The 272,028-nt window shown below is 41.8% G+C and overlaps 3 protein-coding genes across 6 annotated transcripts; 2 read left to right on the top strand and 1 right to left on the bottom strand.

Moving 5' to 3' along the window:
- The first annotated feature begins 59,882 nt into the window (after positions 1-59,882).
- DNAH17 (dynein axonemal heavy chain 17) lies at positions 59,883-188,028 on the top strand. Its single transcript, XM_063293325.1, has 80 exons — positions 59,883-60,227; positions 62,591-62,784; positions 63,401-63,593; positions 63,690-63,789; positions 64,117-64,202; positions 65,498-65,623; positions 67,447-67,602; positions 68,697-68,783; positions 69,093-69,260; positions 69,824-69,940; positions 72,048-72,316; positions 72,461-72,656; positions 73,476-73,622; positions 75,224-75,332; positions 75,660-75,763; positions 75,898-76,038; positions 80,537-80,680; positions 81,569-81,751; positions 83,032-83,286; positions 84,021-84,190; positions 84,952-85,174; positions 85,718-85,834; positions 90,192-90,278; positions 90,708-90,860; positions 94,454-94,702; positions 95,169-95,291; positions 96,581-96,928; positions 97,021-97,112; positions 98,500-98,626; positions 99,101-99,253; positions 101,598-101,723; positions 102,193-102,300; positions 102,564-102,695; positions 105,302-105,462; positions 105,553-105,709; positions 106,653-106,757; positions 108,496-108,653; positions 109,587-109,725; positions 110,399-110,626; positions 111,488-111,625; positions 113,221-113,353; positions 115,450-115,577; positions 115,664-115,812; positions 117,265-117,547; positions 118,094-118,267; positions 119,358-119,565; positions 121,134-121,299; positions 121,746-121,848; positions 122,051-122,198; positions 122,849-122,940; positions 127,280-127,441; positions 127,873-128,037; positions 129,677-129,868; positions 131,193-131,459; positions 132,119-132,280; positions 135,548-135,781; positions 137,981-138,145; positions 141,078-141,173; positions 144,526-144,743; positions 147,895-148,102; positions 150,066-150,181; positions 151,987-152,179; positions 153,155-153,390; positions 155,178-155,300; positions 159,397-159,601; positions 160,135-160,299; positions 160,539-160,679; positions 161,063-161,233; positions 162,245-162,367; positions 167,928-168,121; positions 169,306-169,454; positions 169,767-169,894; positions 170,654-170,881; positions 172,988-173,179; positions 174,406-174,585; positions 175,763-175,945; positions 176,419-176,601; positions 178,372-178,515; positions 185,913-186,138; positions 187,668-188,028. Exons 1-80 carry the CDS (start codon positions 59,883-59,885, stop codon positions 187,913-187,915), a joined length of 13,395 nt encoding a protein of 4,464 aa, XP_063149395.1. The 3' UTR covers positions 187,916-188,028.
- On the bottom strand, positions 185,417-226,272 carry PGS1 (phosphatidylglycerophosphate synthase 1). 4 transcript variants are annotated; one of them, XM_063293326.1, is made up of 10 exons: positions 226,126-226,272; positions 215,501-215,690; positions 213,036-213,113; positions 210,609-210,708; positions 208,333-208,522; positions 207,753-207,931; positions 202,909-203,439; positions 197,090-197,238; positions 193,741-193,884; positions 185,417-187,849 (listed from the first exon to the last, which is right to left on the bottom strand). In XM_063293326.1, exons 1-9 carry the CDS (start codon positions 226,266-226,268, stop codon positions 193,765-193,767), a joined length of 1,680 nt encoding a protein of 559 aa, XP_063149396.1. In that variant the 5' UTR covers positions 226,269-226,272; the 3' UTR covers positions 185,417-187,849; positions 193,741-193,764. The 4 variants fall into 4 exon arrangements, with proteins under 4 accessions (XP_063149396.1, XP_063149397.1, XP_063149398.1 ...); XM_063293327.1 differs by having other exon boundaries at positions 185,417-187,760; XM_063293328.1 differs by having other exon boundaries at positions 185,417-186,840.
- A 15,888-nt stretch (positions 226,273-242,160) lies between these two features.
- Positions 242,161-244,644, top strand: SOCS3 (suppressor of cytokine signaling 3). Its single transcript, XM_063293324.1, has 2 exons — positions 242,161-242,285; positions 242,667-244,644. Exon 2 carries the CDS (start codon positions 242,730-242,732, stop codon positions 243,345-243,347), a length of 618 nt encoding a protein of 205 aa, XP_063149394.1. The 5' UTR covers positions 242,161-242,285; positions 242,667-242,729; the 3' UTR covers positions 243,348-244,644.
- The last annotated feature ends 27,384 nt before the right edge of the window (positions 244,645-272,028 follow it).

The following is a 272,028-nucleotide window of genomic DNA, read 5'->3' as shown; positions in this document are numbered from 1 at the left end:
ATGCTGGCTGGGGTTGATGGGTATTAGAACCCAATGATTTCTGGAGGGTCCCAAGCTCTACAACCCTATAGTAAAGAACGTAAATTTCAGGATTACCTTAACCATTGGGAATTGCAAGAGCCAGTCCAACGAAGTGGTTGGATCATTAATAAATCTCCATGAAACATATGCAGATAAGCTATTTTCTGTAATATTCTTCATCCCAAAAGGGTGTTTCTGGAAATAATAATAATAATGGTCATTTTCTGTTTTACAAAATAATGGCAGATACTACTACTTGCACCTATGGAGGACAATTTTCTTTTGGTCCACCTCCCAGGATCTGCTGCAAATTGCTCAGCACCCAACCCAGCCTCTTTGGTCAGCAAGAGACTTTTAGCCAATAGTTTACAGTCATACTTGTATTTTTCTCTTCAACTGCACTCTAGAAAAAGAGGAAAAGTATGTGAGATATGATCACATGTCTGTGACTGGAGTGTACTGCTCTTGTAGCAGCGATTCAAATACAGGTAGTCCTTGCTTAGTGACCACAATCGGGACCAACAACTCCATTGCTAAGCCACATGGTTGCCAAGCGAAACATCACATGACCGCAATAGACTTATGATGTCATTTCCAATTTGGTCATTAAGCAAGGCACCATTAGTTGTTAAGCGAGCCATCACATGACTACAACTTGCAATTTTACTGCTGGCTTCTCCCTTGATTCTACATGTCAGAAACCAGTTGTGAAGCACGCAAATGGTGTTCATGTGACTGCGGGACGCTGTGATGGTTGTAAATGCCCACCAGTTGCAAAGTGCCCAAATGTCAGTCGTGACCACAGGGATGCTGCAATGGTCGTAAGTGAAAGGACTGGTTGTAAAGTTACTTTTTTGGTGCCATCGTAACTTTGAGCGGTTGCTAAACAGGGCAGTTGTTAAGTGAGGTCTACCTGTAAGGTGAGATTAAGAAGGAAGATACATTGGTGAGCACTCCAAGGCATCATTGGAAGGCTGAAGGGGAATTCCTGGAACTGGAATCCTGCGGTTGTTGGGATTAGATAAACAGGAAGTGGAATCCCCTTTGCTCTCCACCTTGCCCACACTCTGTACTACAAGGCTGGGCTATGCAAGAATGGCAGCTCAGAAATAGGAAGCGACAGCTCTGGCTCCAGCCCAACTAGGGGCAACCCCGATGGAGAGGCATCCTATGTGTTAGTTCAAGTTTACGAGGTACCAAATCAGGGGCTTATCTGCACAGGGCTTATCTGTGCAGAAGACAGAGAGGCAGAGGTTAGCTTGTTATATTGCCTATTAATAAAATAGAACAGCTAGTATAATGTCGGCCCTTGGAACATCCTGTGACTGTTTAGATCCAAAGCATGCTCCATCTCAAATGCATAGAACCGGAAGGGGCTATTTAAGCCATCAGCTCCGACCCCCTGATTGGTGAAGGAATCGGGATTAAAGCCCCCCAGGCTGGCCATCCACCCTTTGCTTGAGCACAGCCAGCAAATGGGGACTCTGTGAGATTCCACAGTCCAGCTGCTCCTGCTGTAGGCTGCTCTTCCTAACCTTCCACTGGATTCTGCCTTCCTGTCACTTAATGCTATTGCTCCAGAGCAGGCCTTCACCTCCTTACTGTGCAACACAGTTTCAGGTATTTGGAGGGTGCCATCAGGTGTCCCCTCAAGTATCTTTGCTCACGGCTAAAGAGATCCCGTTTCCTTAGTCTCTTCTCCTAGGATGCATTTTCAATCCCCTGTAATTCTTAATGCCTTTTTCTGCATCTGTTCCTGCTGCCATGAAAACTCCATGCAATGCTTGAGAGGGAGAACGATTATTTCTCATGTTTTGAAAATCCACTCAGTCCATATACAACAAAATACCACAAGAAGAGAGAATTGGTAGAGCTCCAAAGTTGCAGACCAACGTATAGCATCTACACAAGAGCCATTTTTGTCTGTCTGCGTGTATTCATCCATCTAAGCCACCACTGTATTTTGCATTTTTAAAATTTAAATCATACACATTATTTCCAAATTTACATCTATTAAGTACCTGTGTACATGGTGTTCAAATGGGTGGCTTCATTTTTAAAAAAAAATGATGTCTAAGTGGCTGTATTTCTTAATCTACTCAGTTCATGCCTCTTGCCCCACCTGCCTGCAGTGCCACTCAGTACAAATGCTGGCTACTGATTCTGTTTTCCTTTGGATATTACAACCTGCTCCACTGGAGTCTGTTGCGATGGCACAGAAGGCTTCCATCCAGAGCTTCTTTGGGGTCCAGAATTATTGCCCTGCATCGCCCACCTCTCTTTTGGAGGCTAGAGGGGAATTTCAAAACAGGCAAAACCCACAAGTACTTACGTAGAAAGTGAGAGGCTGGAAGGGGATTTGCTTCAGAAGAACGGCAACCCTGCCAAGACAAACCAGTCAGTCCAGACCAGTTCTGAAGAACAAAATCATCTCCCCACTCTGGCAGAGCCCACTCCATAACAGGCAAATTCAAACAAAAGAGTTGGACACCAGCAACGCCGGGCAGATGCTGTTTTAGAGTTAGTCAGCTTCTGGGATGGACTCAGCCCTCAACCCCTTTTTGTGACCCCATGAACCCCCAGCTGCCACAGGGCTGGAGGTATCTGAGGCTAGTTGTCATGTCATTCTCCACTATTCTCAACAGAAAGTAACAACTGAAGAGGTCTAAGCTTTTCATTTCAACAAAATGAAAGCCAAATCACAGGTACATAGAAATCCATTCATCATCCCACCCACTCATCAGAAAAACAATAAATCAGCTCTGCAATTGTGGGAGCATTTTTCCACCCACCCCCCACCTCCCACCTCCCACCTCCCACCTCCCAAATCCCCATATGTCAGGCAGAGATCCCACCTGCAATTGAAATAAATGGGAATTGATTATGTTGCGTTGAATGAACAACTTTAGTAGTCAATTTATGTTACCAATTGTAGTGAAACTCTAATTTTTAGATGTGGCCAGAAGGCAGAGAACAGTGGGAGTGTTGGCTGTTTAGTAGCCAGCTGTTCTGCAATGCAGTGAGCTTGCTGTAAAATTTATGGTCCTTGTTCATCTACTCTGGGGCCAATTTTAGTTCTGACATTGAGAATAATTCTGCTTTTCAGAAGAATAACATTAGGCTTGTTCAATTAGTTCCAACTCTAATACAGTATTGCAATGCAAGAGAATAATGGATTAGTGTGGATTTGACTTTTACTGGGGTAAAAAAAAATCTCCATTTAAAAAATCTTCATGGCATGTGAGAGTGCAGCTTTGGAGAGGATATTCAAATAATTAAGTATTAAACTATATTTAGAAAATAAATACATTCACTAATTGGCTGGATGTGGCTGCAGCATCATGGGATAAAGTATCCTTGTTGGACTTCGTGTCTGGTTTTCAAATAACTACAGTTATAGATGACATTATACTGAAGGTAGCATGAGGAGGAATATCTTATATAAAAACAGTGCATTTTCCCAAATGACATGAATGCTGATATGTGCATGAGAGAGAGCTTATTCACACATTAGCCTAAGCCATAGTTTGCTGAATAACCTATCTGCTAGATTACCAAGACACTAAGCCACACACACACAACCTGTCCCCCCAGAGAACAGCAAAACGTTTTTGTTTAATGAAACCAGTGAGAGAGCGTCTTCTGCGATATTGTGAGTCAGTGTGATGTGGAGTTAAATAATGACTTGAGATGCCAAAGTTCAAATCTCACTTAGTCATGAAGGTCACTAGCCATCTTACCTCACAAAATAGTTACAAGGATAACAGAGGATATGTCTTTGTAAAGAGAGCAATAGCAGAAGCGCAGAAGTACAGGATAAAATGCCATTACCACTCAAAAAGTCGCAAGATTATGGGAGATATCAGAAAAGACCGATTATTTGAAGCAATATCTGTCATGAGCACTGATGGTGAGCTGGAAGGGGCCCCTATCCAGGGGGGAAAACGCATGCGTAGTACTGAGGAGTTAAGCAGCCATTCAAAGAGACACAGATCAGACCTGCCTTGACTTTTGCGGTTTATCTGTCTGGGTTTTTCCCACGCTTCTTCAGTTTGTTAGGATTTTCTGTCTAATGTAGCAGTAATAAAACACTAGAGACCTACTCCTCGTCTCAGCGTGATTTCTGACTGTTAGGATAATATCCTTGCGGATGTTACCAAAGGTAAGTGCACTTTGAGGTACCTACTCTGTTCTCCTTCCCTTGCTCCCCCCCAAATTATTTCCACAGTACTGATTTATAGCATCTTCAAGCATCCTCCAGTCACTACTATGCTGATATAATAGCATTGAAGAAATGTTTTATATTTCCATAGCAATATATCATGACGCTATAAATCACGGGTATGGAAATGACTGAAATCCTCCTTCTGTCTTCCCCCATCTGATTGCTTTGCTTTTTCTTCTGATAAATTTTGTAATAATTGCTGCTCTACTTCTACCACTGCCAGTCTTCCAAAGATCTCCTCCTCCCTCAAAAGATTAATGTTCGTTCTCCTTTGCTGCCTTTAAATATCTCAAACTACCCTCTGGGGCCTCTGTGCTGAACCATCTATCTTAATTCCTTTATATGGTTTATCATCTGGCCTTTGGGAGAGTCACAGGAGAATCTGCAAAAAGAAGTATGATGGACCAATATGGGGATCAGATGAAATAAAGGAAACGGGGCCTTGGAGAAAATACCGTGATCAAAACTTCTGGAAGAGTATATTTGGAGAAGTCCAAGTAAATACCAATAATGATCAACCTCCTTCCCTATTAGTTCTAAATCTGAGAAGATAGAGGGACATCCCTCTTTAATCCCACTTCTATTCCACCGTTCTCCCTCTATTTTTAATTAGGTTTTAAATCTTAATCTTATATGTGAGCAAAAAATGTAAAAATAACTAGATAGATGCACAGCTACACATTCAGTTGTTGCTTTCTACAACACATCTCACTGCCTTTCAGGTTCTTAATTCCTGTAGGATTGGTGATACCTGTGGAAACCATTGAGAACTTCCCCTAAGAAGTTGTTGAACTCCTGTCATTAGCCCCTCCTAAAGAAAAAAGTTTACATACGATCCAGTCGTGACTGCTATAGTTCTAATCTGATCAGCAGATAATTCCGCAGAACTTTTTGAATTGTCATTATTTCCACCTTCAAGCAAAAGGAAACATGATTTCTTCATCTGTGCGCTCTTATATACTTTGGGCACAGCAATTGTCACCATATGCCACCAAATTGTTTTATCCACTTCAGAATCTGGGGATGAAAAGACAGATATAGTAAAGATAAGACTCCCAAGTCCCACACCTTCTCCAATGCAGCCAGACACAAACTCAAACAAGGATACTTTATCCATGATAAAGTACTTGCTGGGATCATCCACCGCTGCAGGGAGAGAGAGCCTATTAGGCTGGTTTGCCCCAGGCAACCGATGTACCCTGTTGGGTTACAAAGGGAGCTTGGGACAAGACCTGTCAGGCAGTTTGGCCAAGGCCTTGGCTATAGCCTGTAATAGGCATGTGACTAAGACCTTGGACCAGATTGCTCTTATGCAGCCTCTCTCTGTGTGCTGATCCCGGAATGCTCCTTGGTTTTCCAAAGAGCTCTGGGAGATGATATGCCAGAAGTGATACCTCGGGTGCCATTGGAAAAAGACAAAGAGTGAATCTGACCAAACAGGAGTGAGAACCCATATTTGGGCCTACGTTGGGGTGATAAGGGTGTCAAAACATTGCTATTTCCCCACCCTTATTGCATCTGCTGATAGTCGCCCAGCAGTCTTGTTTAGAATAACCTCCTCCCTGCTGTGATTCTGTGGGGATGAGCCACAGGATCACTGCAGGGCCATGGTGAGGAATATTAGTGCTATCTGGCAGAAAAAGTCACTCAGATTCACTTGGAGTTGTACTCTGACTGGGTAAGTCCAAGTGAGTTGCTTGGGGCACAGACTTGTGTTGTTATCTGGACTGAATTTGATTGTTACACCTGAAGAAGTGGGCAGGTTCCTTCTGTCTGTTAGTTCATCCACTTGTTTATTAAATCCTGCCCCTTCCTGGGTTATTAAAGTAGCCCAGGAGTGACCACAGGGTGAGTCCATGCAGTAGTTTCAGGCTCTTTGAGAAAGGGAGTGGTCTCACCAGCATTGAAGGAGGTGGTAGTATGTTTCCTCTTCAAGAGGTTATTGCTGGACCTTATTGGATAATTATCAGACAGTTTCCAATCTTGCTTTTTTGGGAAAGACTGGGGAAAAGGTGGCTGGACTACATTTCAGTCTGGTTTCAGACCAGGATACTATGCAGATACAGCACTGGTTGTGCTTGCTGATGACCTTTGGCAGAGCTGGGATGGGGGTGGTGCATCCATCCTAGTGCTCCTTGATCTCTCAGTGGCTTTTGATACTGTTGACCACAGTATCCTTCTGGACTGGCTGCAGAGAGTTAGGTTAGGAGTGGGAGGCACTGTGCTCCAGTGGTTCACCTCCTTCCTCATCAGTTAGTTCCAGTCAGTGTTGATAGGGAGTGGAGAGATCATGTCTGCGGCCCCTCACGTGGGGCACCTCAGACATGATGCTCCCCTCTCTCCTGTTTAACATCCACATGAAACCATTGGGTGAGGTCATCCACCAATTCAGAGTTCAGTATCATGAGTATGCCAATGATACCCAACTTTACATCTCAAACACACACACCCCTGGAGTTGGGGATGTTACCACTGTTGGTCTTGGATGGGGCTGCACTTCCCCATTCAAGACTGGTGGGGTCTTTCTGGACTCACAGCTATTGCTCAAAGAGCAGGTAGAAGCTGTGACCAGGAGGGCCTTTACACAGGTTCACCTGGTGTGCCAGTTGTACCTTTTCCACAATTAGGAGGCCCTTCAGAAAGTTACTCATGCCTTGGTCACCTCATTATTATTGCATGATAATAATTATCATTATTATCCATTCATATCCATATGAATTATATGGATTATTGCAATGTGCTCTACATGGGGCTGCTCTTGAAGACCACCCAGAAGCTACAGCTGGTTCAAAATGCAGCAGAGCGAGCAGTAATGTTGTCATTTTATGGGACTGAGGAAGTGTACCTTCTCTGTTGTGGCTCCCACCCTCTGGAACAGCATCCTGCCAGAGTTAAGGGCTGTGCCCTTTTCCCTAGGATTCTGGAAAGCTCTTAAAACCTTGCTTTGGTCTCAGGTCTGGGGTTAATCTATTATTGTATGTGGGGGGGGGCTGTTTTGTTTGATTTGTGTTGTTTTTAAGATCATTTTAGTTCAGGCTGTCTGTGTGTTTTTATGTTTTATCCCAGAGTCCATTGGAGTTGGGTCGCTGTAACAAAGATGAATAAATAATAAAATAAAATAAAATAAATTATGCTGCAGTCATAAATTGATAGCCTGCAACAGTCTATCGGGCAAGTATGTAGATCTGAGCTATTGAATCCAGGAACTATTTCTGCTGCTTTCCACTGCTGTTTCATTTTACTATTTATATTATCACATTGCATTCTTATATGGATTTCATTTGTTTTAGTTGTTTATCACCCTGAAAACCATAAGCTATAGAATGACTAGAAATAAAGTAAAATAAATCTGAGTGAAGAAAGAGAGCCACTTCAGATCCTTCTTTTAGAGTCCTGCCAGACAACTGCACTAATGTACATTCCTCCCATCCTGCATAGGCAGAAAGATGCGTCCCTACAGCATCATCCCATGCCCCTCCTACACCCTGCCACTTGTTTTCAAGAGATTATTTGAGTTTCCAAATGATCATAGGGGTTGCAAGTAAAGTTGGGGAAAGGAATAAAGCTGGTTCAAACTGGTAGAGATCTGCCATGAGAATAGGCTGACCATATTTCCTTGAGACAAAAACGGGACATTGGGATGGCAAAACAGAATGGAGTTAAAAACGGGACATTGGGATGGCAAAACAGAATGGAGTTAAAAACGGGACATTGGGATGGCAAAATGGGGCAGGACTGGGCAATGGGCTGGATTGGCAGGCAGGAACTTCTCCAGTTTTCTCAGGCTGGAAATCTTCAGATTCCTTTGTTTGCGAGAGGCAATGCTGGGCTGGAGAGTCTACTGAACGGTTGTCCCCAACAAGCCATTCCTCCTCTGGCTGTGCTTTTACATTCTTTTCTTCCCGCCCTTTCAAGGCAGGAGCCAATTGGCTCGCCCTTTGATCACTGCCTATCAGCTGATCCTGTTTTTTTCTTTTTAGGTTTCCCGCCAGGTTGAGCTCTGCGGCTTTTTTCCCGCCGTTTCTGCTGAGCTCCCCCTCAAGTCAAAGTCAGAGTGCATTCTGACAGGTTCGCAGGAACTTTCACATTTTAAAGTAAGGTTTTTAAGCAAATGGGACAAAATGGACATTTATATTAAAATGACGGGACGGTCTGGAAATGTTAAAAAAATGGGACTGTCCCGTTCAAAACGGGATGTATGGTCAGCCTACATGAGAAGGAAGGAAATCTGAGTGTGAAGAATCTGGGTGCCAGGGTTCATCATTAGCAGGATGTAGGAACAAAGACCTAAAGATAAACAGATAAGGTAATCAGGTCACAAGGTGACCTAACAGAGAACATACAGTACCAGGCTTTTTCCCCCACCCTGCCATGTCCCTGGCTGATATATCTGCTTGCAGCTGAGTTCAGGGGAGGTGGATCAGCCAACAAAAGGGAGCTTGCAAGGAAATCAGGATAAGGGTAATGAGTGGGAGAAGCTGAGAATTTGGAAAAGGTATAAAACTTTGGGGTTGTGGGGGACTCAATCCAAGCAGGCTTGACCCAAAGAGACCAAACCTGGAAGAAAGGACCAGGAAAAAGAAAAGTAAGTGGCCAATACGTGGGTGGAGATAAAAAAGGAGACACAGATTTAAAGTGAGATAGAAAGTTTACTCAAGAGTAAGAGAGGAAAGAGGCAAAGATTTAAGGTGAGAGGTCACTCATGAGTCAGAGTAACCTTTTGTCCCCTTAAGAAGACAAAAGGGAAATAAGGAACAAATTGTCCCATTTAGGGGAGCAAGTAACAGGAAGATTACTTGTGAGGAAAAAGTAACAGGAGAACATACCAGGTTTTTTTCCCCCCCACCCTGCGATGTGCCCAGCTGATATGCCTGCTTGCAGCTGAGTTCAGGGGAGGTGGATCAGCCAAGAAGCTCTCACTGTGAAGAGATTCATTGTGTCTCTGGCGGAAAGAGGACTGAGACCAAAAGGGTGAGGAGTGTCCCGTTTGTGATGGCTGGGGCAGAGGATCGAGACTGGCAGAGCAGAAGAGTCTATGAGCAGCCAACCTGGGTTTGGATCAGGGACAGCAAGGAGGTGGTTCGAGAGAGTGCAAGCCACCAGAAAGGAGACTGTTTTGCAAGGCAGCTGTGGCTGAATATCTTTCCCAAGGGGAAGGTGGGAAGTGTTTGAGAGTACACATACTCTGTGGCTGAAAATGCATTGCCCTTCAAGGAAATGGTTGCCGTGGGTGAGAGACACCAAGATTCTGGCTCATGGAGTTCTATAGTTACAGTTGCATGAAATTATCCTCAGAACTGTGTAAATCTGGCTGAAGTAAAATAGTAAAATAAAAGGATTTTTAAAAATGGGAAGCAGAAGTGTCTTGGACTTATTGAATAGGGAGCAGGATAAAAATGCCCCCTGGAGACCCCTTCTGGTAGAAAGGCTTGAAGTGTTGCTGTTGAGTTGAACATTTCCTTGAACTCAACATAACAGGTCTGGGTTCCCCAGCATATAGGATGACTGGCAGGAGAGATGGTGGAAATACATGCCTATTTAAATAAACTCTTTGCTGAATTTGTTGGCCATCCACAGATTATTTATTCTAGAAAGGGTTCTACTAAGCCAAGTTTAGTACTATTTATACGGTTTCATTTATAAATAAAACTCACTGCATTTCTTCAAAAGGGACTACAACTCAGTTCTGCTTTGTTCCAGTAACTGGAAACAAATCAAAGGAATGTGAGTCTCTTGATGGTCAGCATGGGAGCATCAAGTTACCATCAATTTTGGAAAGCTGGTGGGTGGTTCCAGATGAATGTCTCCTGGGGCTACCAGTGAAAGTGGCATTGCACAGCTGTTCTGTCTTTCACTTCTAAACAAATTTCAGGGTAAGTAAAACAAACATCAATATTCAAAGTATGGGAGGCTAGAACAGAAAAAGAATTGGGGGGCAGCCTTTCCCCAGCACATTTCAAGAATGAGGAGGCAAGTGGTGCCACCTTGTCAGAAAGCATCGTGTGGCTTTTTCATTCTTCCCTTCCCTGTGAAGGTCTCAGTTTCCCCTCCACCATGAGCAACAACCAAATAGGTCCCAAATCTCCACTTCCAGAGGGCTACTTACCATCCAGCCACTTCAGTGAGGTCATGTTGATGGTATAGACAGTGGCAGCAGGGTGCTCCTCTTCTGCCACAAGGGTATAACTGTAGTGAGAGTCAGGAAGGTTTACATAGTCCTCCAAAGCCTTCTGGTTCATTAGGTAAACAGAAGGCATGTGGGTGAACAAGAAGAGAAGGAACAGAAGGGTCATGTTTCAGTAGCCAGTTGGAGTTGTGGGGGGCTCCTCCTCCTCCTATCTCAGAAGGCTCCAGTATTTCCTTTTCAGGCAAACGGGTGGGAGAGATCTACTTGCCTTATACCTCACCTCAAAGCTATTCTGGAGTAATTTCCAGAAGGAGTGCCAGACCAAATTTTCCACCTCTGCTTATATGTGAACCCAATTGCCCAGAGGGCTGAATCTGAGGGACATTATACAAGAGCACCCAACGTCCCGCAGGACGAGTCTCATTACGAGCATAATCAGGAGCTTTCCTTCTCTTGTCAGGGAGGAACAGACAGGACCAACTTTTGGAGAAGTCTAGAGAGAAGTCACAAACATACAGAAGACATCCCTTTTTTGATATTCAGCCAGCAGTAAAAGGGAAATAAAGAATATCATTCTCACAGCTGTGAAGATAGACCTAAAGTAAGATTCTCATCTGTTGCACAGTACTGAATGTGGTACGAATTGTGGAATTAATGAAAAGAAGGCTCAAAATGGAGAGAGAAAGAAGAGAGCAAGAGCACAGAAAGAAAGGCACGTACAAGAAGAAAAATTGCCCTTTTTTATATACAAAAAGCATAAGTTCTGAGTCTCTGGGGACTAGCAAGCATATGTGGAATTTTGAGAATATGTTGGGGCCATGCCTGCAAAGTGATGGCTGAGCAGGGACTTGCCCATTCACAAATTAGTTGTCACAGGGGACATACCAGTAACAAAGCACCTACTTATTAGAATGCTACCTGCGGGAGCCCTTGCTTCTCATAGAATACTCCCTTACAATCCATGCTTACTTTTTTCCTTTTCTGGACAGACTGAGCATACTTCCAGACAAAGCACTGGCCTGTGGCTGCTCCTCTTCACTTTCTAAGACAGCTTATGTGGACCCATTTGGAGACCAGTGGCACTCCTGGCAGTAAGGATGCTTCTTGTAATGGTATGTGGGAATGACCTTGGGAGACAGAAGGAAGAGCTGCAGCCTAGACAACTGTCATGCCAAAGATATCTCAGCCCAGAGAAGGAAAAGGGGCGTGGGAGGCATTTCAGAAGAGACCTTCCTTTTTTTTATGGAAAGTACAAGTGAAGGAGGAGAGAAATGCTTTCAGACTTGCAAGATTCTGTTACTGTCACATTACAATAAAGGTAGTGTTAGTACTCCCGGTTTGTGCTTCTTGTCTGGACCACCTCAAAGGGCGGACATTTCTGGAGGACTGGTGTTTTGGTTGGCACCATGCTAGCTTCTCTCCCCTGAAAAATGTAAATTATCCTCCAGGGCAGGGAAACCCAAAGGGAACTGTTTGTAGGCATACCAACAGGGACTCTGGATCACAAATATTCTTCATGCCATTTATGCCATGCCAAAACCAGCTTCCAGCGTTTTGAAGGACCCTAGCCATGCAGTGGAGAGTAACCTAAATTGCCAATATTATTTTCTTTGAAACATTAAACAGTATGTTCTTTACAACATTTTTGAAGTCAAAGTACAGTACAATGTGCAAACATTGCTTTGATTGGGACAATATTTATTATTTATGTTGCCTAAAAGTTATGGGAGACAGACAGGTTTCTGAGCAGTGGGAGAACCAATAGCTATTACAGCATCTTTAATGAGATCTAGAAAAAATAATTCTAGATCAATTTGTTTAAATTGCCAAATAAAAGTCCTGAGTGTTCCCAAAGTAAAGATAACTGTACTGTACAACATGGCAACATTGTAGTGAAAAGGAATCTGATTGGAAAATGGAGTAAAAAATTCTCCTCTGAGGATTCGGTGAGCCCACTTTGCTTTACCAGTACTACACCCACTATGACTGCCTGATCCCTGCAAATATGTCCTATTTCAGACATCCTGATCTTCACTTCCTTCAGCCTCCAGGCTCTTCTCTGAACCTGTCCAGTTGGGAAGTCAACTGAGAGCTGTAACAGCAATAGCAGCCTCTGTTGTTGTTGTTTATTCGTTTAGTCGCTTCCGACTCTTCGTGACTTCATGGACCAGCCCACGCCAGAGCTTCCTGTCGGTCGTCAACACCCCCAGCTCCCCCAGGGACGAGTCCATCACCTCTAGAATATCATCCATCCATCTTGCCCTTGGTCGGCCCCTCTTCCTTTTGCCTTCCACTCTCCCTAGCATCAGCATCTTCTCCAGGGTGTCCTGTCTTCTCATTATGTGGCCAAAGTATTTCAGTTTTGCCTTTAATATCATTCCCTCAAGTGAGCAGTCTGGCTTTATTTCCTGGAGGATGGACTGGTTTGATCTCCTTGCAGTCCAAGGCACTCTCAGCAGCCTCTACCACATTGCAATAATGGAGTGAGTCCAAAAACAGCACCAAAAGAAATTTTAAAAGAATGATAAAACATCCAAGAATGAAAAAAAAGGAGCTTCTTGTATTGTAGGAGAAAAATTTGGGGAAACCAGAAAATAGCCTGTGGCTTGGTATTCTCTTATCGCATAGGATTCATCTGGTGAGGCAGCTCCATCCATTTCCGCTCAATGCTACTTAAGTATTGTCACTACCTTCCTTCATGAACTGTATTTTAACATTCAGACTGGGCTCAGACATTGCTGCAAGCCACACATTATAACTATTTTGGCTCAGTAAGCCAGAATTGGCTGGATCCACGCATTATTCTAACCCATGAACCAGAGGATGGCAATCTTTCTGTGGCCAGATGCTATACTCACTCATTTTTCCAACCTCTCAAGCCCTCAGGGAGTATTATTGCTAATGTAATGGATCCAGGGATTACAATATTGTGGCAATTCTGTGAATTTAGCAAATGTGGAGATTTTAAAGGGCAAAACAAGTACCTTGAGGCTGCTCAATCTTTTGACATCCAGTTGGAAATCTGGATGTTTATCTTCCATTTTTTGAATTCAGTCTTGTTTCCTCTGCAGTCAAAGAGAGCAAGGAACATTCCAAAGAATGACTAGTTGTACTTTATGCTCATGCCTCAGCAGAACCAAGAATTAAGTACCTGATTACCAGAAAACAGAAAGTACGCAATTCAGTGATGCCTATCGTATATCAGATGAAAGGGAACTTTTTGTAAGTGTATGGCTTTCCGCAGGATGTCAAGAAACAAACATGAACCTGAATTCATGAACCATTGTCATTCAACTAGACATTTCAAAAGTCATTCTGCAATGTTGCCACAGTACCCTAAAGGTCTTAAGGAGACAACTGAGAAGCTCTTGCTGCTTTTTCAACAGCATTCTTTCATAGCCCACATCATCAGCACAGTAGGATCAAATGGTGTACCCAAGAAGAAAAAAGAAGAGATGCCTCTCTTTATAACCTGACACTTACATTTCATAAAAAGTCTATGTTTCATCTCTTTTTGAATGTTTGACTCTTCTTCATAATCAGATGGTCTCCTTCCAACCCTTTATATTTTAGCTTTTCAGGAAATGCCAATGTTGTTAGAGGACTTTACATAAGGTTGAGTGCGAGCAAGGATGTATACATGCATGCTGGCCTGTGCACTGGCACTTTTGTCGTGGCATTTTTGTCATTCTGATAACTCATTGGTGATGCTGTAGTAGCCTTCTACCAGTCTTTTCTTGTCCTTTAAACATTTCCTAGCTATAATAGGAAAACACATGCTATTTGTCCCCTGTACTGTACTTTTCTTCCCAAATGTAAAGATAATAAAGCAAGACTTTTTTTTATGGTCATAGATTAGCTTATACCCATAAAATCTACCATAATTCAAATAGAACAGTAGTGTAGGGTCCAAAAAGCAACAAGGGATGATCTATAGGGAAATTAAACATTTTTGAAGTTTTAAAATGGCTTAGCTATATTAGACAATATTCACTGCTATGCTGTCATAGCTGTTAGGCAAAATTTTAATTTTTTTTTATTTTAAACTTTTAAATAAAAATTACTCTATGATCTGCCAGGAAGAAAAATATATAATATTCATTCTCCCTACCTGGCAGGTTTTTTATTTTTAAAATATTTTTTATTAAAGTTTTAATGACACTTTCATATGTCTTGTTACAGATCATATTATAGTTTCCACACATCCTGAGAGTTGGCAGAAAAACACTTATTACCATTCATAAAACAAATACTGTTCCTCCAGATCCTGTAGAATGACGGTTCACCATCCTGTTTCTGCAACATATGAATTACATTTGATATTTTTTCAAATAGTGTTACTGACCCAATTTATAGACCCAATCCTATCTATCAATTGATAAAATATCTAAATTTTTTCAATAGTGAGCAATTAACAATTTGGCTGCCAAAAACATTATAAGTTTTACTGTTCTAACCCTTTATTCTCTCCATCAAATATATGTAATAATTCTTATTTTGGTGAAAATTTAATTCTTTGTTTTGTTAGAACATTCGATTCATCAAAAACTTGAAAAAGATCTGTTACTTTTTCACATGTCCACCAATGATGGAAGAATGTTCCCTTCCGTTTATAATCCTTTTAACATCTTGCTGAATAATTATGAGATATTTGTGCAATTCTTATGATGGTTAAATGATATTGATGCAAAATCTTCAAATATAATTCCTGCATAGAAGCTGAGTATAAACCCCCCACATAGCCACAACACTTGCCATGAATTATCACCCAGCTGTTTTCTCTGATCGATCTCCCAAGTTTCTTTCAAATCTAAGGAAGGATTTTCTACATGTTTCCATTAATAATATGTCAATATTGGAGCACATGTCTTTAGGCTGAGGGGGGCACCTGGCAGTTCTTTTATGAAGGATCTGAGTAATGCAGCACATAAACCCCTTAAAGATTTACAATTCAGTACGGCATTTCTTATTATTGTCTGAGTTACATAGGCAGGTTAAAATTCAGATAGTGATTTCACTGAGTAATATATCGCTAAGTAATATAGGGATTTTAGGGCTTCTAATCAAAGGCACTCAATTGTGTCCATGTCTACAAAATCTCTTCATTTTAATATATTAAGGATGAACTAAATTAGATCAAGCTTTATTTTGAGAGACAAGGTTTCAGAATATTAGCCATTTTGAAGAACCAACATTTCTTCCTTTTTAATCAATACGTTTTTCAAAAAATTAACAAAGCAATATTGCTTATTGAAGAAACAACACTTCTAAACAGTTCTTAAGAAAAAAATTCTAGCAAATCAAGGAGCAGAACAAATATCTAAAAAGGAATAGACTTGGGTTGTTAATATTCCAAAATGAAGGCGAAAGCCTTGGAAAACAATAAATAAGTATTGTTTAGTTTATAATACCTAGGCATTTCTTTTAAGGATATTAAACTGCAGTCCTGATATAAGATTTGGAACTGGAAGCTGTGTAAGGAATTGTATAAAACTCTCACTATTTACATTTTTTTCACCAGGTTCCTTGGAATTCATGTGTTTTTTGTTGCTCGACTTCTTAAAATGATCTTTAAATAAATGTCTTTCAAAGAGAGGAAATTATGGAATTTAGGCACATTTGGGGATTTCGTTCTTAAAACTATGGGTTAGAATTTATGAAAGGAGACAACAGAGGAATTCAAACCAAGGAGATTTTCAAGTTGATGAGAAATGTAAAACTGATCATAAATGTGGGATTAACTTTAGAGAAACTTTGATTCCAGTGTGTTCCTGAAATGGGAAACGCAATGACTCCGACAGAAGAGGATATCTGTAGCTCAGGGTTGAACTGTGGAGTCCTTGGTGCTCTCTGAGCCTGGTTGTTTGCTTGCAGACATTTCATGACCCGGCTAGGAAAGATTTACAAACCCGCAAAATGTTGCAAAGTGTTCTGACAATGAAAATACTGAAGGAGACTTTGGGGGTTTTTTAACAATATTTTTATTAAAAATTTCAACTTCAGTAATAAAAGATAGTACAAACTAAAAAGAAAAAGAAAAATAGAGAGAATAAAATGTTCAAGAAAGCAAAACAGAAAGAAGAGAAAAGAAAAAAATGAAGAAAGCGACTTCCCTCCCTCATCACTACAAGTATAAACAGTTTCATTATCTCTTCACCTCTTCTTAGTTGGCAGATATAAAGCTCTTTATCCCACAACTCAACTCTTAACTATAGATGTCTTTTCCAATCTAGATGTCAGCAAAAAGTCCCAATAGAGCCCTAAAATAATCACAGTAACAAATATAGAACTCATCATTTCATATCTCAGCTCTTAACTGTAAGCCGATCCAGTATGCAATGTCTTCTCCAGTCCAGATGTCAGCAGGTCCAGAAGGAACCCCCCAAAATAACAACATCTTCCATTTTAACCCTGACCAAATAAGCCAACTTTATGTTCCTTCCTTTTACCTAAAACAATCTTGCTCTTTAATCCACAATTACACAAATCTTCTAAACTGGCTTCTACCTCCCTCGTGATGACCATGTAAAGATTTCTTTTAATCAAATAAAGTTTTAGCTACATTACATCCAATAGTATATGGAATACAGTAATCCTTCTCCACCATGATGACTGGGCTACAATTCCCTTCTCCCTAGCCAGAATTATGATTGGTTAGAGCCAGTGGTGCTTGTGCTCCAACATATCTTAAAAGTATTAGGTTCAGGAAGGCTGGGATATAAGATCTTGAGGGAACTGAAGATCCTGGTTTATGTCTTCATGTCTGTAATGATTGCCTATTCCAATAAAAGGAGTCTCATCAGTAGTTACTAGAGAAAACTAATTTATTGAATGAATAGTATGCAAAGTACGAAGAAAGCTGAGAATGAGCAAAAGCGCGCCAAATGCAAACTTAAAAAGCCTTGCTCCCGTTGCGAACCCTCCCCTCAGGCTAGCATAGCAACCCCCCCCCCAGATGTTAGCAACCATTAGAATCGGCCTGAGAAAGTAACCTTGAACAGCAGAGATAACCCAAACATACATTCCAGAAGATCACAAGTCAGCACAAAGGAAATCTACCAGCGTGGCCAGGCAGGCACGCAACTGCAGATATGACATGTGAAACGTTACGAGGAACCATAAACATCGGAACGGGAACATGACAATGTCACACAAGAGGGATGTAGCCCTTCTCATCACCATTCACACTACAGCTGCTAACCAATGGATGGCAGTGACACTCTCACAGCCATGGTCCACTACATAGCATTAATATCAACAAATGGCTGAATGAGTTCTCTAAAGGAAAAACTGCAAATCACAGATAAATTCAGTGCCTCCTCAACAGAAGTACAGTGGAGGAAGACATAAAATTAGGCTGACCATACTTCCCGTTTTGAACAGGACAGTCCTGTTTTTTTAACATTTCCTGACCGTCCCATTGTTTTAATATACATGTCAATTTTGTCCCATTTTTAAAAAAATTGGAGGCGTTATTGGGAAAAGCGGGAAAAAAACTGAAATTGAAAAGGAGACTGACTTGGCAGTACTTCTCAATCCGGTGGGAAACCTAGAGCGGAACCACAGGAACAGCTGAATGGCGGTGAGCAAGAGGAAGAGTCGCTGCTGCCAATCAGTGCAGTGGAAGACGGTCGGAAAAGCGCGCCCAGCAGAAAAGAAGCTGATTGGCTCTTTTCTTTTTTGTATTAAAAAGAGAGAGAGAAAATAGTACAACTATCCATAAAATAGCACAGAAGGCCTAGTAACACATAAAATAACAATGCAGAAAGTAAAAACACAACTCATGCCTTAAACATTATTATACTAACAGCCGCCGTTCTGGGGAAATACAGGTGTTACTGTGATATACCATAAAGGAGGTGGTAGAGAAATACATGCACTCTGAATTTATTGGAAGAAAGATTAGAATCTAATTCAGTTTAAATAAATAGCATAGATATCATTTATGTATATCATGTAATTAGAATTTAAGTAGATTATCATGATCTTTGTATCATTTGTTTCACAAAGTTTTGTTCTTTTCTTTCCTTGTGATGCAGATATGAAGCACCCAGACTTCTGAGCTTCTTCTGAAAAACTTCATGATTTTTTCCACTGAACTTTTATCTTCCAAGATGGAAGATAACATGGAACTTTGTGACTAGATTACCTGACAAGTGTTTCTCCTTAAAAGCAGCTGTGGAAAGGTATATATGATTAATTGCATTACCTTGCCAGGGCTGGACTTCAAATGCAAAGATGGCTCCACCTATAGCTGCTTTTAGAAATCAAATGAATCTAGAGATCCACCTGTGTTGGGTATTAGTGATACCCCCTGAATGCTATACAGCTGAAATAGCTTTCATATCTTATGAAATATCAGAAACAGAAGTAGTACTATTACTGTTTATTGCTCAGATTTTCAAGAAAATGGGGAGATGTTAATCTTCTGACATTTGCCAATAAATCAGAAGCTTAAACAAAAACATCTGGTAAACTACCAAACATCATCCTTCTACCATGTGCTGGCAAAGCATTTCAACTAACTGGTAAATTGTCATAGCAAATATTCTGGCACAAATGCCTTTACCTTTAGATCTACATTTCAGGACTAACCAAGTATTCTTGGGAACGTGCCATAACTGTTTCCATCATTTTAAAATAAAGATGAGATTTGTGTCTTGGTTACTTTGGAAATTCAATAGGTGGGAATTACTAGGAACGTGCCATTAGTTTTTCTCATCTCATTCCTCTTGCAGGGGATTTGAGGCCTTCTCTGTACTGCATACATCCTAGGTAAAGGTAAAGGTTTCCCTTGACATTAAGTCCAGTCGTGTCCGACTCTAGGGGGCGGTGCTCATCTCTGTTTCAAAGCCGAAGAGCCGGCGTTTGTCCGTAGACACTTCCGTGGTCATGTGGCCGGCATGACTAAGCGGAACGCCGTAACCTGCCCGCTGAAGTGGTACCTATTAATCTACTCACACTGGCATGTTTTCAAACTACTAGGTTGGCAGGAGCTGGGACTAGCAACGGGAGCTCACCCCGTCACGCGGATTCGAACTGCTGACCTTCGGAACAGCAAGCTCAGCAGCTCAGCAGTTTAACCCGCAGTGCCACCACATCTCTTACCTGTCCGCAACTTGATTTTTTTCAAAATGGAGAACGGAGGAGGAAACTTCTGGTGTCCTACTTTCCATTTCCATTCTGCTGCCATTATGTATGTACATAAAAGAGCTGAAGCTGAAACAACAGAAGCCACTCTCTTGTCCATGCTAATTATTTATAGTATTGTTTCCAGTGGCTCTGGATAGTCCTGTGGCTTTTAAGAGATAAGACAGAGGAAAATAATGAATATCTTTTGCCTGTTACCCATGTCTCTCTTCCTTTTGTCCTACTGTTGCTTGTTAATGTTATGCTGTTTGCTGATGTTTATTAAATAAGCATCAAGCATTATTGTTGCTAGCTGAAGGGAGTGGCCTGTGTGCTTGCTCTGACTGGTAGTGTGCTGGGTGCCAACTAAACTGGAAGTAATTCACAGTAATTTTCCAACACTCTGTTTTTACAGGCCAAACAACAACCTATGTAACAGAAATCTGCAATCTACTTCCCTGAGGGCGAAAAAAAATTAAAAATCTCCCTTATTTTTTTAAAAATGCATCCAATGTAAGGAGATAAATTTCATTTAGTCTTTTGGAATCACATCTTCCAAAATCTCATAAAGCTCATTCAAAACCCAATGTTATACCAAGAAAATGGACATTTTCTTCATAGGAGGCATAAAATGCTATGAAAAAAATGATGTGGACTGACTGTAGCTATTATCCTTCCCACACTTTTCTGATCAAAGCCTTTTTAAAATGTGGACAATGCATGCTTTCTTAATATTCCTTACTAATGTTCTTCTTTTTAGCAGAAATTACACATGGCTATTACATGATGAAATTATGCAAAAGTTCAGTGATCACAACTTCTCCATTTCTCTTTCTTTTCTTCAAACTCACAGAAAGGAAAATCATTTTAGAGGGATATAGATCTATTGCCAACCTTACTTCATGCCTTCTGTAATTTATCAGTAAAATAAGAATTTTAATTGGAAGATGTAGAATTCTACTCCCACTATTTGGTCACAGTTTGGGGGGAAGGCAAGAGGATGGTCACAATCAAAGCCCTACCCCTTTGTACATGTGTGGAGGAGGAGAGCTTTGATCATGTGGCCACAACTTCCATTCTGTCTTTTTTTACACTACCCACAGATGTGACTCCTCCAAATAGCTGAGATCTTTCTTCCTCTCTTCTACTTTGTTGGCAGTCTGAGATGTTGATTTCAAAAGCAGTGGGGAAAGTGGAAGGTGATGTGTATGAAAGGAACTTGGAAACAAAGTGCTTGTTTCAAAGGGCAAATGTAGAGAGAAAAGAACTGCCATGGAGGCAGGTTAGCGATGAGGGAACATGCTCTCACTTCACAGCAGTCCCCAGACATATCTCTGGGCCCACCTGTGACTGGTCACCTGACCTTGCTTCAAGACGGTGGAGTGTTACAGATTTCACACACCTTGAAACTGCAGTGGGATGGTATTGCGTTAAGGGGAACATGATTATTTTTATTCTAGTGCCTTTATTGATGTTTTAGGACTGTTCTACTAAGGTTTGGGGGGAGGAGTGAGATAAGGACAATGTTGTGCAAGCAAGACATAAGATTAGGGTTGTGAGGACTTGATAGTGCCACCACAAATGCCAAGTAAGGCCGGGGGAGATATGTCCTCAGGGGAGAAGACGTGAGCTTGGAAAGCTTCCCCCCAGCTGCCACAAATCATCTGAGTATTTTCCAAGACTAGAACTCTGATGCTGGGAAAGAGGGAAGAAGGCAGATCAGAAAGCTGTGGACCATTGAAATTCACAGTTCTCCAGCCCTCAGATATGCCCTCCAGCAAATAATAGCAATATATAACCCCTAGTTCTGATATGTTCAGTTTCCTTTCATTAAAATAAGTGAGAGGAAAAATGTAATTTAAAAAAGGAAAGTCTGGGCTGGGAGAAAAAAAAATCATTCCTTCCTTATAACCTCTCTACAAGTTTTGGATATAACAACTTGCCTATCTAAAGATCTCCCAGATATGGCAAATAGAACTGTAGGTGAAAAAGTGGGGATTGGGAAATAAGGATATGAATAATCTACTTCTATGGAATTTTACAAAATTAGTAATTAGTATGGTACACTCAAAAGTTTGAAACATTAGGCTTAATTTTGAAGCATTGACATTGTGTCCAGTCCTACAGTAGCTTTATTACCTGGAGGTGATTTCTTAAAAGACTACTTCAGTAAATGACTGTTGAGCTACATCAAGACTTACTTTAAAAGACCTCATTTGTTAATTATTAAGTCATCTGAATAGTTAAAGGCGCTAGGAAAGATACAGTAAATTAAGCAAAGTAAAGTAAGTAAAGTAAAGACCAATGCAATAATGAATTGTAATAGAACAACATAACAGTTGAGCTGGTTTTGTGCAAATATTATTGTACTTACCAAAACATTGCTTCAGCAAAGGATCGTTACCTTGTCATGGTGCTGGAGCTTGAGCACCTCAATGATGCCATGAGCTAAACCGTGAAGGGCCACCCAAGACGGGAAGGTCATGACAGAGAGGTCAGACTAAATGAGATCCCTGGGGAAGGTAATGGCAACCCACCCCAGTATTCTTGCCGTGAAAACTAAATGGATCAGTACAACCAGAGTTATGTCGGTATACCATCGGAAGATGAGACCCCCAGGTCGGAAGATGGTCAAAATGCTACTGGGGAGGAACAGAGGATGAGTTCAACTAGCCCCAGACGTGATGACGCAGCTAGCTCAAAGCTGAAAGGGCGGCTAGCAGCCGACGGTGCTGGTGGTGAATGGCGGATCCGATGTTCTAAGGAACCTGGAATGTAAGATCTATGAGCCAGGGCAAATTGGATGTGGTTATTGGTGAGATGTCAAGATTAAAGATAGACATTTTGGGCATCAGTGAACTGAAATGGACTGGAATGGGCCACTTCACATCAAGTGACCACCAGATCTACTACTGTGGACAAGAGAATCACAGAAGAAATGGAGTAGCCTTCATAATTAATAGTAAAGTGGCTAAAGCAGTGCTTGGATACAATCCAAAAAACGATAGAATGATCTCAATTCGAATTCAGGGCAAGCCAACTAACATCACAGTGATCCAAATATACGCCCCAACCACAGATACTGAAGAAGCCGAAGTAGAGCAGTTCTATGAGGATCTGCAGCACCTACTGGACAACACGCCTAAAAGAGATGCTATTTTCATCACAGGAAACTGGGATGCTAAGGTGGGCAGTCAAATGACACCTGGAATTACAGGTAAGCATGGCCTGGGAGAACAAAACGAAGCAGGACATAGGCTGATAGAATTTTGCCAAGACAACTCACTCTGCATAACAAACACTCTCTTCCAACAACCTAAGAGAGGGCTTTATACATGGACTTCACCAGATGGACAACACCGAAATCAGATTGACTACATCCTTTGCAGCCAAAGGTGGCAGACATCTATAAAGTCGGTAAAAACAAGACCTGGAGCTGACTGTAGTTCAGATCACGAACTTCTTGCACAATTTAGGATCAGACTAAAGAGATTAGGGAAGACCCACAGATCAGCTAGATATGAGCTCACTAATATTCCTAAGGAATATGCAGTGGAGGTGAAGAATAGATTTAAGGGACTGGACTTAGTAGATAGGGTCCCGGAAGAACTATGGACAGAAGTTCGCAACATTGTCCAGGAGGTGGCAACAAAATACATCCCAAAGAAAGAGAAAACCAAGAAGGCAAAGTGGCTGTCTGCTGAGACACTAGAAGTAGCCCAAGAAAGAAGGAAAGCAAAAGGCAACAGTGATAGGGGGAGATATGCCCAATTAAATGCAAAATTCCAGAGGTTAGCCAGAAGAGATAAGGAATTATTTTTAAACAAGCAATGTGCGGAAGTGGAAGAAGACAATAAAATAGGAAGGACAAGAGACCTCTTCCAGAAAATTAGAACCATCGGAGGTAAATTCCAGGCCAAAATGGGTATGATCAAAAACAAAGATGGCAAGGACCTAACAGAAGAAGAAGAGATCAAGAAAAGGTGGCAAGAATATACGGAAGACCTGTATAGGAAGGATAACAATATCGGGGATAGCTTTGATGGTGTGGTCAGGGAGCTAGAGCCAGACATCCTGAAGAGTGAGGTTGAATGGGCCTTAAGAAGCATTGCTAAGAACAAGGCAGCAGGAGACGACAGCATCCCAGCTGAACTGTTCAAAATCTTGCAAGATGATGCTGTCAAGGTAATGCATGCTATATGCCAGCAAATTTGCAAAACACAAGAATGGCCATCAGACTGGAAAAAATCAACTTATATCCCCATACCAAAAAAGGGAAACACTAAAGAATGTTCAAACTATCAAACAGTGGCACTCATTTCACATGCCAGTAAGGCAATGCTCAAGATCCTGCAAGGTAGACTTCAGCAATTCATGGAGCGAGAATTGCCAGATGTACAAGCTGGGTTTAGAAAAGGCAGAGGAACTAGGGACCAAATTGCCAATATCCGCTGGATAATGGAAAAAGCCAGGGAGTTTCAGAAAAACATCTATTTCTGTTTTATTGACTATTCTAAAGCCTTTGACTGTGTGGACCATAACAAATTGTGGCAAGTTCTTAGCGGTATGGGGATACCAAGTCATCTTGTCTGCCTCCTGAAGAATCTGTATAACGACCAAGTAGCAACAGTAAGAACAGACCATGGAACAACAGACTGGTTTACGATTGGGAAAGGAGTACGGCAGGGCTGTATACTCTCACCCTACCTATTCAACTTGTACGCAGAACACATCATGCGACATGCTGGGCTTGAGGAATCCAAGGCTGGAGTTAAAATTGCTGGAAGAAACATTAACAATCTCAGATATGCAGATGATACCACTTTGATGGCTGAAAGTGAAGAGGAACTGAGGAGCCTTATGATGAAGGTGAAAGAAGAAAGTGCAAAAGCTGGTTTGCAGCTAAACCTCAAAAAAACCAAGATTATGGCAACCAGCTTGATTGATAACTGGCAAATAGAGGGAGAAAATGTAGAAGCAGTGAAAGACTTTGTATTCCTAGGTGCAAAGATTACTGCAGATGCTGACTGCAGTCAGGAAATCAGAAGACGCTTAATCCTGGGGAGAAGAGCAATGACCAATCTCGATAAAATAGTTAAGAGCAGAGACATCACACTGACAACAAAGGTCCGCATAGTTAAAGCAATGGTGTTCCCAGTAGTAACGTATGGCTGCGAGAGCTGGACCATAAGGAAGTCTGAGAGAAGGAAGATCGATGCTTTTGAACTGTGGTGTTGGAGGAAAATTCTGAGAGTGCCTTGGACTGCAAGAAGATCAAACCAGTCCATCCTCCAGGAAATAAAGCCAGACTGCTCACTTGAGGGAATGATATTAAAGGCAAAACTGAAATACTTTGGCCACATAATGAGAAGACAGGACACCCTGGAGAAGATGCTGATGCTAGGGAGAGTGGAAGGCAAAAGGAAGAGGGGCCGACCAAGGGCAAGATGCATAGATGATATTCTAGAGGTGACGGATTCGTCCCTGGGGGAGCTGGGGGTGTTGACGACTGACAGGAAGCTCTGATGTGGGCTGGTCCATGAAGTCACGAAGAGTCGGAAGCAACTAAACGAATAAACAACAACCAAAAAATTGGGAGGAGGCAGGACTTGCACAATGGCGGGGGAAATCTACTTCCGTGTTCTTTATATTATGTCTAGTCCTTGCCACAAATATATGTAGAACCATCAATTACTATCTTGGTGGCCTAACCAGTAACCATTTCTGTTCTAGCTCCAGAAGAGAGAGCTCATCGGCTCTGCAGAAGGTGGAAACAATGGAAATATTTCTCTGTTGTGCGCTGATAAAAATAGTTGTATGGGCTACCAGGCTGTGAGAGTTCATCTCCTACCACAGTGGTTACATAATTGGCCGATTACTCAATCATGCATTGTACTCTAGAATAGAAAAAAACAAAAAAATAAAAAACCAGAGGTTTCAGTAAAGACAAATACATGTAATTCTCAGATGACTATTCAGTTATATTAAAAAGAATGGCAAGACAGGAGCACAACAACATTACAGGGCTGGGTTGAACAAAATAAATCCATGGAATATTTATACATTTCGGGGGTGAAGACAATGAGACAATTCCCATAAATACATCTGAAAAGCACTTAAACCGCTTTACAGTGGCAGTATCTGTCTTTTCTATGACGGAAGTTCCGAAGCAAATATTAAAGGTGCAGTGCTGAAGTGAGAGCCATTTTGTAACCTATGAAACATGTGCCTTTGTTTAAAGGGGGTAAGAAAGACCCTTCCTGTGTCATTAAAGAAGCAGTAGGTTGTCTTTTAATGCAGTGATGCTTTTATAAGCATGTCACCAATGCTAAGAGAGAACAAGTTTCTTTGTTATTTTTAAACTGACCTATTTACTTATTATGACCTTTTATGAAACTGGTTAATCACTTTTCCTTATGATAATAATCCCAAAGGGGTACAAAAAGGATTAAAAACCATAAAATTATATATATTAAACCCCATAAATCAAGTTATGTTGAACATTCATCTATGCCCAACCCAGTAGATATTATTTCCAATTGTATTTCAGGTGTAGATGCTGTGTTAAAACACCTTTCACAGCTTGACTAGTTTAGCCCTAAGTCTGTGTGCTATTTATTTATTTATCTATTTGTATATTTCATTTATATCCTGCTGCACTCAAGTTGACTCTCAGTAGTTTACATGATATGAGAAAATCTTAAAACATCTACATTAAGCATAACAATAGAAGCAGTTAAAAGCACAATAAAAAGGAAAAAAAAATAAGATGGCCCACTCTTTATTAAAATGCCCTCCAGAACAACACCGCCTTCAGCACCTTCTTGAATGCTATCAGGGAGGGGACCAGTCAGATCTTAACTGGGAGATTGTTCCAGGAACTAGCACTGCTAATGCGTTGGGCCAATTCTCATAGGAGAATCCTAAAAAAGGTCCTGCAAGCCCCCAGCTGCCAACCCATGAAGCACTTTATAGGTCAAAACCAACATTTTAAATTCTACCCAGAGGTCAATTGGTAATGGAACTCTCATACTTGCATTAAATAGGAGAGGGATTCAGTCACATGTCTGCATAGAGATGCACTAGAATGGTATGTACAGGCTACAATTATCACTGTTTGCAAGAATCTCTGTGGTGAAAATGAATGTATTACCTAAAATGATGTTTTTATTCCAAACAATACCTGTTTTGAAAAATGATGCACCTTTTAAGCAATGGCAAAAAGAAATATCCAGATTTATATGGCAGGGAAAGAAATCAAGAGTTAAATATAAAAGTCTTCAAGATGCAAAGGAAAGAGGAGGATTAGGTTTACCTGACTTTAAATTGTATTTTGCAGCCTGCTGTTTGGTTTGGATGAAAGAGTGGTTATTACTAAGAAATAAGAGCATGTTAAAATTAGAAGAACATAACCTGAGGTTTGGTTGGCATGGCTTTCTATGCTATGATAAGGTTAATGTAGATTTTAAAAATCATTATGTGAGAAGTGCCATATTGAGAATATTGAATGAATATAAACCCGTGCTATGTCCGAAAATGCCTCTATTTCTATAAAATGCTCAGCACAAGAGCATTTTATAGAAAGGAAACAGCAGGCAAAGAGAAATGGTTAACATCAAGATCTGTTAGCAAAGGAACAGAGAGAACTTAAGATGAAGTCAAGAGAACACTTGACTGCAGAGGGATATAGTTTTCAATGGTTTTCATATGCACAATTAAGAGAAAGTTTTAATACAGATAAAATGGTAACTGGAATTGAGCAACATGAAATGGCCTTTGAAACTGAATTATGTACAAATGATGAACACATGATTGCAAAAATGTATAAACTTTTGTTGACATTTGAAATGGAAGAAGAACAAGTTAAAGATTGCATGATAAAATGGGCTAAGAACCTTGTTTATAATATACAAATGGATCAATGGGAATGAATGTGGGTAAAAGGACTGAAATTTACATTGTGTTATAATTTAAAAGAGAATTTTTATAAAATGATGTACCATTGGTATATGACACCACAGAAACTAAGATGTGTAAAGGTACATCTGGTCAGTGTTGGAAATATGAAAACATGAAGGGACATTTTACCATGTATAGTGGACTTGTGAAAAAGAAACAAAAATTGGACACAAATACATATAAGGATACACAGAATCTTAAAGATTAATATCAGGATGAAACCAGAACTTTTTTTTCTTGGGACTTATGGATATCAATTAACTTGTGGAAGATTGATTGTATACATGGTAACTCCAGCAAGATTATTATATGCACAACAATGGAGAAATGAAAACATGAAGGGACATTTTACCATGTATAGTGGACTTGTGAAAAAGAAACAAAAATTGGACACAAATACATATAAGGATACACAGAATCTTAAAGATTAATATCAGGATGAAACCAGAACTTTTTTTTCTTGGGACTTATGGATATCAATTAACTTGTGGAAGATTGATTGTATACATGGTAACTCCAGCAAGATTATTATATGCACAACAATGGAGAAATACTGAAATACCCACTGGAGGAACAGATTGTAAAGATGGCAGAATTAGCAGAAATGGCAAAACTGACCTGTCTGGTCAGGAATAAAACAATAAGTATTTTTATAAAAGACTGGAAACCTTTTTATGGGCTTTTTGTTAAAAATAGGGAAAAAGTAAAATGGTGATTTCTGGATTTGCTGATTGAAAAAAGGGTTGAATGGGGGATAGAAGGAATCTCTGTAATGCAATCCTAAAGAGGGAGGAGGGATAATAAGTTTGTGACTGCTGCAAAGAAGATTGGAAGTCACTTCTTTAATTGTCTTTCTCTTTTTTTCTTTCTCTAATTGTATTGCTTTTTACACTCTTTATCTTTTTTCTTCTTTCTAACTTTTTATATATTTTCACATTTATCTTTTATCTATGTAAAAATCTTCAATAAAAATATGTATTTAAAAAGTGGAATGGCATATACAGGTTTTCTTTTACGTTCTGCTCCAACTGCACCAGCTTGGTTAGGTTTCCCATGCAGTAGGGTGTTGAGAGGAAATGTCATTTGATGAGAACAGTGGGATGAGGGTAAAGTGATTCATTCAACTCACAACTTTTCCCTAGGTATAAAGAAGGATTAAATGTGCAGGTATCTTGAAAAAGAGAGGTGAAGACAAATGGAAATGAGAAGATCTTTGATTCAGCTGGTTCAAATACCTATATCTTCCCATCCCCTTCCATTATGGCATGTTCTTTTTTCCTTAACAGTTATACCTAATCTGTTCAGGTTGCTGTTTCCCATCATTCTGCTTTTTGCTACCATCTTCTCTTTCCCCTTTCCAGAAATCAGGCACCATTAGAATTATGCACCTCATGGATCAATATATGAAATCATTTCCTTAAACCCAGCTTGTCAGGTTAAGTTTGCATCATGTATTGGCCTCATCACAAAGATCCACCCACAATATGATCAATAATCGTGGTGCAGAATCTGCCTAGAGGCAGAGTAACACGAGCTTTGAGAACAGATGAAGTACAAGCATGTGCGGCACATTTTAGTAACCTGATTGAACTGCACAATATAATCCTGTTGCAGCAGTTGCCACTATCAAGAAACCGCAGAGTAACAACTGCAGAGCTGCTGGGCAAATGAATTGGGAGAGGAGGAGGTCATCCTGAGGCAGCCTTCAAACAGCTCAGTTTATTATACTAGTCAGTAACGTCAGCTATGTTATCCAGAAGGAAAAGCTCGGCCTGTACTACCCTTTGAGGAGAATATATTATTTACAATGCCAGGAATTTTATAGATTAAAACTTCCAGGGGTGGGAGAATTCCCAGGCTGCAAGACATGACAAGACTGATTATATATCAGTTATCAATCTGTGTAAGTACATGAGAGATTGTTGTGGTGGTTATTGTTATTAATTTAAATTTATTATAGGCACCCACTCTGAAATACATTTTAGGACCACAGGCTAAAACGCAAGCCCCAGAAAATACTTTACATGGTACCACACCTGGAGAGAGGAAGAGATCAATCTTCTGGCCAGCATTTTTTTTCCTTTAGGAACAAAATGGAGACTCATCTTAATTATATTCAAAAAGGTCAGCTGAAATGGAGGGGAGAAATGAAACAACTCTGCTGTTTGCAACTGTGAGCCAGGAATTCCAAAACAACTGCAATATCAAAATAAAAACATGTGGGGTTGAGATGCATTTCTCAGGCAGAACTGGGGATTAAAATGTAAATGGAAGGAATGAGATATACAAATTCTAATGGTGAGTTTTAGAGCCTCGTGTGGTGCAGAGTGGTAGGTGGCAGTATTGCAACCAAAACTGTCCCCATGACCCGAGTTCGATCCTGGCGGAAGCTGGATTCAGGTAACCGGCTCAGGTCGGCTCAGCCTTCCATCCTTCCGAGGTGGGTAAAATGAGCACCCAGCTTGCTGGGGAAGGTGATGACTGGGGAAGGCAATGGCAAACCACCCCGCTCTATAGTCTGCCAAGAAAATGTCACGAAAGCAGCATCCCCCCAAAGAGTCAGACATGACTCGGTGCTTGCACAGGGGACCTTTCACCTGTCACAATGGTGAGTTGCATATAGAGAAGTCATTGCAATGGAGTTGGCAGTTCATGCCCTAGCTGAGAAATACCTACCAATGCAAGTGTTAAGATTTCCATCTTCCTACATGAATCTTTCATCGCAAAAGGGGTTTTGTGTCCACAGCTCACAACGCGGCCAACATATCAGAAGACAGACTTGCAGACCTCAACATTAGGGGGGCTAACATAAAGTCTAAAATTAAAAAGATGACCATGACTGCCATAGAATACACCCTTTTCAGAGTTTCATTTTAATGGCGAACTCTACTATGTCCATACAGTCACAGAAGGACACAGAAGACTGCTGACACATGTCAAAAAGTATATTCACCTGGCTCCATGAAGCACACTGTTGTGTTTGTTCTGCCAGAGTTGTGTAGGCCACGTTATATAGGAGGGGTGGTCTAAACAGCCACTCCCATCCCCCACTCCCCTCCTCTGGCAATTCTCTAATCCTACAAACCATTTCCATGGGAGAGAACTGGTGAGAGAACATCCACTGCTAGGTCTGCATTGTTGGCCAGAGAAGTGGCACAGGAGGATTAAAGGGCCCCCTAAAATCGTAGCAAGGTGCCGGGGAGACGTGGCCTCAGCAGCCTTAGGTGGCCAATTGCAGCAGGGCAGGTGACCAGCCCAAAATTTACCTCAATGTGCCGTACCACAGATTATCCAAATTGCAAGGTTTCTACTGGTAGGAGGAACAGGAAAAGATTATTTCAGGCTGCCATCACCATGGGTCAGCAGTGAGTTGAAGACAGCATCATCCATTCATGTCTGCCTAAATCATTTAACAAGGCATCTTCCTGCCACAATTAGCAAGCTATGCAAAAAAGCGCTGGTGAGCCAGTGTGGAGCAGTTATGCTGCATATGTAGATTTTGTGAGGATTATCAGTCTCACAAGGATAAAGAAATATCAGAAAAGAAGCACCAGGCAAATGTCTGAATCCATAGCCTTGCATTATGCATTATGGCTATAAAGCTATTACACATTTTAACAAAATGGTTATATACATGCACACATGTATTTATTCATTACATGCATTAAAGGTACCCTAACAATTAACTGTAAGATAATTATTTAGTTTATTTATTTATTTCATTGAACACATACACACATAGCTTTGTAAACTTATATCCAACCTCTATTACTTTTACATATAAATTTAATAATTATAATTATAAATAAAACCTTAAACGTGCACCCCACTGCCAGGATCAATATTTTGCTTAATCATTCCTCTTTCCAGAAATGTAATAATTCTCGTGAAGGTGAACATCCTATCCCTTTTAATAAGACGAATTCTACAAATATGTTCTATATCTCTGCAAAATCATTTCGGCTCTGCAACCCCCTTCTAATTTTAATATTACACGTTAACTTATCATTGATTGCAATATCCCACACTTCTTTATACCATTCCTCTATTTGATCATCACTTTGTACCTTCCATTTTCTAGCTATCATTAGTCTTGCCACCATCAATAGATTTGTAATTAACTCTTTAATAGCTTGAGTGCTTCTAACCTTGTAATCCATTGATAACAATGCTGTATCTGGACATACTTCCAAATTTATCCCAGTTATCTTATTTATCTCTTTGAATACCAATTGCCAAAACTTCGCTACCTGTTTACAACACCACATGTGGAGATAAGTGCCAGACTTCTGGCATCCCCTCCAGCATAATACTGAATATTTCTTATCTATTTGATTTAGTCTTACAGGTGTCAAATGCCATCTTCAAACCAATTTAAAATAGTTTTCCTTTATCCTTACAGACATAGTTTTTAAAATGTGCATGTCCCATATCCCGTACGGGATATGGGAACTGTAAGATAATATAAATTATAATTAAAGCATAAAGACAGATTAATTAAAATGCACCAGTTTAAAAAGGAATAAGAGCACCCATCCATTAAAAACTATTTCAGCAACTCATTGAGTGTGAAAATCCTATTGGGAGAAAAATGTTTCTGGTGGAAGGGCGGGTGAGAGGGATCTAGCCCCGCATCCCTTGTCTGGGCACTCCAAGGCTTAGAAACAGCCAGCAAGAAGGAGCTTTTCCACATCCTTAGCAAATGGGCTTGCACTGGTGGCCATTTCAATGGTGCTGACTAGGTGAGGTCGCATCAAGCACAGGTCCCGGGCTCTGCAGCCTAGAGGACCCTCAAATTCTGCCCTAGACAGCCACCTGTGCCCTTTTTAAACAACAGCAACAAAACAACAACAACAACAAGGGCAAGGAATTTTGAAATACAAAATATACACAGAAAGCCTCACAATCACATGCAGCAGGGAAGGCATTTCCTTGGAGTATGCCAAACATTACTTCAAATATCAAAGCTTTGGTGGAACCTTTGAAGCTCAAAAGTTTCTTTTAGTATTGATCAGTTTAGTTTTCCCAGGGGCTTTTCCAGCTCTGCATAGTCCATAAAGTTTGGGAACTTTCAATAAATTCATCTAGGCAAAACAGTTTGCTGTGCAGTGGTTTACAGCTCATCTCCACAGGGATCTTACTGTTCCTATTCCGGTTGCCTTGGCAGCCCACAGCCACTTTTCCAATGATCTTTCACTCCATTCTCTTTAAAGAACTTAAATACAATTGTGCGGGAAATAATATATGTAATTGATGAATACAGACATCATGGTAATAATGATCGATGAAAATGTCTGGTTACAGGAATGAGAATGACTCAAGTAGCTAACAGTATTGCATGGGTGTTACACTCACACTATGTCAGGCATCCCTTCTTGGCATATTCCTATAAAAGATTCTCCCACTCAGATATAACAGCCAAGGTGGAGCTGGCAGATTCTTAGCCCCACATGCTGTAGAAGATGTTCAGCCCACTTAACAAAACAGCATTTATTTGTATTTTAAGCAGGCATTTAAAATTATAGCATGATCGTTTTCTGTTTCAGTAACTAAAATATCTGTATCTATATGTCATACATATTTCAAAAATGATTTATTAATATGTGCTATTTATTAAAGCAGACCCACTTTTTGGGCTTCTGTGCAAGCTTGGAAAAATGGTGTCTTCAGATTTCATGTGATATCCCAAGTGGCTGATGTGACAGCAGAGGTCCTAGACTATGGGAGGTCCTTTTTTCTAACAACTCCAGTGCAAACAGCTCAATATTGTTGAAGAAGAGCCACTATGCAGTGTCTTGATATCTGGGTTTTGGTTTCAAGCAGACCTTTCCAGCTCATGCTGCTAAGCAGTTCCAATTACATGGACAGATGCTAAGACAATCAGGACAGTGTGATTTAAGCATATTCACTTAGGAGTGTTCTGTGAGGCTTACCGCCAGAGAAATTGAGTTGCAATTGCAGCCTTCTTGTCTTCCTAGAAAATAAGTCTCATTGAAATTAGTGGATATTGTTTCTGAGTAAAATACATTGCGCTGTCAGTCAATCATACTTTTGTAGCTATCTTTATACAGCTATTCAAAGAATCATAGAATTAGGAGGGACATACAGGTCGTTTAATTCAACCCACTGCTCCATGCAAGGTCAGCTAAAGCATTTTAGACAAATGGCTATTCAGCCTCTTAATGAAGGGAATATACCACTTCATGAGGCAACCTATTCCACTAGTTAAAAGCGCTTAATAGCAGGAATTTTTTCCTAATATCTGAACTGAATCTACTTCCCTGTTGTTTCATTCCATTTGTTCTGGCTCTGCCCTGTTAGATAACAGAGAATAAATCCATTCCCTCCTCTGTTTGATAACCTTTAGATATCTGAAGATAGCTATGATATCAGTCTTCCCTTTTACAGGCTAAGCATACGCAGTTTCTTTAACTGTTCATCACTGACCTTGGTTTCCAGTCATCTCATCTTGTAGCTCTCTTCTGTACTCACTCTAGTTTGTCAATACCTTTTTTGGACTACAAAACTGGATATGGTATTCATATGAGATGGGGCCTGATCAAGGCAAAATATTACTGTCCACGAGACACTATGCTCAGGGCCACAACTAGGGTCTGTGTCACCTGGGGCAAATATGGATTCTGCGCCCATTTTGGCACCCCCCCCCAGTGCGGCGCCTGGGGCACGTCCCGCTTGCCCCCCCCCCCAGTTGTGGCCCTGTCTATGCTCCTGTTGTTGTTCTTATTTATTCGTTTAGTCGCTTCCAACTCTTCGTGACTTCATGGACCAGCCCACGCCAGAGCTTCCTGTCGGTCGTCAACACCCCCAGCTCCCCCAGGGACGAGTCCATCACCTCTAGAATATCATCCATCCACCTTGCCCTTGGTCGGCCCCTCTTCCTTTTGCCTTCCACTCTCCCTAGCATCAGCATCTTCTCCAGGGTGTCCTGTCTTCTCATTATGTGGCCAAAGTATTTCAGTTTTGCCTTTAATATCATTCCCTCAAGCGAGCAGTCTGGCTTTATTTCCTGGAGGATGGACTGGTTGGATCTTCTTGCAGTCCAAGGCACTCTCAGAATTTTCCTCCAACACCACAGTTCAAAAGCATCGATCTTCCTTCTCTCAGCCTTCCTTATGGTCCAGCTCTCGCAGCCATAAGTTACTACAGGGAACACCATTGCTTTAACTATGCGGGCCTTTGTTGTCAGTGTGATGTCTCTGCTCTTAACTATTTTATCGAGATTGGTCATTGCTCTTCTCCCAAGGATTAAGCATCTTCTGATTTCCTGACTGCAGTCAGCATCTGCAGTAATCTTTGCACCTAGGAATACAAAGTCTTTCACTGCTTCTACATTTTCTCCCTCTATTTGCCAGTTATCAATCAAGCTGGTTGCCATAATCTTGGTTTTTTTGAGGTTTAGCTGCAAGCCAGCTTTTGCACTTTCTTCTTTCACCTTCATCATAAGGCTCCTCAGTTCCTCTTCACTTTCAGCCATCAAAGTGGTATCATCTGCATATCTGAGATTGTTAATGTTTCTTCCAGAGATTTTAACTCCAGCCTTGGATTCCTCAAGCCCAGCTTGTCGCATGATGTGTTCTGCATACAAGTTGAATAGGTAGGGTGAGAGTATACAGCCCTGCCGTATTCCTTTCCCAATTTTAAACCAGTCTGTTGTTCTGTGGTCTGTTCTTACTGTTGCTACTTGGTCGTTATACAGATTCTTCAGGAGGCAGACAAGATGACTTGGTATCCCCATACCACTAAGAACTTGCCACAATTTGTTATGGTCCACACAGTCAAAGGCTTTAGAATAGTCAATAAAACAGAAATAGATGTTTTTCTGAAACTCCCTGGCTTTTTCCATTATCCAGCGGATATTGGCAATTTGGTCTCTAGTTCCTCTGCCTTTTCTAAACCCAGCTTGTACATCTGGCAATTCTCGCTCCATGAACTGCTGAAGTCTACCTTGCAGGATCTTGAGCATTACCTTACTGGCATGTGAAATGAGTGCCACTGTTCGATAGTTTGAACATTCTTTAGTGTTTCCCTTTTTTGGTATGGGGATATAAGTTGATTTTTTCCAGTCTGATGGCCATTCTTGTGTTTTGCAAATCTGCTGGCATATAGCATGCATTACCTTGACAGCATCATCTTGCAAGATTTTGAACAGTTCAGCAGGGATGCCGTCGTCTCCTGCTGCCTTGTTATTAGCAATGCTTCTTAAGGCCCACTCAACCTCACTCTTCAGGATGTCTGGCTCTAGCTCACTGACCACACCGTCAAAGCTATCCCTGATATTGTTATCCTTCCTATACAGGTCTTCTGTATATTCTTGCCACCTTTTCTTGATCTCTTCTGCTTCTGTTAGGTCCTTGCCATCTTTGTTTTTGATCATACCCATTTTTGCCTGGAATTTACCTCCAATGTTTCTAATTTTCTGGAAGAGGTCTCTTGTCCTTCCTATTCTATTGTCTTCTTCCACTTCCGCACATTGCTTGTTTAAAAATAATTCCTTCTCTCTTCTGGCTAACCTCTGGAATTTTGCATTTAATTGGGCATATCTCCCCCTATCACTGTTGCCTTTTGCTTTCCTTCTTTCTTGGGCTATTTCTAGTGTCTCAGCAGACAGCCATTTTGCCTTCTTGGTTTTCTCTTTCTTTGGGATGTATTTTGTTGCCGCCTCCTGAACAATGCTGCCAACTTCTGTCCATAGTTCTTCCGGACCCTATCTACTAAGTCCAGTCCCTTAAATCTATTCTTCACCTCCACTGCATATTCCTTAGGAATATTAGTGAGCTCATATCTAGCTGATCTGTGGGTCTTCCCTAATCTCTTTAGTCTGATCCTAAATTGTGCAAGAAGAAGTTCATGATCTGAACTACAGTCAGCTCCAGGCCTTGTTTTTACTGACTGTACAGATGTCCGCCACCTTTGGCTGCAAAGGATGTAATCAATCTGATTTCGGTGTTGTCCATCTGGTGAAGTCCATGTATAAAGCCGTCTCTTAGGTTGTTGGAAGAGAGTGTTTGTTATGCAGAGTGAGTTGTCTTGGCAAAATTCTATCAGCCTATGTCCTGCTTCATTTTGTTCTCCCAGGCCATACTTACCTGTAATTCGAGGTGTCATTTGACTGCCCACCTTAGGATTCCAGTCTCCTGTGATGAAAATAACATCTCTTTTAGGCGTGTTGTCCAGTAGGTGCTGCAGATCCTCATAGAACTGCTCTACTTCAGCTTCTTCAGCATTTGTGGTTGGGGCGTATATTTGGATCACTGTGATGTTAGATGGCTTGCCCTGAATTCGAATTGAGATCATTCTGTCGTTTTTTGGGTTGTATCCAAGCACTGCTTTAGCCACTTTACTATTAATTATGAAGGCTACTCCATTTCTTCTGTGGTCCTCTTGTCCACAGTAGTAGATCTGGTGGTCATTTGATGTGAAGTGCCCATTCCAGTCCATTTCAGTTCACTGACGCCCAGAATGTCTATCTTTAATCTTGACATCTCACCAATAACCACATCCAATTTGCCCTGGCTCATAGATCTTACATTTCAGGTTCCAATGGTGTGTTGATCCTTAGAACATCGGATTCGCCGTTCACCACCAGCACCGTCGGCTGCTAGCCATCCTTTCGGCTTTGAGCTAGCTGCGTCATCACGTCTGGGGCTAGTTGGACTCATCCTCTGTTCCTCCCCAGTAGCATTTTGACCATCTTCCGACCTGGGGGTCTCATCTTCCGATGGTATACCAACATATCTCTGGTTGTACTGATCCATTTAGTTTTCACGGCAAGAATACTGGGGTGGGTTGCCATTACCTTCCCCAGGGATCGCATTTAGTCTGACCTCTCTGTCATGACCTTCCCGTCTTGGGTGGCCCTTCACGGTTTAGCTCATGGCATCATTGAGGTGCTCAAGCTCCAGCACCATGACAAGGTAACGATCCTTTGCTGAAGGTCTATGCTCCTATTAAAACAGTATTTGCCTTTTTAGCAGCTGTATCACGCTGTTGGCTTATGTTCAAGTTATGATCAACTAGATCACTCAGATCCTTTTCACTCAGATCCTTGGTACTACTGTCAAGACAGGTTGCCCCATTCTAGTGCTTTTCATTTTTTTTTCCTCCTTAGATAAAGGACTTTACATATCTCCCTCATTAATTTCAGTTCATTAATTTCAGCACATTGTTCAAATCTGTCTAGATACTTCTGATTCCTTTCTTTGTCTTCTGAACAAAGATTTTGCATCATCTTGAATTTGATAATAATCCCTTCTACTCCTTTAGCTAGGTCATTCTCATGGGCTTTTCAGAGCTTGAGAAAGTGGATAAAGGTTAACAAAACATTCTTCCACTATCAAGACAACCACCTTCCCTGTCCATCAAACAGCTGCTGGAAAGAAAATTAAGAAGTCCCTGCCCTAGTGAACTTAGAGAGAAAATGGGTTCTAAATTGAAAGTACCCAGTTGTCAAAATTACTGTAACCTAATTCCTTCTCCCTTTCAATACATCTGATTAAAGAATACTGTGAAAATCGTATTTCTTGTTGCCAAGAACTTTACTGTCATTAATAAAAATGTTGAAAAGCACAGAATCTTGTAGCACTCCATTTGCTATTACTTTCTAAGCTGATATAGAACCATTTATGAGTAACCTCTGGGTGTGGTCATTCATCCAATTATGAATTCATCTAACAGTTGTGTCATCTAACCCAGAGTTTCTTGACCTGTATTCATTTGTGTTTTTATCTGACCTTGTTTTTCTCCTGCCAGGTCCCATTACTGGATATGGACATGGGATAGTAACTGGTGTGTTTTCTGGCATCTGTCCTGTCCCAGGCCAAGCACACACAAGCATACAGAGAGGTGGTTGCAAACTTTACTGATACATTTTGTGAAGTAAATAAACAAAGGAAATGTGAGTGCAAATGCACATGCACATGCACACACAGGAGAGAAAAAAGTTCACCCAAAGTTCAGCAAGTTTGCCTTAAAAGAGTTCCAATCCAAAACAGCAGGCATAAGAGCAGTCAAGCGAAGTCCAAGGGTCCACATGCCCCGCTTGCCCACCCCCCCACCCCAGTTGTGGCCCTGGTTATAGAAGGCTTGTCAGCCAGTCCAGGTCCAGAGTCCAAGTCACGAGGTTTCAAATCAGGAGTCAAGGCACACGGAGTCTGAGTAAAGGTAGGTTGTTGCCAACGGAGAGTCTTGAGCTCGCTGCTCTTAAATCAAAGCAACCCTGGCGTTGCCCATTTGGAAGGGCTAGGCTCCATTCTGGGAGGAGCCTTGCAGAGCACCTTTGCTCTGCAATCCCCTCTGCATGGCGAGCCCTTGCACTGGGGGGCAGGGGCAGGTGGGCAGCTCAGAGGTCTCATCTTCCTAGACCAGTGGCAGCTGTGCCTGCTGGTTACCTGGCAGCCCCACCTCCTCTGCCTGCAGGTCCTCAGGCAGCGGTTGCTGGTGTCATGTTCACTGTTTCAATGTACAGTATACATCGTAATGTTTCACATGCCATGGCGCTGACGCGCGTTTCTGTTTGGGAGGGAACTGCTGTGAAACCTTGTACCAGGCTCTGTATCTGTGTTCATTACAATGGAATGTGTTTGGGTTATGTTCTCTGTTCAAGGACTTTTCCCGCAGACCATCAGAAACCGTTAGGAGCACCTGGGATTGTGAACTTGAGAAGATTCTACAGGGGGAGGGATCTCATTTGCACTGAGGGTTTTTAGTTTGCATTTGGCACGCTTTTATCATTCTCAGCTTTCTCTGTGATCCTGCATACTATTCTTTAATAAATCAGATATCTTTGAATTCCTGCTCATGAGTCTGATAGTGTTTTAGAATAGGCACTCATTACATAAAGCTGAGAATCACCAAAGTTGTACCGTTAGCTCCTACCAAGATTAGTTTCTTGTGAGGGAAAATAGTTAACGATGCTGAGTCCAAGCTCACGACCGGGGGACTTGAGGAGATGGCTAGCTTGATGCCCGAGTCGACGGTCAAGAGCGGAGAACTGAGCCTCACCCCAGAACCTTCAGATTTCCAGGAGGAATTGAGCTCCAGCCCTGAGGTGGAGGAATCTGATGATGGGGGAGAACCAGAGCAACTGGCACCCAGCAAATCGCCCACAGAATTGATCACCTGGGATGAAATGGGAGAACCCCAGCCAGGGATGTCCCAGGTGTCCTGGAAGTATCAGTTCCCGCTGACCCCAGATGTAGAATCTACCATGGTATCAACAGAGAGACAGCCTAACACGCGAGGGAGGGAGGAATCTCAAACTCCTGAAAGGCTAAGAGTGGTGGAGGCCAAAATAGAATCGATGGAGTACATGTTAAGAAACCTGTCTCTGTCATTGCGGGGGCAGGGGAGGCACGGAGGAGATCCCAGCTTCACGCAACCATCCCCCATCCTCCCACTGGGACTGCCGGCAGAGCGGGGCCAGAGACGGCTCCAGGATGAATCTCCACCCCACAGGGCTCAACCACCAGTGTCCCCACCCTGAAGAGGGAGAACTACTGTAATCTGGGGTCCAACCACTCAGGAAGCCGCTGATTCCGCTCCAACAGGAGTGGGGGTGAGAGACTTTTCTGTCAAGTTTGATGGGGATCCAACCAAGTTATCTTTCTTTCTAACTAATGCTAAAAGTTACGTGAGGCAGTTTGGAGCATACTTCCCTTCTGAAGAGGCTAAGATAACTGCCATTGCCACCAAGTTGAAGGGTCGAGCGGCTGACTGGTATGTTCAATTAAGTGAGTCTGAACTTGAATATTTCAAGGACTTCATGTGGGCGTTAAAGCTGCATTTTGAGGATCCTCTGGCCAAGGCAAGAGGTAAGAAGGAGCTGAAGGATCTTACCCAGGGCCAACTGTCTGTAGCTGATTACACCCTGGAGTTTAAGGCTTTAGCTGGGAAAATCCCTGACTGGTCTCAGTCAACCTTAATAGAACAGTTTAAAGAGGGACTCAACCAGGACGTCCTACGGTGGGCGTTGTGTAGGGATGACCCGGAGTCATTGTACAAATGGATCTGTCTAGCCGGCAAGGCTGAGCACACCCAGCATACCTTCATGCAAACCAGAAGACCTGAAAAACCACCAGCCACCATGAGGGGACCCCGAAGTGCTGCAACTGCTGCCCAGCCAGGCTATAGAGCCTGGGAACAGGAGAGAGATCGGCGCGATGTGAGGGGTCAGTGTCTCCGATGCGGAAAGGAAGGGCATTGAGCAGCTGATTGCCCAAAAGCCAAGGCTGGAGATCGAGTGGGCAAGCTGCCGACCAAATCACTCCCCCCTCGCGGCGGATGACAGCAGCCAATGGCACAGCCGACACTGGGGAAGTATTCTACTTCTCAGGAGAGGCTGAAGATGACTCTAAGGAGCCGGCGGGAAACGCCAGCCACCTGCCTTGAAGAGCGCCTGCGGGCAGCTGGAGGAGGATGGGTGCAAAGATGCCATGGTGAGTGCTGACTGTCCCACTTTAGCAGTAAAAGTGAAATGGGGCTCCCGCACAAAAACTACAGGGGTCTGGGCTTTAGTTAACTCTGGGTGTTCCAGGTGTCTAATTCACCTTGCTGGTTGCTGCTTTGGACCTGCCTAGCTTCCCCCTCCAGCAGCCTTTGATCTTCACACAATTGGATGGGTCAACGGTGGGGGGCGGCGGCAACCCATTTCACTGGAACTGTCGCAATGCAAATGGGCAGCCACCATGAGACTTTAAAATTCGTAGTAGCACCTGTTGGCAATCCCTTGGTAATTCTGGGGATCCCCTGGTTGACCTATCGAAGCCCATATATAAACTGGGAACACAGAACTGTGGCTTTTAAAGATGCATTTTACCAAGCCCCTACAGCAGAGAAGGCTTCACGTGCGGGGGTTGGAAGGGCTGCGACCGCCATGCCGCGCCTTATCTTGGCACATTTAGAAGGCTTGCCCGATTGATACCAAGACTTTGCAGACATTTTTGGGGAAATGGAAGCAGATCAGCTACCCCCCCCCCCCATCGGAAAACTGACTGTGCAATAGAGTTGGCTCCCAATGCTCAATTGCCCAAGCCAAAAATTTATCCAATGACTCAGAAGGAGCTTGAGGCATTACGGGACTTTGTTGACAAAAATCTGTCAAGGGGGTTTATTGAACCTGCAAATTCCCCAGTTGGGGCCCCTGTGCTATTCCGGGAAAAGAAAGATGGCACGCTTTGACTCTGTACGGACCATTGAGGGTTAAATTCCATCTCAATTTGCAACAAGTACCCTCTTCCCCTCACGAAGGACATGTTAGCTCATTTGTCTAAGGGCAAGATTTTCTCCAAGCTCGATCTTTGTGAAGCCTATTTCCGCATCCGCATACAAGCTGGAGATGAGTGGAAAACCGCTTTTAATTGCCCACTGGGTTCATTTCAGTACAAAGTCCTCCCTTTTGGGTTGGCAGGGGCGCCTGGAGTCTTCATGCAATTGATTCATGAAGTATTACATGATCATTTGTTTAAAGGGGTCCTGGTTTATTTAGATGATGTTCTCATTTACACTGAAACCGAGGAGGAACGCCTCCTCAAACAGGTGTTAAGCAAGCTTAGAAATGCCAAACTCTATGCCAAACTTTCCAAATGTGAGTTTCACAAAACCCAACTTGACTATCTGGGCTATAGGGTGTCTGACAAGGGCATTGAAATGGACCCTGCAAAAATTCAGGCGATTTTAAGTTGGGAATGTCCCCACAACTGGAGGCAATTGCAAAGTTTCCTCGGGTTCAGTAATTACTACCGCCAATTTATCCAGGGGTTCGCTGAGATTGCTTTGCCCCTCACTGATTTACTCCATACCAAGGGCTTGGGGGAGACATGCAAAGTAAAAAACCCTGGGGCAGTGTTGAATTGGATGCCTGAATGCCAGGCAGCATTTGAGAAGTTGAAAACCCTCTTCACTGCTGAGCCTATTCTACAGCACCCCGATCCTGAACGCCCCTTTGTGGTCCAAGTTGATGCTTCTGACTCCTCAGTTGGGGCTATATTGTTACAGAGAGATTCTGAAAATCACTTAAGACCCTGTGCTTACCTGTCCAGAAAATTTTCTGAAACCGAACGCCGGTGGCATGTTTGGGAAAAGGAGGCATTTGCTGTAAAAGCTGCTTTGGAAGCCTGGCGTCACCTCCTGGAAGGCGCTAAATGCCCTTTCGAGGTTTGGACCGATCATAGGAATTTGGAAGCCCTCCACACACCCCGGTGTCTCAGTCCTAAACAAATTCACTGGGCTCAATTTTTCAGTCGTTTTAACTTCCAGTTAAAATGTATTCCGGGAAAGAAAAACTTTCTGGCCGATGCTTTGTCACGTTTACCTCAGGACCTTGACCAAGTAGCAGATGTGGTTGGGACTGTTCTCACTGAACCACAACTGGGCTTAGTTGCTGTCACCCAGAGCCAGACCCGTGCGCAGGCAACCCCGCCCCCAGCCCAGTCTGGGTAGCAGAAAGTGCAAGTTCCTTGTCAGTTACAGAAAGACTTTCTCCAGGCGCTGAAATCTGACACTTCATTGCTAGCTAATAGAGACAATGTTTCTTTTGAAGATGGTCTTGCTTGGGTGGAACACCGCCTTTATGTACCCGAAACTTTAAGAGCTGACATTTTACAGCATTCCCATGATGATAAACTTGCTGGCCATTTTGGTTTTGTCAAAACATTACATTTGGTTCATCATCAATTCTGGTGGCCTACCTTGAGACGCAATGTAAAAGACTATGTGGCTTCCTGTCCTGTTTGTGCAATGTCCAAATGTAAAGGGGGGAAACCACAGGGGCTTCTACAGCCAGTGGCCAGCCTGTCCCGTTCCTGGGATGAGATTTCTATGGATTTTATTGTGGATCTTCCTCCCAGTCAGAAGAAAACTGTCATTTGGGTTGTAAAAGATTTTTTTCCCAAACAGGCATATTTCATTCCATGTGCATCCATCCTGTCCGCCCCACAATTGGCGTGCCTATTTCTCATCCACGTATACCATCTCCACAGTAGCCCCTCCCATTTGGTCAGCAACCACGGGACACAATTTACTTCCCAGTTTTGGAAATCATTTTTAAAATTGATTGGCACCAAACAAGCGCTGTCCACCTCTTCCCATCCTGAGCTGATGGATCTACTGAGATTTTAAACTCCACTCTTGAACAATTTCTTAGAGTGTACATTAACTACCATCAGGACGATTGGGTAGAGTTACTGCCTTTTGCTGCAGTGGCTTACAACAATGCTGTCCATCAAAGTACCAGGCAAACCCCTTTTCGTGTGGTTTCTGGTCATGACTTTGTTCCCATCCCTGAACTGCCACAACCCACTTCCCAAACATGTTCTGCCTCTGACTGGGTTGTTAAGCTGGCTGATTCCTGGCTGGTGATTCAACAGGCTTTGGCTGATGCCCAGACTGCTTACAAGTTTCAAGCCGATAAGCATTGTTCTTTGCAACATGACTTCAAGATTGGGGATCAGGTGTATCTATTTACCAAATTTATCAAGTCACCACAGCCCTCTAAAAAACTTGCTCCCATGCTCATTGGTCCTTTCCCTATTGTTGGTCTTATCAATCCAGTTACTGTTAAATTGGACCTGCCTCACAATTTGAAATGCTTGCACCCTGTTTTCCATTGCAGCTTGCTCAAGCCTGTCCACCACTCCTCCCGCTGGCATCCCCAACCTCCTCCTCCTGCTCCGATCATGATTGACGGCCAACAGCACTTTGAGGTCAAGGAGGTAGTTGATTCTCGCAAGCTTCGAGGCACCCTCCAGTATCTGGTCCGATGGAAACACTTTCCTCATCCTGAATGGGTGTCTGCTCGCCATGTTAGTGCTCCTGATTTAGTTCGCCGTTTCCACTTGGCTTACCCTTTGAAGCCTGCTGCTTAGTGTTTTCTTTTGCGGGAGGCAGTATGTCATGTTCACTGTTTCAATGTACAGTATACATCGTAACGTTTCACATGCCATGGTGCTGACGTGCATTTCTGTTTGGGAGGGAACTGCTGTGAAACCTTGTACCAGGCTCTGTATCTGTGTTCATTACAATGGAATGTGTTTGGGTTATGTTCTCTGTTCAAGGACTTTTCCCGCAGACCATCAGAAGCTGTTAGAAGCACCTGGGGTTGTGAACTTGGGAAGATTCTACAGGGGGAGGGATCTCATTTGCACCGAGGGTTTTTAGTCTGCATTTGGCACGCTTTTATCATTCTCAGTGTCATGCGCTGCCTACCTCTGAATAACGTTCAGACACTGGTTTGCGAATCAGGCTCTGGTTTATTGCAGGGCAGGTACAGCGTTGGTAGAAAAAAGCTGAGAGTGACAGGAGCGCGCCGGTGCGGGGTTTAAATACCCCGCGCCGGTCAGCGCCCCCTCGCTCACGGTCACGTCACCCCCCTTTGTCCCATGCGTTGCCCTGCCGGTGGGTGAGGGTTTCCGGGGTCGCCCATCATCAGGTTTCCATTCTTCTGCTGATTGCTTTCAGCTGGGCGATCCCCGTTGTATTGCCGCTGATGGCTTGGGTGGCTCCGTGATCTGTTTAGCTATTGTTTGTTGGCCGTTAGTCGTTGTGGGTTGATGGCTGCTTAACTTGTACCCCTTCACCTATTTCCTTGTCATTGTCATGTGTGCCATTGCGCTGATGACTTTAGCTCAACGGCACTCATGACATACTGCCCCCTTTTCGAATAGTGTTCTCCCCCGGTTTTCTGGGTTTTCCCCGTGGAGCTGTCAAAATGCCACATTTTTTTTTTTTTTTTTTTCAAAGTTCCCGCCGGAGTAGTTGTCGCCCCTCCCTTTGCTCCTCCCTCTACCACGTGCCTTCCCAGGGTGTGTCCATGGTGCGCATGCTCGGGTCCTGACCTGGCGTGCGCATGCTCCAGCCACACCCTGTTTGTTTGGCTCAGTTCGGCGAGGCGAGAGGCGTGGCTGGTCGGGTGCTTCTCAGCTCCAGGTAGGGCCCTTCTTTTCTTATTTAGAGTGCGTCGCCTTTGTTGTGTCTCCTGGGCGTTGCCCCCAGGTTGCCCTGTTGACTTGCTTGCCACTCCCCCGCGGCCGGGGGGCGGGGGGAGGGTGCTGGCGATCGTTTGTCACCACCCCGTGGGCCCGGGGCGGGGGCAGTGAGTCCCGGGGGGGGAAGGTCCACCCAAGTCGCGGGCTTGGGGGGGGCCCTTTCCCTTGGGGCACGGGAGGCGGGGGGGGCCTGCGGGGGGGGGTTTGGTTTTGCTGACCTTGGTTGCGGTTTGTCGGGGTATGCCCGGTGAAATGCTCTGGTCAGGTCAGGCGCGTTAACGTTGTGCGCCGCCACCCATTCCGGGTGGGGGAAGTGTTTCCACCTGACCAGATAGTGTAGAGTTCCTCGTTGCTTGCGGGAGTCGAGAATGTCCCTTATCTCGAAGTGGTGTTGCCCGTCGATCATTAGCGGTGCGGGCTGTGGCGTGCTTGGGTGCCATCGGGAGGTGGTTGCCGGTTTTAGGAGGCTGGTGTGGAACACCGGGTGGAGTCTCCGGAGGTTGTGTGGCAGGTCCAGGCGTATTGCTACCGGTTTCACTATTTGCGTGACTCGGAACGGCCCGATGTACTTAGGCCCCAGTTTTTTCGAGGGTTGGGTTGACTTTAGGAACTTGGTGGATAGATAGGCCATATCCCCCGCCTGGAACGTCGGTTGTTGGCGCCGGTGCTTGTCGGCCTGCTCTTTGTAGGCAGCCTGTGCCTCCTTCAGCGCCGCCGTGATTACTGGCCATGCTTCCGCGATCTTCCGTCCCCAGTCGCTAGCGTCCACCTGGGGTTCCGGGGGTTGAGGTAGCTCCGGTATGGGGACGAAGTCGCGCCCCGAGACTACTTCGAACGGAGTTTTCCCCGTGCTCGTGTGGACGGCGTTGTTGTATGCGACTTCGGCGAACGGGAGCAGTTCAGCCCAGTCGTCTTGGTGGTAGTTAGTATATGATCGTATAAATTGCTCTAAGGTGGCATTAAGAACCTCAGTGGCTCCGTCCGTCTGAGGGTGCCAAGCCGTAGATAGGGCCTGTTGGGTCCCCGTCAGCTTCAGGAAGGCCCGCCAGAATTTGGAGGTGAACTGTGTGCCCCTGTCGGTCACCACACGTGCGGGACATCCGTGTAGCCTGTACACGTGGATGAGGAAGAGTTTGGCTAGCTGTTGTGAGGATGGGACCGACGTGCAGGGGATGAAGTGGGCCTGCTTTGAGAAGTAGTCCTTCACCACCCAAATGGCCGTTTTCTTCTGGCTGGGTGGGAGGTCCACTATAAAATCCATAGAGATTTCCTCCCATGGGCGGGAGGGTTCTGCCACCCGTTGCAATAGCCCCGCGGGTTTGCCTGGTGCCCGTTTGACCCTAGCGCACGTTGGGCAGGACGCCACGTAGGTTTTTACGTCTCGCCTGAGCGCGGGCCACCAGAATTGACGCCGTGTTAGGTGTAGGGTCTTGAGGAACCCAAAGTGTCCCGCTTGCTTGGCGTCGTGTGACCTATGCAAGATCGCCTGGCGTTGCGAGTCCGGGACGTAGATTCTGCCTTCCCCCCATGCCAGGTCTTGCACCATCGTTACCTTGTCGGGGTTTGCCAGGAACCAGGGGTCGGTTTTGAGGGTGGCGGCGAGGTCCGTGCGCATTCCCCCTGGTAGTTGCGGTTGGCTTCTTTCCGTCGCCGGTTGTCCCGCCGTCGGCTGCACCGTAGAGTCGAGCTGCCTCCGTGCGCCGCTTCGGGTGGTCACGGCCATCCCCAGTTGCGAGGCGGATAGGACCGTCCCAATGGTGTCTGGGGCGGGCTCTTCGTCTTGAGGCAGTCGGGAGAGGGCGTCGGCCAGGAAGTTCTTCTTGCCCGGCATGAACTTCAGCTGGAAATCAAAGCGGCTGAAGAATTGGGCCCATCGGACCTGTTTTGGGCTAAGGCGTCTAGGCGTTCGTAGGGCCTCGAGGTTCCGGTGGTCCGTCCAGACCTCGAATGGTTGGGTGGCTCCCTCGAGTAGGTGTCGCCATGTCTCTAGTGCCGATTTCACCGCGAAGGCTTCTTTCTCCCAGACGTGCCATCGCCTCTCTGTCTCGGAGAACTTCCTTGACAGGTAGGCGCATGGTTTCAGGAGTCCCGTGGGGTCTTTCTGTAGCAGGATGGCTCCCAGGGAGAAGTCTGAGGCGTCGGCTTGGACCACGAACGGCCGTTCTGGGTCCGGGTGCACGAGGATTGGCTCCGTAGTGAACAGCGCTTTCAGCTTGTCGAATGCGGTCTGGCACGCGGGAGTCCAATTCAGCACTGTGCCTGGGTTCTTGGCGCGTCGGGTGTCCCCCACCCCTTTGGTTTTGAGGAGGTCCGTTAAGGGGAGGGCTATCTCAGCGAACCCCCGGGCGAATGACCTGTAGAAATTCGCGAATCCCAGGAAGCTCTGTAGTTGCCGTCTGTTGCGGGGCCGCTCCCAGTTTAGCACCGCTTCGACTTTTGCGGGGTCCATTTCGATGCCGTCCCTGGAGATTCGATACCCCAGATAGTCTAGGCGCTCTTTGTGAAACTCGCACTTTGTAGGCTTTGCATAGAGCTGCGCCCTTCTGAGCTTGTCGAGGACTTGCCTGACTAGGGTTACATGTTCCTCGTGCGTTTTTGTGTAAATAAGGACGTCGTCGATGTAGACCAGGACCCCTTTAAACAGATGTTCATGCAGTACCTCATTGATGAGCTGCATGAACACCCCAGGGGCCCCCGCGAGTCCGAAGGGCAGTACCTTGTACTGGAAAGCGCCTAGGGGGCAGTTAAACGCCGTCTTCCATTCGTCCCCCTCCCTGATTCGGATGCGATAGTACGCCTCGCGAAGGTCCAATTTGGAAAAGACTTTGCCCGTGGACAGGTGGGCGAGCATGTCCTTCACCAGGGGTAAGGGGTATTTGTTGGACAGGGAAGCCGCGTTTAGGCCCCGGTAGTCGGTGCAGAGCCGTAGGGTCCCGTCTTTCTTCTCCCGGAATAAGACGGGGGCTCCGACCGGTGAGCATGCTGGCTCTATGAATCCCCTGTCTAGGTTTTTATCGATGAACTCCCGGAGGGTTGCCATCTCCTTCGGGGTCATCGAATAGATCTTTGGTCTAGGTAAGGGGACGTCGGGCAGTAGGTCGATCCGGCAATCCGTCTTGCGGTGGGGGGGTAGTTGGTCAGCCTCTGCCTCTCCGAAGACCTCGGAGAAGTCGGCGTATTGTTCTGGTAGGTCTGCTGTGGTAGCGGCGTTGTCTTGTGTGGTCGCCTCCGCTCGTCCTACCGTGGGGTTGCTTTTGCCAGCTGGTACTGGTGCTCGATACTCGCCGTCGCCGAATGTGAAGGTGCGGGTCGCCCAGTTGATCCGCGGGTTGTTTGTCGCGAGCCATGGCATCCCCAGGACTGCAATGGGCCGTCCGATGTGCGTGACTACGAACGATGTGCGCTCGGTGTGAGTGCCCATTTGCAGGGTGACCGGCTCGGTTTGTAGCGTGGCTGGTTTCCCTCCCGCTGTAGAGCCGTCCAGGTGGTGGAATGCCAGCGGCGTGGGGAGGGGGAAGCAGCGGAGGTCGAGTTTGGCGACTAGGTCGGGGTGGATGAGGTTTTTTGAGCACCCCGAGTCCACTAGTGCCGCGGCCGTGGTGGCTCCGTTGCCGGCAGAGAGTTGAATTGCTGCCAATATTACGGAGCTTTTGTCGTTTCGTTGAGGTGGTCCGCGTTGCTGTCCCACCGCCTGCCTCGCCACGCGTCTCAGAGCAAGCGGGGCGCATTTCCCGCCGGCTGGTCGGGGTCGGTATTGTCCTCTTCCCCCCAGTAAGCGTCCCAGCCCTCTTCCGGTGTCGCTGTGGCCACGGTCATTCGGCGGTGAGGAGGCGGCCCCGGGTTGGGTGGTTTGGGGCTAATTTTCGGGGTGGGCTTGGGCGCGCTGGTCGGCGGTCGGTTGGCGAAGCAATCCGCCGTCTTGTGCCCTAATTTGCCACACCTCCCGCAGGGCTCCCGGTTGAACTTCTTTTTTGGGTATATGGGGCCGGCCATCCCCCCGTGTGGTGCGGGTACCTTTTTCCCGGCATAGTTTGTGTCTTCCGTGGTTGTCATGAGGAAGGTGCGGTGCGCGTGTTCGGCTTTCCCCGCGAGGTGGATCCACCCGTGTAACGTTTCTGGGTCGTCGCGGTAGAGGGCCCATTGGAGAACGTCGCGGTTGAGCCCCCTTTTGAAGATTTCCAGCAGGGTGGTCTCGGACCAGTCGCTGACCTTCCCCGCGAGGGCTTTGAACTCCAGGGCGTAGTCAGGGACCGTGCGTGTGCCCTGTTTAAGTCTTTGGAGTGCGCTTTTCGCCCGTACTTTGGCTAGGGGGTCTTCGAAGTAGTTTTTCATCTCTTTGATGAAAGCAGGGAAGGTGGCGAGGGCGGGGGAGCTGGACTCGTACAGTTGGACGTACCAGTCCGCCGCCCTGTCTTGGAGTTTGATCGCCACGGCGGCGATCTTGTCGGCCTCGGAGTCATAGGAGTGTCCGTGCCTCCCCATGAACTCCCTAGCGTTGGTCACGAAAAACGAGAGTTTTGTGGGGGTCCCATCGAAGATGGGGAAGTCCTTTGGGGCCCGGGCGTTTTGTGCGGCCCCGCCTCTCGCTTCCCGGGGTGTGGTGTCGGCCGCCTGTGCCGTCTGCTGGCTCTCCGCTGGCCCGTGTGGGTTCGGTGCTTCGCTCGGGGTGTGGGCTTGTGCGGGGACGTCGTTGGGTGGCGCGGGGGGCATAAGCGCCTGGAGCATGGTCCGGAGTTCCGTCAGTTGAGCCCGCATGGCCGCGAGTTCAGCTCGTGCCTCCTCGTCCACAGCCCGCGCCGCCGCTGGGGCCGGTTCCGTTGGCGCGTCCTCGGGGGTGGGTTGCCGGCGGGGTTCATCGTCCCTCTGCCGCGGGTCCGCTTCCTCCGCCGTCTGATGGGTGTCTCCGTCGTCCTCCTCCGTGTTGAGCGCCGTGGGGCTGTCGCTCCACGCCCGTTGCTGGGGTGCGATGTGGAGCGCGGGGTCCTCCGCTGGTTTCGGAAGTCGTGCTGCTCCCTCCCGCGGTCGGGTTGCCTCCGTCGCCATCTCCCCTTGGGGTTGGAGCTGAGGCTCGGGTCGGGTGGGGTGGGCGTCCATGGCTCCGGGAGTCCGCGGTGCCTCTGGCCTTGGTCGGTCCTCCTCTGTCTCTTGCCGCGCGGCTCGCCCTCCTTGCCCGCGCCGTTCCGGCCTCATCTTGCTGGTCTTCTCGCCGTCTACTCCTCCCGCGGCTCGTTGTCGTCCGGTGGGGCTCAGCGAGGCTGAGTTTATGACTCTCAGCTTTATGTCATGCGCTGCCTACCTCTGAATAACGTTCAGACACTGGTTTGCGAATCAGGCTCTGGTTTATTGCAGGGCAGGTACAGCGTTGGTAGAAAAAAGCTGAGAGTGACAGGAGCGCGCCGGTGCGGGGTTTAAATACCCCGCGCCGGTCAGCGCCCCCTCGCTCACGGTCACGTCACCCCCCTTTGTCCCATGCGTTGCCCTGCCGGTGGGTGAGGGTTTCCGGGGTCGCCCATCATCAGGTTTCCATTCTTCTGCTGATTGCTTTCAGCTGGGCGATCCCCGTTGTATTGCCGCTGATGGCTTGGGTGGCTCCGTGATCCGTTTAGCTATTGTTTGTTGGCCGTTAGTCGTTGTGGGTTGATGGCTGCTTAACTTGTACCCCTTCACCTATTTCCTTGTCATTGTCATGTGTGCCATTGCGCTGATGACTTTAGCTCAACGGCACTCATGACACTCAGCTTTCTCTGTGATCCTGCATACTATTCTTTAATAAATCAGATATCTTTGAATTCCTGCTCATGAGTCTGATAGTGTTTTAGAATAGGCAATCATTACACCTGGCAACTCTGGAACTGGCTGCTTCTTGTCGGTCTCCTCATCTGTGTCTGAGTTCGCCATGACAGCATCAACCAGACAGGATTTGCTGTATGATATGCTTTGCTTTTCTGTGCCCCCCTGGGCACATACCACGGTCCTCCTGTTACATGTTTTTCACCTGTGGCCCCCTGGAAATATCCTAGGGTCCTCAGGGAGCCATATGGCTCCTGGCTGAGAACCACTGATCTCTCCTATGCTGTAGTTTACTATTTTGTTAGCGAGGCTATCATGAGAAACTTGGTTGAATACTTCACTGAGATCAATGTACACTACGTCCATGGCATTTCCCCAATCTATTCAGCTAGTAATTCTGTCAAAAAAGGGGATTTGCTTATGACCCTTCCTTCCATTTCCTATACAATGCCCTTTCCCCCCAGCATTTTGGAAAGCTCTGTATATCCACAGGGGTCATGACCACTTTCTTCCTTTTAGTAGGAATTGTCTGAGTGTGTGCCTTCAGTACAGTGTCTTCTTTTGCAGGATCTCCTAACTTTCATGAATGCTTTTCTCCCTCAGGATTTCAGGTCCTTGGATCTGACCCACCTTCCACCATTGAAATCTAGACTTCTGAATCCAGTAGAGAAGTCTGAATCTTCCTTTTTCCTCCCTCCTTTAATATCATGCATCCAGAGCTAATATGCCTAGACCTTTAATGCAGAAAGTGCATGTATTTGTAGCACCACCTTTCAGGGGAATGGAAATAATAATTTTTATGGAGCTGAATATTTACTTCAGTAAAAAATAAAACATGGGGTTTTTTTTACTGTATTTCATCTTGTAAGCCACTGGAAGTTAAAATGATTTGATGCTATAAAAAGAAAGAAAGAAAGAAAGAAAGAAAGAAAGAAGCTTCTCCATCTCTTAAAATGATTTGATACTATTAAAAAAAAATAATAAGAAAGAAGCTTCTCCATCCCTTAAAATGATTTTCCTTTAAAATGATTTGATGCTATAAAAAAGAAAGAAAGAAGAAGCTTCTCCATCCCTTAAAATGATTTGATGCTATAAAAAAGAAAGGTGTACACACCTCCCCTAAAAATCCAAACACCAAAATATACACAAAGAACACTGAAAACAGTACAATGAAACTTTGGGGAAGGTGGATTTCTTGGAACAATGTAACTAAAAGGTTCTTTACACCTCCCGTGGACTCTGTCTGCACCTCCCCAAGGGAGGTACACCTTACAGTTTGGGAAACCCTGCCATAACAGATGAGAAAGACATGCTTTTTCCAGAAACCAATCACCCACTCAGCTTGCACAACTATGAGAGTTTCAGCTCTTCCTTGAATCACTCCTTTCCAGGGATCATGCCTTTCAAGATTTCTCACCCACCACCACTAATTAATAGTGAGGAGTATAGGACATATTTGGCAGCATCATTTATGCTGGGCTGATTGAAACACGGAAAGCTGCTTATATCAGCCAGTCTCTTGTTCAACAGCCTCAGCAGGCACTGGGCCTCCTGCTTTGTAGGCATCTCCTGCCTGCTGTAGCTTTGTCATTCAAGATGTTGGGAACTGAAAATGGGAACCTCTGATTATAAAGCTAGATTGCTAGTAGCAAATAAAGCTGCTACAGCTGAGGGAAAGAATAGCTTTATTGTGAGGAAGCTTATGTGGACATACCCCCATCTGAAGAGACACTGTTCTAAATGCTAGATCCTCTTATCACTTCTTCAGTGCTGCACAGATACCAAAGTGCATGCTTCAGATTACTAGGGCTGATCAATAACCTGATGTCTCATCTAATGTGAGACAGAAAGGAATGTGATAGCCACTAAGAGAAACGTTTTGTGAAAGAAGCGTCATCAACGATTTGGTATCTCTGAAGGAACCTGAAGTGTCAGTGTAGTAACGTTTGATTGGTGAAGGTTTCTGTTTTGTGGAGACATAGACGGTTCTGGTATTTATCTAGAAGATAAGAGAGGGGCACAGGAAGATGATGTTCAGGAGTGCAATTCATCCTTCCATTTCTACTTCCTTCACAAATAAGGGATACAGGACCTAGAAGAGTTTCAGGGTACTCCTACTTCAATAGCAGCTGTTGGTTTATTAGCTGGTTGGCAAGCTATATTGTCATGCCCCGTTCTAAGGCACGCATGCCTCACAACGTGATCATGCCTTCCTGTTGGAAGGGAGGGGCAGGAAGCATGCATAGGCTTATCCCCTCAAGAACAGATTGCACGGGTGGCTCGCCCAAGGCCAGGCGGCCATCAACATAATCACCGGCCACTCCAAAGGGCCCCAGGGTATTCACCTGGGACGCACACAGAAGGAGGAGAATGGCAGTCGGATGGCACCCGCCTGAATCACCCATCAAGGCTATTGTCTCACCAGGATCACCCATCAAGAGGGCCGGGAACGGACACACATACTACTCATATGCACACTGCCATAACTGTTTTGAATTCAGTCTCTTAAAAGGATCCTTCTAAAAGTGTGAAGTGGTTTTATGAAGAAATAAGCAAACATGGGATACATCAAAAACTCTAAGCAAACAAGCAACTATCCCATCTGAAGAACGAGAGAGTGTCCAGCCTGAAGGCTGAACAAGCCATTAGTTCATTGTCATAAACACATCCTGTTCGAATTGGAAAGCTGGGATTCAGCTCACCCTCCAAGCCACACAGCTGTTGGTTGGCTCTCTGTTATTATTTCTGTCTTCAGCTCTAACTGTATATTGGTTGTTCACTGAATGGATGGTCTACTTATGAGCAGTATGAGCTCCTCCTCTAAAAAAAACCACTTGTCTAACTTTTATAGCATTAACTAACCAGAAAAAAATCTATCCTGTTAGTTGACAAAAGAAATAGTAGGAATTGTCAGACTCAAAGATATCATCTCTTGCTGCAACTATTATATATTTAGGCTATTGTGTGTATCATGCATTGTATGCTAGGAATTGAAAAGGCAGATATTACTGTAATGGAAGGAATGTCCATGTTCTTGGAGTAGAAAGATGGCAAGATTAAAGAAAAGAGAAACAAGGAAAAAGAGTCTGGATGTACAGCTTTTGGAAAAGATTGATATATTCTGAGGGTGGAAAATCAGAAATCTTTCCATGCAACAGTTTTATAAACTGTACATAATTTTAAATCTTGGAAAAGCAAGAACTGCTAGGATGGAGATTTAGGAAAAAAAAGTGCTGAACATGTAATGTTGACCTGGAAATGGAATTGTGGGATTTTATTTTCATCCTTTTTGTAAGAAGTACACTACTTCTGCATTTTAATAGAATACCTTTCTTAGGTTATTTTTAAAAAGGGGCACTGAGGTGCTTGCTCTATTCAAGCTGCTGATGTCATAATTCCCTGGATATAATGCACTGTATTTCACTCAGAGGTGGTGGTGTAGCATTCTTTACTCTTTAGTACAGTTCTAAGGAATGCAGTTTAGTAAAATTCTTTCATTGTTACCATGGATTCCAGAGTTATGGTTATTTCTCTCTCTTTCCTATAATTGTGGAAGCTCCCATGTATGTGAAACAAACACAAGAGTGCTGTAAGGATGTTTATAAGGTGGTTGGCCACTGAAACCAAAACTCACACACTGGTCTGCAGAGTATGATTTTGACATTTATTTCATGGGAAGGGCATGACTTGGTTTGTTGCCTTAAAAAACTCAGGCACCCCGAGCGGTGTGGAGCTGAGGACCGATTCCCTGAATTTGGGAGAGAAGACAATTTCACCTTTGCAACGGTGGCTTTTTGCCTACCCGAAAACACGAATCACAACGTAATTCAGACGAAAGCAAACGTGTTTATTGGGGGGGGGGTCAATTCTTTTTATAGGGTACAGAAACAAATGACGTCAGAAAGCAACTAATCAAACAATAAAAGACATTGATTACATGTGAGAATTGAACAATAGAAAAGATTGATTACAGATAACATTCCACAAGTGGCGAATTTTCCCAGCTGGGTTTGTAGCTTTCTTCTAGCTTGCAAGTGTATTCAAGGACTTTCAGAATATGCTATTGTTTAGTTGCTGAAAAGGCTAGTTTTTGCACATAAAAGAAAAAAATGGTTTGAGGTAAAAGGAAAACATGGTTTCTTGAACTTCATGCTAAGATACTAGTATCACCTTTATTAAAAAGCTAATAATGAAACCTAAAATCCCAGGTAACAGGTTCATCTGCAAACAGCATACAGTAACTGCATGCACCTTCAGGTCAGTTTTTGACTCCTAGCAACTGCACGGACAAGTCTCTGCCGTTTTCTTGGCAAGTTTTTTTGGAAGTGGTTGCCATTGCCTGCTTCCTAGGACTGAGAGAGAAAGTCACCCAGTTTGCTTCATGCCCAAGGTGGGACTAGAACTCACGGTCTCCTGGTTTCTAGTCTCGTGCCTTAACCACTACACCAAACTGCCTCTTAGTATACAGTATGGCAATATGTTATTTGTGAACATTGTTATATCGCTTTAGGAAGCAGTAAGAAACAAGATATTCTTACTTGGAATTTTTAGGCTTCATTATTAGCTTTTTTTAAAGTTGATACTGTTGCCTGTGAACTCAGGCACCCCAAGTTTGGCATGGAGCTGAAGACCTATTCCCTGAATTTGGGAGAGAAACAACCTAACCTTTGCAAAGGTGGCTTTCTGCCTCCCTGAAAACAGGAATCACACAGCAATTCAGGCAAAAGCAAAAAGCCTTCATTAAGGGGGGTGAAGACCTTTTATAGGGTGCAGAAACAAATGATACACACATTCAGTACATGTGATACGTCATAAAGCAAGTCACCAAACAATGAAAGAGACTGATTACATGTGAGAATTGAACAACATAAAACATGGATTCTAGACAACGTTCCACAAGTGGCAAATTTACGAGTTACACCAGTCCCTTTCCCAGCAGCGTTTGTATTTTTTAAAACTTGCAAGTGTATTCAAGGTCTTCCAGAATACGCTCCCTCTTGTTTAGCTGCTGAAAAGACAAGTTCTCCCATACCAGAAGAAATGGCCTTGGCCCAGAAGAAAAACATGTTTTCCTAAAGTTAGAAAAGAGGCCTAGACTGCCATGTTAGAAATGCCAATATCACCTTTCCTTAAAAGCTAATAATGAAGCCTGACAATTCCAGGTAACAATACGAGCATTTCTAGTATGTTATCTAGAATCCATGTTTTCTATTGTTCAATTCTCACATGTAATCAATGTCCTTTATGGTTTGATTACTTGCTTTCTGACCTATCCCATATACCAAATGTATGTATCATTTGTTTCTGTACCCTATAAAAAGACTTACCCATTTAATAAATGCTTTTTGCTTTGCTTGAAGCATTCATGATAGGTGCTGTTAGGAGGGGCGAAAAAGCCACTTTGCAAAGTTAGTCTCTCTCCCAAATTCAGGGACCAAGTTTTTATCAGCTCCACACCAAACTTGGGGTGCCTGAGTTTCAAGGCGATAATATCATCTCAGTAGGGCATTTAAAACCTACAATGGACACCTGCAGGACAACTGTTGATTCCCACAAAATGAATTCTAAATGCAAAAGTATTATAGCTGCCTTAGAATTAAAGCCCACTGTGTTTTGATCAAGTCATAACAGGTGAAGAGGTGTACTCTAGAAAAAGGGGAGCTTTCCATTTCACCATGTTCAGTGCCACTGAGGGAAATATGTGGAAGAAGGTTCTAGCAGGTGTGACAGTTGATAAATGATGTCACCAGACTTCTCTTTGGAAGCAATATTCCTTGGCAGTTGGGGGTTTTCAGCTGGATGCCTCCAAGCCTATTAGGTAAGGAGAACATTGTAGAACCTTAGTTCTGTTTGTCTGTGGATGTGAGGTGCCTTTTGTGAGTATCTTGTTTCTCCTAAAGCAGGGGCTGGTAATGTCTGGCCCTCCGAGCATGGCAATTCCTAATGCCCTCTCCCATTGGCCATGCTAGATAGGGCTGATGGGAATTCAAACACCGCCTATTGTTCAGCTTTTAGTTCTAATACAAGAAATGACAGTCAAAGAAGAAGGAAGGATTTAGCCGATGGGCGTCAAACTTCATGCATTGACCATCCAGATACATAGGAAAAGTTAGCAAATTATAATATTTTCTTTATTTATCTATCAAATTTTTATCACTGCCCATCTCCCCCCACAAGGAGGGGCTTAATAGTGTCTACTGCAAACCATTCACCTATTTTAAAGTCATACTGACTCTTGCTGCAATGGCCCTGGAAGAAGAGTTACTTAACTCTTCCCTTCTCCCAAACACAACTGTCCCTGCTGTTGGAAGAATTTCTCCCCGATGGTTCATTTCTTGTTCAAATCGGAATGCCAGACACTGTAATTCAGAGTTCAAAAGTTTATTTAGCACACAAAGCAAGAGCATTGAGCGTTGAGTGTGGCCAGGCCCTGTACAAGGGATGAAATATCCTTTTATGGTCAGGTATAAACAACCAGTTTGCAGATGCCTAATTCTAAAATCCTCAAGTTTCATTTTCCTGATAAGGCCTAGCCTAATTTCTCAGTGTTCTAATTGGTACATTTTACCTCTATTTCCAGGAGTGTAATGCTTTCTCCTCATTCCTCCTTATCTGCCTAGGTGACTCCTCTGCATAATGGCAAAGCACTAACTTTCCTGCTGAAATGGCATTAGTTTAACTTTCTAATAATTCCTTTCCAACACTGCCAACCTGCTTTCCATGGGAGCAAGAAACTCTTCCACTTACCTTTATGCCATTTATCTTTTTTTCTTGCAGGTAGAAAAGAATATTGGGAGCAGTCAACTTTGATTAGGGAAAAAAAACAACCTCTGGGAAAAAGTTTATTGTCCCTGGTCCCTTACTATCAGATTCGGATCACAACACAGCTAAAAAATAAAAGAGAAAATAAAACTCTTGGAGATATTCTGTGTATCATCCACATCACATTTAGTTTGTTCCTTTGTAAATTTTTCCCACAAGGACATCAGGGAGAAAAAATATGAAGGAATAAACAAGCAAAAGAAATGCTGTTCAGAACAGAAGAATTGAAAATGAGTATAAATCAAAGCAGGAAATATTTAGTTTGCTTTAGATAAGCTATTGGAATGACCTTTCTGTTACTTTTCACACTAGTAGGGTTCCATCCTTTCAGATAATAGCATGCACAATAAACAGCATTGGTTATCCGTATCCTTTTACACGATTCGAGTCACACTCTGAAGGAAGGAAAGCTGTCTAGTTTTTGTTACCTGTCTCCATTTCAGGGTCACAGCCCTGAACTATAAGCTTTTTAATAGTAAAGCTAACAGAATATATGATCTGTTTCTAAGACATAAAATGAACATATGAATTAGACCTCCACTCTGTCTGCCTGTCTGCCTGTACTTACCTACTGAGACAGAGTATCACTGGTAGACAGGATCAAAAGTTTTAGACAAACACACACACCCTCCTATTTTGGTGGCATGGGAAATTTAAGAGTGAAAATGGCTGTATTTTGCCTTGCATAAGCATAACACATCTTTTTTCACCCTTATCGTGAAAACAAAATTGGAAACACAGTAAAAATTACACTGCTGAAAATTGCCAAAGTTTAGGTGCTTTGGAGGTCATCGAATAAAGGTGAGGCTGGCTGCATATGACATTCTGGGCTACAACATACCTAGTTCTTAAAGCCAATTTAGTGGCCTGCTAGAACCACTGAAATGAAGCAGAGCTTATAACACAGCTGAGAAGCTGGCACAGAAAAACAAAAAATTATCTTAGCTTCAATGAGCACATCAGATAAACACAGGTTATTGATCTTACACATTCAGCCCTCCCAAGCATAAAGAATCACACGCTTGGACAGATTAGGTTAAGATAAGTAAAAGAATTCTTACTGACTTTATTGTTGCTTCTGTAACATCCATCTTGGTGGAAAAGATGAAGTTCCTTTGTTCTTCTTTCTAAACACTTAGTTTGCGCTAAACTCTCAGCCCTACAGCTGCCAAGAGCTGTGTGGAAGAAAGGGGCAGAATCCTTCATCAAGGCCTGAGAACATGGCCCTGATGAATGGAGAGCAGAGTAGCATGCTTGCTTCTTCCTGGGTGGAAGAAGGGGAAAGAGGAAGTGGGAGTAGCAACAAACAGCTTCCTCAGAGTTGCATTGTGGGACAGCTCAATTTACATGTTAATTCACATGCTAATGAGGCATGCTGGATTTGCCAGGACTTCCAACAGTTCTGATTAACAGGTTATACCAAGAGAAAGAGCACAAAATGATGAATGTGAGCAAGCTTTTCTGAGCAGATCATATTAGAGGAAGCTGCCAGAGTTTCCAGGGTTATTTTTCTGGGCCAGCATTCAAAAAGCTACTTTGGGTTCAAACTAGCTCATCCCATGGCGATGGTGATCATGTGTCTCAATGTAAAATTAATCTTAAATGCTCTTTCCCAACAAATGTTCTGCTTTAATTAATACCATAATATAACTAGGTAATGGACCATAAATAAGTTTCAGATAGGTTGCCTTGGAGATACTTAATGTGTTGAATAAGAATGTTTTCTCCCCAACACAGGAAATAATATTGGGAGAGGAGACTTTCCAGTTTGTTTTTTGCTCATTCCGTGGTTAGCTGATGAGGAATCAATATGACCATAGTGGCTGATAAACGACTGGATTTCATAGAAAATTATTGCACACTCTCTCTTCGTGTTAAGCCTGACAAATGGTCCAAGTTTGCAACCAGTGAAGAGACTCATGCCATGCTCAATGAATTCTATGAGAAGCCAGATGTGACAGCATTGGTGATCACCCTCAACCCTACTGGACAACTAGTCCCCTGCCTTGGCTTCCCATCAACACTGAAAAATAAAGGAGTCTATTTTGTGAAAAAGAAGAATGAAAACATTACCAAAGATAACTTCCTGGATGCACTCCTGGTTGGAGATATCAGCCCTTCCCCAATAGAGCAGATGATGGCTTTTGTGGAAGAGGTGGGCTTCCAGTTTTGGTTTGTGGTTCACCACAGAATGCTTCCATTTTCAGCAAATATAAGGAACGACCGGTGTAATGACATCAGGACTGTCTTTAACAAGGTGGATAGGTGATAGTAATATTGGTTAATCCAGACCGTTTGGATTGTACCAGGGTCCTCAGTATTGCATAAAAATGGAAGCAAAGGTGCTACCATATTATGGCTGAAGCTATTGCTTTTCGCTGTTGTACAAAGCCAACATGATGCAGTAGCTACAGTCCTGGAAGTGGAAAATTCATTTCCCAAATCCTAATCCTAATCCTAACCTATTCCTATAATGGTTGTGAGGACAGAATACTTATTTGGTTCTCTTTGAAGAAAGAGCTAAGATTGAAATATAATAAATTACACTTAGCAGATTCTGGCCACTTTTATTCTTTTTTTTTTTCAAATTAACATCTCTTTCTGGTGTCTGTGACACTGTGAAATTGCACGGTGGTGCCTACTGCTTAAACAAATGGCTGAATCCTCAGGTATGTCTATGCTGGACTATTCCCAGAAAATCCTGTGATGTTTACATTCACCCCAGATGTTCTCCTTATTTATGGATCTAATAGGTAGAGTTATGAAGAGTTATTCCATATTGCTTGAAAGAGACACTTATTTCCTCTGTGAAATATCTGGAGAAATGGCATTAATGCTGTGGTGCCCAGTTAACTCAGGCTTCTCACTGTAACTGATCTTGCTGCTTTCTACATATGATGGGCCACATCCAAAGCTGCCTTATGCTGGTCAGAATATTTGTTCATTTAGCACTGTGGTCATTTGGAATTAACAGCAGCTCTCTGGAGACTCAGGCAGAAGCTGCCCTGCTATCTGGGCATCCTTTTAACTGGGGATAATGTGCAGAACTGAAACAGGGACCCTGGCAAGTGGCTGTGCTCTGCCATTAAGATATGCTCAGTGCCCTCACCAGGAGCACAGAAAGGCTGGAACAGGCATGCTGAGATAATATGTGCCTGGTGGACAGTAAAAGGAAATGATGATAAGAAGCATCGGTAGAAGTGCTACTAAAGCATTTCTCCCGCCACCACTTTTACATTACACTAATTACCAGCCAAGTGTATACACAAACCCACACTCCCACAATATGAGAGAGAGAGCAGAAACACAAACACACTCTCATACGGAGGCAACATACATGCACCCGTCCTGATTTAGACCTTCACAGGCACATGCAAGCACCATGTGTGCACACACTCTGATTAGTCCCACAGGAGAAAATGCATATAAACACACACAGAGAGACGCAACATGTTACAAAAAAAAGCAAAGAAAATATAAACACCTCCTACGGCTATCAGTGGTAAAAGGGGTAGAAAGAATTCCATGGAGTTTTCCATATGTTTCTTTCTTTCTTTCTTTTTTAATCCATTCAATCATTTCCAATTCTCGGAGACTGCCCTGCAGTTTTCTTGGCAAGATTTTTCAGAAGGGGTTTGCCGTTGCCTCCTTCCTAGGGCTGAGAGGGAGTGACTGGCCCAAGGTCACCCAGCTGGCTTTGTGCCTAAGGCAGGACTAGAACTCAGATCTCCCAGTTTCTGGCTTGGTGCCTTAACTATTCCACCAAACTGGCTCTCGTATGTTTCTACAGAGGTATTTTAATATTGGTAATCACTTCCCCTAATTCAAACTTTTAAACTGATCTTTTTCATAGATTCACATACTGGGTTAACAGTTTAACTGAGCCTAAAATTGAAATTTCCTTGCCTTGCCTAAGATAATGTACTGGTAGAAGAAAGGAATACACTGAGAGAAGGGATCGATGCTCACACAGCATTATTGTTATGCTGGCATTGAGCATATTGCTACTACGTCATTGGCATAGCTCTGGTGCAACAGCTACAAGAATAATAGGATTATATGAATATTGCTGTTCTATAATGAAATTCCAGGCATGGATGTTTTAAAATAGAATGGATCTTTCCAGAACAGTTTTAGTTTGATTAGATCTGTAATAATTGAAACAGAGGTATTTGCTAGGAGTGTGTAAAGTAATAATTTCAAATTCAAAACACCGTGTTTCAAGCTCAAAACGGTTGTTTAACTTCAGAATGGCTGCTTTGCTTTCAAAACTGGATATTATAGTAATTTCAGAAGACTTTTGTGCTCCATTGGAGTTTTCTAACTTGAAACAAAACTGTTTCAAAGTCAAGACTTCCCAAATAATCAAAACAGACTAATGTGTTTCTAATGTGAAAATAACTATTTCAAATCTGAAACAACTTTTTGTGCTCAGAATGGAGCTTTTCAAATCCAAAATTGCTTGAATTCAAACATTTTTTACATCAGTAGTATATGTAAATAATCCTTCTTCTATAGGTTGCCTACTCCTTATTCTTGAAAGGTGTAAACCTAACCGGATGGCCTCGAGTGGTAGCTGAAGATGTTATTCGACAAGCTCACAGGCTGAAAAATGAGATGTTTGTGATGGGAGGAAAGATCAAAGGAAAAACACTGCTCCCTTTGCCAGAGAACACGGATGCCCTGGATAGTATCTCAGAAGTGTTTGACAGGTGGGTGCCTTTTAATTATGTCTGCCACCTACTGTTATTTTGTGAATAGTGTGAGAGGATATGCAGGACTCTTTCACTTTAATTACAAAAAAACAGTATGTGTGTGTGTGTGTATGTGTGTGTGTGTATACACACACACACACACATACACAGTTAGATGGCAATTATTATAATCACCCAAATCTAGGTGATAACTGGGTGTATTCAATTAGCCCCTAAGTTATTCCCCATAACATCTTGTTTCCTTCAGCTGCTCAGGAAACCACACTTCGTCCATTCATTCCTTTCTCTTTATCAATCTCTTGTCCGGCTATCATCAAATGATTCCAAAGTTTGCATTATGTTTATGTAATATCTCTCTGTGCTTGAGTGTGCTTATATGTAGAATCCAATTTACAGAATTTAGTTCAATCCCGCAATCTGTTTCTTCATTAGAGAATGTTATAGTTTTTTATTTACACAGTTCTTCAGTATGTTGTGCTTTGCAACAGGAAGCATGCTGGACTGAAGAGTCCTAGAGCCCACTGTATGACATCCTATAGGCTATAAATATGAGTTGTTAACTACTGTTAAGATTATTTCCATTTTACTGTTTTGTCTTTTTTTTTTCTTTCAGCCTACCTGTTGCTGTGGACAGTGCCCTGCTACATTCTATTGAAACAATAATTATTGACTGGTCTCATCAGATCCGAGATATCTTGAGCAAGGATTCTGCCCAGCCTCTCCTGGATGGCTTAAACCCATTACCCAGAGTAGAATTTGATTTCTGGTACAGTCGGCAGATCAACCTGCAATGCATAAATGAGCAGGTAGGCTGAAGGCTTATTTCAGATTTGCAAGTACATCAATGTGTGATGCTGAAAACCAACATGCTTTCTGATTTGGGTTTTGCTTTTCCCCATCAGCTTTATGCGCCTCAAGTCAAAAAGATTGCTGACATTTTAGAGCAAGCAAAGAGCTGCTATTGGCCAGCGCTTAAGAATGTCTTCAAGGATGTATCTGCAGGTAAACTCTATTTCCTAAAAAGCCCAGTTGCATAACATATACAAGTGGCTGTTTCATGTGGTTCCAGAAATCAAAGGAGTAGCACCCAACTTAATCTACACACTATATTTTATAACCATAAGTTTTTACAGAGCAGTTCCAGGGCCTACTGCTCACCCTTGGCCTCTCTAGCAACACCCATTCCCTTCCCCCTCCTTCAGACTCCTGCATTTGCAGGTTCCACATCCAAACAACCCGATCACTGTTATGAAAAAGACCCACACAAAATTTTAATCAGATCTCTTTCCCTCCTAAATTCACTTACCCTCAAGCATTCCTTTCATTCAGGACTGAAAGAAGCCGATGATATTAACCTGTATTTGCAGCCTCTAAAAGTTACACTGGAGGAAGTGGAACAAGCTGACTATAACCAGGTATGTCAAAAGTGAAGAAATAAGGTTTTGAGAGTTACCATGTTTCTTGCAGTAAGAAGCTGACAGGCCACTACATCACTTTTAAAAGGCATGCCGACATTCTCAGCTGCAGGGGACTTCACAAATAGAAATGGCCTGCACTTCTCTGCCTAGATATTATGGGCAGTGAAGTCCAACACATTTGAAGAACACTAGGCTGGGCCAGGTGCTGCATGCAAATGTAGCATGAGAGAATTCTCTGGAAGATATTGTCACATGAAGATTATCACAAGCAGAGATCATGACTGTGCTGTTTAGGATTAAACCGTCACCTTAAAGTCAGCCTAAATCCCAACATTGGGGGGTGGGGGAAATTATTCCAGGGTGATTGGGAACAAGTTATTACCACCTCCAGAACAAACCATGAACAGCCATCACAAAATCTGAATATTTTAGAAGGGCAATCATAACTTGTAAATAGTGACTGTAAGCAGGAAACATGGTTTGGTGTCACATGCTTATTATGATCAACCTACACAAATCTACTCAAATGTAAAGACTCACCTATGGGCTCCATTGAAGTGTGCCAGGCCCAAGCAGCTCCCTTGGCAAAGTAAACCCAACTGAAAGGTAAGACTTTATCAATAAAAACTCCTTCTTGTCCTCTTACATAAGTGTGCCAGTCATGGAATCTCTCAAACTGGGGGGAATCTTCTCGTGCAGCATAACACATTCTAAGCCCTCTCTGTTAAGTATAAAACAGAGAGCGAGAGAGCCATTCTATGCAACTAACAACTTTTGCCCATGGACTGATACACTGTCTAGAGCAGAGTTTCTCACCCTTGGCTACTTTAAGATGTGTGGACTTCAGCTCAACATGGCTGGCTGGGGAATTCTGGCAGTTGAAGTCCACACATCTTAAAGTTGCCAAGGATAAGAAACACTGCTCTAGAAGGTCTCCTTGCCCTGACTTAGCATGGAAACGCAATCCTCCATATGATTATTAAAATAAAAACAAGGGTAATGTTTGGTGTTGGCTGCTTCCTTTTCTTTAGAATTCTTTCATGAGGTTCAGAGAATGAGGATGCTTCGGGCACATTTAAAGTTCAGTATAAGCTGTGCATCCTTCTCTTGCTTATAGTTATCAAAGGGTTGTTCTCTAGCCTAAGGACACTGTTCACATATTCAAGAATGTGAATAGGATTTCCAGATTAGTGAAGATGATCTTGATCAGCACACTACAAAAATATGCAATAATTTTTAAGCGTTTATTTCACCTTTCTGAAACTTCCATTCTGTTGTTTCTGTTATTACAGGTGTCTTCACACATCAGTAACATCATGTACACAATATGCTTGATTTGGGCTAATTCTGAATATTACAACATTCCATCCCGGGTCATTGTCATTTTGCAGGAGATTTGTAATCTCTTCATTGAAATGGTATTATGCTATGAAAATAAAAGTTCTTAATTGGGAAGGGTTTTTTCCTACAACTTTAATGTTTGTAACCACTGAAAAGGTTTATCCATAAGAAAGGATAAGAAAAATGAAACCAAGCTACTTTTACTGTTATGTATGTATATACACAATATATATATATTATTTTTTAAGACAAGAAATGAAGAACAAAAACATAGAACAAAATTGCAAACCAAAATTGTGATGTGTACATAATATATTTGGAAAAGATTTATTAATATAGTTAATCAGTGTGGTGACAAATTTGACTGAATTTTTTCATCACTAGAATTTTTCCAAGGTTTTTATTATTCTGTTATTTTTTCAGCCTAGGCAGTTTCTTACAGCTTTAAGTACCATGGATTCAGTGAAAGATGTACTTTAGTTTCCCAATACTTTGACTCATAATCTAGCTGACAATAAATGAATTGATTTCTTGTGATGAGTCATCTATGTGCATTAGGAAGTATAGACAGTAAACCAAATTCAGGATTAACTATAAAAAAATTTCTGAGCAATTTTCTCAATTACTTCAAAAACTTTCAAACAGAAGCACTGTCTAGCTGAGCTCTGTCACCAAAGATGATAATATATACTGATTTGTTTACACCTCCTACCATCCCAGTCTAAAGAGCTGTAATTTATGTAATATAATCTTAGTAGAATGTACGACAACTGATGGATTATTTTTATCGTCTTGTTTGATTGCCTGCTGAAATGGATTGAAAAGGAATTCTATGCTGCAAAGACTCTGTATGAAATTAATCTAGTTCAGTGCCCACTTACCTTGAGTTTTTTTAAGGCTTCCAAGAGAATCTCAAATATAAATGTATCATATTATGGGCCTCTCTTAGTATTGACAGATTAGGCAGTTAGCTAAAGGGTCATGCAGAATTAAAGGGATATCATCACCCTCACCTCTTTCTTTACTGCCTCTACCTTGTATTAGGTATTCAAGAGAAAGAAGGTTTCTCCTCCACCACGATCACCACTGAGGAGAATAATACTAAGAATCATTCAGATTTGAAGTATCAAAAGCATTTGCCATAATTGTTTTTTCCTTCTTCTTGCAATTCAGTCTTATGGTTCAATAGGAACTGTTTAAAAATTATTTTAGTTAATCCAGGATTGCTGAATTAATGTTGTCAAGCATTTTTGTTTGACTGATCAAAGGAGAGGAGAAGGAGTTAGCACCCTTGATTTGCAGTGTTAAAGATGGAAGGCAGTCTTGTGTAGGATTGACTGTGCTGTCACAGTCCCTCGTGCATCCAAGGTGTGGGCTCCAGTTTACTGTATATGAGATTTGAAATCAGTTTGTCCTGCCACTAGACAAGGACTTTAGGAGACAGAGGAGCTGTTCAAATCCGCACCAGTAATTTGCCAGTGGAAAAGCACTGTGAGAGAAGCCTTCCAAATTCCGGCTGAACATTTCACCCAGAGCAGAGAATAGGCTAAGTAGATCCGGGATGGGGAATCTTTAATCTGCCAGTTTAGCAGTTATGGGCCTTCTCCTATAAAACAGTTTTCTGCTCTCTGCCGCTGATACTCCATAAGCCAATCCTGAGGCACTTCTGCTAGATAGTCCACTTCAGTTCCATGCTGTTTTTTCACAAAGAAAAAAGGTTTAAATACCAGCATAAATGGAAGCCGACTTTCATCTTGTAACTATGATGCTGAAACAACCCTTTGGGGGTTTCTGAGTTACTATCATGATACAACTGACTGCCAAGCTGTTATGACATTTTAGTTAAAATATCTGGTTCAACAAGCCCTGTTCCTCTTTGTCTGCATCTTTTCCTGTTTAGACACGTAACTTTTTGAGTCCTGAGGAAGTGCTGAAAGGCTTGCAAGGTGAAATTGAGGAGGTTTTGTCAGGGATCAAGCTGGCCATCGCTGTGATTGAGAAACTCTACAAGACCTATAACCTTTGCTCAACAGATATGATGCCTTCTTTTTTTAAGGTTGGCCACAACAGCAGCAGCAGACCCTGATGAATCTGAGAGGGAATATTACTGTAACTTTCTCACAGCCTGGGAAAGAAGAGGGCAGTTTGCAGAGTATTACGAGTACAGGTAGTCCTCAGTTAATGACCGTAATTGGCGCTGGAAACTCCATCGTTAAGCGATGCGGCTGTAAAGTGAAAAATCACAAGACTGTGCTGACACACGATGGCAGTTCTGGCAGTTCCAGTTGAGGTTGTTAAGCACATCATGTGACCACAACTTGCAACTTCCTGCTGGCTCCCCCATTGACTTTGCTTGTCAGAAGCCGGCAGTGAAGGACGCAAATGGCGATTGGGTGACCACAGGATGCTGTGACTGTTGTAATTGTGTGCCAGTTGCCAAGTGCCTGAATCGTGATCATGTGACCAGGGGGAATCTGCAATAGCCACAACTTTGAGGACTGGCTGTAAGTTTCCTCGTTCAGTGCCATCATAACTTTGAACAGTCGCTGAATGAGTGGTCACAAAATGAGGACTGCCTGTATAGAACATCTGCATGTTCTTCCTTTATTAGGAAATCTTTGCCCTAATGAACTTAGAAATAAATTGGCAAATGTATCCAGATGCCAAAAATTCATGTCAAGCCCTTATCAGTTGCTTACAACCAAAAAGAAGATTGTCACAGGAACTTTAACTAGATTTATTCAAAGGGAAAAGGCGTTAGGTTATGGAACAGCTAAACTAAGCCCCCTTCCCCTTCTCCATGGACACATGACCCTGAATTTAGCATATGCAGCTCCTTCCCCCACCCTCAGTTTCCTAGTGCACTCATACAGCACACACTGATGCAACACAAGGGGATGGCTGAAACATATAGAGGTAACACATGTTCACCTACCATGATTAGACTATCTTTCTATCACACACATGTACACCTTGGGGAGAAAGAGCATGTGCACAAACTGCATTACTTCATTAAAGATACCTCCTATGGCCACCACTAGCATAGGTTGGAATTCTAGAAGCCAAGTTCTGTACATGTTTCCTATCTTTTTTTTTTTGAGACCTGATATATATATTTTTGAGACCATATATTTTTATTTATGTTTTCAGAATAAAGAACCTCAGTACTGGGAATTTCCCTCTACTCTTGTCTTTACAAGAATGAATTCATTTTTTCACAGACTGAAGACCATAGAGGTGAGAATTAAGTAGTTGCTATAAAATGTGAAACAACTGTAGTGATAATTAGCACAAAACGTCTATATTCTTATAGAAAATTAGGCACAAAGCAGACTATATAACGTATCAGCAGTTATAAAAACCTAAATTTTAAAGTTCTTCATTTTTAATAATACTGAAATTATAGAAAATCATTTTATGAACAATGGCATTTTTAAAAATAAAAAGCATGTACACATTAAAACTGGTTTTGCAGTTGATTACTTTCCTCACCTTTTCTTGGATTAAAAAAAATCTGTGAATAACTTAGTTGTATGTCTTTTTAAGGAACTGTACATGACTGCAATTGAATTTCTCAAACTGGAGAAAATTGAATTGGGAGGTGTGAGAGGCAATATCTTAGGGAGCTTGGTGTTCCAAATTTATGAGGAAATTCTTGAACATGTGAAAGTGTTTGCAGAATGCAAATATGATCCATTAGATCCAGCAGATGAGGTTAGTCATTTTATGATAGAAAGTGTATGTGCATATAAAACTGATTAATTATTCACTTAGTATAACCTAGGGGGACGCGGTGGCGCTGCGGGTTAAACTGCTGAGCTGCCGATCGGAAGGTCGGCGGTTCGAAACCGCGCGGCGGGGTGAGCTCCCGTTGCTCGTCCCAGCTCCTGCTCACCTAGCAGTTCGAAAACATGCAAATGTGAGTAGATCAATAGGTACCGCTTCGGCGGGAAGGTAACGGCGTTCCGTGTCGTCATGCTGGCCACATGACCCGGAAGTGTCCTATGGACAACGCCGGCTCCAAGGCTTAGAAACGGAGATGAGCACCGCCCCCTAGAGTCGGATTCGACTGGACTTTACGTCAAGGGAAACCTTTACCTATAACCTAGGAAATCCTGGTATTGACAATTACTATACAGTAGCAACAAATGCATTCCTTGTAATATAAATTGGCCCAGCTGCTTCTTTGACTGGGAGTGTAGATTTAATAACTTCTGAAAGTCCACATATGCAGTATATGCCTGATCTAATTTATTCTATTATTTTGTTATTTAAAGCAATTTGATGCAGATTTTGCAGATTTTGAGATCAAAATTCAGGATATGGATAGGCGACTGGGCACCATTTTCTATCAAGGATTTGTTGACTGTTCCAGTTTTGAATCAGCTGTCAAGGTACCCTTCCCTGTGAAGGTTTTCATGCTTCTTATCTAAAACCCAGGTAGTGGAAAAAGCAGTTGTTTCTGTTCTGGCTGGAAGAAACCCCTTTTTATGACTAGTTAACCTGGAAGACTCTGATGCGAAGAACAAACATTGTTTTTCTAATCTGTGCTCAAGATGGAAGAGTACTAACTCCTCAGACTCCGCCAGAACCAAACAGCTCTTAGGATCAATCCCCACCAATGAGTTAAAGTGCTTTCTGCTCATTCTTGAGCTAGTAGAAAACAGTAATGGCATAAAATTCACTGCCTCCAACCCTATCCTGCCTCTGTTATCTTCAGCTGTTAAACTTATTGTGTGTGTGTGTGTCAGTGTATGTGTAAAAAATAAATAAAAGATTGGAGGACAGTATCAAATAAATGGAGCTCAAGCCTTACAGTCTGACAATTTGCTAACAAGATGTTTGTGTGTCATTCTGATGCAAGGCTTGAATCAAATAATGCGAAAACAAACCTAACTTTGAACAATTTCAATTTCCCTTTGCTGGGGAAATGTTTCCCCAGCCTTCTGTCTAAAATTTCCTTTTTCAGGGAACAGAGAAGAATGTAATATTTACTGATTTGACAAAGGGACTTGGAGCATTTCCAGAAACATTCATTTCACAAATCAGAAGGATTCTAATAGCAACTTTCAGAGTAACAAATCTGATTAAAGGGCATGAGCTTTTCTGAGCTACAGTTCATTTCATCAGTTGCCAGATTTCTTAAACTGTAGTCCATGAAAGCTTTGGCCTTTAATTAAGTGCTGCCAGAATCTTTTCAATTTTTTTGGCTGCTATAGACTAATATGGTTGTCCTCCTTCAATATCTACAATGGGAAGCACCAAATTTATTTCACAAGGAATCATGAACTCTACTATTAACAATCCAGAGCAAGATCCTGGGGCCAAGAAACGGGTAAATGAAGTCTTACCGCTTCTTACTAATTATAATTAGGATTTCAAAAGATTTACCGAAGTTAATACACATTTAGAATTTATGTAAACTTTTCTTCGTAGTATATTCCACTACAACTCATCATCAGTAAAATACAGTTTCTAGAAATGGGCTATTCTTCTGTTATGATTAAAATCTATCTTCTACTGATTAGCAGTTTGAGAAACACTAATATAAGGATATAAATTATGAGGAAAACATTTAAAAATGATGCAGGGTTTATATGCACAAAAATATCAATTCATAGTTCTATGAGCACTTTTTATCCCCATTACATTGGTAGGTAACAAAGGAAGCAAGGAGTTGTTGCAAAAAGTTTTGGAGGGGGAAATACATTCTGCGAGATGGCACCAAAGCTTCAGGTTGTTTTGAAAAAGGAATTGCTTGGCTGAGCTCCGGCTGTTTTTACGATAGCTACAAAATTTAGGAATTGCTAAAACCATAAGATAGCCATAAAGCATTATTACCACAAAGGGGGAAAATGTCATATTTTAAAGAACAAACTGTTTGATTCGTACTGCACAAAGTACATGTTCCATCCCAGTTTCTTTGTGTATGAAACAGATTCCTAAATGCCAAGCAGTGCAAGTCAAGAGACAGAGAGTGGCTTTCACTCTGAACATAGCACAGTGGAGGCATTGTTATTTGTGGTGTTGCATTCCTTCCATGATTACCTTGGTTCACAAATTTTTGTAGTGCTTCAATAGCTTGCAAATCCTACTAGAGCACAAAAGAAGACAGTGGAACAAATGTTATTTTGTGCAGGCAGGTGGTTCTTTTTGTCACCTTTAAGATTCAAATTCCCATTAATCCTTTTACCATGCAAGTTAGTTCCACTGATTTCATCAGTGCTTGCTTCTGTATACCCCTATATAAGAATGCATAGTAGTTCTCTTAATTGCTGTTGTTTATCTCAGCAATTTTACTGGCTCTGTTAATGTGGGTCTGAGCATGCTTAGTAGCCACAGAGTGGTGTCATTTGAAAAGAAAGCCAAAAAACATTGGGGATGAAGTAGCATGCCAAGAAGTATACTGGCTAGGAATAACTCAAAAAAGTTCATGCAGATGCATATTGAAAGTTATATACAATCCATATATATATTTATTTCAACAATTTTTGTCTCTAGCAAATCCATATGTTTGCATCTCTGTTGGAACGACCGTTGATCAAAGCAGACGCAGCTCCCCACTACACAACACTTTTGGAGATGTTCAATGTTGAATTGGACAATGCAAAGATTTTGTATGATGCCCAGATAGCTGCTGCTCAAACTGGAGATCACGTGCCTCCCATTAGCAAAAATATGCCACCTGTTGCTGGGCAACTGAAATGGGCTTTAGAACTCCAAGAAAGATTGCAGATCCCAAGGAAAGACTTGCATGCCATTGATCATCCGTAAGTAACGATCTGCCATTACAGATTATCCAGTCTCTAGTAATATGTTCCCAGGAGTAGTATTACAAGCTATTAGCTTTGTTGCCAATGTTAATTAAATTCTATTTCCCTTCTGGAACTGAGGGATTTCTTTCCTCTTTGCAGTGTAATGGCCAGTTCTGAAGCCAAACTGATCTATGGAAAGTATGACGAGATGATACGCTTGCTGAAAGGTTACCGTGAAAGAATTTATGCAGAGTGGATCGGCAGGGTTGATAAAGACTGCCAGTTTAATCTAGAGCAGCCACTGATCCAGAGAGACCCAGAAACAAGACTTATTAGTGTCAACTTCAGCAAAAAGGTTGGTGAACAATGCAGAAGCATGCTAACATCATTTCAGTTTGATGGACAGCTTGACTGCAAGTTTTTAGTCTTCTCCAAAATGGCACCCTCCAATTGTATTGTACTACAGTTCCCATCATCCCCAGTCAGCAATGACTATTCTGTCTGGGAATGATGGGTGATATGATATCCAACATCTATGTATGGTGCTTCTTCAGGCTGCAGTGACTGATCCTAATAGAATATTTCCCAAAATGCCAGGTCTGCAGAAAGAAATGCAGTGAATATCCCTACTGGATTTTGAAACTAATTCTGTTTAAAGGATATTGATTAAATTGCATACGAGCTTTCAAGCTTCACAGGACCCTGGTTGTAGTGGAAAACCAGATGATATGTTATTTACTGTATGTAATCACTGAGTGTCCAAATTCTTTTGCAACTAAATAAAACCTGTAAGGGTTCCTTATACAGGCTGGAACCCTGGGATGGGAGGAGGTGGGCTTTAGCTATTATCATCATGGTCTAACCCCCAGATGCAGATCCTCATAGCTGTTCTTTGCATTGAAAGGGAAGCTTCCTCAGCAACATGAATAGCAATCACAGACTTAAAATATTAAATGTACACAGCTTTATGTGGAAACAGAATTGGGGTTGAAATGTTTGAACATTATAGGAACGGACAGAACTAGATTTGTCCATCCCTGTTCATTTGCATATTTCCCATTGTATTACAAGCATATCAGATCTGTATCCAGCCAACAGCCAGTCACATTTTTAGTTCAATTCTTTTTCTATATTTGGAAAATCACTTATTTCTCCCTGCTGCATTACTGTACAGCTTGTAGCTGTTCTCCGTGAAGTCAAGTACCTGAACTTTCAGCGTCAGAAAGAAATTCCAGACAGTGCTGGCAGCCTCTTCTCTCAGAATGAAACTTTCCAGAAGTTTGTGGACAACTTAGATCTCATTGTTGGCTGGTACAATAAGGTATTTATTTATGAACTGCCTGAATATAAATCATACTCTTTCACTAGAAACAGAGCTAACAGTAAAATGGAAATAAAATGAAGTTGTAATCAAAGCATTAAGTTTCATAAATTAAAGATTCAATCAAAAAGGCATCAGTAAGAAATTAATTATAGCACACGCCTTACCAATTTTTTTTCAACAGCTTGTCAATTTAAAGACAAAGAGCTTGTCTTAATCAAAAAGTTGTTGCCTATCAGTGGAAGAGCAGAGTGGGAGCTGTCTTCCTTAGTAGTTCATTCTTGATTTAGTAACCACTGAGAAAGCCCTCTCTAAAGATGAGAGGTTCAAGAAAAGGTCCTAAGGTTCTTAAAAACTAGGTAAGCTTTGTTGTCTTTCAGATAGTATGGCCTCAAGACAGTTAGTAATTCATAAATAGTCTTTGAATGGTGTCTGGAATCTAATAGGAATCATTCAAATCCACCAATTGCAGAGTTGAACCAATTTCATTTGTTCCTAATTTCTGTAGAAGCTCTGACTCACACTAAGTGATGATCTGCATAATGATTCATCCCTTAGGCAATGATCAATTCATCACAATAGAATTATAAAAAGGTCCTCCAAACCTAATTATATGCCACCGAACACAGAAAACTGGAATCAAATGTACTCTGATAGATAAGTAGTACCAGATGCTAATTTGGTAATGGTTGCTATGCAGTCCACATAATCCTGAACCACATCTTATAGAATAGTTTTAGAAAATCAGAGTGAATGCCAAATCTACCAACACAGCAGGCCTAGGGAACTCTGGCACATCTCTCAGACCACACAGAAGGTTGGGAAGGGAGGTCAGGCAGAATCTCTGTCCCAAACACACACAGAATGACGGAAAAGGTCACAACAGACCATTGAAAATCTGCCTCCTTGTTGTCTAGATTTTGACTGCTGCTGCACCAGGCTAAGCTTGAAGAAATTAATTCTCTTAGTTTCACCTCCCATGTCTCTGTGATGCAGACTCATCTAGCATCCAGTCCTGGGTGGCTATTTTTCAATTCCCTGACTATAAATCAGTTGAGCAATAAAATACTCAACTCCGAGAACTCTTATCAAGGCTTTCTGAACTGGAAGACCATCTGGGAGTAATCAAATACTGTTGCAGCTGTCTCCCTATGTTCTATTTTCTTCTTGCCTTCTGTTATAATGTTAGCAGCTCCCTGCTTCCCTCTGTCTTCCTGCCCCTTTTTAAAACAAATCTCTCCCTCCCTTAGCTCCATTAGGTTATAAAGAGGTATAACTCATCTTTCTATGTCAGGAAACAATGAGCAGTGATTTCATGTATCCATTCATTCATTAAGTGAATGAATTGGAAGATATTATAATATAATTGGTTCATAAAGCATTACTTAGATTGTCCTTTGAAAAAGGCAGCAGCTTCTTTTTTTCACAATTCAGTCCTGCAAATAAAAACTTGTATATAAGTCTGCAAACTTTGCAGGTTTTTTTGAACCTGATGAGTGCTTAGAATAAGGGCTAAAACAAAATATGCTGCCATCAAGACAATACCACATCTCTACAAAATGAATTAAGAATGCATGCTGAAATAAACTACCTACTTTTAGATCAAGAGAACAATTTTGCCGGTAGAACTTCCTCTGGTCAAAACTGAGCTGGAAGAAATTGATGTTGCCCTACAGAAAGCTGAGACCAATCTTTTCTGGAGTAATGAAGGTACATTTATCTATTGCAAGCTGGGATCTGCCCTGAAGACTCAATATTTCCCAACTGGGGGGTCGGGGGGAGTATGCCTCCAAATACCAGTTGCAGGGAAGCAATGGCAGGAGAGGAATATGTTTGTGTCTCTTGCTTTCAAAAACAACCAGAGACATCTGGTTGGCCTAGAAGGCCCTTGGCTTCTTATGTTCTTATGGACCTTTTTTCTAGTGCCATGATACCAGCTATATTTCAGTGATAAACATATGGGAACTGGATATTAAATCAATGGGAAATCTATAGACTCTAGCTACTTACTAAGTTTCCCTTCCATTGCCAATCCAGGTGTTATGGAATATATTCAAGAGATGCGAAATGTTTTATATGATTTAGAGACAAGAATTCAAAAAACCAAATTAAATGTGGAGAATATCGGACAGCTTATGCAAGTGAGTAAAGCATTGCTACCAGACACTTAAAAAAAAAGTGGGTTCCTTGATATAATTTTAGTTTTGTTCTGCTACGGATTTATTTGTGACAGCTGCAGTAAAGGAACTTCTTCCATTCCTGTTTCTTCTTACAGGAATGGTCAGCTAGTCCTTTGTTTGAAAGGAAAGACAATAAGGAGACAGCCCTTCTTGATCTGGATGGAAGACAAACAAATATAAACAAGCGCTATGCAGCCATCAAAGATGCTGGGCAGAAGATCGAGAGTATGGTGGAGGTACAAAGGAGAGAGAAAAAGATAGCTTTCATAATAATATGGGCCATTTGTTGAATATTATGTTTGTCAACAGTACTAGTTTTTATACACTTTCCGGAACATAGGAAATTGTCTTATCTCACATCAGATTATGACTTCATCTCTCTCAGTGTTGACTATAACATTGCCTACACTGATTAATCTTTATTCAACTCACTTAGTTATACCAAGGATTGAAATTGAGACCTTTTGCATACAAAGTATGTGCCTTACTCTTGAGCTCCAGCCCTTCTTTTACATCCTATGTGGCTGCAATTAAGTACTTTATGTAATACGTTAAGGATGTTTATCATTACTAGCTACTTTTGGAGGTTCGTCCTCAGTGGTGGATGTTAGCCTGAGATATGCATATTCCTTATAATGTGTGGAGTACCAAGCTGGGCTGCTCTTGGAGGTAGGAAACCACAATATTTATTTTAAGTGGTTGATTTAGAGTATTTCCAGTCTTCATTTTGAAGATTCATAAGGCAACTCACAAAATGATTTTAAAATACTCTGGTAGCTGTAACATGTGATTAAACAATAACAGTGGTCCAGACTATTAATCCTCAACCAATAGTTACATTTGCTAACCAATTTCCCACAAAACACCCTTTAAAAATCAATAGGCATTACTTAGATGCTTAAACTGAAGGCAGAGAAAAGCTTAAAAGTGTATAATACTGGGACAAATGCTGAGAAGGTCATGCCTATACCTTACAATATATGTACCAGAAGCCTGAATTGAGAAGATCTGAAGCTAGCCCTTGAATAACATTGAGTTTACACCCAAAGGAGGTTCAAATAAAAGAAGTATTATCAGGTTTAAATCTGTGCTTAAATATGTAACCTCTCTCAGCCGAATGATTTTTGCTTAGCCTCAGATTTCCACCAGTGGAACTTGTAACCTACCATATAAAGCTCTTGTATTCATGAATGAAAGGAACATGATAAGCATTAAAATAATATCGTTTATTTATTTATGGGCCATTAAGTTTCAGTAATGGCGTCAGAGAGGCATAATATTTTCTGGGTTTTCTGTAAGTGGACCTTTGGGAATATACACACTTCAGCTTCAGTTGTCCATATATCAAATGGCATTGACAGCTGTTGTTCAGTTGTTATTTGCATTCTAGTTCTATTCCTGAAGTGACATAGTAAAAGTGATAGTACTACAAGGAAGGTTCACAACATAGATTTGGAATTTCTCTTTTCTTGATCATATTCCTCCTGCTTGCATGCAGACCAGAGCCATGTTACTCAAAGCAGATCCTTAAATTTCCATTGCAGACCAGGTGGCTTCTTCAGTATTGTCAAGAAAGAGGACATTGATTTGCATTAAATGTGCATAGCTTAAGATAGATAGATAGATAGATAGATAGATAGATAGATAGATAGATAGATAGATAGATAGATAGATAGATAAGGGACTGCTACAAGTTAAATTGAGATATACAACTCAAATGTGAGTTTGTTCAATCTGTTATTCAGGTGCGCACTTCTGATAAGCTGTTCAAGATATAAAAGACATGTTATGGTCTTTAAACCAGATATGTCCTAGAGAGAGCCAAGTTGAACAGGCCTTCAAAACAGTCTGGCTGCCCTTCAGATCCTATCTCCATAGCAACAGGGTTGTTAAGTTTTCATTGACCATTTTATGTAATGAATACCAAGGTACTCAAAGCTGCATATAATTTCTTGAAAACCAAAATAATAAAAATTGCTTCTCCCGCTTTATCTTGTCTACTTTCCTTTCCTTTATTAGATGTTTAAAAAACTAAGGAAACCGATTATTGTATTCATTAAATATCATATCATTAATTCTCAAAAACAATTGCTTTGATTCATATATATAAATTAAAACTCAGCAGAGTCAAGAAGGAGAATTTGCATGCCAGGAGCAGAACGATCTAGATGAAAGTGATTGCAGGCATCTGAATTTGGGTTTGTTCAAGCTCTGCTATACCAGGGCCGCACCATTTCTTGTTTTGGGTCTGAAGTTCTGGAAATGCCTGGTAGGTTGTAGGAGGTCTTCCAGTGAAGCAATGGCACCATTAGAGAAGGTGTTGTCAGCCTGATTTTCTTTTCATTCTCCAGAGGCTCGGAGTGTTTAAGGCTGAAAATGGGTTCATTTGGCTCACAGAATTTTAGCGCACCCAGCTCCAGCATTGTTCTGGCATTTTTACTCAAAAGTCACAAAGCTGAACATTGGCTATTTGGCTGTTGAATGCTGACACTGTGATTTCAGCCACAGTATAAGCATATTTTGCCTTGCAGAGGGTTTGTGCACCCATTTCTACTCTTATCTTGGAATCTTTATGCCAAAACTTGTGCAGTAGTACAATTTGGGGGCCGTTCAAACAGATGTCCATATATGCCCATTATGTTTTATTGGGTAAGTAGTGTTACACAAAGTGCAGAATGGAAGTGTGAATTTTTTTTCTTTTCTTATTTCATGCCTTGAAATTCTTTGGTTCCTAAGAATTTAAAGGCATGAAATTTGAAAAGAAAAAAAAGAATCGTTAAATGTAGTTTACAGCAACAATATTCCTCTCCATAGCTTTCTATCCTTACAAAAAATAATTGGTTCCACTGTTTTTGTACACTGCTTCGTATGTTGCATTTTGTTCTTTAAACCTCTTACCTCTCCCAATTTTTTTTATCAAGTCCAGCCAGCCAGGCTTTTTCAATCTTCCTCTTCTTCTCAACCCATGTTTGTTTTGCTCGTTCCTTCTCTATATATAACAGAACTGCCTGAACATACTTTTTTCATACTGATCATTATTTTTTAAATTTCAATCCATGTTCATTTAGCAGCCATTCAGTCTTGACGTATCTCTTCTTGATTAGCCACACAAATTTTAAGTTCTTATTTCCACTGTGTTCAACTTTCTTTCTCCTGACATGCCCAACTCTTTCTTCCATATAAAAAAGCAGGCAGAAGCACAGTCTTATACACAGCTATTTTTGCTTCTTTGGACAAGCATTCTTTGCAACAGTTCACATATTACACACTACCTACTGCCAGGCACTCCACAAACAAACCATTTTTATATTTTAATATTCCTGTAGTTATACTGTCTACAACTCCAGCAAGGCAATTTTCAACATTCTTCCAGCATTTATTATTTCCTTTTTATCAATTTCTTTTCTATTAGCATTTATAATATTCATTTCGATTCTACTTTTCAACCTGTCACTATCATTCCTGTGCAAATCTCTAAAATGCCCCTTCGCCCTCACTTAATTATCATCCTGAAGCATTTGATTGCTTTATTTTTAATTCCATGCACTTTGCTGCAGGCTCCATTTTTGGCCCTCTTTGCCGATTTCCAAAACAGCTACTGTTTTCCATCTAATTGCTCTGCATTTTCCTTGCTTCTTTTATTTTTAAATATTTCCCACTTTCCTTGATGAAGTTCTTTGCAACTTTTTCTCTCTGAACATATTATGCAACATCTTTCTCTCATTCCCATTTTTTGCAGCCATCATTCCTGTGTATGCACATTTTCCCCTTCTCCGTGGCCTCTTTCACTTCATCATTCCAGCAAGCCTCCTTTCTCATACTGCTAAAACATAATCACTCTGACTTTATTCCACACAGCTTCCCCTTCCTCTTTTCTTTGCCCATTTTTCATTCATTTTGCTGAGAGATTTGTCTACTAATATTTTCTCATGCTTTCTTTTTCTGCAGTCATTCCAATTTCACTCCTATCTCTCCCTTCCTTTTCCTCCTTGATCATTTTTCCCAAGAAGATCATTTTTCCACAATTAACTAAAAAAAAGAGATCTGTCTCACATTCTAACCCTTTATCACCTTCTATTCTTCATTAATTCTCTCAATCTTTCATCATAAACAGTAAAATCAGTCACACCGGTACCACATGCAGCACTCCCTGCTAGCAGTGAGTACCAATCACTTTTAGTGTATTTTGATCAGTCTGCCAGAAATGCAGTGAAGACCTGGTTTTATCCCAAGCAAGTACATACTATTGTATCTACCTTGGATTTCTAATCTAGAGATCATCTTGCAAGTCGACCAACAGTTGACAGCATCTCCCCAGCTAAAAAGTATAGACAATGCTCCTACTTTAAAGACAGGAACATTTCAGAAGGATTTCCTGTCTGAGCGGGGAAGGAAACAAAAGCATCATATCACTTATAGCCCAAATACACTATATGACAAATATTTTTTTATATTTATTCAGTTCTGCCATCATTGTTAACGCAGAGCCATAGGTGATGTGATATGCTTAAACTGAGCATATTTTAATCTCTTAATTCTCTCTCATAGTTTCACTTTAGTGAATACACTTTAGTGAAATGATATCATATATGTATGTGTGTGTGTGTGTGTGAATTATAGTTACTGAAATATTGTTGAACTCTTTATGACCATTAAAGCAATTACCACTGACAGAAAGGATCTGACTAAACCTGATTCACTGCTTCTCTTAAATATTTTTTTTTCCATCTCCAGGAAAATGCAGATTTGTTCAAGGCTGACAAGACAACTGAAATGTGGTCCCATTACGTAGAATACATAGATGACATAATTTTAGATGGCTACTTTAAGTTTATACGCAAATCACTGCAGTTTCTGCTCAGCAATATGTCAGCTGAGGTAAGTTAATGAAGTTTCAGAAGTTTTTTTTCCTTAATGCTACCTTTTGAAACACAAAGATATTAATGGGTGCATGCTTGAGTTTTGTTACTAATTTGTGTCAAAGCTCAATACATTAAAACTCTGTGTCCAGAGAGGTTTTTTTAGTAAGAGTCAATTAAGCAAGATGCGTTAATACCCACATATTTTTGTGATGAGCCAAGAGAGCAATCTTAACCTTTTCAGATGACCCCCTCAGAGGCTTTAGTGTGGGTTAGAAGTGTTCTGTTCCCAGCTTTGAAGAGCTCTGCTATTGCGTGTGCGTGTGCATACGCACGCCCATTAAATTGCTGGTTAATCGTCCTCAAAATGGCACACTGGTGCAGGGGCAGTTCTGGGTTTACTGGATTCAAAGCTCTTCTTCTCTTCCAAAGCTCTTATCTACTCCAGGCAGCTGCATGCATTTTTCCCTCCCACTGAAACCAACAATTATTTTGAAACAAGTATGTCCTGCTGCTACCCTCTACTTCTCTTCCCCCACTTTACAATTGTTCTGCAGTTTATTATTACAATTTTCAATCAAATGTAATAATAGAAATCAGAATGATTCAAAAGACAAATAAAGAAAAGTAGTGTTTTTTTTAAAAAAGGGAATTTATGCAATCTTCTGAATCGAGAAACATACCAGTTTCTGCATGTACCTGCTGATTATATTGTCAGATACTTAAAAAATGGTGGCTGATTTAATACAGTTTCAATGAAAGCAAGTCTGCTTTATAGATTAAAAATAAGGATCATAACCATAATGATAGGACCAAGGGACCATTGAGATGATAAAGAGGGGAAAAAACACATTTTGAACATGAGATTGAAAACTGGCAAATGAAAAATCCACCGATGTGCTTTCAGGCCAATGTTGCCCCATTATTTGAAGTACGGATGGAGTTGTATAAAGATGACTTAAGGTACCGTCCATCGCTGGAAGTGGGAGCAGAACAAGGTTTTTTGGAACTGGTAGAAAACTTAATGAATGATATCTATGATACATCGAAGCTTATACCCCGACTGGCGCAAGGGAAGCTCAGCTATAAGGTTAGTCCCAGTCTCTGAATTTTTTTTATATGAATAGATCTGGAGCAACTAATAGCCATGCTGGCAAGAGCTGATTATTGTTGTGGTTCAAAATGCCTGGAGGGCACCAAACTAGGTCCACCTGGCTTTACACAATGCACTGATTGTGTGTGATGGGGCACAGGAAGAGCAGTGAATATTTATATTTTAAAGAGCTGTTAAGCGTGGCTCTGAATTCCTGCATAGCTATTTTGAGGATCAGAACCATGCAGTGTTGCGTCTAGGGCTGAACGTGAAGGTTGTAATCCATGACTCTAGAATGTCTGTTTAGGCAGTCTCTAAATGAGCACTCAAGGAATAGCAGTTAATGGGCCCAGCGACAGTTCTCAAATCATGAGTATTGTTACTGACACTAAATGGACTGGTGCTGCTCATTGTGACATCCTCTTCTTTTTACTCTTTTTTAAAAAGGAGGGTTGAGTAAAAGGGCAGCTCACTGGATATCATGATGCTGGTGATGATTTGCTGTGGGAAGGTAGTATAGGTTGCAGGCATTCTTCATTCTGGCCCCAGAACAATTCTGTGAGCTGGGGTGAGAAACAGGGATTGGTGAAGAGTTACCCAGTGAGCTCCAAGATTGAGTGGGAACCCGAACCTGGACCTTCCCAGTCCCAATTCAACAACCTCAACTGTCTAGTACAACGGCTGTCTTGAAAAATCCTCTTTTACTTTAAAAAATTGATTATTCTTTGCCACAACAAACAGTGCCTAATTTCAAGTAATGCACATTAGTGCTCCAAGGGATCTTCCCCCACCTATGATTATTATTCAGTTTATAACTTTTGTTCACAGGCAAAGACTTCCTGCAAATTTCTTCTATGATAAAAACAAAAATGCAGGAACAAACAGGCACTATGAAAAAAGTAACAAAAGCTCCTTCTCAGCAGATACTAACATCTATGGCGATTGTTTACTCGGCAACCATATATTTTTATTTTGGATTGTTTTAATTGTTATGTTTTTTATGATTGAATGCCACCCAGAATCACTTGTTGAGATGGGTGGACATAGAAATTAATAAATAAAATAAAATAAAATAAAATAAAATAAAATAAAATAAAATAAAATAAAATAAAATAAGCAACTGTCATCTAGAACCCCGAATACTCTAGTTATTAGGTACCAATAAATAAAAGTTCAGAACAAGGTTCATTAATACAGCACCTGATTTTTCTACAGTGGCCAGCCAGTTGGTTTATATATAACTGCCTAATGCCAATCATTGTCCTTGATGTTTGCAGTCTGACTTGGAAGATACAGGAGAACTAATAGAGATGCGGGAGGAAGTGGGAAACATTGTGGTCAATGCCATGAAGCAGGGCGAGGAATATCAAGACTCCTTTGAAAAATACTCATACCTTTGGATGGATGATCCCCAGGAATTCATGCAGCGCTTCCTCACTTTTGGCCATGCCCTCACACAGGAGGAGCTTGAATCTCATGCAGAAGAATATTTGCCACATGTGGCGCCCACTCTTGAGCAATTCCAGCTACAGGTTAGAACAGGAGGGGATGCATATGTCATGTGAGACTTTCGTGTCCCCATTCTTTATCTGGCTAAACCATAGAGTACAATATTATGGAATATCTCCTACTCAGTTTCTTTAACCGTATAATGCTAATGAAGTGTGTAATATTACAGCTTCTGTCTTCTCTTTCTTCAATGGCTTCATTTCAGTCATTAACTTTCCATCTATCTGTTCAGTCCCATTTCTTTTATGAACCCCCAAATTTGATTCCTAGAACATTGTCTCACAAGAAAGTTCAATTAGCTTTCCTACTTTCAGTCTGCAAGATTGATTTTAACAATTTAATTTGTGTCTCTTCTAATTTCTACATTTTAACAAAGGTCCCTGTATAAATAATAAAGAAGCCCAACAGTGGTTTTATTTTTTTCCTGAAAATTGTTTTATCCTCAGTACCTGTACTTTCCTTTCTTCATCTTCTATAAAGTATCTTTGCTACTCATCACAACCAGAAGAGGGTACTCTGTCCCTAGAAAAAAAAGCCTTTTCTTTTTTCCTTGTCAATTCTGTGGCAGTAGTGGGAGGTTGACTATGCAGACTTTGTAACACACATGCACCTTAGAGTCACCTGTATTTTCTCCATCAGTGAAAGAGTTTATGCTGCCTATCTTGGAAAGGATAGGTGGCAGGGATGTATATGTAGAAATCCTACTTCGCTAGGTACAGTATTCATTTCTTCTCTGAACTTTTTTGTGGTTTCCTAGATTGATACATATGAAAAACTATATGAAGAAGTGTCCAAGTTTGATAATACCAAAGTGTTCAATGGTTGGTTGCAAAGTGACTGTCGGCCCTTCAAGCAAGCACTCCTGAACACCATCAAACGCTGGAGCTTAATGTTCAAGCAGCACCTCATCAATCATGTCACTAATAGGTAGGATGGGAAATTATTTTGACAATTTCCAAACATCTGGTAACACAATCCTTTTCCCCCTTCCATATGGACATGTTCAAGGCAATCAGCCACAGCTATAAAGTGATTACCTTCAAAAACTCGCTATTGGTAATTTGGAAGCCCACAAGTAGGACATAGGTGTAATAACACCTTTCCCACTTGAATTGGCTGTCAACTGTACCGAATAACACACCATCTGATTGTGAAAGTGTCACACAAATTCATAGTTAGTAATCTCTGATGGCCTTATCCTTTGTCAATTTGTCTAATCTTGTTTTAAAGTTATCTGAGTTGGTGGCCACTATTGTGAATCTCCATCCTTTACTGGATGATTCGAAATGTTGGGATTAGGAGTTCAGACCTTGATAAGAAGGTCTTCCTCCCCCAGCTGTCTTCTTTCAGCAGAGAAAGACAAAAAACATAGCTAGGCTAAGAAGATGAGACAAAAGGACCTTATCAGTTTGGGATTTGGCACCACCTACTTCCAGCATGTAATCCTCAGCATGTCACCTCTGAGAATAAAAGATTCCTCATATCTCACAGGGTGTCATTGTTTTCTATGACAAGAGCAACATTACCGACCACAAAAGCTGATATTGTAAGTTTATTGGTATTTAGGTATATAAGACCTCTTGTTAGATTTGCTGCAATAGACTAACATGGCTAAAGTTAAAGCCAATGTTATTTCTGCCTGTGAACACTGGAGAAATCCAGAATATCACTTGTTCTGTACTTTATAGCCTTCAGGAACTTGCTACTTTCATGAAAGAGGCAAATGCAGGTTTAACTAAACCAGTGAAAGAAGGTGACTATGATGGGCTTGTTGAAGTGATGGCACACTTGATGAAAGTCAAAGATAGACAAGTAGCTACTGACAATATGTTTGAGCCCCTAAAGCAGACTATTGAATTGCTAAAATTGTATGGAGAAGAAATGCCAGAAGAGATCCATATGCAGTTGCATGTAAGTATGTCATCAATACTTTTCATTGGAAACATTTAGCTATTAGTGATTTTAAAAAAAACCTTAGTATGGTATAAAATAATATAGTTCCTTTTGTACAACATAAACAATCCCAAGAATCAAATGTTTTTATACTTTGTATATGTTGGAATAGAGGTACAGAACATCTAGAGAAGAAATAATTTAGGAAAGTAAATACCTGGGTATAGGCCTAATTATACAATCTGCAGGTAGCCATTCTATAGTTCTGTTTCAACTCTCTGAGATCCAGTGTGATCTGCCATAAATTGTTGCATTATATGCACATTTCTCTACTGTTAACTGTGTTGAAATCAGTGAAATTCAAAAAGGAACAAATAGGAATAGAGCAAGATCCCAACACATTTGTATATCCTGTTATTTAGAAATTTGACTCCTTGATTTTCTTTGGTTTTTTCTCCTCACATTACCTATAACAGCCTGTATTTATTTTATCATCCAAAGGCCTCTCACAGCTGCATGAAAAAAAATGTTTAAAAAGTGGGGGGTTTTTTGGTCTTTTAGGATTTGCCAGAGCAGTGGAACAACACCAAAAAGTTGTCGTTCCAAGTCAAACAGAATGTGGCTCCTCTGCAAGCCAGTGAAGTTACAATCATCCGAAGGAAATGCCAACAATTTGAGGTATGTTTTATGATTAAGGTCCAACTTTGCTCACTCTGTGCGCATTGTGGGAATATGTAAATGCTCTGGTTTATTTTGAAGTGGGATAAGGGTTGAAGAATATTTATCTGGACTGCTTTTAGGGTGTGGCTGATTTCATTTATCCTTAATGATTTGGATTAAGATTATTAAGGTATAGTAAAAAAAGTCTATTTGGATGGTTTTGGGTTTAATATGATTAAGATCATTAAAACTGTTGTATTATCAAATACAATGGCAGACAATTTATATGTTTTTTAGTTTGATTTTTATTATAGTAGACAGTAATGTATAGAATAGTGGTAGGAAGGAATAATTAAATAAATGTTATCTTTGAGGGGGAGTTGATTAGGAGAGGTGTGTGAGTGTGTGTGTGTGTGTGTATTTCTTTTAATATAAGAGGAGGGAGCAGCTGTAGTGATTTTTATAATATGCCAATGGAATTATTTATAGAAATAATGTGATTTTGGTTTAATACAGAGTAAGGGATTGAGTATGGAAAACTGTTGTATATCCTTGCTGTTAAAAGTTGGAAGTCACCTTGTTTTGTAATTTTGAAAATTTTTCTCTTGTGTTTCTACACTTTTTTAGTTTTTTCTTTGTAGTTTTTTTGTTTTTCCCTAGCTTTTATCTTTGCTTGAAACTTAATACAATTCTTAAAAAAATAAGGTCCAACTTTGCTCAAACTCCCTCGGGTAACAATGGATACAATGTGCATTAAGCATTTTAGGGGGAAAGGGGACTTAAGATGGCTACCCACCAACACTTGGCAGCAAGGTCCAATTCTGTGTGCATTTAGCCATGTGAGTGGGCCCCCAAGGAAAGCCTCTCAGAGAGGGTGCCTTTCCCAAGACTAGTCATCAGTGAAAGAGCTAATGGCAGCATATGAGGAAGCAGACTTTTTCTGAGGTTTGGGGTTTCCACACACAAGATGCTCTTGGGGAGGAAGGAAAAGAGCAAAGGTTTGGGACATTCTCTTGGAGCCAGCAGGTTGCATCAGCCCAAGAGGTTCAGATCTAGGCTGCAAAAATCCAGACAGTAAAGAATGAGACCTTTCAGTATTTCTTTGCTGCCATCCAATGGTTGCCCTACTTAGTACACACTGAGGCCGGCAGCTTTGCTGCCCTTCCTCCCCTCTGCCCGCTTCTGACTGCCATTCCATCCACTGTGCCTCCCTGGTGCACAGGCCAGCCCTGCAGCTGACCACAGCCAGGTTTGTTGTTTCTAAAAAAAGGCTGGGCAGCTGAGGCCCCTGTCCCTGTTGGCCCCAAGAGAGTAACACTAGTAAGTGTTAATAGCAGTCACACTGCTGGAGGCTGTGGATTCTGGGAGTTGCCCTCCCAACATACCAGGTTGTGCCAGGCTGGTAGAGTGAGCTGTTTGAGAGAGTGATAGCCATCTATGAGCTTTGCCCTGATTGCTATCTGTGAACATTATAATCTAGACTCATAACCATTCTGAAGCAGTGGCAGCCAGTATTCATTCGTCACACTTTTAGACTGCTTCAGTCAAGCAACTCTTAGCAGCTTATAAGAAATAAAACATACATATTACAATAATATCATCACCATCATAATCAAAAATGCAATCATAAAGAGAATATTCACAGTTATCTTAAAAGTGTAACATAGAAACAATTCTTAAGTACTCTTTTATTTATTTATTCATTCATTCATTCATTCATTCATTCATTCAATTTATATTGCCGTCAATCTCAAACCAGTGACTGTGGGTGACCAATAAAAACAATCATATTATAAAACAATAAAAACAATAACAAAAATTAAATATAAATATAAATACAGCTGAGAGATCTTAAAAGCCATTGGTGTTAACATAATCATGAAATGGGGCCCTTCACACACTCGGGGCCCCAGGCCCAGGCACAAAGCCAGATCTTCAAGGCCTTCCAAAAAGCCAACAGGGTCAGGGCCATCCTAATCTCAGGAGGGAGGATGTTCCAGAGGGCAGGCACCACAACAGATAAGGCACGTTTCCTGGTCCCTGCCAGCCCACATTCCTTGGCTGACGGGACCCAGAGCATGTCCATCCTGCTGGACCAGATTGGACAGGCAGAAATAACTGGGACAAGGCGGTCCCTCAGGTAACCTGGTCCCAAGCCATGAAGGGCTTTAAAGGTGACAACCAGCACCTTGAATTGCACCCAGAAACACACTGGCAGCCAATGCAGCTCCTGAAGCAGTGGTGTTACATGTGCCAAGTCGCCGACACTATTTACAACCCAGGCTGCTGCACTTTGTACCAGTTGAAGCTTCCAAGTGCTCTTCAAGGGCAGCCCCATGTAGAGCGCATTACAATAGTCCAGACGGGAGGTCATGAGGGCATGAGTGACAGTGAGTAGAGCCTCCCGGTCCAGGAATGGGCGCAACTGGCACACAACCCGAAGGTGTGCAAAGGCCCTCCTAGCCATGGCTGCCACCTGCTCTTCCAGCAGGAGCAGTGAGTCCAAGAGGACCCCCAAATTGTACACTGGGTTTGTCTGGGGCAGTGCCACCCTATCCAGGACCAAAGATGGAAAAACCTTGCTACCAGGAGGCCCAAACACCCAAAGCCACTCATTCTTGCTTGGGTTGAGCTGGAGGCCATTGCGCCCCATCCAGGCCCCTACAGCCTCCCGGCACTGAGATAGGACATCCACGGCATCACTTAGACAGCCCAGGGTGGAGATATGAAGCTGGGTATCATCAGCATACTGATGATATTGCACCCCAAACTGTCAGATCACCTCCAGCAGCCTCATGTAGATGTTAAATAAGAGGGGTGAGAGAACCAAGCCCTGTGGCACCCCACACAGTAGGGGCCATGTACTGGACCTCTCCCCTCCTACTAACACCAACTGGAACTGACCCAGGAGGAAGGAGGAGAACCAGTGCAACACACAGTGCTGCCTACTTCCAACTCCCAAAGCCGGTCCAGAAGGATACCATGATCGATGGTATCGAAGGCCACCGAGACGTCAAGAAGAGCAAGGATGGTCACACTGCCCCCATCCTGCTCCCACCAGAGGTCATCCAAGAGCGTGATCAATGCCGTTTCAGTCTCATATCCTGGCCTGAATCCTGACTAAAAGGGGTCCAGAAAATCTGCTTCATCCAGAGCCCTTTGGAGCTGCCGTGCGACCACTTTCTCAACGACCTTCCCTAAAAAGGGGAGGTTGGAGACTGGATGGAAACTATTCAGATTGGTTGGGTTGAGCGATGGCCCCTTCAGGAGGGGGTACACCACTGCCTACTTAAGAGCCAGCGGGACCACTCTCCTCCCTCAAAGAGGAATTAACCACCTCCCAGACCCAGTCATGTGTCCTCTCCCGGGCAGCCTCGACCAGCCAGGAGCAGCACGGATCTAACACAGAGGTGGCCAAACTAACAGCTACAAGAACCCTGTCCACTTCCTCAGGTTCAACAGGCTCAAACTCCTCCCACATAACCATGCAAGACTCAGCCCCCATGGCCCCCACTGGCCTTGCATCAAGGCTGGCATTCAACATAGAGTGGATGTGAGTGACTTTACCTGCCAGGTGCTCAGCATATTCCTCACAACAGCCCTGAAGGCAGACCCCCAAATTACTCCCGCCAAGGAGAGTCCTGGTCAGCCGAAACAGGGCTGCTGGGCGGCTATCTGCAGATGCAAGAAGAGCGAAGAAACAACCATGTTTCACTGCCCTTACCGCCATGAGGCAGGCTCTAATCGCGGCTCTAGGTTGTGTTCGATCGTCTTCGCTCCCTGTCTTCCACTGGTGGTGCTCCAGGCATCTCTTAGCCCTCTTAAACCTCCTCAGCTCCTCCGTAAACCACGGGGAGTCATGGGAGCCATGGGCATGGAGATGCTGCTTAGGCACAATCCGATCCAAAGCCGTGGCCACTCTCTCATTCCACCTGGCCACCAAGGCCTTGGCCGGACCATGAAGCAGACTTCCTGGAACAACCCCAAGCTCCCTCTGAAACCCAGCTGGGTCCATCAGTTGCCTCGGGTGGGCCAACCTGATAGGCCCTGCCTCCCTGCGGAGTGGGGTGGCACCAGAGAACTGGAGACTCTTTTACCTAATTAAAAAAGGCCCTCCAGAAGAGCTCCATTTTATTCTTTCAGAAGGCCAACAAGTTAAGGCCTTCTTAGCATGGGGTGATAATGGAGAAGCAGCTCCTCCTAGCATCAGTCCTTCTGTTCTGGCGGTAATGGGGGATGACAAGCAAATTGTTCGTATTGGACAGGCCAATTCTGGTTGAAAGAGAAGGTCCTTAAATGTTCCAATGTTGCACTTAGCAATTTTCAATTTCCTGTTTATAATTTCCTTTCTCTGTCTCTTTTTTCTTTTGTTCAGATTAAACAACATGAGTTCAGAGAGAAATTCCGAGTTGATGCACCTTTCACTTTTGTTGATCCAGATCCATATAAATCCCTAAGCAAGGTATATCTGCTAAACTGTGGAAATGTCTATCTAGGCAATATTGTATGGATTCCAAAGAATATCTGCTCTAATACATATGGGGTACTTTTAGTGCCATAGCAAAATACCTAAGGCGAGTGAGTTTTGTTGTTTCCTTTTGTGCGATTATATATGCCATTAACAATTGTCACTTCTGCTACCAACCATGTATCAAGAAGACCTCAATAAGGTAACAGCTAATTGATCTTGAAGAACAGCCTGGAGTTTCACTCTGTAGATATATAGCATAATGTTCCTTGCTTCATTGGTACTGTTTATTTTACCTTTTGCATGTTGGCATTTCCACAAATGAGATTTCATAGTACAGGCTATAGAGGTAGAAAGACAGTAAATATCTAACTTCTGTACTCAGTAAGTAGAAACCAATGCCTTTCCATTGTGTGCTTCCAGCAACAAAAAATGATTACTGATATGGAGAAAGAGATGGAAGCCCTATCTAAATCCGCAGGCTTGTTTGAAGTATCTGTTCCAGACTACAAGCAGCTAAAAGCCTGCCATAAGGAAGTGCGCTTGCTCAAGGAGCTCTGGGATATGATTGTCTTGGTAAGGCTTTGAAGCATAATTCATGGAATGGGTCAAGTGCGAAACTTTGAGCCAAAATGACAGGTCCTGCCACACCAAAAAGAAGAAAAAGTGAACTGCAGAGTTAAGAAAATCCCAAGTTAGATCAATGTTGTCCTCTAACCCAAGCTTTTTGTTTCTTAAATTGACGATTTCTGTGAGTGGCTTTATCATTATACTTTTGCCAGGGACTTTGACAAACATAATATTATTTATTTAACACTTATGGAGTGAACTTCTCTGTGTAGGGTAGGGAGATCAACCTGAGTGCTTGACAGAAGGTATGAGAAATCATTGCAACTGATAGGCTCCTGTGAGGAGGGACAGGGGAGCTGCACAGGTGAAGAGCTTGGTTCTCACTAGGGTCCAAAGGCGAGCAGCAGGTGCCTTGCTGCATTGCTTATTTGGGTCCTCCTGTGACCTGTTGATATACTTATAAGCGCAACTCTGCTTGTGAGTCTTTTTTAAAAAAAATTATTAAAAGTTTTACAAAGAACACAAAAACTAACACAAACTAATAAGGAGTGAAAGAGGCAAAGAAAGAAAGAAAGAAAGCAAAAAGCAGAAGTGCAGAAAGAAAGAATAAAAAGAAATAGAAAGAAGAAGCTTCCGATTTCCTTTGCAGCAAACATAAGTAAATTACAAAATTATCTATTACTCTGATTACAAAAAAAGCTCACTTTTTTCTATTATCCATTTTTTTCTAATCATCAAAACCACAAATCATAAGTGCATTTGTTTCCATTTCATGCCAAAATGGGTTTCCAGTCAGCCATAAATGTAGATACTGTTTTTTTCTCTGATCAAATAAATTAATTTAGCCATCTCCGCAAGTTCCATCATCTTCACCAGCCATTCCTCCCTTGTGGGTAGTGTTGAACCTTTCCACTTTTGAGCATATAATAGTCTCGCTGCAGTTGCCAGATATAAAAATAAAGTTCCATGAGTTTTTCCTAGTTGCCTGTCCATTAGATGTAAAAGAAAAGTCTCTGGTTTCAATTGGATTTTAACCTTTAGGATCTTCTGAATTAATGTATGTATCTCTATCCAAATTTTTTTAGCTTTTTTGCACATCCACCAAACATGATAAATGTCCCTTCATGTTGTTAACATTTCCAGCAAAGATTCAGGATATCTTTATACATTCTAGACAGTTTCTCTGGTGACAAATACCAACAATACATCATTTTATAAAATTTTTCTTTAAGGCTAGAACACAATGTAAATTTCAATCCTTTCAACCACATATTTTACCATTGATCCATTTGTACATTATAACCAAAGTTTTTAGCCCATATTTGTTGGAGGTCCTGGCAAATCAGCATGCCTCATTAGCATGTAAATGAGTTCATCCCATGATGCAACTCTCCGTGCTTCTTGAGGAAGCTGTTTGTTGTCCCTCCCACTTCCTCTTTCTTCCTCCTTACACCATTGGGGAAGGCAGCATGCATGCTGTTCTCCCTCCATCTTGGCCACATGCTTGGGCCTTGAATAAGAAATTTCCTCTTCCTCCACGCAGCCTTCAGCTGCAGTTAGGACTGAGGGTAAATTATGTTTAGGGAACACAAAAGAAGAACAAGAAGTCATCTTTCCTGGATGAAAATGTAACTGGACTGAATAAAATGAGTAAGATATTCTTTTACTTACTTTTAAACCCACTTTGTCTAAATGTATGATTCTTTATGCTTGGGAGGGCTTCGTGTGTAAGATCAATAACCTGTATTTCTCTAACGTGCTCATTAAATCTATTTTAGATAATATTCTTTTTCTGTATGCAGCTTCTCTGCTGTGTTAAGCTCTGCTCCATTCAGTGGCCCTAGCTGTCCACTAATAGATTTAATATTATCATACATTCTTTCACTTGTTCTTCTTCTGTCTCATATTTCAATAAAAGTTTATACATTTTAGCAATAACATGTTCATTGTTACTACATAATTCTATTTCAAATTCAGTCTTATTTTGTTCAAAACCATGAAATCTTTTATCTGCTTTAAACGTCTCTATTAGTTGTGCATAAGAAAACCATTGACAAGAGGTCAAATCTTCTCTTGATTTCATTTTACAGTCCCCTTGAGAAAATTCTAGTACATCTTGGTAAGTTAACCATTTATGTTTACTTATCATTTCTCATCTATAAAATGCTTCTTGTGCTGAAAGCCACAAAAGTGTTTTCAGGCAAAATCTAACTTTATGTTTATTCCATACTCTAAGAATAGCCCACCTAACATGATGATTTTTAAAATCTACATTCACCTTAGCTTTACTATACCATAGATACCCATGCCACCCAAATCTCAAATCATGCCCTTCTAAATCCAATAACCTTCTATTAACAGCACCCACTCTTTCATCCAAATTAAACAGCAGGCAGCAAAACATAATTTCAAATCTGGTAAGCCAAATCCTCTGCTTTCCTTTGCATCTTGTAATACCTTATATCTAACTTGTGGTTTTTTCCCCTTGCTGTACAAATTTAGGTATATCCTTCTTCCATTGTTTAAATGGTACATCAGTTGTCAAAACAGGTATTATCTGAAACAAAAATAACATTCTAGGTAAAACATTCATCTTAATCACAGAAATTCTCCCCAACAGTGACAATTGTACTTTGTCCCATCTTGACATATCCTTTTTGACTTCATTCTATGTCTTAACATAGTTATTTTGAAATAACATACAACTCATGAATAAATTCTTGCAAAATTATTTTCAGTCTTTCAGTGTTGTAAACAACTTATAGTCATTATTCAGAGTCTTCTTGCTTTCTCATTATAACCCCAAAGTATTGTTTATGTGGGGGGCAGAAGGGGAAAATGACAACACCAGTGTGATGACATTGTCATACAAAATTCACAATGTACGTGTTTGTGTCAGACACCGTAAAGTCATTACATAATTTTGTCACTTGCACAATGACATCACAACCCTTCTGCCATCACTTTGATGTCATTGTTAGGCATGAAAGCCGGCTGGGTGACCTTGGGCCAGCCATTATCTCTCAGCCCAACTCACTGCACAGGGTTGTTATTGTGGGGGAAATAGGAGGAAGAAGGAATATTAGGTATGTTCGCCACCTTGAGTTATTTATAAAAATAATAAAGATGGGATAGTAAATAAATAAATAAATAAGTTGTGGCTTGTTACAGACACTTGTAGGCATTTCAAACTTCTTGGAATTGGGGGATTTTTCTATCCTTATTTTTGCAGATATTAAGTATTTGCCTCTTGGGTACCCAAGTACATCATGCTTATGTACCCCTTAAATAGCAAATTGTTTAAAGCTGTATACTCTCCATTTCTAACAGAGGAAAACATTCACTTTGAATGGACTATTTGGATCATTGAGAAATAGTTTTGACTATCACATTGCTTGCATTGGATAGGGATGAATGCTAGTGAAGGATTAAAAATAAATATGGCCTCAGTTTTTTTTCCCCTTTGAGTTGTAAAATCTGTTATAAAACCCATGTGGAATCACTTTGAAGCATTCACTTCAAAGTGACTCCACATAGGTTTTATAATAGATTGTTTTCCACAGAAAAGATTGCATACCTATATATATATTTCAATCTAGGTAAATGAAAGCATTAACGACTGGAAGACAACCAAGTGGAAAGAGATTAATGTTGAACAGATGGATCTTGACTGCAAGAAATTTGCTAAGGATGTGAGAGGTTTGGACAAGGAAATGAGACCATGGGATGCTTTTATAGGACTGGATAATACAGTTAAAAATATGATCACATCCCTTCGAGCTGTGAGTGAACTCCAGAATCCAGCTATTCGAGACAGACATTGGAAAGAACTCATGCAGGCCACCCAGGTAATTTAATGTAAGCTAAAGCAAAGGCCCACTATATTGATGATCATCATCATCATTGTCATTGTCATCGCCATCATCATCAATCATCATCATCATCTTTTTAACCTTTGATCTTCCACAAACAAATCTGAAGTGTTACAATAAAATGAATGATAAAATAATATCTGTAAAAACCTGTATGGGTTTTATGTTTTTATTGTTGTTCTGTGAACTGCCCAGGATTATGGTACAAGATGAGCAGCTATATAAGTCTTTTAAATAAATGAATAATATATTGTAAATAAAGTAAAATAAAAATCATAAAATTGTTAGATCCAAACATTGGCTTTAATTTGTTTTTGTTAATTTGGGTATAATTTGAGGCTGCAATTATTGTAGCCATAGAACTGCAGAGTAGAATAGGGAGACTACAGGAGAGTATTCAGCTCTGACTGACTGTCCTTCCTAACATGTCCTTCTGCACCAGGTGAAGTTTACCATGTCTGATGAAACAACCCTGGCAGACCTACTTCAGCTGAATCTTCACAACTTTGAAGATGAGGTTCGCAGCATTGTTGACAAGGCTGTGAAAGAGTCTGGGATGGAAAAGGTACTATTTGCCCCATGTCATGTGCATTAATTACTCCACTCTTAGGTACAGAGCAGTCTGAAATTACATTGCACCAAGCTGTGTTTCTCATTCCTTTCTTCATTATGTGGGCAGATCTTCACCATGGGATCTATTCACTGTCTCGGAATACCTGAGAGCAAAATATAACTGCAGCCCTGCATGCCAGGCAGCTGGCAAGCAAACATCTTACAGTTTAAATCCTTTTTGGAAACCAAAGTTAGAATAAGCCTATCATTCTACTAAGATCAGATGTTTGCTTTTTTACCATGAACCTTTGCACCACTGTTTAAATGATTTTTTTAATGTACTGCAATTGCAAATATGCATTTTAATTATTCTTGTTTTGTTATTTGTATACCATTTTGAAACAGATACATAACACGTGCTCATTATTCATTAAATTGATTGGTGGTGCATCAGGACAGGGCTCAAAGTCCTACATAGGAGTCCAGTAATTTTCTGGGCAACATTCAGAAGGTTGATGCTTAATACTAAAGCCCTACATACTGTGTCTTGGGACCAGAAGGAACCTCTGCTGCCACACTGATTTCTCTCCAGGTCATAAAGGGAGGCTTTTCTCTGAGTGAAAGGATGACCAAGCGGAGGAGTCCTTCATCCCACTTACAGAACTCCTTCCTAGAAAGGCCATTAGAGTCCTTGTTTTGTCTTGTCCTTTTAGTACCGAGGAAATACGTGTTCATTCTTTGCAGAACTTTGGCGTTCACTGTCTTAACCTATTGTGACTGCTGTTTCTTTGCTGGTTTTACTTAGAGTAATTTGGTTTGCAATATTGCATTATTTGTTCTTTTATTGGGAACTGTTCTGGGACACAGTATGCAACATATAAAATAAGGTCAAATGAATCTATAACCCTGCTGTGTAAAATTTGGAACAGTTTGCTGTGTTTGCCAAATTATATTCCTCCTGAGCTGGCACTATGCACAACCATGGTCAGGAATGGAGCTGCCTTTCTAAATGTTTGTCTTCCCTGTTAAAGTCCCATAGTCATGAGGAAGAGAATAATGCAGCCATACATAAAGGATCCTACTGACTTCAGTTCCCATAATTCCAGTCAGCATAGTCTTGGGCCAAGATGGCTGATGTGTTATGAATATTAAGTTCAACATACTAGGAGAGCACTAAGCAAGGGAGGGGTTTGTCATAATGTTGCCTTGCTTTGGTAAGCTTTAGCAAAACAACAGAGGTTCACCTGCATTTGCAATACATCAATTTTGAAGATGTTTCTCCCTTTCCTTTATTATCTGAAGGTGTTGAAGGCTCTTGACAGTACCTGGTCAACTATGCAGTTTGAACATGAGCCTCACCACAGGACGGGAATAATGATGCTCAAGTCAGATGAAGTGCTAGTAGAAACCCTTGAAGAAAACCAAGTGCAGCTCCAGACTCTGATGACATCTAAGTATCTGGCCCACTTCCTTCAGGAGGTCACAAGCTGGCAGCAGAAATTATCCACTGCTGACTCTGTGATATCCATTTGGTTTGAAGTCCAGAGAACATGGAGTCACCTGGAGAGCATTTTCATCGGTTCAGAAGACATTAGAAATCAGCTCCCTGAGGATTCAAAGCGTTTTGATATCATTGACAAAGATTTTAAAGTAAGCAAACTTCCTTTGAAGTATCATATCTATTACAGTACTATTGCAAAAATACTACTTGAATGGCTAACAAATCCTTCTTCCCTTAACAGGAATTAATGGCTGATGCAATAAAAACTCCAAATGTGGTTGAGGCAACAAATAAACCAGGCCTCTACGACAAGTTAGAGGGCTTGCAGCAAAGGTCAGGAGCTTAATTTTGTCAAAATGAAAATGTAAAATACAGCAGAAGAAATGGTTTATTTGCAGCAGAAGCAAGTCATAGGATGAGAGTTCTTGCAAGTCCAAGTTTTGGCCAAAAAAAGCACCATGTTTGTTTTTTAATGGCAGCATTAAATGGTGCTAGGCCACCACTCTGAGTAACTAAGATTCTTCAGCAAGGACTTGGAGATAGATGCCTTTTCTATTTGGGCCTGTTTTGGAAATAACTGTCTCTCACAATGATATCCAGGAAGAGCTAAGTTTCAATGGCCAAGGAGTAAACTATTTGAGTAATTGTCCCAGTGCATTAATGCATGGGTTGTCTCAAACAATAAAAAGCATTGTTGCAGTGTTAGGTGGTGAAGATTATTTCATTATTTCTTTAAACTGAACAATACTAGATGATATACAAAGCACAACTTGACCACCAGGTTTATCACAGCCTCTGATATGACATCTGGGGTATATTTGTAAGCAACCTTTTGCTTCTGGGTTAAGTGCTCTTCCTACAATGAGGCTGGTTCAGACACGCATGTCCATTTCTTGATACTCTTGTCCCTTTTGAGTCATTTCTGAACCATCTCCATCAAAAGGCATTAATGATCATGCTGACATCAAATGATATGAGGGTTCTTCTTGGTGATATATTTATCTCTAACAGCAGCTCATTCATGGTGGAGATTCCCCTTGCTTTCACTTTCTGCCCTGCTTCTTTGGTTTTCCAGAAATTGACATTTAGGCTGAAAACTACTATTTTTTTGGTTTTGTCGCCTAATCCCACTACAAGCAGTGGAATGGAAACCACATAATGCTCAAAGGCCCCACTGCTCCCACATCTGCCTCTGTATCCCTGGAAGTGTTGTGCTGAGCTTTAAAATTGTATTTTTTAAAAAAATAATCAGGTGCCTGGGAGTGCTTCAAGCTTGCCCTTTGCCCCTCTGATTATTACTAGCCCTCACAAGGACCAGAGAAATCCTGAGGAAGTAAAATGGCACCCAGTTGAAAGCCACACTGTCGGTCTAAATTGTTCCCAGCCAATACCCCACCTGCCCCACAAAAACCAAAGTAGGGATGAAGCCAACTGCAATGCCTTGTAAAGAAGGAGGATGAAGTACAGTAAAGTGAATAGAAAAAAAGAGGGAAAATATAGATATGCAGAAAAGAACCATGTTTCAATGGATTAGATGTTTGGGGGGACTCAAACTCCACTTCTGGCATTGACCCCCAGAAAGGTGGAGACCTCTGCTTTAAAGTCTACATCTATAGCACTGAATCATCATCATCATCATCATCATCATCATCATCATCATCATCATCTTAAAAAGAGCAAAAAGAGTGCTGTTGCTACTTTCTTCTTGCTTGCTTTTTAGTTTGGCACTCTGTGAAAAAGCTTTGGCTGAATATCTGGAAACCAAGAGACTGGCTTTCCCCAGATTTTATTTTGTATCCTCTGCTGACCTGCTGGATATTTTGTCCAATGGTAATGACCCTGTTGAGGTACGATGGAATGCCTTGGTTATCTTTTGGAACTCGTAGTGAAACTTGTAATAGAATGTCAGAAGTTTGTCTAAGTTCTCTTTCCCACATAAAAATTAATGTATCCGATGCAAACACCACAGATTAACTGAAACTGAATAGGATTTCTGTGACTTGATAACAGTTGGGGAGTGGGGTTGTAGATCAGTGAAGCCTATGGTTTAACTTTTGGTAGTTCAATTTAAAAGAGGATCTCACTTAACAGCTGATAAAAAGACCCTTCTCTCACTGGGATCAAAGAGCTAGAGAAGAAAATACCTGAATGGATCAGTTGCACAGATTTGAGTGGTGCTTTCCGATTAGACACCTTTGTTCAATTGATCAATGCATATTTACTTAAAGCTTTCAACAGTGATGGTCAGTTTAAAGAACTGCTGATGTCTTCATCAGACCTCTAATACTACCATGTGGTCCTTTGTGTTGTAATTCTTGAAGGTGTCCCGCCATTTGTCCAAATTATTTGATAGTATGGCAAAGCTGAAATTCAAGCTAGATGCAGAAGGAAAGCCTCTGAAGATTGGCTTGGGGATGTACAGCAAAGAAGATGAGTATGTTGATTTTGACAAGGAGTGCGACTGCTCTGGACAGGTTAGTCATAAATCATTTTAAATGCAGCATTCCTCCAGTCCTTAAGTCAGCAGAAAAATATCCCAATGCCAGTTGCACTCCCAACTGCTGGACAATGTTCTGCTCAGGGATTAGGCTACTAAGCATACTGACCTTACGGTTTCAGTGTGGGGCAATTGAAAGGCACTGAATGGTGGATTCCCTGCCTCAATTTCCTCTCATAGCAGTATTACTTGCTGATGGGAAAAACTATCACCAGTCACTGTTCTTACCATATAATGGAGCAGGCTTGGTTGATTGTAGGCGAGTGCCTTTCATGGAGGCTTTAGCACACTTCAGGTTGCCCAGTTGGCAGGTTACTGGCCCTGGCAGAACTTCCATAGTTGTGATCTGTCATTCACTAAACGGATGTTTGACACTTTCCTGGAAGAGTGCTAAGCCTGTGTTCCTCTTTGTTTCTCACCTCTCCACTGCACCAATGATCTGTTTTTTATCTAAGGGAAAATAGGAGAACTGTTGCTGGTATCAACCCTGCTTTAAATCCCAAGTAAAATAGTGCTGCCAGGGAATAGCTGACAGTGAATGACAGCCAGCAAAGTTACATCCTCCACTGCCAAAAGATTTAAGACATTAAGAAATATGGCCATGCAAAACCACTGATATACAGAAGTAGCGGGCCATTGGTTGCAGAACCAGCAGCATTCAGTTAGCAGAATCTGGCTCTATCTCCTGTTTTTAACTGTCAGTCCGCTTTTTTTTAAAACAGGCAAGTCTAGTGCTCTTCCAGAAGGGGTCCAAAAAATAATAAAGGTGGGATTAAAAAAAATTCAAATTCAAATTCAAAAATAAATATAGGGTGCCCACCTTATTTCTGAATGGTGCTTCCTGAAATACTGGTTAGACATTATACAGGCAGATTCCCCTGCAGAAGCCAAGTGTCCAGTCTCTCTTGCAGCCCAAGCCAAAATTCCTGTGGAGGGCTATGAAGAGGCGACATGTCTGCAGTACTTTCGGTGGCCAACAGGAGCTGGGCAGACCTCAGCCTTTAACTGTATTATCACCAACATCATAATGAGGCATTGTAGATTATTTCTGTGGCAAAGCTTGAGTTGGAAGAAGAGGTAAAGCACTCCTTTAATACCAGAACAGCTAAATATGAATTTAAGCTGCTCTGCAGTGAGCTGAAGGAGACATCCTGAGAATATGTCCTTTGAAAATAGTGACTGAAGCATCTTCACGCTGCAGTTAGTGGGATGTAAGGATGAGCCCTAAGAAAAATACAGAAAACCATGCTGTTTGGGATGGCAGGTCAACAGAGATCCAAGGAGCACCAGGTGGTTTATACTACCTAGCAGGAGTTCTGGCTAGCAGAAGTTTCATTCAGAGATCCTCCAGGAGATGCCAAGTTTTCATAACCTCTTTTCAATTGTACACTGTAAATAATTGGATGTCATCAGCAAATGTGGCACCTCTAACGCCAGATCAGTTGTGAAGTTTAAAAGCATCAGTGCCAGTAAAACCCTTGGCACAAGACTACATTAATTTGTAAAAAAAATCCACTTATTCTTAATCCCTGCTTTCTGTTCTCTGACTAATTATTAGTCAGTGGGACTGATGACAGTTGAGTTTACTCATAAGGTTTTAGTGAGGGGCTTCCTGAGAATTCAAATATGCAAGATCAGTTAGATCACTTTTACCCACATTTACCAACTCTCTTTCAAAAGGTGTGGAAGGCTAGTGACATAAGACATCACGGGTGCCATGTTAGTACTTCAGCAGTAATTTTTCCAGGATAGGCTTGGCTATATCTTCTTTAATAATATTTTCCATCAGTTTACCCAAAACTAAGTGATCTTCAGTGAATCCCATCAATCCCTTTTAAAAAACAGAGTTACAATGAACTTTTTCCAGACCAGAAGGACCAAAGTTGCCAATTTAGAGATAAGTTTTCTATTACAAGATCAGCAATTCCACATTTGTATTCCCTTTCAAGTGGATATTGTCTGAAACCTTTATTTTTATTGTATTATTAAAGCCTAATAGCAGGAACTATCTTGTCAATTCATGAATTAGAGGAGGCTAATAAATAGTATAGGATAACATCAAAATACTTAAGAAAAAAGTATTTTTTTAGCAACAGAAAAATGCAACATCCTTGCAATAGTGTACTAGTTCTTGAGTCGTCATCATCATCATCATCATCCCACCATTCTGCCGATAGGGCAGATAATACACATGAGTAAAAACTACACATGTATTTTGTGATATAATATGATCAGGGAAGAGCTCTAGAGTCCAGACATTTACTGGGATGCATAACAAGGCACCATAACATGCACAATTAATTTGGAAAGTCTACACACAGGTTGAAGTTTGGTTAAACCGAGTGTTGGAGAGAATGCAGAACACCTTGCGCCAACTAATAGCTGAAGCTGTAGTGACTTATGAGGAAAAACCAAGAGAGCAGTGGCTATTTGATTACCCAGCGCAGGTAAGCGAAACTCTACCGTTAAAAGACATGTAAGGAATAAAAAAAGAGGTAAGAACCAAAACAAGTTTGTTTGTTTTTATTCCATCTAAATTTTTGGTCAGCTCAAGACAGCATACATATCTAATGCTCCCACCTCCTGTTTTCCCCACAAACAAGCCTGTGAGGTGGGTTGGGCTGAGAAGAAGTGATAGGCCCAAAGTCACCCAGCCGGCTTCCATGCCTGAGGGACGCCTAGAATTCACGGTCTCCCAGTTTCTAGCCCAGCACCTCAGCCACTACTCCAGACTGGCTGAAATTCTAACAAAATACAAAGGTAGACAGAAGAAGCAAAGTGTGGGTCTGTTTAGCAATTTTTGTAAGATTAAGCTTAAAATCTGATCACTCATACCTCCCTGAGGGGCAATGCCTATGGATGATTCGAGGGTCTCACAAGACTGCAGCATTTCATACAACTATTTGTCTGTGGCAGATTGCTTTAACCTGTACCCAGATCTGGTGGACTACAGAAGTTGGCATTGCATTTTCACGACTGGAAGAAGGGTATGAAAACGCAATTAAAGATTACAATAAGAAACAGGTAAGCAGAATTCTCTCATTTCACCTGACTCCAAAACGTTAGTGTTTGCAATGGCAAATGTGTTGATGCAGACACAGATTTTTTTTTTCTGTCTTTCCATTTACACTGCAGAGGGTATACTCCTATCACTGAGTGGGGCTTCCTGGCAACGTTTTTCTGTCTGTGAGAATGTGTGTGTACATATGCGTGTCAAACAAGTTTCCACAGCTCATGCTTAAAGAGATCAGAAAACCCTTTCATCGCTTCTCTTTTCCACTTCACAGATTAACCAGTTGAACACCTTAATTACACTGCTCATTGGGAGCTTAACTCCAGGGGACAGAATGAAGATTATGACCATTTGTACCATTGATGTCCATGCCAGGGATGTCATTGCCAAAATGATTTTAGCAAAGGTACGTTGCGGACTAAAGACTCTGCAATACTTTGTTCATGGGCATGTTTGAGCAAACATTTTGCTCTGTACACTTATTCATGAACCTCCTAATTTAAGGTTGAAAGGTGAATTGCAAGAACCGGCCTCCCCCAGCCTGGTGGACTTCAGATATAGTGGTCTACAAAATTAATAATCCCCATTGGCCATGTCTGGGAGATTGGAGAGTTGTGATTTAATACATCCACTGTGGAAAAATGAATGAGCAAAGGGATTGGGCCAATAACACCACTACAACACTTCTCCCTTAGCGGATGCCATAGAACCGAATCTGCTCTAAAGTATTGTACTTTTGTCACTAAGGAACCCTGGGAAGCATCATGGAGGAATGTGCAGGGCAATTGTGACCGTCCGAAGTATGAAATGAAGTGCTCTTCTCTTAGGGTGTCTTTGAGCCTGGTAGTTTTACCACAAGCTTTAATGACCTGTACTCTGAGGACTGGCAATGACATAAGGCCTTCTTGCTTATTAACACAGAGCAAACAGATCTGCTCCAGCATGAGCAATCCTGAATAGCTGTTCCTCTTTGTTGCAAGACTGAGAAATATGCACTTACAAGATTGAAAAATATACACTTGGAAATTAGATGTATGAAAGGTTTTTATCCATTCACAAAGTGGATTGCCCAGCAAAAGAACATTAAGAGTTATCTTTAACCTTTAGAAGGAGCATTGTTAAAAAAAAATAATATTGCAAACCTAGCAAGCCTCCAGCTGGATGGATCAATGGAGGGACCTGGAAGTCCACCGAGATTTTGCTAAAGGCAAAAAGATTAACACTTATCCATAATGAGAGGAACCTCCTTTACTTAAGAAGCATATGATATTCATAAAGAAGAAAGGACAGTGAATGCCTTCCCTAGTTAGAAGTAAATTTCATTCATTCATTCATTCATTCATTCATTCATTCATTCATTCATTTATTTATTTATTTATTGCATTTCTTCACTGCCCATCTTGCCACAAATTGTCCTGTTCAGACTAGGCAGCCAGACAGTTTAATATCAAAAATATTCTTTATTAAATATTTACAATAATTAAGTCCTTGAAGCAAAGGAACTGGATTCAGTCAAGCCCAGCTGGGCAAAGGCAAAGCAACCAGCAAGATTGCGCAAGGAGCTGGAGACAAGGCAGTGGAACAGGACTTCCTCACAGGAACTGGAGGGCTGGAGGAGACTGGGACACCAGGTGCTGCTGAAGCTGAAGACAACAGGTCTCGAAGTGGAACAGTACTTGAGTTAAGCTGGCACTGGAACACTGGATGGGGCTGACCAGAGCCCCCTAGACTCTTCTGAGGACTAAAGACCAAACTAGATGGGACTCAGTGACCCGCGCTGGACTGGTAATCTGGAAACTGGAAACTTGAAGCAAGACTGAAAACTGGGAGCAAGGCTGGACTCGGCTAAAGGCTCTGGACTAGACCGGTTTCCCTGGGCTAGGAACTCAGAGCTAGACTGGGAACTCGGAGCAAGGCTGGACTTGGTTAGAAGCTCTGGGCTAAGCTGGATTCTCTGGACTGAAGACTCAGAGCAAGGCTGGAGACTCGGAGCAAGGGTTGACTCGGCTGGAACCACTGGACTAGACTGTGATACAGTTTCATGACAAGATAGGTGTGAAACTCCTGAGCAAGGCTGAGCACTCGAAGCATGGTTAAACTGGACTGATGATTCACTGTGAGACTGGAAATCAAAGGTGCACTGAAGCTGCACAGAAGAACTAGAGCTAATCAGTGATCTAGGAACGTTGCAAGGCTGCACCAAAGATTCAGGGTGAAACTGTGGATTGGAGGCATGGCAAGGCTGAATTAAGGTTTCTGGACATGGCTGGAATCTTGGAGCAGGATGAGAAGCGTGCCTGGAATGCACACAGGAAGACCGTGGAGAACCAAGGCTGGATGCAAGGCTGAGATTGCTGGGCCTGGCGATCAGAGGATCCTCAAATGGCAGCAGGAGCAATATTCAAGTCCTCTTTAGTGGAGAGCAATGGGGCTGATTCCTCTTTGGTAACAGACGCTGTCTCCAATACTAGTAGGGTCTCTTCTGCTGAAGTTGCAGGCTTGTAGGATTGGTTGTCTCTGGCAGCTTGCTCTTTGCATGTCTGCCTTTTATGCCGATCCTTTGCGTGCCTGGACCCTTCTGCAGCCAATCGGGCTGCCTTCTCTTTCACGCGCTTTTCTGCCCATTGTTGGTGCGCACTGATTGGAGGATTCGAATCCTCCCCCGACTCCTGGCCAATCAGCGCCTTGGATTCTTCCCACGCTGCTGACTCATTCTCAGGTTTCATTTTCCTGGTTTCAGCCTGATAAGTTTCTATTTCCTCCGCTGACTCAGAAGAAGTTTCATTTTCTGAGTCAGAGGCAGGCTTGATTCACATACAAACGTCTCTGGGCGGTTTACAAGCACATTAAAACAATAAAATAATTAAATATCATTAAAAGAGATACCTTATAAAATATAAATATACAAATATACAATTGCACTTATTTATTTATTAGTCAAATTTGTACACCACCCATCTCACTATAGAAGTGACTCTGGGTGGCTTATGAATAAAGCTTGTTTTGTGACAGGTGGAAAGCTCTCAGGCATTTACGTGGCAGTCCCAACTTAGGCACCGTTGGGATGAAGAAAAGAGGCACTGCTATGCCAATATCTGTGATGCTCAACTCCAGTATTCCTATGAGTACCTTGGCAACACTCCTCGTCTGGTGATCACCCCACTCACCGACCGGTATGAGCTAGCCCACTTTGATAACCTTGAGCCTGGCACAGCCTGATTTCTCGGGCCCCAAATAACGTGCCCAATCCCTGTGTTTTGCAGTTGCTATATCACCCTGACCCAGTCCCTCCACTTAATCATGGGAGGAGCTCCTGCAGGCCCTGCAGGCACAGGAAAAACTGAGACCACCAAGGACTTGGGCAGGGCTGTAGGAATCATGGTGTATGTCTTCAACTGCTCCGAGCAAATGGACTATAAGGTAGCGATGAAATATAGGTTAAGAGAATATCTTCTGACCTAGAAGATCTCTGGCTCTTGTTCTAGTTAATGCTTAAAGCAACAATTCTTTGATTCAGTTCAAGGACAAGTACTTCCCTCCAGCGAATTTGAATCATATGCAAATCACTTAGAAAAGCAAGTCCAAAGGAAAGAGTATGAGAGAGACATTCACTGAGAGCTACAATTAGATATACACAGCTTTTTGTGGGTTATGCAAAGATGGTGTTATCTTTAAAGCAATGTTTTCCCAAGTTCCAGGCAGTAAGACAAGCATTTTCCATCTGCATTGTTTCCACTTGGCAACATTGATTATAACACTGAAAGCATCCCAGAAAAGAGCAGGCTGTCATCTTTACAACAGTTTCTTTCTTTTTTAAAACATCCTTTCCCATGTTAATCACTTATTTCTTGTGGTTCAGGAGTACTAAGGAGAGTTCTACTGCCTGTCAAAAAGTAGAGATGAGTGGTGTATCTCACCTCACAATGCACTCACTTCCAAAATAATGCGCCTCATTTCAGTTTGGGGTTCCCAGAGGGTGGCCTTGTGGTCAATCTATGACTTCACCTTTAATTTGAAATGACTGGGTAAGAGGTCTGGGCCCTAGGATGCTTGGGGGCTGAGGTAAACTTTTAGGGGTATTTGCAATCTCCCCTAAATTAGTCCACAGAATTGCATCATTTCCCATACATGCTTACCCTAGATAGGACTTGTTCATAGAAATATCACATCATCCCACAAGAAACCATGTGGAACAAGTTGGAAATATTCATAGTGGGCTATCTCCATCCATAAACTTTGCAAGGCTACATGACCTGTAGTACTTCCATTGTATATAAAATAAAGACAACTGCAATTAAATGACATTCTCCTCTGCAAAAAAAAAAAAAGGCTCTACATTCTGAACAATTTTTTTCCTCTCTAGTCTTGTGGAAATATCTACAAAGGGCTGGCCCAAACCGGGGCCTGGGGATGTTTTGATGAATTCAATCGGATTTCGGTGGAAGTCCTGTCAGTAATTGCTGTACAGGTAAATATTCTCCATCAGGGTCTGGTGCTGTTGTGTGTAAATAACTGGGGGTGGAGGAGGTGATTTCAGCTTGATGACTGCAGTCAAATGTCTATCCTGTGGGTGTTCCTAGAACAACAGCACTAAAAAAATCCGGGGGCAGCTAGTCCATCTTTTTCATGTACTGATGAAAGAAAAGATGGAAGTGGTGGGAGGCTGCCCAAAGGAATAAAAAGTTCAGGACTCCATGTAAAATTCTGTAAATGATACAGGACTATCACACAGTGAAGATTTGTATGGATAATACAGTTGTATAGGAATAATAGATTGGATCCGAACATCCTGTAAAAGGAATTCTGCAGATAAAATGCCCCAGCAAGCAGAAGGAAGCCTCTGCGTGAGCCCTTTGAAAATGCAATCTGGAGAACTAGGGTATGCTCCAGTGCAGATGGGAAGTGGAATTGGCAGCTGGAAAAATAGTGCCACTTCCTTTCAGTTTGTTGAAATCTTAACTGGATTGCAGCATCTTTTCTGAGGAGGTAGTGGATGCAACCCTGATCTGAACTGGAATCAGGAATTTCCTTGGAGATCTCCTTATGTGTCTGATTACTTATCACTGTAGGAGTAAAACCTGTATATAAAGTCAGCAGCAATTGCCCCCTTTGTTGCTATTGGTTTAAATAAGTGCCTGTCTTCATTGCCAGAAAAGAAAAATACTCGATGCCAGAACTGCCCCATCTCGGATATTAGTGTTCATTCTTTTCTGTGGGACCGGAATTGGACTGCTATAGAAAGCTCACAGCAAGAAGATAAAGTCCGTCTTCTACAATATCCTTGCAGCTTCTATAAGCTAGAGCTACCAGACCCGGATTGCAAGATCCAGATAACCACTGGATAACAGCAAGTGGAGCTTCGTGTGCCTCATTGGTGCCATCTAGTGATGGTCTGGATTTTTGGAGCCCTCATCTGGTAGCTCTGCTACAAGCAGCATTCATTATGTCAGAAATCTTAATGGTAACAATGGAGTCTGCCTGGGAAGAGATTTCTTTTTTAACTACAATTAAGCTATAACTACTGCCTGCCTGAAGCATCAAGTTGCCTATCATAAATAATTGGAAGAAGTTTAATATTGGTATAGTGTTATGATAATCTGAAGTAGCTACTGATTGTCTCAGATGTTGATTATGAGCCTGCAATGAATGTTTGCAAAATGCTGCTTTCAAAAAATCTGAAGTGTTCCCCAAACCTCTGTTATTCCCCCTACTTTTGCTGCTGGCTGTTTTATCTGAGATGCATAGAACCTGGCAGTTAGTGAGATAATGTTAGAACCACACCGTAGAGCCCATTAGATCAGACAATGTGGGAGCCTCCAGAAGCTGCTTGATAGTAAGGGACTGCTTCCTGTTCTCATTCTTAACAGTGAACCATTTGCTGTTTATAGCTGAACTCCACAACAGTGCTTTAAAAATGGGTAATTTTCAACTTGCAAAAAGCCTTCTTCAGATGTATAAGTACTATTTTAGTCATGCCTAGTTTACTCAAGCTCACACATTCGTTTCCCTATTCCCTGGGAAATGAATGTGTGAGCTTGAGTGTGCAGTTATTGCTTGGTTACTGTCCATCCAACATGCCTTAGGTTTTATCTGCTCCAGGTGGTTAATTTGTTGCACATTTATGTATAAATATTTCTACACTGTACTTCATTATCCAAATGCAGCCATACGTGAATAAATAAAAGGACCTTCTGTTCATTGTTTAGGTTAAATGTGTTCAAGATGCAATTCGAGCCAAGAAGAAGACATTCAACTTTCTTGGAGAGATTATTTCCCTTATACGCACTGTTGGAATGTTTATTACTATGAATCCTGGGTATGCAGGTCGTACTGAACTGCCTGAAAATCTGAAAGCTTTATTCAGGTATTAACATGCAAGCAACACTCAGAGGAAACGATGTGATGCTGGGTGGCTTGAATAAATAAAAGGTTCAACACAGGGAATTGGCTAAAAAGGAAGACCAATATTCAGAATATAGAACCTCAGATGGCTATGTTTGCTTGGGCTTTGAAGCTAAGTGGGGTTGGGCCCAGTTAATACTTGGACAAGAGGCCTCCAAGGAATACCTGGGCTATAGACTAATCTGAGCATATCAGATTATGTACTTTGTCATTGACTTATCTTTCAGAAGAAGTCAATGACAAAGTACTAGTGTAATGTTGCCACTACAAGGACATGGCCATATTCATGTCCATAAAATCACCAGGAGTTGAATTTGACTTGAAGGAGACTTTATCTCTACCTTAAACTGGAAGTGATCGGGAACAGTTGGGGTATCTAAAGTAGCACTGGAAAACAACCTCATCTATTTGCCTTCAAGAAAATGGGTATTTAAGATTGGCCATGCCGATCTTGGCAGTCCTTAATGGAAAAGGGGCCCCAAAAACACTCAATGGGATGCTCTTAAATTTCCAAATATTTCACCAGCCAAGAAAGGCTGGGAATTCCTAAACTAGTATATAGAGCGGGCGCCCTGAAAGAAACTTTCAAATAAGTACACCTAATGTCCATTTAATCTGAACATTTATACCACAGCTTTTGGTCAGGTGATATTCAAAATGATTTCTTTGCATAAAATACCATATATGAGAAAGCTGTCAATTACACATCAGACAATGGGTACTTAACATTTTCACCTTTTTATAGCAGGTGGATTTTTTCCTAATACAGGCATCTGCAATTGAATTGCATCTGGCATTTGTAGTGACTACTCCCTGCAGCTGAAGGGAAAGACGCACTGTTGCTTGTGCAGCGTAACCACTCCAGATACTCATTTTTTCCCATGTCCTCTTTTAGGCCCTGTGCCATGGTTGTGCCTGATTTTGAGCTTATCTGTGAAATCATGCTTGTTGCTGAAGGTTTTATTGAAGCTAGGCTTCTGGCCAGGAAGTTTATTACTCTCTACACACTATGTAAGGAGCTACTTTCCAAGCAGGTAATTGAATGTGGTTCCAGAGGTCTGCTATGATGCCAGATATTTTAAAGCAACAAAAAATTGGTGGGAAAGAATTGGCAGAGATTTCTGAAATTATTTCAGTAATATAACTCACTGAATTCCAACTCCAGGTACCCCATTATTATTTATTTATTTATTTATTATTATTATTATCAATTAAATTTTGCCACTGCCCATCTCCCCCCAAAGGGGAGGACTCTGGGCGGGTTACATTATACATTGTTTCCCAAAGTCCCCAGTAATACTGCAAGAATGTACAGATTTCAATAGCTGGAATAAGTCCATGATGAATACAGCTGACCACCCTGCTCATCTGGGTAGGCCAAAGCTGCCTGAAGGAGCCTTCCCCAACCAGGTGCACTATAGACATATTTGGATTACAATTCCCATCATCCCTGTTCAGCATGGTAAGGGAGATGGGAGTTGTGGTTCAGGAACGTATACAGTACCCTTGGTGGGGAAGGCTGATTTAGTCCTATGGTTTGGGAAAGACCATTTCCCTCTGGTAACAGTGGGTATCATTGCTAAGGTAGCCATATCTAGGAAGCATCAGTTCTTTCCTCACATTTGGAAGTGGGTGATGCCTTGCGCCTTTTTTTAAGTGACATCCTTTTATTCACCTGGAGTTCTAATGGCACTTCCTATCTGACAGGACCACTATGACTGGGGGCTGAGAGCTATCAAGTCTGTGCTAGTGGTGGCGGGGTCCCTGAAGAGAGGAGACCCAGGCCGGGCTGAAGACCAGGTCCTCATGAGAGCTTTGCGAGACTTTAACATACCCAAGATTGTGACTGATGACTTACCTGTGTTCATGGGACTCATTGGGGACCTTTTCCCAGCACTGGATGTACCCAGGAAACGTGACCTGAACTTTGAAAAGGTGAATTTGCTTCTGTGGGTTCAAACAAGGGGCTAAGGAAAGCAGCCAAATGCTTCTGGTCAGAAGTACAAATGACAGACTCTCTTCTGTGGGAAAATCAAGATGTCACCAGAAGAAGAGCCCCAATTCAAAAGCTGGCAGAGGCTGCCCTCTCTACTTGAGTTATAAGACTGACAGACAAGGCCTGTAAGCAGAACCATGATACCAGGCTATGCTTCAGCCAGGGATACACAGGATTTCCTTTGGCCCATCTTTCAATTAGCCTGCTCCCTCCTATCTTAGTTAATGGGTAGAACCACATGCAGTTATCTTTGGGGTTTTGTTTGTCTCTGAATTGTCTCTGAACTTTGGTTCTTATTTTTAAGCACCACCACTACCACCACCATCACCCATTCAGTACAAATGTGTTTGGTGTAGTAGTTAAGGCATCAGGCTAGAAACCAGGAGATTGTGAATTGTAGTCCCTCCTTAGGCACAAAGCCAGCTGGGTGACCTTGGCCCAGTCCCTCTCTCTCAGCCCTAGGAAGGAGGCAATGGCAAACCACTTCTGAAAAACCTTGCCAAGAAAACTGCAGGGATTTGTCCAGGCAGTCTCTGAGAATTGGACATGATTGAATGGATTAAAAACAAAATATCTCAACATGTATACTTCCAGAAAAAAATATTTAGAAATATCTTTTCTGTGAGAAACACATACACATACACACACATGAATTTAATCACTTGTGTGGACTAATCATGCAGATTAATAGAAATGGCCTGGAATACAGTAGACCAGTGAATAAAAACCTGCAGAACTGACCCAATCTGGGAATAAACAAATCTGTCTGTTATTAGTTTTAATGCATCTCTTGTCCTCAGATTATCAAACAATCTATTGTTGAGCTCCGTCTGCAACCTGAGGAGAGTTTTGTGTTGAAGGTCGTACAGCTGGAGGAGCTATTGCAAGTCCGACATTCAGTGTTCGTGATTGGAAATGCCGGCTGTGGCAAGTCACAGGTGGGAACTGCACCGTCACTTTGGGCTCTTTAGCCAAGGACTCAACTGTGAGCACTCAGTGTCATTACCAGGGGCCTACTGAAAATGGAAATGCTTTGCTTAAAGTTGGTTTCACAGAACTTGGGAGCCTTCACAAGGTGTCTCCCGAAATATTTATGGCAACAGATCTTATGCCCAAGGTCAAGGGCCTGAATGCACTGCCATCTGGAGGAAGACCAGACAAGTGGTTAGCTACCTGACACACTGGAGGTTCCAGTTATCTCATTTACTGGGGGAGGGGGGCTGTAAACAGCATTTTCTAGCTCTACCATTATCTCCCTGAATCCTGTTTGGTTTTCCAAAAGACCACATCACAGCTATAGCCACATGCGTTGCTCTTCTGAGCATCAGTCCCATGTCCATGATCATGATCATGGCTTTGGTTAGGTAGGCACCCTAGACCGACCAGCTGATGCCATGAAGGTTCTTTCCCAGTGTGTGGGGGCTGTGGGAGTCTGGATAGGGAACAATGGGCTTTGGCTCAATGCTAACAAATGAGTTTGGGAGCCCTCCAACTTTGTGGACTCTTCGCCTTTGGCCCTGGTTAAGGTTACACTCCCTCAGACAGAACTGGTGCTCAGACAAAGAACTCTAGGCTTCTGCTGGAAGAGCAGGTGGCAGCCATGCCAGGGGGGCCTTTGCACAAATCCATTTGTTGCACCAATTGTACCCAATGCTGGATTGGAATGTCCTATTCACAGTCACTCATGCTCTAGTCACCTCTTGCTAAATTACTGCAATGTGCTCTACATGGGCTTCCCTTGAAAACCACTTGGAAGCTACACTTGATCCAGATGCAATGGAGCAAGTAATTATGAATTCACCTTGGTGCACCCATGTAATACCACTGCTTTTTCCGGGAGCAGTTTAAGGTGTTGGTTATCATTTATAAAGCTGTTAATGGCACAGGGCTGGGTTACTTGTGAGACTGCCTGTCTCTGGTTGTGTCTGCTCAGCCTGTGAGATCTGGCAGAGTGGGAATGCTTCAGGTTCTTTTCACAAAATAATCCCATCTAGTGGGAATTAGGGGTCATGCCTTCTCTGTTGCAGCACCTGCCCTATGAGACATCATTCTCCCGTGGTTTAAATGGCCCAAACCCTTCTGTCCTTCTACAAGGCCCTAAAAACCTGGATCTTCCCCAGGCATTGACCAGACCACAGGATGAGCTCATATAAAATGTAAGGCCTTTGAACGAGGCATGTGTTGGCTGGCCTCAGTTCCTTCTCTGATTATTGTTATTTCTGTTACTGTGCTATCCTGCTGTTTTTTATGTTCTGAAGGTATATTATATATTATATTACATTATAATATTTTTAATTCCTAGTTTTTACATTTCTTCAAATTGTAAGTCACCCAGAGACATTCTTGCAAATTGGGCAACCATATAAATCAAATCAAATCAATCAATCAATACTTTTGGAGTCTCCAGTGGTGGAGCATTCCAAAAGTACATACTTGCTGTGTAAAAGTCCAATATATCTGGAGGACGTCAGGTTAGGAATGGATACAATAGTGAATATGATGGACAAAGCACTCAACCTTTTTCTTCTGCCAGGTACTGAAATCTCTGAATAAAACTTACCAGCTTATGAAAAGAAAGCCTGTAGCTGTTGACCTTGATCCTAAAGCTGTAACTTGTGATGAACTATTTGGAATAATTAATCCAGCAACAAGAGAATGGAAAGATGGTAAGAAACAGTGTAGCTGCTTTTTGGAGAATGTAGTTGAATGACATTTAAAATAAAAGGAACATTTTCCTTCTGAAGTTGTGTCACAAAAAAAGGTGATTATATAAAAGCTGAGAAAACAGTACAAAATAGCAAATGTATACATTAATATGCATATAGAAAGATCATGCCTTTGTTTCCTAGAATAATGACATTTAATTTAAATTTATTCCTTGAAATACTACTATATTGGCACTATATTTTTTTACAAAATTAGATTCCCACTGAAAATAATAATTTTTAAAACTCACTTATCTTTAGATCTAGATTATCTATTTAGAATTGTGGCTTGTTTTAGAAACTCAGAGGTATTTCATTTGGGAAAATTACATACTGCAGTTATGAATTTATTACGCATTTCTGTTGTTTAAAATTCAAATACTATCACCCTTTAAAAAACCTTTGTTATACTGTATATGAACTCTTCCCCACTTCAGCTATTTGAGCCAACTTCAGCAAGACAAAAAACAAAGGTTACTTTTTATCCAGGGTATACCTGATCACAAATCTCTTTAATGGTTTGACAAAAAAAGCTTATAACCATAGGAAGATACCAAATGCTTATGGTAGCTGCTGACTCTAATTAGGTTTATTTTAATGATTCATAGAAATGGTCCTCCCCATACTGTTTCCACCATTTTTACTCCTTGATCCCTCTGAAACAATTTTGTTAGTCAGGACTGTTGTGGGGCAGAGGTAGAGAGCATTCTCATTGTTCCAGCCTTGTATATAGGTGTTGGGAACTAGAGCCCTGGGGGGTCATCCACCTCCTCAGTTGCTGGGGGACATGCTGCCAGTCTAACCCAAAATTGGAGAGAGGGAGAAGGAGAGGAAAGAAAAATGGGGTGAGGGAGAGAAATGAGGAGAGAAAATGAGAACCCAAAGACTGTTGTAGAAGGTAATGGCTGGAAAGAAAAGTTGGAGAGTGAAGTTGATGTGAGTGTGTGGAGCAATTGTTGGTTCCCAGTCAGAGAGGGAGAAGAAAGCTCAACATGTGGCTTCCCTGGAGGAAGAGGAGCAAAGTCCCAGAGGGACAACATCTTCACCCAAGGCCCAAGATGGGAAGGAGAGAGATGGCTGGCTATGGACAAAGGCTTGGAGTCTTTGGCAAAGCCCTAGTCCAGTGTTTCTCAGCCTTAGCAACTTCAAGCTGTGTGGACTTCAGCTCCCAGAATTCCCCAGCCAGCATGGGAAAGCCAGAAAGTGGCTTGGTGACAGCTCCCTCAGAACTCTATATGGGTTTAAAGCACGAGCCTATGTAGAAAGTATTGACTCAATTATTGTCTGGAGTACCTTACTCTATGCATTTTGCACTTGTGCTGGTTACCAGTCTCCTACCAAGCTACTTTCATGATATTGGTATTAGAAGAACTTGGTTACTTTAAGGAATGTCTCCACTAATGTCAACAATTTAGGAACTTTTGATCTTTAGGGCAGATGGCGTTGGTGATTTGCAATCCTGCTGACAACACAATAGTGGCAGGCAGCCCTGAGGGTGGCTGGTGGTTTGAAGATGCTCTCTCTGCCTTTTAGTTTTAGTTTTTCTCTTTTAACTTGTATTTTTGTACTTTTTATATGGTTTTCTATGTTTTTTATGACCTTTTATTAGTAAGCTGCCCAGAGTCACTTCGATAGTGAGATGGGTGGTGTATAAATTTGACAAACAAACAAACAAACAGATGCACTGCACCCTTTCTGCAGTGGCATCTGTCTTGTACAAAGGCTCCTCTTTATCATCTAGAGACTGGAACGGGGCCACGTCTTAGGCGCTTTTTGAAAACTGTTCATGTTGGCTTTCCCAAGGATCAACTGGTGTTTTTATTCTGTTTTCTGGATGTTTAGCCCACAGCATTGCTCCACATTACAGCTGTATATAGCTTTGGAATTTACATAAGTGAAAAGGTAATCACAAATAGTTTAATAAATAATTATACTTGTCAGCATGTACATATTTGTTTTCATCAGCTCTGTGCCTTCTCTCTGCTAAAAGTTTAGTGCAATTTGAGCATATATGCATGTTATAAAATTCACTATGAATCTCACTCTGTTCTGGGCAGGCTTGTTTTCAACTATAATGCGAGACCTAGCTAATATAACTCATCGCGGACCAAAATGGATTGTTCTGGATGGAGATATTGATCCTATGTGGATTGAATCTTTGAATACTGTGATGGATGACAACAAGGTCAGCATAGTAAGCTAGGGGATCAATCGTTAACATCCATTTTTGTGAAATTAGGAAGTTGCATTGTATGTTTTTCTCTTTCCTAGGTGCTCACCTTAGCCAGCAATGAGCGAATCCCACTAAACCCCACCATGAGGCTTGTGTTTGAGATCAGCCACCTAAGAACAGCAACACCTGCCACAGTGTCTCGAGCAGGAATCTTGTATATCAATCCTGCTGACCTGGGCTGGAATCCGTGAGTTCTGGTTCCCTTTAAAGTGTATCAGTGCATCTCTTTTTAGATGGGGGATGTAGATCCCATCATAGATCACACTGAGTCCTCACTGGTCATATGAAACTGTTGTCGGAGATCTAGCATTGCAATATCCCAGATTATTCTAGTCCCAATAACAAGTTGCTTGCTGTCCAAGAAAACCTTTTTCAGACAGTGATTGTTGTGAGACAGTCAGTGCAGTCATTAAAGAAAATTTTGCCTTGTCCTTTTTCCCAGCTCCTGGAATCCTTCTGAGGTGCCTGGACATTATGATTGGGTAGAAGGCCCCCAAACACAATATAGCTGTCAAGACAGCATAAGTAGCTCGTGAAAGGCAAGGACTGCCTCTATGATGAGCACAACAATGCCAACAGTGTGATACCTCTCTCTCTCATTCTCTCTCTCTCTCTCTTGCAGAGGGGGAAAAATGAATTTGGGTTTTAGTTTTAAATTGGGAAGGTGGAATGAGGTACTCACTACTGGTAGGCAAACAAGCACTGATTGGTCACCTCTTAGCTGTTCATTGGTTGTCAGCTCTCTGAGAATACTGCACATTTACAAAAACATAAAAATGCCTCTTTATGTCCTATCCTGCATCCTTACAGATCTAGAAATAGCTTGAACAACCAGTCGATTCCTTATGCATGTTCATTATAAAATCAGAAAAATTGGGGAGCCAGAAGGCTGGATCATTTGGAAATGCCCAGTGTGTTGCACTGCCAAGAAAAGCAAGTTTTTTCAGGACATGAAGAAAAACATTATTCTCCCTGTTAAGTGTTGGCAGCTGCATATCTAGACAGTACATTAGTTTCAATGCAATGTGCAGTCATCTTAGTAAACATGTGATAACTAAAATGAAGAATGGAATTGCTAGGACTTTAAATTGAACTTATTCACCAAGTTTTGTTTTCTCATGTTTCTTTGTGCAAAGAGCTTCTCTTGTTAGTAAACATCTCACAATCCCACTTTGTATACAGGGATATTATTATGAAAGACTGTAAATACCCAAGACCACTAAATTACTTAATTAACAGGGATTTGGGCTAGCATTATCAGCTGTTATTAGTTCATTGCTTCTTCTTTTCCTTTCAAACATGCTAACTTATTCTCCAAAATAAGGAATTCCTGATGCTTTATTTTATGAAAAGTTAAAAGTAATGTGGTTTACACAAAAATTATTAGCTTGACAATAATTAGCCAAAACACATTCCTCGTACGCTAATGGAATTTGTGTATTGAATAGTATGTGATCTCTTTCTTAAGAGCTAAACGTTAAATATCTGCCCTGTCATTTAAGTGGCATTCCTATAAAGATGTAGCGTAAGCAGGGGCAAAAGAAGAGGAATAAAGAATTTCACTTGCAGTAGAATGTACATGTTACATGCATGAGACTGCATTGCATATTCGAATAAGTAATTTTATATCACTATACAGAATAGTGAGCAGTTGGATTGAGCGCCGAGAAGTGCAGTCCGAAAAAGCTAACCTGATGATCTTGTTTGATAAATACTTGCCCACCTGCTTGGACAAGCTGAAGTTTGGGTTCAAGAAGATAACTCCTGTTCCTGAAGTGACAGTGGTGCAAATGATTCTCTATTTGCTGGAATGCCTCTTGACCCCAACCAATACACCTCCAGATTCTTCCAAAGAGCTATATGAACTCTATTTCGTGTTTGCTTGCTTCTGGGCATTTGGAGGAGCAATGTTCCAAGATCAGGTACCTTCAGAAATGGAAGTGGTCAGGCTTTCCGTTTATATAACTCAAGAGTTATCTTGTTATAGACCAATGATGCAATAAGCAACATCCTCTACATTGAATCCATTTTTCTATGGGCCTTTTCAAAGGTTTCTGCACTGATGGGACCGATACCAAAAATCACTTCCATCTTACTAGGGTTTAACATTTCATTTGTATCTCATATGGTTTGCTGGGGTTTCATGCCAAGGACACATGTCCTTTAGTATCAATGGCAATAGCATAAATATTAGCATGTGGTCTGACCCACCTTTGCAGAAAGAAAGGTCATACACTACTTTAGTAGTCATTTGGACCCCCATTGAGATGAATGAGATTTGTGAAGTTAACCTTGCTGTCATAACAGTTGATTCAGATCTGTATTTAATTTTTAAAACTCATTTAGCTTTGATAAATTTTGTTTTGATGTTTTATTATATTTGCTCTGGTCAAGTCATATTTTTAGAACATATTCTATTTAAATCAAAAATTTAAAACCAGAATAAATATGCATAACTTTCTCTGCAGCTTGTGGACTACCGTGTGGAATTTAGCAAATGGTGGGTAAATGAATTTAAAACAATCAAATTCCCATCTCAGGGAACAATTTTTGACTATTATATTGACCCAGAGTCAAAGAAATTCATGCCATGGACTGATAAAGTGCCACAGTTTGAATTGGATCCAGATGTCCCATTGCAGGTAATTTGCTGGAAATAATTTTAGTTCTGGTCTTATTTGTTTTATTTGTACTTTTGCAGTACTCTGAGACAAAAATCAGTCTGGCATTAACAAAAGATTCTGAATCCAGTTAGCATTGCAGACAAGATCAGGAGAAACATGGATCCTTGATTTATATTCCACTGAGTAATTTGAGATACTAGATTCTTGTCCTGTTCCAAATATATCTTCCCACTGCTTACTGTATATCTAAAGATACTAATTATCCTTCAAAACAACAACCACTATTACTACTACAGCAAAAATGGTTTTCAAAAATGACCAAACAGTATGGACTGTATGTTTCAGATAGAGTAAGATTAAAGTAAACATTTATCTGTCATAGTAAAGTTGCCATGAAATTTCAAATAAGATGTCCCGCAGAGATATTTTAACTGTCCTAGTGGATGTTGGTGTCTTCCTGTGGGTAAGCCTTTATTTATAGAAGAATAATGAGAAGGGGGGGCATGTTCAGTGTTCCAGCTGTGCCCTGTTCCAGAATACCCCAATCCCACCATCCGTGCCAACTTCATCATTCTGTGGTCATGACACATGCACAGTTATCGAATTACTTGTGGATTTTCCCTCTTTAAGATAGATAGATAGATAGATAGATAGATAGATAGATAGATAGATAGATAGATAGATAGATAGATAGATAGATTGATTGATTGATTTGCATTTCTTTTATCTTTGGGACTTCCTGATTCCTTCATTTTATACGTGGTTGATGTAAGGGCTAGCACTCAGGACTGGTTTGTCTTTTGGTGCTTTCAGGTTTGCTATTCCACTGCAACCTTATCATCTATACCTGGCTGTAGAGCAGTTATCCTCTGATTTTTTTTAATCAGCTCTGAAAGAAGGAGGCACAGATACATAATGATTTGCTTACGATGTCATATTAAAACACAGCTGGGTTTTGCGAACCTATATATGCATTTATCTTCAAGGGGAGATAACTCTAGCCACTGATGCTTAATTTTGTAGAAACCATTTCACTATTTATCCAGTTACTTTTAAAATTCAGTTTTTTTTAATTGGTGTAAATTCCATATGGGGATATGTTTTACAGGCTTCAATGGTCCACACAACAGAAACCATCCGGATTCGTTATTTCATGGACTTGCTAATGGAGAAAAAATGGCCAGTGATGTTAGTTGGGAATGCAGGCACTGGAAAGTCAGTGCTGATGGTAGATAAGCTGGATACCCTAAACATGGATGACTATATGGTGCAGTCTGTTCCCTTTAACTTCTACACAACTTCAGCTATGCTGCAGGGTAAGGGGATTGGATGGATTTTCATTCTTACCAATTAGAGGTGCACAGTCTGAGGCCACAGACAGCCCCCTCAAACCCTTGGTTGTGCCCCTGCAGAAGTGATTTCCAAATTGTGATCTTAATGCAAAGAAATGCGGAAATTATTAAAGAATTATGGGACTATGTAAAAAGTGGGACTTTGTATATTATGTAACTCTCTTAAATGCCTTAGAGTAATTATTCCCAGCAAAATACCATTTTTGTTGATTTAATTATTTCATATTGTTTAACTGCTTAATGTTGATATAAATAGATGAAAAATTCCTTGTTTAAGAGGAAGAACAAATGTTGTTAAAATTAATATTACTCCTTCAGATAGACAGAATAGAGATAGATAGATGATAGATAGATAGATATAGATTATTTCCAGTTAATACTTTTGAACTAAATTCTTTTGTCTACCCAGAGTTTTTTTGGGGGGGGCATTTTCCAGCCAGGTATCCAGTCAGGGATGAATTTTGTTGTGGTTGTTGTGGTTGTGGGGAGCAGTCTGTGTATGTGTGTGCTTTAGGAAATGGACCCCTCCCCCCTGTGTGTGTGCATGTGTGTGTGCGCACACGCGCGCACCTTGGAGCCAGTCTTGATTCCTGGTGACTGCCTAGACAAGCCCCTGCTTGAAGTGATGTGTTTATACTTAGCCTTTGAATTGGCTGTTTATTGGTGCATTAGAAAAATTGATCAGTATGATTGTGTTGTCAACATTTAATTTGTTGTTTAAGAACTGTGATCCTTTTATATATTTATTGTAGTGTGTGCGCACATGTGTGTATGCATCTTTTTGTATTATTACTTTATTTTAAATACCTATTAAATGAAATCAAGTTTAGATTTTGTTCTGGCTTTGCCAGAGTTGAGCCAGGACCATGCCATTCAAAAAAAAAAAAGCATGTCCTTCAGTCAAATGAATATATCTTCAGAATATATATAGTCTTAGGTGTGTGATCTTAAACCCTGAAAAAGGGTCCCTTCACTGGCATAATCAAGCCAACATTTGTAGAGTTTGCTTATATATGCTGCTGATGCTGTAGCATTCCTTAATTTTGTTCCATCCTGATGAATAGGACTACAAATCCCTCATTAGGTGATGCGGTCTGCCTAATGGGAGTAGCATTCCAGAACATCAAGAATGTAGCAGGTTGCCTGTTCCTACTCTACTAAATACTTGCTGTTTGAGAAGAAGACTGCTACTGTGAGCCTGCTCTTTCCCACTGCCATTGTTCAACACAGCATGTGCATATATACATCCTAGACAGGTTGTGAGAAAAGGAATTTTAACTGGTCGGCCTGTACAGATGAAACTGACACTGGACTTCCTATTCTTTGCATTCAGAAAGCAATTTCAGTTTTCACATAGGTTACATGCCTCCTCTGTAAGACTTTGATGCACTGATGAAAAGCTGCCATTCTCATTAACATGACATAAGGAGCTTGTACTTTTGAACTGGTGCATGAGATCGGAGGACATTTGAGCAGACCATTTAGATAAGGTCCAGTGTCATCTGTTGATTAGTGGTCTTCTGTTTGCACAGCTATTCTCGAGAAGCCTCTGGAGAAGAAATCGGGAAGAAATTTTGGCCCCCCTGGTACCAAGAAGTTGATTTACTTCATAGATGATATGAACATGCCAGAAGTTGACAAATATGGCACGGTGGCTCCTCACACCTTGATCCGGCAGCACATGGATCATGGGCATTGGTATTAATGCATATTATCATTGATAATTACTACGTCTGTATAGCTAAATGACATGGATATTAGATGGGCTCACAGGGAACCTCATGCAAAAAAAGCAACTAACCTTCAACCTGGAGGTTCATGTTGTCTGTTACAAATTCATTCTTATTACAGAGAAGTTACGGTTTGAATGCCATGCTATGAATATGATGCCTGTATGTTTAAAGAAATTAGCCATCTTGTCTACTGCATGTAGATTAAGCTAGACAGTTTCATAGACCACTGATAGATGTATTATTTAAATCTTGTTTGTGCCCTTTTAATGAAAAGAGGCCAGAAATCTTCATTCTTTATCTTCCTTATATAAAGACAGGAAGGCTTTCTTAAGTGTAAGGGAATAGTGGGGCATAGGTTCCTCAAAAATATTTGGTTAGCATAATTCCCTCCAACTTGCTTCTTTCCATTAGGTATGATAGAAACAAGCTGACCTTAAAGGATATCCACAACTGCCAGTATGTTGCCTGCATGAACCCAACAGCTGGATCATTCACTATTGATTCCAGGCTCCAGGTACCTAATAGAGGGAGACATGGTACTTTGGAGATTTCTGTCAGAGATAAGAAACTCTCCCTTACATCACAGTGGTTGGTTTTTTAGATTTTGACTGCTCCTAACTGTAAGTAGAAAAAGTGGGAGGTCCAAGTTTAGAGATTATTTTTGTTAAGAGGACTGCTTCAGCATTGCAAGTTCCTGTAAATTGTTTTTGTTTTAGAGACATTTCTGTGTATTTGCGGTGAGTTTCCCAGGTCAGGAAGCCCTAATGTCCATCTACAGTACTATCTTAGGTCAGCACTTGGCCCTTCGGAATGTCTCGATGGTCATCCAGAAGATTACTTCCCAGCTTGTTTCTGCAGCTCTGGGTAAGTGCTGCAAAAAGCAGCATGAACTAAAGCAGGCTTTTCTGTTAATGTTCTACCTCTCTGCATCTTATCATATTTGCAACCTACAAGATGTTGAAGATGTTCAGATTCAGGTCTCTTTCTGCAAAGAATGTTTGTGAAATGGGACATCCCAACATTTGGCCTAAAATGTATCTTTGCTTGGGAAAAAATTTACAGCTAGCTGAATCATTGTGATGAAATTTTGCCTGGCATTATTGTCATAGGCACTTCCTGCCTTGGGTGCTACCATATCATTATAATTTTTCTTTGGAACTGCCTTTTTATTTTTTAATTGAGATTTTTTGGAGTTCCACATAGAACTGTCAGTTTCTTCTAGTTAGGTGTATGTGTAAGCATTATGTATCCCCCAACCCCAGTTCTAATTAGATAACCTCTGCTGTAGCTCTTCAAACCCGGTTTCTATTACAGTTTAAAATGAAATGCGATTGAAGTAAAAGAATTGTAGAATTGTCAAGGCTTTTGAGAGGTCCTGCGCATTTAATTAAACAATTTGCAGATCAACTCATTTTGTGGATCCTGACTGAGGAATTAATAATGAATAGCCTGTTTCTTATCTGAAGCAGCTCCATGCTTTCTTTTTTGATGTATGGTATGTTTCTCCATAACAGGTTTACATCAGAAAATTTCATCAACATTTCTTCCTACAGCCATAAAATTTCATTACGTTTTCAATCTCCGGGACCTCTCAAATATATTCCAGGTACAATATCATTTTCATATTATTTTAGTATGTGTGAATTTCTCTTTCCCAATCCTGGAATAAAAATGATTCAGTCACCACATAGATCACTGGTTTGTGAACTATTTCCTTGAAGCCACTTTAAAATAAATGCCAGAAGTTGGGAACTCAATTTCCTTGAGATGTTCAGGGCTTTAGATTCCACCAGCCACAGCCAGCATGCCCAATATGTAGTAAGAGATGGTACAGTTTGTGGGCATGAGGAGGAACCAAGTGTTACCCCTCATGTATGTCTTTTGACACAGCCAGTTTAACCAAATAAGTTGTTTAACTAGACATGGAGACAACAACTCCTGCCAAGCATCAACATAGTAGGGGCAGTACAGTATAACTTGATCCATGAAAGGCTGGTAGATATTATGACATCATCTAGGACATTCTGTCCTAAGTCCAATATCAATGTATAAAAGCCATGGTAAACAGAAAACCATTTTGAGTTCATTTTGGATAGCTGAAGTTTTTGCCTTTTATAATCATCTGAATATAATATCTTTCTTAATAATGCAAATCTCATTTACTTCCTCAGTGATGTCCTTGCACATAAATGTATATGCAAATAACCTGAGAAAACACCATCTTCTCTCCCAATTCTTAAAACATTTTTCTGCAAGCACCTTCACTAGTGTTTGGTTGTTTGCATATAAATTTTTGCATATAAGTATTTGAACTGATAAATATATATTTTCCTAAGATAGATTTACATAGATAAAATCATGTTTCCTGTATCTGGACTATCTATGCAGCAGCATCATTAATAACTCTTCTTTCACTTTACAGAGGTCTGCGTATCTAAGAATCAAACAAGGAATGATTTATTTTTATGGCCCTTCCTGATCTGAGTTCCACTGATACCGGAACACAAATACAAGGGCCAAAATTAGCTTAAGGGATGTAGTACAGTATGCTATCAAATTAGCTGTTAGGTCAACTCCCCCTACACCCCCACACCCCACTGCTGAATCCTTTTTGTTTCAATTGTCCTTTGACCAATTGCTTTTTCTTGAGATTTTCTGTATTTGATTCACTAATATTCTCAATCAAGTTAAATAGTGCTGACAATGCTTTTTTTCTGTCTTGGGGTGTTTATTATTATTTATTATTTCATTTTTATCCTGCCTTTATTATTTTTATAAATAACTCAAGGCGGTGAACATGCCTAAAACTCCTTCCTCCTCCTATTTTCCCCACAACAACAACCCTGAGAGATGGGTTGGGCTGAGAGAGACTGGCCCAAGGTCACCTAGCTGGCTTTCATGCCTAAGGCGGGACTAGAACTCACAGACTCCTGGTTTCTAGCCCAGTACCTTAATCACTGGACCAAGCTGGCTGTTATTCCCTTTTCTTTCATTTCCTTTCCCGGATCTCTCTAATGAGAAGCAGGTAAAAGGATTAGACATAATTTCAGAAAATTAGCTTGTGGGGATGAAAGGGTGGCAAAGACCACTGTGGGGATAACAAAAGTATTGTTTTTTATATTATTTATTTATTTATATACAATGATTCTGTGATTAAAACTTAGAGGAGCAAATGGAATAACAGGAGAAGTGTTAGGGGAACATCTGCCCACTCAGGGCCTGCTCTAGACATTTTGGTGCCCTAGGCAAATAGGTGATAGAAATTTGAATAATAAATAAATAAATAGATAAATTAAATATTCTGCCACCCCCTATGGTTTGGCTCATCTTCTGATCTTGTTAGGAATTTCAAAAAGGCACCTTCTTTTTTCTTTTTTTCTTCAAGTTTTTGAGCTTTATGATTTTCAGCCCTGGACATTTTGTTTTCTTTTCTTGGACATTTTCACCATATTCACACTGTGAGATTAACCCTTGAGCAGGTGCACTGGCTCACAGAGTGTGCTGTTACTGCTTTTTGCTTTCTTGTTCTGTTTTTTGGAAGTCTTTTCAATTTTGGTGCTCCCTAAAATGTGGTGCCGCTAGGCTGGTGCCTACTCAGATTTAGCCTAGAGCCGGCCCTGTGCCCACTATCCCACACTATCCTTTGGAGTTATCCCTGAAATTTATTTTCCTTGACCTATAGTCCTTTCAGTTTGGAAAAGAGGTTTCAGATTCATCTTTCCATTAATTGATCATTGTAGGAATTGGCCAAGATGCTAGCAAGCAGTGTTAGGAATAATTGTTCATTTGGCAGTTCTATTTCCTGTCACTTATTTGACTCTGAGTTCAGTCTAATGAAATTTCAAATGGCCAGTGGGCTTCAGTCAGTTTTGTTATTTCTAGGGCTGCAAGATTTGGGGCACAACAGCCCATAGAAAAGAGGGGAAGACTTCAATCCCTCTTCTATAATATCCAGTGTATCTTTCAGCTTCTTCAAGCTAAGGGTTCAAGTACTGGGTTGCAAAGATCCAGGCAGCCACTAGTTCAGTTGCAAAGAGCTTGAGTTTTCTCTACAGGTAGTCCACAATGAACAACGGTAATTGGGACTGGAATTTCTGTCACTAAGCGATGTGGTTGTGAAGCATAATGCCACTTGACTGTATCACTTAGTGACAGCAATCCTGGCACTCCCCATTGCTGTTGTTAAGCGAGGATTGCAGGTGGTTAAGCAAGTCCCAAGTGGCTTGCAAGCAGGCCAGCAGGCAGGTAAGGTGCAGCATTTGGCGTGAGTGCAGTGGGGCCAGGGGAGGCTGCTGCTGGGCGCAGGGGAGTGCAAGAGACTTACCAGAGCAGCTTGTGCTCTTCCCTGCCAGCTTCCCCCTTGACTTTGCTTGTGGGAAGCCAGCAGGGAAGGTCACAAATGGCAATCACGTGACTGCGGGATGCTGCAACCATTGTAAGTGCGAACCAGTTGCCAAGTACCCAGATCACATTCACCTGACAGTGGGGTTGCTGGGATGGCCAGAACTTCAAGGACTGGTTGTAAGTCTCCTTTTTCAGCACTGTCGTAACTTTGAACAGTCGCTGAACAAATGGTCAGTAAGTGAGGACTACCTGTATCTGTTTAGATAAAAAGTGGTAGTCCAGTTTTGCAGCTCAGGCCTATTTATTGCTACACACCTAAAAGAAGATCAACTTCCAATGGTGACAAAGAAGATTATGTCAGTGGAATCTCCTTTATAAGATATTGCTGAAACATTAGAGTAGAGCAGAGATGCACACACTGTGGCACCAAGGCCACATGCCACTTCCTGAAAGCATTAAATGTGACTACAGAACAATCATATTAACTCTATGTACTTAAATTTAATTAGCTATCAATGAAATGAAATCAAATGTAGCCTTTGGCCTGAAATCACCCACTATTTTAGTAAGTGTGGCTCCAGGCCTCAGCCTAGGAAGAGTTGACACTCCTGTTCTGGATTATAGGTTTGACTTTATTCCGTCTTTCTTCCCTCCAAAATGGGGATTAGGCAGGCTATACTGAAATAGTGACTTATTGGAAGGGTGTGTAGCTTGGAAGCATCATATATATTAAAAGGTCAACCACAATCCGTGGGAGAGTTTTTCTGAAAACGTATATATAATGATAGAGCATTTTTCACTGACACTCATGTGGAGGTGGTAACAAAGAGATCAGAAATTAGGGATCTTTTTGAGATAATTGGAAATAGACTATGAAAGTATTTTGTCAAGTATCAGTTCTGATGCATCCTTGTCCTTTACAGGAATAGGAGTGGGATCCCATCTCTCTATGTACACCTACATACGTATATGTACCCAGTAGTGGGGCGGAGGGGGGAGAGAGAGACAGAGTGATTCATACTCAGAATACGATTCATCCATTTCCTATTTTTTCCTTAGCATCTTTACAGTGCTTATTATCCTGCTTCCAAGGTTCACTGTGTCAACCTCAGCCTGATCATTTTATGTCAGAGCAACCACAACCCCTCATCTCTAAGACCTTGAAAAATGTCAGAGAGAAATCTCATCCAGGAGAGGCATCCACAGTCTCAGTAACAATGCTTGATTCCTTCTCTTGTCAAACAATGCATAGATTTGAAGTCTGCAGATGTCTCCTTTATTCCAGCTTAGCTCATTTAGGTATAGAACTTCAAAGGTCATGGAGGCAGTGCATCCTGCTCCCAGCTTCCCTCTGGTCTCTCTGCATCTGGGAGATCTTTTCTATAGCGCCCTCTGAGAACATTGGACACTAACCACCACATGAAAAAAAAAGGGTAACATAATTGAGGCCTTGGAAAGAAGAGAAATGAAATATTGGTGTAGTGGATGGGCTGCATTAAAGATGCTCTCAGAAAACATTGACAGAGTGACATATCCAGCAGACAGCAGCCCTGCCTCCACGACAGGCAGCTAGTCCTGATGCTTTGGTCTCTCTCTGCCAGGGACTACTGTTCTCCACTCACGAGTGCCTCAAAATACCATCTGATCTGGTCCGGCTGTGGCTGCATGAAGCCGAGAGGGTTTACTATGATAAACTTGTGGAAGACAAAGACCAAGAGACCTATATCCGGGTCATGACGGCAAATTGCAAGAAATTTTTTGAGGTGAGGGAGCTGTTGCTGCTGCTGCTTTCCCCCCTCCCTTCTCCTCCTCCAGTTGAGATTCCTGGTGAGATTCAAAAGTGCCTTTGGACTCAGCCAAATGTACTTTTCCATTATTAGTTGTTAAAGCTAATGAATCCCATATAGGAATATACACCATATAGGATTATACAGGTTTACAGAGGTTTCATTAAAGTAGGGAATCTGAAATGTTACATCTAGGTAGAGCAAAGAGCCCAGTTCTCATGTGCTAACTTTCTACTCTTTTTCTTTAAGTTCTCTTGTGCCAAAATGCCCATCCAGACTTTTTCCTGCAGGCCAGCCATAGAGAACTAATCCCAAAGTTTGTCTCTGTTGGTTCAAATAAATCCAAGATTAGAAAGCAGCTGATAAGCGGATAAAATGTAGCTGTGGCTTATGTTTGTTTTTTGCAGGATCTGGGTGAAAATATTATCTTTGCAAAGCCCAACATTTTTTGCCACTTTGCTCAGGGCATTGGAGACCCAAAGTATTTGCCTGTTTCCAAGGTACAGAGTTTGAATAAGCTGCTGGTGGAAGCCTTGGATAGCTACAATGAGGTCAATGCTGTGATGAATTTGGTAAGTGAAACTGGAGCTGAGCCAAACAGAAAATGCTGCTGCTGAGGATATGGAGCAAGGATAAACTAACTGGTGCCTGAACTACAATTCCCATAACACAGTCTTTAACTATGGTGGCTTTGAGGTATAGCAGTTCTAGTCCCAAAGTTAAACATTTGTAGAAGACCAAGTTGTTTCTTTCTAGTAAAGGCACTATTTTTTTTATTTAACCTGGTCCTCCCTATAGGATCCATTTCCTGCTTGTTCTAGCTGGGACAAGCTATTGCATCCCACTGTCATGTTCACTGTTTCAATGTGCCTGGTACATCGTAACACTTCACATGTCATTTGCTAACCACGTATTTGATTTGTAACACTTCATGTGCCAGTTATTTGATTTGTAACACTTCACATGTCAGTTGTTAATTGCGTGGTTGATTTGCAGGAAAGGGAGGCTGCCTTAGCCCGGACTGTTATCTCTTGGTTGAGGGAATGGAATGTGTTTGGGTTTTCTCAAATGCTCAAGGTTGCTTTCCCAGGACTGGTGAAGACAGTTACTGGACCTGGGAGGGGGGGCGGTTAGAACGGCTGGGTGGGGGGAGGTCTTACGTTTTGAGCTGAGGGTTCTTAATTTGTATTTGGCGCGCTTTTGCTCATTCTCAGCTTCCTCTGTACTTGCATACTAATCCTTCAATAAACCAGATTTCCTAGAGCCCACTTGTGAGTCTGGCTTTGTTAGGTTAGGCAACCATTACACCCACTCAGATAACACAGCAACCCCCAAACCACAGAAAGATGCTTGTAGTCATAGCATTCACCAGTGGTAGAAAGAACCACGCACCAATTAGTGCTAAGTGCCATAGGCTGACATCATGCCACCCAAATGCCCTTATGCCCAAACCAATAGAGTTTTCTTTCTGTTTTTACTGTTTACTTCTTACTCTTGTTTCCCCCCTTAATCTTATAGTTAGTAAATTCTGAAGCAAGTTTGAATAATTCTGTAATTTTACAGACATTGCTAACTTTCTTGGGCTCCACATCTTTAAAAAATGGAATAAGAAAAAAAATAATCATGACTCCTTGGAATCCTGCCAAACATCCAGAATTATACAAGGTTCAGGGTAATAGGAATGAAATTAGGATTTGGAGTTGGTGAATAATTAATAGGCAGAGCAGTAAATTAGATGATGGAAATTGGAGGATGGGTCAGTGGCCAGGATAAAAATGTCATGGGCTGTTTTCATTCCCAAAACCCAGGAGCATCAATTAGGATAGGATCCAGCTTAGGATGAGGATCAGCCATGAGTAAATTTTCTGTGGCAGATGCTGCAATTAAGGTTTTGGACAAAAACAAAGACTACTATTGGCTGGGCGGTGAAACGAAGTGGGTGTTGCTGGGCAGATCCATGATGTTCTATTTTTTCTTGTTGGGGGTGTGGAGTCGGGGGTGTTAAATACGTTGCCCTATTTTGCTTTGTTCACCATTTAAAATGCCACTGACTTTCAACAATTGTGGTTGGAGAGGACTCTGGGGGCCACCCCAAGGGGGGCTATCTGCAGCCCTGGGCCTCAGGTTTGCCTGCTTGCCCCTCTTATAAAGATGTGGAATCTCATTCTATTGTTCTGGTCTGCTCCATGTTGTCTTCCTTGTTCACTGCAGGTCCTGTTTGAAGACGCCGTGTCCCATGTCTGCAGGATCAATCGCATCTTAGAGTCTCCCAGAGGCAATGCTCTGTTAGTGGGGGTTGGAGGCAGTGGCAAGCAGAGCCTGTCTCGACTGGCTGCCTATATTAGCTCCCTGGATGTCTTTCAGATCACTCTGAAGAAGGGCTATGGCATTCCGGACCTCAAGGTGAGGACAATTAATCCAGGCATATCTTGGCAAATTTCAAAAATCATAGGAAAAGGCCAAAAACTGAAGATAAATGCTAGGCACAGCTATCTGGCAAATTATTCATCATAACCCAAACCAGCATTTCTGAGTACATCATTATCAGCATGCTGTGATGCCATGTATCATAGGCATACTTCCAGAAATAGGAACTTGAGACCTTTCTACCTAAGATGGACAGGAAGCTAAGGGAGAAGCTCAGGATTATAAAACAGGAGGCGTCAAAGAATATAAAAGAGGGGTTAATTCCATTCAGGTTGTTGAGAAGATTGAGATCAAGCCTTCAGAGTTGTGGTTTTAGACTAGGGGTGGGTAGCCTTTTTATGGCAGGGAGCATGGCAGTGACATGGCGATATCACCAAAGGAGTAGATCCAAAATGATTCTTTTCTTTTCTTTTTTAAAGAGGGGTGGGAATTGATGTGTTCAGTCCAGAAGAACCTTAATATCAATTTATGTTGTGGGATTTCCCATCCGGTCACCCCCAGATGTCTTGCCAGATGTCCCCATTTTGCTGCCAAATGGTATCAGCACAGAGGACTGTGATTGGGACTGCAAAAAAGTGTTAGGGGATTGTATGAGGTATGAACAGTGCAGCCTATACGTCCCTGCTGTAAACCAGAAACTGGTGGTATGTGATAGGAGGTTATTTTTGTATACATCATGCCTACTGATTGTAAACCTTCCTATTCCACAATGGATTCTGCAATGGGTTTGTGGAATTAAGGCATTTCTGCACCTTTTATGCTTTCCTAACTTGTTTGGCTTTTGGCTTTGACTGTTGTATTTTGGTCCTGATCAGTGCTCAGAGACAATCTTCCAAAATAGCCTGACTTAACCTGGTGCCTTCCAGACATCTTGGGAATAAAACTTTCAAACTTTCCAGTCAGAATTTTCTTTTCCCTGCTGGGAGTTCTGGGAGATGTACTCTCACATTTTTAGAGCCCTGGGTCAGGGAAGGCTGCATTGTGCCAGCCTGCTTGGGAAGTGTAAGGGTGGCACCTAGGGAACATCAGGGAATATGCTGGTTGCTTTCACATAAATTCATTGGCAGAGACAACTCTGGGTAAGGTTGATTCTGAATCAAAGTCAGAAACATTCACATATTCAGTGATTCTAGTTCACAGATATGACAATGATTTTGGAAATGAAATGTTGTCCTAAATGTCATCTAACCAGTTTTCATAGTAAAGTTTTCTACATCAAATTCAGGATTTTTTAAGTAGTTCAACCCTAGAAAGAGGTAGAAGGGATGCTCAACTGACAAGTATCTGTTCTGTGATTCAGGCTGATCTGGCTTCCCAGTACATCAAAGCTGCTGTGAAGAATACCCCTACCGTTTTTCTTATGACAGACTCACAGGTTGCTGAAGAACAGTTTTTGGTTTTGATCAATGACCTCTTGGCATCTGGTGAGATCCCAGCGCTATTTCAGGATGATGAACTGGAAAATATTATTGGCTCCATGAGGCCTCAGGTAAAATCTATGGGCTTGCAGGACACTCGTGAAAACTGCTGGAAATTCTTCATTGACAAGGTCCGAAAACAACTAAAGGTAAGATCCTGGACTAGGAAGACCTAGGTTCAAATCCCTTTCAGCCATGAAGTTACTGAATTATTTTGGGCTAACCAGTTACTGGGTTCACACACTGGCTTACACTATTAGATGATTTGTTGGTTCGTGCTAAGCATTATGAAGTGAAGACGCTGGGGTTTGTAAATTATGGTTTATGGGCAAATGAGTGAACACTGCCACCATTCAGAGCCTAACCTACCTTACAGGATTTTTGTGAAGATTAAATTGGAAGATGGAACTGTGCACTCTACCATGTGCCTTAGAGGAAAAGTTGAATATGTGTATAATTATTAATAACTAGATTAATATCCTTTATTACTGCATGCGTGAGGGAAGGAGAGGACATTTAATCTTTTTTTAGGGAGTGGGGATAGTTGATGCAAAGAAATATTAACTTCTGGTTTTATGCCATGTGGCAAGGTGATAGGATATGAACCCGCTTCAGCCAACACCTGGATGTTGTATAAACGAAGGCAGGAATATCTACAGTATTCACTTTAAACAGGGGAGTAGTTTTCAAGTGTAGATTTGATACACAGAGATTTACAGGGACTCCCCAATAACATTTGAGAAGCAAAAGCTCTTGAATAATTAATAGTTATGATTATGCATATTGATGGTCTTCACTCCCTCCCCAGGTAATCCTATGTTTCTCTCCTGTGGGATCTACTCTTCGTGTGAGGGCCAGAAAGTTCCCTGCTGTAGTGAACTGCACAGCTATTGACTGGTTTCATGAATGGCCTGAAGATGCCTTGGTGTCTGTCAGTGCAAGATTCCTAGAGGAGATTGAAGGAATTGAGGTATGTATCTGTTGGAATTATCGGGGGTTAACCCAGCATTGCCCCATAAGCATAAGAGGGTCTTTCTAGTAAACACATCTCTATTGTGCTTGTGGGATGTCACATCGGTCACCTGATTTCCACTTCCTCCTCCTTATTGGGTTTAGGGATTAACAATCTCCATTACCTCTTGGGCACACCTGCAAGCAGGAGGTGCTGCAGAATGCAGCTCTCGTCCTCTCATCTCGCTTGCATGCAGACTTTCTATTTCCATAGAAAGTGTCTACAAAGAACCAGTGATGAATAAATGCTTTCTGCTATGAAGCTACTTGTATCCAGATCTACTGAATAAATGTAAGCTACCTTTTTTTCTTTTCTTCAGCTACCTACTGTGTGAAGACTGAATTATTTTCTGAACGTAATTAAGCTTAATGTGCAAGTTTTGGTTCACGCTTCTACTTTGCAAGATTGTTGTTAGCTGCTTGGAGTTATTTTATTAACCTTTAAAAACTCCATCAGTATCCATCTCTGGGCTTTGAATAGAACCATTTTTGTCCATGTTCCATCGTTTTGATTTTTCCGCCTAGATGCTTTTATTCTTAAATGTGTTTCAGATGGCCATTCTCTCTGTCTCTTCAGACCACGGTGAGCAACCCATGCTCCCTTCCCAAACCTTAATTACAATCTAAGTTTTGTCACTACATTGTCAATGTTAATATGACAGAAATTGAAAATCCTTTCTGTCCCAGCGCCTCTTACTTCTTGTTCTGGTTCCACCCAGTTTTGAGGTACAGTCTTGATGTGATAAAGACCAAGTGTGGCCCTCAGCCCAAAAAGGGGTTTAGTTTCAGTAGATGGCAGCACCTGCTCAAAGCGGTCTGGATTTGGAAATTAAGCAGGGTCAGATCACTAGGAAAGATCAGTGTGTATCTCATGACCAACCATTTTTTTTCCAGTAATTTATAGAAGGGTTGACCAAAAAATGCATGTCAGATTGATTGATTAATTAATTATATACCACCAAGTTTGTGTAAATTCTTAGCGACCACCTAGATAGATTTTCTCCATGATGATCTGTCCCCAACCTGGTTGTTCAGGTCTTCCAATGGTGCACCCATTGCCACTGTAACTGAGTCCATCCACCTTGGTGCTGGTCATCCTCTTCTTCTCCTTCCTTCCACCTTTCCCAGCATTAGAGCCTTTTCCAGAGAGCTGAGTCTTCACATATTGTGTCCAAAGTAGGATAATTAGAGCCTGGTCATTTGTGTCTCAAGTGAGAACTCTGGGTTGATTTGTTCAATGATCCATTTGTTTATTTTCTTGGCTGTCTATGGTATTCTCAGGAGTCTTCTCAAACAGCAGCATGTCAGACTGAAGACCATTATTCTGCTCATAGTCTGTCTCTCTGTTTCAGATAATCATTTAAAATATAAAGCAGTGCGTCAGGGCCATCCTTTGCCCTTCCCAAATGTTATTAGAGCATTTCTCCACAGGTACTTAACCACATCACAAACATATACCATAGGGCATCTTTTGTGTCCCCATGGTGAAGCCTTTTAACTTCTAGCCAGTAAGGTCTACATATCCTGCCTTTTTGATAGACACAGCATATAATGATAAAAATATGTTAAATAAATATGGAATATGTATTTATTGCATGCAAACTGTTTTCATAAATGCAACATGTACATTAGAATCTAATTCTAAATATGTTTACTTAGAAATAAAGCCTATAGAGCTTAAGAGGCTTATTCTCTTGCAAATGTTAATAGAATTGCCCAAAGGACAGGAAATCTTGGAAACAGATTTGATGAAGACAAGGAAAATCTTTAGCTTTAATAAGAAAAAATGATATTGTTTGCCTAGTTACCAATTGTCCAACCTTGGAAAGAATTGTGACTGCCTCTCTACTTGCTGTTGCAGGATTTTGGTGCCAAGATGGATGTTTTCTACATAAGCAGTTATATATTCCACGACTCTTTCTGTCATTATGTCTCTCTTTTATGTTATAGTCTCTGCTTCACATAGTGTTGGTTGAAAATACCACTTTATAGATTTTGGCCTGGAGCTTTTGTTTCCTGGAAAGAGCATGATACATTTATTTATTTTCCTTCTGACGTATATTCCAGATTTTTTAAAAACTGCAGTATAAGCCCAATGTAATTTTACTTGTGTACATCATTAACATCAGTGTTCTCCTGGGACTTGTCAAAAATTCTAATATTGACCAGAGCCTTTATGTCTGTGTTCCTTTGCTGTACATGCTTTCTCTTCCTAAGTACATTTAGTATTAATAGATTCTGTTTCTTATACCACAGTGTTTATATCAGATTCTTAGAGAAAGGAATGTGGAGCATGCAAAACCTCAAGTCCGCAGAATAACATTGATTTTTCGACTGTGTGCAACAGTTGAATTTGAAGCTAACATTTCCAAAACTTAATCAGGTGTAAAACATGCACTTTCTGAGTTGCCTGTTTCTGACACAGCACCTCCCAGGAAGTGCAGTTTTAATGTTACCAGGTTCACTGACATTAGGCAGAGATAGGAACCAAAATAAATGGGAGTTTTTTTATTTAAACTTGGACAAAGGATTGCCTTTGCTCCACCCCCAGTATGCTCATTGTATACAATCTGAACTGATTCAGGTGAGTTAACTGTTGGTTTGTTCCTGTATTTTATTCTTTCCTCTGAAGTGACCAAAAGAGTTTAGAAGAGGGAGCAAGAGAGTAGTAAATTGGTGAAGGTGTTGAATTAGGACAAATGAGGCTCAGGTTCAAGCTGATTTTCTGACATGGAATCTCCCTGGGAGAGAGCCCCCCTCTCACAGCATTGTGGTTGTGGAGAAAAATGGAGGATAAAGGAAAGGTGAAATATAAATATTGAAACGGTAAAATTGATCAAGTGAAGCTGCTTCACATTAACAAATGCAGAACTTCAGAATGGTTGGAAAAGCTCTTTGACTGAGTCAACCAACTTCATTCAAATTATTTCCCATTAGTCCCTGTTTGGCCTCCAGTTTGTCTCTTTAGGCAAATGTAGCTTTATCAAGTAGCAGTTGGGCCTGGGACTTGTTCAAGATGGAAGTTCGCATAATTGCCTGTATGGAAATGTGTGGATTTTGTTACAGCTAATGAAAAATTTAAAATGATATAATAAAGTCTTAATTTAATTAAGATAATGATAAGTAAATAACTTCTAAATTACAAAAAGAAAAGTGGGGAGGGAAAAAGGGAGAACAAAGTTGCTGTTGTACAGATTGGCCTCATGTTTTCTGGTCCTTCTTGCAGCCTGGGGTTAAAAACTCCATCACCCTGTTTATGTCGTATGTCCATACAACGGTCAATGAAATGTCCAAGATCTACCTGGCCACTGAAAGGCGTTATAACTATACCACCCCAAAGACCTTCCTGGAACAGATCAAACTTTACCAGAACCTCCTAGCTAAAAAAAGAAAGGAACTGATTGCTAAAATTGAGAGGCTGGAGAATGGCTTAATGAAACTCCAAAGTACGGCTTCACAGGTTTGTGGGCAAATGGAATGTTCTTGGTTGCAGCAATTGTCAGATCTCAACATGGGGCCCCTATTGGCTGCCTACGGAGGATTATCATGTAGTGACTGGTTATTTCAGTTCAGGTTTAACAAGATCTATCAGAAAAGTGTCTTGGCTGCTCTATTTTAGTCTCAGAGGATTTGTGAGTGATGCAAATATTCTGTTTTGATTAGTCTTGAAATTCCAATCTGAGGTAAGAGACTGTACGGGGGAATATTTTTCTTTTTTCCAAGGTGATGCTAAGTTCTCCAATAATATGCTAAAATTAATTATTTGCATGTAACTGAAAGCTTTTCCAGATGAGCAACCACATTCAGCCACCACCTTTAATCTACTGCCTAATGTTCCCAGAAAATTATATGCTGCCTGGAGCTGAGTAATTTCCACCCTACCCCTCTGTTCTTTTTAAATAGCCAAACTCAGTTAAGGAGGTAGGGAGCCCAAATATCATAGCTGAAGAATGGAGATAGAGAAAGGCTGCTTAATGTTTTCTCCTGATGAGAGGGAGGGGGGAAGTGTTCAAAATCCCCCTCTAAAAGCTGCTGCAATGGAGGGAGTCTTCACTGTTTTCTTGCATCTTATGGGGGGAGGGGGGAGGGGGGAGGGGGCGGCCAAAAGACTACTGTAGAGGAGAAAAGACGCTTCCATACAAGGATTCTCCACTACTGTAGTTTGAAAGCAATTTCAGTTCTATGCAGTCTCCTGATATTAACAGCGTTGGAGAGTTGGACTAATTTACTTCCAGCTTATCAACATGTAATTGAGACAGTGGCAAATCTTGTTTTGCTTTTGCTTTCCTTTGTTTTCTGAGATGCTGTGGCTCTATTTCCTCTTTAGAGGGAACCCTTGCCTCACCCCTGCTGGTTCCTGAATTTAGGTCCTGTAAGAGGAATGCTGCCTTGATGGCGTTGCACTGCTGAGTGCAAAACTGACTGCAAAACCCCGCAAAACTAATAAGGATTGGTCTGCTGGATGAGCAGCCTTCAAAGGGCCAGGTTCCTGAGGGTTGCTTTTTTTCATTTTCTTTCTTTCCATTTTGTATGGAATAGAGTTAAAGAGATTTTACTGCTGCTGGGCTTGCTTGTTTTAGGCATTTCATATTGCCAGATGTGAAGATAGTCACACATGCTCTTCAGATTGCTTTTGAGGAATTGCATGGAAATGGTGGGATTATGGAATTGTCCTTATTGCCTGAGCTGGTTTCAGCTCCAAAGAAAAGTGGAAGAGGAAAAAAAAGGCTATATGCAATATGCCATTTAAGAGTGTCCTGTCTCTGGGTTTTTTTTGTTTTATTAAAACCACTCATGAGTTCACTTTGGCTGTTGAAAAGCAGCATTTTCCTCTTGCAACTCTTTCTGAACTTAACCTGTCTCCTAGAAGATGTTACTAATTGCAGAGAAGGCAAGAACTGTAAGTCAGCCATGCAGGAACACTCAAGCGTTACACTTACCGGATGGTTTTACTTGGTTTGCTTGGAGGAGGTGATAGGTGCTGAGATTTCCTGAATATGTACTAGCACTATTGGGGATAAATATTTTTATATTTTACTAGGATGTATTGGAAGGTATGCTGAGATGTTTCCCACAATTTTTTTGGAAGATGTAAGTTACATTTTTAGGTATGCCAACATCTCACACTCTACTTCATCCTTGTTTACTTCTTTTTCCCCCCTCCCAGTCTGCAGCTTTTATTTTTTATTTTAAGAACAACTATTCTCTGAAATGATCCCATGCAATCGGAAATCACGGAGGAAGCATGATTATGTCAAATTGTACCATCAGTCATTTTTCCTTTGGGATGAAAAATGCTATGACTATAAAATACTAGTAGCAATAATAATAATAATAATTTCCACTTGTGATTGTGTCATAACTCTAAATCCTCAAAAGCAGAAAGCATTGCCTTCATTTGAATTTGGCTTGCTGATGTATACATACATACATACATCACATACCTATCATTAGTTGGATGTATACTGGTGTTGGGAAGCCATCTCAGAGTAAAGGCAATGTCTTTTGCTCTGACTCTAAATGGACAGTTTTAATCCATTTCTGAGGGACTAGAAAAGTAATTGCAAGAGGCCGATGTGTTTCATCAGGAGTAGTCATAAAACACATACATCTTGTTTCAGCTCCATTTTAGAGATTGTTTTCCTGCTGGACTTTGTAGGTTGATGATCTGAAAGCCAAACTTGCTGTTCAGGAGCTGGAGCTTAAGCACAAGAACGAAGACGCTGACAAACTGATTCAGGTGGTGGGAGTTGAAACGGAGAAAGTGAGCAGGGAAAAAGCAATTGCTGATGAAGAGGAGCTCAAAGTGCAAGTCATTAACATGGTAGGGTTTTTTTCTCATTTTGAACTGACAGGTGCTTACACTGTAGAAGAGGAGGAAAGAGAAAGCTGCCAGTTAACCAAAGAATGCCTATGGAGGCCTATGCAAGAACCAAGTCCTTGTCTGAGACACATTTTCTGTCTATAACCCTTGAAGGAACTACATGATAACTTGTTTTGCTTTGTTTTGTTTTAATTCCTGGCATCTTTTTTTCAAACTATGGGAGGACTTTAGTAGTCAGTAGTTTATTACTTCCATTATCACCATCAGTAGTTTCTGATAATGTAAGTCAAGTCAGAGATCCAATTCATAGAAATGTAGGGTTGCAGTGGAATTCAGGTGTCACCACCAGTGGCCACCCAGGATAGCTTTCCCTACTGAGATGAGTTAGACCCTAGCTCCCATAATCTCTAACCACTCACTTGTACGTTAATTATCTGTATAACCAACAATAGTTCTTTAATCTTTTTTTAAAGAATTTTATTGAATTTAAAGCAAAGATAAAAAACTACAAAACAAAAAACTACAGGAAAAAAAAAGAACTAAAAGTGGAAAACACAAGAAAAAAGAATTTTTGAAAATTACATAGAAAGGTGACTTCCGACTTTCAACAGGAAGAATATACAGCAATTTCCATAGTCAATCCCTTATTCTATATCAAACCAAGATCACATTATTTCTAGAAATCCTTCCACTAACAGATATAAAAAATCCCTAATGCAATTGCTCTTTCCCCTTATATAAAGAATATATATATATTTATATAAATTTCTAAATCCACTTCCCACCTCCATAAAACAATATTAATTTAATTATTTCCCTCCCACCACTATTCTATATATTTCTGTCCACTATACTAAAGATCAAGTTATAAAAAGATATAAATTGTCTATTTTTATACTTAATAATACTATATTAAACCTAAAAGACCAAGCGGTTATTATTTAACCTTATGAATACCTTATAAATTTTACAAATCAAACAAAGCTTAGGAAAATCAAATAGATATTAATCCAAATCACTAAAGAGAAATTAAATAATAGCCTCATTATCCATCCAGTTACACATTCTTAATTTTACCCCTCCTCAAAGTATACCAACGCATTTACATATCTCCCTATTACACCCAAGGCATTTTTCTTACAAAAATCAAACAGCCCAGCTGCCCCCCTTAAAATCTCAGACCTCCCAGCAAAAAACATTTCTTTCTCCTAACGATCTCCCAGAAGGCCATAACAATCCCAGATATAATCTGCAACTCTCCATGTGATCTGCAGGATCTGTCGTTTTAACTCCTTCAATACCAAAATGTAGTCTTCCTCTGACATTACTTCAATTTTACTGTCAGTAAAAAAGTCTTCGTCCTTGTCAGAATCTCCATCTTCCTCCATAACTTCTTCAACCAGATGACACAGTTTAGAAATAATCTCTTCCCCAATGTCCCAAATATTCTGCAGAATTGCTTGACGGCACTCTGAGAGAGTCTCTTTAAAAGTCTGCTTAAGCTCACAACGAAACTCTGAAAGAATCTCCTTGAAATCTTCCATTTTCAGGCAGTACATTATGGCACCCTCTAGATACTTGACTCACACAGAGAGGAGTTAATGAGTTAATACAAAGCTCCCAATGAAATTGAAACAGGAAAAAGATCAGAATGAAACTGGCACAAAGTGCCTTAACAAACAATCCCAAAGAAATTGAACAGAAAACTAAAGATTCAAAACAGCAAATCCAACATGTAGGGAAAAAGTTCAATCCTTCAAATTAAAGAAAGAAAGAAAGAAAGAAAGAAAGAAAAATATAGCAACAGGAAGGTAATTCTTTATTTTCAGTCCTTCTTAAACTTTAAATGGGAAAACAAGCCAAAACTTAAAAATTTAAAAATTAAATCCAGAAATAACGATAAGCACTAAGAGAATCTGCTTTTTCTTTCTGTAAGAAGGCTCTCTTAGGTACAAAAACTTAAAAGTAAAATTAGGTGTTTAAGAAGGGGGGTGGTAGGGCTTACTGTCCCTTTAAGGGGCAGCAGCACAGCTCGGAAAAGATGAAGTCCCAACCTCCCGGTGAAGTCTTACCCATCAATTGCACACACTGTCCACGATCTCCTGGTGACAGCTTGCAATCTGGAGGATGAATGGGTCAATTCCAAGCATTTTCCTTAATCCAGAAAAATGCTCTGGGCTACAGGAGAAGCCAGCCTGTGCCTGAAAAAACTGCCACGATGCCAGTTCTGCCTGCAGCGCTCGCGGGCAAAGCTGCTCAGTCCACCATATTCCCACCGGAAGCCCCCACAATAGTTCTTTAATCAGTTGCTATTTGCCCCAAGTTCCACTAACTAGTTTTGCTAATTGGAAGACTCTGTATTGGGAGAAGAGGTCATAATTTTTTAAAGTTAAGATGAGATGCTTTTAAACAAATATGAGAGATTTACATTATTGATGGATTTGCCACAGTGCACCCTGTTACATTAAAAATACTAAAGAATTTAGCCATGAAAGTACACATTGTTCCCTGCAGATCAACTCCTTTCATATGTTCTCTCCAATATGTGTTGAAGCACTGGAAACTGCAATGCACCATATGCCAGTCATACATGAAGGTGCATGTGCAACAATGGAGAGATAGCATGGATCACTTCAGAGCCACCATCTCCTCCACTGTTTTCTGCTTGTGCTTTTCTTTACTTGGCAATTCCTCTGAATCCATTCATTGGGTGTTCTAAAAGCACAGCTTTCCTTTTATGAAATTTCCATTACCAAGCTTCTGAGATTGCTCATGGCCCGTGTTCACAAATTACCCTCTTTCTTAGCATTACTTATGTAACAAATGATAGGAAGGGAATCCTGAGGGGATCTGAATCTCAGAATTTCAAAGGTGAAGTAAGAAATATGTTTGCACAAATAGCTTTGGTAAACGTTTGTATTTCCTTCCCCAGAATGTATCAGAAAAGCAAAGGGCTTGCGAAACTGATTTGGCTAAAGCTGAACCAGCACTGATTGCTGCTCAGGAAGCTCTGGACACTCTCAATAAGGTAAAATCCTTTAGCCTTTCACGCAGTAGTGAGATATACTCTGTTTCAAAATGTGATTGATTAAACAGATAAATATACTTCTATTTTTATGAAGGAAGATCACAGAGACAGAAGCATGGTTTGGATAATTGATTCCTCTTACAGGAACTATTTCCAGGCCCCATCAATTATGAAATTCTCATGTTCTGAAACTGCAGATAAACTCTTGAGATAAATACTTCCTGTTCAACAAAAGATGAAGTGAAAACCTAAAAAGTTCAGTTAGCCTGAGGTTGTTCAACATACCAAGACTCCCAGATCACTTCTAGCCTGAGCCCCTGCCCTGGAAGGCTATATCAAAGATTGTGATGGAGCTGTATAGACAATGCAGCCTCTGAAGTACTGCTCCAAAATTCTGTAGATCCCATACTCCAACAGAAGAGAATATCTGTAGCTCAGGGTTGAACTGTGGAGTCCTTGGTGCTCTCTGAGCCTGGTTGTTTGCTTGCAGACGTTTCATTACCTGGCTAGGTAACATCATCAGTGCTGGGGAGTGGGGTTTGCTCCCTGTTTATATACAGTAGCTTGCCCTGCCAGTGTTTATATACAGTAGCTTGCCCTGCCAGCCAAACTTCCACTCAGGAACAGCTATTCTTTCTGCACGAATGACAGCATGCCTTGCCCACCAGTGTCAGATACAAACCTCCAATAAACTGCACAGCTGGATGGAAAATAACAAAGCGGCCGAAAAATGATACGACCGATGATCATAGATACTCACCTCAGACTAAACAAATACTAGCATACCATAGATAACCTCAGGGAGCAACTGGAACAAACCATGACCTCAGAACACACAAAGATGCTGACAACCATAATCAAGACTACCTCTCTAAGACAAGCTGAAAAAAGGACAACAAAACTCCAAACCAAACTGCTCAAGCTAAACCCCAGAAGCAAAGAGGTACCTGAACTCGAATGGGTAGTCAACGTGTCCAGCCGCCCACCATCCACTGCAGAACACAATTTCCTTCAGAAAGGTCTCAACTATAACATAGACAATGCTAATCAGTTATTCTTTGCAGCCCTAGAAGCAGCATTTAAAACCACAGGACTTGCCATAGAGACCCAAGAAGACGTAAGGCAGACAATCATACCACAGACCAGAAGAACACAGAAGCAGAACCAACTCAAAGCAGAAGACAGAGCAGCCCTCAAAAACCTAAAGAAGGGCAAAACTATCACCATCCTCCCAGCAGACAAAGGCCAAGCCATGATTATGATGGACAGAACACAATACATACAAGAAGCCAAAGAATTGTGGCAGGGCAAAGAAACCTACTTCTCAGTAAACACCAACTCAGTACAGGAAGTGGACAACCTGATCAAGAGAACTTCAACGACCTAACCAAGACACATCAAATCACAAAAGAAGAACAGTGTTGGATGAAAAGCAGAGGACCCATCCTCCCATACTTCTGTGGAAGCCCAAAAATACACAAGCCCGACATACCTCTCCATCCAACTGTATTGTTACCAGGACCCCAACATACAATATAGTCAAAGAACTTACAGAAAATCTTGGGCATCTCACAGAGGAGAGTGAATACTCTTATCAACTCCCCACTACAATACTTCAACCAAATCAAAGACCTAAAAAGAGAAGAAGATGAACTTATGGTTTTATTCGATGTCACAGCACTCTTTACATCCATAGATCCAGAACTAGTGAAAGAATCCATGGCAGCAGTTCTACACAACACACCCAACCTAGCCAAATACACTAAGATAGAAATACCCAGAATCATGGACCTCATCAACTTCTGCCTCACCACCTACTTTCAGTTTGATGGACAAATATACCAACAAATCAAAGGAACACCCATGGGATCACCACTTTCAGGACTCATAACAGAGATTGTAATGTAGCATCTGAAGTGATAGCACTCCCATGCATACAACCCAAAGTATGTAGATGACACCTTTGTCATAATAAAAAAGGAACAACTGGAGGAGACACATGAAGCCATCAACAACATCTTCAGAGGAATAAAATTTGCAAGGGAAGAAGAAAACAACAACAACGACACACTACCCTTCTTGGACATCCTCATCAGTAGAGGAAATGATGGCAAACTAGAAACACAAGTCCACTGGAAATCAACCCACACTAACCAAGTGCTCCATTACCAAAGTAACAGCCCAACCTCCCACAAGAGGAGCTGTGTAAGAACATTATTCAGATGGGCACAAATGCACTGCAGCAACCCAGAACACCAGTAAAAAGGAAACAGACCACCTATACAGCATCTTCCAGCAAAATGGATACCCGCTCAACTTCATCAAAAAGTGCCTGACCACTCAACCCACTCCAGCACAACCAACAGAAGCTATGAAAAGGATAACACTGCCATACATCAGAAACATCTCAGAAACTATCAAAAGACTGTTACAACCACACAGCATCACCGTAGCACACAAACCAACCAAAGCCCTTCAGAACATCTTAAGCAAACCAAAAGACCCGGTAGCCCAAGAAGAAAAAACAGGAGTCATCTACAACCTACAGTGCAAGGACCGTAACAGCCACTATGTAGGACAGACTGGCAGAAGACTAGCAGAGCGCATCCATGAACACCAACTAGCAAAGACACGATGAGAACTCCTTAATCTCACAACACATGGACAGACTCAAGCATACTTTCAACTGGGAAACTGTGAGCATCCTAGACCAAGCTAAATCCAAAAACACTAGGAAATTCCTGGAAGCTTGGCACTCAGACAAGTCAGCCATCAATAGACACATAGAGATAAACCACATTTACACGTCATTCAAAAGAGACCATAAAAAAGCTAGGAAGGAAACAAAAAGACCAGAACACATCCTCTCCAGCAGCCAACACCCAGAGAAGCAGGGATTAGCACGAGGCAAACAATCAAACAGAAAACAATACCTTAACCATACCTTAAAGGAACTACCAAGGAGAAAACCACACCCCCACTAAATCTGGCAGGGCAAGCTACTGTATGTTAACAGGGAGCAAACCCCACACTCACTTGCACTGATGATGTTACCTACAGTAGTTGGGTAATGAAATGTCTGCAAGCAAACAACCAAGCTCAGATCCCACACTATGGTGAATGGTGAAAGGTCCCCTGTGCAAGCACCAAGTCATGTCTGACCCTTTGGGGCAAAGCTGCTTTTGCGACGTTTTCATACTATAGCCTGCAGTATTCTGCTAATCTGCTAATGCAAATATATTAGAGTTGATATGGGCTGTTTAATGAGCTTCTTTTTTCTTAATCATGGAATTTACTATTTCATTGTTAAAAATATCTTTCTCTTTTCCTCCATCTTTGGCTACCTTTCTAGAACAACTTGACAGAGCTGAAGTCTTTTGGATCTCCTCCAGAAGCAGTGGTTAATGTAACAGCAGCAGTTATGATCCTTACTGCTCCAGGTGGCAAGATACCAAAAGACAGAAGTTGGAAAGCAGCAAAAACCATGATGGGCAAAGTAGATACTTTCCTGGATTCCCTGAAGAAATACGACAAAGAACACATTCCAGAAGCTTGCCTGAAAGCTTTTAAGTAAGAGGCATCTGCACTTATGAAATAAATTGAAACAGCAGTTCATGCATTAGATCAGATGCAAAAAAAATAGTGTTTCACCAAGGGCCTTCCTCTCTGTAGCTCACATCCACCACCTTCAAGATTAAAAGTGAGGTAAATGCCAATAATTACGGCTCAGAGTGAGCACAGGCTCTGAATGCAGAAGGTCCCAGGGTTTCCAGGCATGGCTGGGAATTCTGCCCCGAAACCCTGAGAAGCCTCCGTTAATTATTGTGGACAGTACTGAGCCTGATGGCACTATGTTGTCCTAGTCCTGGAGCGAGGCTGTGTATCTCTACAGTGCCCAGGGCAGATTTTCTCCTTCCTGTTTCTTCTCACACCAGGCCTGTAGGTTCAAAACATGTGAATTCAAAGCTTCAAAAAATGAACAGTACAAGCAGAGCTCACAAGGAGCTTAGCATTTCCCCAGGACCTCTTTGGCATGTGCAAGGACAGCAGGTGCCTTCCTCCTCTGGATAAGTCACAATTCTCAGATCTCTAGATTTAATTTTTTTTAAGACCTGATCTGTAGCCCTCTAATTGCTCAGCTAAAAGGCAAGAAATGTAACCACACATTTTTTTGTCCATTCTGTAGGAAAAGTCTGTTCTTGCATCTATTGCCTGTAGTGACTAAGCGTACGGTGCTGGCAACAACTGACAGATGCAATGACTGGAGAAGGACGTTCCTGATTTATATGTTTATATATTTATATCTGCCCCTCTCACCACAGTAGCTCTGAGTGGCAAGCAAAGTTTAAACAGAAACCACAATATAAAACTTGAAAACATACAATATTAACATATAATTCAAAACAACAACAGCAGCTGAGAGTAAAAAAACCATATAATATTAACCTACCTAGGCTTTAACTAACTTCATAGCCCCCACGCTTGGCAAACAAACATTTTTTTACACTTTCCAGAAAGGCAGCAGCGTCAGAGCCAATCTGATCTCAGATGGTGAGGTGTCCCAGAGGGGAGGGGCCATGACAGAAAAGGCACACTTCCTGGGTCCCACAGGATGGCATGCTTTAACTGATAGGACCTGAAGTGGGCTGCTTCTGGGGGATCTTATAGGGAAGGCAGAGACCATTGGAGAGAGGCAGCCTTCAAGTACCCATGACTTGCTGAGAGAGGGAGAAGGAGAAAGAGATGGAAGATACACTTCATTATGCATTGTCTTTTGGTGCCTTCTCACCCTATTGGCCACCATGGGCAATAAATATAATCTTTAGTGGAGGGATTCTCCTTTATATTCCCTCGTTGACACCACCAAGCGTGCCTGTAACTAGATAGTCTGATATTCTCAGGACTCTCATCTCTTCCAGTTCCTGCTCCTTGTCCTCACAATTCTTCTTTCCACAATTCCCCTCCAGTAATAAAATAAATATCATGCCAGGCTCCATGCAGTCTAGCAGACTACGTGGCCTTTCATTCACTTACTGTACTTAGAATATTGGATCGGGTATGTAGACTATGTACCTAAACGTAATTTCCTAATAAAGAATGTATTCCTTTTTAAGTTAAACACCAGTTTAAAGAAAAACATCAGTGAATGTATTATTTTTTCTCTGTGCACACATACTCAGCTGCATAAAGTTACTTACACACACACACACGTATAAGTAAATATTCCTTCTGTGATGGGAAGTCCAGACACAATAGACCTGTGATTAGGCTGTAACGTATCTACCCAGAAACAAAAGTTAGAAGCAAAGGAGCAAAAACTGGAGTTTGTAAGATTTCTACATCAGAACTTAAGTTGAAATAGTGATGACTTTTCCATACTTTTAAACATTTTTTTAAAAGTAAAAGTTATCCTACAGATAACATTATTGTATGTGTGAGTGTGTGTGTGTGTGTTGCAAAAATAGGATAGTGGCAAAAGATTATGAGTTACACCAGCCTTATTATTGTTATATTCATCATAAGATGACCTGGAACACCTCTATCTCTTCAACTGCTTTTTCTTTGTCCAGCCTGTGATTGATATCAGAGAGTTTTAGGACTTGATCAATTTTTTTGAATTTCATTCCTTGAAAAGTGATATAGTCTAGATCTCTGATTCACTCACTGGAAAAGAAACAGTGTAATTCTTAATATCAGGTCATAGGCATCTGGAGGGAGGTCAAATGACAAGAACATGTTATGAGGTCAAATGTAAACCCTGTAACTTATGTATTTGTGTCCAACATTTTGATGTAAGTACAAAAGGGCAGGGATTTGCACCGTGATGTCATGTGTGGTGTTGTTTTTTCATTACTGTAGCCAGGCCCAGAGCCTATGGGTCAAGCATATCTATCTTGCTACAGTTGCTGCCTTGCTGCTTAGTCACCAGAAAACAGAAAGGGTCAGCCTGTTCTCTGACATGATCAGCCTTTTTATTGTTGTTATTATTAAACTCACAACCAGGCATAAAATCTACAGTTCCAAGAACAGAAATGTCATTCAGAAACATTACTGTAGTGCAGTATAAATTTTGTTGGCTGATGAAAAATGTGGCAACTGTGTAACAGTGGAGTGAGCTCCTAGTTCCGTCCTATATCCATTTCCTCCCATGCTGAGAGCAGAAGACCGTTCTCACAGGCTCCAGGGCTATTCCTTCCGAATGCTCACCAATGTTTCCAAGATGCAGAGAAAGGCAGAGCCCCTCCTTAATTGACAGAATGTCCCTTTTGATCCCTGGTCTGTCCCTCAGGAAGGATTCGACTCTAAAACCTTGGAAGCTGCTACTAGAGGATACTGACTCTTGAACATAAGATCCTTTTATTCACAAATCACTTGAAGCTGTAAACATTTATGAAAAGATGCCATTGCCCCCAACAAACCTAACAGAATACATGCAAGAAGAGGAGGCAAGTGTTTTGTATTAGTATGTGCTATGCACACAAATTACAGTTGTGCCCTACATTGCAGCTTCGTTCACCACCCCACAAAAAATCCTGCAGACATCTTTGTAGTTCTTTTCTAGGCTGCACTGAGATTAGAAATGCGTCAGGTTTTTTCCTCTTTCTTGTAAATACTTACAGTAACACTGTATTATCTTTAATTACTCCTTTTGTTCATTCAAGTGATGCGCTGCCCTTATAAAACCTGAAGGTGCCCTTGCTTTGTGAACTTCTCTCCGCAGACCATTTCAACACGACCCAACGTTTGATCCCGAGTTTATACTCTCCAAGTCCACAGCTGCATCTGGTTTATGTTCTTGGTGCTTGAACATTGTGCGTTTCTATGAAGTCTACTGTGATGTGGCCCCTAAGCGGCAGGCCTTGGAAGAGGCTAATGCAGAACTGGCAGAGGCACAAGCCAAACTCACGATGATTAAAAACAAGATTGCCGTAAGCACACTACAACTTCATTTGGGTAATGTGCCAAACCCCAGGGCCTCCCATCGAAGTAGATATCAGTGTTCAGATTGGCTGACAGCCACTGCTGGCGCCAAGCAAGAGAATTAATTATTTAGGCCCGAGTCACACAGTTAAGCCAACTGCATGCAAATAACACTCTGTTGTATCTATACAGATCAAGAACCGGTATAAACATGAACTCTGAATCATGAATTCTCCTGCTCATGAATGAAATGAAATGAAATGAAATCTGTACTACAGTACTGGCCCAGTTGAGATGTGGTGACTCTGCAGCTTTCCAAAATTTGCTAAGCTATAACTGTGCCAAGGGTGTGGCATGCTGGGAGTTGTAGTTCTCCAATATCTGAAGCGTCACATGTTCCCCATTCCTCCACATAGCCAGAAAAATTAATTTAGTCTCAGTTTAACAGATTTCTGGTTCATGAGAAGTAATGTGATTTTCTGGACAAACCATAAAAACATTCCAGTGTTCAAAGTTGGTTCCAAACAGACAAGATGGCAGTTGTAGTGTCACAGTTGAAGCCCTGCCCCTTTGGGTGTGCATGTGACATGTCCAAAATGGGCAAGCCTTTGATTACATGCCACAATCACCATCTTGCCTCGTTTGATACACACATACTCCTGCCCTGGCAAATGACACCCTTGGTTTGTTGAGCAACTGAACCACCATTCCTGCTTTAAACGAAATAGCAAACAGGCATCTGCGAATTCTGATATATTTCTCCTCCCTGTGGGTTCAGAAGAGAAAACTGAGCACAGGCTTTGCTGGAACTCACATCCACTTGTACACTAGTTTGTGAAGGAGAACCTGGCTCTGTCAGGTTCTGGGCCTATTTAGTCTTGGATCTGTTTCAATAGAAGACAGACGTTAACATGAATGTAACAGCTCATTTCTACTGCATGTGAAGCTCAGTTAATTTGAACCTTGCTTAGTTGTGTGGAGTTTTTTTGTGTTTGGTTTTTTAAAATATATTTATTTTATTTTATTTTCAGTTTACTAGTTGGCAAACCTAGCCCCTTTGGTAATTTTATTATTCAATATATTGTGCAAATCCAGAAAACAGATTAATTCAGAACCTAAGTTATACATACAGTTTGTTGTGAACCCTTCATTATGTGCTACTTGAAGAGGTATTTCTTTTACTAGCACTATATATCTTATTTGGGGCTAAAGTATGACTAGAACTCACAGCCTCCCAGTTTCTAGCCCAGTGTCTTTAATGGCTACACCAAACTGGCTCTTTTTCTATATTGGGTGTCTTTTTACAAACCTCCATTGCATTTCCATTCTTCACCTTTTTTCTAACTTACCACCTCCCAGTTGCTGTAGCCTTTTCTTCCTCACAGACTTAGACAAATTTACGTGACAAATTATTGCAATGATTACTGATACACACTGTGTGAAGGCTTTGTAATAGTCAGTAGAATATTCAGGGGCATTCATAGGGGAGGGTTTGGGGGGCAAATGGTGAAAGCAGAGTCACACAGACACAACACAGCCTCTGCCCCTTTTCCATGAGCATTGTGATGTTGCACACACATACAAAAGGGGCAGAGATTATAGCATGACTCAGCTTTCATCATTTTGATGAACGTGGTAGATCCTGCAGACACCCGCAAAATTATTCATAATTATAAGCATTTCCAGCAACAACTGGGGGGATGTCTTTCTTTTTTTTAATCATACCAGTGTAGCTGTCTGTTTTTCTGTGATGGATCGAAGTGACTCCCCCACTAGATCTGGTTACATGATGCAGCATTTACTCATCCTTGTGATGTAACTCATCACAGGAAACGGGCTTGCACACAAATGCTCAATTTAAACCAATTTGTTTTTAGCCAAAGCATTGCCTCATTAATATGTGAAGAAGTTGCATCAGTTTAATTTCTTCGCCATTTCCATACAAGTAACTGCAAACTTTTTGTCTGAAAGGATCTAAACGCCAACTTAGCTAATCTGACGGCTGAATTTGAAAAGGCAACAGCTGAGAAAATCAAGTGCCAGCAAGAGGCTGATGCAACAAACAGAGTCATTTCATTGGCTAACAGGTACAAGGGCACTAAATACTTCCTAGGGTGTTTTTGATAATGCTGGCTAACTGTCATAACTGGCTTTTGTCCGCATGAGCCCGACCACATGAGGTCTATGACTGATCTTCCTTTCCTTTGAAAAATGAAACCTAGTAGTGAGGTGGGAGACTGCCAATGTCTTTGAAGCAGCAGTTATAGGAGGAGAGTTTAATCATTAGTACCCCTACCCATTTTCCCGTTCAAATCAACTATCGTAAATGGGTGTTATGAACATATGTGCCATCTTAATTTTCTTAGGGATAAGTCTGGGTTTAAATATGATATCTGAAGGTATTTGCTTCATTGTATCAAAAAGCATGCAGGTACAGTATAGGAGATTTGTTATGGTTTTCCTGTATCATTAGAAACTTGGTCCTATTTCATACTTGTATGTCTTCCAAATTTCTAAGAGACAGAATCCCAAGTTATGTTCATCATGAAACCCCCTCACAAGAAGATGGCAATAACTGTTGGCATAGTCTTTGATCTGCCACTCCAAACTGTAGTATTGTTTGCAATTAATCATGGCTAGGATACATGACATTCCTTGTCTGAATCCCCAGTATCGAAACCATGTTTTAGGAACATCAAAAACAATGGCATAATATGGATCTTAAATAATATAAACCAGACAGCAATTGCGAAAGCTTCAAACATTGTGTATTCATATCAAATTGTTTTTCATACTTGTGAATCTGAAAGTATCTGAGGTCACTAGAGGGTTGATTATCCCAAGCCGGCTGGAAGTCCCAGCTGGTCAGAAGAAAATTGTTATGCTTCTCAGCAAGCTATGAACCATTTCCTGAAAATGAAATACTACACTAGAGAGTGAATCAAAGATGTGTAGTTTATTTAGAGAAACTGCAGTTAGCATTTGGAAGAGGCTGTCACTTCATAGGCAAGCAATGTTCTCTATTTTTATGGGTCCTCTGGAGATGGAAATCGTAAGTGGTTCTCATCAGTCTGCCCCTTGCCAAAAATCACAAAGTATATCACCAAGAAAAAGAGTTATACATGATAAGCCAAGTTATACTAAGGCTTATATATCTTCGAAAAAGGCATGCCCTGAATGTGACTTAAATGTTGGTGAAAGCTGTTGCAGCCCATCTTACTGTTACATGCTCAGGGCCGCAACTGTGGGGGGGACAACCCAGGCATGTGCCCCAGGTGCCGCGCTGGGGGGGGTGCGAAAATGAACACTGGGGGGGCGCCAAAATGGGCATGAAATCCATGTCTGCCCCAGGTGACACAGACCCTAGTTGCAGGCCTGTATGTGCTCCCTGATTCTTTCAGCGATGAGAAACTTGAATGATTCTAGCACTTACCAGAAAGTGCTTGCCTTCAGATGAGATTGTTTTATATATCACATTTCACTGTAGCTGAAAGGGGGGAGGGAGGAGGGGGACACTGATTGCCAGATTGTTCTTTCCTTTCCCAGAGAGCACAGCAACTGAGGGCAGCCTCCATAATGAAGAAAAGATCCTTGGTCATTTTGCTAAGTGCCTTATGATAGTAGCTTTCTTGGTTCAACAGCCTCATTGTTAGGAAGGAGGGTTGGAAGAAGCTCCTGAAAACTCATCCTGCCCAAACAGACCCCCCTGCCTGATTCCACACACATAAAAACCTTCTCATAACAGGATATTGGAAAATAGGCCTTTGCATAAGGATGCTGATGAGCCTTTGGCCTGCTTCGGGGAGTGTTCATGCTGCTGGTCAAGCCAGGCTGGATCAGAGCTTTACGTGTCCTAATCAGAACCTTCTCTCCTTTTGGAATGTTTCCTAAGGCTTGTTGGTGGATTAGCATCTGAAAACGTGCGTTGGGCTGAATCGGTGGAAAATTTCAGTGAACAGGGAAAGACTCTGTGCGGAGATGTGCTACTGATTACTGCATTTGTTTCCTATGTTGGGTATTTTACCAAAAAATACAGGACCGAGTTACTGGACAAGTTCTGGACTCCTTACTTAAAGCAGCTGAAGGTAAGTCTGTGTAAATGCCATTCCAGAAGACGAATGTTGTTTCCATGAGCCCGACAGGTTTCTGATCCTAGTGACTCTAGGCTACCTCTCAGGTTATGCCCAGCTTCAAACAATAAATCACTAACTCTCTGACCATTTCTTGGCTTGTTGGCTAAGAAAGAACATATCATCCTTTGCTTTTACTATCCAGGGCACTTTACAACAACCCGTTAAAACAACTAACCGCAGAAAGAAGGGGCCACAAAGTGACCACTGCAGAAGTAGTAGCACCTAAGTGATTGAAAGCCATGGGGAATGAAAGGGTCTTTGCTTGGTGCCTTAAAAATATGGACATTAGCATCAGTAGCAGCCAAACCTCCGTAGGGAGAGCCACATACAAGATGCCCCTGCTAGAAGGCACACTCACTCACCAACGCTTCTCTTCAGAGGGTAGATTCTTTTGAAGGGTGAAAAATACTGAACATCATATCCCCCATGTGCCTTGTCAAGATATATGCATTGCATCAAAACAATAGTTTGGCAATGAAGTGTGCAGCAGATCCAAGAGATTATAGGTCCTGAGGACAGGATGTTATTCCTGCAGGCCATCCCTGTTAAAAGCTTGTGGTTCTTTTTAACCATTATGTCACCATATTTGCCTAGACCAGATGTGAGGAGCCTCTGACCTGTGAGCCTCCTTATCCAATCTACAGGGCTTCCTCATTTGATCCCTGAAGCCCCCTTCAGCCCCCTTCTCTCTACTCATCCACCCCTTCAGAGAACAGCTGCTTTATGATTGCTGCTTTATGACTCTGGGGCTGCCTTGAACCAACACTTGATTTGCCAGTAACAAGTGAGATAGTATCAGATAAGCAAAGAGATAAGCTCTGTTTTTTGTTAAAATGCTTGTCAAAATCTAAGAAGTTCAGTACTGAAAACAAAAAATCTGTGCCTTTTCTATACTGACAGTCTATTTTTATCTTAACATTTTAATAGGTACCAATTCCTATCACTTCTGGGCTGGATCCTTTATCCCTGCTAACAGATGATGCAGATATAGCAACCTGGAACAACCAGGGGCTTCCCAGTGACCGTATGTCGACAGAAAATGCAACTATCCTGTGCAACACAGAACGTTGGCCACTCATTATAGATGCCCAGCTTCAAGGGATCAAGTGGATCAAGAACAAGCATGGAGAAGATCTGAAGGCCATCCGGCTTGGACAGAAAAGGTGAACCAGAGCCATTCTGTTCTAACTGTTTGGACTTTATTCCAAAAGAATGGCCTACAGATTGCCAGCTTATCTGGGACATGCCTTCATTTTCCCTGCATCTATTCTGGGATTGGGACGCGGTGGCGCTGCGGGTTAAACCGCTGAGCTGTCGATCGGAAGGTCGGCGGTTCGAAACCGCGCGGCGGGGTGAGCTCCCGTTGCTCGTCCCAGCTTCTGCACACCAAGCAGTTCAAAAACATGCAAATGTGAGTAGATTAATTGGTACCGCTTCGGCGGGAAGGTAACGGCGTTCCGTGAGTCATGCTGGCCACATGACCCGGAAGTGTCCTATGGACAACGCCGGCTCCAAGGCTTTGAAACGGAGATGAGCACCGCCCCCTAGAGTCGGACACGACTGGACTTTACGTCAAGGGAAACCTTTACCTTTACCTTATTCTGGGATTATTGGAATTAGCCTCTGTTGTATTCCCCCTTATGCTCAATCAGTCTTCCTTGCACCGCCCATCGAGGCATGCATTATCAGCTGTCCCCACGTGCAATGCTCTGCAGCTTGGGAATGGCTGGGAACAGGCTCCTTGAGATGGCTGGAGACCAAGCCTTGGTCAGTGGTCAGGAGTTTAGGTGGGGAACACACACATCTGTCATAGCAACACTTCTGGGATCTAGGACAGGCAAGTGATTCACACTTAATGACACTTATAATAATTCTTCATTAATCTCCTAGCTTTATTATTTACACACACAGGCCTTTCACTCCCCCAAGCTTCCCCAACTCCACCAGAATAACTGATCAAGAAAGGGGAGAGAGGAAGATGGATGCGATCCAGATGGTTGCACGTACACAGAATGCCTTCTGTCCAACCCTCCTCCGCATAGCAGCTCCTTTACTTTCCACTTCAGCTGCACTCTCAGGCACTCACCTTGCTGGGCTAGGTAGCTTTTACTGTTTGATGTGTAATTTCCACATAGTAGCCGAATTCTGGTTGGTATAGTTTCAGACTGTGTCACGGACATCCAAGTGAGTCTTTGCACATCCAAGGCCACGCTCCTTAGATGGCTTTGTTGCGGTGTTTGCTTTCTTGCTTTGTTCAATGTTTTTTCTCAGGCCATTGCCTACATGCCATGCCATTTAATTTAGGTGGAGTTCGTAAGTTTTACAACTCTTCTGCCCAAATCCCACTCTAGGTCCTTCCAGATTTGATAGGCTTGCTTATTTATTTATTTATTTAAATTTATATTACTGCCCATCGCACTTACATGACTCAAGTTTAAAAAAAAATGAGAAATTCATATAAATAAATTAAATGATTAAAATGATTAACCGAAAACAAAAGCCCAGAAAAATGCCAACCTACAACTCGCTATTTATTTAATTGGCTATTTAATTTAATTGGGTATTTAATTGGCGTGAGGAGTCCATTGCTGCCCGTCTACCTTGCTGCTTGTCCGCTCTTCGTCTACTCCAGTGTTTTTCAACCTTAGCAACTTTAAGATATGTGGACTTGAGCATGGTTGGCTGGGGAATTCTGGGAGCTGAAGTCCAGATATCTCAAAGTTGCCAAGTTTGAGAAACACTGGTCTATTCACTTGAATCCCCATCCAATCCACATCATCCTTTCCTACCTGCTCTGGCAGCTACTTCAGTGGCCCCAATAGAGCCCCTTTCTCAGCAAGCATCTGATTATGGAAATACATTTAGCTTCCTTTCTGGTACAGTTTAAGAAAAGATTTTGTATTCTTACAGACTGTGTGACACACTTAAAGATTTATTATCAATTGTGCAGCTATCTAGATATCATTGAAAAAGCAGTTTCTGAGGGAGATACACTGCTCATTGAGAATATTGGAGAGACAGTAGAACCTGTGCTGGATCCTCTGCTAGGTCGAAACACAATCAAGAAAGGAAGGTAAGTACATCTGCAGTCACAACAGCCCTTGGTTTTATAACAGAAGTTACAAAAGAAAGAGTATCTTTGTAGTCTGACCTTTGCAATCCAGTTTGCACTGGAAGCTGAAGCATTCTGCATTTATATGTTAGTGGTCCTGAGAGTGGGACTCTGATTCAAGCAAGGATTGGTGAAGCCTATTTTATAGCTACAGTATAACAGAAGATTTATTTACAGTATTATTATAGGGACAGGCAAAGCCTAGCTCATAGCTAACTGCATCCTATCAGGAGGAGAGTTGAAGAATGCGTTTTCTGTGCACGCACACCTTGGAGGAACGGCAGAAGGAAGCGACCTCAGATTAGCAACCTCTTAAGCCAAAGAGCAGGCCGGGTAACAGAGAAGGAGCGGACACCGCATAAATCCTTAACTTCCGACTCACACAATACAATTCCCTTTTGGTCAGTAGGTCATGAGGGGCTGAAGAGTCAGTGCCATTGCATTCTTATCTCTAACCATTTGGTAGAGAAGAGTAAAGCAGACTTCTGCTACTTTATTTGGGGAAGGAGAACAGGCACATTTGTGCATTTTTCTATTAACAGTACTCTGAAATAGCATCAGTATTGTTAATATAGAACTGCATATATGCACTTGCTGGTCTTCTCCAAATAAAGTGAGGAAGCCTGTTCTCCGCTACCTTGTCAGGAGCCTAGAGACAGCTGGGGTCAGAGGTGGAGAGACAGGTGAGAAAGGAACTCAGGAAACAAATTCTAACAGCGAAGATAAACACTGGGAGTGAAATGGCTGTGACAGAGACTGGCTGGTGACCAGAGGAGAGGTCACCTCACCAAACCTTTAGGATAGTGGGTGACAAAGTATGACAGGTAGCCCTCATTTAGCCACTGCCTCCGACAGCGACCATTTGCAGTTACGACAGTGATGAAAAAGTAACTTGGTGACCAATACCCACATTTACCTCTCTCTCTCTTGTGTTCACCATTACAGCCAGTTAGTATGTGTTGTTCTGGGCCTGACCCACCTTCTTCTCCACCCTCCCCCACAGAGCAGAGAGATCGCCAAAACAAGCCACCTCTTCCTGGGCTGCTTTCCTCTGCAGCACAGGGCATCCCTAACAAGTGCTAAGGGCAAGTTAATAAGCTCAGCTCTGTGACCTTAATTAGTTGATTAGACTCCTCTGTGGACTGGTGCTGCTGCCTGACACTGACCCAGACCCTAATCAATTTCTCACCGAAGGCTTTTTTGCCTTCTAAGTGGCTGGTGGCTTGCAGCCACAAGCAGGTTAGGCAAACAGCTGTGTATTCCCCGTTGTGTGCCTGCTTACTCTCTTGTAAACCCTTCTCTTCCAATGAATGTAAATACAGTCATCAATTCTTTTCTTGCTAATAATCACAGCACTGTGGTAAGCACTCCCAAGGGTGGGGAAGGGCGAAAAAGGGCTGAAAGATTTGCCCTTTTACCTGGCTTCCTCGTGGGTCAAGTGCTGGAAACCTTCCCCACTGTTCACCTGGGTCTTTGGCATCATATCCTACTGATGCTGTAAAGCAAAGGAAAGCTAAAGTAAAATCGTAAGCACAGTCATGTGATTTTCACTTAGCGACCATTTCACTTGGCGATGGAGTCACCAGAACCTATTGCAGTTGCTAAACAAGGACTTACCTGTACAGAGATAAGGGGGGAAAGGCTATTTTTATTCCAGTTCACTTGCTAATTACCTTAGATAATTTCATTCATAGACTGGGGTCATAATCATAGGATGACATGCAGTTGAGCGGGAAACTGGGATTATCAGAGCATGATGGTCCTGTGATAAATGCAAGTAAGAATAAGCTCTAAGAGACATTTGTCTGGCATCCTGGGTTCTTGCTGAGCAGTAACACCAGCTGAGGGTTGTGGTTGTTTAACACCTCTGCAATTTTGATTTATTCTTCACATCACAAAAATGATTTGTCCAATATTAATGCCCCAAATTAGCCCATTGTCTTCAGGTCCGGTGGATGATTGTATGCCATAGCTTATCTGGATGTCAGATGCCACTGCCAGTTGTGTTAGCTTCTGTCCCCTTTTAGGATCAGGAGGGAGCACCATATAGCCCTTTGCCTTAAGCGGCAAAGTGTCTCAGGTTGTCCATGAGTAAGTTTATGACAGCAGTAAGCATTTCAGAAATGACAGGCTCATGCCCTTTTCTTTTATACTGGTTCAGAATTGCATGTCTGGGCCTGCACATCCTTTTCTGGCTTTTGTCCACATCTACATTTGTAGGCACAAAGTTTACCCCTGCTGTCACCAAGCCTGCCAGTGTTGGCCCTGGTCTCGCTCCTTTCATGAGGAAACACAATAAAAGATGTCTCAGATGTGTCACAAGAAGAGCAGAAAGTGAACATCTGTGGGTCATCACAAAGCAGTGAGCTGCAAAGCAACTTTAAATGCACTTTAGGTCTTTCTGCACACAAAACACTTTAACTGAAATTCACCAAATTTCTTCCCAGAGCAGGAAGGATTTGTATGGAATCAAGGAGTGCCATTTGGGGACAGGAGAATAGAAGCTCATATATGTTTCAAACTACACAAGATAAATGCTCCAGAATGTCTGTAATTCAAGTTACCATGATGAAAATCAAACAGAAAAAAACAAAGTTAACAAATATTCTCAAAATATGCTGCTTGTGTTCATGACTCTGAATCTATCCAAAGGGATATTGGAATCTGTGGCTCTTGTGGGATTGACATTGACACTGCAAATCTAACTCTCTTCTAAACTAATTCTACTAGTTTTCATTTCTACTGCCAACCTCCAACCTCACAAACAATGTCCCCCATTAATATCACCCTTACGTAATTAATCTCTTTTTTCCAGATGTGTTGTGTAAGATGAGCAGATATGGAGAATGGCCACTCTATAATAGCTCAGTGCAGAGCATCCACTTTGCATGCTGAAAGCCCCAGGTTCCACCTGCAGCATCTCCAGACAGGGTGGGGAAAGATTCATTTCTGAAACCAGGGCAACCAGACTTAATGCCTTTACCTATTTTGCCATGGCCTCATGATATGGCCTTCATCTCATCTTTAGACCTTAAGGCAACCTTAGGTGATCCTAAGCTGTGCCAGTTTTAATAATCTGATGCACTTTGCTAATAGTTCTGCTGGCAGTGCAATTAGGAAACAGTCTGCATCTTTTGGCCAATTGGCAGGGCACACCTCCTCCCCTTGGGCTCCTGGCACTGTCTTGTACTGCCATCTTTTTCCCCTCCAGGCAGAAAGAAATGGCCACAGCAGCCACTACCGTGTTGCCCAGTGGCCCCCTAGAAGCCACAGAAAAGCTGACTGGGGACCTGGGGGAGCTGGATAACAAAGAGGAAAAGGCCTTTGTCTCAGATCTAGCCAACACAAACTTCTTGTTTTACCATACAGTTTGCCCAGCCCACTGGTCATCTGTTCAACAATCTGGGCCGCAGCTGCTGGGTTTTGTAAATGCCAGTTCTGCTCTACCATTCAGCTTCCCCAGTTCTGACAGGTGCTTTGGCACAATGATAAGCAGGGAGAGGCAAGTCAGCCACCAGTCAAAATTTGCCATCTCCCCAAGTCCCATCACTGCATCACTGCCCTGACGGGCAGATGACTGCCTGGTGGCCAGTGATGTCCCAAACGCAGGAGGACAGGAAACCCAGGGAGCTTTACCAATAACTTTGTACCTGAATGGCTGGAATCAGGATATCACCATTTGGCAACAAGCCAGAACAGAAGCAGTTGATGCAGGATAAAGATTGACAATGGAGAAAGACAGCAACTGTAGAAAATGGTATAGTTTTCTGCCAGCTGAAGCATAGGTCAATAGCTCAGCATTTGGCAAGGGCCCCCAGTCTGCCCAGACAATCTTAATCCAAATGAATTGATGATCTGACCTGATATGCAGTTCCCTGTATATTGAGCCCACTGTTCTAGACAAAAAGGATTGATTTTCTATCATTGAGTCTGAGCTAAAATAAAAAAACTGGTGGTGCTGGGCTAGTAGCTCTGTTCGTCAATAGTGAATGTAAGCAAAGATAGGTTGCATTAGTTTATGCAATATTTTCACGTATTTCAAAACTCTTATTCCTAGATACATTAAAATAGGAGATAAGGAAGTGGAGTACCACCCCAATTTTCGCCTGATCCTGCACACCAAGTACTTCAATCCCCACTACAAGCCAGAGATGCAGGCTCAGTGCACACTGATCAACTTTTTGGTTACCAGGGATGGCTTGGAAGACCAGCTTTTAGCTGCTGTGGTTGCTAAGGAAAGACCTGACTTAGAGGAACTGAAGGTATTATCATTACTAGTGGTGAGCTTCTGACTTAGGGACCAACTGATGTTCATCTTAGTCAGTAATTCTAAAGAAAACCAAATAATTTAAGCCAGCTTACTCTGATGGTATTCAGAGGTATTGACCCAACGCTTATGAAACTTCAGCCAGCATGGACAGAGATTATGGAAGCTGAAGTCCCGCACATTTGGGAAGCACCAAGGTGGTCTAAGCAGGGAGTCTAAAACAAGTATCTCAATTGTCTTCTTCCGTAAGATACTTGTTCAGTATATCTCAGGACTTCAACAACCCAAGTGGGGAATAGTAGTGGTACGTAGCTGTCACCTCTAATACAATAGGTAAATATGTATTTAAAATGTATGACGTGTTAATGGAAAAAGTCCAAGAATTCATATCCCATTTTACTCAGCGGCTTCAGCTGAGACAGGAACCTGCAGCCCCATGTTGAAAATTGTCTAGTTTTGGAGCAGGAAGAAAGGAGATTTGCTGATAAATAACAAAAGCTCTTTTTCCCCATTCTGTTGCTGGTGTAGGCTACTCTCACAAAACAACAGAATGAATTTAAGATCATCCTGAAGGAACTAGAAGACTCCTTACTAGCTAGACTCTCTGCTGCGTCTGGAAACTTCCTAGGAGATACAGCCTTGGTGGAAAACCTCGAGACCACGAAACGCACAGCTAATGAGATAGAACAAAAAGTAAGTCAGCTGGTTCAACTTAGTGAACTATTGAACAACTTATTCAACTATGCTGTCGTGGCCTCAGCAACAGCACAGAGATGTGTCTCTCTCGTAAATGTGTGACTTACCAACCTAGCAGTGAAAGTGAAGTGCTGTAAGAGAACACTATAGTTCTCTAAAGCATGACTAGATATTACACACTGAAGACTGTTCATTTTTTTATTCTTTTAAAAAAAGTTTTTTTCTTATTTTTTTAGGTGAAAGAGGCTAAAGTTACTGAAGTACAAATTAATGAAGCCAGAGAGAACTACAGGCCGGCAGCAGAAAGGGCATCTCTGCTGTATTTTATATTAAATGACCTAAACAAAATCAACCCCATCTATCAGTTCTCTCTGAAGGTAACTAATAGCGGAACATGCTATTTGGGTAGTGATGGGTTATATTTCTGTAGAAAATAAGCTTTCTCTGTTCTTATGAAGTCCAAGACACCCTCAGCCTTTTTTGCAGATAATCTTACAGCTGCCCATTGGGACTCTTTGCCCATTGTAAGGAAGAATGCCTGAGGGCCAAGCAGAAAGAAGGGCCCTCAAGTCCCATGGAAAAACCTGCTAGAGAGCCAGATTTTGGGCCTTCTGTTTTGCTAACACCCAACTAAGGAGTCACCTCATGTTTTTGAGGACAACCCCTTTCTTGTGTCTCTTTCTTTCCCAGAATGCAAAGTAGGACATCTGCCTGAAACCCTACAGTTTTGTCTTTTGGCTTCTTCTTCTTTTCTGTTTAGGCTTTCAACGTGGTGTTTGAGAAAGCTATTCAGCGTACAGCTCCAGCAGAAGATGTGAAACACAGGGTGATCAACCTTACAGATGAGATCACCTATTCAGTTTATATGTACACAGCTCGGGGACTTTTTGAGAGAGACAAACTTATTTTTCTAGCCCAGGTTGCCTTTCAGGTAAAGTGACTGGATGATGGTCATGACAAAAATGTCAGTATTTCCCCCCTGCTTGATAAAAAGGATATACATGTGTAGAAAACTTGCTATTATATTGAAACTATAGCTAGCTACTAGCCTCATAGAGTATTAGAAACTGAGTTTACATATGATTTACTTGCCATGGTTTATTCAGTAAACTACAGCTGTCTGTGATCACGCAGCATGTAAAGCCATCAACCACAGTGGCTGGATTTATACAGTCCCTTAACCACAGCCAAGCCACATGATAGTGTGATATGATGTGTGAACCAGGCCACAAAATATTTTGCAAATGAGAGTAAAGGTTCTCAGGAGGGCAAGGATCACTCTGGCTAAGATCAAGTGTAGTATCTGTTCTTATTGCAAAACAAGTTTGGGGAAATATTCTTAAGAAAATGCATGCAGGAAAAAAAAATGTTCATAAATGAAGCAACTGGAATTGGAAGGCAGTTGGCCATGAAAGGTTAAAGCAGAAGACAGAGTGGAAATAACTTTAAACAATAAAGAATGCTTATCCAGCCAGGTGTTCCCTAGATTTGTGGGATGACAACTTCTATAATTCCCAGCCAATCTCCCCATTGATCATTCTGGCTGCAGATTTTCAGAGTTGCAATTAAGAAAAGCTCATTGAGAAATATGCTCTAGGGAAGTAAGGTCAGCACTGGCATGGCTACTAGCATCATTATGGCCCCCTTTCTCACTGAAAGCCCAAGCAGATGTTTGTCCTATAAGCTATCTTCAGTACTCTGGACACATCCAGCTCTAGGGAATAGCACTGTACAAAGACGTTCGTTTGCTCACTTTGCCCCAGATTCCCAAACTACCCCCTCTGGCTGGGGTTTATGTCCTTGCCTATAGGTTCACCATCTCTGAAAATCAATAAATTGGAAGGTTAATGAACTTGGTATTGTAGCCATAGCAGCTGTTGTTTGTTTGTTTAAAGTAAGGTATATCATCTGTAACATTCCTAATTTTTCTTATCTTCCCTAGGTCTTGTTGGTGAAAAAAGAAGTGAATCCAGTGGAACTGGACTTCCTTCTGCGTTTTCCCTTTAAAGCTGGTTTGACATCTCCAGTAGATTTCTTATTAGGTCAAGGATGGGGTGGAATTAAGGTTTGCTCAAAAACACTATTTGTAGCCTGAAATAGCAGTTGAAGGCAGTTTTCCACTCATCCCCCTCCCGTATCCGTATACAGTAATAGGCTTCCCTTAGGTCCAGTTTAGAAAATACCTTACCCTTTGCCAGGTGGGACAAGATGTCCTTTATTAAGGGTAGAGGGTATTTATTGGATACGCATGCGGTGTTTAATCCACGGTAATCTGTACAGAGCCGCAGTGACCCGTCCTTTTTCTCACGAAAGAGGACTGGCGCTCCTACTGGAGAGTTTGCAGGCTCGATAAAACCTCTTGCCAAGTTTTTGTCCACAAAGTCCCTCAATGCTGCCAGCTCCCTCTGGGTCATGGCATATATTTTGGGTTTGGGTAGGGGTACCCCTGGGACCAGTTCAATGGTACAGTCTGTTTTCCTGTGGGGGGGGAGTTTGTCCGCCTCTTTCTCGCCGAAGACGTCTGCGAAGTCCGTGTATTTGATTGGCAGTCCCTCTGGCAGCGCCGCCTCTCTGTGCTCTGAAGTCGTTGTTGCCCTCCCCATGGCTGCTCGGGGGACCCTGTTCCCTGTGGGTGCTTGATAACGCCCGTCAGCAAACTTAATCTCTCTGGTTTTCCAGTTGATAACTGGGTTTTGCTGCACGAGCCATGGGATCCCTAGTATGAGTAGAGGTTGCCCCACCGGTGCCACGATGAAAGCCAATTTTTCCTCGTGGCTGCCGAGCCTTAGCGCGGTTTCTCCGGTGTATTGGGTGACCGGGCCTCCTCCCGCTGCTGATCCGTCAAGCTGAGTGAACACCAAATGGTGCTGAAGTGGATAGCAGCGGAGGTTAAGTGCGGCTACCAGGTCTGGGTGCATTAGGCTTTTAGAGCAGCCAGAGTCAATCAGTGCCCAGACCTTTTCAGTCTTTTCCCCATGGGTGAGGGTGACATGGACATAGAGGGTGGGGCATTCCTCACTCACCCCTTTGTCATTGTGCCTGTTGCTCTTCTCCACCTGTCCTTTGGCGCCCCTTAGGCCAGGTGGCTGTCGTTTCCTGCCGGCTCGTCGGGATTGCTTCCCTCCTCCTCTGAGCTGTAGGGGAAATGTCTGGCCCGATACTCCCCCCTCGCTGCTGGTCGCTTTCTTGGCGCTGGGGTTGGTGCGGATGGTGCCCTCCTCGTGCTCTCTCTGGGTGTCGGTTTGGGGCATGCTGCCGCCTTATGGTCGTCCTTGCCGCACGTGAAGCACTGCCCTTTTGCAAAGCGCTGGTCCCGTTCCTCCTTCCACGGTTGGGATCTCGACTTCCCTGGCCTTGCAGCTGTCCGTGATGGTCTCGCTGTCTCCGCCTGCTGTGCTTCCCTCTGGGCTTGGCGGAATGTGTCGTGGGCGTCCTCTGCTTCCCCTGCCAGCCAGATCCACTCGGTCAGGGAGTTGGGGTTGTTGTGACAGAGTGCCCACCGGAGCACGTTCAAGTTAAGACCTTCTTTGAATTTCTCAATCAGGGTCGATTGAGACCAGGCTTCCACCTTGCCGGCTAGGGCTTGGAACTCCATGGCATACTCTGCCACGGAGCGCTGCCCTTGCCTGAGTGTTTTCAGCGTCCTTTTAGCTCTTTCTTGCTCCAGGGGGTCCCTGAAGTGCAGTTCCAGCGCTCGAAGGAATTCTGTGCTGTCCTGCAGCGCCCAGGCGCCTGATTGGCACAATTGGACATACCAATCCGCGGCCCGTCCTTTTAATTTTATGGCGAGGGCATTGACTTTGCCCCGTTCAGTCCTGAAACAGAGACCCCATTCTTCGAGGTAGTACCTCGCATTTGTTAGGAAAAAGGAGAGTTTCGAGGGGTCCCCATCAAACTTTATGCCAAAGTCCTTGGCTGCCATTCTGGCCTGGCTCCAGGTCACATCTGGGCCTTGCAGCGTGCTGTGTGGGGGCTGGTGCGGGTCGGATCGGCTCCAGGCGTCTGGCGGTGTCATTGTCATCTCTCACTGGGTCCCCTCGCCAGTAGGTCGTCTCATCGGCAGGGTGGGAGGGTGGGATGTCGTCCCTCTGGTGGCCTCTCAGAACCGGGCTCCTCCGTAGCCTCCGCCGTCCGCTGGGTCGCCGCTCCATCTCTCGTCCGGGTACGCCTCCAGTCGTCGGGTGGGCTCCTTGGACCGGGCTCCGTCATAGCCGTCACCACCCACTGGGTCGCCGCTCCGCCTCTCGTCTGGGTGCACCTCCAGTCGTCGGGTGGGCTCCTTGGACCGGGCTCCGCCGTAGCCGCCGCCTCCCGCGAGGTCGTCCCGCCATCTCTCGTCCGGGTGCGCCTCCACGATGCTGCCGCCGCGGGGTTCCTGCGCCGCCGTCAGCTGTTGGAGCAGCAGCCGTATCGCCTGCATCCCCTCCTCCAGCACGTCCAGCCTTGCCGCCGTCTGCAGACTCCCGCTGGTGCGCTCGCCGCTCCACTCGCCCTCGCCTCTGGTTGTCATGGAGGAAGGACCTTCCCTCGGTCCCTCCATGGTGCCAGGCGATCCCTCGATTCTGTCTGCCCTGGGTGTCGGTTCGGCTCGCGTCTCCTCCGGGGTGCCGGGCGAACCTGGAGAGGATCCCCTCGTCTCGCCCCCAGTGGCCCGCGGGCCCCGGGGCGCCGGGGTGGTTCCCTCCCACTCCTCTTCCCCCAAGCTGGATCCCATACTTACCTGGGCGTTGTGCCGCCCGGACCTCAGCCACATCCCGCCCGAGGGGAGGGGAGCTTCGCCGCCGGGTGCCGAGTGGTTGTTCATACCTAGCAGGGTCCCTCACAAGCTAGTTGGATAGGTGCTAGGTAAAAACTTTTTGTGGGTTCCCGTTTTTATGTCAGGGTCAGTCTCACTTCGCAATAAGGCACAGACTCACTTAATAGGTATTAAGGATTTCCGGTTTATTGGAATGGTGGCTGACAGAACGAAAAACGGGAACGGGGGTGCGGTGGTGAGGCACCCTGTTTATACCCTCTTGCGGGGTCCCGTGCTCCTCCACCCTTCATTGTCCCCAATCCCTCTTGATGGGCTCCTTGATGGCTGTGTGGGCATTTTCCCGGTGTCTTTCCTTGTCCTCTTGGTTCTGGTGTGTCCTCCAGGGCACCAGGTGCAGCTTATCACTGCTTATCTGAAGCCCTTCTTTTCAGCTGTATATGAGTCCATGGGTGTGGGTGCTTTGGGTGCTTGGATTAAGCACTGTTTTAATTATCTCCTTCCTCTTTTCCTTAATGATCATGATCCACGTTGTGAGGCTCTTCGTGCCTTGCAATGGGGTCATGACACCTGATCTCTTAGTATGATTAGACATACAAGGAATTTGACTTCGGTGGAAGAGCTCTCAATACATTTACATAACATCAAAAATAAACAATAGTAAAGTAATAATGTTATTTACTAAAACTATACAATCAAGAAAGAAAGAAAAATGAAGGAAAATAATACTACGGCTATTAACTAACACACACTCATATTTAAAGGGAGAATTAAGGGACAATATACTGCATCTGTTGTCTAACTGTTCACATTTAACAGAGCATTACCGGTCACATCTTGGCAGTCATGCCTTACCATACATTATCAATTATTATATCATGCTGCATTAATTAGGAGTTCAACAGAGCAATGGCACGAGGGAAAAAACTGTTTCAATGTCTAGATGTTTTGACATGTGGTACTCTCTAGCGCCATCCTGATGGTAGAAGTTGAAACAGTTTATGTCCAGCATGCGAAGGGTCTGCAGATATCTTCTCCGCCCTATTTTTGACCCTTGCAATATACAGGTCTTCTATAGAAGGCAGGTGGATTGCAATAATTCTTTCTGCAGACTTAACTATCCGTTGAAGTCTATATCTGTCCTGCTTGGTTGCGGAACCAAACCAGTCAGTTATAAAAGAACAGATAACAGATTCAATAATTCCTCTGTAGAACTGTATCAAAAGCTCCTGAGATAGATTAAACTTCCTAAGTTGACGCAGGAAGAACATCCTTTGTTGTGGCTTTTTGATGATAGTTCTGATGTTAACCATCCATTTCAGGTCTTGAGAAATTATGGAGCCCAAAAACTTAAAGGACTCTACTACTAATACTGGGCTATCGAATATAGTAAGGAGAGGGGAGTTAGAAGGATTCTTTCTAAAATCCACAACCATCTCTACAGTTTTGAGTGTAGTCAGTTTCAAGTTGTTATAACTATACCACAGGGCCAGTTGTTCTCTTCTTAATAACTCAGAAGAGGCCTGGCAAAATGCTGGGCTTCATAACTGTAGTAGAGTCCATAATAGATATGAACTTGCTCATGAAAGATTTGCTTCAGTCACAGTGTCAGGTACTAGCCAGTGCATGGTTTTGGTAGGCGCTATTTACTTTTAAAAAACATGTGATATGAGCTGCAGGACAGCAAGGATCTAGAGTAAGATATGCAAAGGGCAAACATGGTATAGGGGTGATTTCAGAAATGTAGATTTCAAATGTAGATTTCAAATGTAGGAACCGGTGTGTTACCAGGTGTAGCTGGACAGATATGAATTAGTTCTGAATAAATTCTAACCCTAAATTTGCATCAAACCAAACTATTCAAACCTGTCCAGGCAAGTCCAAGAAGTAGATGGACATTTTCATCATTGATTAGTTATAGTATTATGGCACAGTTTGGCAAAATCAGTTTATCCTCTTTGATATCATTGACCTTGGCTCATATCCAGACCCTTATCATGCTGTTTTCCAGAGTGGCAAATACATTAGATTGCCAAGACTATCATTAGGCCAAAGGCTCTTTTAATCCCAGAGCAATGGCTGGGTCCTGTTAAGGACCACCACAATGGAAAAACTGTTGTACTTGGATAGCCACACCATACTCATTAACATAGGTTTGTGGTAAACTGTTTCTCTAAGTATAAACACTCTTCCATGTCTGGGAACTGCAGGTTACCTTGGGTGGTTTTTCATTTACAAGGAGCAAACTGTTTATCAGAACTGTCTGCCCTTTGAGGATATTATATATTAAAGTGTTAGTGAGAGTGTCCTGAAAGCTAAATAAACCATACTTTCCGCCTTACTAATTTTGTACATCTGGAGATGAATATTGTCCCTTACCAGAACTTTTTTAAGGTCCAAGATATGCATTTGACCACCTGCAGGTTTAGTTCCCCTTAGAATCAAGAACTTTAGCACCACACGGTCATTTCCTTCCAGTGTTCCTGCTACTTCTATTGCTTCAATTATGTCGTCCTTATTGGCTAGAATCAAGGCAAGGACAGGTGATCCATTTGTATCCCCTTCCACCCTCTGAAGAAGAAAGTGGTCAGCAATACAAGTCAGGAATTTCTGGGCAGGACCATGTCTGGCTGAGTTTTTCTCTCAACAGAGGTCACATAATTAGTCTGCCATTGCTGCTATTACAGTATGCAAAGCAATTCACCATATCCTTTAGTATTTTACTAATATTTGAGATGCTTTATTTCTTTCTGTTGCAACACTTCTAGAAGGTAGCACATTGATGGAGACTGATTAGAACCAAGTGGTCTAACTAGCCATTCATGGGCAAGGATGCAATAGAACACTGCATCTGCTGTTGCTGTATTCTCAGGTACTTTCTGAAATGGATGAATTCAAAAACTTGGACAGCGATATTGAAGGCTCTGCTAAGCGATGGAAAAAATTTGTAGAATCAGAGACCCCTGAAAAGGAAGTTTTCCCCAAGGAGTGGAAGAATAAGACAGCCCTACAAAAGCTGTGCATGATGCGATGCATGAGGCCAGACCGCATGACCTATGCAGTCAAGTACGTATCATGTTTTCTTCTACAGGCTTGGAAAGTAGGAAACCTGAGGGTGCTTCACTTGGAGAGTGGAGAACATTGTCATATGGAGCAGCTCATAGTACAGCTTGGTATGTTATTCCAAAGACCTGGGTGTTAAGAGTCTTGGCCTGCTCCGGCCTTTTGCCTGCTATACAGTCAAAAGACAACATGGCCTGATGCAGTCCAGAGGTTCAAGGCAAGCAACAAATGTATCCATCTTGCAGATAGGGACACACAAACATGGGCACTGAGGGATCAGACAGACCTATATATACGTACATCTGGTTGTGTTTGTTTATCAACAACTCCAGAAAGCTTGAGCTGGTACAAAATGCTGATAATTCTGTAAGAATAGAAACAAATATACAAATAGAAATAGTTGCAAATGTTCAATTGGGTTTTATGTGTGTGTGTGGGGGTGTTGGTCTCATAGTTATAGTTACTTTTATGGTTTTAACAATACAAAGAAAAAAAAATCAATTTTTCGTGCTTGTGAATGGCTAATCTACTCCACTGCAAGAACTGAATAATACATTTCTGCTATTTAAATTAGCACAAAATCCCACTCAGATTGTTTTTTTAAGGCTCAAATGAAAATGTATTTGCTTTATATTTGAAAAAAAATGCTAACAAGTAGTCTGTTTTCCTGAAAGCAGGGAGGAAAGGCAATCAGATCTTTTGGATTACAGCACCTGTAGCCCTCAGCCAGCATGGCCAGTAGGCAGGGTTTTGGGGAGCTGTGGTCCGAAACATCTGGAGGGCACTATGTTGCTTGCTGTAAGACCATTCATGCAGAAAGCTGTTAATGTATTAGAGAACTACCACTGGATTCCATTGGGCCTCTGCCATTTCCAGTGCTATTTCATGTGGAGCGGCTCTGTCATCAGTTCACAGTGGAGAAAGTACCAGTCTCAATTATTTGTATCTCTGTTCTAACAATGTAAGAGCAAGTGTGCCTAAATCTGCCTCATGGAATTCAGTGGAACTTACTCTTAAGCAGCTGCTGACAGGATTACAACCTAAAGTTCCTGTGACTGAAGCTATGGGTTGATAATTCCCCAGATTCTGTTTGTTTTAGTGAGGTATCTGTAAACTCTGTCTCTGCTCTCCTCTCTCTCTCTCTCTCTCTCTCTCTCTCCCCCTTTCCAAAAATACGATTTTCTCAGAAACTTTGTGGAAGAGAAGATGGGAAGTAAATTTGTTGAAGGGCGAAGTGTTGAATTCTCCAAGTCCTATGAAGAAAGCAGTCCATCCACACCAATATTTTTCATTCTCTCTCCTGGAGTTGATCCCCTGAAAGATGTTGAAGCCCTAGGTAAGTTGATAGAGCTTTTTTTAAAAAAAATTATCCCACCTTTACTATCTTTATAAGTAACTCAAGGGGGGGAACGTACCCAATATTCCTTCCTCCTATTTTCCCCACAACAACCACCTTGTGAGGTGATACACTCCCTGCACTAAATACTCCCTATAGCCAATAAGACATTGGCTGGTGCTGTCCACAGACAGACAACAAAGTTACTAATTTTACAGATGGTCACACACTGGCATGGGCAATGCACAAGGAAAATAGGACAAGAACAAGCAACGAACAGCTGCAGCTTTTAAATTGTATTATTGCTCCTAGGTCAAAAGCTTGGCTTCACCATAGACAATGGGAAAATCCATAATGTGTCCCTGGGACAAGGGCAAGAGGTTGTGGCTGAAAACGCTCTGGATGTGGCTGCAGTAGAGGGACATTGGGTCATTCTCCAGGTATTAAATACCCATAGATTTCCTGTTTACAGCTTCTAGATTTGTCAGCTGTACTGATTCCATACAGTACTCCCTTTCCTACATGATTAAACAATTAGTCAGTCAATGAATAGTCACCACAGATTGCACAAACTGTCTGCAGTCTGATCCAAAAACAAACCTACAATAAATAAATCTCCAAATATTTGCTGGATATCCTTTGTCCAGAAATGCAGAATGCACACCGGCAATGGTTGTCACAAGGCAACCACACTATTGTGTGCCAAGGACCCTGCTGCAGCCTTTGGACAGAAGTATCCACCATTTCAGAGAAGTTTAATAATTTCATAATGTGATTGTACCCCTTCCCTCTGCTTCTCAAAAGGTGGGGTATTTTTAGTAATAAGGCTGATCCAAGGAGCACACAGAGTTACATAATGGTATTACTCCTTAAATACAAGAGATATCAGGTGCTGCTCTGGGCTAGCACATTACTCATAGAGAAGAAATCATAAATAATATACAGTGCAAGCAACTTTAAACACACAGCAGAGTCAGCAGAGAATGAATTGCTCACTACAACTTCATAGAATAATGCAGAAGGCTGAGCATTTTCTCTAAGATTTCTCACTAGAAAAGACCCAAGCCTTGGAACAGGAGACAAGGGCAGTTTAAAATAGCAGTCTAGTCTTTGCCAGAGTGGGCTCAGACCAAAGAGAGAGAAGAAGAGAGAGGCTAAACTTCCTCAGTGCCAAATAACATAATTTTATAATCTTGCAGAATATACATCTGGTAGCCAAGTGGCTGGGCACGCTGGATAAGAAAGTTGAACGCTACAGCATTGGGAGTCATAACGATTACCGCGTATTCATGAGTGCTGAACCTGCTCCTTCTCCAGATTCTCACATTATTCCTCAGGGCCTGCTGGAAAATGCCATTAAAATCACAAATGAACCTCCAACTGGCATGCATGCCAACTTACACAAAGCCCTCGACCTCTTTACGCAGGTAAACAGACTCACCTGTCCAATTTGTTATGCCTTTCTAGCCTCAAGTCACAGTTCTAAAATACTAGTAGAAGAATTGGTTTTCCTTATTTTGGGAGGACTGCCAGCAGTGTGTTGGCTAGAACAGTTACTAAAGACTTGCCTTGCTTCTGGAGATTAGGACAGCCTTTGTGTTCTGCCCATGTACTGTTTATTCCCCTCAAGTTTAGATTATCTTTTTTTTGGGTTTGCTTAGGTAAATTTTTAGACCTTTACAAAGTGCCCAGTGGTGACATGGCAGACAACACCAAACAAGATGAGGACTTAGCAGAATTGTCACTATCTCAAAAACATAGTTGGGGTCAAGTCAGGACCTAAAATTAGTCCTTTCCTTTCTTCTGGTAGCATCTGGGAGAGCCATTCCCATTCTGTATATCAGAACTGTGACTCCTTCTAGCCAAAATACTGAAATTAAAAAAGCACATGCCTTTGTGGGAACAGAATTCTGATCTTGAATGAATTTCTAAACAAGGGCTTTGGTGGTAGGCAGTCTGAAGATAAAATTAAAATGCTAAATTAAGAACTGAAGGATTCAGCAAAGAATTGGGGTAAGGCAAAAATGGTACTGTCTAACCCAAACTTTCTCAACTTTTTGACCCTGGAGGAACCCTTGAAATATTTTTCAGGCCTTAGGGAACCCCTGCACATCCAGGCTGAAATACAGACCAGAAGTTACAAAATTATTATATTTGTTTCATGTGTAGGCCTGCATATACGCATTAACAGCATTCTTAAACTAAACAAAAAGAATGAAGCTTGCCTCTTTAATGTGAAGTTGCCTGAATTTGAAATAATTTTTTAAATAAATCATGATCTCCCAGGAACCCCCAGTGACCTCTTGCAGAACTCTAGGGCTCCACAGAACCCTGGTTGAGTAACCCTGACCTAACTACTGCACTGTGCTGGAGCCTTGAAAGCCTAGGATTTGCTGGCAGCCCTTTGATTTGCTGCTTCCTTCCTTCTGATTGCTATTTAATTTTCCACAGCTACTATTCTCCATCAGAATTCTATATTAACTCTGAATTCTCTGAAAATAATTGGAATGAGAGTGTTCCTAAAGCCCTGGGCATTTACTTGAGAGTAATATTTTCTGAGACCGATAGTGACCTTTAGATTACTCCAGAAAAAGCCCTTGTCATTGCTGTGCTATTGCAGGCTCCCCGTTGAGTTTCCACAGTGGGAGGAGTACTTTACATCCATCCTACAACATTCCTTTGATACCTACCTAGCTACTGCGGGTGAGGCTATTTGAAATTTAGCTCACAGCTCCTGTAACCCTGCCAATGGATGCCATTTATTTTTAAACCCATATTTTAATTAGCAACAAAGTATATTTCTACTTTTTAAATGAAAGATTGGTAGACTGCTGTAATACTACAGTGCTACGTTTTGTGGGGAGGGTGTTTTTGTGGGAGGTTTTTGTTCGTTTGTTTTCTATTATCATCATCATCATCATATGAAGTCACTACCACTTTTGCAACATGATTTGTATTGGTAACTGAAAAATACTGTGTTTATAATTAAAAATATAGTAATACAATGTTACAGTACTATTCCTGTCCTTAATTATGAAGGACTATGGCTGGATAACTATTTAACATTAATTAAAATACCAGTTTAAAAAGACTGTGGTCATAATATGGCACTCCCTACAGAACTGTAATGAGCACGTAAGAAGGTATGACGGGGCCCTCTCCCCAATACGTTAGTGCCTAACTTAAAATCCTATTAAAGTGGTGGGTGAGTAGCTCTAAAGGCAGATAGACCTGAAGGAATCATGCTGTTCCTCCATTCTTCTGAAAACAGAAAGCGTTCAGCATCCTGCATTCTGAGGGAGAGAAAATGAGGGTGTGTGAATGAGAGGATCTTGTGGACGTCCTGAACAGAGCAAGAGGCTGCCTAGCATAGAAGAACCACCCCCGGGTTACGGCCAAAGGAATTTAATGTAGATCTCCTGGGGGCTCCTGAGCGATTAGCCTGAATTACAGCAATAAGCATAGTAACAGCAATGATAGCATACTATTTTGTGCAAAAGTATTCCCTCTTTACTTTTCACATACCCTTTTAGGATACCCTGGAAATGTGCACCAAGGAAATTGAGTTCAAGTGCATTCTCTTTGCCCTCTGCTACTTCCATGCAGTGGTAGCAGAACGGAGGAAATTTGGAGCACAGGGTTGGAACAGGTCTTACCCCTTTAACAATGGAGATCTCACCATTTCCATCAATGTCCTGTATAATTACCTGGAAGCCAACGTGAAGGTAGAAACTCATTTGCATGCTAGTGCAATTATAAAGTAATAACTAATAGTCTGCTTTTCCAATGGCTTGATTAATGAACTAGATTTGTGAGGAATAAAGCAACATTGCACAGGGCAGCATATCGCTGTAGACAGCGTGTTTCCTTTTTTGGGGGGGTGGGGTCAGGGCTCCTAGACTTTGTCAAAAGGAGTTCTCCACTTTTTGACATGGAACTGCTTTAAATGAGGGCAACATTTCCAGCAACTGAAAAGTAAAACTCTCGTGTTTCTGCAAACACAAATTGTGGGTCAGCATAATGAGAATCATTTTATTACTTCCCTCAAAATCTCTTGCAGATTCCTGTTGTACTCCATGCAATTTCTATGCCATTATACAGGAAAAAATGGGAGAAGCAGTTCTGTAAGAACTCTTCCTTCTATAAGGGTATCAATGGACCCCCAAGGCTGTGACACCCAGACCCCCCCCTTTTTTTGTGGCCCCATGAATTCCTCCCCAACTTCATTGCCAAATTTTGAGACCCTGCCTGTAAATCTGTAAATCTGGTTTAAATATGAAATGTGCTTGTGTTTAAAAATGTGTCTTAAAAAGTAACCTGGTGGCCTTTAGAAAGGCCTTGAAAACTGGTTCTTCCCCAGGCACTAGGCCAGAATGTTACATGAGCCCATTTTTCTTGTTTTTAAATGGAAGTTGCCTCCGTCATTATGAGTTTTTAATAATTTCTATTGTACTTTTTATTTTATTTTTCCTCTGTTAAATGCCTAGAGTCCCATGCCAAGTGGTCAGCCATACAAACTAAAATAATAAATACTGGAGGTGGGGATTCAGGCTCCACCCCCTTGCATGACACAGCCCTAGTTTACATCCTCGTTTCATCAACTGGAGTCCTCAAGCCTCCCCAAATCTATGTGTACCCCACAGCTGCCAAAAAGCATTTATTTGCTTCAGATGATAGTCTGAAGATAAATCAAGATAAATATTTCTGCAGTCCTGAAATAAAATATTCTCTATATTACCATTCATTTTCTGAAAAGTACTATTTGAAAAATGCACTGTACACTCTAGGAATTCTGGGAGTTCCAGTTTCAACACAACAGGCAGGCACTAATTGGGGAAGCCATACTGTGGCTATTCTCTACTAAAAAGCTGCATTCCTTTGTATTATGGTCCAAGGAATAGAGTTCTACCTGCTAATATCACAGCCAGGAATATTGTCCATCACTCTCTAGGTCCCATGGGATGATTTACGGTATCTCTTTGGTGAAATCATGTATGGAGGACATATTACTGATGACTGGGACCGCAGATTGTGTCGGACTTACCTCGCCGAATACATCCGCATGGAAATGCTGGAAGGCGAAATGTTTCTGGCTCCAGGATTCCTCATTCCACCCAATAGTGATTACAAGGTGAAAACAGGGTGTATCTAGCGGTACAGAGAATCAGGCAGGCAGGGCAGTAAAGATTGCCACTTCACCCACCAGATACTTGCCACATACATAACCAGTAGTAAAACAGGGGGAGAGAGAGAAAGTTGACTTGGATTCATCTTGACTTGGAGGATATAGAAAGCTAATCTGGAGCAAGCCAAAGCAGTTTTCAGATGGCTATGAGAAAAAGCATTTTAATTGTAAGCAAGTTAGACAGACGTTCCTGACAGGACTATCAAATGGGAGACGTAGTTTGGGGGGATAATTTAAAATCTCACTGGCCTTCTTCCAAGAGATCCCAAGAAAGGAGGCTGTCACTGGTCAGGCTGGCCCTCCTGAGGCCCCCAGTCCATCAACTGAGGAGCCCTTCATCCTTCAGGTCAGCCCTAGCCCTAGCTAGCTATTTACCAGTCCTGAAACAGAAACAGCAGCTCCATAACAATGCAGTCTTGTACGTGGGGAAGGTTTTAAGAGAAATGCTCTTATTCAACCTACAAAGCCAAATCTCTAGATATGAAAAGGCATTTCTTGGGAAAAGGAAAATATAGGAAAAGTAACAGAAGACACGAATCTCACAGAATTCAAACAAAGTAAATATGGCTGCTAGCTAAACCTATTCATTACAATCTGGGAATTATCCCATTGGGATGTTGGTAGAAAGACTCTCTGCCTGCCTGCCTTTGTTTTCTTTTTCTCTATGGAGACTCTCCTCCTTCAGAGAATGTGCAGGAAATTGGGCACCAGCCTCTTTAGGGAGACTGACTGTTTTAGCCAATCAAGGAAAATACTGTCTGATATCCCAAGCTTAGCTAACCAATCAGAAAGTACCTAGTTCTATCCATCTTCCTAACAGCCCTTGCTGGAATGATGAGGTTGCAGTCTAGTTTTCACAAGTTGTATCGATAGAATTAGTAGAAACAGGCTTTTATGGGAAACAGAAACTGAATTAATTTATGCCTCTCAACATGAGATCAATTTACCAGATGTTTTAAGGCACCAGAGAAAACCTGGAGGTTTATCAAAAGAGCAGCTTTGGCTCTGGACACAAAGTAGACTGGAAGCCTTCAGGTGAAGGTCAGAATGCACAGGCTGGGCTACTTGAATGAACTAATTGCTGAGTATCAGCTAATACTTCTATAAAATACATGTTTCATAGGGCTATCACGAGTATATTGATGAAAACCTACCACCTGAGAGCCCTTACCTGTATGGGCTCCATCCAAACGCAGAGATTGGTTTCCTCACTATTACCTCAGAGAAACTTTTCCGCACAGTGCTGGAGATGCAACCCAAAGAATCCGATGCCGGAGGAGGAACTGGTGTATCCCGTGAAGAAAAGGTAAGGATCCGTGTCATTTCTTAAGAGTATGGTATTTGATTATTATTACTAGTATTTGATTCTTTTAAATTCCCCACTTGCTCTGCCTCTCCCACTGTCAGGTCTTGTTTTGTAGAAGTTGGTTGATCTCTGATTCATATTTAAGTTGGGTTGGATCTGGTTAGTGCTTGGATGGCAGACCACTTGGGAATATCCAGGGCTGTTGACTAGACAATTAAAAAAAAATCCCTGAAGATGGTAGGGTCTAACCACTTCCAAGATGCTGTCAAGAAAACTGCCTGGTTGCAGCCCCAGGATTGACACTTAAGAACATCTTTACCTTTTCTTGGGTTTTTGGGCTGGCCTTGGCTTGGCTCTTCTTTGACCACAAGGAAATGAGGGATAAAATGAAATAGATTGATCATTCAAGTACTTTGCTTACTCAGTAAACTGTGACAAGCAATAAAACATATAATTGGCCTTTTGTGTGTCAGGTGAAATCAGTGCTAGATGAGATCTTGGATCGGCTTCCAGAGCCCTTCAACATGGTGGAAATTATAGCAAAAGCAGCTGAGAAAACACCATACGTAGTAGTTGCTTTCCAGGAATGTGAACGAATGAACATCCTCACCAGTGAAATCAGACGCTCTTTGAAGGAACTGAACTTGGGACTTAAGGTGACTGCGTATTACATTCTCTTGCTAGGGCTATCTGCAATAACACAATTATCAGCTATTTCAGCTGGTATACTGATCCAGGAAAAATGAGTGGAAAATTGTTTCTTGGTAATATGTGAGATCAACAAGCTTCAGTTGGTAGACAAAAATACCCTTCTGCTGAATTTAATCCTTTTTGTAACACCAAAATAGGGCTTTTCTTTTCTTCTGTGCAAGTTACCCCTTACCCTCACCTCATTGGTTTATTCCCCACTGCCCTTTCTCTTGCTTTCCCCTTCCATTTATCCCATCTGCCTCCTGATCCCCCCCCCAACATCTCTTTTTTGCTGTTTTTGTAGAGAGACTGTTATGCATACCGGGTATTTCTCTATGAGAGAGAAAATGGCTGATCTATACAGATGGGGTGGGGTTAGGCAAATTTAAGCAGATACTCAATTAATATACACCCCCCGCTTTTTTTTTTGTCCTTGCCCTACCCTTGGGCATGCATGCACATATACAGAACAAGCCTGCCACTCACATACACTGAGAGGATGAAATCTCCAGGACTGCTTTCAGCTGGAGTGGGCAACTTTAGGTTGATAAGCTGTGCACTGCACTGAATTAGATCTGTACATATTAGATCTGTTCTTCCTTTTGGGGTGAATTGTCTTAAATTCAGAATAGTTTCCTTTGAGTAACAAAATCTGTGTATTTAAACATGTGAAAATTGAGGGCGATTGATCCAAAGTGTGGCTGAGATATAATTTCATGCACTGGCAATTGCTTGCCTTCAGTATACAGTATAGAAAATGTATAGTCCAGAAGCTATGCCAAACCATCCAACAAGAAGGATTAATTCTGAGAAGTCTCCACAATCATACAGTACAGGGCAGCAAATATTTTCCACCAGGGGTTGCACTTAAGGGTTTAAAGTTATTTTGGCCTCCAAGATGCCAGAGAACCCTGCTAAGGGTTGTTAGCAGGCATTGGGCTGAAAACTAAGGCAGTTTAAGGCTGTGTGTGTGTGTTTGTGTGTGTGTAACATTACATACAATATGCCTTGAGGAGGCTTAGTGAAGCAATGTAATGGTGCTGTGCAAACATTTCTCCTTTATGCATTAATGCAGCTGCATCTTCTGGAAGGCTCATACAGCTGCTTTAAAAACTGTCTCTAGTTGTTTGCATTAGTCTGTACATGAACAGACAGCACTTCTCCAGGAATTGCAACACAGCCACTGGGGGTAGTCTTCAAAGTACTAATACTCTTTGCAAAGGAGTCCTTTTAAATGCTTAGCTGGAAGCTAAAAGCTATATGGGGTTGCTCAAAAACCTGGATAGATTTTCATGTTGAAACTCTAAAGCACAAGCATTCAGAGGCATAAAGGAACTGATTTTTAGAGTAGAAAATTACGTGTGTGTATGCTATGCTTATGTTCGTTATTCATATTACAATCAGTCAATCACCTAATTTCAGCCCTGGCAGTTATTAACAGTTAACTGGGAATATAACCTTATTTTTCATAGTAGTATGTTGGGAAATTTAAATTGCCATAGTACCGTAATTAACTTGAGGGAAAATGCTGAAAGCTCCCCATAAGGGAACAACAATTTGCTTATTGGATAATACAATTCTGAAAGGACCTTTATTAACATTCAGATAATCAGGACCAAGTGGGATGCCATTTCCTTAGTTACACTGAAAATATTTAGACAGACAATATATTCAGACAGGATGTTCTGATTAACAGCAACAACCAATTAAAAACTTTTCTTTTACTTTTTCCAAAGGGTGAGCTGACAATCACAACAGACATGGAGGAACTATCCAATGCTCTTTACTATGACAATGTGTCCGAATCCTGGACAAAACGTGCCTATCCATCTTTACTTAGCTTAGCAGCATGGTATGCAGACCTACTGCTCCGGATCAGGGTGAGGGCTATGAAACCTTAGTTAAAACCTTGCACAGTCTCTCTCTTTTTTTTAAGTACTTTGTGGTAAAATTTGTTGTAAATTCTTAAGGCTGATTTTTCTAAAAAGCTGAAAACCTGCCCTTAAGCATTGTTCTCATATTGGGATCTTTGTTTGCTGAGCTTGGTTTTCTTCTTGCAAACTAGGTAACATTGTCAGTGTTTTCTTTCATTACCAAACTAGGTAACATTGTCAGTGCTCTGACACAAGGGAGAGGGGTTTGCTGGCTTTTTATGTGTAGCAGCTTGTCCTACCTGTGTTGATCAGGATTGGTGTAGTTTGTCTACCTGTTTCTGATTGGTTTACCTGGCTTGGTTGGCTCTATCGCTTCATTGCACAGTAGATTGTTCCTACTTGTCATGTTGTTCTCACTTAAAGTCCCTTCTTGTTGATTGCTGGAGGATAAGGAAGAATGTGCCCGAGGCTGTTTGCTTCCTTCTTGGGTTTGTTTGTTTTTTTGTAGTTTGTACACTGGGATTACCTCCATGTGTCTGTTAATGGCTGATCTATCAGAATGCCTGGCTTCCAGGAATTCTTTTGCATTGATCTAAAACAGTTTCCCAGTTGAATTTATGGTTAAATTTGTCTACGTGCTGTGAAATTAAAGAATTGTCATCATGTCTTGTGAGAACAGATGTTTATGGATTTGTTCTGATAATCTTCTGCCTGTTTTTCCTACATGGTGGCATTCACAGTCCTTGCATTGTACCTTGTAATTAATTCCTGTTCTGTCTTCTTTGCTTGTTGGATCTTCGAGTTTGCTTCAAATGTTTTGGAGGGATTTTGTTGGTTTGTGCACTACTCCAATGCCTAGTGAATGAAGTAATCTGCTTGTGATTTTATATATGTATGTACGTACTGTATGTGCATCCTGCCATGGTGGCCGGTTGCATCCTGCCAGGGCATCTGGTGCCAAACATCCTATTACGGGCATAAGGAGGGAACCTCCTGGGGAGCTATCAAAGCAGGAAGCAGGGAGCAACTGCAGGGTGGGCGCAAATGTGCACGGGAGGATTTTAGCCGAGCGAGAGGCTACCAGGATCAAAGGACTGTGGTGCGAATTTCAGCACCATGGACAGATCAAAGAGAGTGATTGCAGGCTTGAAGGACCGGGTAAGAGACTTGAGGGTGAAGTTCGCTGGGGACCCCAAAAGCCTGGCCTGCTTCCTAACCCATGTGAGGGGGTTCATGGAGGAATGGGGGGCTCTTTCCCCACAGAAGACTGCAAGGTGCAGTACATCTCAACCCATCTTGAAGGCGAGGTGTCAGAATCGTTAGTGGAGTTGCACAATTCAGAAGCTCCAGAACTGGTCCATTTTGAGAGCTTTATGAGCGCTCTAAGGGATAGATTTGAAGATCCCCTAAGATGAGGGCTAAGACAAGACTGCAGTACATTAAGCAGGGAAGCAGGTCTGTCTCAGAATACGCTATGGAGTTTAAAAGGCTGGCCAGAAAGCTAACCAACTGGCCAGAATCACTGAATATTGAATACTTCCAAGGGAGACTGCACCCAGAGATCCTCGAGTGGTCCTTAGCAAGGGGGGACCCCAGAACCCTGAGAGGATGGATTTGCCTGGCTGGTGAAGTAGAAGATATGCAATTCCCATCAAGAGACAGTAATGAGCCCAAACGGTAGGGAAGCAACCAGCGCCACCGACCCCTGCACCAGAGAAGTGGGGAATGTGTAAGTCATGGGAAGAGGAAAAGGAGTGAAGGGCCAAGAGACGATTGTGTTTTAAATGTGGCAAAGAAGGGCATTGCATCACCAGCTGCCTGCAATTGTTGACTCTGACAAACAGTAGGATGGGGGAGAGTGGTGCTAAGACCCCAGGCGTGAAACCCAAGGGAACTGCAGCCGCTGTGAAGACCTGTGAATTCTCATCAGAAGGGGGAGACTCAACTGAAGAAATCCAGCTGACGGGAAATGGCATGAGCTTGTTCTGAGCTGCTCCAAGGAACAGGCTAAGCCATGTGGGCGTGAAGACCCAATGGTGAGTGCGAACTGCCCAGCAATGCTTGTGAGGGTGCAGATCAAGACATTGTGGGGGGGCGGCAATGTGAGTCTAGCAGGCCTGCTGGATTTGGGGTGCATGAGATGACCCTACCCTAGTAACCGGACCAAGACCGAAAGCGAGAAAACTAAAGGAGCCTATAAGTTTCATTCAACTTGATGGGACAGAAATGAGAGGGGGCCCTCTGGAGTACTGCACCGAAAGGGTTCAGATGCGAATAGGGAGCCACATAGAGACTCTAAGGTTTATAGTGGCCCCGACCTCTGATCAGCCTGTAGTGCTGGGAGTAGCATGGTTGCAAGCACAAAACCCTCAGGTGGACTGGGTAACTGGGAAGTTAACTTTCAAGGACGGAACTTACGAGGAGTCAACTCCTAAAACGCGGAAGGCAGCACCTGAACTAATAGGGGCAGCTGCCGAATTGGTGGTGGTGGGGGTGACAGGAGAGGAAAGCAACCTCATTCCCCTGCAGTACAGAGATTTAAAGGAAGTGTTCGGGGAAGTGGAGTCCAACCAGCTCCCCCCACAGAAAGTCAGACTGCACTATAGAATTGGAACCAGACGCAGTATTGCCCAAGAGTAAACTGTACTCCATGACTCACAAGGAACTGGAGGCACTGAGGGAGTTCATTGACAAAAACTTAGAGCGAGGTTCATTCGCCTGGCCAATTCATCAATGGCTGCACCCATCCTATTCAGAACCAAGGACAGATCCTTGAGATTGTGCACCGATTACCGGGGGTTGAATGCCATCTGTACATCAAATAAGTACCCCTTACTGCTGATGAAGGACATGTTGGCACACCTGTCAAAAGGGAGGATCTTCACCAAGCTGGACTTAAGGGAACCATACTTCCGAGTACAAATACGTGAGGGGGATGAATGGAAACCAGTGTTTAATTGCTTAGTAATGCCCTTCAGATTGAGGGGGAGCCTGGGGGTCTTCATGCAATTGATAAATGAGGTGCTGCACGATTTTCTGTACCCGGGGGTGCTAGTCTATTTAGATGATATCCTGGTCTACACTGAAACAATGGAGCATGTGGCTTTGGTGAGAGAGGTGCTGAAACAGTTCCTACAGAAGCAACTGTACGCTAAGCTCTCAAAATGTGAATTCCACAGAGAACAGTTGGATTACCTGGGGTATCGGGTATCAAGCAAGGGGATTGAGATGGACCTGGGGAAAGTACGGGATGTGGTGGCATGGGAGCCCCCTCAAACAAGGCAGCTACCAAGTTTTCTGGGGTTTGCCAACTTTTAGTGGCAGTTTATTCCCCACTTTGCACAAGTGGCTCTACCTCTCACTGACTTGCTAAAAACAAAAGGAAAGGGAAACGCGAAAGGGGCAAAGAGACCCAGGGCAGCCGTACAGTGGACAGCAGAATGCCAGGCACCTTTTGAGCAATTAAAATCACTATTCACCTTGGAGCCGGTGTTAAGACACCCTGACCCCACAAAGCCCCTGGTCGTGCAGGTCAATGCATCAGACGTGGCTATCCTTTTACAAAAGAATGGGGAAGGGGAGCTAGGACCATGTGCTTACCTCTCCTGTAAATTCACTGACACTGGGTGCTGCTGGCACATGTAGGAGAAGCGTTTGCAGTACACTGGGCTTTCATGACTTGGAGGCATTTACTAGAGAGGGCAGCTCATCCTTTTGAGGTCTGGACAGATCATAAAAATTTAGAAGTGCTGCACACCCCAAGAAAGCTAAACCCCAAGCAGATTAGGTGGGTAAAGTTCTTTAGCAGGTTCAGTTTCAACCTAAAGTATTTCCCACGGGGAAGGAATTTTTTGGCTGATGCTTTATCCCAGCTACCGCAACACAACAGCCAGAGAGAGGTGGTAGACACAATCCTCCCTACCCAACAGCTGGGGATGGCAGCGGTCACTAGGAGTCAGAAGTCTAAACCCACCCTACGTGTAGAGGACATGCAAAATGAGCTACGGTCAGTATGACAAGTTGATGTGTGGCTGCAAGCCCATAAAGACAAATTGATAGAGAGACAAGGATTTTGGTGGAGTGGAGATAGACTGTATGTTCTGGAGCCATTGAGAAGAAAAATACTACAGAGGGGTCACGATGCAAAGTCGCAGGGCATTTCAGATTCCTAAAACCTTTACACCTATTAAGACGGCAATTCTGGTGGCCAACTTTTCGTAAGGATGTAGAGGAGTATGTAGCCAGTTGCCCGATCTGTGCCATGGCCAAAAGAGTGGGGGGGGGGAGCCCAGAGGACTGCTACAAAATGTAGCAAGCCCCACACACCCTTGAAAGCAAATATCCATGGACTTCATAGTAGATTGCCCGAGAGCCGCAAGATAACGGTGATCTGGGTGGTGACTGATTTATTTTCAAAGCAAGCCCACTTCATTCCCTACACTAGCATACCGACTGCAGGGCAACTAGCCAAGCTGTTTGTGGAGCACACGTATAGATTACACAGAACCCCCGAGCGGATTGTGAGCAACTGAAATGTATAATTCACCTCAAAATTTTGGAGGGCATTTCTCAAAATAATTGGCGTGGGGCAGGGGCTGAGCTCGAGTCATCATCCAGAGATGAACGGAGCATGTGAATGATTCAACCAGGTCCTGAAGCAATATCTTAGGTGTTATATTAGCTATCAACAGGATGATTAGGTGGACTTACTCCCACCTAATCTCCCACAAGTATGTTACTTGTGGAAGTAACATACAACAACTCAGTGCACCAGAGTACTGGGATTCAACCATTTCAAGTAGTAAATGGGCAGGAGCTCGTGGCATTCTCAGAACTGCAAAAGGCAAGTCCAAAATCATTCCGCTAGATGAATAGGTGAAGCACATAGCAGACGGATGGCCAGTAATAGAGGAAGTGTTGAAAAACGCTAAGGAAAATTACAAAAAATATGCTGACTGCAAGAGAGCACCGGAATGGCAACTAAAAGTGGGGGAGAAAGTATATTTGTCCACCAAGTTCTTAAAAGTCCTCACAGCTTTCGAAAAAGCTAGGTGCGAAGTACGTGGGGCCTTTCCCCATCACCAAAATAATAATGTGACAGTGCAGTTGCAGTTACCAAAGAACTTGAGAAAAATCCACCCCGCTTTCCACTGCAGTTTACTAAAACCAGTTAAGGACTCAGAGCGCTGGCACCCAGGACAATCCCCACCAACCCCAACACAACAGACTCTCAGTTAACCAGCACCCATGGGGATTGGTAGATGCCAGATAAATGTAGTTCCTGGTTGCTTGAGAGTTACTATTAAATTTTTATTTAAAGTATTATTTCTTCCATTTTTTGCCGGTTGCTTGAGAGTGAGTTCTGGTTAACTGAGAGTCTACTATATTACTTCTTCGATTTTTTTTGCCAGCTGCTTCAGAGTTCTGGTTGCTTGAGTTCTGGTTAACTGAGAATCTACTGTATTAGTTAACAGAGAGCAGCACTTTGAAGTGCAAGTGAGATTGGATTCCAGACGACAATGAGGGAGGTTACAGTATTTAGTTTGGTGGAAACATATCCCCAAATCTCAGAATAAGTGGATGGACAGCAATCATGTGGAAGCACCTAGCCTAGTGAAAAAATTCCATGACAGATTCCCAGCAAAGCCAAAGTAGAGGTCGAAAGAAACAGGGAAGATTATGTTTGGGGGGCAGGATGTCAGGATGTGCATCCTGCCAGGGCACCTGGTGCCAAACATCCTATTACAGGCATAAGGAGGGAACCTCCTGGGGATCTATCAAAGCAGGAAGCAACTGCAGGGTGGGCGCAAATGTGCACGGGAGGATTTTAGCCAAGCAAGAGGCTGCCAGGATCAAAGGACTGTGGTGCGAATTTCAGCACCACGGACAGATCAAAGAGAGCAATTGCCAGCTTGAAGGACTGTGGCTGGGAAGACCTGAAATCAGCAAAGGAAGGAGAAGGGGGGGAATTCACAACTCACTGGTGGGGAGGAATCTGGGGGATTTAAAACTGCCAGCTGCATGACTGTTCTTTAGTTTTGAATAAAGGTTCCTTCATATTCCTAAGTGACTTGTGTAAGGAGTTTTGATTTAATAACTAAAGGATCAAGAGCGTCACTATGTATGTATGTATGTATGTGAGAATTATTCTTTTCATGGGTTTTGATGGTTGTGTTCTAGTTGGCTGCACAGAAAAGACACTTTTTTCTATGCTGTAAACGTAATGTTTCTTCTCTTTGACGTTCTGGGCTGCCGTAATATGTTTTTGCTTGTCCGTATAGCATTCTTATACAGCTTTTCTTGTGGACAGTTGGACTGTTGCTCTGGTACTGCAGCACTTGGTTTGAATGTTATTTTTCAATATGCCTGAGTTGGAAGTTTGGCACTGTTTCCTCTGCTGATGAGAATATCTAGGAAGGGTAGTCTGTTACTGTTCTCTTCTTCTCTTGTGAAATTAAAGATTAAATTATTAACTATTAAAGATGTTACTGTGTTTTCCATTGTTCTTCTCTGACTATCACAAACATGCCATCCACGTAACGGATATATCGTTTGAGTTACATGTGTGGGAGGACTATTGTTTCCAGATATTGCATCGCTGTCTCTGTTGTTAGTCCTGGGATTAATGTTTCCATAAAGCAGGCCTGCACAGCGTGTGGCCTGCCGGCATTAAAAAAAAAACAATTGGCTGTCGCCAGGAAGGATCTGCCACCACTACCTTTAAACATTAAAAGAAGAATGAGTTGGGATCCCAGCCATCAAAAAAAGCTTTATATTCATTTTCTTATCTTCTTCCAGATCTCTGCAACATCTCTTTGCTTCTCATTGACCCATTTAATTCATTTTTCCTGTTAAAAATTAAATATTAATAGAAGCAGAACAAAACAGACTCATGTAATCATGCACATTATTCAGTAAAAGAATGAGTTTATTGCAGTGTTTTACCCAAGGTTATCATAATGGTCAGCAATAGACATCTCTCCAGAAATCCAGCTAGGTCATTCTTCCAGCAGCAATTCCCCCTCCCGCCCCCCATTGGTTTTGCAGAGGACTAGAGAAGGAACAAATTTACAATACATTACACCAACAGTGTGATCCATTTGTGATCCAATTCTCTTGTAAGTTTGCTTTGTAGAAAGAAGTTTTTAAAATTGTAGAAGAGTGCCAAAGTGTCTGTACCTTAACAGTTTAATAGTACACACAGCAAAACAAAGAGACGGCTATCACACAAATCTCAAAGTGCCTACTCCAGTTTGTTCAGCAAATTTTATTTAACTGATCTTGCCATTCGAGCTGTGGGTGTTTTTAAGGAATGCACAGGGAGAATTAAAGCTGCAGTATGAAGTATGTATGGCTCCTTAACATGCTTATCTATAATCTGCTATCACTGTTTTCATTTCCAGGAGCTGGAGGCTTGGACCACAGATTTTGCCCTACCCACAACTGTGTGGCTAGCAGGTTTCTTCAATCCTCAGTCTTTCCTGACTGCCATTATGCAGTCCATGGCTAGGAAAAATGAATGGCCTCTTGACAGAATGTGTCTTTCAGTGGAAGTTACCAAGAAAAACAGGGAAGATATGACAGCTCCACCTCGAGAAGGCTCCTATGTGCACGGGCTCTTCATGGAAGGTAAAGACCATTGACCTATTAGTGTAATAACATATGGGCATTATTTCCTGTGACCCTCAGCTCAGTTTCAGAAACCTTCAGCAAACATGACTTCAGCTCACAGACAGCAGTATTTTCTTCCACGGCAGCCTGCTGAGCAGGCAGGGGAAGGAGAGAGAGAACAGTTTTGGAAACAGGACTTGGTTCTTCTACTTTTAGATTTTACTCTGAGACTAGACAGGTAAATTACTGAGAAAGATTTATTTTCAGAATGTTCTGTTTTTAGACTTTTTGTGCCAGTGTTTCAACTGTCACATACTTATGTAACAAAGAAAAATAAAATAATACAGGTGCCCATTTCACATACTCTAAAAGGAAACAATGAGTAGGACTCTTCAATTACTGCTTAATGCCAGCTTCCATAATGGCCATGGGAATGAGAGTTGCAGTCCAGTACATCAGGAGTGCAATAGCTTTGAGTAACTTGAAATAAAATTCCCTGCCAGGCTTAGTCTCTTTGGTAACTAAGTTTCTATTGAGTCAGGCTCAACACCTGGTGACAGGCTGGACGAATATTCATCATCTTAGCTTGACTCTACCCGTATCTCATAGCTCTTCCAAGGACAATCCTGTCATTTCTTCGATGCATCCATCCATCCATCCACAAACATGGATTTTTTTTCCATAGTCCATCACCCACTTGCTTCTGTTTGGTGATCATTGCTGCAAGAGAACAGTCAGTTTTAATTTGGTCCAGGTTTGACAGAATGGTTATTGCAGTCTGTGATAGCCTTAGTTACCATCTCCAGATCTAAAATTCAAAGGCAACTATATTTCTATCTTTTTCCTCTCATTCTTTTTCAGTGTCCAGCTTTCGTAGTCATATATAAATACTAGACTATTTGACAGAAATTATGCTAGAAATCAGTCACTAGGCAATATTATTTGCATCCAAAGCACTATCAGAACTAATCCTCCAAATTCATTCTGACAAATAAATATTTGACACCACCACCACCATCGCCACCACCCAGAAAAGAGAAACAAGACAGGTGTTTGGATGGCTGCCTGTTTTATGTCATATCAGTAGAGGGCAGCAGATGCCTATTTTATTATCATGCCTACCAGTATTTAAAAACAAGAGGTTAGCTTCTAAAATTCTTTCTACTCTGGGGATGTTGTATCTAAGATACTTTTTTTTTCTTTTTTAGTTTCTGTTATTTTAAATTGAGCTAAACAAGCCTAGATTTTTCTGCTTAACTATGTGTAATTAGTGGTGAAGGAACTTGTAGGAGTGCACAACGTTCTGTAACAAAAGAATAGCTGCTATAGGCCAAGTGCACAGTATGAATCCAATTGCTTCATTTTGTTCGTATCCCTGTAAAATATGTAAGTAAACCACTGGGATGGCATCAAAAGCATGTGCAAGCCAAAGTTTAGCATGTAGCCATATTGCTAAAGTCAGAAGGTTGATAAGCATGCAAATTCCCTTTCCTTAGCCCTTGCTGTAAAGCAACTGATCTTGAGAGTACTGTCCCATATTGCTGCAGGTGCACGCTGGGATACTCAGACGGGTGTCATCAGTGATGCACGCCTGAAGGAGCTGACGCCCTCAATGCCAGTCATTTTCATCAAGGCCATCCCTGTGGATCGCATGGATATCAAGAACATGTATGAGTGTCCTGTGTACAAGACACGCACAAGAGGTCCCACCTATGTCTGGACTTTCAACCTGAAAACAAAAGAAAAGCCAGCTAAGTGGATTCTTGCTGGAGTTGCTTTGCTCTTACAGATTTAATGTCTGAGTTGACAAAGCTTTATCCACTCCATCATGGCATTTTTATCCCTTCCCTAGAAACCCAGAGCAAGTTAATTGTTTGTAAGTTGCAAAATAAAAACTATTTTAAAGTATGTCTGACCTGATGTTTCTGCTGAAGTGATCATTAACAACATCATGCCTATATTTAATTATTCTCAGGGACAGAAAGCTTGTCTGGTCAAGTAGTGGTTCTGCAAGGACACACAGAAAAACAACAACAACAACAAAGATTGTGCACTAGCTATCATTTACAGCTCATGGCTTAGCCCAGACATCTTCACCTTACTGGCCATGTATGGGGCTTGGGGAAAATGTTACTTGCACTTGCAAGGGTGGCTAGTCACAAAACCCATTTCATGAACTAAAACCTGATCAATCTAATAGTAAAATAACTTGCTCAAAAATCTGAATATAACGCACAAACAGAATCTTAACCACTTTGAACCCAGAGTTACCTCTCACCCAACACCTACTTATCCTGATGATCAACATTTCTCTGTACAGACACAAAGACCTATTCCTGCTTTGTCTCTATTAACCTACGAGATTGTTTCTGCAGCTGCCTGTTAGGTCCTGCCCATCCAGCCCAATCTTTCCATTTCTTCCTCCCACAATATTGGATCGCTACCAGATCTAGCCTAGATCATTCCCAGGATTTTCTCCCTGGTGCCCTGCTACCTAGTGTCCAAACTTCCTTGTAATGAAACTCACCACTGGCATGTTTAACATTGCCCAACCAGCACTCCTTTGAAAATACACTAAATTGACAGGACATTATGTTTCCACTTGTTTTGCCATTCACCAGGAAGAGGGACAGCTATTAGTCAAAATAACCTCACCAGCATAGCAGAACACCTAGTACAGTGTTCCTCAACTGTGGCAACTTTAAGGCGTATGGACATCAGCTCCCAGAATTCCCCAGCCAGAGCTCTGGGAGCTGACATCCACACACCTTAAAGTTGCTAAGGCTGAGAAACACTGACCTAATACAACCCCCCTATTCTAATTCTTGGGTGTTCCTGGCTAGCTCACTGCACCAAGACAGATCAATGCATGAGACAGCATTGACTAATAATATATTAGATATTGTTGACATGAATTGGGTTAAAGTAAGTTATCTCAGTATGTGTCTGTACATATGTCAGCTAACTTCCTGACACAGGATTTTAACTTACTTTTATCATTTTGCCCTCCCAAAAGTAAACTGCAAAATAAAACACATATCAAGAGGCCTTTTGCGGGTCAGGAGAAAATGTCCACAGGTGAGTGATGGCCAAGGATATCAACTCCTAGTTTTTTTACTTTAAATAGCACTCAGCAGATCCTGGAGTTTTAGGAATCTGATTAGAAATGTTAATAAGCAACATTTATTATGATCATTTGATTAGCAAAACTCTTTTTTACATACATTCCTCCACATTTTTGTGTATTACGAACAAAACATCCCAGATATATCCTTAACTTTCTAGTCTTACACCAGAAATCACTCTTTAGAGCAGAGAGTAGCATCAAACTTAGGTATCTGCTAAAGATACTCATTGATCTGATAAGAGATGGAACTTAACTATTGAAAGTCCAAACAGCTGGCTGTTAACGATCAGAATACAAAAGTTATACTGTAATCTTTGATAGAAGTGATGTCATGCAGCAGTATGCCTGGGACACAGACATCTTGTGGATGTGATGCGAGCTTTGGGCTCACCCACACTGCTTCCTTGCCCAACTCCAATTTGGCCCACTTATCTGACGTTGCATATACGTTCTCCCAACACAGCCTTCACCTCAGTGCCAACCCACTGCTGACAAACTAAAGCCACATCAAAGCAATCTGGCAGAAAAGTAGTATTTTCTATTGGAAATCAAGAAGAAACCTTTTTCTGTGAACTTCCTACAGAATTGTCTTTGGAGGGCTGGCATGTGGCAGGGCTTCACCTGGCTGCTTTAGGGCTCTCCCCTCCTGCCCAACAGCGGGCTCGGTGTCTCTATGGAAGGTATCCCGACAGGTAAGCTCCAGTTGGCAAATAAGTGAGGCAAGTGGCCCTTCCCTAACCAATTCTTGCCACCACAGCCACCTCTTTGCATGCCTCGGTCTTCCCAAACACATTGGGCATGGGGAAACGCAAAGGCCAGGTTTCTGCAGAGAAGCTGAGAAAAAAGCAACTTTGGTGGACAAATGAGAGAAGTTAGAGTAAGACCTGAGGTGATGCTTTGCTCTCTTCCTTCCCCTTGCTCTGCCTCATCCCCACCATCCTGTCATCACCAAGAGGGAAAAGCACTGCCACCACCCCAATGGTGGCAGCAGCTGCCACCTGCCCCTCTCATGCAAGGGCAGCCACACTGCCAGCCTTGCTCCTGAGGCAAAGTAAAGCATCACTATATTTCAGGATCCACATCAAAGAGGGAAGGAAAGCACACTGATGCGGCTGTGTGGATAACCCCATTCAGAAAAGAACTTCTACTCCTCAGCAGTTCACAAATCAGTTTCAGACTTTACAGTCAGACATTATTAAGGAGCAAAACTACAGCAGAAGTGCCTGTAAACTCATTCCATTCTTTTTTTTTTTTCATTCAGCAAGTGAAAAAATTATCTGAAGAATTAACTCAGACAACTCTGCTCAATATAAGTCCTGTAGTTCTCTTTCTGAAAATTAAGTCTTGGGCTTGCTTCCTTGGCATTTTAGAGCATGCATCTGTTTTCAAAGCAGGTTTTTAAAAGTCAGTTTTTATGCTTTACATTTTTTAAATTTAAGCATTTAAAATTGTATGTATTGAAATCATAATAATTCTCCATCTCTAACAAAGTAATCTAGTCACATTTATTCTTCTTTCCTTGTAGCAACTCCATTACAGACTTGTCTTCTTCTGTTTTGCTCTTGGTGTCAGAAGCCAAAGCAAGGGAAATAAAGGAAGTTTTGGAACTATCCACTCTGAACACCAAGTAAACTTCTATTATTCTTTTAAAAATCTACTATGGTTGGAATGAATCAAGAGAGGAACTCAGTTGACCAGAAAATATTTCATATACATCTAGATGTAGTCTTAAGTCAGGAGTGGGGAAGACTCTTTAGCTGCTTTGAGTTACAAGAGGGAAACAGTGCGAACTTTGCTTACAGAGAGGGAAAGAAACAAAATAAACAGCCCTTGAGAGTAACTAAAAAGGGTGCAACCACCATACCCTCTTTCCTCAACTGCCAATCCAATTTTGCTAATGCCATTTAGAACCAGAACCACAAATTCCCTCCTCAAAATCTATTTCTAACAGCCTAACTTGGTGTTTTAATGCAACCTGCAAGATCATTGTATCACAATCACATCAAGGATTTTTGCCTTCTTAGTTTGTGGATGAAGGTCTTACCAATATTGAATACTAGGAATAAGTTTATAGTACTCATACTTTACTCTTCAGAAGTGAGACCTTCTTATGACAATGTCCAAACTCTCCTTTGTTGGCTCCTAATTTTTGCCTCATTTACCAATTTAAAGCCAATTTATTCCCTCTGTTGCCCTACTCCAAGCGGAATATTCTTACTAAATTATTTTGCTTTCTAAGGAAAATTGTAGGCAGAAGCTGAAAACTGCAATCCACCAGCTATTGTTATAGTCCAACTCTGAGTAGCTATGCTGGTTGAAGCTGAGAGAAGATAGAGTTCAAGAATACCTGGAGGGCTACAGATTCCCCACCCTTGCACTATTGACATACCCTGGGAAAAATTATTCAATACGACTAATAGATTAGTATATTAAAAATTACTTATACCTAAAAAAATCCAAAAATTACTTTTTCAGAATCTAGTGCTTCTCATTATAGACACTGCAGAAGAGTCATGTTAGTCTATGGTAGCAAAAGATCAGAAGGAATGTGGTAGCACTTTTTCCAACTAAGAAATCTGCTAATTGGAAAAGTTGCTACCAAACTTCTCATTTCTTATAACCGAAACTCTATTCAAAGGTACTACAGAATTAGATTTGTGCTATCTTTGGTTATTCTATACTGTTCTAGAGGAGCACACAACAGATGATGAATGCAGTATTCAACTACCTGAAAGCATCCCTTTTGTCATGAGTAAGGATGGCGAGCAGAGGGCTCCCATCCAGACTGTCAAGCGCATGCGTAGCACTGATGAATTGTTCAGCCATTCAAAGAGACACAGATCGGGACAGCTTTAACCCTTGGGGGTTATATGTCTGGGTTTTTCCATGCTTCTTCAGTTTGTTAGGATTCCTGTTATGTACTAGCAATAAATATTAGAGACCAGTTCCATGTCTCAGTGTGTTTCCTGGCTGTTAGGACATCTTTTGTTAAAAAATAGCCTTCTTACAGGTGAGAAAGCATTTTTTTTACATATGTAAAAATATTTAGACAATATGAAATGAAATCTCAGAAGCCCAGTGGAAATGCTGTCTAAGACTTCTAGTATCTAAGACACAAATATTTGGTCCCTTTTATATCCCCTAACGGTTACCAAGCCCAGAATATATATTTGCTTATTTGTATAAAATTCTCAAATTCCTGAAGTATCATTTGGATTATCTGGGAACACAAATTTATGTAGCACTAACTGCACACAAATCTTGTGATATTAATTACTAAACAGAAGATCTGTATTATCCCCTGAGCTTTCTTTTTCTTTGAAGCAGATCATAGACAGCCTCTTCTCTTCCTAAAGGGAAATGTTCAGGTTCTTTTATGACTAATTTCTAGCCATATGAAATGGAACAGCTCCAGCAATTAAGTCTATTCCCATTTGGGTTGAGACCAACTTGTGTAGTTCTTAAGTATGCCCAGTTTCACAAATGAATAACAGGCCCTAAGGCTCATCGTTAGCTAAGAAACCTTTATGAGCAATGTCTCCTCCCAAAATTTAAGTCCTACAGGCATTCTTCTATTGAAAGAAGAGGGCTGCCTCTTCGGTGCCCCTACCCAACAGATTAATTCTTAGGTAAGCCTCCTGTATGTCTGTTTACCTTCCGGCAATACAGGGTTTTATACTTTTCTCTATTTTTATGAGGCTTTATTCTAGTCTTGAATTTTTTTGGACAAATTTTCTCACTGTGGAAACGAAAAAAAAAATCAATACAGAACACTATATTGACTGCCATAACATGTATATTTATGGCAGAAAAACAATAGCGTAGTTGATAACTAATAAAATACATTATTGTGCACCAAAAGAGCATAAGTGAAAGGAAATAATTTATACAATGCTTAAGTTAAATACAGAGCAGAATAGAAGGGAAATTTTAGTTTTCTTTTTTGCTCTGAGTATAATTAAAAACATTGTCTCAGCATATTTCTGCTTATGAAAAACAACAAGAGCCTAATATTATTTCAACAAAGCTGAGTGTCTACATAACTGTTTGACAAAGGGATGTCCATTTAAATGGCTTGTTTTTGTTTAAATATGGGGAAATGCACAAAAATGTATTTGTGCCTTTTCTTAACACAAGTTTACATTTTTTATTCAAAGAAGTAGTAGTTTAAATGCATATTCACAACTTACATAATATTGATATATTTTGTACCCTTACAGACTCAAAGTTCTTAAGAACCAGGAAAGTTCCACAGGTGAATTTAAAGTTATAAGGAGTGGTCCAGTTATTTTATATGTAGCTTTTAAACTTTTCCCAGAAGAATCTGACATATTATTGTGAGGGTTGACACCAAGAGCTCCAGGCTATATAGTGTTCAGGAAAATGATACACCTTAGAAGGACATTAAAAAGAAATCAACATCTATGCATTTCCTTTTAATTAAAGTGCTTCCCAATAAGAGGAAGATATAAAGAGCCACTTACAACACTCACCAAGAGGACCTGCCTCTCTCTATTTCAGAAGAAGTTCTTAATCAGAGGCGTCAATATCTTCACCCACAGCTTGATGTAACGACTAGGCTGATCAAACGTTGAGGCAGACACTGTACCAGAACAGGAATAAAGTTGCTCCTGCTCCTAGAGTAAGAAAACTACAACTTGAATTTGAACATTTGCTCTTATCAGAACCTCCTGAACCACATTCTACCACTTCAACCCAAGAACCGTCAGATCTTGCTACAGAGTGTACCATCACTGTCTAGATTAACTGTTTTGAATCAAAATCAGTCTGATCAGAGTCATGGCACTTCATCCCAGCAAGTGTTCTCCTGAACGGTGATCACAAATTTGACACTTCAATCAGCTTGCCAAAACTTTCCAGAGTTTGGCATCTCAGATGCTAATTGAGTCAAACCCCAAGTAATTACATATACAGAATTCAACCCACATATGTATACAAACACACCAAGGAGGAAAGCATTACAAGATTGGCCCTACGGTTATTCTTTTTCCCGTAACACAGTCAAGCCCTAAGCTATAATTGTCCAAAAAGGAAACCCAGCTTTAATCTCCAGAGACTGGGCTGCTCATTTCTCTTTAGAAAAAAACTTCAAGGCTCCATTCAAAAATTAATGTGCCATCAAGGTTTCAATGCAGTTCCCAGAAATGTTAAGCTCCTCAAAGTACAAACAGTACAGCTGGAAGGAAAAGTGAATGTCTCTATTACAAAGATATACACATGGGTATTTGAAAATAGCGTTTACAACACATGAATATTTTATCTGAATTAATAAAACAGACAACTATACATACAGAGTTATGATATTATTATGGGACTTCTGCCCAACTTCAACCAAGCTACACATTTCTATTCTCAATTCTAAAAAAGCCGCTCCAACTCCAGCTAAGCCCATGTAGCCCATGCCACTTAGCCTATGCAAATGGAAGTGTCATTCTCTTTTTTCTTTTTTCTTGCAATCTAGATCCCATCGGGGTTTAACAAGACCATTTTTTTGAAAAAATTAAACAGATCAGATTAATACCTTTCTCCCTATACACCTGATTTGAAGAACACTCCGCAATATTACTTTCTATTTTAAATAGTAATTGCAGCTCAGTAGAGTGCAGTTAGAAAAATCCTAAGTGATTTTAAGTGTGGCTAATTGAAGCTCTGTCACCAAGAGTGGGAGTCCTATTATGGACAGCAAGATGGGCATCACAGAACATGCTGCTCCATGTAACATACTCCCTTCTGAGGCTCATCATCTACAGAATTTATGGGAAATACTGAAGAACAGCTGTGTAGGAAATAAAGGACCTTTTTCAAAAGATTTAAGTAAATACCCATTTCAGCACTTCTGTTTAGATCCACCAGAATGACTGGAAGATTCAGAAATTTTCAGAAATTCAGAAAAATTAACTGAATTAGGTATGGGATATGAGAAATAGAAATGGTAAGTACAGTCTCTCCTATAGCTATCTTTATAGTGGCTGATGCCCAACTTTCTGATATGGTCATTTGACTAATCAATAACGTTATTCTATAGCTATCTAGAAAAATGTACAGGTAGCCCTTGCTTAACTACGGTAATTGGGACCAGCAACTCTGTTGCTAAGTGACCCAATCGTAAAGTGCAATATTATGTGACCATGCCAACTTATGATGGCAGCTATGGTATTTCTGGTTGCTGTCATTAGATAAATCCTGCACGGTTGTTAGGTGCAACGTTACGTGATTGTCATTTGCAACCTCCTGCCAGCTTCCCCATTGATTTTGCTTGTCAGAAGCCAGCAGCGAATGTCACAAATGACAATCACATGCCTGTGGGACACTGCAACCATCCTAATTGCGAGCCAGTTGCCAAGCACCTGGATGGCAATCACATGACCATGGTGATGTTGCAACAGCCGCAACTACAAGGACCGGTCGCAAGACTACTTGTTCAGCACCATCGTAACTTTGAACAGTCACCAAACAAGTGGTCATTAAATGAGGACTACCTCTACAAACAACAACAGAGCAGGGAAAAGGCTGCTTTTTATAGGACAAGCAATGACAGCAATTTGTGTGCTTTAATTCCTGCAACACTTCCAATTTGTCTCAGGCTTCTGGAACACACCTCTCACTTTTCTAACCTCCTATGGAACAAGATATACAAAAATGAAACAAAGCAAGATCAAAATAAAGGAGGTCCAAGTCCATCTCTAACACAAGGAGATAAATTATGGAAAAGGCAAAGTCTTTTTTCATGTCACACATGATTTCAGAAATTGTGTTAAGTAGTGGCATGAACTACTTCATCGGTTTCCCTTTCCCTCTTCCCAAAGAGCAATTCCTGCCACTTCCTATATTTTCTGAAGTGTTGCACAAAATCCCCTCCCCAAATCCCCTCCAGATCCCACAGAAATAGGGAAGGAATATAGCAAGGCTGTCTGTTCTTACATTTTACACATATCAAAGGTTGAGCAAAAGATACACTATTTCCACTGCTTCTGACTTCCACAAAACCAGATCAAAAGACATCTCTTCCTTGAAACTTCTCATGTAAGTAAATAACATGGGGGCAGGGGATGGTTAAATGCTCACTGAAAGCAAGTTGCAGACTAATAAGACAAAATGTACAGTCCCAATATACATGATTTCTGGGTTTAACTGCAAAGAAACTATGTAAGTCTTAACTGACTGAATACAGAATATTTATATAGTTCTGATTCTCAAGAGGAGTATCAGATCAGTTTAAAGTGTATTGGCAATATTCAAGAGATTAGCACTAGCAAGACTATGAGCCCAGAACAATTATCATTTTATTAAACTTACACAAGTCTAAATTAAACAACTTACAAGGGCGATACATGAAACATTTACTTTTTGTAGAAGCACGACTACAGCCCACTGATTTGTGAGAAGAAAGCCAGGAAGAGACAGGAATTTTATCTCGTAATAGAATTAACTAGGCTTATGAGTTCTCCAAACATTGGGAGCTAATAAAAACAATTTCTAGAGATTTTGCTTGGGAAGTGAAGAGCTGCTACATTCCCCTGCACCAACCTTCAGATGGGACAACCACATCGGAAAAAGAAAGATGAACTGATTTACAGCTAGAATGGCGTACTTCCACATTTTTCTCATGCTCTCTTCAGATTCCTGGGTTAGCTTGTTATTTAGAATTCTTCCAGTATTCAACTTTTTAAGGTAGTGGATTGTTAGTGGAAGGTCATGAAAACAGCCTTTTGTCCGTTCTGAATTACTGCAGTTTTAAAATAAACTCTCCTGCCACTCCAATACCCTCAGCCCTACGAAGGAGGTCCAGCACTCAAAAAACAGAGTCCATGTGCTACAAACCTGATGGAACTGCTCCTGTAGGGCTTTGTTTTCTGTCACTATTGCAATCTGTGCTTCCAGGTCACGATGAACTGACCTGTACCCAAAATTAGGAGAACCAATCAGAGTTAAGCAGGGCAGGCTGCTTCCGGCTAGGTACAACCAGAGGCCTGCAAGGAAACACAGAAAGGAAATATAGCAGACAAAGGAAGTGGCCAGGGTAGTTGTTACGTGCTCCAAACAATTGTTTGTTCTTGAAAGGAAAGGTAACAAAGCCCATTAAACATTTTGTTAGATTTACCAGCAGTGTAAATCATTAAACTGAGCAACCAGGAAATAGGGACGCTTCCCGCCAGATAGTGTCATACAATTCATATGGGAATTAACTTCTTTCAGCTTGCACAATGCGATCTCCACACTGTGCAGACCATGGTCTAATTTCCATTACAATGTACATTCCAGCTGTCAGAAGCCTAACTAATGACCCAGGCCCCAATATTATACTTACCATATTTGAAAATAAATAATTTAAAACTAAGCTTGCAAAACAAACCACAACCTAGGCTGTTTTAGCAACTCTTAATGAGAAACTGCATAAAACAGCTCTTTTTATATTATTAGGATAAATGGGCAGGGGAAAACTATTTATGCCAACTGGAACTCCTGGAGGAGTATAATGAATAAATAAAAACTGTATTTATCTACATAATATAGGCTACACTGTAATTGCCCCCACCTTTTTCTGCTTAATTTTTTGTAATGATATCACATCAATAAAAAGTCATACCAGGCTAATGGTAATCGTATCTGAAAAATTACTTTGGGGGCTGGGCAGGAAGGAGAAAAAGCTCCCCTTCAGAAATTATATAGTGAGGCTTCCACATGCATATATAAAATTAAGTTCATTTATTTCAAGAATGAACAGCTCTTAGCAGAGTTATCAGAGACATAGCAACACCTACTTGTCAAGCTGTTCCCACCTGAAGCAGACAGCAGGGATGCTCCAGCAATATTTCTAACATTGCATTTTACTTGTGCATGTCTGTTTCTTTGAAGCAAATGGCACAGTTCACATTTTGGGAACATTTCCCCACTGGAAAAATATATTAATATTTGAAAGAAAACTCTTCATTACTATTAAATGCTGCATAATGATAGCAGCCATTAAAGAATCAGAAACAAATTTATCTCTGTATTTCTAATTCTAATAGTCATTCTGGTAAATAGGAAAATAAGATTTTTTTTTCTGGATAAACAAGCCAACCTTCACAAAAAGAAGCCCCTTGCCTATTGCACCCTTGACATGTATCATGACCACAGCAGATAAACTTTAATACAGACACTATATTTTCAGCTAAAATATTGAGCAACCAACAGTTGTGATATCTCTTTCTGGAAACCTATCTGAGGGACCGCCTCACCCCAATTGCATCTGCCCATCCCAGCAGGTCTGGCAGAGTAGGCATGCTGTGGATTCCTTTGCTAGGAATCCATGCTTGGCAGGTCCCAAGAGGCGGGCCTTCTCTGCCATGGCATCTGCCTTATGCTGGCTTCATCACTGTGGTTGATGCTCACTCTCTCCTGTGCCATATAGTTATTTTTAATAATGACTGTTTTAAATTTTAATAATGACTGTTTTTATGTATTTATTGTTTTTAAGTAATTGTACACTGCCCAGAGTCAAATTTTGTGAGATGGGTGGCTATATAAATAGAATAGATGGGCAGACCACCCAACCAACTGAGCCTCCACCCAGGCAATCACCTTTCTACCACTCGATCACATCTGCCAGGTCAAAAGCAGCACACACCCATTTTGCATGGTTTCCTATCTTCTCATTTTTCCTCTTCACATACAAAAAAGCAGAAAGCAATATTCCAAAAATACCTATAATAGCTGACCCCAAACATACATAGGACCACAGGCTTCCCAGCAAGCAGGGGGCTAATTGATATAGCAGCAACTACATAAAACAGGAGCAGAAAGGGCTTGTACTTTTACTTTTGGAGGAAGGGAGGCACTTCTTATTTGCCCCTTATTTTTATTTTTAAAAGGGCATGAAGAATAGGCTGCTGAAAAGCAACAATTTTGCAACTGGTGGTACAACCTGGAGGAGCTCTGAGGTCCACACTTTGCCTATGAGCTGTGGGTTAATATAAACACTTAATACAAGTTTCCATAGCTGGTCCTGATACTATTAATGACGTGAGTATTGCTATAAAAATGTTAACAAAGTTAGCCTATCACACATAGGCTGAGAGTCAACCAAGTTTGCATGCAAGCAACCGACAGCCAAAGGGAGCACATTCTTACCAGTTGTGTTTGAAGAACCTATTCAGTGCAAGCAACATCTAATGAATTTAAATTATTCTGTTAAAACTTGTAGTTTACAACTCTGTGCATTTTCTGTTAATTGAAGTGCCAGTTAAAAGTATAGGCAAATTAAATGACCCTTCCTTCCCAAGCAACTGCATCCATATTATTGTATTTGGTTCTTCTTTTCGGGCAAATAAGCCCTTCCAAGTCAGCAATTTCGTATGTATTCCCACTTTTGCTTTCTTACACCCAGAATAAAATTAGTTACCCACGCACACTAAGCTGAGCCACAAATTTCTATAATTCTAAATATCCCATATTCTTCTATCCCCACTGCACATCAATTTACTAAAACAAACAAGGAGCTTGACTGCCCAGCTACTCCAACCGATGGCTGTGACCACAACCTACGATGCAGCCCAGCAGAAGGGAGGGAAAGGCCTTCTTTTCCCTGCCTTCTGCTGGGCTGCATTGTAGGTGCACTGGCCCACTGGAATCTGACAGAAGAGATCCCAGCATTCCTTCTGTTCTTACGGGCCAGGCAGGGTATGGGAAGTGAGAGAGCGGGAGACTGCCTACTGCACAAGGGGACTGGCCTTGTAACTATACCAACCTGACTTTGCTCACCTCATGACTCACCTTTCCAGGAGGGAAATACAAAGAATGTCTCAACTGCCATTCAGCTGCAATAGAGAAGTTTTATCTCAGCACAAGTGATACTGTGCCCCCAGCTGCATAACTGACAGCAAACCATTATTCCCTGCAAGAACATACTTGCCTCTCCTAAGAGGTGCTTACAGCTAGAACCTTTACCTCAAGCCTCTTCATCTCTTCTCATCTCTTCCTCCCCTCTTCCTCCACCGTCAGGTTCCAAGACCGGAATCCGTAAATGCACCCTCCCAAACTAGTGGGGAAAAGATATTACTGCCTCCTACTCAACTTGGTTTGGTAAGCTGATGAATTCTCGGCAGCCCTAACTATTAAGAGTGCCTGAAAGTTTTTTGACTGGCACATGTTACCTCAAACTCTAGCCAGCATAAGATGATATGTATTAGGAAGGAGAAACTCTTCTTCCATCCTAGTTTCCAGCATCAAGGAATACATGGAATTGTGACTCTGTATTGCAATTGCACTTGTAATTTCTTGCTTTGCATGTATAACTTATTTTCAATTGTCATTGCTCAGTCAAACTCAGTCAGAGAATGCTCACGACACTGTCCTGAGCTACCACAGAAGCAGCAGCTTTTCAAAACGTCACGTATCTTTTTTCTCTCCCTTCAGTGGAAGAAACATTGAATCATGGAACCAGAGAAGCCATGTAGTGTGTAGACAAATGACAGAGGTATGAAGGCTTTGGAGAGAAAAAAATCAGGGATAAAAAATTGTTTCATGAAACCCCACTCCACCCCACCCTCCTTTCACAGCACTGAGAAAAAAACAGAATCCTCCTCCCAAAGATTTTTTTCCTATTTTTCCTGGTCCTTATATCTCTAGATAGTTCTGCAATAAAGAAGTCTGCTGTCAGTAATGCAGAAGATCAGCCATTCTAAGCCCATCCCTCTCGAAAGAGTTGCTGACAGAGGAGATCTTAAAAGAACACATAAGCAGTGCTCTTTGTTCTCACATGATCCCATCCCTTGCCCTTTTTCCTGATTTTGGCTGAGCATGAGCATGAATATGTTTTCTTAAGAGAAAAGCGCTTAGTCAGCGGCAATCCCCACACCCAACCTCCAAGCCTCTTCCCAGAAGCTCTGCAGGAAGGAGGCTGGGAAGATACCAGCATTCCCATAATGATTAACAGCCACACACTCAGATAAATAAAAGCCTAGATCCCTGGAGTCCAACGGCCTGTTAGGACTTGACCTTTGGGACTTACTCAAAGTAACAGGGCTGCCCAGTTTACTTAATCCAATTTATACAGTAAGTGACAAAGAGGTTCCTCGGTGCAATTAAATGTGAATTGCTGCAAGTGAGAACTTGGGTTTTGCACAGGGAGTACTAATTATTTCTGGTTGCAGCTGATCTTCCAAGGGCTAGGCAATGGATTCCATATTATGGCAAAGTATAGCTGGATGAAAATTTCAGGCACCTCAGCTTGCCAGGGCATGTAGATAATACAAATTTGAGAAATTCATATCTGTCAGTCCTTTAAATAACGACTATGAAAATTACTGTAGTTATCCTCTTCTAACTGTTCACACAATCTGAGATGTATTTATTCCCATGTTTTCCACATAAATTGTGGCTATATCACAGCTGGGACACTTCACTCCCCTCTAGGAGTTGGGAATCCATTTCCTCTCCATGGCATATCACAGTGTCACCCTGTTTAACCTTGAATTCCATTCCACGTACCACATCCTTTGCCGAGAAAATTTTAAATCAAGACAAGCTAATAAAAATGCAGGACTCTTCCCCAAAATGGATCTGATTTCAGCATGTCTTCCTACCCTAATTTCTCAGAACACAGGAAAGACTGGACCTTCATTAATGGGAGGATTCTTCCCCTACTCTATATATTCGGGCATCCATCGTTCTTAAATGAAAAACTAGTAACCGGAAAATTGGTGAATTCAGTCCTGTACCCAGATCATTATTTTTCAGATGCCCCAAATGAACTTAAGATCCCATTCAGCCACTTTCTTACACGGTAACACATGCTATTATTTCCTGCTTTCCCAACTGACCACATCACAGTTAACAGGAAATGAAGAAATAGTAGCAGAACAAATTACAAGGTCAATAATGAAGTTAACAATTCCCATACATCCTCTTCCCAAACCTAGTACTGTATAGCTTCCTATCTTCTCCTCTCTTCCCTATAGGGAGAAATGATTTTGATGTTGGATGTGGCCATCTTTATTTTTTTTCCCTCTGTCTTGTTGTATTGCTGGTGTTTTTTTATCTTCTGTGTTGGGTTTGTTTTAAACTGGTTTTTCTATGTAAGCTGCCGAGAGTTGCAGTGGTGTAAAAATACACTTAATAAATAAATAACTAAATATATATATATATATATATATATTGCTGCTCTGGTTTCATTCATGTTCAGTTCCTATATGTCATATTCCCGGCTTGGATTTAAACATACCGATACATCTTACGTGACTATAACTAGAACTAATCTGTAAAATTATCGAAAGAATCTGATTATCAACAATATGCCACAGTGGTTTTACTGGCACTGATCAGTTCAGGGACAGTAAATTATTTACATCTGTCCCTATGGATTAAACTTCTTACTTGAAATCCTTTGTTAATCTCTATCGTAAGAGAGGCATCTTGGAAAAGTACCGTATTGTGACCGTGGCCTTTTTCTAGCCTTTCAAAAATACAATTCATAATCAAATCATCCAACTGGGTTTCCATACTAAGGACCTGGCATGGAAATTATCCAAGGAACATTCTCTAGAGCAGATGCAGATAGATACTAAAACAGAATTAAGTCCAACTCAAACCTCGATAAAATATTCAGCCATCTCAATGAATAAGCACATCAAGAAAATCCTTTGCCTAGAATATCTCACCTTTGGCATGGAATGTCCATCCACTCCTAGAATATTCCTTCAACTGAACTCTCTCTTCCTGACCCAGGCAGCACACCTTGCTGAAGAACTGCTGTTCAATGTAAACATAGGCTGCAGGGATGGCACCTGCCACCCCCTTGGCTCCAAAGAACCCATTCACCTCTGGCGAGGCTAGAAGAATCTGGAATTTTGCCCGAGTGCCTAGAATCAGATCTATATATGTTTTTGTGAGGTTGAAATAGCCTGTGGTGAGATGTATGCTGGCACCCTGCTCTGCTTCCATAAGGAGGGTCTCCGTGACAGTCTCATCGATCTGAATCCCAAATGGCTTCATCTGTATTAGAGGATAAATCCACGTATCTGGTTCTGACTGCCCGTCACCAACTGCCTTTGGATCACTCAGTGGGATTTCTCCTTCTGTACTGTTGCCGTGGAACGTCAGAGTGTGCAATTGTTCTTGTCTGACCCTGGCAGAGTTGATCACTTCCATCACTCTCTTATTTGCCATTTCACAATAGGCCATCTTGTCTCCTGAGAAGATAAACATAAAAATAGAAGATTTAATGAAATACAACATTACTTGTTTGAAACTTACTAAGAGGTCAGAACAGTAGCAGGATGCTTCCCGCAAGTCTGGAATTATGGAAGCCAAACTGCCCTAAATCAGTGGTTCTTAAACTGGGAGTAATCACCCCCAAGGGGGTATTTGGGCGTATCCCGGGGGTAATGGAGCAATCTGTAATTGCTTGTTTGCGAGTCAAGGACCCAGTCTGGGACTGCCGCTGCTGAGACCCTTGGGTAAAACAACAGACTTTGGGGCAGATGTGGTAATGCATTATTTGAGACTGGGAAAGGGGAAATTGGACCAAACTGTTTAAGAACCACTGCCCCAAGTCATGAAAAGGTACATGTCTCCCAAAAGAGGTTTTATCCAAATAGTAACTTTGAATATATACCATTTCAAGGATGGGCCACAAGGGAGGACTGAAGGTATTTCTTTCTCCCAAATATAAGGACTTACCGTCTGATTTTTCTACATTTACTGCTCAGATACAATCCTATGTAGGCAACCTGCATGTCCTTAGTTTGAACTGAAACACAAAACAACTTTTTACAGAACTATAAGTAATCCCATCTCACTGAAAAAAGGACAATCCAACCCATATTAGGGCCCTGTTGACCAAGATTATTTCTATTTTAAAAAAAGTCTCATTAGGTCTTTTATCCAGCTTGATCAGTGAAACGGAAAACTACCCCTACTACCACTTTCTCTTTCTCTCTCTTTCTCCCTCTTTTTAAATACCGTTAAATTGAAGTGGAGACAAACTTCTTTATTCCTGCTACTAAAAGCTTATTGCTATGACTGATGGTATTGGGAGACCCCCTTTTTCAAATAATCATCTGTAAAACATAGCAAAAGGACTTCAGTCGCCCACCATAACATGGACACGCTAAGCTCTAGAAAGCAAGAGAATAGTTGCAAAATAACTTACTAATTAGGCTAGCTTGTGTCCAATAAAAATAAATTCAGGTGAAAGTGATGCAAATTATCTGTAGGTTGAGTCATGGCAACCGGATTTCTTTCTTTTTGGTTGAAACATTTCGCTGCTTGTCCAAGCAGCTTCTTCAGTCTGGGCAAAGGTTGGTGAGGGGACCCCATGTATGTCTTCCAGGGTGGCTGCATTGTCCCTATACCTAAATGGCTGTTAATTGCGCCATGGAGGTGTGGATTGTCTTTGGGATGTCTTACTCCTAAATCCCTCACTCATCTCCAAGTGGATCGTTAAGTGTGGCCTTCCTGGTAAACTTGTGAAGGGGTCTTAATCTTCCTGGGGACTAATGAAAGAGCAGCATGAAAAATGGGGGACAAGTTGTGTCTGAGGCCTTCGCCTCTACTGAGGGAAGGATTTTCCACTTTGGCATGAATGGATTTCTTAACCCCTCTCTCAAACCACCTATCTTCTCTGTCCAAAATGTGAACATTGTTGTCCTCAAATGAGTGTCCTTTTTCTTTTAGATGAAGGTAAACTGCTGATTCTGGTCCTGTGGTGTTGCTCCTCCTGTGTTGGACCATCCTCTTGTGTAAAGGCTGTCTGGTTTCTCCAATTTAGAGCTCAGAACACTCCTCACTGCACTGGATTGCATGTTCTGAGCAGCAAATCATTTCAACCAAAAAGAAAGAAATCCAGTTGCCATGACTCAACCTACAGACAATTCCATCTGGATGACTGAGAATCTTCATTGACATGATGCAAATTAGGACAAATAATATTTTTTTTGAGGGTACAAAAGCAAGACGTTCTTCAGACCCATTCTTGGAACACCAACCAACAAACATATATTTCCTAAAAAGCAGATGGGAAAATAAGAATATATGGTGAGGAAAGTAAATGCAGCTTCTTAAATTCCCACCATTTATTTTATTCACTATTTACACAAATGTCATAAAGCATGCACTGCTAAGGACTTGAGGTAGCTTGCAAACAAAATAGCAAAAAAGCAGAGAAGGCCCTGCATTTTGAACCAGAGCTTCCAACTCACCTTCAAAAACAACCCAATGTAGAGGGCACTGGAGTAGTCTAGGCATGCAGTGATAAGGCATGAATTATTGCTAGGATCTCCCAAACCAGAAAAACCCCCAACTGGTACAACAACTAGAAGAATCTGGAATTTTGACAACTTGTCAGATCTCTTGCAGACTTGCTTAGTGACAGTAACAGAGTGGGCTGAAAGGCTGCTTTGCAACTCTTGTGGACTCTGGGATTTGTGATTTAGTGTGATTAATTGAATTTACAGGTTCTTTCAGTTAGTGACAGTAACAGGGCCCCCTATGATACCCTTTCAGTTCCTGACCAAAGTTTTTTTCCCTAAAGGTTAAATATAAACAACTTGTCAAATTCCTAGCATCGCACAAATGAAAATGTAAGCTATGCAAATACCCCAAACTGGAAAAAATACTAAAGAAGTGACATTCATGCCATACTGTATACCTCTTCCATTTAATGAACATAATTTACTGTGTGCAAAAAATAGGGCTCCTGTGGTTAAAAAAAGTATCACAAAATGAAATGGAAGTGAGACAAGAATTCAAACCAGTTAAGAAGTCGTCAGCTAAGATGCATGTCAGGTACATTCTTCTGTACCTATTTGGCCAGTTCAGTACATGCTCATCAGGATAATGAACACTGGAGGGCAGTCCCCCTTTACCTACTCCGATCGTGTTTGCTTTTGTCACCTGATCTAGAAATCACAGCAACTGGGTTGCCGGGAAGGGCTCTCAACAGCTGGTATTGCTTGGAAAATACCTCCCAAGGGAAAGTGTCTCACACCCAGTGTCTCACACTCTGTATCAAATATTAGTTTTCCAGGTTGTAACAGTGGAAGAGTATTCCCCAGACCAAAACAAAACATAACAAAACAAAAATTTCCACTGAGGGCAAATAGCATCCAACATATGAGCATTCATGTACATATTTTAAAGCACATTATTATATAGCAGTGCTTGGAGTTGTTTGCTTCTTCAATATCCAGGAACCATCACAAGGTTACCAAAATTATTTACCAGCATGGAAATCATTAGAATGTTTAGCTTTAGCTTCACAATCTACAGAACCAGGTCAACTCAGACCAAGCAAAATTTTATTGGTCTCAACATTGTTTTAAGTGTTCTTTTGTTTTCATTATATTGTGGTTTTTATTCTTGTTTGCCAACCCAAGTTCCTTCTGTTCAGTCATCATCATCAAGTTATAATGACACCCGTTGATAAATCCCTACCATCACTGTTACTCCTGTCACAAAAGTTGTAACCCTAAAGTATATCAATTTGCAATTGTGTCTGTAATCCCAGCAATCATAGTTAGCAAAGAAATGATCCCAATTCCTAGTAGCTAAATCAGAATACTTCCCCTCTCACAAAAGAATCTCCCCACCAAGCCAATGAAAAAACACATTTCCAGGGATCAAGAAAAAAGCAGATCCGAAAGAGACCATAACTCCATCTTTCAGCATATACTTTACAGATAGTCAATTCCAGATTCAGTCCTTAGCACAGTGTTTCTCTACCTTGGCAACTTTAAGCTGTGTGGACCCCAGCCAGCATGTTGCCAAGGTCGAGAAATACTGCTTTAGCAATAGAAAAGAAGATCAAGATGGGCTACTGTGCCTTGCAGTGGTTTCCTGTCTCTGCTTTCAGAGATCCTTGTGAACTCAGAACTTTGGTTTCTGGAATGCATATTAGGTGGTAGTCTAGAATGGCCTCAGGAACAGGCTTCTCTGATGTTTATGCTGTCTATTGTTTAATATTATTTGATTTACTTATATATTTTAATAAATTTTATAGGATCTAGTTTATCTATTCTTTTTAAAGTGGTTACCTGTTGGCATTCTACTATGTACGTAGAAGTGCTTATGTTTTAATGTACCAACTTTGTATTTTTGTATTAATATTCCTTTATTTCTGTGCCACACTCAGTTTTTAAGCATGATATAAATTATATTACTTATACAATATAAATTATATCAATTACATATTATATTAATATACTATTATATTCATAATATAATTTATATTATATCATCATCATCATCATCTCTAGAGCCACTCTATCCAGAAAGATGGTATTAATTTTCCCTTTGGAAACATCTGAGAGCATCCCATTTGTACTTAAACATCTAGAATGGAAGTTCAGGTGGGAACAAGAAGGCTCACATGAATTTTGAATGCTAGAAAGGTACATAGTACCAATTTAGATATATATTTAACAAATTACTTGCTAAAGACCTCCCAAAATCTTGAGATTATGGCAGTATAGAAACAGCTGTAATAAATAAATGGCCATCCTACCTTTGTAAGGATGCACCATCCCATCTATAATCTTGACTGTATCATCTTGCTGTAACTGTAGAGACACATCCCCAACTGCATTTACTAGCTCAGTAAAGAAATCTGCAATCTCTGGTGAGTCTTGTAGGAACACATAGCGGTCTTGTCGATTGCTGAAGTAAGAGTCACTTAAGTTGGCCCTGGAGAGGGAAAAGAGTGTGGCAGCTAAGAATGCCAAATAATAGTGTACGAATCATCTTCAAGTCACATACATCTGAGAGTTGAGGAAAGCAGTACAGACAGGAATGTATATAAGATTAATCAACACCTGTAGACTAATACTGCCTTTCTGATCCGCTTCCCCATTCCAACTTTGGTTAAATGTAAATGAATTATAGGATGCTTATTCAGAAACAGTTAAGAGTAGCAACAGTCCAAAAATGGCAAAGTGCAGAAGAGAACTATGACACACTGACTCCAAAATATGAGAATGATCCATAACATGATCTGGCTTAGTTGATTCCTTCTTTCTTTCTTCTTTACCAGAAACCACAATTACTCCATATGCCCCAAAGCTATTTCCTTATAAAGAGGAACTCACCCACTCAAGATCACATTATCATCAAAGAGATAGACTTTGATATGCTGCAACCCGATGGTCTCATTAAAACGCTCAGGAATTAGATGTCTGAGAAGACCACGTAGATTAGGAGTGTGGAAGAGAGAGACACGGACCTTATCTGGAAATCGCCTCAGGAGTGGAAGCAGCATGGTTCGAGAATTCTTCTGGCCTAGGAAAGAAGAAACAGACTTGACGGGACCATAGTAATATAGAATATCTGCTCCAATTGACTGTAAGAATTAGAAAGCCTTAACAATCAGGAGATGCCGGAAACTTTTATGTATCGAATGTCTAAATAGATCCAATTGTTCATCAGCTGCAAAGTGACAAAAACTGACCATTTACCTCTGTAGAATGCATTTTGTGACACTTCTAGTTGCTGCCTGATTGATAACAAAGGAATCAAGTGGATAGTATTTATATCAGGCATATATGCTTTGCCTCATTTCCATCTCTTCTCTGGAAACCAAGAATAGTAGTTGGGCTTATGGTGAAGTATCTTTCTGATCCCCCAAAGATGGACCTAACAGGAAGAGATTAACTCCACCTCCTCTAGAGGCCAGGACGTAACACTCCTCTATGTCTTCTGGAGGAAACTCCGCCTTCAGCTGCATGTTCTGACTCCTCCTTTATTGTATATTTCATGTAACAACAAAACCTTGCATCATGGGAACAGAAGAACAATGTATAACAGTTAAACACAGTAAAGTATGGAGAACTGGAATTTGAATTCAGATTAAAGTAATTAGGTAATCATGTGCTTTCTTATATTAATTTAGCATTCAAAGTGTCTTTTGTGTACCTCTCATGTAGCACCTTTTGCAAATGAAATTTGCTTTATTAGGACAGTTGTGCCTGCTAGTAACTATCTGACTACAGAATTCATGCCTTTCGCCTAGGTAACAGTTCTTGCATATTTCCATCAAGGTCATCTTTGTTACTATCTACAAGTAGCCTATATTTTTGGAAGCAGTCAGCAACACAACCTCAGACACTAACCTGTTGCTTGACAAATTACAGATCTCTGCATGGAAAACTTGAGGCAGGAACTTCTTGTCTTCTGGGAATTGCTTAAGGTGCGAACTTACTTTCTCTCTTAGGAAATATTGGTGGCAAGTCATGCAAAGAGAAATATCTCTCTGAACAAAATCAAAGAGTGGGTCATTAACAAGAGTGGTGGTGGTTTAGCTGTGAGGGCAAGATCTTTAGTTATTCACAGTAGCTGTTCCACATAAGGGCAGAATCTTTGGAGTGGGAAAAAGGGCACTGGCCTCTGACCACTGGTCTGGTGAGGCAAAAGAAAGATGCACCAGTAAGAAGAAGTCAGAAGTCTGCATGGAACTGAGTCAGATCTGAACAGGAAGTATAAGAACTAGCTAGTAAATGCTGCAAAAAGAGAGGCAGTGAGGCCTAAAGCGGATGCAATATGAATAAAGAACTCGTAGGAAAAGTTGCAGGTTGTTCCAAGTCCAAGAAAGCAAAATGCATAGTTGGAACCAAAGACAAAATTGTGAGAGAAGGAAATGATGCAAAGCCCCTGGAAATGGCCAGCATCAGACCTGCTTGTAGATGGGGCTCAGTGGGTGGCCATGAAACAATGAAAACTAAAAGGTTTCAAAAGAGGAAATAAAAACATTATTGAAACAAAAGTATACAGATTTTGATATGTTCTGGATTTGTTTTGTTTTATATTAGGACTCGAGAAAAAGAAACTGAACAACACAGAAAATATTCCTGATTATGTCAGGGAGTGAAAGAGGAACTGAGGAAGACCGGCAAGCTAATAATATGTAATTGGAGGAGATAAGGCTCCTATTAATTCAGCTCAGCTGGGGAATGCTCCAAACAGCTTAATTTAACAGGTACAGACCCCTCGGTAGGATGCAGAGACCAAAAACATTAACACTATTCTTCACAAATCAACGTAATAGTAGAATTGAAAAGCCAAGATTTACTTTTGACTGAGTCAAAAAAAAGAGTATCAGGAATATTTTTCTAGGTTTAAAATTGAAAGAATTTCTGTGATTTTTATGGTTCTTGATTGCAAAGTAGAACTACAGAGTTATAAAGACAGAACTGGCTTGAAATATACAGGAGAAATGAAGTTGGTTTTTGAGCACTGATTTCAAACAAAGGTCCAAAACCTTTGATCTGCAGAATTATTTAAACCCAGCCCTTATATCAGAGATCCCCAACCGTATCAGTCTATCTGAGCTAAGTGAAAAGAGGTTATCAATGAATGCATACATACTTACCCCGAGATCCTCTTGTGAAGTCTAACAGGATAGACACTCTAAAATTGGGACTCCCACATCCCTTCAATGACCGTTCCAAAGCTATTTCAATACAATCCACCTAAAAGAAGAAAAAACAAACAAATGCACAAGGCAGCCTTCCTTTCAAAGGTACTAAGTGATGGGACGTGAGCTGTGCATAAAATAAACCAAATGTCAGATTTATAGAGAACTTCAACTCCCAAAGGGGAAGTACCAGTGTTTTCCTAATTCTGAATTTGTTTCTCCTATCACAGATATATTAACAGTTTGTAAACAGATATAACAGACCAAAAAAAAAAAAACCCTCCAGAGCACTTAATATAATTGTACTCTCAACAATATTTCTTCTCAAGATGTCTCAGTCAAAAATATTGGTATAGAAAAATTGAGGTGTTCTAGTACAGAACAATCATTCTCTTTGCAAACAAGGGTGATAAAACAGTGTGTGGAAAAACCCTTTCCTCTTGCTCACGTAAGCTGAACACAAGTCTATCTATAAGCCCAGTTTATAGATATGCCCTGTCACTAAGGGTACGGCCAGTATGAAGTAAGGAAAACCATGTGAACAAACCAAGGATAATTTCTAACAGCATAACTTTGTAACTGTAAATTCCCGTTTGTATACAGTTCTGTGAAAAAGTGTACCCATTCCTGGAATTTTTGAATTTTTGCCTATCTTTGCCACTACAAAATATAAAAAGAGAGTCTGAGTAAATGAATACCAAAGTTGGTGCTTATTTCTTTCATTTCATAAGCAAAATCACCCCCTTTCGCATTCATGTGAAAAATACCCCCCCATGCAATCAATTCAATTAAAGGACTAATTGTAGTTCTTCACTGAACAATCAGAGCTGATCTGAGGCTGTCCCACCCTATATAACTTTGTATCCCATCATCACAGTGATAGTCTGTGAAAGAAATTCTAGAGGCACATAATATGCCCAGCTCAAAATAAATTTCCCAAAATCAGACCTTTGTAAAAGTCACTGCTGCCTATTAGACTAGAGGTGGTTACAACATGATTTGTGGTATGCTCTCTCCATCTTTTTAACTTTGAATATTTTTTGTAAGATTTTTTATTCTCTTTTTATTGGTAAGCCGTCTAAAGTCACTTACACAGTGAGATGGGCAGCATATAAGTTTAATAAATAAATAAATAAATAAATACAATTTCTAAAGAACTGGGATTCTACCAATTCACAATCAGAGACATTGTCTTGAAACTGAAACAACAGTCAATCACCTCAGTAGTGAATTGCTTGGAGAACACAGCATACATTTGCCTGGGAAATCAAAGAACCCAAGAACAATCCAGGGTTGTGCAGGTCTCTTTCACTTTGTTCATGATTATCATAAACAACAGCACCACAGGGGAAAATAGGGATTTATAGCACAGTAGCACGGTGGAAGCCATTCCTTAGCAAAAAGTACACTAGTGCTCATCCCAGATTTGCCAAAAAGATCTGGATGACTCTCCACACTTCTGGATGAATGATCTAGAGTCAAAGAGGAATTGGGGAGCTACATGAGTGATGTTATATCTGGTTGAAACCAAACACTCAATACTATAATAATAACCTCATACCAACTGTCAAGTTGTGGTTTGGGGATGCTTTGCTTTTTTAGAACCTGGAGGAAGAAAATATGCATTCTGTTTTGTAACAGAGGAGTCCTCATGAAAATATGTTTGTCAGCTAACACTGAAGCGTAAATGAATTATAAAGCAAAACAGTGATCCCAAATATTCAACGAAATCTACAAGAGAATGGACAAAAAAGAATATATTCAATGTTTTGGAATGGCCAAGTCAAAGTCTAAACCTAAGCCACATAAAAATATTGTGATAGGATCTGAAACAAGCAGTTCATGCTAGAAAACCCTCAAGTGTTACTGAGTTGAAGCATTTACCATGGAGGAACAGGCCAACATTTCTACACAGCAGTGTGAGATCCGGTAACTAATTACAGGAAGTTTCCAGTTGCAGTTATTACAGCTAAAGGTGGTACAATAGCTACTGAATCTAAGGGGGCAATTACTGTTTCATGCCAGTGCATCATATGCGGGGTAACTTAATGAAATAAATTAAATAAGCATCAAATGTTGGTATTGTTTGTTAACTCAGAAACTCCTTATATATCAATAAGACCCATATAAAGTTCTGATAATAGTCAGTGGCAAAGATATCCAAAACGTTGTAACATCCAAAAAGGGCAAATATTTTTTCATAATACTGTCTTCATTTTTAGGCTGCCAAAATTAACAACTCACATACATAAATATAACAGAGTGAATCTCTGAATTAAGAGTTCTGAAGCAAGAGCTCCAAAAAACCTAAACCCTAGGCATCTCTTAACTAGCTATTTTGTAAAAAGTTTCCAGTCCCTCCTTCCCATTTTAGACACTTACTAAGTCCTGTTCCAAAGGTCCTGTTCCAAGATACAGGGAAGCTAAAACTATTCGTTGCTTGGCCATCTTTAACTGTCCCTGAAAAAGAAAGACATTTAGATTTGCTAATTAGTCTATCACGTGACGCACCCAAGTAGGACACCCAATACAGTACTTAATTTTGTGAGAAGCAGTAAAACTCAAATCTACCTAGAAAACTATTATTAGGAATTTTTGCTCACAACTGGACTGGGAATAAGTTACTCGGCTGCAAGTCAGTGTATCTCTCTTGTCAACTAGAAGGTCAAGAGACAGACAAGCCAAGTCACTGCTAATACATCAGTATGCTGATGATACCCAATCATACATCTCCATCCCAGGTGAAGTAAGTGATGCTGTGACTGCCCTTTCTCGGTGCCTGGGGGCTGTAGAGGTCTGGATAGGGAACAACAGGCTTCAGCTGAACCCTGGTAAGACAGAGTAGCTGTGGGTTAATGGCTCTTCCATATCTGGGACTTTGTCATCTTTGGTTCTGGATGGGGTTGCACTGTCCCAGACAGACCCAGTGCATAATCTGGGGGTCCTCCTGGACTCACGGCTCCTGCTCAAAGAGCAGGTGGCAGCCATGGACAGGAGAGCCTTTGTGCAGCTTCGTGCTGTGCACCAGTTATGCCCTTTCCTGGATCGGGAGGCCCTTCAAACAGTCACTCATGCCCTTGTTATCTCCATATAGACTATTGCAATGCACTGTACATGGGGCTACCCTTGAAGAGTATCTGGAAGCTTCAGCTGGTCCAGAATGTAGCTGCGCAGGCTGTCTTTGGTGCCCCTAGAAGGGCACATGTAACACCGCTGCTGCACGAGCTACACTGGGTACCAGTTTGCTTCCGGGTCCAATTCAAGGTATTGGTTATCACCTTTAAAGCCCTACATGGCATGGGACCTGGTTACCTGAGGGACCGCCTCTTCCCCATCACATCAGCCCATCCCACCCAATCATGCAGAGAGGGTATGTTACAGACCCCGTCTGTGAGAGAACTTCGTTTGGCAGTCAAAGTTTTTCTCTTCATACTAATATTTATTCTCTCCCAAAGGAGATAAAATGTTAGAAAGCCATTAATAACCAAATTAGATACAATCATTCACATAAAAAAAATTACATTAGAAGTCCCACTATGTTAAGAAGCTGCCTTTCAAGCATTGAGAAGCATGATATCTGAATCCACGTATCAAAAATGTTTGAGGAGGTGTATTTATCTGGCCAATCCCCAGACAGCAATGTTTTGTGCCATCTTAATTTTGCAAGATAGATTACAGGTGGTCCTCGCTTACTGACTGCCTTGTTTAGCAACCATTCAAAGTTACAACAGTGCTGAAAAATAACTTTATGACCAATGCCCGCATTTTATGACCTTTGCAGCATCCCTCAGTCACATGATCACCATTACAGTCAGTATGTGATATCCTGTGCCTGACTTTTTTTTCCCTCCTTGCAGAGCAGAGAAATTGGAGAGGAAGGGATTACAAGAGTAAGCAGGCAACACAGAGCGGAATACACCAGGCTGTTCGTGCAGTGCGCTCGCGGCTGCCGGTGCCAGGGCATTGCTTTCAATGTGTATTCCCCATTGTGTGCCTGCTTATTCTTTGTGATTCCTTCTTTCCCATGAATGTAAATGTAAACATTAATTCCCTTCTTGTTAATTATTCCAGCACCCAGGTAAGCATTCCAAATGGCAGTGGAGTGGGGAAAAGGAAAGCACGGTTGTGGACACGTGACTTCCCACTTAGCAGCCACTTTGCTTAGTGACAGAGTTGCCAGTCCCAATTGTGGTCGCTAAACAAGGACTACCTGTAAAGGAATTCCCCCAAAATAACATCTCTTCAACCGTCAGAAACACAGCCCTATCAATTACTGGCTGTTTTTATTGTCCCAAGGTAGTATTTTTATTCTGCCTAAAATGCAATGAGGCATGCTATAAATCTTTGATCAGAGTGCACAAAGTAGCACTCACATCTCCTTTCCTGGAAAGGTCTCAGAGTCCACATGTGCAGCTGCAACTTAGCAGAATCTATGTGGCTGGCAGAAGTAGTTCAATATTTTTAAGCAAGGGTCTTTCTCAGCCTACCTGATTTTTCTACCCAGAGGTGCCAGGAGCTGAACCTGGCACCTTAAAACAAGCAAAACACTGAGCTATAGGACTGTAGCTTTTCGTGTCTCACTATATTGACAGAAAATTACACTAGTTGACAACAGTATTTTTTTCTTCTTCACACACTGCTTATAATTTTCAACCTTAGAGCTGAATATATTAACACATTCACCAAGGAATGGTAAGATAAAATTACTTTAATCTATAAGCCTGACAGGCTTTTTAGAACACAAGAGAACCAGTGAACCCTCCTGAAACTGCCATTTTGAATGTCATATAGTATAACAAAAACCAGTGACAAAAATACAAGAGAAAAATATTGTGGTTTGAGATCACCTTCATAAGTTCATAGAATTCAGTTGGGGATGAAAGCACCTTGACATGGGACCCAGCAATACCAAATTCTGGAACCAGGTTTCTGATCCATTGAAAAATATGTGTTCCCTCAGGGCCAAGGCAGTTAGTGGGGACAGTCAGTTGTGGAACGGTGGAAGTGAGTAATGGAGCCAACAGCAGCCATGATGACCTAATAGGAAAAAGAGATTAGCTTAGCAACATATATGGTTTTCTCTTAAAATGCCTGCAGACATGTGAGGAAGGGTTAAGGTCTAGAAACCAGGAGGCTATGAGTTCTAGTCCCACCTTAGGCATGAAAGCCAGCTGGGTGACCTTGGGCCAGTCACTCTCTCTCAGCCCAACTCACCTCACAGGGTTGTTGTTGTGGGGAAAATAGGAGGAGGAAAGAGTATTGGGTATGTTTGCTACCTTGAGTTATTTATAAAAAAATAATAAAGGCAGTGTGAGGTTGATCTTTACGACCCAAATCCAGTAACTCACAGCACAAGCCACTAAGGATATGCGTAGTTCTTTACTGGGACAGTATCAAACCCTGTCAAAGCCACAAATAGATTCTACTTCCTCCCGCCTTCTCTTTTAAGCCTCCCGCTGTCTGCTTCTGTCCCGCCGCTTCCTCCTTTCTTCTTTGACAGCTCTCTTCCATGGTGACAGTTTGCCCCATACATTTTGACAGTTAATGGCTGTTTATGTCTCTGGCTTCAAAACTCATCGGTCTTCTTTCTCAGCTCTGTGTAAGGCTGGAGCACCCAGTCACAATTGGCCATTGCGTCTGGGTCTTCCATCCTTAGAGGCGGGATATAAATAAATAAATAAAATCAAGCCCTAAGCATTACAGATCCACCTTTCACCTAGATTACAGGTAAGTTTTTGGTACAAAGAAGGGAAACAACAGTCTGCAGGCAAAGGACAGGCACCTACCCTGTACGTTGGTAAATTCCCATCAAGATGGTAAAAAAAATAGTAAAATTGGCCCACACAATGAAACAGCAACAAAACTGCAAAAACACTATTAAAATAGAAACCCATTTTAGTTGAAGTGCTAGTCTAGAAACTGGGAAACCCTGAATTCTAGTCCCCACTCAGGCACGGAAGCCAGCTGGGTGACTTTGGCCTGGTCATTCTCTCTCTCAGCCCAACCACCTCACAGGCTGATGTTGTGGGGAAAATATGAAGAGGGGGCTACCTATCTATCTATCTATCTATCTATCTATATCACACCAAGTTGAATAAAATAAGTGAGATATAAATCAAATAAATAAAATTGTTCCATCAGCTCTTGAAATATTATTCCTAAATGGGTAGACTTCTTTCTCAACTGACTGCTTTTATTGCTTCCAAATATCTTTCTAGAACAAATATGATTCTGAACAAGAGTATGCAATCTTTTCTGATATTTATTCCAAGGAGGCCACACATGACAGGGCTATATCATTTAACTAGAAAACCACCATAGGCCCCATGCTTGGATTCAATTCCAAAAAGGTAATTCGGAGTGTGCAGGAGTGCAAATACAGCAACTGTCTGCAGTTTTTTTAAGCAGCCACACCTTTACCCAGGACTGCAGCTGTGCTCTTCAGCTACTGTGATCCCAGGGGAAGATGCAGCAACTTTAAAGAATTAAAGTGCCACATTCACATTTCTGGCTGCTCAGCCTACTTTTGTTGGAGGATTGAGTTGCTATATTCCCACATGCTAAGCCATAGTTGGTTAACTTGATTAAACCACAATGTTTAGATTCTCAAAGCATTTTAAAGCCAAACCAAATTAACCATCCTAATGGCTTGGGATGATGTATAAAACTAATCAGGGAATGCAAACATGAGTGTGAATGAGGAAACACAAATTTGGATTCTTAATATTAAATGCTTATAATTTCTAAATTACCAAATTATGTTTTATATTTAATTATTATTTTAATCCGCTATTGTATACCATTTCGTTTTTCTTTATATGAGCATCAATATAAAAATGTAATAAACTACCAGTGAAGCTTGAAGAGGTAAACCTAACCACCAGTAGCCAGTTTCTAACCCTTAGCATTTTTCCAGGCATGGCTAATATTTTCCTACTATAACATGAAAAAAATTAAATGACCTTAAAGGAAATAATTTCCTCCAAAGTCATTTTTACATTAGTATATATCAGCAAAGCATTTCTCACACAGAAACCACCCCCTTCAGTTGTCATCCTCTTAGCAACTGATCCCACAGTGCTCCATGGTTGTGGTATGCCTCACTGTATTCCACATCTCACTACAAAGCCCTCAAATGCTTAAACTGAACAGAATTGTGGGAGGAACTCTTGACTATGAGGAACTCTCAGTCCAAAGTACAAATTGACCACAGATGCCAGGAAGATGATTTCACTTGTTTCACAGCAAAATGTTAGGTCTTCACAGGGTTTGCACGCGTCCTTCCCCGCAACCCCCAGGAAAAAAAAAACAAGACTGTTTGCCACTGCATTTCCCAGAAAGCCCACCACTTTGTCATTGCCTATTCATACAATGGAGATCTGACTCAGTGTGTGCCAGAATTCCTAGCTATTCTGTTTTTCAACAGTTTGTGGGGACTGGGCATTTCTTTGGCAATACTCAATTACAGTAATTTGGAGGGAAAGTTTCCATTCTCCCAAGCTTAAAAAGAGAACTTCATAAAATACTTCCCCAATGAAATCTTTGAACAGGCAATCAAAAGGAAGCAAAATGGCAAGCTCTTGCTGAAGTTGAGCCACTAATAGTCTAGACTATCTACCTTAATAAAATTAGGGTATTTGAGAAGTTATTTTTCACATGTAAAAATAACTTTTCAAATACCCTAATTCTATTAAATATATTAATAAATAACCTATTCCAACTTCTACATCCCATAATTAGAATTCATGAAATCATATCTACAATTATTGGTTTACAAGAAACAAAATCACATTATTTGTGCACATGCATTTATAAAACATAATCAATATTTTTTATTTCAGTAAGCCATACCAGCACCTTCCCACTTCCTATGAAGCCATCAATCTCCTGATTCATATATACTGATAATTTATGGACATGCATTTAGGACAATCTTTAGTCTACTTTATAATTGGGATTACAGAATAAAGCTTGCTTTAAGGTTTATTTTTGAGAGTGTTTGTGTGTGAAGCGCATAAATCCTGTCAGTTTTAAGAAATTAGCACAGTTATATCTGATCCCAAAACATAGCTTCAATGTTCTTTTCCATAAAACAGAGGACTACAGTATTTTTAAGTTTCCCCACGATTCAAGAATCATTCACCATTGTCATCTTGCATTGAGTAGTGCTGAATCTCTTTTATTTTTTTAAGGAAATAGCAGCCTTGAGGTACCCACAGAGATTTTCTGAGATTTTCCAAGGATTTACTTGTGAAAAATTAAATACAGAGATGCTATTGATTTTCTTCCTGTAAAGAAACTATTTCTGCCAGATTATACTCAGAGAAACTGAAGTACTGAAAAGAACATATGCCAAATATTTAGCCATCTTGGCTCTTAGTTACATCTTTGAAATGGAATTTAAAAAGCCCTAGCATAATCCATTTCAAATCAGTGGTCTAAGTAGAAAACAACTACACATTAGCATACATAAAATCACCATTACCTAGAAAGGAAAATGAACTGAAAATCATGTTTCTTTTCTGAATTTGACTTTCCACTATTAATAAATCTGGGGGTTTTGGAACCTCTATTTTTAGGAAGTGGGATTTTGACTAATACTATGACTGTGAGCTCAAGCACTATTAATTCTTGTTAAACTGCAACAACTTTACCAGAGGCAGAGAAAGATTAACAGGATATATCTCATGGTATTTATCACCCACACATAAACTACACTACAGTGACTTCTGCTAATGACTCTTGCTTCACTGGAATGCCTGAGTGTATATTACAGTATTTCTGCATATATTATGACTGAATCTGGGAAACTGTTTTTATTGTTAACATACTGATGCCAATGAACAATAAAGACTCAAGGGTAACTTCCTTAAACAAGAGAAGAGCATGGAGGACATATAGCCCCACATATCAGGCTGCCCTTGTTTCAACTGAGTCATGCTTACTGGATATTACATATTGCTTAAGTCTTCATCTTTCTGGCTGCTATCTGACTTGTAAGAACTTAAAAGACAAAACAAAATCAAAGAGGAAGCTGTTTCTAAAACAAGTTATCATTTGGTAATGCAAAAATATTTAATGAAATACATATTTTACAGTGTAAAAACACAGCTGTAGTATCAATTCTCCAAAAACCAAGTAGCATTACAATTTGCACTACTGAATTCCTGAAGGAAGTCTACAGTTGTTATCTGATTAAATTTAGACCAAAATTAATATTACTGTATACAATGAACATATACTCTAAAAGGAATCAGCTCAACCAATCTAGCTGTATTGTATCATAGAGAAGAATGTGCAAGTCAAATAGAATTCTGTGCCTCCATATCCTATTTTTAATGTTTTTCTTTAGCCCATATTCTTACACCCAGAAGACCACAGAGACATATAATCTATGTATTTCTGTATTAATATAGCATTATTGTAAATTTCTGTATTACAATACAAACCTCTCTTTAGAGCCAATACTATCAGACTTGCTTAAAATGCATAAACTGAATACTCGCTTGAAAAATAAGGCTTATATTCAACTATGCAAATGACAATGCACATGGCTGGAGGCTTCTGAACTGGTGGTTGCATAAAAGGACCTATCTTGGGGATATGTATTTTCTCTCATGTATATACACATTTACAGCACTAAATCCCATCACTTCCACAACTGTGAGGACAAGGTACATATAAACGAAAAAAAAATCTTATTCTCATGAAATCTATAGGAGTATGCATTAGAAAATCAGATTGCTAGGTGTCTTGGTGCCCCCTCCTCCAATTCATGTGTAATCTATCCAACCACTTTTACACAATTGTACTCTTTATGACTTGGGACTCACCCAACAGTATGAAAGAGGCCCAAGTGGGGAAATTTATACATGCAAAAAACATTGTTTATTGTTTCTATAGTACACAGCTTTTAAAAAGAATTATTTGTTTTCAATATATTAAGTTTTACTACACATAGATGAGCTGGCAAGAACACAGAACATCTGCTGAGAAAATAAAGAAATGATATGAATGCAACACACTTCCTGTAACACCAGCCAGTAATTTTTCCCAGATAATGCAAGACACACCATCAAACACTATTCAGAAATCTTTCCTCCTTGCATTTTGACAAAAAAGGAACTAGTTCTATATGTGCATTTTATGTGATACAAAACACTTTGCATACAGTATATTTATAAGCCAATTAACCCAGCAAATCAAACTACTACTCAGCTGCTGCTGGTGAAACAGAACTTCAGAGAGTCAAGATTTTCTAAATGTCACCCTCTAGATCACAATGCTGATCACAAAAGCTTAAGTGAATTTAAACACTTTCACTAATTTAAAAACTTTGCATTATTGCAAATGCAAATGTGATTAAAAGCTTGTACATCTGATACTTACATGTTAGAAAATAGTTTTTGTTGCTTTAGCATCTAATGACATGCTGACAAACTCAGCTTCTTAAGAAAGAAATGAGGAAGATGACCATGATATTTGAAGGACTACTTCCAAGGGTGAGGTAATGCATAGCATAAGAACTTGCAAAGGATTAAAAAGGAGCACAGAAAGCTGTGGAATTGGCAAAATTGACAACCATCCACACTGTCAGGATATCTACTCTTCTCACACTGCTGAAGTACATACTGTAAATGATTCCTAACATGGAACATACCAATGCATGCCAATACATAATTTCACAGGCCAATATTCTATATATTTCAAATGTAGTAAGGCTGGTAAAAGTAATGTTCAATTTTCACCCTCACAAATTAATTCTTAAATTTGTAGGCAAAAGAAAAGCATGAAATTAATAATTTTTGTCACTGAAGTATGATAACCAAGTGAACGATCCAGCTATGCTCTTTCAATTACCTGAAATTTTAATCTAACTTCTGTACTTTTAATGTTTATTAGGGAAATTAAATAAAAGCATCTTGCCAAACAATTGCAAAAGCAACAGCAACCCAGCAGGAGATTCCAAATAGTTGGTAAACATAAAACTGTAAATAGTGAAACACAAAAACCAATGCAGAATTCTGCTCTGCAATATAAACCACCCACAGATAGTTATTATGAAAAGTAGTATATAAATGCTTTAAATTATATGGGTTGCCTCTATTGCATCAAAAATTAGCAATATAAATCCTACATTTAAAGATCAAGAAGATAATAGTAAACAAAACTATTTGTAAAAGCAAAGTATATAGGTATGTTTGCCGCCTTGAGTTATTTGTAAAAATAATAAAGGTGGGATAGAAAATAAATAAATAAAAATAAATAAAAATAAATTCTATTCTGACTCAGCTCTAAAATGAATGCCAAGCACTTTCATCAATACTTCATCAATGAATTAGTCTGTTGAGGTCATGCAATTCTAGTGTTCATCTCCTCACTCTTCAGTGATTGCCTCAATAAACCAAACTGAAAGGTCTCTGCAGCAATAAGTAGAGTTGGTAAATCAACCCCTCTTTATATTATCAAGTATCTCTGCTCTCAAGCAGAACAGGTATTAAAATCTGTTGTTCCATTTGAAGTGCCTGTCTTGATTAGACATGTTCCTAACTTACATATTTTTGGACTTAGAAATACAAATCTCAGGGGTTCACTCTGTTTGGCTCTGATATAAAGCAAACATCATAGCTCTTTAAATTCACCTCCAGTTCTGATTATGATCTAAGCTGGAAAAGAATTCACTGACAGATGATATACTTTATTTATATTTCAAATTTCTGTCACCACCCATCTCCTCCCAAAGGTCTCTGAAGACCTCTCACAAAGGAAAATTCACCACCTCATGTGGCAGTCTGTTTCACTGACTGACAAGGCCAGTCAGATTCTTCCTCCTGATATTTAAATTGAACCTCCTTGTGGTTTTAACTCAATAGTTCCAGTCAGGCCCTCTAGGGCAAAGAAAATAAGTCTACCCCTCCCTCTGTGCAACAACCCTTCAAATATATGAATGCCGCTACATATCCCCCCTAAGTTGCCCTTTTTGTAGGCTAAACCTATCCAGATTCTTTAGCTGTTCCTCACAGGGCTTTGTTTTCAGACCCATCACCACTCTGGTAGTCCTCCCCTATACTTGCTCTAAATTCTTGCTGTCCTCTTTGAACTGCAGTGCCCTGAATTGGACATAGTACTCCCAATTGGGTCCAATTAAGGCAAAGTAGAGTGAAACAAATGCTTCCTATGATCTGGGCTCTATGCCCCTTTTAATGCACCCCAAAACAAATTTATCTTATTAGCATCTGCATCACACTCTTAGCTCATATTCAATTTGTGGTGAACAAGGACATCCAGATCCCTTTCACCTGTATTACTGCCAAGCCTGCCACATCCAATGCTTGTGCCTTACATATTTTCCCCCTTAAATTCCAAGCTATTCATCTCAATTCATTATTCCTGTCTAGGTTTTTTTTTTAACCTTCTCTCTTTTATCTAAAGTACTGGCCACCAGTCCTAGTTTTGCATCATCTGCAAACTTTTCAAGTGGCCCCTCAACTGCCTCATCCAAGTCATTGATAAAAATGTTGAACAGCACAGGGTCCAGGACACAGCCCTGTAGCACTCCACTCCATGCTTCCATCCAAGCTGAAGTGGAGCCATTAACGATGTGGTCATTCAGCCAACTCTGACTCCATCTATCAGCAGTATCATGTAGCCCATATTTTGCTATTTTATTAAGCAAAAATATGAGGTATTCTGTCAAAGACTTTGCTGAAGTCCAGGTTCACTATGTCTGTAGCTTTTCACTGATCTACTGAGCTAGTAACTCTATCAAAGAAGATAAGGTTAGATTAGCATGAATTGTTTGCAACACATCCATGCTGGTACCTGTTATAAATAACAAGCCTTTACAAGTATGCACAAACATGCTGTTTGATGATAACCTGTTCTTGCCAGGTATAAATGTCAAGCTGACAGATCTGTAGTTCTCTGCACCCTGCTTCTTCCCTTTTTTGATAAGGACTAACTTAACTTCAGCTAAGGACTAACTTAACTGACCTGTCTAACTTCAGCTCAGTTCCCTCACTCCCCCAGTGGTATGGCCAGCTAGGGTTCCATCTCCCTTGTGAGAGAAGACAAACGCCAAATAGGAGTGAAGAACTTTTGCCATCTCACAAGTACCAATTCACCACTTTCACCTTGCAATGGACTGTAGTAAAGAGGATGGCCTGGAATGACAGAGGGAAGATCCACTACCAGGGTATCAACCATAAATGAAAGCCGAGCCCAGGCCAAAGAAGTAATTGCGAAAATGCCTCAGACAACCCCCCCATGACAGCCCCCCACGCCCAATTCGCATGAAAATAAAAAAAGGAAGAAATATAGCATATTCACTCTTGCAAGATTCTGTTCCTGTAGCTGTTCTAATAAAAATAGCTTAGATCTGCATGACCCTGTTTCTTAGTCTGTTCTACCTGATAGGACTGACATGGACTTATACCCTCTTTGGCTTTCCTTTTATTTTCAACAAAATCCTCAAAAAATCATTTCTGCTGTTTTTGGTACTTCATTCTGCTCTTTAGCCTGAAAGTGTTTCTATACTTCTAGAGACTACCTTCACCTTCCTGCCCAGAGATTCAAAAACTCTTTTGGCTGTATCATTTGTCCCCAAATGAATCAAAAAGAAACAATAGAGTAGTTCTCAGTGGATCTGAGTAATCTTGGTAACTTCTCCATCAAGTTCTGTATATAGGCACCTGGAAATCAATACACCTCACACAATGTCATACAAGTCTGCATACAGCTTCCCCATAGCAAGGAATCTGGCAATGCCATGATATGCCTCTTCTTTTTCAGAGTAGTTCTTGGGTTTCTTCGATCACTGGGGGGGCCAAGTGTCTTCAACAATGTTTTTGGCATGGTTTGTTCAGGGGCCTATCAATCTTCCTCTAAAGGGACAGTTTAGTACCAGCTCTAAGTTTCACTGGCAATGAGTGCCTCCTGAACATTTTGCTTCTTTGGGTCACAATCTTCCATGTGTTTGCCTGTCAAAGGATTCCCCACCCACTCCCGTTCTTTTGTGTTCTACTTCTCTCCCCCCCTCGAGAGCTTCAGCATTCCTGTCGGAACCCATTATCTTCCTTAATGCATTTCAGTGCAGCAACTCTCTCATGTCCCTTTACTGTCTGCTCCAATAAGGGAAAAAGCTTGCACTTGCAGCAGGTGCTGTTTATATCCTCTTCAGACAGAAAGGCAATCATTGCATGTATTTTGGAACTCACAATACTGCTTCCTCTCTGCCTTACCTACCAACACTCCTAGTCAAACTTCCACATTAATCTTCCCAGTTTGCTTACTCTGGCTGCAAGCTTCCAGGAGCTACCTCTCTAGTGCAGAACCGGCATGGACTTTGCTTCTTTTTAATTTTTCTGAAATGTCCCAGCTTACTTTTTGAGACTATGGGGAGGTAGTAAAGCCCCATGTCTTTCAGCCTTATCTTCAGTATCTTCTTGCTATTCTTTTCACCAAGTTCATATAAAGGAAGACATTGGGTCTTTTCATAAAATGGTTTCTATATGTCAGAAGTGCTGGAAACATTTAAGTATGGAGCAGATTCAAAACATTCAAGCTAAGAACTAAGGCAAATTGATACGGCAAGTATCATTTATCAAATGTTGACTATATTCTGAACCCATTTAATAAGTAATTTGACCAATTTACTTCAAGTATTAATAAAAAGGCAAATGAAGAATCAAAATAAAATATTCCTGAGAAAAAATATTTTTTAAAATGTCTAAAGTTGCACAAGACACTTAGGGAAAAAACTGAAACAAACGAATTGAAAAATGCAGATGGGGCGATTTTGGCAGAAGTTTGGAGACTTGTCTTTTTAACTGTGACATTCCAATGTCAGGCTTTACACAACATTTGTACTTCCCACCTCATCATGAAGGAAAGGGGTTCCAGAACCACAAAAAGATCAGCAAAGTGCTGCCACAAACCAGGCAACCACATTTTAGCACAGTACATTAAGCAAACCAGTCCTGGTAATGAGTTAATGGTTCAGTGTGTTATACAATCTACCCCCACCCCCATGCGGGTTTAGTAAGCCTTGGTAAAGCTAATCAAGGCTAGGTGTGTCAATAAAACAGAGTCAAGCACATGCACAAATCTGGAAATCGAGTCCTTATTCTCCTTTTACTCACATAAAACAATTGTTTCTCCTGCTAGTCAACCCCCATCTCTATCGTTGCTTCAGGTCAGCACCATCCAATTATCCAGAATGCTCCAAAGGACACAACTGCAGCTTCTACTACGACAGCGGCAGAGCCCATGTAAAGGATCACAGAAGTTCCAACGTGTATTTCTCCCTACTGAGCCCAAGCCAAGGCAGGACAGCCCATTTATTACTGCTACTAACTAGGAAAGCCCCAAACCCCAGCTGAATTATGAGCGCGCAAGAGGGAGACTCCTCGAGAGAGGCCCGCAGAATCGTGAAGATCCAGCGCCGCCCGCACGGACTTCGGCCGTTCCTCACCTGCGAGCGCTGCTTTCGCGACCTCGGCTCAGGCGGTCTGAGAGTCTGCCGAAGAACGCCGCCAGAGCAGGCCTCCCGCGGGGAAAACAATCCAGCAGCCGCCTCAAGAGCGCAGGAGCCGCGGCGACCACCGCCGCCGCCATGGAAACCCAGCTACTTCCGTTTCCGGGTGCTGAACCCCAGCTGTTCTGCCGGTTCCGCTTCCGGTCATGAAGATGGACGGCTGAGGCAAAGTTCGGGACCACAGAATTGAGTGTTGTTCTGAGTGCTTCTTGGCGCTCTTCGTAATCGCCTCCTGCTCGGTTTGGGTTTATTTATACAGCTACGGAGTAGTAGCGTTACTACTACAAAAGAGCCGCTCTCGGGTAGATGTTGAGGTGTTGGACTGGCAGAGAGGAGACCCAGGTTCAAGTCACCCACCCATTCACTCTCTCAGCCCAACCTACCTGGCACGGCCTCCTTGAATTCCCGGAGGAAAGACAGGATAAGCCAAATCTCGGTCGAGTATAGTAAAACTTGGCCCTGAAAAAAAAAATGTCTAGGGTTGTGCTTTATTGTATATTTCTAAGATATTATCTGAGTATTATTACAGATGCTGAGTTCCTGTAACTTGATAGCACAGAGCGAAAGGAAAACTAAGCAAAATGGTTAGGGGTTTTTTCAGTATATTACACACATACTGTAATCCTGATTTCAGAGATTTTTAAGTGTGTGTGTTTTACCATGTTAACTATGATTCAAACAGAATAGGAAAAACAGCATTAAAGTTCAATCCATTTTTAAAATTCATAATTAGTCATCCCCACTGAATTCAATTGTGCTTATTCCTAAAAATGCATAGAATATAACAGTGAAAGAAAACCAGGTATTGAATAATGTCCATCAGCCCCAGCCAGCATAATGAATGGGAGTTGTTCTCCAAAACATCTGGAAGATAGGAATTGCATTTAATCTTAGTGTTAAGCATTAAGAAGTGAAAGTAGGACAGGATTACTTAGAAAGCTTATGAGATCCACAAACCCCTGTACTATCCTCTTCTGTGGCTTTGGAAATATTAAACAGAAGCAGTATCTCCAATTTCTGATTTGGCAATTCTAAATTGGAAGGTAAAGGCAAGGCATAGGTAGCAATTTTTTGAACTTGTCATTAGAGTCCAATATAAATGGTGATGACAAAAAATGATGAAATGTGTACTGCATGCTTTTGGAACTACAACAGCTCTGAACAAGGGGGACTTATGACCAGTCTGACCAGTCCGCAAAGTTGTGGCTGTTGCAGCGTCCCCAATGGTCATGTGATCATGATCTGGGCACTTGTTGCCCAGCTCATGATTATGACATCACAGCAAGCTGTGGTCACATGATCACAATTTCCAGTGTTCGCTTTCAGCTTCCCACAAGCAAAGTCAATGGGGAAGCCAGCAGGAAGTCACTCCCGCCACTTTTTTCACCTACCCACGCACCTGCCTGCACTCCAGAGCGCCTGCCCACAGCACTCCCATGGTACCTGCACTCTGGAGTGCCCTCCTGTGGCACCTGCTTGCCTGGGACTCCTGCCTGTTCCTGCTTAATGACCTGTGTGGTCCTGGGGTTACAACAGCAACCAGAACTGCGGGATTCCCATCACTAAGTGATATGGTCACATGACATCACGCTTTATAACTGCATTGCTTAGCAATGGAAACTACAAACCCAATTGCCGTCATAACCAGAGGACTACCTGTAATTCAAGTTATATTCAGCTTCTTCCCAAGAAATGGGAAGAGGACTGCAACCATTCAAGTAAGTCCAATTAAATTCTATAATTCTCTGTGCTTACCAGAAATGGCCAGATCTATTAAATCCAGTGGCCCTTGCTTCCAAGCATAGGATTATTCATTTGCTATAAAAAGCAACAGAAAAACTATATATGTGCATACTACTTTTTCCATCCATCACATCAGGGGTGATATCTTGCCAGTTCTGTTTAGTTCATGAGAACTGATGGTTCATTTTTTACTAAAAATTCCACCTGTCCAGAAACGGCATATCCAGGCCTGCTGTACCATCAGTTCTCGGCTTCTCAGAGACTTCTGGGCAATATTCATCTTGCTGCAGAGAAAGTGGCAGGCCTTAGCATAACTCAGGGTGCCCATATAGTTCTCCCCGCCATTGTAGCTGCTGCTATGGCAACCAGCACCACCTTCCTCTTCTTCCTCCTGCAAGTCTCCAGCAATTGCAATGAACAGACTGTTCCTGCTCCCCGTCTTTCCCCATACCTTTTTCTAACTATGGCACCTTCCAAGATTCCAACTGCCATTGCTGGCTCCTCCTCCTCCTGGGCAGACCACCCATGCCACTGTAGAAAACTCAGAGGCAATTGCTGTTCCCACCGCCACCCCCATGCAGGCAACTACCAGGGTCACCATGCCTCTTCCTCTCAAGTAGGCCTCTTAGCTCTGGAAATGAGAAGCCAGGAGGTGAACTACTTGTTGCCTAATTTCCGTATCATCCCTGTATCACATGTTGTATCCCAGTGTTGATACCATATTATCTGACAACCATAACTCAGTACAACAAAGTTAGCACTTGGACTATTGATCTCCAAGCCCTTTTTTAACTCTAGCATTCTATGGTTCTGTTTACTGTATATGGAAAAGTTTAATACAATTTATGTCTTGGTCTTATTAAAAAAAAATCTTTACCATTATGATGATGCCCATTTGCACATCTATAATCTACGAGAGAATCTATGCACTCTTACCAACTCTATGGTAAACTTTTCCGTTTATTCCTACAAATCTCAGTGGAGTGTGGAGTCCTTGGTGCTTTCTGAGCCTTGGTGTTTTCTTGCAGGCCAGACTAAGCAACATCTTCAGTGAGAAAAGGGAGTGGGTCTTGCTCTCTGTTTATATACAGTGGCTTGCCTTGCTTGTGTTGGTGGGGGAGTTGTTCTCTCCTTGGTAGTTCCTTGATTAGGCTGTTGTTTGCTGCTTGGTTGATTGACTGAGTTAATAGTTCCTTGATTAGGGTACTGTGTACTGTTTGATTGTTCATCTGGTGTTAATCCTGGTGTTAATCTTTGCATATCTGGGTGTTGATTGCTGGTGAGGAGGTGTTCTGGTCTTTTGGCTTTTCTATTGTCTCTTTTGAATGGCTTGTAAATGTGGTTTATCTCTATGTGTTTATTGATGGCTGACTTGTCTGAGTGCCAAGCTTCCAGGAATTCCCTAGTGTTTTTGGATTTAGCTTGGTCTAGGATGCTCACAGTTTCCCAGTTGAAAGTATGCTTGAGTCTGTCCATGTGTTGTGAGATTAAGGAGTTCTCATCGTGTCTTCTGACTGCTAGTTGGTGTTCGTGGATGGGCTCTGCTAGTCTTCTGCCAGTCTGTCCTACATAGTGGCTGTTACAGTCCTTGCACTGTAGGTTGTAGATGACTCCTGTTTTTTCTTCTTGGGCTACTGGGTCTTTTGGTTTGCTTAAGATGTTCTGAAGGGCTTTGGTTGGTTGGTGTGATACGGTGATGCCATGTGGTTGTAGCAGTCTGTTGGTGGTTTCTGAGATGTTTCTGGTGTATGGCATTGTTATCCTTTTCATAGCTTCTGTTGGTTGGGTTGTAGTGGGTTGAGTGGCGAGGCACTTTTTGATGAAGTTGCATGGGTATCCATTTTGCTGGAAGATGCTGTATAGGTGGTCTGTTTCCTTTTTCTGGTGTTCTGGGTTGCTCAGTGTGTTTGTGCTCATCTGAATAATGTTCTTACACAGCTCCTCTTGTGGGAGGTTGGGCTGTTACTTTGGTAATGGAGCACTTGGTTAGTGTGGGTTGATTTTCAGTGGACTTGTGTTTCTAGTTTGCCATCATTTCCTCTACTGATGAGGATGTCCAAGAAGGGTAGTGTGTTGTTGTTGTTGTTTTCTTCTTCCCTTGCAAATTTTATTCCTCTGAAGATGTTGTTGATGGCTTCATGTGTCTCCTCCAGTTGTTCTTTTTTATTATGACAAAGGTGTCATCTACATACCAGATCCATACTTTGGGTTGTATGCATGGGAGTGCTATCACTACTAGATGCTGCATTACAATCTCTGTTATGAGTCCTGAGAGTGGTGATCCCATGAGGGTTCCTCTGATTTGTTGGTATATTTGTCCATCAAACTGAAAGTAGATGGTGAGGCAGAGGTTAATGAGGTCCATGATTCTGGGTATTTTGATCTTAGTGTATCTGGCTAAATCTCAATGATTCAGTGAAACTTACTCTTAAGAGACTCTGCATAAAATGTATAAATGTATACTTATATTGATTTCAGAGAAGAAAAGGCTAGATCTCCTCAGTTATTGATTCAAGAAATTGCAAGTTGTAGATTTAGATTTCTTTTTCAGATCTAAGCATACTAGACAGTACTGTAATAAGATCTAGCGGTGCAACTAAGATGCCAAAACAACATCCAGGAGAAACAATGTAAGGAAGTCAAGTGCAAGGCACATGTTTTTCTTTGTTCATTATATTTGGTCAGAGGCAAAGAGGGGAAAATTAGAGAACTTAACTCCTATTGTAATTATATTTGCTGTTCCCTTACAATAGGTGTATTTAAGTTGCTATTCAAGTAGACTGAGAACCAGAAGTAGCCTTAATTAACAAGCACTTGTGTTCCTAATAGGATGATCCTATGCAGGTGTCTTCAGATATATGTTCCAATATATTAGCCCAAGAAGAAAAAACAGGAGTCATTGACAACATACAGTGTAAGGACTGTAACAGTCACTATGTAGGACAGACAGGCAAAAAACTAGCAGAGCGTATCCACAGACACCAACTAGCAGTCAGAAGACATGATGAAAACCCCTTAATCTCACAACGTATGGACAGATTCAACCATAGTTTCAACTAGGAAGGAAATTGTCATCATCCTAGACCAAGCTAAATGCAAAAATTCTAGGGAATTCCTGGAAGCTTGGCATTCAGACAAATCAGCCATCAAGAGACACATAGAGATAAACCACATTTACACACCACTCCAAAGAGACCATAAAAAAGCTAAGAGGGAAACAAAAAGACCAGAACACCTCCTCTCCAGCAGCCAACACCCAGAGAAGCAGGCATTGACACCAGGCAAACAATCAAGCAGAAAGCAATACCCCAATCAAGGAACTGCCAAGGAGAAAACCACACCCCCACCAACACTGGCAGGGCAAGCTACTGTATAATAAACAGGGAACAAACTCCACATGTACTTGTACTGATGATGTTACCTAGTTGGGTAATGAAATGCCTACAACAAACAACCAAGCTCAGAGAGCACTAAGGACACTATATTTTCCAAGGCATGCTGTGGAGCTTCCTTCGACATGAGCAATCTCAGGATCACAACTTTCAAACACAGTTATAGCAGCAAAATATACTGTTTCTGTACTGGGCAACAGCTTGAGTTTCCATTTGCCTTGAAATAGTTCAATAGTTATTTAGGGAACTACAGCTGCTTTCCCAGCACCAAGCAGTAGGAAACCTACTTTCAGAAAGAAAGACGGGTTCACCCACAGTCTCCAACAGGTATCACTGCCTTTGCAATCTACTAATCTCCAAATCACTTCTCAAGCAAATTAGATCTTTTGTAGAGTGCAAGTCAAAGATGGTTTTTTTCCTGCTGAAACCAGATCTTGTTCTTCTTGGGACTTTAACATCTCTGTCTTCTGTCAAATCAAAGAAAGGCAGGAAATCCTGACTTAGGACTGTTATGGGCTGTTATTCACCCCAAGGCAAACCCACTGAACATGTCCAAATGCCCTTCATTTCTCAAAATATCTGTCTGCTGTATGCCCATGGGCAGTTGACAAAAACCAGTGACCTTCTTTTTAAGGAACGTGCCCTTTCATTTTCCCATTGTGGCTTTCACAGTTGGGAGAACTTTCCATTCAGCTTGAGTGCAGGCTAAGGATGTATGCAAAGCGCTTTTGATGTTTTCATTTATTTCTCCATAAATGAAACTTGGAAAGCAATAGCACAAATTAGCATTGCTATCTACTCTGTATTTCTTAAATCTATCTATTTTAAAAGCAAATTTTCTCTATTATTTATAAAGTACTGATTTTCAAATATTTATTTTAAAATGCCATTATTTGTGGTTAACATGAGGAACTTCCTCCTTATATACTGTAAGACTATAAAAGACAAGAACAGTTATCTAGGTTAATAAGTAACCTGACCAAAAGATTTCTTAAAATAGAAGATGGTAAATAAATGGATTAACTCCCTTAACTCTCTCCCTTTCAGTTGAAGCCTGGGTTAACTGAAGAGAAAGCAAAGGTTAATAACCTGCTCCCCTGAGATCTCCTTCAAGCTCATTCCCTCAAGAAACGTTTCAGTAGGAAGCCAGGCCACACCCTCATATCAGTTAACTGTCCCAGTGGTGGTTGGGGGAGGGGGTCTCCCACTACAAAGCTTTGTCTCAGAAAACCCTGGCTTTCACTGGAGGAGAACAAATCAACACAAGGATTTTGCTGTCAGGGGAAAGCAAGCTGTCACTGCTGTGCAAAACAGACTTCCAGCGGGTGTATGTCTTGGTGGCAGAATATGCATTCCCCAACTGTCTGAGTATGCTGCACTTGCATGTGGCAGTCTCAGAGGCAGAGGTGAGCACAGCTGGAATAGGGACAGAACCTTTGGAAGGGACTGGCACTGCCTATCGCTTTCTTCTTAGGCGAGTCCTTTCTTCTTAGGCGAGTAGTTTATTTTTAGAACTGCGCCAAAATAGAAAGCCAAGTAAAAACTTTATGAAACTATATTTGGTTCCTCATATTCTACACAGAGCTGGGGATTTATAAAGTTATCCCTAAAAGGAAACATGCATGCTTTTTATAAAAACACATGCTTTGCTTGTGATTTCTCAACATCACATGGTGGGATTCCTGAGACAAAAGGGCATATAGGTAGTGTCAAGCAAATTACAAAAGTTCAAAATCCTCCTGACCATTTATGCTCGGTCTGAGTTAGTAGTGATTAACCAGATTTTTCTATGGTTTAGGCAGCTGAATGGAAATAGCAACTTCATATATATATCTACTGTGATGTAAACAAAAAAAAAGACATTCTATGCAAGGCTTCAGTAGGAGTAGCAATTTTCCAGCTGGAAAAAATGTAGAAAATCAGAATCACTATAGGATTGGAGTAATTAATCTTTGTGGAATGGCTACAGTGGTTGAGGGAGAATTAGCTTAAGAAAAAAGGCAAGAAAGGGAAACATGATGGTCTAAAGTACAGTGTGGAACAAGGACAATTTTTTCTCTCTTTCAAAATACTGGAATGTGACATAATCCAATTAGTGATGGAAGCTGAAGAACAAATAAACCAATTCTTTACACATAGTAAACCTGTGCAATAAATCTCAAGATGTGATAGCTATTACCTAGAAAATAGGTACATTAACTGGGCTCATATCTTGTGCTAAATCATAGTTGTATTGTATGAGCCTGGCTTTGTATGTTCTGTGAACTCAGCCCGTGTTTTACAAACCATAAATTATGGCTTAGCACTATACATGAGCACAGTCAATTGTGGCTTATATTACAAACTATAGTGAAGCAAACAGTTGCTGTTGCCAACAGCAGGAGTGGGCAACTTTTGCATACTTAGGACATGGGGGGGTATTTTGGGGGAACTGGGGTAGCATTTATTTTGAAAACACAACTGCATGGCCAAAAATTGTCGTGTTGTCATCAAATTTTGCTAGCATGGTGCTGGCTGATTGTAAGGGAAATAAGAATGGATCTGGCCTATAATAAGAGAGACTGTTATCCTGACCTATCATAATAGTGGCAGCAGTTTTCTCAGCACAGGTTACTACATGGAGAAAAAAATGACGCCAGAGCCTGTTTTTTTAACAAAATATTGTAATCTCATTAATTTCACTTAGATTTAAGCACTGCATACCTAAAAGTGGTTACTGTAACTTTGTGCTCTATTGTACTGTTCTCTATATGCAAACTATTGAAAAGTTACCTTATCTAAAAATATTGAAAAAATGTATCATTTGTATTCTAATATTCTTTTTGCCCATCAGTGCTATCATTTCTTTAAGACGGCCATTTCTTTGCTCCTCCCTTTTGCAAGACCATCTAGACACACTTTGCATTTGTCTTTTGAATGTTCCCTGCCCTGACTTTACGAGAAAGATGTCCTTACGCCTGTTCCCTTCATCTGAAAAACCATGAACATGGCAAAAGGCTGGCTGCACTGGGTAATGAGGGAAAAACAATGCATGCATTGTGCCAAAAGGAGTCTGTTTGGTACACTGTGAACAGACATGTAGGACATGAGCCTTGCCCAACAAGCACCAGCTCAGCTATGGAGGCACGGGTAGGAGGGTGCTGAATGTGGAGAGTTTTGAAATAAACAACTTAGTTTCCAAGCCTGCAGTAGCCTGGCTTGAATTTTTGGAACAGAATATTGGTTTTGCCACGGGGATAGCTAATACATTTCTCTGCTTCTCAGCTTAAGAAGGTGTACAAGTCTTCAGTACTTAGAGAAGGGTTCTCAGCAAACCTGTAGCATGGCTGACTGGCAGAAGTTGCTCTAGAATTTAGCTTCCTTTTCTTCCCATTCCCAGTGTGCTCCTTGATGGTGTGTATTGGGAGAGGAGACCATCCAGGGAAGCTTCACACTCCAACATCTGATGGGATGCCCTTAGAATGGAACCTTTCTCCAAAAGAGCCACCCCAGAATTAGTCCCCATGTCTAACTTTCAATGCAACATAACATAAGAGGTCGTAATCCTGCTCATCTAAATCTAACTTGGGCACTCTTTCCACCATGCCAATTACATCCATACAAAAAAGGAAGTATTCTATTTTTATGTACTCACATCATCCTGCTCTGCTTTTCCAGAGTGTTCCTAGTTCTTGCTGCTGTAGCAGTCTGGAATAGCACAAAGTAGTGCATCTAACTAAGATACAGCTGATAAATAACCCTGCCACAATGAATGTAGTTACGCTTGAAGTGCCACAGGATTCTCTTGGGTTGTTCTGGATATGAGTATTACCCTGGAACACAGTTCAAATTTGAATAAAATTCAGCAGCTGAGTACACACATTGTGACACAAGTATGTCTGTTTTGGGCTTAGTGCCACATGTCAATCCACTTGGTATCTTGAAGAAGTTTCCATTTAACTAATGCTGTGTCTTTCCAGGGGCTCTGAGAATTGCAGGTGTAGCTAGATAATAATGGTGTTTGATTATTTAAAAAAAATATTGTCACTTTTGGAAGTTTTTTGTCTTGAGTGCAGATACACCTAAGATAGTTATAAAGCAGGATGATACTTCAGGAAAATTCTATTCTGGTTTTCCAGAGGGCTGGCTGGACTCCTGAACCTTTTTATTCGTATATCTGATTGTCTTTCTTGTGGCATTTACACTACTGTAATTTGCATTTCCTTACTATACATTACTGGGAATTGTTGGTTAATATGCAGTATCATAAAATATCTAACTCGTGTTTGAAAATACAGTATTGATATGCCTTCCACAAATGGTTTCAACATCACGAAACCAGTGTAAGTGGTACTACATTGAGTAGCAAGAAGTGCACATTAGCAAAACAGTGTTCTTTCTCCTTCTTCCCCTGGTCTCCTTCTATACTATCATCACTTCCATCACCTGAATGAGAAAGGAGAAATTTTAGAGCTAATCAGTTTTAAAAGGAACATGTAAAAGGAGATAAATTAGGGATTTAGCCTGGAGTATGTAGTAGGATTGACCTGGCTACTCTGTTAATCTGATAACACATTCTCTAAATTGAAAGCAGCAAAGATAAAGTCTCCCCTGACTTGAACTTCACTCCTGTTGACTTCATGATTATGACAATAATAGAGAAGTGGCTTACCACAGTGATCTGCCTTTCCAAGCCAACTATGGCTAGGAAGAGAGAGCTGTTAAGTAGCTGGTGAAAATTGATGGATAATAACCTAAACTAGGGATCTGACTATGGGACTGGATTTACTTCATATCCTCTGCCATTGGTCAGGGAAAGAAAAAAAAGATTTACTTTCCAAAGATGTGGTCTCCTAGGTAAAACGATGGTAAAAGATAGCATGAGGATTTATACTTTTATCCTACAGCAAGGCATTTGGACACAGTGATCTGCTCCTAAATATAAGTGAAGTCAATCCTTGATGCCAAATCCTTCATCATATTCCTTGTGCTGGATTAGAAATTAATACCTATGAGGACAGAAACTAGTTCATAAACTTTTATGGCAGGAAGAATTAGGAAACATATAAAATGTGTTTATGAAACTAACATTTTGAGCATCTCTGTGACAGTGTCTTGCACTACTTCAGGATTGGCTCCTACCTGATTGATCTCCCAATGCTTATCTACTGTATTTGTAACCACTGCAAAGCTGGCTTCTTCCTTTCAATTGCTGTGGCAATGCAGACCTGGATGGTTTGTTTTTCCATTATCAGGAACTCTTGCCTCACTCTGCCCCCTGGCTTAAGACTCGGAGGAGTTCTTGTTCCTGTTTTTGGAAGTTATCTCTTCCTGTGTTTATTATTTATAAGATATCTCCCCCCACACCCATCCACCCAGCATAGCAACATACAACAGGGTCAAACCTTTTGGGAAATGTGTGTGTTTGCAAAATAGCCAGCACATATAATTTCATCTCCACAAATCAAAAAGGTGTTTAAATGCAAAGGAAGAATGGTGGCAAGGTAGCTGAGAAGTAGTTGAGGATTGTAATAGTTTTGTTTACATCATTTATAATTAATCTCCTGTCACACAGCTTCCCATTTTGGCAACTTCTCAAAATGTTTTGCAAACCACTAGACAAATGCATGTATTTAAAAAAATGTGTGATAGGATTTTATTTTATTTCCTTTTCTTGTGGAATGGGGGTGAGAGCATTTTTATTCCCCTGGCTGCTGATAACGGAGTGGGGGGGAGAATAGCTGTATTCGCCTGTTAATCAGCTGGAAGGAAAGAGTGTGAGTAATTACAGGCTTACAGTATTCTTCATGCATTCTCTGCATTTCAAGGCTGGTTTGGCAGAAGTGAAAACAGTCATGGGTCAGTTTCAAACTTAGAAATGCTGGTGATGTGGATGCACCTGTTGTTAGTTCATCTATGGCAATGTGTTTTGTCCAAGTAGTAACAGGCACACTAATCCCTTCTCTTCAGGTGTAAACCTACTGATCACCTAAAAGGAGGTAGCGAGATAGAGCATGCTAGACAAAACACTCTTTCTCCTATACACAACTGGGTGTGCAAAGGCTAAAGCAGGTGTGACATGGGTAGTCTGTGCTGGAGTTTCCTGACTTTAAAAATATATGTTTTCATTTTATTACTTTTAATTTTAAAGCAGCTTAGGGTGGGGAGAACTTTTAGTGTTAATGAGATCAGCAGTGGCAGGAGTTGTTGTTGTTTATTCATTCAGTCGCTTCCGACTCTTCGTGACTTCATGGACCAGCCCACGCCAGAGCTTCCTGTCGGTCGTCAACACCCCCAGCTCCCCCAGGGACGAGTCCGTCACCTCTAGAATATCATCCATCCACCTTGCCCTTTGTCGGCTCCTCTTCCTTTTGCCCTCCACTCTCCCTGGCATCAGCATCTTCTCCAGGTGTCCTGTCTTCTCATTATGTGGCCAGAGCATTTCAGTTTTGCCTTTAATATCATTCCCTCAAGTGAGCAGTCTGGCTTTATTTCCTGGAGTATGGACTGGTTTGATCTTCTTGCAGTCCAAGGCACTCTCAGAATTTTCCTCCAACACCACAGTTCAAAAGCATCTATCCTCCTTCTCTCAGCCTTCCTTATGGTCCAGCTCTCGCAGCCATATGTTACTAAGTGGCAGGAGTACAAGGATTTAAAACATTTCAGCTGTGCTATTTTTCCAATCTAAACGCCATCCCATTTTGTGTAACAGCAGAGTATTGATATCTGTAGTAGGATCGTACTTTGTTCATTGGTTTGTTTCCACAGTGGAACTTGAGCAATTTCAGAAGCGTAAATAAAATTGGGGAAATAGAACTGGGGAGGGACATCAGTTTCTCTCCTCTCTCACTGCCTTTTAACATGAAAAATCAGAAGATCCTATTCATACTGCATGTGGTCTGGTATGGGACTAAGCCCCATTAAAGCAGTGATGCTTAATTTTCTGAATACATGCAGGGGCTCTGCAGCATGCACAGTAAATGTCCGGATGGGATGCAACTCAGACATCATCTGCCATGACCAGGGATACCAGATCTGTGGTGCAGAAGTCTAGATGACCATTAGATGACAGCAAAGAGATATGTGAAAAACTCAAATTCTCTATTGTCATTAAGTGGTAGTCTGGATTTTTGTGATCCAGGTCAGTTAGCCCTAATATGTCTGCTTTAGTACCGTCATCACCTAGTAGCCACCATCTAGGATTAAGATTCCAGCCTTCCTGTTCAACTCTGGTTTATTTATTTAAAACAAGCACCAGAACACCAGACTTCTTTCATTCCTTTCCTTAACAGCACCTGGTATGATTTCCCCCCCCCCCCCGTTTCTGCCCTCTGCTTCTACTCCAGGAAAAGACTCTGGGCAGCATCTTATTGTTTGCATTTTGAAGCAGCTGCTATTGCAGCTTCACTTCCCAGAACTGCTTGCTCGTGTTTGTTCCTGGCTGCTTATGGCAGCTGCTCTGGGGCAAGGCAAACTCCCTCCCTCCCTCCATTGCAGTATATACAGACACTGCTTGTTCCCAAGCCCAGACTTAGTATATCTGTGATCATCTCTCACTGGGAAAAGAGATAAAGGAGACTTACACTGGAGTTCTGAGGCTATAACATTCAGGCATGGCAGGAAGACCTGCCAAGAACTCATCTCTAACATAAAATTATACAGACTGATCTTGCAGGCCAGCCAGTATTGAGCACTGAGACATAGGGAAGATGGGGGCACCAGTTGGACTTTTTTTTCCCACCAGATATATCTTTGCAAAGGAAACAAAAGTGACATAATAATATAATATTTCTTCACATTTGTACGTTAGCACTTTATTTGATCTATTCCTAGTAACTATTTTGTAGTTTACAACTTATCACAATTATTAAGAATGGTTATGATGATGAACATGTCAGCACTGCCTTGAATGCAGCCAGCAAGGGAGTTTTATATATATAATTTATATACATAATCAAGTCATTTTGTCCCTGAAATGGTAATACAGTGTGGAAATTGAATAAAGTTGGTATCCTAGTGGCTTGTTCAGTTTACTTTTCAAACAAGTGCTGTTTGAACTCTCCAAAGCTTTTGTAACACGCTGAAAAGAACATGGAGAAATTAAAATGCAAATAAAGTTAGAGCTTGAATAAATTAACACAGGATGTATACTCTACACTATTTGTTACTTCAGTTACACTAATACATAAGCAATGCAAACCCATACAACCACTGCTTGTGCACTATTTTCACAGCATTCTTAGCAGAGCTGCGCACTCTTCAAAAATCATTTGGAAGAAGTGCTTTGAACCTCTTGCAAGCACAGCACCTCTCTGTTATTTATTAATGCAGCCTGCCTTTCAAACGCTGAGGGATTTAAGAGTTCTGTTAACTTTAATGAGTCAACTCCTTAAAACAGCAGCATCTTTTTTTCAGGTTCCCATGGCAACCTGGAAAAAAAAAGTTGGGCTGCTTCAATTAATAGCAGAGAGAGGTTGTCTTGTGCTCACAAGAGATCCAATTCACTTCTTTGAAATCATTTTTGAATTACTCTGAATGCTATCAACGTGAAGAATCTGGATGTCATGCATAAATAAACCACTGCAAATTTACTGGGTTATGGATCCTCTAAATAAAGCACTAAATGTTGCTGTTTCATCTTTCATATGAGAATCATATTTTCTGCAGCAATATCTATGATGCAAGTGCATACACACATGCATTTTCTGAGAAATTTCAGTCAACCAATATTCATGGTGCACCCATCCCTTCTGAGCATTTAGGGTTGTATATACACTTTGCATTTTACATGCTTATTGTGGAAAATACCATTCCAGCTGCAAAATACACAATGGTTGCATAAAGTGTGCCTTACACAATCACTATCCAAAAGGCTTTCTATTTCCTTTGCTCTGCAACTCCGGGGCTGTTCCAGCCTGCACATCACATTTCTTATGTCCTAGAAAAATGTCAGGAGTTGAGCCACCATCAGAGCCCATAATTTTATTCAGAAGGTTTCCTCAATCTCCTGCTTTCTTGCAAAACCAACTCCTTCCCTTAAGAGTTGTGGCTGCAGCACATCCAGTCATTGGTTCATTCAGTAACCTGACCTGTTTCCCTGAGCCCTGAGGCACCAAATTAAGGCAAAGAAGGGGGAGCGGTTCTTGCTCTTCTGGTTCCCAACGTTTCTCTTCCCTGCAGCTCTGCTGGAAAGGGCAGGTAAGGATAGGATGGAATGTTGTCCTTGGGAGGGGGAAAATAACAACCAAGAATGCGCTGGACAACGAAACACCAAACCTTTTCCCAGTCCAAAAGCATCCAGCCAAACACTACAAAATGCTGAAGTTGGAGGGAGGGCCACCTTCTGCAAAGCCAATGCTTTGAAACATTTATATTTAGATTTCTGTCATCTCAGAGATTGGGAAATGCCTTTGGACTGACATCAGTGCAACAAGAGGGTTTCCCAGGCTGCTCCATGCAAGTTTTAGCTCTCCCGATAAGATAAATGTGACACATTTCTGTGGTTGCTCTGTAAGTACCCAGGTTGAGTTAATAGGAGGGAGAAGGTTTTCTCCCAGGTAGGCTGTGGAAAAAGTCTGTGAGGCTCAGGAGTTACAAGGGGCACTTCCAAATAGATGGTCCCTCACTGCTACCAAACAAAGGACATTGGACAGCTAATTCCATTTGTGTTCAATTATTTTTAGAATAGCAATAGAAGGAAAGAAAGGTTTGGAAGAAGTCATGTGGAGCTCAGTAAAATTCCACCAACAAAACACAGCAATTCCTGCTAAAGGTCTGATCAGGAAGCAGTTCTTGTTGCATTCACAGGTTTACCACCTGCCCCTTCAACTCATAGAAGCCCCAAACAGCTCATAACAAATCCCATTTCTCCATTTGCTATGGAAGCTCCTTGGACCAACAGCAGACCCGTACATAATATGGGGCTGCTGACCTTCTGGGTAGCTAGTATGTATGCCAATACGGACAATCTAGATCTCTGTCCTGGCAAACTCTTTGTAATCCCTCCATCGCAGAGCCCTACTAAGGAGGCTACGGTAACAGAACCCTCTCCCCAGACAATCAGGAATGGCGTTATTTGGCAAGCATGAACTTCTCAAAAGGAAACGTTGAGTTATGCCACTCGGTGACCTGAGAAGCCCTTGCCGTGCCGTGTCACCCATGCCAGTAAATGTCCCTGCTACATCCCAGGAAGGGCGCCCTCTAGCGTGGGTCACCCACGCGGGTTCTCATCTTGCCCATCGTTACAGCAGTAAAATATGAAAGAGGAACTAGCGGAGGGGGAAGGGAACTCAAATTCTTTGGAAAGATGGCTGTTTTAGAAGAAATGCAAAACAGTGACTGGAAGAGCCACAGAACCACATTAGGAATGAAGGAATTTGAGATGACACGCGAATTTGACCGCCACCACGTCGCCCTGGACCGCCACGTCTCTCTGATGCTCCTTCCCACGCTCTTTTCTCGGGAAAAAGCTTCTTGTCCGGGCATGGAAAAGAGCGTGCCGCTCCGCTACCCCGGGCACCGCGCCTCGCGTGGAAGTACTCTGCTCCCACGTCCCCTAAGATCGCCCCTCAGAGGGAGAAGGCGGCCGCCTCTGCCCGCAAGCCGCAGGTCTTCCTCGCCAAGGGAGCGATGTGACTCCAGCCCTCCCGCTGGTTCCTTCGAGCGAGCGGCGGGCCGAGAAGCGGCCAGGACAGGGAGGGAGCGGGGGAGGGGAAAGGAGGCCTCGCTGCCCGGAATGGGCTGGCCGCTGGCTGGCTGGCTGCCTGCCTGGGACGCGCTCGCCCTCCCGGCAGAAGCCGAGTTCCAGGAACCAGAAGGCGGAGCCGTCGGATGCTCTATAAAAGCCTCCGATAGGGCTCTGGCGGCTTTGTAAAGTAGGACAAGCTAAGCGCGCTAAAGCCGACCGCTCTTCGCTCTGCCTCGCCAGCAGCCGCGCGCTGCCAGCCGCTTCGATTCCCCCGCGATTTCTTTCCTGCTCCCCAGGTAACCACCGACCCTGCTCCAATCTCTGGGAAACAGCTGGCCAGCTAGTTGCCGGGCTGCTAAAGGCAGGGGCGCTCCCGGGGCGCCCGGAGCCTACCGCAAGAGAAAGCGAAGCGAAGCCGTGGAGCCCGGACCCAGCGAGAGGGTGGCCGGGTAGTTATTTCTGGTGACTCGGGGACCAGCGGGGAGGGATGCCGTCTGGCGTAGCCTTTGGCCCAAGACGCAGGCAGCGACCAAACTGGGGGAATCTCTCAGCCATCCTGTAGGAGGGTAGCGTTCCAGCTCTGAATGCCAGGGGAAAGATGCGCTGGGCTGGGCCTGCTGGTGAAGTGGCTGTGGAGATGCCCTTTGTCTTTAACTCTTTCTCCCCTCCGTTCGCAGGTCCCCGTCCTAGCAGCCGCTGCACAGCAGCCCAGATTACTTGCAAAGCTGGCTCCCTGCGCCATGGTCACCCACAGCAAGTTCCCCAGTGCCGGGATGAGCCACCCGCTGGACACCAGCCTGCGCCTCAAGACGTTCAGCTCCAAGAGCGAGTATCAGCTGGTGGTGGAGGCTGTGCGCAAGCTGCAGGAGAGCGGCTTCTACTGGAGCACAGTGACAGGTGGCCAAGCCAACCTGCTCCTGAGCTCTGAGCCCATCGGCACCTTCCTCATCCGTGACAGCTCAGACCAGCGCCACTTCTTCACGCTGAGCGTCAAGACCGAGTCGGGCACCAAAAACTTACGGATCCAGTGTGAAGGGGGCAGCTTCTCGCTCCAGAGTGACCCGCACAGCAGCCAGCCTGTGCCCCGCTTTGACTGTGTCCTCAAACTCATCCATCACTACATGCCCCTCCCTGAGCCACAACCAGGGGAGGCACCACACCCTAAACGTGCCTACTACATCTACTCAGGTGGAGAGAAGATTCCGCTGGTGCTGAGCCGCCCCCTCTCTTCCAGTGTCTCCACCCTACAACATTTGTGCCGCAAGACAGTCAACGGACACTTGGATTCCTATGAGAAGAGGACCCAGCTTCCCGCCCCCATCAAAGACTTCCTCGACCAGTATGATGCGCCTTTCTAAGGGGCTTTTTCAGCAGGATTAGCCCCTGAGACAAGCACAAGAGCAGAATGGGGAAAGGATGAAGATGGAGAATCCAGGGCAAAAATCACACTTTTTTTTCCTAGCATGTGGATTATGAAAGGGGCAGGGGGCCAGCACACAGAACAGCCAAGGAACCTCTGCCCAGAGAAACTGTCTTGCTGTCGCTTGTGCTGGATAACTTGCCAAAGGGGGATTTGTGCAAGCGACTGATGCTGTTGGACTGTGGAACAGGCTGTTGCTCCTTGATAAAACTGTCTCTCTGGCTTAGGATGGGCACGACAGAATGGTTTGCAAATCTCCTCAACCAACGGACCGTTTACAAAGAGCTGACTGCTCTGCACTGGACCAGGCCACCTCTAATGACTCCTGACCAAAACCATTCTTCAGACAAAGGAATGCATGCACTGGAATCCAGCTAGTGCCTGAAAATCAACCTTTTCCTCAGTTTTAAGGGGAAAATCTTTTTATTGTTATGGTTATTGTTATTAATCTTTACCTCTTACAACCTCCAGGAGGGACAAATCTCCTTTCATCCCAAGTCTCTTCCTCAGAGGTTGTTGCCACAACATTTATTCATGGAACTAAGCCTTAAGAAGAAATCCACATCCTCCATGGACTATTAATGAACATCCCACAAGGAGAATACCATTCACTCTCTGGGCCATTATGCAGGCAAAGGACATAACTCTTTGAAACTGCATCGTTGCTTTTGGAACACCAAACTGAATGTTAAATGATCTGGCTGTTTCTCCTGAGTTTTTATTCTACTTTGACTTCTCTGCTCAGGCTGCTAATTTCTTGCCTTCCTTTTTGGAATTTTAGCTCATCAGAAAAATGGCATTACATCTGTAGCAGAGGTTGTGGATTTGTTTGGGTCCTCGATTGCACTGAATAACTTAAAACCGTACAGGAATGTAGCAACAAGAGAATTACCTGGAACTCTAATTTAATTTAACTTCTTTCTTTTTTTTTTTTGGTAAAAAACTGTAACCAAAATTTTGTGGGCTCAGCTTATTTTTGCATATCAGGGTTTTAGAAGGGCAGATAAGGTTTTGTTTTTACAGAAAGAAATGTTTACAGACCTGCCTAAGAAAAATCATTCTGTCTTTTATAAAGATTCTACCCTTCAGCCTTGAAGGCTGTTAGACATGCTTGAAGACTCCACCAAAAATCAAACTTGGAAGAAAACTTTGCACATCTATTTATATTTATATTCAAGGGACTTTAAAGACAGCACTCAATAATTTATAATAAAAAGAACTATTTTTTAAATGAATTGCTTGACTCACTTCTCTTCTTCTACCCTCCCTAAAGTGCCTTATCTCCAATGCTATCTACATCCTGGATCCCATTCCAGTAATCTTTTAATAATAGAAAGCAAAGGGCCTTGGCCAAGAAAGACTGCATTCAAAAGTAAGGCTGTTTTGCTGCCATTAGTTTCGGTGGTAGTAAAGCAGCTGCACATCTAGACATAGCTGCTTTTTTTAAGAAAAGGAAACTCTTCTAGAAAGGTATCAAGACTCCTTACCATGTTGGACACTGAGATTCATTGTACCTTCAGAACTGATTGAGTCTGTGTGGATTGCACTTAAGCAATAACTGCCCCCAGCCTTTTGCATGGGAGGAAGGAAGTCTTCTGTACTTATTTCTGAATGCCACAGGGACACATAAGGAGAGCACTAGATGTAGGGCTTTGGCTTGAAATACAGGCAGTGAGGAAAGTAGCATTTATCCTGTTGTTTCTTGGCTTATACAAGTATTTGAAGGCAAGCAAAAACTGCCACCACTTATAGTTCCATCCTTTGCGTCCCCAAACTGCCACTATAGAGCTAAACCCAGAAGCAAAAAAAAAAAAAAGTATTTGGGGTGGGTGGGGGATAATCAGAAGTCTCTGGAAGGGCAGGTGCTTTACATGCAGAATATCCCAAATTCAGTCCATGGCACCTATGATTAGCAGGGTATGGAAGACCTTTACCTGAAACCTGGACTATTTCTGCCAGCCAGATTAGACATTCCTGAGCTAGATGGCCATTGCTATAAGGTGGCTGCTTATGTTAGATAGCACAATTTTAAAATGAGACCATCAAGCCCACTACTTACTTTTATTTATTTACTCTATTTCTATGTAGCTGTATTTCACAAGAACTCATGGTGATGTGAAATTAAAATTGATGCTTTCCCTTTGCAGTCATTCCCTCTCCAGCCATTTTTCTCCCAAGTGAAGCAATACCAAAAGAGCTTTGGCTAGGTGAAACCAGCCCAGGGAAGGGTACTGGAAGAGGAAACCACTGGACAAGGATTGGATTCACCATTCAAGTTCTTGGCTACTGTTCTAATTATGGCAAGGCATCATAAGCTAGTGGCTTTCCAGATGCGTTGACTTCCCAAGTCTCATTAGCCCTGTTCAGCATAGTCAAGGGCTAGAAGTGATGGTAGCTGTGATTGAATAACAATTTAAGGAGGTCCAGAGTACCATCCCTGACATAAGCAAATTCAAGTTTCCCAGAAATAAGCAATGTGTAAAATGCAAACTTTCAGTGAAGCTTCCTGCAATCTAACTCCAGTTCCCAACATACTACAGCCAGACCATTGAGAGGTATGATAAGATAGCTTGTTTAGCTTTGGGAGCTTCTCAAGGGCAGTGGAAAGTTCTGGTGGAGAACGTGCTGTCTGCATGTCAGCTCCTTCAGTGTGTTTGCAGAAAGCTACTTCCTTATCACTCCAACATTTGTTAACAAAATGGGAGTGGAGGAGGGATCTTGCGATGGACCCATTAAAAGGATTTTAATTTTTTCCCATGTATGTCTTCAGCTCCATGATGTATCCTGTTTATACACTTAGCCTTCTTATAGTCTATAGAGGATCATCAGGCTTTCACAGTTATTTTATCTAAAATTGGGTCAACCCTGGTTTCACCAAATGTGAATATACTGTGTGTGTGTGTGTTTGCCCACAAATTATTCCCCCTAAACAATATTCTACTTTTCTACTGTATCCTTCAGCTTATGTCTCTACTTCTGTACTCACCTCTTTCCTTCACTGGTGCCACTTCCCAAGCTTGTACTTGTCTTTTCCATCAGCATGCTTTTCCTTTTTTTAAAAAAGTAACACATAGTTGTATCTTTAAGCATGAAACATTTCCATTTATTTTATGAAATGGCTACTGGTGTACACAGATACTCAGTATAGACTATTGTATATCCCAGCACAGCAACAGGACATTTAATCATTTGGCCAGCCCAAAGCATTCCACTCCAGTCTGCTATAATGGCCCAAATCCTCATTCTTGGCATCCCACCACTTCGCACATGCATATATATGAGGACTGTGCCCATCCCAGGAAAAGGCCAGAGATATAAAGCCCTTGAATGTTAGGATTTCACATTACCTCATATGGATGAACAGATAATACAGTTTGGCAGACTTCTTTTTCTGGATTCTCTGGGCAAGGAAAATGGATCTTTTTCCAGCTGAATGGGTTTTTTGGAAATGGGGTTGTTGTTGGTAAACAGGAATAATAGAGGAGAAAACAGATGTGGATGGAGTTTGGGTGAATACATGGATAAGTGTATATACCCCACAAGCAATGAAAGCTAGGTGCAAAAAAAAATCTGGATACACCCTTCAGGGGTTATCAGTCAGTTCCTTCATCAACCATAGCCCCTGAACCCGGAATACATTCTTTTGGGGTGAAGGAAAAGAGAAGATCCCAATTGTGTTCGGACTACTCCAATCCTCCACTAGTATGGCTGGTAGAGGGCACCAGGCTGGGAAAAGAGAGTGCATCCCATAAACCTAACACAAATAAAAAATAAGTCAGCTCAAAGTGCATTGTGTTTTGCTTTGCCTTTGGCAAAGGCCATAAAATTGTCACCTCTATTTCAGGCAGGGTTCTTTCACCTTTAAATAGTGAATGAGAGTCAGAAAGCCATCTGATACATGCTATCCTCACACTGCCTCTCTGTGCCAGAGATAACTGCACCCGTGGAATTTTTGCTTGATATGTAGTGGTTAAAAATATACAGAAACTATAGGAGAAAAAATGGGAGACTGTCCCAAGGGAAGCAAAGGCCCTCCTCCAGCAAAGCAAGGCTCAGTTGCAAGTAAGCCTGGGGCTGATCCAGACCTTAGTCCCTGCATTTGTAGAACAACTGTGATAATTCTAATCTTGCATCTTACATTAGCAGAATAAATGGGAAGATAAGGAGGGCTGTACAGGTTCCTGGCCATGTCCCTGCCTGGCCCTCTAGCCTATTGTCCCAGCCCTGCCAGGAATCAGTGGTTCCTAGTTGAGTCAGAGCTATGTCAAGAATGTCCAGCCCAAGTAAAGCTGGTGGCGCCATGCCAGGCCCTGCTGAGGCACATCCCCAGCGTCAGTGCCATCTGATCCTGGCTGGCCCACACCCCTCTCCTTGCTGAGATCTAGGTTGCCGCAGCAACAGGATTAAAGGCTGGGATATCACTGTTATTCTTTGGCCTGTGCCAGGAAATGAGAGGCCTTCTATCTCCCTTACTCCAGCTGCCATCTATGCCATAGAAGCAGTCATGGAAATTTGGGGTGGAGAGCCTACCTTTTCCATGGAAATGAACTAATGGAGGGGGATGAATAGATCAACCCATCTGGGAGAGAGCTGGGAAGACCCACCGTTTGTAGACCCTTTGGAAGACACTCAGCATGGGCAGCACTGCATAGGAAAGGACTTCAGTTATGGCTTGCTCCATCTAGAGATCACACCACAATCCTCTCATTGTTTGCCAAACAAAACCAGCTCTTACCATCTGAACCTATAGGGTTCCCCATACAGATTCACCAAGAAGGTAGAATTAAGCCACTGCCATGATTTAGATTGGTAAAAAAAAAATACATCCTGTCCTCTGCACCTTATACAAGCTTGCCAGCTGGAACTCTCTGAGATTTCAGAGCCACCCCTGCCCCCCAAATTAGCCTGAACATTACTGTACAGCATTTCATCTGAGTAATTTGAAAGGGAAACAAATTACTGTATGTATGCTTGAATTCACTGCGGGGAAGGGAGGCGTGGACTCAATTGCCAAAATCATTTGATTGGATTTCGATTCTCCTTGAATGGGGCAGGGGAGGGGAAGAGGAACTGTACACGTTCATTCTCAAGTACTGAATTATCCTGGACCAACCCAGCCTCTCCCCCTCTGCCTTCTGAACAGTTTCCAGCTGTTTGCTTCTGGACAAAGCACCCTGCTGCAATGTGTTGCTGATTCAAAAAGTCCAGGAAGGTTTGCAAATGCCGTTCATTTCTTGGAACATCCCCCAGTCAGCAGTGACGTTTCTGGTCCAGCAGCCAGCTTTAAGCAGAAGTTTCTCAAGTCTCATACTTACCCCAGAAATTTCTCTAGTTCTGCATAATGTAGGGAACTAAGTGGCTGTATCAGTAAGTGACTGTTCCTTTCCTTACTTCCCAACCTCTGGTTTTTGTAGACTTTATCTCGCCAGGGGGAAAAGCCGTTGAATGGGGTGGTGGGTGGACCTGCACAGCTGAACATAGTAACTGAACTTCAGCCAATCAGCCCTAATTTGACTGGCAGGAAATACCCTGTCCCAACAGGAAGGTATCTCCACCAAATGCAGGATGCACAGCCCTTATCTAGTGCTTTACACAATTAACCAGTTCCTGTCAGCCAGTCTTCGGAGAATGTGAAACAAGCACTTGCCAGAATTATGTATGAGTAGAAGCTTTCTCAAACATCAAAAAATAGATCCTGAATTGCTTAACACAAGAACATTTGAATGTTGCTGCAAATTCAGTAAAGAAACAGGTGATAAATTTCAGGTCAATTTAACTGTACATTCATCATTCATTCCTCACTTTCCATTCTACTGAATTGTTTGCAAAACTGGCATTAGGTTACCCCCATGGTTTGCCCAGGCCAATTTTGTGAGGTGTTGCTGACCCCAGAAGGGAACATGAGTATGTATATAGGTAAGTGTGTTGATGTTTCCTGAAGAGTACGAACCCAAGTCAATTTCATGCCTGCCTTTGCAGATGAACCATTACAGGGCAAAATCTGAAATTGTGTAAACACAGATTTATAGTGTATCTGGGGTGTATCTTTTGTAAAGCCCAGAAGTGTAACTATTGTGAGGAACTATTTCAGATCTATGTCCAGGAAAGAATGACATTGTTACACTTTATATATGACTTTGTAATGTAAGATTGACTGACAACATATTTTAAACAGAAAAAGCTCTTTGGTCATGATATTTGTGTGTAAAATGTTCCACGTGCTTCTTGTTAATCAGAAGAGTAGTTCGGCCAAAAATGAGCAGTTGGGCCAAAAATTGCATTTCAATAGGAGGAGGAAGATGGTGACGAATGTGCAGCTGGATATTGTGCATTTCAATAATATCTCAAAAACTAAAGGAAAAAAAGTACATTTGACAGGAATTAGAGGTTTATATCCAGATTCAGCTAGAACTGCTGAAATCAAGAGGACTTAAATTATGACTAAGCTGAACCTCATCTAATTCAGCGGGTTTACTTTAAGCATGACTAAACCATTATTCAGTCCACAGACATGTTTAGTTGTAATATACTTCGTCAGTCAGAATGACAGAACCTAGATTAAAAAACATGATGAGATCCAGTGAGGTAGAAGAATATAAACCCAGGTCCTTGTCCATATCTAGCCACAGAAGCTTTCCAGATTATTTTGGGTGCAGTCTAATTTACCTCACAGGGTTGTTATTGTGGGGAAAAGTAGGTCTTGTACTGATATGTGCATATAAATAAAAGTACTAAAAATATGAAATGCTATGATAAGGATTAGAAGATGTCGATTTTGCAAAACAATGTAATGCACAAGTCGTGCTTTAATGAACAGTTAAGCTTTGTACCCCATTTCCTACGGTTTTCTTTCAGAAGTTACAGTATAATATATGGCAACAATTAAACCAATAGCCATTAAGTGATGGAATTAATATTTAATAATATATTCTAAGTTGCCCATGAAATTTTGAACCATAAGTATACACTGAACAGGGTAAAACAGCGCCATCAATCTGGTATCCTCAGACATTGAGCTACAACTGCCATCATTCACAGTAGCTTTGCCATCTCACTGAGAAGGACAGGATAGGAGTTGCTTTCAGATTGAATTGATGGGGAACCAGATTGTAGAAGCCAAATGCAGAACAATGTTCTCCAACTATTCTAGATCTAAGACTCACTTTTAATCACAGGACATTTTTCCCTTCACACTTCATTAGTCTGCATAATCTCTGGTATATTTTTCTTCAAGGGCTTCCAACAATGAAAATGTATCCCTAAATTTCCCACTAATTAATGAATAACAATTAAATAAGTATAAGGCATACATACACATACATTATTAGAGGACTAACGCAAGGTAGGCAAATTCAGAAGCAAAGTTGAAAAAGAGAAGGCTACAATCAAACATGTGGGAATAAGTCCCATTAAAATCAGATAGACTAGTAGTAAATTGCTGGCTGGCTACTATACAAGGAAGTTGGTGCACTTTTTTTGATGAATTAGTCATAAACCAGACTGGCAAATTTAGTCAATCAGTTAAATTGATTAAGAACCTTTGACTGATTTATAATAATGTCCTGATGAATCAAGAGCAGATGTTCAAATACTATGAAAGTGTTCACAAAAAATTCAGATGACACAGGCATTTCTCCTTCTTTCACACACAAAGCAGACAATTCCTTCCGAGATGGAGCCTCCCGCGGCAACTATGCATTTGTGACAGATGTAATTTACAAATGTGCGACTTGAATTGAGTCTGTCAAACAGATATGATCACATGGAAATATTTGTTTGAATTGGCCCTTGTTGTTCACAGCCTACAGTTCCTTTCTACTGCTGCTAAAAACCACCAGCCCTTCCCCGAGATACATTTTATTCTAATCGATATTCATCATGACACAACACCTTTGGCCTCTGATAATGGGCATACCCTCTGTTTAAAGAGGAAGTTGTACAATCAGATTAAGGGAAAGGAGTGGTCTTTCCTGAGGATGGGATGGGAAAAAACAAACATTAGGGGAGGCAATGGAGCAAGAGCTTTGATTCAGGGAAAAAGATAAATGAACTTCATATATACCGCCAGATGAAATATATCCTCTTCCCTGTTACTAGAAAAAGACACCGCAGTGAGGCATGGAAAAGCAGATGGCCTCTGGACACATTAAGTGAAGAGTCAGGAGGGATGACCTCTTTGTGACATCTATATTTGAATTTGCCTACCTTGTGGTAGAAACCAAACACTGCACTCAGAAGAAATAAGGACATCCTTCACATGAGGACTTTGCACCAGTTCAAAAGTGACTCTCTGGCCAGATAAAATGTGTGACTTGCATGAGCTGAGTTGGTTTTTCTGTCTCTGTAGAAGTTTACTTGAAACTAGCGCAAAGCCAGCCTCCTCCTCCTCCATTGTTATTGTGGATATTGTTATTGTTGTTGTTATTATTGCAGTGCCAAAGTTTGTGGGCACTCCATTCTCCTGTCACTGAGAAATCTTGCTTCTCCCTGTCTCTCACTCCTAGCCCAGGAAGATCATTCCCTTTCAAGGTAATCACATTGCATTTTTTTTTTTAAAAAGGCCAACAACCTGGTGTTTTGCATACAGGCTAGTTCTGAGCTGAAGAGGAGGAGGAAACTGAAGGAAACCTTGTCAGTCTGAGTTAATTCTGCCTGTGTTTGCACATGGAATTTCTGCAGCCTGTCTTCTTTCAGAGCTTACCTCCCTCACCAGCTACAGCCTCTACAACGTACAGCCATAGTTAGCGGTATTCGGAAATGTGCCAAATTCCAAAATTGCAGTTATGTTAGCAAGACACGTTCCTTTCTTTTATATGCAATGCAGTTAGGGTGGCTAGGTGGCCTGGATATCTCCTTTTGAGAGAGGGAGAGAGATCTGCCTCTCACATAACTTCCCAGTATAACAACTGGGGGCGGGGGGGATATCTATTTTATTTTATTTCTTTTTTTGCTTGGAAGGGGGGGAGAATTACATTTTTTGTGCTGACTGGGTCAAGGCAATCTCGCATTGTTCTCTGTATTTTGAAGCTAACAGTAATAAAGATATTTGTAGCTCAGTTTCAGTTTGCTTGGGAGGAACTGGAGAATGAATAGAGGGACTGTATGAACTGTCCCAAAGCTCAGTTTGCTCCTGAAGACTGCTCAGGATGCATTTCCCCATTCAGCCAACATCAGTCAGAAGGTGTGCAAAATCTGCTATGTCCTGCCACCCATTATGTCAGAGGCAAAGTCAGGTGTGGGGCAGTGGGTGGGATCAGAGCAGTGTTCAGACTGATGCAGTCACATAGCCCTCCCCACTGGTCCCTTGTTACTCAACAATGGCCATTCTTCTGTCGTCTCCCTCAAGAGCTAGTCCTAGCAGTGCTGCACTGATGCTCTACTAGAACCGCACAATAGCGCTAGACTACTCTGCCAGTACTACTGATTTAACAGAAGGCAAAAATAAGGCAACGGTGGAACGGGGTAACCATGAAATGGCATAACAGTGAAATAGCGTAACTGTGAAATAGCATGATGGGCTGAAATAGCACAACAGACCATATCACTGAAATGAAAGGACCGTAACATACACATCACTGCCTCATCCAGGGCATTTTTGGGGTTGGGGGGAGTCAATATGATGGCCACACAAATGACCCAAATCAAAAGAAACAAGACTTTGTATAGTTGCAGCTACCATACTGATTTTTTACCTCCCCACCCCACCAACCCAACATCCCTAGTTCCATCACGGAACATGGCAAAATACAGAAGCTGGCATTTACTGCATCTATTAAATGAGGAAAGGAAGTGGAGCAAAAATGCTGCTTGTGATTCCGCCTGCTTGTGGGCTGTTTTTGAACTGTTTTTCTTCAAACTTTCTTCCCCTTGGGTTGTGACAGAACAGGGTATGGAAAAGGCAGAGGAAAGATCCCAAAAATAATGGCCAGAGTTCTGTAGTCACACCTGCCCCATTGCTGCTGCAGTGCTATGATTGCAAGACTTCCCATTCAACGTTATGTTGGTTCAGTGCACCAAATAGCCATGTTGCCATTTGCAGTTTAATTAGCCAAATTCTTTTGACCTGGATGACCCCAAAATGTGCAGTTTTTATATCTCTATTTTTTATACTATCAGAATGAGCTTCAGCAGTCCACACCAAATAACAGAAAGTGCTCTTAAGCTATTCGGCATGTTTTCTCATTCGTATGTTATTTTTAAAATAGGGATATCCCTGTTTCACACTGTTAAATGCTTGGCTAATGCTAAGAATATCTGAAGGAGGTAGCCTGTCACTCCAAACTTGTCCCATTTCATTCCAGACTTTGCCATTGCAACCTTTGGCTCCAGAGGTTTAGCTAACATTTCAACATCTAATTTTATACACATTTAGCCATTCCCCTAAAAGGGATTTTGTTCAAGCTCTCTCCTTCTTTTTCCATCATATGTAGCAATTACTTTTTCTCATATAAAAAAAAGGTATTTTTCTGTGATTTTGCACAGCATATTTAGTCAGTTTTTCAGAGAACAAGACCCTCCCACCCATGTGGACCATAAAAGGAATCTAAGATATTACAAAAGAAGGAAAGTCATGTTCTATAACCTGATCAACAACAATTAAAGAATGGTACAGATTAGACATTGTGCTAGATCATGGTCTGTTTGGCCAAAAGGTTTGTTTGCACTTTTTACTAAATAAATCTCAAATAGCCGAATTTATCCAAACACATTGTCACAAGTCACAGCCAAATAAAGAAAGGCTGGGTTCACACCACAGATTAAGCTAAAACAAGTAAATTGTATTATGATTTAGTGCAGGGGTGGGCAACCCAAGGCATCAGAGCAGCACTCAGCCCTGAACTCCTCTAACCTAAGCGGCTGATAGCTGGCAACACAATTTCCTACAATTTTGCAGTGATAAATATAAAAGAAGTCATAGTGTAAGCACTAAAATAGGTTTAACATAGTTTATAAAAAATGCTCTTCAAAAGGTGGGGGGGGGAAACAGAAAATCCTGGTTATGGTTACCAGAGTGACATGTCTTTACCCATAAGGCTTCGCTGTCCTACCATCAGAACTTCACTCTTCCCATCAGCCATTGTGCTAAGTTGCTCCAGCTTACCACAGAGTGTGAACCCAGCTGAAATGATAAGAAAGGGAATTCAATAGTGTAAATTCTTAAATTCCACACAGCCCCAGAACAAAGTCTGAATCCGCAGGTGAGAAATCTGTGGTCCTCCAGGTATTCGTGCCCTACAACTTCCAGGATCCCTTACCATTGGCCAGACTGGCTGGGGTTACAGGGAATTGTTTGGCAAGATCAGAAAGGCCCCAAATTTCCAACTGCCATCGACTGTGAAAATTGCCACTGATTGTGAAAAATAGGTTTTCCTCATTACAGGCACCTCTACAATATGCCGCTTGTAAAAACTGAAAGCTGTTGAAAGAACGTTCATTCTAACAAATAGCACTTCCATGCATAATCTCTGTACCAGTTTGAAGCTAGCTGTGAACTTCCTTGATCCCAATTTGTACCCTGTATCTGAGAACTGATTTGGTTTATTTCTGGTTCAGCTACGGTGTATTGGAAAACTCCATCAAGCTAGCCTTTTGGCTGAAATGCTAGACCTCGCAGTGCTTGTGGATCATCCCCATTTACTGGAAACTGCCTCATGAGGCCTCTCCACTCCTAGGTTTATTTTTTATTGATTTATTTATTATTAAATTTATACACCGCCCATCTCACTATAAAGTGACTCTGGGGGGCTTACAAATAAAAATTATAAAACCATTATAAAAATAGAAAAAGTACAAAAACAGGAGAAGCTGCCTGAGCAGGTTTGGAAGGGGAAGAGTTTGCAGCTTTGTAGCTCCTCTCTCATAGGTATTACTCAGATGTTTTTTTGCAGACAGCCAGAGGAATGCACAGTATGGAGTAAGGATGTGAAGTGAACGGAAATTCTTGTACTCTAAGTAAGTAATCAGGCCAAATGTTGCCATCACAATTACCATCAAGTACTGCAGGATAGGAAATACCAGAATATATGGCATATTCTGTTGAAACAAGGCTTTGTAATTGTGATATAATTATAAAATTTTGTTGTTTCCCAGTCAAGGCACAAGATAATTTCCAGCTGCATCCAATTCCAGCTCTTGGTTGCCTGTCCCTGAGTCAGGGATAACACACTGAATCGGTCAAGGAAGGGAGGAGCATAAGGCTTCCCATTCTTCAGGGACTGATCATTTTTGTGCCTGAATTTCTTCACACACAACTTCCCAGAGAAGCTTAGGAAAGGACTGAACCACAAGTGGATATTTACTGTAAATCATTCCTGTTCTTTCACTCCCTGTTCTACCACATTCTCTTTGTCTGGGTTGTGAGCCTTCAAGGCAACCAAACGAAGAAGAAAAGGGGGATTTACCTGCCCATGTGCTATGGTGACATAATGGATTGTATTCTTCTAAACAATTATTTCAGTCATGATTGCTTTGAAGTCATTCTTTTTATTCAATACATACAGAGTAACACAGACATCCATCACATTTCTAGTTAGTGTTTCATTTTGCTCAGTTTAGTAGCAAGTCATTACAATATTAACTATCAAGGGAAAGCACTCCAGTTGAATTTTGCTGGCAAGCTTCTCTTTCAAGTTTTACTGGAATGCAATACTGCACAGGGCTTGCCACAATCCCTCTAGCACACAGTTCACCCTAGAGGGCAGATTTGATGGCACAGTGAACAGAAAGCTTTTGCAGCATCCTAGTACATTTGTTAATCGTTTTAAAAATCAATCTTCTTTTGCATCCAGCTCCATAGTAGCCTACTGGAATGCTTTGAAACCACCAAACCAATGCGTGCAAATGCAACTGGACATGTGCAAGGACTGTAGAAGGGGAGGAGGCATGCTGGGAACTTGGCTGCTTCTCCTTTTGTGAAGAGATGTTTGTTAATTCACAGAATACTTGGGAGATCTGGAGGCAAACACCCATAACTACTCAGCTTGAAATTAAAAAGAATGACCACAGATTGGTCGGCACTCTCTGAATTCATTATGCGCAGAACAAACAATGATTAGCTGAAGGTATTGTCTGTAGGTTTCAGATTTGCAGGCCTATCAGCACCATATTGAAAGTGGCTGAGAGCTTCAGCACATGAAGACAATCTAGAGAAGTTAAAAAATGGTTAATGGCATCAGCAACATGCAATGAAATTATTGTGTACTGCTGCTGTGTGCTATTGTGTATGCATCAATTGTGAGGCATAAGAACAACTAGCAAGAATTCAAAAGCACATCTCTCTGGCCTGCATGATTCCAGTTAGAGTCTAGGTCTCAAAATTGAAGGGGGTAGTCTTGAGAAGTATTGGCATGTATTGGCAGTCTTTTGGGGAGTCACATGTCTATCCACCTCCTGAATGATTTTGCTGCCTCTTCTGTCTTAATTCAGAATTTCTTTGTTTTTTATTTTGTGCATCCCAATGCAGTTTTGTAGAGAGGCTGAACCTAATTAAGCAAGTTCTCCTTGGAAGCAAGTTGTGTGGGTTTGATAGTCCACTGAAGAAATGGCACCAAGGCTTATGGTGGTCACACTTTGGATCTGAATGGATACTTTCCTCTTCCGTCTTGTGTGACTTCGAAGATCCTGTATTTGGATGTCCAACAGAGGAATCTTAAACTGGAGAGAAGGAAGCCAGTTTGGTGTAGTGGGTTAAAGGCACTGGACTAGAAACTGGGGGTCCATGATTTCTAGTCCTATCTTAGGCACAAAGCCAGCTGGCTGACTTTGGGGCAGTCTCTCTTGGGACAGTCTCTCTCTCTCTCTCTCTCTCTCTCTGGACTCAGGACTGAAGGCCCCAAAACACAAAACAAAACTAGAGAAAGAGGCCTAGTAAAGGGATTAAGCTAATACGAATTACAAATGTATTCAAGTTACCAGGTCCTTTCATGGAAATGGAAGCTCTTAATAGTGGGAGAGTATGTACTGCTGCAGTGGAAGCAATGGGGAGGAGGAGGGAAAGCATTTTGGTATGTTTGGGGGAAGGGAGAGTTGGCTTTTTTAAAGCACTGTGTACATATCCATAGCAACACACTTTCTGTTGCTCCATCTCCAGTGAGGCCTACGGTAAACTCGTAAAAGGAGATGGGCAGCTGCACATTCCTCACTTGTTCCATTAGCAAAACTGCTCTCAGAGCCCAGACTTTTCATTCTAGCCAAAGCAACCAAGATCTATGAGCTCATCAAATTCTTCTCCCCCACCCTGTCCCCCATGACTGCCCTGTTCCAGCCACAAGGTTTCCCAGAGAGGCTATGAATGAAACCAAGGAAACGGGCAGTTCATTGACCGTCTTTGCCCTCCTCAGAATGGAATGCTTTGTACTGTATACAACTACGACAGGGTCATAGCATGGAAGGGGGATGATTCTAATAAGTACAGGAAACTGCTCCAGTCTGTAGGAATAATAATCTAGCCAAATATGTAATGACAAAACATTAATACGGGGAAGATGTGGGACAGCTTGAGGTTGTAGCAGTAGCACCATGTTCCCCAACATTTTTTACTGTAGTAAAGTTGCATTAACAGTGGCATCTTGGAGGCAGCCCATTGAAGGGGACTGCACTGGACATCAAGGCATGTCTTGGTCTGTTTCAAGAACAGGAGGTGGATGGGCCTTGCAGTTGTGGAGCAATCAGACTGCTGTGGGGTTTTCTCCAGTCATGCTTCAGAGGTGGTGCTTTCAGAGATAGAACCATGCCTTTTTGATTACTAGGACTATTTTCTAGTAATTGTCAAGTGCATCTGAGCTACATCAGGGAATATCCATTGCCATTTTCACTGATCACGCACCAGTGTTTTTTGGGGATGCAGAACTGAGGATGCATCCCATACTGAGGCTTCCATGCACACTTCAGTCCTCTCACAGCGCAACAGTGTGTGGACTGCACTCAGTTTGGGAATCACAGCTTCAATAAAGACTTCAATGCCCCAGAAATGGGCTTGGACCTGAGCCATTTATCCACGTTTCACTGGACTTGTTCTGCAATGGGACAAGCCATATTTTGTCTTCCCATTTCATCTCACTGTTTGTGAAATAAAAGTAATAAACTGATGTACTTGGCTGAGCAACAAGGCTGAGCAGCAGAAAGGCTCTGAATTTTTTTTTTGACAAGTTCAAACTGCTATAAAGAACCTTTGCAATCCCAAAGTAATTAATATAAACATGGTAGAAGGACAATGTGCTAATGCAGAACATCATTAATCAATGAGTACATTTGGCATAGTTGGCATGCAACATTGCAAACTTGATAATAGTAGCAAAATTATTCCCATAAGATCAGTGCTATAAAAAACAATGAAATTAATTCCAGGAGTCAGACTGAGGAACAGAGGGCAAGACTACATTACAGTTTTAAATCAATTTAAAACCTATTTAACTGTTATGGCTCACATCCAAGGAGACTGGGAACTGTAGTTCCGTCAAAGGACTAGGAGTTTCTAATGAAGCTGGAATTCATTGGCATCTAATGCACTGCTTGTGGCAGCAACTTTTTGCAATAATTTAAACCACTCATGGGAGTACTTTAAGCTGATGTAGGATGTGTGAATAAACTTTTCTCAGCAAGTCCTTTAATACATCTTAAGCTCCTAAAATTAGAGTCATTTGGATGTATATTTTTGTTCAATAGTGAAGATCAAGAATGGGCAGAAATACATTTCATTTATTGGTATGTTTCTGATAATTTGCAATAGATCAGGAGGATTCCTCTCTCTAAATTATTAGTCACAGCAACATGAAATGGAAAAAATATATATTAGGGTAACCAAGACTGGATTTTTATGTGAAAAACTGTAATTTTTATGAGATTTTGTATAAAATGTGTATTTTGCATTATTACTCTAGATGCATGATACTTTCTCTATTAAAATATTCTTAAGAAATAAAACAAATTTCTTAGATTGTACATACTAGGATATTAAAGGTGAAGTCAAATCTCCCTTGAGTTGGCCTGGATTCTCAGTGACTACATGGATATATCCACACTGGGATTTTATTTTATTTTTTTACTAATAGGGAAGTGGCTTATCATTGCCTTATTTCCAAGTAAATATGCATAAGATGGTTTCATTAATGAAGTTTCATGAAACTCCTGCCAAATAATTCTATATGAGTCTACTATTACTCAAAAATCAATCCCAGTGATTCAGTAACCTCTGCCAAAAGGCCCCACAGATATTGTAAAGCAAGTGAAGAAACAATTTGGGCACGTAAGTGGATGGCATTCATCCGATGGTAGGAATTATATCCATTCTGACTTGGCAGTCTATCTTACAGAGTAAGATTCTATCATTAGGAACAACCTCACCACACTAAGGTTTGAGTTTACCCTTGTTTCTATAGTGAGTTGTTTACTTCAGTGACCAAAAATATTTTGGCTACTTTTAAAATATGTTTACAATTATGTGATGGGAAATGTTATCTATCAGTGTAATGAAAATGTCTCCCTGGAATTAATCCAACGTATTTCCACACATCCCCAACTATTTACATAATTTTTCTTTATGATTTTCTCATAATATAATGAGTAGTAATAATACTCAAATATGAAAACAGAAATCATTAATGCTGTTGGAATAACATGCAGAGGAATCCTAAATGCAGAGATTTACTAGGTTAACAGACATCTCCACAACCTGCTCAGGAGTCTCTGGGGATGCAAAATGGGTGCTGAAAAGATACATGTGGCAACCACCTTATTCTAAGAGACATCTTTAAGTGTAGAGAATTTGCCTATGTTTTATAAAGTTCATATCCTCCATAGGTTCCCATCACTGGAATTCCCTTTTGTGAGCTCTGAAAACATCCCCTGGCCAATAAGATGCATCTGAAAATGTATCGACAAGACATGTTTATGACATCCTTGAAATTCCAAGAAGCTGTCATGCTCATTACAATTCTTAAGAGCAATGAGAAATTCCAGAGCTGAAGGATTATCCACATTTGCTTTCCTATGGCAAGAGGCCACTTGAAAGATAATGATAAGTTTATATATAGATATATTAATTTACATTGGTAGAAGCACAGATTAGCACTCAGAAAGATTGCCAAAGCCTCCTGCTCTTACATCAGATTTTCAGAAAAAAATCTCTCCCTAGTTCTGTTCATTCATCATTCTGCTACAGCCTAGTGCTCTGCAGATGTACAGTACTGGGACTACAGTTTCCAAAACTATTGGCCAGTGAGGCCATTGGTCTAAAGTGCCCAGACTCTCATATTTCTCTTCCAGTTAATCTGCTCCTATATTCTGACTAGAGACAGGACACCCAGAGATATGGATGCATTATTTTCTCCAATTATTTGGGATAATCTTCAAAGATAATGCTCTGCTAGATGAGTTGAGAACCTTGATTGTCCACACTATTGAGTTACAGTTTCCAGAACTTTCAGCCTACTTGTCCATAGTAAAAAATGCTGGCCCATAGGTCTCCATCCCTCGCTAATAGTTAATTCCCCCGGAAATGCCATTCTGTCCAGGCCATCAAGGGAATCTTCAGCAGTTCCTAAGGTTTCATTAAAAATTTTCCTCTCCAAACTCCAGTATGTTTCTTCTCTTACATGTCGTACCTAATTACCAGAAACAGACCTATCTTTCATTAACATTTGCTTTCTGATTTTGCAATAATAGCAGGAAGGACTTTTATCAGCAGTTTTTTACTAATCAGGAATATTAGCCTCCTGTCCTGGTGAAAGTATGCCAAGATTAGAACTGAGGTAAGAGATAGGAGAAACAAGTCACGTTTGATTCAGGTACATTTGTTTTTAAAAAATAGTAGATAGAAATGCAGAGGTGGAAATCTGAATGACCCTGGTGGCTGTTCCACACTTGGAACTAATCATGGAACAAACATACTGTAGCAACTTATCTTTTCTACTGTGTCCCCATGATATTGCCTTCATCTCATCCAGAGCCCATGGTTGAGACAGGGTTAGGCCATCCTTAACTGTACCAGTATTCAAGAATTGTTTCCTCTCTTATTCTGACACCATCCAAAGGCAGCTCAAGGTGTTTAAAAACCATTAGGCTTTGCCTCTTGGCTACCTTGGGGGGAAGTCAAGAGATTGCAGGGACTTGCAGCAGAGACAATAGTTGAAAAGGAGGGTCTGGTGAGACCATACTTCATGAAGCCATTTAGTGGCCAGCTAGGACCACATAATGGAGCAGTTTAACACAGTGAATATTATCTAAAATAGCTTTAATGAGCACATCAGAGAAACACTGGTTATTGATCTTATACATTCAGCCCTCCCAGGCATAAAGAATCACACACTTAGACAAAGTAGGTTTAAGATAAGTAAAAGGATTCTTACTGACTTTATTGTTGGTTCAGTTATATTCATCTTCAGTGGAAAATGAAGTTCCTTATATCTTCTGTTCTTTCTAAACTTAATTTACCCTAAACTCTCAGCCCTATAGCTGCCAAGAGCTGCGTGAAAGAAAAGTGGGAATTCCAGGCCCACCACATGGCACCCAGAGATATGGAGCAGCACACAGCCGTGTGCTTTGTTCCCAGTGGAAGGAGGAGGAAGAGAGAGAGAGGAAGTGGGAGTGGTAACAAACAGCTTCCTCAATAGCACAGAGAGTTTGCATCCTAGAGCAGCCATCCATATGCTAATGAGGCATGCTGGATTTGCCAGGACTTCCAACACTTCCTACGTGTCCAACTTCTGCTGATTCAAAGATGAATAGATAATAGCTCAATTCAGGATGGAGAAAAGGCTCAGCGCTTTCCTCAACACAGGTATCTGCTATCCCCAACCTACTAACACTGGGCCCAGATCCAAGAGCGGCTTAGGCAAGCAGAACTGGAGTGGATTTTATTACATGTTTTTCCTCTCATCACCTGACAGTAGTACAAATCATTGTGCTGCTCAGTTGCTGCTGGAGTGTATAGTGTATGGTGTATAGTCCAGGGTTTCTCAGCCAGGGTTCCATGACACCCTAGGGCTCCGTGAGAGGTCACAATTTATTTAAAAAATTATTTCAAATTCAGGCAACTTCACATTAAAGAGGTAAGTTTCATTCTTTAGTTTTAGCTTAAGAACACTGTTAATGCATATATATAGGCCTACCCATGAAACGAATATAATAATTTTGTAACTAATGTTCAGGGGTTCTCCAAGGCCTGAAAAATATTTCAAGGGTTCCTCCAGGGTCAAAAGGTTGAGAAAGGCTGGTATAGTCTCTTGGGTTCATGGAACTAGTTTCACGATTATCTGGATGCTGGTTTTTCTGTAGCGAAAGCAAAGGACACTTTTCTCTGTAACTGGGTAAATTCCTACAGAAAGAAATTCCCATTAAGCCTTACCTGGCACTTTTCTTCTCCTGACTATAGAAAGCAGGAAATGTCATTGTATTTGCATAATTTTTACACAGAAAAGGGAACTAGCAGCTGGGAAATACAATGCTGTTTCCCTGTTTGAGCAGACTCCAAACAGTGTCAAGAGGCCAACATCATGTGACCACAATACTAAGGAAGTTGCATCTTCAGTAGACTCTTTATGATTGACAGAGGCCAGCGTGGCATTTCCAGGAAATTTCTTGATTAGGAGGATCTCCTACGCAATCACTCAGGGGAGCATGTTCCAAGAAAGGAAAGAGAAATATTATCATGCAATTCAAAGAGGAAACCAGAGATTCCCCACAAGCCTCAGTTTCAGAAAATATCCCAGTTTCTTCTAAAAGCTACTCACTGTTTTGAGAAAGTGGTGGTGCTCATCAGAATCACTCCAGGAGTCACCCTATCTGGGAGCAAGACAGTCTGAATTCAGATACCTAAGTATTATTATGCCGAGTATACATTATGATTTCTGAATGTTCAAAGTCCTTTACAAATATTATCTGGGTAATCTTCAGAATTACTGTATACCTTTGTGTTTTCTACTTTCCTCTGTACATGTGTGTGTGTGTGTGTGTGTGAAAAGAACTAAGACCTAAGATAAAACACTGGTGGGAGGCTTATGGGGGTTATGTGCCAACATTTCTAAATGGCCCCAGGTCAGGAAAAGGGCCAGAGTCCAGCCCCCCTCTGGAGTAACGGCATCTGCTTTGGTGATCATGCAAAAGGATAGCTAATAAATGATAGATGAGAAGTACTCAGCCTGAGTGAAATGGCATAACATCACTTTAAAAATTTAGGGGAACACACTTCAGTTGTATCTCCAGCTCCTGGGGATAAATAAAACACCCATCTGTCCAGATTTCAGCTGTTCTTGTCCTTCTTTCTTTCATTTTAGGCAGAATTTACCATTTCGTCAGCAGATTTTCCTTGGATGTTTAGCATGATGAGAGCAGAGCTCTTTTGCTTTCTAGGGTGGCTGAGTTTCTATCCCAAGAAACAGCTTGTTGGAAAAAATACCATACATACACAATGCACATACAACACTTTGGAGGAATGTTTTAAACAAAGCATGGTTGCTATAGCAACAGACACTGCCTATAATTCCTGCCCACCCCTTTCCTCCCCCCCCCCCCCCGACGCTGTTTCCTCCCTAAATTGGGAAGACAGTCAAGGAGGAGAGGAAGGAACAACAATGTCTCAGCTCACTGGCAGATAATGCAGCCACTCAGGCAAGCTGCATTTCCAAACTGTCTCCATTAAGCTCCTCCAGAAATCTGAGTTTTGTAAATCTGAGGGGATGCCAGCTGACTATGGGTTGACAAACATGGGGCAAGCTGGTTTGGGGGTGAAGAGAAAACCTCACTGGAGGATGGCATTCAGTAGAAAAACTCTTCCTTCTCATGTGAAAATTCACTCATGGCATATGGGTCATGCTTGTTTTGGATCTAACCATGGCACAAAGACACCTCAACCACATCTTTTTTTTCTGCCTAGTTTCAGTGGCATTTATTTATTTATCATATTTTTATCACTGCCCATCTCCCCCATACAGGGGACTCTGGGCGGTTCACAATAAAACAGTTTAGAATTCAATAAAATCATAAATAATATCATTCTTCAATAAATATCAATATCAATAAATATCAGTATAAAATGTAATGAGATCCAAGTAATGGCAGATCTAATTCCACCCAAAGGGGACCAGAACCGGTTCCAGCAGGACTAGGGAACCAACCAACCCCAAGAGTGGCTGTTCCTCTCCCCACTCCAAGCATGGAGACAAGACCAGGTCTTCAATTGTTTCCTGAAGTCCAAAAGAGAGGAGGCTAGCCTCACTTCTGGTTCCAAAGGGCAGGAGCTGCTGCAGAGAAGGCCCACCTCCTGGACCCCACCACATGGAATTCTCTCACAGACGGGGTCCGCAGCATGCCCTCTCTGCATGAGCGGGTGGGACGGGTTGATGTAACGGGGATGAGACGGTCCCTTAGGTAACCTGGACCCATGCCATGTAGGGCCTTAAAGGTAATAACCAACACATTGAATTGGACCTGGAAGCAAACTGGCACCCAGTGCAGCTCGCGAAGCAAAGGGGTAATATGTGCTGATCTTGAAGCACCCAAAACCGCCCGCGCAGCTGCATTTTGGACCAGCTGTAGCTTCCAGATACTCTTCAAGGGTAGCCCCATGTAGAGCGCATTACAGTAGTCTATATGGGAGATGACCAGGGCTTGAGTGACCGTTCAAAGGGCCTCTCGCTCCAGGAAGGGGCGTAACTGGTGCACAACACGAAGTTGCACAAAGGCCCTTCTGGCCACGACTGCCACCTGCTCTTCGAGCAGGAGTCGTGAGTCCAGGAGGACCCCCAAGTTACGCATAGGGTCTGTCTGGGGCAGTGCAACCCCATCCAGGACTAAAGATGGCAAATTCCTAGGAGCCGAGGGGCCGTTAACCCACAGCCACTCCGTCTTACCAGAATTCAGCTGAAGCCTGTTGTTCCCCATCCAGACCCCCACAGCCCCCAGGCACTTGGAGGGGGCAGTCACAGCATCACTTACTACTCCCAGGATGGAGGTGTATAGCTGAGCATCATCAGCATATTAATGACACCTCATCCCATGGAGACGGATGATCTCACCCAGCAGTTTCATGTAGATGTTAAAAAGGAGAGGAGAGAGTACCGAAACCTGCGGCACCCCACAAAGGAGGGGCTGTGGGCCCGATCTCTCCTCCCCTATTAACACCGACTGGGACCAGCCCTGGAGGAAGGAGGTGAACCAGCATAAAACCACGCAACTCCCTGAGCCGACCCAAAAGGATACCATGGTATCGAAAGCTGCTCAGAGGTCAAGGAGAGCAAGGATGGATATACTGCCTTCATCTCGTTCCCGCCAGGGATCATCCATAAGTGCGACCAATGCTGTTTCTGTCCCATATCCAGGCCTGAAACATGACTGAAAGGGGTCTAGATAATCCGCTTCCTCCGGGATCCTCTGGAGCTGCAGTGCCACCACCTTCTCAACCACCTTCCCCATAAAGGGGAGGTGGGAGACTGGACGAAAATTATCCAGCACAGTAGGGTCCAGCGATTTACCATCGACTGGGCCCAACCACATGTCACCTCCCGAGCTGCCTTCACCAGCCAGGAGGGACATGGGTCTAATTGACAGGTGGTGGCATTTACAGTCCAGAGGATCTTGTCCACTTCCTCAGGTCCAAGAGGATCAAACTGTTCCCAGATAACTGGGTAAGTACGCTCCCCAGGCATCTCCCCAGACCCCATTCCACTCTTGGAGTCCAACTTAGAGCGAATCCGAGCAATTTTATCCTGCAGATGCTCCGAAAACTCCTCAGCACGGCCCTGTAGATGATTTTCTGGGTCTCCTTTCCCCAACAGGGATCGGGTGATCCTAAACAGGGTCACCGGGCAGCATTCTGCGGATGCAACAAGAGCAGAGAAATATTGACATTTTGCTGCTCTTACTGCCACAAGGTAGGCCTTAATCACAGCTCTAGCTTGTGTCCGGTCGGGTTCGGTCTTCGTCTTTCTCCAGCAGTGCTCTAGGTGTGTCTTAATCCTCTTCAGAACCCTCAGCTCCTCCGTGAACCACGGGGAGTGTCGGGTTCGATAGGATAAGAGAGGCCGCATAGGCACGATCCTATCCAAGGCCCCGGCCGTCTCCCTATTCCAGGCAGCAGCCAGGGCCTCTGCTGGACTGTGCAACAGATCCTCAGGTATAACCCCCAGCTCCCTCTGAAACCGCATTGGGTCCATCAGTTGCCAGGAGCGGACCGATCAAATAGGTCCTGCCTCCCTGTGGAGGGGGGTAGCATATGAGAATCCCAAGGTCACCAGGGCATGATCTGACCATGACAAAGGGGACAGATGTAACTCTCCCCTCAGATCACATTGCCACTGCTCTGACAAGAAAACTAAGTCTGGTGTGAGGCCACTGTCTCGAGTTGGGCCCTGAATAATCTGAGTCAGGCCCATGGCCGCCATGGTAGCCATGAACTCCTGAGCTGCCTCTGAGGCCTGCCCCAGGGATGGCAGATTGAAGTCCCCCAGAACCATAAGCCTGGGGAACTTCACCACCAACCCCAAGCTCAGGCAGGGAGGTTGCTACGCAGCAGGGATGCTGGTACAGCAGCAACACTCCCAACTGCTCTCGGGCACCCAACTTGAAGAACAGGGTCTCACAACCAGCTACTTGTGGAGCAGCACCCCTGAAGACCACTAGGGACTCTTTGATGATAAATGCCACCCCTCCTCCCCTGCCCCGGCATCTCAGCTGGTGCCACACTCAAAACCCGACCGGGCACATCTCTGACAAAGCCACTCCCCCTTCCAGGCGCAGCCAGGTTTCAGTAATACACGCCAGGTCTGCCCCCCTCCTCTGTGATCAAGTGACATATGAGGGGGGCTTGTTGTTCACTGACCTGGCATTAAGAAGCAGCAGCTGGAGGCCAGGGCCCCCACGAGTTTGCTGTCCAGGGCCTAGGTTTAAGCATGGGGGGTCAGAACACACTACAGATAATAGACACCTGGGGCGTCTTCCTCTATGATGACTCACCCTCTGGCTTCCATCATAACATCCCCTGGCCATCACCACCTTGATGAAATGTCCCGCCCTATATCCCCCAAGATCCACCAGTCCAGTTGCCTCCAGTTCTGGACCTCTAGAATTCCTGGCTTGAAGTAGAGGTCCCTCCATCCTCTCATACAATCATACAACCATACACACTTCCCACAACCACGAGGGGATGGTGGGCCCCCCATTGCCTTCCTCTTGTCCCCAACTCATGAGAAACATGTTCTTGTCATCCTTTGCTGCACTGGTGTGAAAATAGCCTTTCTCCTCTGCTTCTGACACTGCTTGAGATGGAGGGAAGTCAGATGACTAGCAATGACTGGGGACAGAGATAAATAGGAGGAGGATAGAAATTAGCAACAGGGGACAGCAAATATGTCATTTTGTTGTTTTCTGCTGACTCAAGGATGGCTGCAAAGCACTCTAGGCTGGTAATGGGGAAAAGCCTGTGGGCTGGCTCTCATTTACTAAAGAGCATTGGATGTAATCGCCTAAAAGATCCCATCTAAATCTGTGATTCTGGGGTTCTGTTATTTTCTGGTGCATGTACTTGGTAACACTGTCCTATCGGTGAATGCCAACACTCACCTGTGCGTATGCCTGTGTGTGTGCATTACAGCTGGGGCAAGTTCTTTGTGGACACAAAAGCTAGTGGATTATTTTTCTTCTCTTGCTCCCTGCTTCTTCCATCTAGGCCCGCAACTAGGGTCTGAGTCACCCGGGGCAAACATGGATTCCACGCCCATTTTGGCACCCCTCCCCCCCAGAGTTCATCATGGCACTCCCCCAGCACAGCACCTGGGGCACATGCCCCCTCCCCAGTTGCAGCCCTGCTTCCATCACTTGCCATCTATAAAAAGTCACAGTCTGTTTGTCATAAAACTCTTCTGCATGTGCATTAAGATAAATTATCTGTTACCTTACCTATTCTATTACATTGTCTTCTGTTAAAAACTAAAAATGGAATTCTTATGGGGTGGAAAGGTTTGGGCAAATTCCAGATGCTAAATATCATCTTTTAGGAAAGTGAAGTGAAAGCTTAGTTGTACTTATGCCCTCAGTTTGCCACACATGACAGCATCCCAGTCACATGTCTTTCCATGATTCCTCTTTTAGGTTCTACCCAAGCTGTCTAAGTGCAACTTACCAGGGCAGAGCACCCTGGAAATCCTTTTATTCCTGAAGCACCACTATACCGTTATGTCTTCTGTTCACACACAGGGGTTGCTCTGGGTCGTATGTTAAGGAAGATGTCTCTGACTTTATAAAGTGATCAGGTGCCAACATAAAGAGTCAGAACTGCAAAAGTTTGAAAGGCCCTCTATCCTTCATCATTTCCATTTATAATATATTGGGAAAACATGACACAAGCCACAAGTGCTGGAAGAGTAAAAAGTCCCACAGACATTTCAGATACCCATTTCCCCTTTCAGGCTAGTAAATGTTTGCACATGGCTCAGCTGTGTGGTAATGCAGACTTCAAAAGCAAGTTGTCCAATTTTTCAAAGCTGGGTTGGTGTGCAATAAAAATTATCCTCTCCCATTCTATTATAATGGTTGGCCAACCCATCTCTTATGAACAGAGAAAAAATATCAGACAACTAGTAATTTCTTGACCACAAATGCCACATAAAGACTAAGCTAAGTGGCAGCTATCAACCTCTCCCAGCATCTGGCACTCATTCTGCCTACCTGATGGTAAGATAGTTTTGGTGTCTAATTTCCTCTGCAAAATTCTGCAGTCTTGGAAGAAATTTTGTAATAATGTGACAAATGCCTTTTAAGAGAAAAGGGAAACACTGCAGAACAGGATCTTTTAACTCTCCTGTTATAATCTAAGAGGAAAGATAATTCAAAATCTCCCTGGCAGATCCTCCTTCCAAGGATCCCCCAATGAAGGGTCCTCACCACAGGCTGCCAGCAGCCAGGCTGGATCTCCAGACACCCTTCCGTCTTTCAGCTGAAGAGGCCTTAGCTCTTCTATCCAAGGCTCCTCTCTCCAGCCCAGGCCTAGGCAAATACAAAGGAAGGGGCTTTGGATCTTCCTGCCCAAAGCCCAGAGATACAGAACTTAATAAGCCTGGGACTTCAGGTGGGGACATGGCGGACTGAACAGCTGTGCCTGCGGGCTCAGTGGACAGAACTGACAATGAGGCAGTTTTTTGGGGCTCAGGCAGATTTGCAGATCTGCTCTTTCAGGGTAATGCCTCCACATCCACAGTAATCATTGGGTCTAGAAGAGAACCCTGATGTACAACAGCAATTCTGCCATGCAAGAGTTCAACATCAACATCTGCCTGTTTCTTTCCATCCAGGCACTGAGATAGTACTCCAGAGAGGTCTGATCTGCAAGATGCAGCTGGAAAACACAGGCTCCTTCCTTGCTGCTAGAATACAATTCCAGTGAAACACAGACTAGAGACAAGGTCAAAAATGAAAACTGGCTACAAGTTCCACATTCATGATGCCAAGAGGGTTGCAGCAAACAAAGCTGAAGTTGGATTTGATACATCGATTTTATTTATGTATTTATTTATTGTTATCAAAAAGAGAGGATTTTAAAAAGATAGTTGCTATTTCTTAGAATTTGATGCACAGGACTCATGAAAAGCTCATCCAAAATAGCTACTGCAAAGATAAATTCACATAATTGTTTTGGCAGCTGTGCAGAGCTCCTGCTTAGATTAACTATACAGTATGTACATGAGAAATGGGTTACATAGACTGACCGCAGCATAATTTGCATGGACATAATTGTTCAGAGGGATTTCTCCATGCATCTTGTGATGCTCCATACCATTGTTTTCTATTCACAAGATTGCATGAAATATATGCAGGAAAGTGAGGGACGAAAAGATAAAAGCCACAGCCAACTTGATTCTATGTATTAGATAAGGAGGCCTAGAAAGGCAGAAGTGAAGAGTGACTTCATTCAGAATGCAAAGCTTCCAGATGTTTGAGATAGCTGCCAGACTTGGTTCCAAGCAGTTTGTCCTGCATTAGCAAAATGTCCCTTTACCAAAACAGCCACTTCCCATCAGGCTTCACAAACCATCTCCACTGCCCGTGGGAAGCTGGCACCCTCCCCCCACACCTTTGGGGCGCCTGAGTTCTCCCATCTGGCTTGTTTCCAGAACAAGTTTGCTTTCATTCCATACAGGTTGAGCAAGAACTAGTTCCTCCCTCCCTCCCTCCCTTCTGCCTATAGGCAGCTGGCAACCAGTAAAAGGAGGGTGGAAGAGAGCTTCAGCAGCACGTACACAATTATACACAATTATATGTGGGGCCTGCTTCCCGTCAGTCTGTACACAACCATCACTTGCCCCAGTTTTATCATCTGCATGTTCTACACCTATCACACACGTACACACCTACAAATCTAGTTCATTACCTTGATTCCTTTCACACAGTTCACAGATTACTACCTTGGAATCAAAGATCTACATTCCATGTTTCTTCTTAGAGGGCCCCTTGGTTTCACACAAGGGCTTTAAATTAAAGAAGCTGAAAAGGGGGAAGGGAGCCCCTTCAATGTTTTCTTTATAGTTCTACCAGTCAGGTATTTCTAGCAAGTGTGGTCTCTGTTAGCTGGTGATTATGGGAACTGATATCTAATACATCTGGAAGACACCAGGTTGGGGAAGAATTGCTTATATAATGCTTGTTAAATATATTAGGGATTTTAGGACAGATTACTATTATTCCTATGTCATGGGCAATGTGCATTTTAATCTTTTTATTTATTTTTGTTTATTTATTTTCTATCCTGCCTTTATTTTTATAAATAACTCAAGGAAGCAAACATACCTAATACTCCTTCCTCCTCCTGTTTTCCCCACAACAGCAACCCTGTGAGGTGATTTGGGTTGAGAGAGAGGGACTGGCCCAAGGTCACCCAGCCGGCCTTCATGCCTAAAGCAGGACTAGAACTCACAGTCTCCCGGTTTCTAGCCCGTTGCCTTAACCACTAGACCAATGAGTATTTTTAGAGTCTGCCCAGAGTATGGGAAACATGCAGGGGAAAATCCTAACAGAGGAAGAAAAATATGATGGCACAGGCATTATTGAAATGTGGTGGGATGACACACAATTGGAACATACCCCTGGAAGTCTACAACTTACTCAAGAGACACAGACAGAAAGGGAGTGATACACTACTGTATACATTTATCTATCTTTCTATCACATTTATAGAAATCCTATAGGATTCTTGGTGGTTTTCAAAGATAAATACACAATAAACGGTTTACAAATAAAGTACACAATTTTAAAAATCTGCAAACCAATCAATAAATGTAAAATACAAATTGTATCAACAGCACCAAGCTATGACCTAACCAAGTTGGTATCTGGGCTATCAAAAAGGAAAAGCTCTGTTTTGAGCTTCTTCTGGAAGACAGTCAAAGTGGGTGCTAATTGGATGCCCATGGGGAGACCATTCCAAAGGACAGGCAGCACCACTGAAAACCAACGCTGCCAAGCCATGGCCCTTCTCACCTCCCTAAAATGGGGAACCGCTAGCAGCTTTTCTCTGGTAGACTGAACTGGCTGGACCAATTCCAATGAGAGAATGCACTCCTGCAGATAACTTGGCAGCAGCTACACAAAGAAAGCATGTGCCTGCATAGAAACTAAGGAATTGGAGCATGGAAATC

The sequence above is a fragment of the Candoia aspera genome, chromosome 2 (genome assembly GCF_035149785.1).
Source record: "Candoia aspera isolate rCanAsp1 chromosome 2, rCanAsp1.hap2, whole genome shotgun sequence".
Lineage (NCBI taxonomy): Eukaryota > Metazoa > Chordata > Lepidosauria > Squamata > Boidae > Candoia > Candoia aspera.
Note: the sequence above shows the minus strand (reverse complement) of the source record. Positions and strands in the feature narration are given on the sequence as shown.

What these genes read in the sequence shown, in the direction of transcription:
- DNAH17 (XM_063293325.1), top strand. Translation starts at nt 59,883, where the DNA reads ATGACCATAGTGGCTGATAAACGACTGGATTTCATAGAAAATTATTGC. An exon ending in AACAAGAGAATGGAAAGATG is followed by an intron (nt 113,354 to 115,449) that starts GTAAGAAACAGT and finishes TGTTCTGGGCAG; the next exon opens with GCTTGTTTTCAACTATAATG. An exon ending in ACCTGGAAGCCAACGTGAAG is followed by an intron (nt 173,180 to 174,405) that starts GTAGAAACTCAT and finishes ATCACTCTCTAG; the next exon opens with GTCCCATGGGATGATTTACG.
- PGS1 (XM_063293326.1), bottom strand. Translation starts at nt 226,268, where the DNA reads ATGGCGGCGGCGGTGGTCGCCGCGGCTCCTGCGCTCTTGAGGCGGCTG. An exon ending in CGCGAAAGCAGCGCTCGCAG is followed by an intron (nt 215,691 to 226,125) that starts GTGAGGAACGGC and finishes TTTTCCTATTAG; the next exon opens with GTCATCATGGCTGCTGTTGG. An exon ending in CTTCACAAGAGGATCTCGGG is followed by an intron (nt 208,523 to 210,608) that starts GTAAGTATGTAT and finishes CTTCTTTCCTAG; the next exon opens with GCCAGAAGAATTCTCGAACC.
- SOCS3 (XM_063293324.1), top strand. Translation starts at nt 242,730, where the DNA reads ATGGTCACCCACAGCAAGTTCCCCAGTGCCGGGATGAGCCACCCGCTG.